Genomic DNA, 288,358 nt, shown 5'->3' on the forward strand with positions numbered 1-288,358 from the left:
ACTTAGCAAGAGGTGTGTTGCACACTGAAGCTAGATACTGCTTGTTTGAGGGACTTTAGAAAAATCTGAAGCATGAGCCAAAATAGGCCATTCCTATGGAAAAGCCACTGAAAACCACTTGGGTGGGCTGTAAAGTTGGTAGGGCAGGATCTCAGAGTCACCAGAGTGGGACAAACAGTGTGAGCCAGGTTGATGGAATCTCAGATATGGTACCATCTTCTGGCTCTGTGGAAGAAGGGCCAGAAAAGGAATAATGGCCTCTACCAGCACTTCTGTCTGGGAAAAAGCTGCCTCTCCAGCTCTGGCCCTGATGCCAAACAATTCAGTTCTTCTCTATATGTCTCAAGTTCCTTTCAAGCTGCTGCCCCTGCACAGAAGCTCAGAGCGTATGAATCATAAATCTTTGTGCAGGCCCTTTAAGAGGAATTGCCTGGGGCTCCAGCAGCCTCAGCCACCCTCAGCCTCAATCCTTACTGGTTTTTATGGCCAGAGGTTATGGGGACTTCTTTTCCCAGCATTGAAACCCTGGGCTGGGTGGCCTGGTGTGGGGCTTGGGAGGCCCCTTGCACCTCAGGGAGGGGACCTCCACAGACTAGATATCCCTCCCAATTTTTATCTGCCATATATGGGTGTAGAACCAGCCCTTCCTCTTCTTACCCCTCCTACCAGTCTTAATGTGGCTTCTTTATTTCCCTAGTTGTAGGACTTCCATTCAGCCAGATTTCAGGAGATTCTGAATGATGACTGTTTTGTAATTTAGTTGTAATTTTGACATATCCAAATTCATGAATTTAATTTGTCCACATCTCTATTTCATATATTAGACTACTGAGGCTACCATAACAAAGTACCACATATTAGGGGCTAAAACAACAAAAATTAATTTTCTCCCAGTTATGAAGGCTGAAAATCTGAGATTAAGGTGTTGCAGGTTTGGTTTCTTCTGAGGCAAAAATGTCAAATTTGTTCCTGGTGGGCCACAAGTTTGACATGCTTGTGAGGCCTCTTCTCTTGGTTTGCAGATGTTCTTCTTTCTGTGTTCTCACATGGTCTTTCCTCTGCATGTCCAAAGTTCTTCTTCTTAATGATCAGATAGATTCATTAGAACCCACCCTATGGCCTCATTTAACTTACTGACCTCTTTAAAGGCCTTTCCTCCAAAATCAGTCCCATTCTGAGGCATTATGAGTTAGGATCAACATATAAATTTTTTTTAATTTAATAAATCTTTATTATTCAGATTATTACAATTGTTCCTCTTTTTTCCCCCCATAGCTCCCCTCCACCCGGTTCACACCCCACCCTCTGCCCTTATCTCCCTCCCACTGTTCTCATCCATAGGCGTACGCTTTTTGTCCAGTCTCTTCCCGCACCTCCCACACCCTTTTCCCCCTGAGAATTGTCAGTCCACTCCCTTTCTATGCCCCTGATTCTATTATATTCACCAGTTTATTCTGTTCATCAGATTTTTTATTCACTTAATTTTTAGATTCACTTGTTGCCTTTTTCTTCTTCTTCCTCTTCATAAAGAATACCTTTCAGTATTTCATATAATACTGGTTTGGCGATGATGAACTCCTTTAGCTTTTTCTTATCTGTGAAGCTCTTTATCTGACCTTCAATTCTGAATGATAGCTTTGCTGGGTAGAGTAATCTTGGTTGTAGGTTCTTGCTATTCATCACTTTGAATATTTCTTACCACTCCCATCTGGCCTGCATAGTTTCTGTTGAGAAATCAGCTGACAATCGTATGGGTGCTCCCTTGTAGGTAACTAACTGTTTTTGTCTTGCTGCTTTTAATATTCTCTCTTTGTCTTTTGCTCTTGGCATTTTAATTATGATGTGTCTTGGTGTGGTCTTCTTTGGATTCCTTTTGTTTGGGGTTCTGTGCGCTTCCTGTACTTGTAAGTCTATTTCTTTCACCAGGTGGGGGAAGTTTTCAGTCATTATTTCTTCAAATAGGTTTTCAGTATCTTGCTCTCTCTCTTCTTCTGGCACCCCCATAATTCGGATGTTGGAACGCTTGAGGTTGTCCCAGAGGCTCCTTACACTGTCTTCAAATTTTTGGATTATTTTTCCTTTTTGCTTTTCCAGCTGAGTGTTTTTTGCTTCTTTGACTCGATTCTTGCGGTCCTCTAGTCTGCTGTTGGGTCTCTGTACAATATTTTTTATTTCAGTCAGTGTATGTTTAATTTCTAGTTGGTCCTTTTTCATATCCTCGAGGGTCTTGTTAAATTTATTGGCCTTTTCTAGGAAATTCTTGAAAAACCTTATAACCGTGGTTTTGAACTCTATATCCAGTCATTTGTTTTCCTCCATTTCTTTCATTTGTGATCTGTTTCTTTGTCTCCTCATTTTCACTGATTCCCTGAGTTGGTAGAGTAGCTTTGTGTGCTAGGTGTCCTCTAGGGCCCAGTGGCTCAGCCTCCCCAGTTACCTGAGGTGGACACTCTTGGTGCACCCCTTTGTGGACTGTGTGCTCAGCCTTGTTGTAGTTAAGTCTTGATTGTTGTTGGTATCACTGGGAGGAATTGACCTCCAGACCAATTGGTTGTGAGGATCAGCTATGTCTACACTGGGAGAACTTCTGTGCTGGAAACACCCTTCTGAGACAAGACTTGCAAAATTGCAAAAGCCTCTTGTGCTCAGCTTGGATGGGGCGGAGTTTCAGAGTGGAGCAGACAGCCTTGGTTTCTAATCAGCCCTGCCCTATGAGGCCCCTGGGTCTCAGTGTCCCTCAGTAATCAGTGCAAGCACCTCTGAGAGAAAGCCGCCCTCGAGTTTCGCCTGCTGCCAGACAGTCCAGTTTCTCCCCGAATGAGTCGGGGTTCCCAGAAACTTGCCCAGAACTGGAGTTCAACGCAGTCGGGAGCTTCTGTCTCCCTCCTGCTTTAGAAAGCCAGCCTTGCACTCAGCCTCCCGTGCATTCAGCAGTCAGTCCTCTCTGCGCGCGCGTGCCTCTGGACCTCTGCCTTCCGCAGCTCCCAAGTCTCAGTGTGCTTTCTTTTCCCTGACAGTCCAGATTCCCTCCGAATGAGTCTGGTTTCCCAGCGTCTCACCCGGGACTGGAGTTCAGTGCAGTTGGGAGTTTCCTTCTCCCTCCCGCTTTAGAAAGCCAGCCGCGCACTCAGCCACCCGTGCACACAGCCTCCCGTCCTCTCCGCGTGCGAGCCTCCATACCTCAGCCTTTTGTAGCACCTGTGTCTCAATGTGCTTTCCTCTTTTCTTCTAGTTGTAGAATTTTCACTCAGCCAGCTTTCCTGTGGTTCTGGATGGTGTCCGTTTTGTCTTTTAGTTGTAGTTTTGATATTGTTGTGTGAGGCAGCAGTTTAGGTGTTTACCTATGCCACCATCTTGGTTTCTCCTCAACATATAAATTTTTGAGGGGACACAGTTCAGCCCATATCACTTTACTGACCACTCAGTCATTTTAAACATTCTTTAATTTATTTCCATTTATTTTCTTTTTCATTATCTGAAAGAGCTTACTAATCATTTAAGCTTTTGTTCATGCCCTCATGTTTAGTTAATGTTAATAAATGTTAGTTAATGTTAATAAACTAAACATTAGAGACAACTAGGAAATAATGCTGTAAGGTAGGAATTAGCTGCTAGTTTTGGACAAAGGGCACTGTAGTTTTCTAGAAGTTCAAAGAAAGATGGGTGTTAAAGGCATAGTGGCCATCGTGATCCAGGAGGGTCTCAGGAGCAGGACGGGTTTATGGACACTTCCATGAGGTCTAATTTAGCCTTTAAAAATACTGAGGCCCCAGAACTTTCAGCTTAATTGATCTAGCTGGGTCCTTTCCATTGGGAAAGAAGGAAGGAAGGGATGGAGGGAGGAACAACCATCTCCAGGTGATGGGAATATGTGACCAGGTTAAGAACAACTGGTTTAAATGGATGAAAGAAAGGAGGACATTCCAGGTGAGGAGGAGAAAGATATGTGGAAGGGCATGAAAGCCAGAATAACATGGTATATTTGAAAAACAATGAGACGACTGACCTGCCTGGAGCTGTGATTATGTTTTAAGAGTAGTGGAAAATAAGTTACATGGGTCAAAGTGAAATTACTCTAAGTCTTCTTGAACCTGAAGTGGTTATTACAGAAAAGTAAACGAGGTCTTCAACAAGTGGGGACACCAGTACAGAAATGCACAAATGGGTGTACAGATTTTGGAGGAAGGACTGGTAGGACTTACTACGTGAATAAGCTGATAAGTGATATAAATATGGGAGCTTAAGGAAAGGTTGAGTTGTAAATAATTCTAAGGCTTTGAGGCTGATGGTCTGGGCATATACTATTAAAACACTAATGAGTAAAATAAATTGTTGGTGTGGAGTAAAGAGCATGAATTTGGATAGATAATGAGCTTCTCTATGAGAGTTTAACCTTCTTAAGTCAGGAATAACATTTATTCACACTTAGCATGATGTATGTAACAATTAACTGCTCGATATATTTTGGTTAACTAGAATTAAATGAGATAAAATTGGAACACCTAAGTAGACATCCAGGACAGGAAAGAGAAATTAACGCTGAAGAGGTAAGAATTGAGGCCTTGAGCACAGCAGAGCCCTCTGAGTGATGCCCTAGATATCTAATAAGGATAAAATAATAATTGGTAAGAATCTCTGAAGAACTTCTCTATCCAGCATCCTCTTTCTCTTCTCCATTGCCCACTCATGTGTGATGACATCTGTTGTTTTTGTCACCCTTTGCTGGTTCCTCAGTTTTCCTTTGGAGAACTTCCCAGTGCATGTGGTCTTGTTTGGACTGTCAACCAAAGTGCTGTGCCCCACTCTGGCTGGGGTTTTTAACTACTGTTTAAACTTCAGGCCTTGTGCATGATATTAAACCTGTCCTCTTCCCTGAGGCCTTGCCAGACCACTGTGTCTCCCATCCCCCTCCTCTGAATTTCTAGAGAACTGTGATACATGTTGTTCACTCTAGCAGTACTTGTCCCTTGACCTAAGCTGGGCCAGTCAGACTCTCTCTCCTGGGATTCTGAACCTTCAGCAACCAGAAGCCTTCTCGTGGCCAAGTCTGGTGTCACTCACTTCCCACGAGATCTCTGAAATTGCTTGGATCCCTGTCCTCTCCATGGCCTGTTCACTCAGACTTGCTGTTAATTCTCTGAGGTACTTCATATCCTTCTAATACATCCCCTTAACCAGAGTTAGTTTCTGTAGTTTGCAACTAAAGTTTAACAGATTGAACACATTTCTTCCCATTATTCAATTTTGCCACAGCTTTATTTTGCGTTCAAAATCCAGAGTGAGGATGCCACATCCTGAGATATGGCATTTCTCCTTTTCTAAGGCTGAACCCAGGGATTCTCATTTTTATTTCAAAGAAGACAACTTCATGACAACTGTGGTGATGGGAAGCAGCGATCTGATACCCTTGCAGCTTTCATTCCACATACCTACTCCTTTATGAAAGAGGTACCTAGGATCCTTCTGCACTAGACTATATTTTAAGTTCTTTAAAATGTTGTATCTCCTCCTACTCCATTTATTCCTCCAGTTCTTAATTCTCTTGCCATAAAACCACATGCCCTTGAAATGTATTTGAGGATATGCCTCTCCCTCTCTTCTTCCCTGTCGCTACCCAATGTCTTCTTTCCTTGGGTGACCACTTCTTTTTTTAAGTAACCAAAACTTACAGTGCTCTTAGCATCATCAGTGTGCACGCAGGACGCTCTGTTTTTATTATATGTGAGAGAAACAGATATAAATTCTGGCTATGGAAGTTTAAGCTTCCATTGGGCCTAGAGATAAATGCCTTTTACCAGACTGGAAACAAACACCCCTAAAAGCAATAATGTTACTTGGCATTTGTTCAACACTTTTCATCTACAAAGCAATTTGTAAACATTAAAGAATGAGTTGTTCATTCTTCCCACAAGAATAAATGTATAATGCTGAGTATCATCCTGTCTCATTTCTCAGACCTAAACAATGGGCCCTGAGTATAAACTGTGGCTGAACAAGATGACTTCTTGTGAGGAAAATAGGAGGAGAGGTGAGGGGATGAGAAGAGCTATCATTTGTCTAGAGAATATTGAGAGTCGGGGAAAACTCTCCAGGGTTCTGGCCCAGCCCCACTTCCATTTACCCTACACAACGACACACTGAGAAGTTTCCACTCACCCCTCAAACTGCTGGAATGCAGCTTTTGGATGATCCTTCCTTTGTGTTACTGGCCCATTTTCTTATCAAAATTCAGGTGTTGCCTCACAAAGCAAAGCAAACCAATTTTAAATTCACATTTAAGTGCATATGTACAAGTGCATACATAACATCTGCACTCTCTTACCCTGATGCCCCACCCCCTCCTTTCCTCTTATTTGGGGTAGGGAGGTAGGCAAAAATGAACTATGCCTATTAGCTCAGTGTTGTGCAATGATGTGACTAGGAAGAACTCAATGAGATTAAGAACAGGATTACTCCTTCTGAAGAAATCATTCCATCAAGAGGAAGGCGAGCCTCCACCTGCTCAGAGTAATCGCTGGCTGAACATCTTAGCAGTTAGACACCCTGTGAACTGCAAATAAAAGCACTGAGGACTCTCCCATTATAACCCTTTCCCAAACAGAAAGGAATACAGAAAGTATAAAATGTTGCTGGATTTTATATATATGTGTGTGTGTGTGTGTGTGTATATATGTATATGTATGTGTATATGTATGTATGTGTGTGTGTGTGTGTGTGTGTATATATATATATATATATATATATATATATATATATATATATATATTTACTAGAGGCCCGGTGCACGAAATTCGTGCATGGGGGTGTGTGTGTCCCTCAGCCCAGCCTGCACCCTCTCCAATCTGGGACCCTTCGAGGGATGTCCGACTGCCTGTTTAGGCCCGATCCCACTGGGCCTCACAATCCAGGACTGCTGGCTCGCCTGCATACCTTCCTGATTGCCCCTAACCACTTCTGCCTGCCAGCCTGATCACCCCCTAACCACTCCCCTGCCAGCCTGATTGATGCCTAACTGCTCCCATGCCAGCCTGGTCGCCCCTAACTGCCCTCCCCTGCCAGCCTGGTCACCCCTAACTGCCCTCCCCTGCAGGCCTGGTCACCCCTAACTGCTCTCCCCTGCAGGCCTGGGTCCCTCCTAACTGCCTTTCCCTGCAGGCTTGATCGCCCCCCAACTGCCCTCCCTTGCAGGCCTGGTCCCTCCCAACTGCCCTCCCCTGCTGGCCTGATCGCCCACAACTGCCCTCCCTTTAAGGCCTGGTCCCTCCCAACTGCCCTCCCCTGCTGGCCATCTTGTGGTGGCCATCTTGTGTCCACATGGGGGCAGGATCTTTGACCACATGGGGGCAGCCATCTTATGTGTTGGAGTGATGGTCAATCTGCATATTACTCTTTTATTAGATAGGATAGAGGCCTGGTGCATGGGTGGGGGCCAGCTGGTTTGCCCTGAAGGGTGTCCCGGATCAGGGTGGGGGTTCCCTTGGGGCATGGGGCAGCCTGGGCGAGGGGCCTGTGGTGGTTTGCAGGCCGGCCATGCCCCCTGGTGACCCAAGCAGAGGCCCTGGTATCTGGAGGTTATTTATCTTCTACAATTGAAACTTTGTAGCCTGGAGCGGAGCCAAGCCTTCTGCTTGCTCCGTGGCGGCAGCCTTTCTTTGGGGGATTTATGTATCTTCTATAATCGAAACTTTGTAGCCTTAAGCAGAGGCCTAGGCCGGCCAGGGTGTGCGGAAAGCTTGGCTTCCTCCATCACCGGGGGCAACCCTAGCCTCCTGCTCTTTCCAGCTCCATGGCTGCCGCCATTTCTGTTTGGGTTTATGTATCTTCTATCATTGAAACTTTGTAGCATTGAGTGGAGGCCTAGGCCTGCAAGGGCAGGCGGAAAGCTTGGCTTCCTCCATCGCCGGGGAAACCCAAGCCTCCCTCCTGGTCTCTGTGGCCATAGCCATCTTGGTTGGGTTTATTTGCATAGTCTCTCTGATTGGCTGGTGGGCGTGGCTTGTGGGCATGGCTTGTGGGTGTAGCGAAGTGAGGGTTAATTTGCATATTACTCTTTTATTAGATATGATATACATATATATATGGCTAATATTCTGTGTCCCTTCAGGTAATAACATTACATAGCAATGCCCAGCTTCCTATTCCTAGTGACTAGCCTCCTTGGAGTTTCTTCAGCCCAGGAACATGGCTTGCTTTACAGCCAGGTGCAAACATTTTACACTTTAACCAAATGTTTGTGAAGTGTTTTCCCATGCCTCATCTCATATGATCCTCACAGAAGTCCTGGAGTAGGTAGATAAGAGACTCGGTGGAATCCTATTTGCTTTTCATTAGTCGGAAAACAGAGATTTAGAAAGCTTAGAAACTTGACCCGACTGAAAAAAAGTAAGAAATGGTGGACCTTGAAAATGACTCCAGGTTTTCTCACTGCACAGAATATAGTCAAACACTGCTGCAGTTAAATAATTTACCCTTTGTTCTCCCTGCGTGATCTATAATAATAATCTGCTTCATGTTGATATTTACTGCTGTGTTGCTAACAAGTACCTGAAAGAGAAGTTGGGGTGCTTCACTGGGCTGGAAAAAGTTTAGCTACATCAGAAAGCAAGCCTAATTAAGCAAGTTTATTCTATCTATAATAATAAAAGTGTAATATGCTAATTAGACCAGATGTCCTTCTGGATGACCTTCCAGATGAAGCTGGGGCTGCGAGGGAAGCCCAGGTCCCAGGTGCCTGCCAGAGGCCAGAGGGAAGCCCGGGTCCCGGGGGTCAGAGGGAAGCCAGTGCCAGCAGCCGGGGGAAGGAAGGCCTATTCTTTTTTTCTTTTTTTTTTAATTTAATAAATTTTTATTGTTCAGATTATTACAATTGTTCCTCTTTTTACCCCCCATAGCTCCCCTCCACCCAGTTCCCACCCCACCCTCCGCCCTTACCTCCCCCGCACTGTCCTCATCCATAGGTGTACAATTTTTGTCCAATCTCTTCCTGCACCCCCCAACACCCCTTTCCCTGTGAGAATTGTCAGTCCACTCCCTTTCTATGCCCCTGATTCTATTATATTCACCAGTTTATTCTGTTCATCAGATTTTTTATTCACTTGATTTTTAGATTCACTTGTTGATAGATATGTATTTGTTGTTCATAATTTTTATCTTTACCTTTTTCTTCTTCCTCTTCTTAAAGAATACCTTTCAGCATTTCATATAATACTGGTTTGGTGGTGATGAACTCCTTTAGCTTTTTCTTATCAGTGAAGCTCTTTATCTGACCTTCAATTCTGAATGATAGCTTTGCTGGGTCGAGTAATCTTGGTTGTAGGTTCTTGCTATTCATCACTTTGAATATTTCTTGCCACTCCCATCTGGCCTGCATAGTTTCTATTGAGAAATCAGCTGACAGTCGTATGGGTGCTCCCTTGTAGGTAATTAACTGTTTTTGTCTTGCTGCTTTTAATATTCTCTCTTTGTCTTTTGCTCTTGGCATTTTATTATGATGTGTCTTGGTGTGGTCTTCTTTGGATTCCTTTTGTTTGGGGTTCTGTGCGCTTCCTGTACTTGTAAGTCTATTTCTTTCACCAGGTGGGGGAAGTTTTCAGTCATTATTTCTTCAAATAGGTTTTCAATATCTTGCTCTCTCTCTTCTTCTGGCACCCCCATAATTTGGATGTTGGTACACTTGAGGTTGTCCCAGAGGCTTCTTACATTATCTTCAATTATTTTTTCTTTTTACTTTTCTGGTTGAGTGTTTTTTGCTTCTTTGTATTTCAACTCTTTGACTTGATTCTTGCAGTCCTCTAGTCTGCTGTTGGGTCTCTGTATAATATTTTTTATTTCAGTAAGTGTATGCTTAATTTCTAATTTGTTTTTTTTTTCATATCCTCGAGGGTCTTGATAAATTTATTGGCCTTTTCTATGAAATTCTTGAAAAACCTTATAACCATGGTTTTGAACTCTATATCTAGTCGTTTGCTTTCCTCCATTTCTTTCATTTGTGACCTGCCTCTTTGTCTCCACATTTCAGCTGCTTCCCTGAGTTGGTAGAGTAGCTTTGTGTGCTAGGTGTCCTATAGGGCCCAGTCGCTCAGCCTCCCCAGTTAACCTGAGGTGGACACTCTTGGTGCAACCCTTTGTGGACTGTGTGCACAGCCTTGTTGTAGTTAAGTCTTGATTGTTGTTGGTATCACTGGGAGGAATTGACCTCCAGACCAATTGGCTGTGAGGATCAGCTGTGTCTACGCTGGGAGAACTTCTGTGCTGGAAACACCCTTATGAGACAAGACTTGCAAAATTACAAAAGCCTCTGTGCTCAGCTTGGATGGGGCGGAGTCTCAGGCAGAGCAGACAGCCTTGGTTTCCCGTCAGCTCTGCCCTATGAGGCCTCTGAGTCTCAGTGTCCCTCTTTAATCGCTGCGAGCACCACTGAGAGAAAGCCGCCCTCGAGTTTCACCCACTGCCAGACAGTCCATTTTCTCCCAGAATGAGTCTGGGTTCCCAGAGTCTCGCCCAGAACTGGAGTTCAGCGCAGTCGGGAGCTTCTGTCTCCCTCCCGCTTGAGAAAGTCACCTGCGCACTCAGCAGTCAGTCCTCTTTGCATGCGCGTCTCTGTACCTCAGCCTTTTGTAGCTCCTCTGATTATCTGTGAGCTTTTCTCTTTCCTTCTAGTTGTAGAATTTCCACTCAGCCAGCTTTCCTGTGGTTCTGGATGATGTCTGTTTTGTCTTTTAGTTGTAGTTTTGAAATTGTTGTGCAAGGCAGCAGTTTAGGTGTTTACCTATGCCGCCATCTTGGTTTCTCCGAAATCGGAAGGCCTATTCTTGCACAAATTTCGTGCATTAGGCCTCTAGTATATATATAAAAGGCTAAGTTGACTCGCACATACACGATACATATAAAGCTCTCACTGGCGCCAATTGCACAGGGTGTTTCCATCTGTCATTGTCAATTGTGAATTTGTTTGACACTTCTATTATAGAGAAAGGGTGAATAGCAGTATTAATTCTTCTAATTAATTTCCTTTCAATGTGCATGAATTTGTGCACCAGGCTACTAGTTATACTATAGAGATAGACAGCTCACTGAAATCACACAATGATGATATAGTTGAGTAAGAGGTTCTATTTACTGAGAATTTACTATGATGCCAGGAACTGTTCTACATTGACTTCTGGCAACAACCCTGTGAGACAGGTGCTATTGCCATCTCTTTCATAAATTAGGAAACCAGGGGCACAAGAGATTCAGCACCTTGCCCAGTATTGTGCTGTCAGCAGGCAGCAGAGCCATTTCTAACCAAGGCAGCCTGACTGTAGAATCCACCTGATTAATCCTTGGGCTGTGCTAACAGGCAACCACAGCCCAAAAGCCTGATTTTCTACTTAAATGCAAAACAAACAAAACACAAACAGAACCACTTCCTTAGAGGTTATCATTCTGAAAGACTTCGATGGATGGCAGGCATGGCTCCCCAGGCAGTGGTCACAGTGTCTGAGACAGGGTTTGAGACAGGGTTTGTTAAGAGCTGGGGAATGGGGGCCAGGAAGGAGACAGAATGTCTCAAAAGATGAGCTGAAAGCAGACATAGAACATACTGAAGTTCTGCAGAATTTTTTTTTAGAACAAGTAGGCAGAAGTAATTACACAGTTGGAACTTATTCACGATTTAAGGGCCAGTACATGTTGGATCATGAGTGCTGTGAGATGGAATCTCAGCAATAGGTTTTTGATGGTCTGGTTCAATTAAGGAAAGACAAGAGCTCATTAATACCTGGGCTCATGATTGCATAATGTGAATTAAAAAGACAGATTAAAATACATAATTGATCTTGCATCATTCAGTGTGCCAACTTGGGAGGGATGCTTTAGTTCTGGTGGTCCTCCTGCTGTGGAAAGTGCTTTGGGGAGTCACTTTGAATCGCTTGTAAGTCAGAACACCTTCAGTGATACTGCATCACATTCCTTGTGGCCAAGATAGAGCACAGACAAAGCACAGTGAGAAAACAAAGCAAGGATACCATTCTCACTCTCTCTACTTTTGCAATTCATATTATTTAATTATGACATCTACATCCCACATTCTGGATAGGGTTCTAGGTACAAAAGGAATAGTAATATCAAGGTGCTATGAAAATCCTGGCACAGAAAACATTCTTTGGATAATTTCATGAGAAACATGCCACATGAGCCAGGCCTTGAAGGCTGGCTTTTAATAAGCAAAAGATTGAAATGGGGATTAGAGGAGGTGGAAGTGGTGAGGCACAGCAAAATAGGTGAGATAGATATACATCCTTGGCTCTCTCAGGTAGTCCAGATTGGCTAGAGAGCAGTATGTGCTGGTGAGAATGAAAGTAGGCCATAAAGACAGGTTGGACAATATTGCATAGGGCTTTGAATGACGATCTGAGAAGTCTGTACTTTAAAATTAAAGAAAATTAAAATTTTAAGAGATGGGAAACCTCTGAGAGACTTTAAGCATAAGAATGACTGGAATTGTGCTTCAGAAAAATTAATGTCCTAGTAGTACATAAAATTAAAGCTTTTTGAAGTGGACATCTAAATTTTGGGGAAAAAATTGAACCAAGTCTGATGAATAAGAAAGAAGTGTGTGATATGAAGCTGTGTGTGATGTTTGGTCAAAAAACAAGGTATTGAATAAAATGTTAAATTTTATTCTGTGGCTTCTAAATGGATCTAAAGAAACTTCCAAAAAGATTCAAGAAAAGGAGCCCTAACCGGTTTGGCTCAGTGGATAGAGCGTCGACCTGCGGACTGAAAGGTCCCAGGTTCGATTCCAGTCAAGGGCATGTACCTTGGTTGCGGGCACATCCCCAGTGGGGGGTGTACAGGAGGCAGCTGATTGATGTTTCTCTCTCATCGATGTTTCTAGCTCTTTATCCCTCTCCCTCTCCCTTCCTCTCTGTAAAAAAAAAAAAAAAAAAAAAATCAATTAAAAAAAAAAAGATTCAAGGAAAGGATTTGGAGTGAAAGCAGCATCACAAACATAAGTGTAGAGAGTCTTTTCTAAAACACCTATTTTCAAGGATATACCATTCCAGTGAAAAATCAATTTGCTCCTTTAAAAAAAATCAGAATTAGCTTGGCATCTGGGGACACTCACAGCTCTCGGCACCCGGCCCAGCTTCTTTCAAAATGTGTGCTATTCACTGATTTCTGTGCAAGCTCAGCTTGAGAGTGATCACTCTACGGGTCAGTCAAAGCCTATACTAACTTTGATGCTGACTGGGATGCTTTAAACATTGAAACAACCATCAAGAGCAAAGATGTGAATGAAATGACCACCATCGACATTTTGACCAATTGCAGCAATGAGCAGAGACAAGATATTGCCTTTGCCTATCAGAGAAGGACCAAAAAGGAGCTTGTGTCAGCACTGAAGTCAGCCTTCACCTGGGGAGGGTGATTGGGGCCTATTGAAAACACCTGCTCAGTATGATGCTTCAGAGCTGAAGGCCTCCATGAAGGGGACTAATGAGGACTCTCTCATTGAGATCATCTGCTCAAGGACTGACCAGGAGTTGCAGGAAACTAACAGTCTACAAGGAAATGTGCAAAACTGATCTGGAGAAGGACATTATTTCCGACACATCTGGTGACTTCTGCAAGCTGATGGTTGCCCTTGTGAAGGGTAGAAGAGCAGATGGTTCTGTCATGGATTATGAACTGGCTGAAAGATGTCTGGGATCTCTCTGAGGCTGGAGTGAAAAGGGACTGATGTTCCCAAGTGGATCAGCATTATGACTGAGCGTACCTTGTGTCACCTCCAGAAAGTATATGGGAGGGACAAGAGCTACAGCCCTTATGACATGTTGGAGAGCATCAAGAAGGAAGTCAGGGAGACCTGGAAAATGCTTTCCTGAACCCGGTGCAGAGTAATCAGAACAAGTCCCTGTATTTTGCTGACCAACTGTATGACTCCATGAAAGGCAATGGGACTCGCGATAAGGTCCTGAGCAGAATCATGGTCTCCTGCATAGAAGTGGACATGTTGAAAATCAGGTCTGTCTGAATTGAAAAGGAAGTATGGTGAGTCCCTGTACTACTACATCCAATAGGACACCAGGGTGACTATCAGAAAGCCCTGCTGTACCTGTGTGGTGGGGAAGAGTGAGGCTTGCAGGGGCTCTAGCATCCAGGAGTGGTATTCCAATGCTTCCAGCTAATTCTAGAAAATCAGCTTATAACTAATAGCTCCCTGTACCCATCCCTGTGAGGATGGTGTTAGCATTGCCCCCTGCCTATCCTCACTTCAGTTGCTTAAGCATTGCCTTGCTTTCCCTTCTAGTCTTTTTAGCCAAAGAAATGCACATCCAAAGGAGCTGGCAGTGAAATCTATGGTGCAAAACACCTTGCCTCTTATGCACTGTGTCATAAACAGATGAATAAACTGAATTTTCACTTTAGAAATTAAAAGAATTAAAAATCATAATTATTACTTACTAGAGCCCCGGTGCACAAAATTCGTGCAAGTGTAGGCCCTCACAACCCTGGCTGCCTCGGCCCTTGCAGCCCGTGGCCCTGCCCCCTGCCCACTGGTCGTTCTGGAAGGTCTAATTAGCATATTAGCTCTTTATTATATAGGATATCACACAGCATACTCTTGAAATAGGTTTATGGCAATCCATCACCAAAACTAGCTTCTGTAAGTACAGGTCTGTGATGGTTCTCCTGTGTCAGCTTGGCTAGGCTATAGTCCCATTATGCACTCTCACTCATCTAACTCCAGCTGAGAAGGGATTTTTGCAGATGTAATTAAAGTCCCTATCAATTAGCCTTAAGAGAGATTATCCTGGTGGGCCTGACTTAATCAGCTGGAAGGCTTTCAAAGCAGGGCTGAAGCTTTCCTGAGAAAGATGAAATTCCACCTGTGGACAAGAGCTCCATGTCCATGCCCATGGAATTCTAGCCTGTCCTAGTCTTTGAATTTGCAAAGCCAGCCCCTCTCACTTACATATAGCAATCCCTTATTTATGTACATATATGTGTGTATACATCTATACTAATAATAGCCTAGGGGGCCATCACAACCAGGACGAACGACCAAACAGTGGGCCCCTGGCCACTGAGGCACACAGGCTGTAAGGGTCTGTGGGCCCTGAGCCTCTGGGGCGTGGCGGCAGCAAGAACAGTCTGTGAGCCCTGGGCCTCCAAGGTGCGGCGGTGGCGAGAAGGGTCTTTAACCCCAGGCCGCAGAGGCACGCAGGCAGGAAGGGTCTGTGGGCTCTGGGCCTCTGAGGCACTGTGGTGGCGACAAGGGTCTGTGAGCCCTGGGCATCTGAGGCGTGGCAGTGGTGGCAGCAGTGGCAACGAGAAGCGTCTTTAACACCGGGTCATCGAGGCACCCAGGCAGGAAGGGTCTGTGGGCTCTGGGCCTCTGGGGCGTGGCGGTGGGAGAGATCTGTGGGCCCCGGGCTGCTGAGGCATGCAGGCGGGAAGGGTCTGTGGAATCTGGGTCTCCGAGGTGCTGTGGCGGCAACAAGGGTCTGTGAGCCCTGGGCATCCAAGGTGTGGCAGCGGCAGTGGAGACAGAGGCTGTGGTGAGAAGGGTCTTTAACCCCAGACCGCCGAGACATGGAGGAAAGAAGGGTCTGTGGGCTCTGGGCTGCTGGGGCGTGGTGGTGAGAAGGGTCTGTGGGCCCTGGGCCACCAGGGTGCTGCGGAACTCTGGGTCTCGTGCTTTTGGGGGTGTGGCTGGCCTTCAAACTGAACCGTGACAAGAGGAAGGAGTTCCATTCCTCGCAGAATCCACTGTTGGGAGGAGGGAGCCTGTCTGCCTGATCACCCCTAAACACTCTGCCTGCCCGCCTGCCCAAGGGTTCCAGGATTGCAAGAAAGTGCAGGTTGGGCCGAGGGAACCCCCTCCACGTGCACGAATTTCATGCACCGGACCTCTAGTATATATTCATCCACAGGGAGGGGGTGTTCCTCAGCCCAGCCTGCACCCTCTCCAATCTGGGACTGCTCGGGGGATGTCCAACTGCCGGTTTAGGACTGATCCCCCTCACAATCCGGGACTGCTGGCTCCTAACTGCTTGCCTGCCTGCTTGCCTGACTGCCCCTAACCGCTCCCCTGCCAACCTGATTGACGCCTAACTGCTCCCCTGCTGTCCCAATTGCCCCCAACTGTCCTCCCCTGCCAGCCTGGTCACACCCAACTGCCCTCCCCTGCAGGCCCGGTTGCCCCCAAGTGCCCTCCCCTGCAGGACTGGTCTCCCCCAACTGCCCTCCCCTGCAGGCCTGGTTGCCCCCAACTGCCGTCCCCTGCTGGCCATCTTGTGTCGGCCATCTTGTGACGATGTGAGGGCAGCCACCTTGTGGTGGCCATCTATCTTGTGGCAGCCATCTTGTGACAACATTGCATGTGACACCACCTAAGCTTTTATTATATAGGATATACACACAGTAAGATTTTATATACACGTATCTATGTATGTACATATATATCTCATACGGGTTCTACTGCTCTGGTTGGATTCTAATAGTTTACTTTCTTTATGAGAGCTAACATTATTCTACAAGGGGGATATACTATGAAATGTACTATAAATGAATTAATTACATAAACACTGTTGTTAGAAATTGTATTTAAGTTAAAACTAAATCTGTGTGCTTTACTTTTTTGAAGTGCACTAAAAAATGGCACCATTCGTACAACTGCAGAAGCCGTGGCTTCTATCACATCTCACATGGCTTTAGCAGGGGGCCGGGGGAGGGGAGACACCTTAATCTTGGGTCTACAACTCCATGAAATCATGTGTAAAATTTTTCTGAGAGCCCATAGCTTTCACCAGATCCTCAAAGAAATGTTTCTCCTCAAATTACTAAGATTTGCTTTAGCTTATTTTGAAGGTTAATCTGTATTTATACTCAAGTTCCCAATGATTGCTTGTATATATACTATGAATGGATAGTTGACTCTCCAGCTGCTCACTCTGTCCAAAATTATTGCTGACATTAAATAGAATTTTTTTTTCCCCGAAAGGAGATCAGGCCACTTGTAATTAGTAGGAGAAATTCAGTTTAAGTTTTTACTTGATTGAAAGCCCACAGATGCATGGTGAGATAATCCACCTAAAAACTCTACACATTATGTGTGAATCTCAAATACTCATGAAAACCAGTGATGCACAAAATACAATTTAAGTCATCTTTACTTCGTACTGAGGCTTTAAAAAATAATGATCAATTAGCAAAACTTAAAATAATTACATTGCAAATTATTATTAACTTTTGTTGTGGGAAGAGTTGCACTTATTTAATTAAATCTTTATTGTTGAAAGTACTACATGTTTCCTTTTCCCCCCTTCATTGGCCCCTCTAGCCAGCCCCCATTCCCCACCCCAGTCCTTCACCACACTATTGTCTGTGTCTATGGTTTATGCATATATGCATACAAGTTCTTTAGTTTATTTCCCAGTCACCCACGCATCCTCCCCTGCCTTGCCTTTGAAATTCCACAGTCTGTTCTAGGCTTCTATGTCTGTTTTGTTCATCAGTTATTTTGTTCATTAGATTCCACATATGATTGAGACCATGCGATAATTGTCTTTCTCTGACTGGCTTATTTCATGTAGCATAATACGCTCCAGGTCTCTCCATGCTCTCTCAAAGAGTAAGAGATCCTTCTTTTTATTGCTGCATAGTATTCCATGGTGTAAATGCACCACAGCTTTTTTATTCACTCATCTGCTGATGGGCACTTAGGCTGATCCAGATCTTAGCTATTGCAAATTGTACTGCTATGAACATAGGGGCGCATACATTCTTTCTGACTGGTGTTTCAGGTTTCTTAGAATATATCCCTAGAAGTGGGATCACTGGGTCAAATGGCAGTTTCATACTTAATTTCTTAAGGAAACTCCATACTGTTTTCCATAATGACTGCACCAGTCTCCATTCCCACCAGTAGTGTACTAGAGTTCCCTTTTCTCCATATCCTCGCCAGCACTTGTCATTTGTTGATTTGCTGATGGTAGCCATTCTGACAGGTGTGAGGTGATACCTCATTGTCATTTTCATTTGCATCTCTCTGATAATCAGTGACTTGGAGCATGTTTTCATGTCTCTAGGCCAGTGGTCGGCAAACCGCGGCTCGCAAGCCACATGCGGCTCTTTGGCCCCTTGAGTGTGGCTCTTCCACAAAATACCACGGCCTAGGCGAGTCTATTTTGAAGAAGTGGCGTTAGAAGAAGTTTAAGTTTAAAAAATTTGCCTCTCAAAAGAAATTTCAATCATTGTACTATTGATATTTGGCTCTGTTGACTAATGAGTTCGACGACCACTGCTCTAGGCCATCTGTATGTCCCTTTTGGAGACGTGTCTATTTAGGTCCTTTGCCCATTTTTTAACTGGATTGTTTGTCTTCCTTTTGTTAAGTTGTATGAGATTCTTATATATTTTGGATATTAAACCTTTATCAGATGTATCATTACCAAATATGTTCTCCCATACAGTGGGCTCCCTTTTCATTTTGTTGATGGTTTCTTTTGCTGTGCAGAAGCTTTTTATTTTGATACAGTCCCATTTGTGTATTTTCTCCTAAATTTCCTTTGCCCTAGGAGATGCTACGAGAGATGTCTGAGATTTTGCTGCCTATGGTTTCTTCTAGGATTTTTATGGTTTCACAACTTACATATGTATCTTTTATCCATTTTGAGTTTATTCTTGTGTATGGTGTAAGTTGGTGGTCTAGTTTCATTTTTCCCATGTATCTGTCCAATTTTCCCAACACCTTTTATTGAAGAGACTGTCTTGACTCCATTGTATATGCTTGCCTCCTTTGTCAAATAGTAATTGAGCATAATGACTTGGGTTAATTTCTGGAGTCTTTGTTCTGTTCCATTAATCTCTATGCCTGTTCTTGTGACAGTACCAGGCTGTTTTGATTACGGTGGCTTTGTAGTATAACTTGATATCTGGTATTGTAATCCCTCCAACTTTGTTCATCTTTCTCAAGATTGCTGCAGATATTCAGGGGCTTTTTTGTTCCGTATAAGCTTTTGGAGAATTTGTTCTAGATCTGTGAAATATGCTGTTGATATTTTAACAGGAATTACATTGAATCTGTAGATTGCTTTGGGTAGTATGGATATTCTAATGATGCTAATTCTACTAATCCATGAACACGTTATATTCTTCCATTTGTTTCTATCTTCCTCTATCTCTTTTTTCATCATCCTGTAGTTTTCTGAGTACAAGTCTTTTACCTCCTTGGTTAAGTTTATTCCTAGGTATCTTAATTATTTTGTTGCAATGGTCGGATTCTGATCTGATGAGCAGCCAATCAGTGAAACAAACACACATGGACAGTTGGACACAGAGGATAGATACACTGGTGTGTTCCAGCAGCAGACAGGATGTGTCTACTAAAAGGGGAACCTGCTACTTTGCTCCTGTACATGGTTCCTCCAGACCAAAAAGACATTCTCAATTAGAAAACTGGAATTTGGTTTCACCATATCCTGACTACTATAATTTTTTTCTGTTCACTTTCCCTTTCCTCATTCCTTTATTGTACATAAAGTATGTGCGTAATATTTGTTTTAAAAAAAATACTAAATGGTATGTTTTGATCATCAAATGAAGATATGATGGGAGAAAACACTGGTTCAGTGAAAACATCCCCTTTCTCCATAAATGTGGCATGCTCATTCAGCTCTTATCTTTATACTAGAGTCCCAGTGCATGAAAATTGTTCACGGATAGGGTCCCTAGCGGCTGCCAGCTGCCAGCCGGGGCCTCCCTTCCCTGGCTGCTGGCCAGGGCCTTCCTTCATTCCGTGCCACCCCCTGGTGGTCAGCGCACATCATAGCAAGTGATTGAACTCACAGTTGGTTGAACTCCCGAAGGGGTACTTGGCATATTAGGCTTTTATATATATAAATTCCAGTAACTTATTTTGCTCTCACTGATTAACAAGAAGAAAAAGGTAAAGATAAAAATTATGAACAACAAAATGACATCAAATACATACCTACCAACAAGTGAATCTAAAAATCAAGTGAATAAAAAATCTGAAGAACAGAATGGACTGGTGAATATAATAGAATATAATAGAATCAGGGTCATAGAAAGGGAGTGGACTGACAATTCTCAGGGGGAAGGGGGTGTGAGGGGTGCGGGAAGAGATTGGACAAAAATCTTACACCTATGGATGAAGACAGTGGCAGGGGGTAAGGGCATGGGGTGGGGTGGTGTGGGGAATCAGGTGGAGGGGAGCTATGGGGGGGAAAAAAGAGGAACACCTGTAATAATCTGAACAATAAAGATTTATTAAAAATAAAAAAGAGAAATAGCTGAGTAGACAGAAAAAATTATGAACCCAGAAAAAAAAAATCAAAGTGAGACTTTTTAAAGCAGAACTTTTGGGCCAAGTCCACTGTACTAGAGGCCCCTGTGACATGCCACTGCCTGCAGGACAAATTAAACATATTATCACAACCTGCCCAAATCACCAGATGCAATATCTTCTCTTCAGAAGACAGGATTTCAGAAGCAGGCAAAAGAAGCAAGCACAAACCTGAGGTACTTCTAAGAAATAGGTAATGCCATAAAATAAGAGAATAATTCAAAACTAATCTTTAGACAGGCATAACTGGTATTTGAGTTTAAGAGAATACTTATATGTTATCCTATATTTAATATTAACACCAGGATAATACACTAAAATCTATACTAATAAAAGCCTAGGTGGTCCTCGCGCCCTCCCTCACATCATCACAAGATGGCCACCACAAGATGGCCAGCAGGGGAGGGCAGTTGTGGGCGATCAGGCCGGCAGGGAAGGGCAGTTGGGGGCGATGACCGGCAGGGGAGGGCAGTTGGGGGGCAATCGAGCCGGCAGGGGAGGGCAGTTGGGGGTGATCAGGCCGGCAGGGGAGCAGTTAGGCGTCAATCAGGTTGGCAGGGGAGTGGTTAGGGGCAATCAGGCAGGCGAGCGGTTAGGAGCCAGCAGTCCTGGATTGTGAGGGGGATGTCTGACTGCCAGTTTAGGGCCGATCCCCAGGATCGAGCCTAAACCAGCAATCGGACATCCCCTGAGGGGGTCCTAGATTGGAGGGGGTGCAGGCTGGGCTGAGGGACACCCCCCCCCCATGCACGAATTTCATGCACCGGGCCTCTAGTCTATATATATAAAAAGATAATATGCTAAGTGTCCAACCGGTCGCTATGACGTGCACTGACCACCAGGGGGCAGATGCTCAATGCAGGAACTAACGTGACACACATTGGCCATTTATAGAGAAACAGCACCATGGACCTGGTGCCGACAAAGCAACACTTGGCTTCCCCCAAGTGGGACACAGGCCCCGCCACCACCCTGGAGCAACACCACACCAAATCGCAGCCAACACAGCCAAGACCCCATGGTGCAAAATGCAGCCCACAGCCCAGCCCAGCCTGGAAACAGTGGCTGTGGGTGCCGGGTAATGATGTCACATAGCAATGCCTGGCTTCCTCTCCCTAGTGATAGGCCATTTAATAATAAACGGCACTGTGAAGCTGATGCCCACAAAGCAACACTCGGCTTCCCCCAAGTGGGCACAGGCCCTGCCACCACCCCGGAGCGACACCTCACCAAATTGCAGCCGAGACCCCATGGCACAAAATGCGGCCCACCGCCCAGCCCAACCCAGAAATGGTGGCTGTGGGCACCAAGTAATGACGTCACATAGCAATGCCCGGCTTCCTGTCCCTAGCGACTGGCCTCCTTGGAGATTTTTCAGCCCAGGAACATGACTTGCTTTATAGCCAGGTGGAAACATTTCACACTTTAACCAAATGTCTGTGAAGCATTTTCCCGTGCCTCATCTCATTTGATCCTCATAGAAGTCCTGGAGTAGGTAGATAGGAGAGTCGGTGGAATCCTATTTGCTTTTCATTAGCTGGAAAACAGAGATTTAGAAAGCTTAGAAACTTGACCTGACTGAAAAAAAGTAAGACATGGTGGACCTTGAAAATGACTTCAGGTTTTTCTCACTGTGCAGAATATAGTCAAACACTGCTGCAGTTAAATATTTTACCCTTTGTTCTCCCTGCGTGATCTACAATAATAATCTGCTTCATGTTGATATTTACTGATGTGTTACTGACAATTACCTGAAAGAGAAGTTGGGGTGCTTCACTGGGCTGGAAAAAGTTTAGCTATATCAGAAAGCAGGTCTAATTAAGCAAGTTTATTTATATATATAAAAGGCTAAGTTGACTCGCACACGTGCGATATATATAAGGCTCTCACTGGTGCCAATTGCACATGTATATTTCGATTTGTCATTGTCCATCGTGAATTTGGTTGACACTTCTGTCATAGAGAAAGGGTGAATAGCGATATTAAAATACTTCTTCTAATTAATTTCCTTTCAATGTGCACGAATTTGTGCACTGGGCCACTAAATTTAATAAACAATGAACAAAAATCACATTTTAAATGTAAAGTGAGAGTTGAACTCAATTTCTCTAAGAAAATGAGTGCAAAAGTTAGACCTCAGAAATGGCATTTGAGACACCGAGTACAAAGATCACAACTTGATCTTTGTATTTAAAACATGAATATAAAGGAATTATAACTGAGAAACCACACAGAAAGCTACAGAGTTTTGAGATAGTGCAAAAAGGAAGGATCTGTTGCAGCATTATACATAAGCTGACTTAACTGTACAAAGAAGGCAGCTTTGCCTCACCTCTCTCCACATCTTCCTTGGACAGCTCTCATATGTGTCTCCTGTGCTAAGAAGCATTCCTCCAACTAGTGAGATATTATTTGATACCAAGGTAAATAGATACCCCAGGCAACGGTGACATCTGTCTCTTCAAACTTCTGTGATGTGAAATAACTCAAAGAGCACACAGTAGTGTCTTGCAGGTAGTCAGTGCCCAGACAATATGATGGCACCATGATCATCCTCATCAATCAGGCCACTAAAGAATTACTAAAATGGTGGCCTAAAAAGTGAATCTACTCCCAACGAACGATTCCAATATTTTTTTTAAATGCCAAATTCTAATTAAATCTGTGATAGTTTTACTGACATAGGATATATTAAGATGGCTGTAATATATTGAAATTTTCAAGGTTATTTTAGTTTGAGGTGTCTGCATTCTTTTAGTTATACCCAAATTGAAGCTAGACTGACAGAAAGATTATATGAAAATACTCCAAGTAGGAAAAATATTTTCTATAGTAATATGAGGTTCTATTTTTTTAATGGAAAAGGAATGATTAGGAAAGAATCCACTTCTGTATAACAAATATAAATTTTCCCATCTGCCTGAAAGGTATAAAAATAGCATAAGAAACACAGATACATCTAAATAGACTGAGCCAAAAGAGAAAGGTTATTTCACAGAAATTATGTTATCATCAGAACAGTATGCTTTCCTATATTTAAGTTCTATTTATTATGTTATTTTCACAAGTAGCAAACTCCTTGTTTTTTTCCCAGTTTAATATACATGAATATAAAAAGCGATTGATTTCCACGTTGCCCACCCCACCCACATCCGACTGGGTGACTAGGAAGCTGTGAACTATGAACAGTTCCCGAAGGAGTGATGGTTTCCTCCTTCACTTGGTCTTGAACTCCAGCACTCTACTTAGTCATCCTCTTGCTGATTTCTTTTCTGTCAAAGGAAACCAAGACTACATTAAAACAGCACATTCTAACTGGCATATTTGTTCTGTCAGCAAGTTTCATTTTCTAGAGGTCTTGGCAAATTGGCATGGAAAAACATGCCTGAACTTATTTACTCAACTAGTTTATCACTTTGGTTCCAGGGTATATTATCCTTAGGCCTCTGAATATTTTCTACTCTCTCTTCTACAGGTACAAACATTCCCACCCAGAAACACACACAAATATACATATTCACTTTCTTCCTTGAGTCACCACAGCACAGCTCTGATCTTCTCTTAGCCCTGTAACCACTAGTAGACATACTTTCTTTAAAATTAGAAGTACTGTGAAAATTATGCAAAAAGCATTTACATCATAAAAACATTTTTGTCATTCTCATTATTAAGTAAGTTATTCCTTCAGTTCATATTATATAATCACTTTAAAATTACCTAACTCAGTAATTCTGCTTCTAAAGTAAAATAAAAGTTTAGGTAGAGCCTGTCCGATGTAGCTCAGTGGTTGAGCGTCAACCTATGAACAGGAGGTCATGTTTTGATTCCTGGTTGGGGCACACGCTCAGGTTGTGGGCTCAATCCCCAGTAGGAGGCATGTAGGAGGCAACTGATGATTCTCTCCCATCATTGATGTTTCTATATCTCTCTCCATCTCCCTTCTTCTCTGAAATCAATAAAAATATATTTTTAAAAAGTCTAAGTAGAATAAGACTAAGATGAAATATTAAAAAGCCAATTTGAAAACAAAGATGCTAAGTACACATAGACTTTACCAGCTTAAGGAAATCAATGAGTTTGTGAGCGTCTTCTCCAGTAGAGAGGTCTACAAAGTCCTTGGGCAGTCGATAACTTAGATAGGGACTCGGCTGGACTGTAGCTTCACTGTTTGTACAACGGAAAGCTGGAGAATCCTTTACAAAAAAAAAGGGAAAGTCTGTGAGAAATTTTAAGTCTCTTCTCCAAACTCAAAAAGGTTCTATAATAACAATTTCAACTTCATGTTCTCTTCTGTACTAGGCAAGGAAGAAATAAGATTCTGAAGTAAAAGAAGGCATCAAAGGCATAAAAACATTTTTACATATTCAATATGACATAAACATGGGTATCTGCAAACAGTGTGCTCGAGAGTGATACAAACAGGGTATGTATCTCTTTAGCTCCCAATGGGTCACAGGCCACAGGCTACTTATCACTGGCCTCAAGCAATCTCATACAAACCAGAATGCTTTATAAGTATTATCACTTTCTTCAGGTGCAGTTAGGAAGTATTGCCTTAGAGAATAAAGTTAATAGTAAGGGCAAGCAAGTGCTTTGAATTCCTAACACCTCTGTACTTCTTTTATGTCATTTAACTTATTTATGTATTTGTCCCATTACCTATGTAAAACTGCAAACAACATTGCAAATTCAAGTATCATACTGAACAAGTCTTTACATTCTTTCATGTACAGTTGGCCTTTGACAACAGGGAGGGTGGCGGCACCGACCTACTGAGCACTTGAAAATCTTCATGTAACTATAGTCGGCCTCAGCATATGCAGATCCCAACAGCAGAGCTGACCCTCGAGCAATGTGGGTTTGAACTGCATGGGTCAATTGGAAAAATATCCAAGTGTAAGTGGATGCACGCAGTTGAAACTCATGTTGTTCAAGGGTCAGCTGTACCTGCTTAGAGCCTGCATATGATATTTACATGTTGCCTGTGTCAAAAAGGATTTCAGAGACAGAAGGCCTTGGGTTTGGACTCCATGGTGATGGATACCTAGCTGAGGGATGATGTGTCCGGAAGATGGAGACAGGCCAGAAGCTCGGATGGAACAAGACCTAGAAAGCAGGCCACAGTTTTGACAGACAGACCAATCATCTGACAGGTATTTATGAAACACCTACTTTGTACTGGACCTTTTTCTAGGTATGGAAGATAAACTGATAAACAAGACAGGTGGACAGCCAATCAGCAAGCAAACAAATAAACTAACAGGATTATTTCAGATAGTACCAAGTGTTATAAAAACAAAACCACAGGCTGCTATCATAGAGAACCAGGTAGTCTGCCAGGGAAGACCTTGCTAAAGAGGAGATGTCTGGACTGAGAGATGGAAAGTATGACAGAAACAGCCTGGGAGGTCTGGGAGCAGAGCACAGCTCTGAAGGCAGTGGAACAACCAGTGCAGAGAGGCAAGGCTTGGAGCTGAAAGAAACAGAAGGACGGGTAGGTTTCTGTGGAGTGAAAATAGGCAGGAGGTGATGCTGGGCAAAGGCAGAAGCCAGTTCCCGTTTCCCCAACTGCCGATATAGTGTTATTTAAATTAAGCAAAAAAGGAAGAAGGAAGGAAGAAAGGAGAGATAGAGAAAGAAAAAAGAAAGATCCAATCATATTATTTGGATCATAGATTGAATCTTATACAAACTGTTTCTATTCAATAACGGTGTCCCTCATATTTAAAAATAACCCTGTGCTGAATAATTTACATTCTTCTCCTAGACACTCAGCTTTAACAGCCCACAACTGTAAGATGCCATCAGGGATAAAATTCCTTCTCTCACTAACTCAACACTCATTAGTTGTGCCTGGCACTGTGCTAAGCCCTGGGCTACGTGGAGAGCAAGAGACTCTATCCCTGGGGTCAGAAGCTTGCAGTCTGGAGCAGGACACAGGCGAGGCAACAGGCAGGCATCACGCAGTGGGCAAGTGCTTTGATAGGGAAAAAAATCTAGTTGAGCCAGATCTAGAGAAACAGGCCCAAAGAAGGCCCAGGACAGAGTAATGATGAAAAAAATCATTTCAGAGATGGACAAAAGGAAAGATGGTCACACTGAAGGCAAAGCAGCAGCCAGAAGAAACCCAGAAGGGAGAACGTGCCACAGAAGCTGAGGGAAGAGATGCTGTAAGAACAAGGGGGGAACAAGTTCAAATGGTAGCAAGCGGTTGGGTGAGAGAAGAGCAGTGGGTCGTTCACTGGAATTAGCAACAAAGCAGGGGAGCCCTTGCCAAGAGCAGTCGATGTGGGTGGCAGGGACTGAGGCTCACTGGGCTGGGGAGTGACAGGTGAGACGGGTGAGAAGCAGCAGGCAGCAAGGACAGATGACCATGTAAGGAAGTGGCTGTGACGGATATACAACTACTGAGTAGTTACAAAAAAGCAAGTTACATAGCAGCAAGAGGGAAACTAGTATGATCCCACTATGTAAAAATGTATGGTGCATCCATAGAAAAAAATATCTGGAGAATATATTAACTCAAGTGTTAAGAATGGCTATTTGGAGGTGGTAGAATTTCCAGTCCTGCCTCTTTCTAATTCCCTCTCTTTTTTTAAATGACAACGCTAAACAACAAACCCTGTTTTAATTTTTTTATATTATTTTTTGTTCTCACTGAGGATATTTTTTTCCATTGATTTTCAGAGAGAGTGGAAGGGAGGGGGGGAGGACAGAGAGAGAGAGAAACATCGATGTGAGAGAGAGACACATCGTTTGCTTGCCTCCCACACGCACCCTAACCAAGGATTCGAACCTGGAACCCAGGTAAGTGCCCTAGACCAGGAATCGAACCCCAGACCCTTCAGTGTGTGGGCCAATGCTCCAACCACTGAGAACACCGGCCAGGGCAAAAACAACTGTTTTGAAAAAGATGTAAAATACTCACAAGATAATACTAAATGAAAAACTCGAGATACGTAAGTTCATATGTAGTATAATCTCATTTATTTAGACACATTTATTTGTATGTGGAAAAGGCATGTTAGTATTAAAATATAAGCAGTGGGTCTCAAGGTAGTAGCTTTATGGGTGATTTTAGAATTATCTTTAAAAATGAGCATGTAATACTTTTATAGGAAGAACAAAGCTTTCCAAAGTTGTTGTTTCAAGAAAGTTTGGCTGTGAAGATGAGAAGAAAAGGAGAGTAGCTAGGTGAAGATACAGGCTTAAAGATTTTAAGATGAGATATCTGAACATGATTAACTACTGAGAGCCGGGAGCTGGTAGACAGAGAGAGACGGGAAAAACAGGAAAGAAGATACATGGCAGCACAAGGTATGTGGAGCGATGGGAAGGAACGGTATGCCGGGCAGGTGGGGGTGAGACTTAGGATGGCTGCAGACAAGGTTGGAGGCTTACTGACAATGAAACTGAGTGATCTCACCAATGGATTATCTTTTCCTTTGAAGAAGGACGTGAAATCTCTGCCGAGAAGAAAAGGAAGCCAGAGGTTCAGAGGAGCATGGAAAGGTGTGAAATGGCCACTGTGGCTGATGGAAGAGGAGCTGATGAGGGAAACAAGACACTGTAATAAGCACCCACTTGAACTTGGGGTCAAGGACATAAGGCGCCAAGAAAAAAAATTATCAGAAAAAAATATATCAGATGACCATTATTTCTTTAAATGAAGTAAAATGAATGAATCACATGCACACCTTTTCTTGCTCACCTCTATGGGCAAGAATCTATTAGTAAATTTGTTATATTCTGTACTTCCCAAGGGTACAAGTCACTGCCTATCCAAGTGCCTAAAGAACTAGCAATTGTTAAGATTAAAACATTTCCTTTACATTTTTACTTTTACTGACTTACCTGCTCCAGAGCATCTCCTTCACTAAAATCACCTTTTAAGTTTCGTTCAGATATCAGTTCTTCCCAAGTAAACAGCAGTGAATCTGTTACCTCACCAAATGGATTAAAATCGATTAGCCACACCTTCCCCTGTAGGACAGAGAGAAAAATTAAGAGGCACAGACTAAAATCAAACATTTAAACCCTATAACCTGTCCTCCAGGTTTCATTGAAAAAGGGCCACAGCTTTATCTAAAGGGAAGGTCACCTGTAAAAAAGACACCTAGAAAAGAAAAGCCTGACAAAGACATATATTTCAAGTCCTGCTTAGATCACATGAGAATTTTAGGTCAAAAATCCAAGCAGGAAAAAGGAAAATTTCACAAGAAGTTAAACCAAGCATGACCGAATGCTTTCAGGGGGTATCTCTGATTATCTTTCAAGATTACCTTTGCCCTACAGAGGAAGGAAAGAGCCAGAAGTTCCAGAGAACACCATTCCTTACCCCTGAGAGGCCGCTACTGCCAAGGATGCTTTGTTTTTAAGCATATAGAAAGAAGTATGGAAATGTTCAATTTTCTTTAACTTTAATGTAATATTGGTTTATCTATATGTTAGAGCACATGAAGGGGAGATCTAAAAAATATATCAACCTTTAAAAGAAATATCTAATTTTTCCTGCTCTGAGAGTAGAGGTGGGCAATGTGACAGCTCCGGGCTCAGAGAAAGGATCCTTCTGAGCTGGTCAGACTGAGTTCAGTTAGAGTCAGGGGCACCTCAGAATAAAGGGCAGGGCACTGACATTACAGCACTGGGGACCTGAAGTCCTGCCAAGAGATTGAAGCCAACAGATAACCACAGAGATACAGATGACATTTAGTAGATACCCGTTTCCTTCAAAATTTTATCTTTGCTCCTCTTGATTTTTCTCAAAACATTCATATCATTGCATCGTTTTTTTGTTGATAATTAGGTTTTCCTGTAAATGTGTAGTTATCATGTTTTCGTCATACATGAGTGTTTAAAATTTCATATGCCTAATGAACTAGGTTGTCAAGCCACCATTACCAATATCTAGCACTGTTTCTCATCTCAGTTAAAGAAAAAATTTAAGAGCCGAAACCGGTTTGGCTCAGTGGATAGAGCATTGGCCTGCGGACTGAAGGGTCCCAGGTTCGATTCTGATCAAGGGCACGTACCTTGGTTGCGGGCACATCCCCAGTGGGAGGTGTGCAGGAGGCAGCTGATCGATGTTTCTCTCTCATCGATGTTTCTAGCTCTCTATCCCTCTCCCTTCCTCTCTGTAAAATATTAATAAAATATATTTAAAAAAATAATTTAAGAAATATCTAATTAGGACTTGCTCCCAACAGCAGAAACATCCGGTAAGTGGCAAAGAACCATTACCAGAAGTTGCACCACACACCATTGGGTTTCTTATTTTATATAATCCCAGGAGAAAGCCTACAACTCTTTCAGGCCACTTGAATTGCTTCCTCACAGCAGTTCGGCACCCACTTGCACAGTCTTTGACTATGTGAAATAACATCAGCCATCAACTTGTTGGTATAAAGTCAGCTTTGCTTTTGGAGCAATTACTAAGATGTCTTTGGCATGCTATGTGTTATTTTAACAAAATGGGTATTTTCTAACTTTCAAACCCTTTCTACTTGAGTTTTATAACCAGTAAAACCATCTCATTATAAAAAGAAAACACTATTGGGCCGGTTAATATAGGAATATTATGTTCTATAAACTAAAAATATGGCATACTGTAAAAAAAAACACACAAAAAAAACCTTAAAACTCAAACAGATCACTACTTTTAGAACTAGTAATGGGCAGTTTGTTCTATAATTCAGAAGACATTCTCTAATTCAATGAAAAATAAAGCCAGCTGTAATCAGGTATAAAACTATCAAGATGGGGATCTTATAGCTAGAATATGGTTTTCAGGTGACAGCTCAGGCAGGAGACATCCTGAGAAATTCTATTTTTAGGCAATCACAGAGATAAGATCGGCCCTTCCTGAAATCTACCAGACCAGCCCCACAGCCCAAATAAATCTCTGTGCACTAGAAAGACACTGTGCCAGGCACTGGTGCGTAAAGACTAGTAACACAGAATCTGTTCCTTCAGAGAGCTCAGTCCAGACCTGGGGATACACACACACGCACACACACGAGAAATGAAAACCATCCTGCAATCACAGTACACAGGGGGAAATAATCCAACAGATAAGAACAGGGTATTATGAGACTAGTAGACTGTAAGGAGAACCTACCTAATCTGCATGGTGAAGCTGGAAAAGCTCCCCCTTAGTAACTTGGAATTTGAAGATGATGGTGATGATGATCTGGGAGGAGGGTGGGTGGTGGGAGGAAAGCAGACCATTTCAGGGGGAACAACAACAAAAACTAACAGGTGTGAAGGCCATGAAAAGACAGCCCACTCTGGACACAGGTTATTTCCTAGAGTGTAAAATACATGGGGGTCCCAGAAAATTATGGAACTTCGAAAGTCTCTAGTTCTAAATCGGATGAAATTCTGGTTAAAATAATCCCTTTAAATGTAAAATGATTACAAGAAAGAAAGGGGATCCCAGGCGCCAGAAATGAGGAGGAAACTAAAAAACAGAAGTAAGCATACAAACATTTGCAGTGGGAACGCTTGGGCGAGCTTCCTACCAGGAAGCTCAAGGCAGGGTTTAACATGCACACAGGAACAAGAGACTAGCCACGAGAAGGGCATCAGAACCACGAAGTGAACTCCGGAGGGCTGCCAGGTCAGTAAAGGGAGTTTAAGATAAAACTCCTAATGATTGGAAAAGGAAACAAAGAAGCCTGCCTTTCTCTGACCCGGGTCTGGGGAATGTGGAAGAAGCAAATGAAGTACTTGAAACTTAGAATCTTTGATTCACAGATTAAAAACAAAACAAACAAAGCAAAACACAAGCTCACTGAAGACGAACCCATGGTAAAATAAATAGACTGGTTTACAAAACCAAAAATAATCAACATGAATGAGAATATGCAAATAGAGCAACCAAAGGTTAAAGCCCCAAAACTGAGGAAAATCATCATCAACCTAAAGGAGAATCTATACTAATAAAAGGGTAATATGCTAATTAGACCGGATAGACCGGATGTCTTCTGGACAAAGCCACAGTGGCTGCGAGGGCCGAAGAGGGCCGGAAGCCGCGGCGGCTGGCAGTGGCAGCAGCAGCGGGGTGATGGGGGCGGCACCTTCCCCTGATCAGCCCGGTGGCCTCCCACAGAGGGAGTCCAGAGGCAGCAGCAGTGGTGGGGTGATGGGGACGGCGCCTTCCCCTGATCTGCCTGGTCGCCTCCCACAGAGGGAGGCCAGACTGTGGCTTAGGCCCGCTCCCCACCCCTGCCTCCCAGTGCATGAATTTTCATGCACCGGGCCTCTAGTATAAAATAAAGATATTAGTGTTAGGACAACTGGGTAAAAATCCAGAAAAAGACAAAGTTAGATCCATATCACATACCAGGGCAAATGCAAAGTAGATCAAAGATTTAAATATACAAGCAATAAGTCATAAAAGCTAGAAAATAAATGGAGGTATTTTTTACAATTATGACTTTAATTCAGAAGTCATAAAATAAATAACATTTTATCTTCATGGTAAAAGACTAATAAAATGGGATAATCCCATTCCTATATTTCAAAGGATAATAAATAAGACAATAAAAAATGAAAAACATATAGAAATGACCCTTTCAAAAGATAAAATGCATCCAAATGCATAATAAGAAATAAAGAAATTGAAACTATACTGAAACACCATTTTCCATCTATCAAAAACACCACTTTTCATCTATCATACTCTGTGGGCAAGCTTTAAGGAAATATCCAGGTACATTTCTGGTGGAATTACTTGGTGTAACTTCTACAAAGGGTAATCAAAATTAAAATACATTTAGCCTTTTGAGCTAGCAATCCCATTTCTAGGAATTTATCCTGTAGATATACTTGCAGATGTATGAAACAAAATATATATCGAATGTTCATCACAGCACAATTTGCAAAAGTCTAGAAAGAACTTATGTGTTCATCTATAGTGAAGTAGCTAAACAAACTAGGGGTGGGCAAACTTTTTTTTTTTTTTTTAAATATATTTTATTGATTTTTTACAGAGAGGAAGGGAGAGGGATAGAGAGTTAGAAACATCGATAAGAGAGAGACATCGATCAGCTGCCTCCTGCACACCCCCTACTGGGGATGTGCCCGCAACCAAGGTACATGCCCCTGACCGGAATCGAACCCGGGACCCCCCAGTCCGCAGGCCGACACTCTATCCACTGAGCCAAACCGGTTTCGGCTGGGCAAACTTTTTGACTCGAGGGCCACAATGGGTTCTTAAACTGGACCGGAGGGCCGGAACAAAAGCATGGATGGAGTGTTTGTGTGAACTAATATAAATTCAAAGTAAAGGAGCGGAGGGGAGAGCAAGAGAACCGGATAGAACAGCCGGATCTGGCCCGCGGACCGTAGTTTGCCCAAGGCTGAACGGTGTATCCACAGCACAAAACATTGTGCCACAGTAATAAATTGGAAAGCTCTCAAAGATACATTGTTTTTTAAAAATGTTTAAAAAGCAAGGTGCAGCCCTAACCGGTTTGGCTCAGTGGATAGAGCGTCGGCCTGCAGACTGAAGGGTCCCGGGTTCAATTCCGGCCAAGGGCATGTACCTTGGTTGCAGGCACATCCCTAGTAGGGGGTGTGCAGGAGGCAGCTAATCGATGTTTCTCTCTCATCGATGTTTCTAACTCTCTATCCCTCTCCCTTCTTCCTCTCTGTAAAAAAATCAATAAAATATATTTTTAAAAAATAAAAATAAAAAGCAAGGTGCAGACTGTATATCATATGCTAACTCTATATAAGAAAAATGAAAAAATAAGTACATTACCTTTTTTTGGGCATCAAGAAATACTGGAAGGATATAAAAAAACGAATAAAAGTGAACTTGTAGGGGAGCAGAGGGTCAAGGGTATATTTTTCACACTGATTTGTTTTTTAAGCAGTGTGAATGTATTATAAATTAAAAACTTAAAAATAACTAGGTAGGTTTACAGAGCAGTATTTTCCAAGGGCTAGGGTTCAGGGAGGTTCATGAGGAAATTTTGGGAGTGAAGCAGTTCTACATCATCATTGTAATAGTGATTATACAACCAGATGTGTTTTTCAAACTCATAGAACTATACATTAAAAAGGGTTAATGTCAACTCTATGTAAATTATATAGAAAAAAAATCTAAGGAAAAAAGATCAGCAGTTTTAAATGATTTAAAATATAATGGAAATCAAAATCCTAAAACACAAGATACTGTCCTATACAATAAAAGGCTAATATGCAAGTCAACCGACCAGTGGAACGACCAGTCTCCATGACACGCACTGACCACCAGGGGACAGACGCTCAATGCAGGAGCTGCCTCCTGGTAGTCCGTGTGCTCCCACAGGGGGAGCGCCGCTCAGCCAGAAGCCAGGCTCACGGCTGGTGAGCGCAGAGGCAGTGGCGGGAGCCTCTTCAACCTCCACAGCAGCACTAAGGATGTCTGACTGCTGGCCTAGGCCCCCTCTTCCTGGGGCCTGGGGAGGGGGCCTAAGCCGTCAGTCGGACATCCCCCAAGGGCTCCCAAACTGCGAGAGGGTGCAGGCTGGGCTGAGGCATCCCTCCCGCCAGTGCAAGAATTTCGTGCACTGGGCCTCTAGTGGAAAAATAAGCAGATTTTAAAAGTAACCAAATAGAACCTATAGAAATGAAAAATATAGCTGATACAATTTAAAACCTAGTGAATAGGTTAAATATATCAGATCAGACAAAGCTGAAAGTGAACTAGTAAACTGGTATATCTGAGAAAATACAAAACACAGTACAGAGAGATAAAGAGGTAGAAAATAAGAAGTCAAGAGACATGAAGATAAAGTGAGAAGCTCTACCATACCTAACTGTAAATAAAGTTCCAAAGGCCAAAAGATAGAAAAGGAAGAGGCAATACTGAACATTCTCCCCAATTAACAAAGGAAGTGAATTCTTAGACCTAGAAAGCATGGCCCCAAAAAAGAAAAGAAGCCAAAGAACAATGGAACAGTGTCTTCAAAGTGCTGAGGCCACCAAACTGGTCAACTGAAAAATTCTATGCCCAGCTAGGCCTGTCATCATGCATGAAGGTAAATAAAATCTTTTCCAGCCAAGCCAAAGGCTGAGGGGATTTATTACTGAAGAATGTACTATTAGGAAGAACTGGATCCAAAAAGCAGTGAGAGGCAAGAAGCAGCGGTACAAACACACTGAACAGCAACAAGCATGACTAAGTTAGGGGTATAAACACATAGTAGAAGTAAATATCAGACATCACGCCCAGCCGGCGTGGCTCAGTGGTTGAGTGTCAACCTATGAACCAGGAGGTCACCGTTCAATTCCTGGTCAGGGCACATGCCCAAGTTGTGGGCTCAGTCCCCAGTGTGGGGCGTGCAGGAGGCAGCTGATCAATAATGATTCTCTCTCATCATTAATCACTCCCTTCCTCTCTGAAATCAATAAAAATATATTTGAAAAATAAAATAAATTAAAAAATAAAAATCAGACATCACATGTAAGACAAAAGTGGATGCTGGGAATTAGTGTACAAAAGTCCTTGTATCATAAGAACAACAGGATATAAAATTAACTTCAGAGCTTATTAAATACCCATATTAAGATTTAGTTGTTAATTTCTACCAAAACTAACAGAAATAAAAAACTAAATTTCAAAATTATTGTCTGGGAGCAGGGGGGGAGAAAAGCAGGGGGTGGGGAGGTAAGGAGGAAGAATAAAGAAAAACCAGTAAAATAAATTAAAAGAAAAAAAAGCATAGGAAAGCAAAGCAAACCGAAATTCAAGATAAGGTGGTGGAAAACATTCAAATATCCAATATAATAAATGCAAGCAATACTTACCCGTTAAAACCAGAAATTATCAGTAATTAAAAACACAAAACTGGCAATATACTAAGACCTGTGCACACACCTAAAACCTAACAGCTATTAAAAAAAAAAAAAAGGACTGAAAAAGATGAATTTTAAGACCAGAAGAAAACTGTAATAACACAATCAATATCAGAGTGAAACATACTTTAATGCCAAAAGCACAAAAGCATTCTTAGGGATAAAATCACTGCCTGACCATGAGAATTCACTGGGAAAACAAAGCCATTGTGAACTAGCATTTGTGGAAGAATATAACCTCGAAGTCTATAACACAAAAGCTAACAGAATTAGAAAGAGGAAATGTTAACATAACCCTGTTCAGTAACTGACAGGTTAAGTAGAGAAAAAAATTAAGAAAGATCTTACCTAATAATAGACAACATGCTAATTGACCGTACCTTCGTGACACCCACAGCCAATCAGGAGTGAGTATGCAAATTAACCCAACAAAGATGGTAGTTAATTTGCATACGCGGCCACTCTGGGCCTCTGAGCAGCGCAGGAAGGTGGAAAGGCGGCTCTGGCCAGAGTGAAAGCAGTGCCGGCAGCCAGGGAAAGGAAGGCCCATTCTGGCACGAATCTTCGTGCATCGGGCTTCTAGTTTTTTTTTATAGTTTTAAAAAAGATTTCTGTATGTAAAGGTTAAACATATACAAAGGTAGAAAAAATAGTATAAAGAACCCAATGTATCTAACACTCAGTTTCCAGTAATCTTGTTGATTCCCATGGCTGATCTTTCATCTATATCCCAAAATCTGTATTATTTTGAAGGTATTGTCAGGCATCATTTCATTCATGAGATACAACAGATTTTAACAACATTATTAAGCTTAAATGAACAAACAGCTGCAGAAACCTGACACATTAGTAACTGTGCTTTCTTTTTCAATCATACATAGAACAGCTATAAAAAAGTGACCAAGTTGCAAAGCCAATCTCAACAATATTAAAGACTCAAGACTAGACATGGTACCAGAACAGTAATATAAGGGGCCTGGAAAAATTTTTCAAGTATCTAAGGGCAATTACTCTAAATTCCAGTGGTGCATCAGCATTACCTAAGGAGCATCTTACAATACATAGTCCCAGGCCTCATCCCAGACCATTGCTTTACATACATGAAATTAGAATCTATCAGCAATGACTCAACTCGCCAGCCGCAGTAAGAAAGCAGACACTTTAAAATATTGCCAAGCCCACACACTTTAGATGTATTTCATATGAGACCACATAAAATAAGAGTTAGTTTTCCATAAGAAAAGTCACAAAATTACATATTTAAGAAAGTGCCTAACAAACGGTGATACTGACTAAATGCAAATTAGTTTTACATCACAGTTTAAATCTCAGAAACTTTCAGGGTGTTTATACTGGTATGTTTCTCACTTTAAAAATATATAGTAATTTTCATTGTGTAAGATCACAGCAGTAATTACTTATGCACGTCTCCAACTTCAATTAAGACATTTGCAGAACTGGATATATGCCAGGGAAATATTGAGAGACTGGTAAATTCCAAATTTTCAAATGCCATTAATATAATTGCAGCATTAACACATAATTGCTTCAATTTTAATATCTGTAAAATGGGAACAAATAATACCTAATTGCTTCAATTTTAATATCTGTAAAATGGGAACAAATAATACCTCACAGGGGTATATGGATTGAGGTACTGCATTAAATGAGAATAAAGCTCTTCTGTGCTGCACATTCGGGGCAAAGGGCTAAGTTTACTCCCTAATTGACTTGATCCAGCTTGCTACCACGCCAATTCCCTGGGTTTCAAGTCTTGAGATTAAGCTCCTCGAGGTCAGCAGATCATCTTGTTGGAAGCTTCTTATTAGAAGCATAGCATCTAACACATCAGAGGCTCTCAAATAATGCTAAAAATAATTATCTAAATATCAAATGACAGATTCCTGGCCACATTTAAGTATGCAAATAGGTCAGATGTGCCCTAAACTGCCTTTTGTCTGCTCATCTTAGTACAGGCTGGGAGAGAACTCTACGGTTCTGCTTAGACATTTAAAACCACTCTAGAAAGAGTTCACTAGTCAAGGACTGGAAAAACTGTGTGTAGCGAGGGGGGTGAGGGAGGAGGGAATATCTGATTATTTCTAAATGTTATCTTGAAAAGAGGCTTTGTTGAGAAATAAATAAAAGTGTGAAAACTGAACTATTTTAAGCACGCCCAGACTCCTGACAACAGTGGAAAGTAAGATACAAGGTGGCCATTTAGTTATCTGTTAAGTTAATAATGTCTAAAATGCAAATTAAAACCTCAAAAAGATATCACCTCACACCTGTCATAATGGCTATCATCAATAAATCAACAAACAAGTGTTGGTGAGGATGTGGAGAAAAGAAAATCCTAGTGCACGTTTGGTGGGATTATAAATTGGTGCAGGCAGTGTGGAAAACAGTATGGTGGTTCCTTGAAAAATGAAAAATAGAATTACCTTATGACCCAGCAATTCCACTTCTGGGTATTTATCTGAAGAAACCCAAAACATGAATTTAAAAAGACATATTCACCCTTATGTTTACTGCAGCATTATTTATAACAATTAAGATATGGAAACAACCTAAGTGTCCATCAATAAACAAGTGGATAAAGAAGATGTGGTATATGTATACAAACAATAAAATATTACTAGGCCATAAAAAAACAATGAAATCTTAACATTTGCAACAACATGGATGGACCCAAAGGGTATTATGTTAAGTGAAACAAGTCAGACAGAGAAAGACAAATACTATATGATTTCATTTATATATAGAATCTAAATAACAAAACAAAGGAGCAAACAAAAACTAACTCACAGATACAGAGAACAAATTGAAGGCAGCCAGATGATGGTGCTGGGGGTATGGATGAAAAGGGCAAAGGAATAAGATATGCAAATTGCTAATTATAAACAATCACAAGGATGTAAAGTACACCATAAGGAATACAGTCTATAATATTGTAATAACCACGTCAGATGGGTACTATGTCTAATCACTTTGTTGTACACCTAAAACTAATATAATGTTGTATGTCAACTGTAATAAAAAGTTTTTTTAATTAAAAACAGTAATGAAGACCTAGATGGGTGGCTCAGTTGGTTAAAGCATTGTCATCTATGCCAAGGTTGCGGGTTCAACAAACCGATGTTTGTCTCTCTCCCCCTTCTTTTCTCTCACTAAAATCAATCAATAAAATCCTATCTAATAAAAGAGTAATATGCAAATTGACCATAACTCTGCTACACCCACAAGCCATGCCCATCAGCCAATCAGGAGGGAATACGCAAATAAACCCAACCAAGATGGCTACAGCTACAGAGAGCAGGAGGGAGGCTTGGGTTTCCCTGGCAATGGAGGAAGTCAAGCTTTCCGCCTGCCCTTGCTGGCCTAGGCCTCCACTCAAGGCTACAAAGTTTCAATTGTAGAAGATAAATAAATCCCAGATCCCAGGGCCTCTGCTTGGGTCGCCGGGGGGCGTGGCCAGCCTGCAAACCACCACAGGCCCCTTGCCCAGGCCGTCCCACACCCCAAGGGAACCCCCACCCTGATCCGGGACACCCTTCAGGGCAAACCAGCTGGCCCCCACCCATGCACCAGGCCTCTATCCTATCTAATAAAAGAGTAATATGCAGATTGACCATCACTCCAACACACAAGATGGCTGACCCCATGTGGTCAAAGATCCTGCCCCCATGTGGACACAAGATGGCCAGCAAGGGAGGGCAGTTGGGAGGAATCAGGCCTGCAAGGGAGGGCAGTTGTGGGTGATCAGGCCAGCAGGGGAGGGAAGTTGGGGGTGATCAGGCCAGCAGGGGAGAGCAGTTGGGGGGTACCAGGCCTGCAGGGGAGGGCAGTTAGGGGTGACCAGGCCTGCTGGGGAAGGCAGTTAGGGGCAAACAGGCTGGCAGGGGAGCAGTTAGGCATCAATCAGGCTGGCAGGGGAGTGGTTAGGGGGTGATCAGGCTGGCAGGCAGAAGCAGTTAGGGGCATTCAGGAAGGCAAGCAGGTGAGCAGTTGGGAGCCAGCAGTCCTGGATTGTGAGAGGGATGTCTGACTGCCCAGTGGGATCGGGCCTAAATGGGCAGTCGGACATCCCTCGAGGGGTCCCAGATTGGAGAGGGCACAGGCTGGGCTGAGGGGTTCCCTTCCCCGCACCCCCCACCCCCGGGCACGAATTTCATGCACCGGGCCTCTAGTAGTAATAATAATAATAATTAATAATGATAATAATCCAGAGACTTTCAATCAAGATGGTGGCATAGGTAAATGTGGTACTTGCATCCTTCCACAACCATATAAAAATTACAACTAAACAACAGAAAAACCATCACTCAGAACCACCTGAAATCTAGCTGGATATAAGTCCTACAACTAGAAATTTAAAGAAACCATGTTGTCTGCTAGGAGATGCGGACATACGGAACGGAATGGTCCCACACCCACATGTACTGAATAAAAATCAGGAGGGATATCTTGGCTGCAGAGATCCACCCTGAGGAGCAAGGGGCCCCAGCCCCACACCAGGCCCCGAAGTCCAGGGTTCCAGTCCTGGGAAGAGAAGTCCCCATAAATTCTGGCTGTAAAAACCAGTGGGAATTGAGGCTGAGTGAGAGGGAGGGCTACTGAAATTCCTTTAAGGGACCTGCACACAGACTTACTCTGACTCACTCCCTCTGAGCTGGGACAGCAGTGCTGGGACAGCAGCCCAAAAGGCACCAGGGACATACGGGGAGAAACTGAAGTGTTTGGCATGAGGGCCAGAGCTGGGAGTGGAGTGCAACTTTCTCCCAGACAAAACTGCTGGCATAGGCTATTGTTCCTTTGATGAGACCTCCACCCCCCAGACGGCAAGTGGGAGCCATATATGAGTCTCCATCAACGTGGCTATCACTGTTTGTCCCACCCTAGTAACTACCTGAGATCCCACCCCACCAAACTTGCAAGCCCACTCAACCGGTTTCCATTGGCTTTTCCATATGAATTACCTGTCTTGGCTCATGTTCAGACTTTCCTAAAATCTCTCAAACAAGTGGCATCTGGCCTCAATGTGCACCACACCTCTTGCTAAGTGGCCCCAGGTCTAGCACTAGTGGCAGCTGGCCTTGGTTCACAGATGAGCCTCTCATGGCATCTCCAAGCCCAGCACAGGTAGCCAGCAGCTGCAGATCACTTTGTAGCTCAAGCCAGGTGGCCCTGGGCAGAACAAAGGGGCCTTGGCTGACCTTCACCCACACCTCCTGGGAAGCCCCAGCACACCTGATGGATAGCTTGAGACCCACATCATCAGCGGGCACCACAGCCCTAATGAAATAAGACCGACTGTGTGAAGTGCCACTGCACAGCTGATTCTCCATGGCTGTTTGTGGTCGCAGCCAGTCCTTGCAATGGATCAGCCAGGGGGTAAATCCCTCCCACTGATATGCCAACAGCAATCAAGGCTCAACTACAACAGAAGGGTGTACACAGCCACACTGGGGAGAGGGGGAGGGACATAAATGGAATGTCCAGCTTGGGTGATCAGGGAGGCTGTGCCACTGGACCCTACAGGATACATACTACATTAGACCACGCTACCAAGCCCAGGAGATGTAGCAGTTCTGCCTAATATATAGAAACAAACAAAGGGAGGCTGCAAAATGAGGAGACAAAGAAACATGTCCCAAATGAAAGGACAAAACTCCAGAGAAAAAAACTAAACAAAATAGGGACAAGCAATCTACTAGATGCAGAGTTCAAAACATTGGTTCTAAGGATGCTCAAGGAACTTAGTGAGGACCTCAACAGCATAAAAAAGAACCAGTCAGAAATGAAGAATACACCAACTGAAACAAAGAATAATTTACAGGGAATCAACAAGAGAGTAGGTAAAATCAAGAATCAAAACGGTGATTTGGAATATAAGGGAGCAAAAAACACCCAATCAAAACAGCAAAGAGAAAAAAGTATCCAAAAAAATGAAGATAGTGTAAGGACCCTCTGGACAACTTCAAGTGTACCAACATTCACATCATGGGGTGCCAGAATGAGAAGACAGGAAGAAACAGAAAACCTATTTGAAAAAAAACATGTGAAGGAAATAGGCATACAAGTCCAGGAAGAACAGAGTCCCAAACAAGATGAACCCAAAGATGCCCACACCAAGATGCATCATAATTAAGATGCCAAAAGTTAAAGACAAACAGAGAATCTTAAAAGCAGCAAGAGAAAAGCAGTTGGTTACTTACAAAGGAGCCCCCATGAAACTGTCACCTGACTTCTCAAAAGAAACTTTGCAGGCTAAAAGGGATTAGCAAAAATATTCAAAATGATGAAAAGCATGAATCTACAACCAACATTACTCTACCTAGCAAAGCTATCATTTAGAATTGAAGGACATATAAAGAGCTTCCCAGACAAGAAAAAGCTGAAGGAATTCATCACCACTAAACCAGTATTACATGAAATGTTAAAGTCTTCTTTAAGAAGAAGAAAAAAAAGATTAAAATTATGAACAATACATTGGCAATAAATACATATCTATCAACAAATGAATCTATAAAAATGAAATAAATGAAGAAGCGGAACAGAAACAGACTCATAGATACAGAGAACATTTTGATTTTTGCCAGATGGGAAGATAATTAAAGGGATGGGTAAAAAAGGTAAAAAGATTAAAAAGTGCAAATTGGTAGTAACAGAATAGTCATGGGGATGTAAATACAGCATAATATTCTAATAACCAGGTTATGGTGTCAGATGGTTACTAGATTCATCAGGATGATCACTTAGTAGTAAGTTATGTAATGTCTAATCACTGGGGTGTACACCTGAAACTAAAATAATATTGTATGTCAACTATAATTGAAAAATAAAAAAATAATTTAAATTCTTAAAAATTCCCTAAATTTGTTGTACATAATTAATTACTGATAGTATGTCTTCTAATGTTAAGTATATTTTAAGGGGAGATTCTTGACCACTGTGACTTTCAAACACCTTAGTTTGAGAAAATAATTTTTGAGCAGTAGGCCCTTTACATTCATAATGGCTATGTAGTCCACTTATAAGATCAGCCCTTGTTTTAAAGTAATCATACATAGTGTTTACTTACCCTACTGTCTCTATATATATCGAATACAACTGTAAAAAAAAAACAAAACTCAAAGTTAATAACAAGCTACTTGTTTTATGATCTAAGCCAGCGGTCACCAACCTTTCGGACCTCATGGACCACCAGTTGGCAACTGCTGCTCCAAAGGTTTCCTTAAACCAGCGGTCGCCGATCTTTCGTACCTCACGGATCATCAGTGGTCCGTAAACCACCGGTTGGCAACCGCTGAACTAAGGCTCCTTTTGAAAATTAAAATGCATTTTATTATTAGTCCAACGGTAGAATATAATTAACCTGGAGGAATTCATACTTCTAAATCTCAAAACTTTAAACATAAAATGCAATGTTTTATTTATATAATTTTGTTTTTCCTTTCTCTACCCTCAGCCATAATCCATTATATATATTAATCTTTTAAATATATTTTTATTGATTTCAGAGAGGAAGGGAGAGGGAGAAAGAGATAGAAACATCAATGATGACAGAGAATCATTGATCGGCTGCCTCCTGCATGCCCCTACTGGGGATTGAGCCCACAACCTGGGCATGGAATTGAATCTAGGACTCTTTAGTCCGCAGGCCAATGCTCTATCCACTGAGCAAAACTGGCTAGGGTTTATAATCCATTATATTTAAAAATTCAAACCAAACACCAACATCATCTCAACCAGTTCACCATAATAAATAGGTTCTATGTTCCAATAAAAGAAGCACCAATCAGTGGGATGGGGAATGAAATGAGTAAACTTTTAAACTTTGGGACATTGAAACACAGGCCAGGGGAGATGACCGGATAGAAAACATTGTTCTATCCACTTACCTCCCAGCCTACAAATAATAAAAAAATAAATTAAAAAAAAAAAATGAGTAAACTTTGTAGTACGGAAGCATAAAATCTAGCTATGCTTAATTTTCTTTTTAAATCAAATCTGCCATAGAACCAGGCTTGGCAAGTAGAAAAACGGTAAATCATAGTAGATATAATTTTAAGATGCATAAAAACTTTCTCTCATATACAATATTCTTTCAATTCTTAAAGCCAACTCACAAAAGCTTACTATATAACTGATGCTATCTGATCATTTAAAGAAACAATCTAAGAAGGCAGATCAGTTATCTAGCTAATTTAGTCCTAATAACAGAAGCATTATGTCATCTGTAGACAGATCCTTTGAAATATATAATGAAATATCTAAAATGGCAGGTGAAAAAACTCTCAGTATTAAAAAGGGACTCTGATCAGCCCTAGACAGTTTGGCTCAGTGGACAAAGCATTGGCCAGCAGATTGAACAGTCCCAGGTTCAATTTTGGTCAAGGGCACATACCTCGGTTGCAGGTTCCATCCCCTGCCCTGGTCTGGGCGTGTGCGAGAGGCAACTAATCGATGTGTCTCTCTCACATTGATCTCTCTGTGTGTCTCTCATCCTCCCTTCCACTCTCTCTAAAACTCAATGAATACAAATTGGAACACGGGAAAAAAAAAATCAACAGAAAAATATCCTCCGGTGAGGACTAATCAAAAAAGAAAAGAAAAAAAAAGGGACTCTGATCAAATAAGGTAAAATTAACATGTAACCATCAGCAATATCAAATAATAATATAGCAAAACACTTAAAATAGTGTTTCAAATCCTATCTATAACAATAAAAGCCTAAGTGACCATTGCAACGGAAGGGAAGACTGACCAGGCTGCGTGGGGCGACCAGGCTGGCGGGGGGGTTAGTGAGGGGCGACCAAATGACCGAACAGCAGGCTGCATGGGGCGACCAGGCCCACAGGGGGGGCAGTTGGGCGCGATCAGGCTGGAGGGGGTGGGGCAGTTGGGGGCAACTAGGCCGGTGGGAAGGCAGTTAGGGGCGACCAGGATGGTGGGGGGGACAGTTGGGGGTTACCAGGCCGGCAGAGGTGGCAGTAAGGGGCGACCAGGCCAGTGGGGGGGGGGGGGGGAACAGTTGGGGGCGACCAGGCCAGCAGGGGGTGGCAGTTGGGGAAGACTAGGCCAGCAAGGGGGCAGTTAGGGGCAATCAGGCAGGCAGGCAGGTGAGCAGTTAGGAACCAGTGGTCCCGGATTGTGAGAGAGATGTCCGACTGCTGGTTTAGGCCCAATCCCCAACCGGCAGTTGGTCATCCCCCGAGGGGTCCCAGATTGCAGAGGGTGCAGGCTGGGCTGAGGGGACCCTCCCCCTTGTGCACAAATTTCGTGCACCGGGCCTCTTGTCTATATATATAAAAGCCTAAGCGACCTTCACAATTGAATGGACGACTGAACAGGCTGCATGGGGCAACCAGGCCAGCAGGTGTATTAGTGAGGGATGACCAAACGACCAAGCAGCAGGCTGCGTGGGGCGACCAGGCTGTCAGGGGGGTTAGTGAGGAGTGATCAAATAAGCGAGCAGCAGGCTGCGTGGGGCGACCTGTCCGGCAGGGGGGTTAGTGAGGGGCGACCAAATGAGCGAGCAGCAGGCTGTGTGGGGCGACCAGGCCAGCAAGGGGGTTAGTGAGGGGTGACCAAATGACCAAACAGCAGGCTGCATGGGGCGGCCAGGCCAGCAAGGGGGTTAGTGAGGGGTGACCAAATGACCAAACAGCAGGCTGCGTGGGGCGGCCATGCCAGCAGGGGGTTAGTGAGGGGTGACCAAATGACCAAACAGCAGGCTGCGTGGGGCGACCAGGCCAGCAAGGGGGTTAGTGAGGGGTGACCAAATGACCAAACAGCAGGCTGCATGGGGCAACCAGGCCAGCATGGGGGGCAGTTGGGGGTGACCAGGCCAGCAGGCAGAGGCATTTAGGGGTGATCAGGCAGGCAGGCAGGTGAGTGGTTAGGAGCCAGTGGTCCAGGATTGTGAGACTGCCGGTTTAGGCCTGATCCCCAAAATCGGGCCTAAATCAGCAGTCGGTCATCCCCTGAGGAGGTCCCGGATTGGAGAGGGTGCAGGCTGGGTTGAGGAGACCCTCTACCACCCGTGCATAAATTTCGTGCACCGGGCCTCTAGTCTATATAATAAAAGCCTAAGTGACCCTTACGGATGAATGACCAGAATGACCGGTCGCTATGATGCGCACTGAACACCAGGGGGCACACACTCAATGCAGGAGATGCCCCCTGGTGGTCGGTGTGGTCCCACAGGGGGAGCTCCGCTCAGCCAGAAGCCGGGCTCACGGCTGGCGAGCACAGCGGCTGTGGTGGGAGCCTCTCCCGCCTCTGCAGCAGCACTAAGGAGCAGCGAGCAGGCAGGCGGTAAGGAGCGAGGGGTCTCAGACTGCAAGAGGGATGTCCAACTGCCGGACATCCTGCAAGGGGTCCCGGACTGTGAGAAGGCACAGGTCAGGCTGAGGGACCCCCACCCCCAGTTCACGATTTTCATGCACCAGGCCTCTAGTTTTAAAATAAGTGCCACTGTGAAATAAGGTTCATTAACATTATGTATTTCATTTCATTTCACTGAGTCATTAAAAAATACTTACAGTCTTCATCTAAGAATTTATACTGTATATGTTTCTTAAAGAAGCCTTGTATGCATCTGCAAATCTCCTCCTTTTGTTTAGAAATATGATCATAGTATTGTGTATAATCCCTTTGAGAAATAGCTGGCAAGAAAATATTTTATATTCCGTTAATACATAATATTCAGAAAACACCAAAATATGATTTAAACTCTTCTTGACAGAACCATTAAAGTAGTTCAGAAGACCAATTAGAAAAATACTAATAGAATGATAGAAGTATCAGTTATAAAGGTTTATATGGATAGGTCAGTGGTCGGCAAACTCATTAGTCAACAGAGCCAAATATCAACAGTACAACGATTGAAATTTCTTTTGAGAGCCAAATTTTTTAAACTTAAACTTCTTCTAATGCCACTTCTTCAAAATAGACTCGCCCAGGCTGTGGTATTTTGTGGAAGAGCCACACTCAAGGGGCCAAAGAGCCGCATGTAGCTTGCGAGCCGCGGTTTGCCGACCACTGGGATAGGTGAATACCATAGTTCCATGCTGCCATGCATTCTTACTTTAGAAATAGTAGTTATTTTTATTTAATATAATGGAAAGAATTCAAAGCCATAAATATGCCTATTATGTAAAAAATGAAAGAACCAATTTTTACCCTGCACATAAGTCAATTGCTTTTCTTTGATTTTTCCAATGAACTCTATAAATTGCTATTCTTTTGCACTTTCTTTGGGAAAATGTAAAATATTCCTCACTATATGTCTTTAATATTTATATTGTACTTCATAGAAGCAGTCTATTTTTCTTGTTCATACATGCTATCCTGCCTTCACAAGCCTGATGTTTCAAGGCATGGAAAAGTAAACATTCCTTTCTTTAGAGTGCTTTGTTGATATTATTCTAAATAAACTAAAGAGACTATTGGAAGAACTCCCTCAATTTGCTCTATGCATAGGAAAAAAGTTCTGTGTACTAAAAGAAGGGCTTCCACCCAATTTCTTAATCACATGCTAATATGCTCCCTTCTTTAGCTGTACTTAAAGTGCAGCTTTTTCAGGAATGCCTAATAATATGATAAATTCCAACACACCAAGTTTCTTTTAAGTAAGCTAATAAATTCCAACATCATATTCAATAAATAAGTAATATTGATTTGATTTTGTTCAAATTACACTTTTCTTGTTTGAAGATATATTTTAGTTCATGAAAAACGTGCAGACAAAAAGAAAGAGAGCAAATTATCTTCCATATTTAATTTGATCATATCAAACAAACTAACAACCTGAGAGAAAATGGGTGGCTTTAAAAATAATGCACTTACTTGTCCACATATTTTCTCTTGTTAGAACAGTAAAGTGTTCAATAATAGAAAATAACTTGACTTTTTATGATGCTTGAAATAAGTAGTGTATAGCTAGTAATACATAGGACAGTCCCAAAGAGAAAGCAGGTAGCATTAGATATATCCTAAATTGGGAAGAATAAGGACCCTCACTTTCAACCCAGAATCCAGTCATGGTGAATTGACAATACTATGTTCTGTGGAAACTGAATATGGCCTCAGCATTTCAAAGTCAGTTCGACTGGTTAGAGGAAGAGTCTGAGATAAAAATTGACTGCTACCCCTGTCCTAATTACTAGAAATTTCCTTCCATCAAAAGCTTGTCTTTTTTAAACAATTACTTTCAAGGGTAAAAGAACTTACCAATAAGCTTGTTTTCCTTGACAAAACATCGGAACTCAGCTCCAGGAATTAATTCACACCATTTTCGAAGAACAAGCTGTAGAAAAAAGAAAAAATGTAATACAACTATATAACAAGGGATGTTTACTAGTCTAATAGACAATTTTATGCCCTATGTCTTAACACTTGCCGTTATTAAATTTTTTTTAAAAGGAGGCATCAGAAAACATTAATGTGAGATACAGGGAACAGAGTTGTGATCTATTAGTCTAATAAACAGGAAATTGTGTTAAGCTCTTTATGACAAAATGCATCTTTGTCATTTATTGTTTGAGAGGTCTGATATAATATAGACCCCCAAGGATGATGAAGTCAAGTCTTATCACTGCTGTGCCATAAGTTGCCCTGTAATTCCTATGTTCTTCTCTCCTTTAAGAATATAATCAATACAATAACTTCAAATTAGCTACCTTTAACACCATTCCATAACACGTATTCTGCTAAAATTATTATTATGGTTTATTACAAAGAATCAGTACAACCTTTCCATGATGTTGGCATTATTTTAAAGTAAACCAATTCTATCAGTGACCCAAGTCATAAATGGGTCTTCTTACTGTAATTATTACTTAGTATACTATTTATACATTATTGAATTGCTGCAATTTTATAAATAGAACAGTTGACAAATGTATGCTTCTGAGTCTGTTTTAAAATGTTCTTTGGAGAACATTAACTCTAATAAATGGTTAGTGTCTCCAGCCTCCCTTATCCTGTCATACTGTTCTTTTCCCTCTAAAACCTGTAAGACAGAACTTGAATTACTCTCCATGCCATTACAAATCCCCCAGTGGGCTCAGGATTCTCCCTCCCCACATCCTGTGCTTCCCACAGTTTACTGTGCACAATATTCTATAGAAAGCACATATCATGTTGTTATATGATAATTTCACATAAGTATCTTATCCCTACTAACAGTAAGCTCCTTAAGGGCAAGGAATTAATTCATTTCTGTGTTCCAGCACAAGTATGTGATACACGGCAGGTGCTTAGGAAATGTTTGTCAAATAAAAGAGTAAACATGTAAAATAAGTAGCCACTAAAAGTCATGATAAAAAGAATATTTAATGATCTATGAAAGTGCCCACACTATGCTATAAGTGTGATGGGGAAATAGTACACAAGTGGCTTTATGAAGTGTGTATGCATACACACACACCCTCAAATGCTAATACTGAGGACATATTTAGGTAATAGTTTCATATTTCCTTATAGTTTTATATTTTTAATAACTTGCTTTTCTTAAAAAACTATATGGTTAAAATATAACTTAGAAATTTTAAATACACTGGTTTCTTTTTTGTTTTTTAATCCTCACCCGAGGATATTTTTCTATTGATTTTTGGAAGGGAAAAAAAGAGAGAGAGAGAGAGAAAAAATATTGACGTGAGAGAGACACATGGATTCAGTCCACAGGCCAATGCTCTATCCACTGAGCCAAATCAGCTAGGGCTAAAATGCACTGATTTAAATTTTCATCATTATATATTCTAGGTTAAACTTTGAATGTGTCAAATTATTTTAAAAGAATCTAATTATTAAATAAAGAACCCCAAACTAAAATATTACACTGTTCTTATCTATTAAAAGCATATGCTGGCATATATTTTTTATAGCCCTGGTAACTTTTTAAGCAAAAAAGAAATAAGCAATTGTTGCATACTAATATTAAATTTTTAGAAAATTTGCATAAGCATTATTGAAGTAATGTTTTGGACAGGTACTACAGGTACTACATACATTTGTGGTTGACTGAAAAAATACAAAAAGGTGAATCTTCGCCATCTAACCCCTTTGTCCTTCTCCTCAGTGGCAAGCAGTGTTGTCAATTTCTCATATATCTCTCAGAAGTATTCTAGGAATATGTGAGTATATAGTGTATGCATATATCTTTTTAGATACATGCACACAAGAGCACATAATACATAGGATGCTGCTTGTAACTTTTCATTTTAATTACTCTAAGAATATTATTTTTTTAGGCTTTTCAAACTAGGTTTTTGCATCCTCAGGAGTCCTGGAACTAATTCCCTGTACATACTGAGAGACAATATTTTCCTACATATACTCTATAGAAAAAGAATATATATTTTTATATGTATATTTAATAAATTTAAAAATTCAATGACCCTAGGTTCCTAAAGAAATTAATCCAAAAGTTTTCATTCATTTCACTTAAGAATAGCAGTTCTCAATACTTCTTCATATAGGTTTATCAACTTCATTCAGATTTTAAAAAAGTTTCTTACCTCATATTCCATACAAGGATCTGGGGAATCATCAGTACAATGGATAAATCTTTGAGGGGGGGAAAAATGTAATTGAATCTCTTTTAATAGTGTCAGTTTATGCACACACATAACTTATATTAATGTAAGATTAGGTTTTACTAAAAGTATCCAGAAACAGAAGAATAATTTGAATTCAATGAACCTGTATTAAGCACTACTTGATGTCAGGTATTAGTCTAACCCCCTGAAATATTGTTTCATTAGTCCTCAAAACCACTGATGAGCTACTATAATCTTCATTTTTCTGTCAAAAACAAAAATAAGACCCAGTAAAGACCAAAATGGCAACCAAGCCAGGACTATAACCTAAATCGTGTCAACTGCAGGATTCCAAATGAAGGCAGGATGGCACTGCTGGTTTGCAATTCTCACTGTGTTCTTTAGTAATGATGCAGAAGTCTCTATTGACATCAACTCTGCCATCTAAAGTCACAGAGTTAATCTAAACTTTCTCCCAAATGCCACTTAAAAAATAGTTGATAGAACTAGTTATTCCTCCATTAAGTATATTGCTTCCTCCTCTAATCCTTGTAATATGCCAATCGACAATTTTTCATATTGTTTATTAAATGTTTACCTATGCCAAAGCCTCACTAGGCACTGGGAATGCTAAAAAGATTAACAGTCTCTTGACCTGGATGTTAGTCTGGTAAGGAAAGACTAACAAATGAATGAAGGATTTAAAAACACTGAAAACATAAATAAAAATACTCTGATAGCACAAAGAAAGAGATTGGCTCTTGTGACGGGGGAGGGAAAGAGATAGTCAAGAAGACTTCATTCAACAGGAAGAGAAGGGCCTGCATTTAAGGCAAAGGGAAGTGGTATTTAGTCAGGAAAGGAAGTGAGAACAGTCAGACAGTATCATAGAACTACTGAAGGTCAGTACTGATGGAGTGTAGAAGACAAGGGGAGAACTGCAAAAGATGAGGTTGGGGAGAAATTTTGGACAAGGAATGATGGGTCTTATCTGTCTATTGAGGAAGGTTGTACTTTATTATACAGAAACTAGAGGCCCGGTTCACGAAAATTCGTGCACTCAGGGGGGTCCCTCAGCTTAACCTGCGCCCTCTCGCTGTCCGGGATCCCTCTTGAAGTCCGGGAGCCCTCACTCCTTACTACTCAGCTTGTGCTCCTTAGCGCTGCCTCAGAGGCTCCTGCCACCGCTGCTCCGCTCGCCTGGGTGCTGGCTGAGTGGCGCTCCCCCTGTGGGAGCGCACTGACCACCAGGGGGCAGCTCCAAACAAAGTACTCAGAGCCAGTCAGAAACAGCGTCTGACATTGTCCTGCACTGAAGATTGGATATCATAGCAGATCTACCTAATACACAGACACAAATCTAAACAGGCAGTCAAAAAGACAAACCCAAAGTGAAAGAACAGGAGAATTCTCCAGAGGAAGAGCTAAACAAAATGGAGATAAGAAATTTATCAGATATGGAGTTCAGAATAATGATGGCAAAGATGCTCAAAAGCATGAGTAAAGGCATAGTAACTATGAAAAAAGACCAGTGGGAAATAAAGAATGACAGAGCACTAATAAAGATCACTGGAATGAATATACATAAGATTAGGGGAAACCGAAGATCAAATCAGTGAATTAGGAGACATAGTAGAAAAAAATCACCCAATCAGGGAACCAAAAAGAGAACAATTAAAAAACTGAAGGACAGCTTAAGGGCAATGTGGGACTACATGAAATGTAACAATATTCACAAAATAGGAGTACCAGGAGGGGAAGAAAGTGAGCAAGGAATAGAGAACAAGGTTGAAGAAATAATGGCAGAAAAATTCCCTAACCAGCTGAAGGAAAAAGTCACACAAGTTCAGGAGGCACAGAGAGTCCCAAGCAAGAGGAACCCAAACAGGTCCACACACAGATACATCATAATTAAAATGTCAAAACTTAAAGACGAAGAGAGAATCTTAAAGGCAACAAGAGAAAAGCAATTTGTTACCTACAAAAAAGCTCCCATAAGGCTGTCAACTGATTTCTCATCAGAATCTCTAAAGGACAGAAGGGAATGTATGAAGTATTCAAGGTAATGAAAAACAAGAATCTGAAACCAATATTACTGCACCAGCAAAGCTATCATTCAAAATAGTTGGTGAAATAAAGAGCTTCCTAGACAAAGCCAGAGCTACAAGAAATGTTAAGGGAGCTGCTAAAATAAGAAAAAATAGACAGAGAAATATAGGCAGACAGGATTAAAATGGTAATAAACACATATCCTATCTAATAAAAGAGTAATATGCAATCCTATCTAATAAAAGAGTAATATGCAAATTAACCATCACTCCACTACAAGCCACACCCACCAGCCAATGAGGAGCGAGTATGCAAATTAACCCAACCAAGATGGCTGCGGCCACGAAGCGAGCGGGAGGCTTGGGTTTTCCGGGCAATGGAGGAAGCCAAGCTTTCTGCACACCCTGGCGGGCCTAGGCCTCTACTCAAGGCTACAAAGTTTCAATGATAGAAGATAAATAAATCCCAACAAAAATGGCGGCAGCCATGGAGCAGGAGGGAGCAGGAGGCTTGAGTTGCCCCTGGTGATGGAGGAAGCGAAGCTTTTTGCACACCCTGGCCGGCCTAGGCCTCCACTCAAGGCTACAAAGTTTCAATTATAGAAGATAAATAAATCCCAACAAAAAAGGCTGCAGCCACGGAGTAAGCAGGAGGCTTGGCTCAGCTCAAGGCTACAAAGTTTCAATCACAGAAGATAAATAAATCCCAGATACCAGGGCCTCTGCTTGGGTCGCCAGGGGGCGTGGCCGGCCTGCAAACCACCACAGGCCCCTCACCCAGGCCGCCCCACGCCCCAAGAGAACCCCCACCCTGATCCAGGACACCCTTCAGGGCAAACCAGCTGGCCCCAACCCGTGCACCAGCCCTCTATCCTCCTATCTAATAAAAGAATAATATGCAAATTGACCGTCATTCCAACACACAAGATGGCTACACCCATATGGATACAAGATGGCTGCCACAAGATGGCCAGCAGGAGAGGGCAGTTGGGAGCAATCAAGCCTGCAGGGGAGGGCAGTTGGGGGCAATCAAGCCTGCAGTGGAGGGCAGTTAGGGGTGACCACGCCATCAGAGGAGGGAAGTTGGGGGCGACCAGGCCTGCAGGCAAGGGCAGTTGGGGGAGACCCAGGCCTGCAGAGGAGAGCAGTTGGGGGTGACCAGGCCTGCAGGGGAGGGCAGTTAGGGGTGACTAGGCCTGCAGGGGAGGGCAGTTAGGGGTGACCAGGCCTGCAGGGGAGGGCAGTTAGGGGCAAACAGGCTGGCAGGGGAGCAGTTAGGCATCAATCAGGCTGGCAGGGGAGTGGTTAGGGGGTGATCAGGCTGGCAGGCAGGTGAGCAGTTGGAAGCCAGCAGTCCTGGATTGTGAGAGGGATGTCCAGTAGGATCAGGCCTAAACGGGTAGTCGGACATCCATCGAGGGGTCCCAGATTGGAGAGGGTGCAGGCTGGACTGAGGGACACCCCCCCACCCCGTGCACGAATTTCGTGCATCGGGCCTCTAATCAATAATAACCTTAAATGTAAATAAATTAAATTCTCCAATCAAAAGACATAGGCTAGCTGAATGGATACAAAAATATGAACTAAATAAATGCTGTCGACAAGAGACCCACCTCAGAATAAAAGACTCACATACGATGAGAGTGAAGGGATGGAAAAAATTGATGGAAAAAAAAAATTTAAAAATACAAAAAAGTATAAAGTACATATGTGTTGCTCTTCTAAAAAGCCAATTCAAGTTCACTTTTAAAGTTAATATTTTAGCTTCCAATAACCAATAGTCATGATCATGATAAAACTGATTGCCTTTCTTTTTTTAATTTAAATGTATCTAAAATAAATAAGAGAGATGAAAGGAGACAAATGACAAAGGAACTCGAATAAACAAAATAACATCACATTATCTCAATGGTTAATGTAGTAACAGAACTACTACCACTTTCACTTCTGAAATGTGATTTTAATCATATGGGAGCCATATTTTTGTAAATCTGGTAATAGAGGATATTATTAAAACAGTATTCTATAAAGAACAAGGTAAATTAAGGCTTTCTATCTACCTATTTTAAAAACACTATAGGAGGAGGGGAAACCAAGATGGCGGCATAGGTAAACACCTAAACTGCTGCCTCGCACAACAATTTCAAAACTACAACTAAAAGACAGAACGGACACCATCCAGAACCACAGGAAAGCTGGCTGAGTGGAAATTCTACAACTAGAAGGAAAGAGAAAAGCTCACAGAGAATTGGAGGTACGGCAAAGGGGCTTTGTGCGTGCAGAGAGGAAGGGCGGCTGAGAGCCTGGCTGACTTTCTCTGGCGGAAGGGGGAAGGAAGCCTCCGACCGCACTGAACCCCAGTTCTGACTGCACTGAACCCCAGTTCCAGGCGAACCCCTGGGGACCCACGCTCTTACGGGGGGAGTCTGGACTCTCGGGTGGAGACTCGAGCTGGGAAAGGCAGAAGTCTGAAGGCGCGCGCGGGCCAGTGCGCACAAAGGCTGCGGAGGTTGCCACAGGCTTTCCCTAGTGGAAGGGAGTCAGAGGATCCTGACTGCACTGAGCCCCAGTTCCAGGCGAGCCCCTGGGGACCCACGCTCTTGTGGGGGGAGTCTGGACTCTCGGGCGGAGACTCGGGAGCCGGGGAAGGCGGAGGACTGAAAGCACACATGCGCACAAGGGCAAGGCTGACAGGAAGCCAAGACTGAGACTCTACCCCATCCAAGCTGAGCACAGAGGCTATTGCAATTTGGCAAGCCTAATCCTATAAGGCTGTCTCCAGCACCGAACTTCTCCCAGCATAGACACAGCTGATCCTTACAGCCAACTGGCCCGGAGGTCAATTCTTCCCAGTGATACCAACAACAATAAAGACTTAATTACAACAAGGCTGTACACACAGTCCACAAAGGGGTGCACCAAGAGTGTCCACCTCAGGTTAACTGGGGAGGCAGACCCACTGGGCCATATTGGAAACCTAGCACAAATATCTACCTTACCAACTCAGGGAAGCAGTGAAAATGCGGCATCAAAGAATCAGATCACAAACGAAAGAAATGGAGGAAAACAAACGACTGGATATAGAATTCAAAACCAAGGTTATAAGGCTTTTTAAGAATATCCTAGAAAAGGCCGATAAATATAACGAGACCCTCGAAGATATGAAAAAGGACCAACTAGAAATTAAACATACACTGACTGAAATAAAAAATATTATACAGAGACCCAAAAACAGACTAGAGGAACACAAGAATCAAGTCAAAGAATTGAAATACAAAGAAGCAAAAAACACTCAACCGAAAAAGCAAAAAGCAAAAAAAAAAATCCAAAAAGTTGAAGATAATGTAAGAAGACTCTGGGACAACTTCAAGCGTACCAACATCAGAATTATGGGGGTGCCAGAAGAAGAGAGAGAGCAAGATACTGAAAACCTATTTGAAGAAATAATGACCGAAAACCTCCCCCACCTGGTGAAAGAAATAGACTTACAAGTCCAGGAAGCCCACAGAACCCCAAACAAAAGGAATCCAAAGAGGACCACACCAAGACACATCATCATTAAAATGCCAAGAGCAAAAGACAAAGAGAGAATATTAAAAGCAGCAAGAGAAAAACAGTTAATTACCTACAAGGGAGCACCCATACGACTGTCAGCTGACTTCTCAACAGAAACTATGCAGGCCAGACGGGAGTGGCAAGAAATTTTCAATGTGATGAATAGCAAGAACCTACAACCAAGATTACTCTACCCAGCAAAGCTATCATTCAGAATTGAAGGGCAGATAAAGAGCTTCACACATAAGAAAAAGCTGAAGGAGTTCATCACCACCAAACCAGTATTATATGAAATGCTGAAAGGTATTCTTAAAGAAGAGGAAGAAGAAAAAAGTAAAGAGAAAAATTATGAACAACAAATACATATCTATCAACAAGCGAACCTAATAATCAAGTGAATTAAAAACCTAAGGAACAGAATAATCTGGTGAATATAATAGAATCAGGGGCATAGAAAGGGAGTGGACTGACAATTCTCAGGGGGAAAGGGGTGTGGGGGGGTACGGGAAGAGACTGGACAAAAATCATACACCTATGGATGAGGACAGTGGAGGGGAGGTAAGGGCAGAAGGTGGGGTGGGAAATGGGTGGAGGGGAGCTATGTGGGGAAAAAGGAGAAATAATTGTAATAATCTGAATAAAGATTTATTTAAAAAAAAACACTATAGGAAAACCAAAAGGAACATAGATCTTCATTACCTAATATTTTTAAAATTTTATTTGAAGCATTTATTTGAACCAAAATGAGGACAATATCAGGAAGCAAGATCTCAAATGCTCCATTATCTAAATTTTTCATGTTTCTATATTGCCACAAATTATGATTTCAACCCTTAGTTAATCCTCTTACTGCTACTTTAAAAGATACACATTTCAATACATAGTTGCTTTCTATTATCATATAACAGAAAGTGCTGATTGGTTTAGCATTTAATGTTATTTTTAAAACTTGACTAGTTTCAAGGTAGCAGTGAGAATGTATGTGGCATTGTGAGGTTACTGGACAAGGCTTTCTCTTACTAAGATGATTAACCAGATGGCCAAGTTATCATTTCTAAAAGGAGAGCAAAGTGGAGAGCCATATAGTAAAAACTGAATGTAAAGGTCAACAATATTTTCAAGAGCTCAGTCAAAATATGGAAGGAATGTTGTATGTTGATATTTATATCCCATTTACATTGTGAAAAAGTAAGTTGAACAAGCAAAATTGAGTGAGATAATTAAGAGTACTAACAACACTTGAACTTTTATAATCCTTATATAAATTTAATAGTCCTAATATTCCAGGTTTAAAAAAAAATCTTTAAATCAAGGAAACCGATCATTGTCTCACTAATTAGAAAGGTGTGGACAAGGAACCCGAAAGGCTGGTCAACCTTGAAGCTCTGAAAGGTCAGAGCAAACCACTCCCTATCTAATTGAGACAATGGTAGCTGAAGCAACTTCCCCACCAAATAATCATGTAAATCCTTACTGATAAGATAATCTGCCATTATAGAATTGCTTGCCTAAGGGCAATGGGTGTATCCCAAACCTGAATAAAAGGGATGGCAAGGCCAAAGTAAAGCATAGTCCTCCCACTAGAGCTGGGCTTCTGCCTGGCCCCCATTTCCCAAATTAATATTTTTCTAGTCTCTTTTCATTTGTGTGCAGCCTTCTCCAGAACCCAAACCCTGAACTGGAACCCTGAACCACGTGGGACGTGAAAGGGTTCCCACAGGACTCTAGTAGAAAATGTTTAAGTTGAAGATGAATCCCATTTATTGGGGTAAGACCTAAGATCAGAGCACTGATTTACAATATTAATTACTCAAATGGTGTGAGTTCTAGCTCTACCGTGAGCCAATGTGGTAGGCAGGAGTAGGGGAGGAAAGTCACAGTATTAGTATACGCTGAGAATAATATCTGTGTGAATTTACTCTAGAAAACTTAGGAATTTCCTGAATCCACTGACTGAGCTCACAATTTCATCATTTTTATAAGTAATGAGAAAACATCCTCCTTAAAGCTTTATTTATAAAGTGGCAGAAAACAAAATCATGAATAATAAAGTAATACCCTAGATGTTTACTAGGGCACAGTCCTCACTGATAAACTTTTCTAAAACATTGAAAGGTTACAGCATTATACCCCACAGTAAATAACTCCTACGTATAAGAAAAATATTTTAGGAGAACCAAGATGGCAGCATAGGTAAACGCCTGTACTCGCTGCCTCCCACAACCACATCAAAATTACAACTAAAATACAGAATTATCATCCAGAACTGCTGGAAAGCTGGCTAATGGAAGTACTACAATCTATACTAATAAAAGGGTAATATGCTAATTAGACCAGGAGACCTTCTGGACGACCTTCCGGACCTCCAGACAAAGCCATGGCCGGGAGGGCTGAGGCAAGCCGCCAAGGCTGGGAGGGCCCATTGCAGAGCCCCAGCTGGGTGGGCAGGGCCTCCCACTGTGCAGCATTGATCACAGAGCCCTGGCAGGGTGGGCAGGGCAGGTAGGGCCTCCCTGTGGGTAGCGATTGATCACAGGGCGGGGAAGGCCTCCCTGTGGGCGGGGATTAATGGCGGAGCCCAGGCCAGGTAGGAAACACCTGCCTCTGCTCTGCCATTGATCCCAGAGCCCTGGCAGGGTGGGCAGGCAGGCGGGGGGGGGGGGGGGGGGGAGGAGAGGAGGAGCAAACAGTTGGGGGCAATCAGGCCGGCAAGGGGGGGCAGTTGGGGGCGAGAAGGCTGCTGGGGGGGGCAGTTGGGGGTGAGCAAGCCAGTAGGCAGAGTGGTTAGGGGCGATCAGGCAGGCAGGCGATCAGACAGGCAGGCAGGTGAGCGGTTAGGAGCCAGCAGTCCTGGATTGCGAGAGGGACGTTGTGGGATCAGACCTAAACTGGCAGTCGGACATCCCCCGAGGGGTCCCAGATTGGAGAGGGTGCAGGCTGAGCTGAGGGACACCCTCCCCCCCCCCCCCCAGCACGAATTTCGTGCACTGGGCCACTATTTAGAGAAGTAAAGAAGAAAACACATTGAGACTGGTAGGAGGTGTGGAGGCGTGAAACGGGCTGGTCTGGCACCCAGGTGTGCCACTTTTTTAATCAGGAGAAATATCGCCTCTGCAGTGGCCTCCCAGAGGAGCAAGGGGGTCCCAGCCCCACACCAGATGCCCAGCCCAGGGGTCCAGAACTGGGGAAAGAAGTAGCTTCGGGCAGTAAGAACTACAGACTGTAAAAACCAGTGCAGATTGGGGCTGAGTGACACACAGGCTGCTGCAGACCCAGCTGCTCCTCTTAAAAGGCAGGCACCATGAACTCAATTTACAAGCTCCCACTTCCTCTGAGCTCCAGTGCCAGGCAAGGCTCTGGGGAACCCAAACACATACAGGGAGAAATTGGACTGTCTGGCATCGGGGAAGGAACTCAGGGGCGGTTTTCTTCCAGACAGAGATGCTGGCAGCAGTCATTGTTCCCCTGCTGGGACCTCCCCAGTGCAGGGATGACTGGCAGCCCTGGTGATTCCCTGAGACACCACCCCACACACCCAATTTAAAACCCCACCCAAGCTGCGCAGCAGCTTTTGCATATGAATGGTCTGTCCTTTCTCAGGCTAAAAACTTGTCAAACAAGCTGCAGCTGGGTCAGGGAGCCCCAAACCTATCAATAAAAGGTCCAAGGCCCGGCACCAGTACCAGCCTGCCTTGCTCCACAGTTGGGCCTCATCTGGGCACTTCCAAACCTGATACAAAGAGGAGGAATCTGCAGATCTCTCTGTAGCTCCTGCTGGGTGGCCCTAGTCAGTGGCTGACTTTGTACCTCCTTGGATACCTAAGAGCTAGTGTACCCAGTGGTCAGTGTGAGATCATACCAGATTACAAGTCTTTGCATCCATAAGTGACACACTCAAAGGGCACACTCAGGGAGCACCAAAGCCCCACTGAAGCAAGTCCTGCACAACTGCTCTCCCACTGTAGTCACAGCTGGTCCCCACAGCCAATTGGCTTGGAGGTCAATTCCTCCCAGTGACACAAACAGCAATCAAGGCTCAACTACAACAAAACTGTGCACACAGCCCACAAAGGGGTGCACAAGAGTGTCCACTTCAGGTTATTGGGGAGGCTGAGCCACTGGGCCCTATAGGACACCTACTACACAAGGCCACTCTATCAACTCAAGGAGACTTAACAGCTACCCAGTACATAGAAACAAACACAGGGAAGCAGCCAAAATGCGGAGACAAAGAAACATGTCACAAAGGAAAAAAATGAAAGAAAGCAAACTACTGGATATACAGTTCAAAATCACAGTTATAAGGTTACTCAAGAATCTTCTAGAAACCTCCAAGGAACTTAGTGAGACTTTCAAGGATCTTAGTGAGAATGTCAAAAAAAAAAAAGGAAATGGACCAGTCAGAAATTAAGCATACACTGACTGAAATAAAGAATAATATACAGGGATTCAATAGTAGACTAGAGGACCCCAAGAATCAAATCAATGATTTGAAATACAAGGAAGCAAAAAAAACCCAACCAGAAGAGCAAAAAAAAAAAAAGAATCCAAAAATATGAAGATAGTGTAAGGAGCCTCTGGGACAACTTCAAACGTACCAATATCCGAATTAGGGGGTGCCAGAAGGAGAGAGCAAGATATTAAAAACCTATTTGAAGAAATAATGATAGAAAACTTCCCCTATCTGGTGAAAGAAATAGACTTACAAGTCCAGGAAGCACAGAGAACCCCAAGTAAGAGGAATCCAAAGAGGACCACACCAAGACACATCATAAGTAAAATGCCAAGGGCAAAAGACAAAGAGAGAATCTTAAAAGCAGCAAAGAAAAGCAGTTAGTTACCTACAAGGGAGTGCCCATACTACTGTCAGCTGATTTCTAAACAGAAACTATGCAGGACAGAAGGGAGTGGCAAGAAATATTCAAAATGATGAATAGCAAGAACCTACAACCAAGATTACTCTACCCAGCAAAGCTATCATTTTTTTTTTAATATATATTTTATTGATATTTTACAGAGAGGAAGGGAGAGGGATAGAGAGTTAGAAACATCGATGAGAGAGAAACATCGATCAGCTGCCTCCTGCACACCTCCTACTGGAGATGTGCCCGCAACCAAGGTACATGCCCTTGACCGGAATCGAACCCGGGACCCTTCAGTCCGCAGGCCAACGCTCTATCCACTGAGCCAAACCGGTTTTGGCAAAGCTATCATTTATAATTGAAGGTCAGATAAAGAGCTTCACAGATAAGAAAAAGCTAAAGGAGTTCATCACCGCCAAACCATTATTATATGAAATGCTGAAGGGTATTCTTTAAGAATAGGAAGAAGAAAAAAGTAAAGATAAAAAAATATGAATCACAAAGTGACAACAAATACATATCTATCAACAATTAAATCTAAAAATCAAGTAAATAAAAAATCTGATGAACAGAATAAACTGGTGAATGGAATAGAAGCAGGGGCACAAAAATGGAACAGACAGACAATTCTCAGAGGGAAGGGGGTGGGTAGGAGGGTGCAGGAAGAGATTAGACAAAGATCTTATATGCATTTATGTATTACCTATGGACACAGACAATAGGGTGGTGAGGGCCTGGGGTGGGGTGGAAAGCAGGTGGAGGGGAGCTATGGGGGAAAAAAGAGGGACATCTGTAATAATCTCAACAATAAAGATTAATTAAAAAAAAGAAAAATATTTTAAATCTTGGGCAGAAAAATAAATACAGAGCAAAGGGGAAATTAAACATCAAAATTCTGTTGGTATAGTATTGCTCACCAGACCAAAATAAGATTTCACTGGTGGCAGAAAAGGAAAGATAAAAGTAAAATGACAATGAATTAAGGGTGATTAGGTGTGTTCATACTAATTTTCATAGAATTTTTCTTCAAAAACAACCTAAAGCGGAAAACTGTCATTTAAATAAGTGGTCCTTAAAAATCATTAGGTAAAGGTTCTGTTAGGTCCCACTTATGCACCAAATTTTACTCCTGAAACTGTTTGCTGCTGAATTTTAGAATTAATAACCAGTTTTGTGATATTCTTGAGAAAAAAATTATGTTGAAATAGCTGAGTATAAATTACTAAGACAAGTGAAATGTCCTGACCTCTAGTTAAATCTCCTTAGTCACAAGCCCCCCCAGAGAAAAAAAAAAATAATGGATTAATTTTTCACTTAGCCCAAGTAAGTATCAGATATCTTTTTCTAGATTGGCTGACTGAAGTGATATTTAATCAATAAAATAATTAATGAAAGAAGCCTTATGACTCAGCAAGTCTAATCACATAGAATGTTTATATCTGGGCAAGTAATACACTCAGCAAGTACAATGCAGGCAGATTATTTTAAATGTGTCCTATTTTAACTTCCACTTTTTAAAGCTTCTTGGTTATGATAACCATTTGAGGAACAGGAAAAATAGGTGTACTTAATATTCTATATCAAATTACAATGGTGGTAGACAAAACTAAAGGTCTACTCTTTATTCCCAACCTTCATCCTTGCCAACGGAATTGTGACTGTTCCTATCAGGAAGCACTTGAGGTCTGATATCCCCTCTGGGACCCCAGGGGTACACGTGTTGACTAATCTTTAAGAGTCCTCATGGCGAGGGCCTGAACAGCAGCATCAGGATCAACTGGGAAAGGTTGGAAATTACACTCTTGGGCACCACTCTCATTCTACTAAACCAGGAACTCTGGGGGTGGGGACCAGCAATCTGTGTTTTATCAAACTCCTCAGATGATTCTGATGCCTGCTAAAGTTTGAGAGCCCCTGGTCTAAACCAATCACAGCATTTCTGTTCCCTCTGCCAGCTACTGGATTAGGCTGGGTAACTGTGCAAAGAATGAGCTTGACAGGAAGACTCCTGGGAAGCTTCCAGAATGCTTTACTTGCTCACATATAAAGGAGAGGAAATATGCCATATTTTTTTATTCAGGTACTGTCATGTCTTTATGTGATACCTGGAACTGTAGCAGCAATCCTGTAACCATTAGGTGAGAAACCCAAATACCAAGCCAACAGCCAAGGATTACAGCAGGGAAAGACTGAAGGAGTCTGGGTCTCTGGTAACCATGACAAGCTGCAGATTAACCTAGAAAAATGCAATCAGCCCTAACGGTTTGGCTCAGTGGATAGAGCATTGGCCTGAAGACTGAAGGGTCCCAGATTCGATTCCGGTCAGGGGCATGTACCGGGGTTGCGGGCACATCCCCAGTAGGAGGTATGCAGGAGGCAGCTGATCGATGTTTCCCTCTCATCAATGATTCTAACTCTCTATCCCTCTCCCTTCCTCTCTGTAAAAAATTAAAATATATTTTAAAAAAAAGAAAAATGCAATCAGCAGACTTCTTGTTAAATAATATCTTTTTAAAAACCCTGTATGTGTAAATTATTTTTAGTTGGCCTTCTGTTAACTTGCAATCCTGATGATAATATCTTTGTGGGTTTTTTTCAAGGCAAGTCCCAAAATAGTATAAACAACATAATCTCACTTTCATAATATCACACAATTTTATACATACCTATATAACTATATATTATAATATTTTATTCTATTCTGTTGTATTTTAATTTGAAGCATTTTGATAAGGAGAAATCATAACTTTATTAAGTGAAAGTACAGAGAACATTTAGAATGATGTTGTTGAAATTATATTGTTTTGTTTCTACTAACTAGCTTGTGGGAATAAATTACTGATAGATTTAGGCTTCAATTTTCTAACTGATCAAAGAAATGATTATGTCACTGACATTGTCCTATCCAATTTAAAAAATTATACTCTTAATCTAATCTTTAAGGGGTCCTAAAAGAACTCTGTGACAAAAGTTCATATTTCATTAAAGATCCTATCAATAAGGCTCTTTATGTTATAACTAGAGGCCTGGTGCATGAATTTGTGCACGGGTGGGGTCCAGCGGGTCCAACCCTGACAAATTGGGCTGAGCTGGCTGGGGGGAGGGGTTATGGGTTGTTGGCCAGCTGGCCCCACCCCCAATCGGGGTGGGGGGGCCATCAGGGTTGGGGGCAGCCAGGGGGAGGGGCTACAGGCAGTTGGCCAGCTGGCCCTGCCCCCTGGTTGAACTCCCAGTCAAGGGGACAATTTGCATATTATCCTTTTATTATATAGGATTAGACTTACTAATTGTTCTGCAACGGACTACTGACAAACATTTCCAGAAAAGGATGACATAATAGTGCTACAGGGCTGAAAGCTGAGTGCTTGGCGTTAGATCCTGCCAACTCCCAATTATTTATATGAAGAGAAGGATGGTATTCTGTGGGTAAACATTCTTAATTCAAGGCTTCAAATTCAACTGATGACTTAACTTCTTTCCCATGCAAAAGTCAAAAGGTACAAAATGCAAAACAACTGACTCATATTTCCACTGGATCATAGTTAAATTCATGTAAGACAAAGGGAGAGATGGGCTAAGAAGAGGCAGATCATTAACTGGAAAGATGATTTAGAAAACCAACAGTCACAGAGAATTAAAAGTGATTTACAATTATTTTTGGAAAGAAAAAGATTTCCTCATACTCTCACTACAACTAATATTAAAGGTACACAAAAATCCAGACCTGATGAATTAATAAATATAGAGTATTTTTAATGTAAAATATTTCAAGACCTCTTTACTTAAAGCATTAGATGTCAAAAGGCTTTATATCAGAAAAAAGATAGTCACGACTTCCTCTAATCAGAGGGTATCTCCTAGAATAAAAATTTTACTGCATTATTACTAAAACAAGGGCTACCATACACCTAATACCAATATTATTACTTAACTTCATTTTCTTTAATGAATACTAAATCCATATGCTCAAGCTGCAAACTCAGATGCAAAAGAATTGATGCACAACTGACATGTAGTAAATTTATTTTTTTCCTTCCAGGCTCCTCTTCAAAAAAGAATTTGAAGCTAAAATAAATGAATGGGCAGGAAAAACTAAATTGCATGGATGAAGAAGAAATGACATGCATCTACAATATTTTCAGCTGCTTAAGTTTCTAAATTTTGTGCTATGCTTTACTTTAGAGGTCAGTTTAAAGATTAGTTGAGATAACTGGTTTAAGATGGGGTAGGATGAGAAATCTAGAAGGATAACTACTATTTGATGACAAAACAAAAGAAGCATAAAGAGATCACCCACAGCTCAACAGTACAGTTGTGCTGTCTGCCTACCATGACATGAGCAGACTCAAGTTCTTTAGCAATAGAGTAAACGGCAAAGGAAGAAAAACAGCAATAACACTTCTAGAAATTTTCCTTTATCCTAGAGAAAAATTAGAAAAGTACACAAAGATTTATATATTCACTGCAGAGTTGTATATAAGGATAGAAGACTGGTCAAACAAATTATGCTATCACTATCCAGAGGGATATTAGTAAGGTAATTTAGAATAATGATGCATTTAAGTATTTAATAACATATAATACAAATGTTATACACTACAAGTGCAAAAGCAGTCTACTAAACAATATGAAATATATGACCCCATTTTCGTTATAAAACATTAGAATACAGTTAAAGACAGGTATATACACATATATATGGATAGATAAAATTTTTTAAGTATATCAGACTAACTGTGGTGAGATCATGGATGCTTTTACATTTCCTGATTTTGTTTTTTTATGATATGCATACACTGGGGTGGGTATTTTTTACATTTTTTAAATTACAGTTGACATTCAGTATTATTTTATATTAATTTCAGATGTAAAGCATAGCAGTTAGACATCTATATACTAGTTTTATAATAAGAACAAAAGTACCAAAACATTTAATGGGCAGATATATAGAAAGCCCATTTAGGAATATTCATTGTATAACAATTTCTATAAAGGAAAAAGAAAGGTTTGCTTTAAGAGGTCATTTGAGAATACGAAATAGACTTGTTACATGGAACTGTTGTTTACAATAGATCTAGGTCTAATGAAATTTCATTTGCAGAAAAACTCTCAGAAGTAAGGAAATTACTGACATGGAGAACAAGAAACATACTTACGGTTGAGTGAAGTCACGAGTGATGAAATCAGAACTCTTGAACAGTAGAAAGATGTCGCTGAGGGTTTTACATTTCAGAGAACTATTCATTGCTATCCAGTATGCATCCTAAATAATAAAACACATGCAACTTAGTATTTTTCCAAGTTAGTTACTATGAATGAAACGCAGGCCTATATACCAAGTTAATAATGCTTACTTCTACAAGGGCTTAAAGAAAAAAGCCAGGTAAGAATTTTAGCTATACTGTCAAATGTCAATTACACTTCTAAACAATGAATAGCATCACCACTGCATGTTGACACTCAGTTATAAACACAGATGTTAAAGCCCTCACCCTTTTAACTTAGGCCCAAGCACTTCCCTAGGTTTTTCTGGCTAATGATGAAAGAAGGGGGCAAAAAGGTATCAGAAATGCTAACTCTTGGGCTAGAAGACAGAGGTGTAAATAAAGAGCCTGACCAACTACTCTCTAAGAAAAAGGAGATCCTTTTCCTTCTCCCTGTTTCTGGAGAGAGAGCTAGAACACCTGAAGTTTGATAACTAGAGCACTTAAGACCCAAGTCTATCAAATATGGGAGAGTGGAAGTGATCAGATATTCTGAACCATCACAATTTTAAATGATGAATCATACATATAAACAAAACAAAAAAAGTAAGAATATCAGGCACAATGGGCACAAAAGTTAGTGAAACATGCCTAAAAATGACAAAATAATTGTCATTTAAAAAACATACTTCTCCCATAGATAGATCAGACACAAGACAATAAAATAATTTTGAGAAAACTAATAATTTTTTAAAAATCTATTTAATTATTTACAATATGGGAAAACACTGGTACAAAGTATGCACTCAATAAATAAGAAAAGAACAAATGAATAACTTAAAACCACAAATAATTTATCCAACTTAAGTGGAAAGCCTCAACCTAGTTCAGTAGTTAGGAATGATTCAAATTATTGCTCATATATAAAGTAAAAATGAGTTTCAATAACTTCTTTTAAATTTTTCCCATTGAAAAAGATGAAGAACTTGTGATTAAAGATGTATATTGAGCACAGAGATTTGACTCCACTAAAACAATAGTGTATTGTTTACTGAAAACCATGCAACTAAATAAACAAGACAATTATTAATTCCAGGAAAAACAAAATGTTGAATAAGAACATATAAGTAACTATAATATAGTATATATTAGGTGTGTACATAGTGCTTGCATAATCATAATATTAGAAACACTAAACACTAATCTGATCAAAAGTATTATATTGCAATGATGAGAATAGAATAGGAAATAAAAGTATAATCTTTCTGTTCTAGAGTAGGAAGTCAATAATAAATACATAACATTGAAGAATAAAGAAGTAGGAGAAAATAACAAAAGAATATACTAAAATATTTGAAAGCCTCTGATGAATAGGAAATGGTGAAGCAAAGCATGTCAGGACCTGCTGATTTTTGAAGAAAGCATCCAGGGCTTTTGAAAATTTAAACAATGTATATATATTATTAACTTTAATAAGTGAAAATAAACATTAGATTAAATAAATCTTATTCATTTTAGAACAAAGAAAGATAAGCATGAGATGATTTCTGAAAATGCAAAGAAGTCTGATTTCTTTCAATGACCTTTGCTGTCATAAAATTTTTTTTCTATTGGATTAGAAAAAATAGTAAATTTTTCCACAGACCTTAAATTAAAAAAAATCTTGTTGATGAAATGTTAAAATAATAAAACAACGTAAGAAGGTATCAGTTGATTTTTCAAACTGCTCTATTTCTAGATCCTATGACATTTAAATTTTATTCCTTTTCAATGGAGAAAAATCTTTGTTAAACTGAATAGCTGAAGTTTTGAAAAGGACATAACATAGATTTCCTCATATTTCTAGCATGATCAGCAGCACAAGAGATTGAAACTGTCTTTTGGCAAAATGTACAGTACTTTACAGAGCCAGGAAAGTGTACTACAAAATCAGGAAAATAAAATAACAAGGGAAAATAAAAATAAATTCCATGGCATTTTCCCTAGACTTAGGAATGTAATGAGCCCTTCTGTGGGGACATAAAGTGAAATGAACAGCAAGGCAAAGAATACTCAAACAATGAGAGATTTACTGATGTGGCCTACCCTTGGAGCACTCCAGTTAAGCTTAGGAAATACACTGCCCCCAAGGGAATTGATAGCTTCTTGGACTGTCGTTGTGAACTCAGGAAATTCCGGTGCCTAAAGAGAAAAATAAATTATTTGGGCAAGTCAATATCATCACAATAAATATATAAAACATGATCAAAATCTCAAGGTAAACTATTTAGGGTGTTAAAAAGTAATTCAGAATACAAATCACTATCAGAATTCTGAACTCAGTTAAACAGAATCCATGATCAAATAACATTTGCCAAAAAGGGGAAACGTGCCCAAATGTCACTTTCCAAAACAAATAAAACCCATAAACTAAAGAGACAGATGTCACAAGGCACCTGGGGATTTGAGGAAGGAAATGAATGGTTCTTTAACACCTACATAAAACCAGTATTTATTAAGTGAAAGGAGATAGACGGAGTATCACCTGCACATATAGTCCAATTCTCAGAAATAACTCCTGACATTTAAAGGTCCAGACGCCTTTTCATTTGCAGGAACAGATTCTTGGATAAATCCCATAAAAGGTTTCATGAGAATGAGAATAAATTATGTGATAAAACTATATTTAAACACTACTATTTCCTGACAAGTTTTAATATAAACGAACCTCAAGAACAGAATCTTGGTGAAATTAAAGTGTTCTTTCTTTTTTGGTTGATTTGAAAATCCGTATCTTATATAAGTAAGAAACCAAAACATTCTAAGTGTCATTTCAGCCAGGAAGTAAATAGAACTACTGTTGTGAAGGAACTTAAATGCGATTAAATGCTTTGCCTCAAGCCTATGTCACTATGAAAGGAACACACAAAAATAAAGTACGGAAAAGGGGAATGAGAGATGTGAAATGGAGCCTGCAGGAGACAGAACACAAATATATTAACAGATACTCAACAAAGTCACAGGTATCCCTTAATATATGCTGCCATCTACTGGGCAGCTTCAAATATTGAAAAATCCAGTAATAAGTTCTTCCATAGAGGGGAAAAAGTTAAAACATGTCTAAAAATAGCTAAACTACACATTGCAAAATAAATCAAATGGCTTATACCAGTGATTTTCAACCAGTGTGCTGCGCATACTGCATGAGGCACACTGATGTGCTACAATAATTTTTAAAACAGCAATACCTGACTATTTAATCAGGGGCATTGACCTCTTTTCCCCCAGACTATCAAATTTAAAAATACAACAGTCAACACAATAGCCATCTGGTGTGAATTAATCAAAATTATACTTAATTGTTTTGGTCAGATCGGCAAAAACAGTATTTTTGGTGTGCCACAGGATTTTAGTAGTTTATGTGCACCCTCAGATGAAAAGGGCTGAAAAGTCATCTATAATAGTAAAAGCATAATATGCTAATTAGACCTCATGTCCTAGTCCTTCTGGACGAAGCCTGGGACCCGGGTGTCAGAGGGAAGCCAGTGCCGGCAGCCAGGGAAAGGAAGGCCTACTCTTGCACGAATTTCATGCATTGGGCCTCTAGTTGGCTTATATTCATCTCCAAGATCTAACCCAATTATGACAGAGAGAAAACTGTGACAAGAATCTGAGAAACAGGCCAAACAATGTAAGTTTTAAAAAATGGAAATATATAACTAGAAAGTAGCTTTAAGCAGTAGGCTAGTGAGAAAGACCAGAGAGATCAAGGGCAGGTCAAACTTTTTTTTTTGCTACTGATGAACATGACCTCTAGACTAGTTAGCAGCATCTTTTAGTTATTTGACAGCCTGCTACTATATCTTCTGTTTTACTCTTTCAGCTTAGATACGTAAAATTAAACTCTAGCGAGAGGCTTTCAAAATGAGTAACAGCCTTGAGTCCTTAATTTTCCATTTGCCTTTCCCCATTAAAAGAAATTACCATTTATGCTAAGCCAATAATTTCCTTATAAACCCCTGAATTTGCTGACTTGGATTTCGAGGAGCTCTATTCACAAAAACACTTACCTACATTAGCAATAATTTCAACAAATGGCATAGTTACACAAAATTTACAATCTGAAGAGATTCACTCTTCAAAGACAACAAAATTCAATTTTCCTACCCCATTAAACTTAATATATAAGGACTGCCTTAAATTTGTGTATTACATTTTAAAAGAAGTGATTGATTCCCTAAATCTTCAAATTATTCAATTTTTAAAAACCCTGCTACGAGAACCCTAAAATCAATTTAAATTATAAAAAGTTTATGCATTGTAGAGAAAAATTTGTGCTTCAGTGGAAGACTATGTATTGTCTACATATAGCACTCCCTTCTGGGTTATCTGATTCTATCTTAGTCTTCTAGCTATTTTACAATGTGGTAAATTGTAGGTAAGCAGTAATAATGAAAAGTATTTCTTATGGATGTAAAAATTCAATCCTGACCAACAGAAATCCAGTTGTCTTCCTCCCATCATTGAGAAAAAAACTAGTTCTGCCTCATTTACATATTCATTCCTAATCTATAAATGTATCTGTTTTGGGATTCTCTCTCTTACTTTAAATCCTCACTGGAGGGTATGTTTATTGATTTTTTAGAGAGGAAGGAAGGGGGAGAGAGAAACATTGATGTGAAAGAGAAACATTGATCGGTTGCCTCCCGTACATGCTGACTGGGGATCCAACCCCCAACCTAGGTATGTGCCCTGACCAGTAATAAACCCACAACCTTTTGGTGTACAGGATGATGCTCTAACTGAGCCACCTAGCCAGGGATTTTTTTTTTTTTTTCCCAGAGAGAAGAAAGTTAGGAAAGAGGGAGGGCAGAAGGAAGGGAGGAAGGAAAGGAAGGAGGGAGGGAGGGAAAGAGAAACATTGATCTGTTGTTGTTCCACTAATTTTTATGAATTCATTGATTGACTTGTATATGTGCCCTGACTGGGGATCAAACCTGCAACCTTGGGGGTATCAGGACAATGCTCTAATCAACTGAGCTACCTGGCCAGGGCTTAATTTTTATTTACTAATTTTAGGGAGAGGGAGGAAGGGAGACAGAGAGAGACAGACAAAAAGAGAGAAACATCACTTTGTTCCACTTATTTATGCATTCATTCGTTGATTCTTGTATGTGCCCTGATGAGGATCAAACCCAAAACCTTGGTGTATCAGAATGATGTTCTAACCAACTGAGCCACCAGGTCAGGGCTTTTGGGTTCTCTTTGAATCGGTTATAATAACTGCCTGACTCCCTCATGAGTTATATTAAACCGCAAAGTGTATTAAAGAATTTTATATCTATAGCGAAGTCATGCTTCTAACTTTTTCTGGAAATTATCTTACAACTGATTTAACTAACAGGAATCTTTTAAGCTCATAGCCCCAGTCGATTTTAAGTTTGCAATAACACTCAGTTTTCTTGGAAAAGGTTCCATTATAAGTGGGATAAAATCCATACTTCAATGACATCCATGGGTTTTCTGTGATCTGGGCTCACCAACTTTCCAACTTTATCCACCAGCACACCCCTGCACCACACCCATTCAGAAAGGGTATTTCTTTAAAAAAGTTTTTTTTAAACCATAAAATGTTTTCAATATACAAAAAATACTAACACACTCAACAATTTGGCAAATATTCAATAATTTGATCCAGACCTTTAAATTTTTTAAGGGAAAAAAACAGTACAATACAAATGAAGCTTTTTACCTCCTTGTTCTCCTCCCTAATCTTTCCCTCTCCCCAAAGGCAACTATCATTAGTAATTGGGCATATTCTTCTGTAGTCATTATTTTATACTTACGAAACATGTGCCTGTCCACAAAATATAACATTTCAAAATTTTAACGTAACTGCTGTCATATGATATACTTTTAGCTTTGAAATTAAAACTACTGTGCTTTTGATATTTACCTATCTTTTCCCCCCACCCTATTTTTAATTCTGTTTTCTTCTGTGTGTGTGTGTGTGTGTTTAAGTATTTATTGATTTCAGAGAGGGAGAGAAACATCAATGATGAGAGAGAGTCATTGATTGGCTGCCTCCTGCATGCCCCCCCAATGAGGATCGAGCCTGCAACCTGGGCATATGCAGTGACCAGAACTGAACGGAGACATCCTGGTTCACAGGTGGATGATCAACCACTAAGCCACGCCAGCTGGGCTCAATGTAATTGTATCTACGCTAATGGACAATTACCATTCACCAAGACCTTGTATTTTCCCACTTTGGATCTTGGCTCACATTCCCCTAAGAGTGTTCTTCTGTCATGAATGTCTTCCCTGCCCAACATCTAGTTCACCCAGTGAAACTCAATCACTTTTTCAATTAATTTTTTATTTTAAAACAATTTCAGACTTTTAGAAGCATTAAGAGAAACAAAATGCCTCTTCACCCAGGCATTTTATCACATTTGCTTTATCATTCTCCCCTCAACTCCTTCTCAATATATAACTATGTAGGCGTTGTGTATTTATTTGTATCTACACATAAGACACACTTTTTTCCCTATACTCTTTTAAAGTAAGTTGAAATAATGATGCCCATTTACTCCAAAATACTTCAGTACATATTTCCTAAAAATAACACTCTTTTACATAACCTAGCAAAATTGTCAAAATCAGGGAGCTAACACTGAGAAGTACCTTTTTCTCACTGACAGATCTCATTCAAAATGTGCCCATTGTCCTAAAAATGTCTTTTATAGCAAAAGAAAACATTTCTTTCTGACCCAGGATCCAGTCTAGAATTGTGCATTGCCTTTAGCCATCATGTCTCTTTAATCTCCTTTAATCTGTAATAGTTTTTCTCTCTGTTCTTCGTTTTTCATGACCTTGATATTTTTTTAAGCTTATAGGGCAGTTATTGTGTGGAATTTCCAAAATGATGGATTTGTGATGTCTCCTTGTGATTGGACTCGGGTTTTGGCAGGTGATGTGCATTGTATCAGACAGCAAGCAATGTAGGTCTGTCCATCCTAACAAGGTTCTCCTGCAGTACTCGGCTGCCAGGTCTTTCCACTGTAAAGTTACTGTTTTTCCTTTTGAAACTAATACATAATTTTGGTGCAATAATTTAAGAATATGCAACTATCCTTTCTCACACTAGCAGACGTGAGTTTTTAGCATCTTTGGACAGAGATATTCAGAGTTAAGACAACTCTGGCTTCTGACTGCCTAAGGTAAGGTAAAGAATTCCTCTGACTGAGCATGTGCTGATTACAGAACAGTGTAGTCATTTGTGTGTTATTTTCTCTATATTTTGAGAGTGGCACAAAAAAACAAAGAAAATGAGGAAGGTGTTCATTGAATTCATGGCTGGTGGTTAGAAGATAGAAGAAATGTTGAGACAAAAGGAGAAAGAGCTTGGGTGGATGATGAGGTCAGATGGACAATCCAAAGGTGCTGATGACAGTCTTGCTCTCCCATCACACGATGCAGCTCCCATCAGTATAGCTGTCCCAGAAGCAAGAACTTGCTGTGTGTAATCCTGCTCCATTCTTTTGCTTAATTACACAGGTCTCAATGTATTTAAATGGTTTTCCCAGCTTGGTGAGTTGATTTAAAATTTGTTCTACTTTTGCCCTAACCAGTTTGACTCTGTGGCTACAGCGTCAGCCTACAGACTGAAGGTTCCCAGGTTCGATTCCAGTCGAGGGCACATGCCCAGGTTGCAGGCTCAATCCCCAGTGAGGGGTGTGGAGGAGACAGCCGATCGATGATTCTCTCTCATCATTGATGTTTCTATCTTTCTCTCTCTCTCCCTTTTTCTCTGGAATCAATAAAAATACATTTTAAAAAATTTGTTCTACTACATTTGTGGTCCACTGATTCACTGTGCTGTACTGATAGGCATTGCCACAGATGGCACTTTCTATAATCTCTTTTACAATGTTGCACACTTCATCAAGAACAAAAGTAGTCTCTTTTGCAGGCTGGTAGTCTTCCATGTCTCCTTCAGAGCCTCATACATCTTTACTTTCTGACTACAAATTGCTACATGCTCATCTTTACTTTCCTACCCTCAGTCTTGAGTTTCTACAGGGAGCTTTGATTCCTTTTCATGGAGAATGGCATATAGAAACCAAGATCAGGGCACTAGATATGTTCATTGCTACCATGATATATATTATTACTTCTACAACTTAGTGAAGAGTTTGGTAAAAAGACATACGCACACATGTATATTATTAATTTCTATAGCTATCTATCTATATCTAAAAACATGAGTTGATACTGATAATTCTTACCACTTTTAGGGGCCAGATCAAATGATACTTCTCCCTTTACATACCTCTAGAGCCCCTCAGTTCTAATTGTTCTCTTTGTTCTGACAGTACTTTGTCATCTTCACCCAAACTGGGGCACCTTTCCCCGCTGGTTTATAACCTCCACTAGAGGCCCGGTGATGAAAATTCGTGCACACGGGGGGAAAGGGGGGGCGGGAAGGGTCCCTCAGCCCGGCCTGCACCCTTTTGCAGTCTGGGATCCCTTGGGGGATGTCTGCCTGCTGGTTTAGGCGGAAATCCGCTTACAGTATGGGACCTCTCACTCCTTACCGCCTGCCTGCTCACTGCTCCTTACTGCTCGGCTCACTGCTCCTTAATGCTGCCTCTGAGGCGGGAGAGGCTCCCTCGACCGCTGCCACGCTCGCCAGCCATGAGCCCAGCTTCTGGCTGAGCGGCGCTCCCTCTGTGGGAGTGCACTGACCACCAGAGGGCAGCTCTTGTGTTGAGCATCTGCCCTCTGGTACTCAGTGCGCTTCATAGCAACCGGTCGTTCTGCCATTCGGTCAATCTGGATATTAGGCTTTTATTATATAGGATGGTAGCAGGAACCAAACCAAGTGCCATGGATATGGTACATAACTAACAAGTATGCTATACTGAATAGAATTTTCATAAAAATTGACCTGTATGATATCCAGAGTTAAACAAAACATACAATCTTTCTCTTTCTGGCCCTGGCTGAGTAGCTCAGTTGGTTAGAGAATCATCCTGATTCACCAAAGTTGCAAATTCAATGCCCAGTCAGGGCACATACAAGAATCAACCAATGAATACTTAAATAAGGAGAACAATAAATTGATATTTTCCCTTTACATCTCTCTCTCCATAAAATCAGTAAATTTAAAAAAAAAAACCCACAAAAACTTTTCCTTTATGAATATGTTGGCAGGGTCTTTATAACCAAGGAAATATAGCATTTTAGGCATCTCTACTTTTTTTCTTGGATGCTAGAAAAAATATCTCTTTCATTAAACAAAAGTATCTTATTTAAAATTATATAACACACTCTCCCCCCTAAAACTAGTTTTCTTTATTGTGCCTTTACATTTATTTTTAGGGTATTTCATAAAATCCTATTACCTCAAGACATGAGAAGTTTCATTCATATTTTCAGAGATACACTTTTTACTTCACTCATTCCTGTAAATACAGTTTTTAAAAATTGATTTCAAAAAGGAAGGAAGAGGGAATAAGAGAAAAGTCGATGATAACAGGGAATGATTAATAGGTCGTCTCCCATGAACCCCACATTGGGGATCGAACCTGCAACCTGGCATGTGCCATGACCAGGAACCGAACCATAACCTCCTGGTTCATAGGTGGACACTCAACCATGGAGCCATGCAGGCAAAGCTAAATATACTTTCATTAAAAATATATTATAGAAAAAAGTAACCCCCAAGTGAAAGAACAAGAGAATTCTCCAGAAGAGGAGCTAATGAAATGGAAATAAGAGATTTATCCAACATAAGAGTTCAGAATAATGATGGCAAAGATACTAAACAGCATGAGAAAAGATATAGTATCTATGAAGAATGACATAGCACTAATAAAGAATACAGTGGAAGGAATATACAGCAGATTAGGGGAGGCCAAGAATCAATCAGTGAAGTATTTGATAGGGTAGAAAAAATCATACAATCAGAGAACAAAAAAAGAAAAAAACAATTAAAAAACAGGAGGACAGCTTAAGGGAGGCGTGGAACAATATGAAGAGTAACAATATTTGCATAATAGGTGTCTCATAAGAGAAGAAAGTGAGCAAGGGATAGAGAACAAGGTTGAAGAAATAAAGGCAGAAAATTTCCCTAACCTGCTGAAGGCTATCACTCAAATTAGATGGTGAAATAAAAAGCTTCCCAGACCAAAAAAAGGCTAAAGGAGTTTATCACCAACCAACCAGTACTAAAAGAAATGCTAAGGGATCTGCTGTAATGAGAAGAAGAAACAGAGAGAGGGAAAATAAGCATACATGATTAAGATGGCAATAAATAAGTACCTATCAATAATAACCTTAAATGTAAATGGATTAAATGCTCCAATCAAGAGACACAGGGTAGCTGAATGGATAATAAAACATGAACCAAATATATGCTGTCTACAAGAGACCCACCTCAGAACAAAAGACTCACACACGATGAGAGTGAAGGGATAGAAAAAAATTTTCCATGCTAATAGAAATGAAACAAAAGCTGGGGTAGCAATACTCATATCTGACAAAATAGACTTCAAAATGGAGGTCATAACAACCGAGGCAACAAAGGACACTACATAATACTGAAGGGATCGATCCAACAAGAGGATATAACTCTGGTAAACATATACACACCCAATATGGGAGCACCTAAATATATTTTTAAAACTTCTAGAGGACTTTAAGGGAGAGAGTGACAATAATACAGTCATAGTAGGGGACTTTAACACCCCGCTGACTTCACTGGATAGATCTTCAAGACAAAAAATTAACAAGGAAATACTAACTCTGTATGACACACTGAATCCAGCTGGATTTAATTGACATTTATAGAACATTTCACTCCAAAGCTGCAGAATACACATTCTTCTCAAGTGCACATGGGTCTTTCCCAAAGACAGACCACATGTTAGGACACAAAACAAGTATCTACAAGTTCAAGAAGACTGAAAATCATAAAACATATCAGATCACAATAGAATGAAATTAGAAATAAACTACAGTAAAAACACTCCAAAACATTTAAACACATGGAGGCTAAATGGCATGTTATTAAACAATGAATGGGTTACCAATGAGATGAAGACAGAAATCAAAAACTTCCTGAAAACAAATGAAAATGAACACACACAACAAAACCAGTACTGAGAGGGAAGCTCATAGCACTACAGGCCTACCTCAAAAAACAAGAAAAACTGCCCTAGCTGGTTTGGCTCAGTGGAAAGAGCGTCAGCCTGCGGACTGAATGGTCCTGGGTTTGATTCCGGTCAGGGGGACGTGCCTGGGTTGTGGGCTCGATCCCCAGTCAGGGGCGTGCAGGAGGCAGCCAGTCAATGATTCTCTCTCATCGTTGATGTTTCTCTCTCTCCCTCGCCCTTCCTCTCTGAAATCAATAAAAATATACTTTAAAAAAAGCAAGAAAAATTAATAATAAATTATTTAACTCTACTACTTAAATAATTAGAGAATAAGAAAAGCCAAGAGCATGTAGAAGGAAGAAAATAATAAAGATTAGACCATAAATAAATGACTTAGAGACTAAAAAACAATACAAAAAAATCAATGAAACCAAGAGTGGTTCTTTGAAAACATAAACAAGATTGATGAACCATTAGTCAGATTAATCAAGAAACAAGGAGAGAGGACCCAAATAAATAAAATCAGAAATGAAAGCAGAGAAGTAACAACTGAACACCACAGGAATACAAAGGATTGTAAGAAAATTCTATGAACAACTATATGCCAACAAGCTGGACAATTCGGATGAAATGGACAAATTCCTAGAAAAATACAATCTCTCAAAACTGAATTAGGAAGAATCAAAAAACCTGAATAGGCCAGTAACAACTGAGGAAATAGAAGCAGTAATCAAATCACTCCCAGCAAACAAAAGCCCTGCTCCAGATGTTTCCCAAACATTCAAAGAAGAACTAACCTATACTCCTCAAACTATTCCAAAAAACCCAAGAGGAAGGAATATCCAAGCCCTTTTTTGAGGACAGCATTATCCTAATTCCAAAACCAGATAAAAACACTACAAGGAAAGAGAATTACAGGCCAATACCCCTGATGAAAATAGAAGCTAAAATCTTCAACAAAATATTAGCAAATCGAATGTGGGAATATATTAAAAAGATCATACACCATGATCAAGTGGGATTAATTCCAGGGATGCAAGGCTGGTACAATAGTCGCAAATCAATAAACGTGATACATCACATAAACAAACTGAAAGACAAAAATCACATGATCATATCAATAGACTCAGAAAAACCATTTAACAAAATCCAAGACCCATTTTTGATAAAAACTTTCAGCAAAGTGGGAACAGAGGTAGCATATCTCAACATGACAAAGGCCATATATGACAAACCTATAGTGAATATCGTACTCTATGGGCAAAAACTAAAACCATTTCCCCTACGAATAGGAAGAAAACTGCGATGTCCGCTTTCAACACTCTTATTCAACACTAGAGGTCCGGTGCACGAAATTCATGCACTTAGAGGGGGTGTCCCTCAGCCTAGCCTATGCCCTCTCATGAAATTCATGCACTCGGGGGATGTCCGACTCAGGGGATGTCCGACTCGGGGGATGTCCGTAAGCCAGCAGTCATACGTCCTTAGCGCTACCATGGAGGCAGGAGAGGCTCCTCCCATCACCGCTGCACTCGCCAGTGGTGAACCCAGCTTCTAGCTAAGCAGCGATCCCCCTGTGGGAGCACACTGACCACCAGGGGACAGCTCCTGCATTGAGCATCTGCCCCCTGGAGGTAGTGCGCGTCATAGCGACCAGTTGTTCTGCTGTTTGGTCAATTTGCATATTAGCCTTTTGTGCCTTCAGGATCGAACCAAAACCGGCTCTCCGATATCCCCTGAGAGGTCCCAGATTACAAGAGGGTACAGGCCAGGCCAAGGGATCCCACCAGTGCATGATCGGGGCCAGGGAGGGACACAGGAGGGCTCCAGGACATGTCCAGACCATCATGCTCAGTCCCGATCAGCCAGACTCCAGTAGCAAGCAAATCTACCGGTCGGAGTGTCTGCCTCTGGTGGTCAGTAGACGTCATAGCAACTGGTCGACCAGTCGATTGTCTGCTCCCTGGTGGTCAGTGCACACCACAGCGAGCGGTTGAGCGGCCTTAGCATATCATTAGCATATTACGCTTTGATTGGTTGAACAGACAACCAGATGACCGGACACTTAGCATATTAGGCTTTTATTATATAGGATAGTCCTGGAAATTCTAGCCACAGCAATAAGACAAAGAAAAAAGAGAAAAGGGATCCAAATTAGAAAGAAGAAAGTAAAACTCTCATTATTTGCAGGTGACATGATATTGTATGTAAAGAGTCCACCAAAAAAACCACTAGATTTAATAAATGAAATTTATTAATTTGGCAGTGTAGCAGGTTATATAATCAACACCCAAAAATCAATGGCTTCATATAAGCATAACCAATGGACACAGACAATAGGGGGGCAAGGAAGTGTGCTGGGGAGTGGCAGTGGCCAGGGAGAGGTCAATGGGGAAAAGGAGACATATATAATACTTTCAACAATAAAGAATTTAAATTAAAAAAAAAATTGATGGCTCTTTTATACACCAATAATGAATTCTCAGAAAAAAAAAAAATCCCATTTACCATTACAACAAATAAGTTAAGCTACTTAGAAATAAACTTAACCAAGGAGGTAAATGACTTGTACTCAGAAAACTACAGAATGTTGGAAAAAGTGATAGAGGAAGATAGAAACAAGTAGAAGAATATACTGTGTTCATGGATTGTTAAAATTAACATCATTAAAATATCCATACTACCCAAGGCAATCTACAGATTCAATGCAATCCCTATTAAAATGCCAACAGCATATTTCACAGGACTAGAACAAATACTCCAAAAATTTATATGGAACCAAAAAAAACCCAAATAGCCCAGCAATCTTGAGAAAGAAGAACAAAGTTGGAGGGATCACACTACCAGATTTGAAGTTATACTACAAAGCCACCGTAATCAAAACAGCCTGGTACTGGCAGAAGAACAGGTATATAGATCAATGGAAGAGAACAGAGATCCCAGAAATTGAACCAAGCCATTACACTCAATTAATATTTGACAAAGGAGGCAAGAGCATACAATGGAGTCAAGACAGTCTCTTCAATAAATGATGCTGGGAAAATTGCAAAAAACATGAAACTAGACCACCAAATTACACCATACACAAGGATAAACTCAAAATGGATAAAAGACTTAAATGTAAGTCGTGAAACCATAAAAATTCTAGAAAAAACCATAGGCAGCAAAATCTCAGACATCTCTCGTAGAAATATGTTTACAGATATGTCTCCTAGGGCAAAGAAACTAAGAAAAAAATAAACAAATGGGACTACATCAAAATAAAAAGCTTCTGCACAGCAAAAGAAACCATCACCAAAATGAACAGGGAGCCCACTGTATGGGAGAACATATTTGGCAATGATATATCTGATAAAGGATTAATATCCAAAATATATAAGGAACTCATATAACATAACAAAAGGAACACAAACAATCCAATTTAAAAATGGGCAAAGGACCTAAATAGACACTTCTCCAAAGGGACACACAGAAAGCCAAAAGACATGAGAAAATGAGCAGTCACTGATCATCAGAGAGATGCAAATTAAAACAATGAGTTATCACCTCACACCTGTCACAATAGCTACCATCAAAAAAAAAAAAAAAAAAAAAAGAATAGCTACCATCAACAAATCAACAAATGACAAGTGCTGGTGAAGATGTGGAGAAAAGGGAACCCTAGTACACTGCTAGCGGAAATACAGACTGACGCAGCCATTATGGAAAACAGTATGGAGTTTCCTCAAAAAATTAAATATGGAACTGCTATTTGACCCAGTGATCCCACTTCTAGGAATACATCCTAAGAGACCTGAAACACCAATCAGAAAGAATGTATGTACCCCTATGTTTATAGCAGCATAATTTACAATAGCTAATATCTTGAAACAGCCCAAGTGCCCATCAGTAGATGTGTGGACAAAAAAAGCTGTGGTACATTTACACCGTAGAATACGTAAAAAAGAAGGTTCTCCTACCCTTTGAGACATCATGGAGGGACCTGGAGAGCATTATGCTAAGTGAAATAAACCAGTCAGAGAAAGACACGTATCACATGATCTCACTCATATGTGCAATATAATGAACAAAATAAACTGATGATCAAAAGAGATCCAGTGTCATAGAAACTTAGAACATACTGCGGAATCTCAGAGGGAAGGCGGGGGGACAGTGGGAGGATAGGAAGAGATCAACCAAAGAATCTTTAACGAATATATACATAACCCATGGACACAGACAATAGGGTGGTGAAGGCCTGGGCTAGGGAGTGAGGGTGGGTTAGAAGTGGTCAATGGAGGGAAAAACGGGACATATGTAATACTTTCACCAATAAAAATTTTTAAATATCTCTTACATAAGATGCTCGTGGCTGTCATGCCGTAACGTCATCATGACCAAACGAGTAGCGGCTCTCACAGTGGGCGGGGCAGCAAGCTACTAGCAGCGGAGAGCTATAAGTGGCAGAGGGCTACGAGCGGCAATAGGCGGGGAAGCCAGCTAAGGCAAGTGGAAGCAAGCTACTTGTGCACAATTTTGTGTGCGCTGGGCCTCTAGTATATATATATTAGGCTCTGACCAGGTAGATAATTTGGTTACAGCATTGTCCCAATACTAGTACATGAAGGTTGTGGGTTCCATCCATGGTCAGGGCACATACAAGAATACATAGATAAGTGTAACAACAAATTGATGCTTCTCTCTCTCTCTCCTTTTCTCTCTCTCTCTCTCTCTCTCTCTCTCTCTCTCTCTCCTCTCCTCTCCTCTTCTCTCTCTCTACACCTTCTTCCTCTGTCTCTAAAATCAATTTAAAAAATATTGTTACATTTGACAATACTCTTACTCTAAAAAATTAGATGCTTAATCAACCTTTACATTTTTACACAAGCTACTGATTAATGTTATAAAGTCCTCTACTCTCACTTAAAAGAAATTGTAATATTTTATGACATTTAAATATATGTGAGCGAATATAGATTTTCACTTTAATTTAGCTCCCATAGATCTAGACTTGATTCCTTCTTTCAGAGCTTAAGAGAAACAAGTCAAAGCATCAATTATGAATGTAAAATATTTCCTTTGTAATCAAAGGGGGCAAAGGGCGGCCATGTTTGCCTGTAAAGAGTGATTCGAGCCCTAGCTGGTTTGGCTCGGTGGATAGAGCGTCGGTGTGCGGACTGAAGGGTCCCAGATTCGATTCTGATCAAGGGCACATGCCTGGGTTGCAGGCTCGATCCCCAGTGTGGGGCATGCAGAAGGCAGCCAATCAGTAATTCTCTCTCAATATTGACGTTTCTATCTCTCCCTTTCCCTTCCTCTCTGAAATCAATAAAAAAAATTTTAAAAAAAGAAAAAGAAAAACAAGATTCAAGTTATTTTTCAAAATAATACATAATAGCCCTGGCCAGTGTGGCTCAGTTTGTTGCAGCATCGTCCCATGCACTGAAGGGCTGCAACTTCGGTTCCCAGTCAGGGCACATACCTGGTTTTCGGGCTCAATCCCTAGTTGGGGCCCTATGGAAGGCAACCAATCAATGTTTCTCTCTCACATCAACGTTTCCTTCCCTTTCTCTCCCTCTTCCTCCTTTTCTCTCTAAAATCAATTTTAAAGAATTTTAATAGCCGAACTGGCATGGGTCAGTGGGTGAGCGTCAACCTATGAATCAGGAGGTCACAGTTCAATTCCTGGTAGAAGTACATGGCTAGGTTGCAGGCTCAGTCCACAGTGGGGGGCATGCTGGAGGCAGCCAATCAATGATTCTCTCTCATCATTGATGTTTCTCTCTCTCTCCCTTTCCTTTCCTCTCTGAAATCAATAAAAATATATTTTAAAAAACTTTAATAATAAATTTAAAAAATGATAGTAATACATAATAGCCAACAGAAAAAAATGAGACATTTGAAATGGCGAGTAGATGGGAATTCAGAGGCATGCACTGAAGCCCAAAGCAGCTGTGTGATAGTGTGAGGCTGTCCCCCTGGCTGGCACTCTGCTCTTACCGTTAGTGTGGCCGTGTTTTCATCATCTGACCACTGCATGAAGAAGAGAATAGAAAAAAACATTAAATGTTGATAATGTACTGGGCTTCCAAAAAAGCATGTAAAATTTATACATAAACAGATAACATGTTTTCCTAATACAAAGTATCTCTATATATAAAAAGCTAGCGACCAGAACACTGTAACAACCGGAACGACCAGTTGCTATGACACCCACTGCAGCCAGCAAACCAGCCCGATCTGGGGTGGGGCTGGCCAGCCAACCACCCATGGCCCCTCCCCCAGGCTGGCCCCGCTCCCAATTGGCCTCCCCACCCCATCAAGGGCGGGGTAGCTGGCCAACCCCCCTCCCCGCAGCCCCTCCCCCGCATCCTCCCCTACCCCAATTGGGGGCGGGGCCCGGCGGCCAATAGCCCGAGGCCCCTCCACACGGGCCCAGATTGGGCCCCAATCGGGGCCAGGCCAGCCAGACCCCACCCATGCAGGAATTCGTGCACTGGGCCTTTAGTATGTAAATAAAAGTATACATCAAAGTGAGATTTTCATGTAATTTCTCACTTCAATGAATATATGCTAAGAACTAAAGGTCAGAACTATTTCAGAGATCATTGAAATTAGAACAGTCTCCAGAACAGAGTAGAACCAACCTGTATTTCTTCTGCTTCATCATCACTGTCTGGCTGAGAACATGTTGGAGGATCTTCCCTAGAAGGACATGAAGCAAAAATTAAGAAAGAAAAAGGTTGTGTACTATGTAGTCAGAATTTCAGGTGAGTATGTAAGTCTTTCAGTTGGAGTGTAATATTAGGAAAAGTCCAAGTTTTGAGACAGAAACTAATAAAAACTAATATGAAATTAATGAGAGTACAATAAAGATGGCAGAATAAAAACTTTCTGCCTGCTTTCAGAAATCACTTAGAAATAAGGGAAAGAAAGCTCAAAGTCTTCCTCTGATGACACCAAGAATCATTCACAACTACTGAGTCCAGTGGTGAGAAAGTGCTGCCAGAGACCAGGACGGTCAAACGGGATGAAGGAAGACACCAGAGGAAACATCTGAAGAGCTGTTCTACACAGCTGAGGGAACACCCCTGAGGGGCAAGACTCCTTAGTTTATACAGTGAAAACAGAGTGTGTGGACTGGTGTCCAGAATTACCTGAGTCTGGACTGGCAACACAGAGAGGTATGGGGACGAGAGTGAGAAAGAAATACTAAGACACACTCTCTTTGAAGAAGCAGGTATGGGAAGGAGGCGTCTAGTAGCCAATCTCATTGCCCAGGAGGAAGCAAAGGCTGAAGGCACTCAGAGGGGATAACTCTGCCCTGGACCCTCCTCATTACTAAACTACAAACAACTGGCTTAGGAATAACTCACTCACATAATGGAAATAACAATCAGAATAATAGGCAGCACAGGATCTGGACCAAGAAACTACAAGAAAAAGGGAAATGGGGCCTCTGGTTACCATGGGCATTTATCTACCCCTATGTTCCCTCCTCATGAAACTCCATGAAAATGATAGGAAAGATCCCAAGAAGAAAGAGGACCCACAAGAAGACAACTACAGAAGGAAGATGGCAACAAAAGCTTGGAAAACAGAAAGCCAAGGGGGGTAACCCACTAAGCAACAGCTAGAACCTAGAGACTTCTGGATGACAAAACTGCATCTCTGGGCTATGAATAGGGTTATTTGTGTGAGGTCCAAAAAATGACAGAAAGACTCACCCAGTCTCCTTAAACTTGCACACCCAAGCAACTAATCCTCCTCCATCCCCATGGCTAAGCAGGTTTATTCTCTGGGGGAAAAGTGAACTAAAGAGGCTCACGGATCAGGTCCATAATGGCCCAGAGGAATATGGGAGTGAGACGCTAGCATATGATGAGGAGCCATGTGAAAGTCATGCTGAACTGAGAGCCCTAGTTCCCGTCCTCCTACCCTGCTGTCAGAATGCAGACTGATGAGAGAATTGCCCTCTGTGGAAACTGGAAAACCCCAGAGTCTAATTGCTGGCAGTCTTAATCAACAAGCCCCACCAGGTACACAAAGTTTCCAAATGTGTGTGTGTGTGTGTGTCCCTCGCTCTTAAATATGAATAGAAGCCTAAAATCATCAGAAAACTGGAGAAAGATGTTTTTTATAAGTTCCTAAAAAAAGGTACATGGAAGAAATAAAGACAATAAAGTGACCAAATGAAAAATATTCTAAACATTATTAATATCCTTAAAGATAAAAGAAGAGCCCTAGCTGGATTGGGTCAGTGGATAGAGCGTCAGCCTGTGGACCAAAGGGTCCCAGGTTCGATTCCAGTCAAGGACACACATACCTTGGTTGCAGGCTTCTCCCTGCTCTGACCTTGGTCAGGGCTCCTGCAGGAGGCAACCAATCAATGTGTTTCTCTCACATTGATATTTCTCTCTGTCTTTCCCTCTCTCTTCCAGTCTCCCTAAAAATCAATGGAAAAATATCCTTGGATGAGGATTAACAACAACAAAAAGAAGATATTGCATCCATGAAAAAAATAGGAGGCTATAAGAAAGGAACACAGTACAAGATTGAACTTGTAGAAACTGAAAATTCAAAATAAATGGCAAAGTCAAGGAAATTGCCTAGAAATTAGAACAACAAAGAAATAGACAATAGAGAAGAAATAATAAAATACAGAGAATTAATCCAACATTTAAGCAACAGGAGTTCCAGAAACAGAAGCAAAAAAATAAAATTAGAAAAGACATAATATTTTTAAATCTCCCAAAACTGAAAAACGTAAGTCTCCAGGTATATATAGCACAATGAATGGAATAAAGGGGGAAAAAACTTAATGTGCCAAGATGGCTACAATAATTCTTCCCATCACATTGGACAAGACCTTTTGAAGGGTGACTTTGCTACTCTTCCCATGAAGAAATAGCATTTATTTTCCCATCCCTTTAATTTAGACCAGCTTCAAGATTCACTATGACCAACAAAAGATAGCACAAGTGACACCATGTAATTCTGAGTTTTGGTGTCAAAAAAGTTTTTTCAACATTCATTCTCACTTTTTACTGAGCCAAGCCACCATACATTCCTACTGCATAAGTGACCTTAGCAAGACCCACAGGGACCTACCTTGTCTGTCCAGTACCAAGAATTACAGAGGCTCTGAGATTTTACCCTATGTGCAAGCTAACAAGTGAGCCTATGTGCTTCTTAGCTTTGTGCATCTGGAAATTCAATTCTATAGAATTAAGAAAAGTTGATTGATAAACCAATGTGTCCATTTCTCGATTTACAGAGGAGGATATGCCTTTCCCATGATTGCTAACATAACACTTAATATAATACACTCTTGCCCAGCTGGTGTAGCTCAGTGGTTGAGCACAGGCCTATGAAGTAGGAGGCCAGGCTTTGATTCCCGGTCAGGGCACATGCCCGGGTTGCAGGCTCGATCCTCAGTGGCGGACACAAGCAGAGGCAGCCGATCAAATGATTCTCTCTCATCATTGATGTTTCTCTCTCTCCCCCTCTCCCTTCCTCTCTGAAATCAATAAAAATATTTAAAAATTATATATATGTACATATATATAATACACTCTTAACAAATTTGAATGGTACCACTCTTGGTAGCATCGTATTTCTTAACAATGTACTTATACTGTTATTTCCCTTTTTTGTTGTTGTTAATGCTCACCTGAAGATTCTTTTCCATTGATTTAAAGGGAGTGGAAGTGAGAGAGATAGACAGAGAAATAGCTATGTGAGAGAGACACATTGACTGGTTGCCTCCCACACACGCCCCAATCAGGGCCAGGGATTGAGCCTGCAACTGAGATACGTGCCCTTGACTGGAATCGAACCCAGGACGCTTCAGTACATCCCCTTGACCAGAATTGAACCCAGAATCCTTCAGTCCACAGGCCAACGCTCTATCCACTGAGCCAAATTGGCTAGGGCAGTGGCCGGCAAACTGCGGCTCGTGAGCCACATGCAGCTCTTTGGCCCCTTGAGTGTGGCTCTTCCACAAAATACCACGGCCTGGGCGAGTCTATTTTGAAGAAGTGGCGTTAGAGGAAGTTTAAGTTTAAAAAATTTGGGTCTCAAAAGAAATTTCAATCGTTGTACTGTTGATGTTTGGCTCTGTTGACTAATGAGTTTGCCAACCACTGGGCTAGGGCTACTATTATTTCTTGATATTATCATCACCTTTGATATTATTTCTTGGTAGAGTTGTGAAGGTTCAAAACACAAACATATCTAACATGTTATCCTATCTAATAAAGAGGGAATATCCACATTGACCATCACACTGTAACAAGATGGCTGTGCCCACAGCAGAGGCAGGGATCCCGTAACACAAGATGGCTGCGCCCACAGTGGAGGCCAAGTTCCCGTAAGGAGCATTAACAAGCAATCAGCAGGGACCTGAGGCTGTGTGGCACTGGGCCAGGGCAGAGGACCTGAGGCTGCGCCCCATGCCTGGTGGGGCTTGACGGGGTACCTCAGGCTGCACCCCCACCCTGGCGCCAGGCTGGGGGACCTCAGGCTGCGACCCCTGCCCCAGTGCCAGGCTGGAGGACCTCAGTCTGCGCCTCCCACCCCAGCGCTGGGCTGGAGGACCTGAAACTGTGCCGCCCCGCCATGCGGGGCTTGATGGGGAACCTCAAGGCATGCCCCCTGCCCCAGCCAGGGCCGGGGGACCTCAGGCCGCGCCTGGAAGCAGCCTCAACACATCACTCTAAGAAACCATTACCAGTAGATCAGAGTAGGCAAACAAGGTAAATCTTATCACCATCAGTTTATATTATTCATTTGACTTAGTACAGACCACCATGGGAAAAAGTAACCATGTTCATTCATTCACTCACTCAACAAATATTTACTGAGCACAGACTGTGCTAAGTTATAAATGTAAACAAGACACCCTGAAGAGCTTTCAGCCAGGAGTGAAAGGAATGTACTGTACGCAGAGGTGATGGGACAGGAGGCATGAAGAATCAGGAGCTAAAGCAGCCAACAGCCATTTCCTCACTTCTCTGTTAATAAAAACTCCAACTTGTTCAGATATTAAGTGCCTCTGTGCCTCATGGACTTCCCCCAATCACATCCCAATCACACAGTGACTACAGACCAGTCCCACCAATCATGGTTATTTCAACTCCTGTTCAAAGAGGGACCAAACCCTGACCAACAGTTGCTAGAGACTCCTGAGAAAGTTCATCCTACTTTTAAAAAGGGACATGAGACAGGACCTCATTTTTTCTTACCTTTGGATATGGTAGTGTGGGAGAACATGATGTCTGAAGCTACTACAGCAACTTGGACTTCAGAAAGGAAAACCAAGAAATTCAGAGAAGCTAATTTCTAGTCCTAACATCACTGAAGTACTATACTTTTCCATAACTGCCATGCCTTCCCGCTTATCCTATATAATAAAAGCCCAATATGCTAAGTGTCTGGCCATCCAGTCGTTCATTCAACTAATCAAAGCATAATATGCTAAGGCCATTCAACCACTTGCTATGATGTGCATTGACCACCAGGGGGCAGACAGTCAACCAGTCGACCAGTCGCTATGACGTGCACTGACCACCAGGGGAGAGACGCTCCAACTGGTAGGTTAGCTTGCTGCTGGGGTCTGGTTGATCAGGACTGAGCGAGACGGACTGAACATGCCCTTGATCCCTCCCATGGTTCCTCCCTGACTGGCCAACCTCCCACGTCCCTCTCCGGCCCCGATCATGCACTAGTGGGGTCCCTCAGCCTGGCCTGTGCCCTCTCGAAATCCAGGACCCCTCACGGGATGTCAGAGAGTCAGTTTCGGTCCGACATGACTGGTCGCTATGACGTGCACTGACCACCAGGGGGCAGATGCTCAATGCAGGAGTGCCCCCTGGTGGTCAGTGTGCTCCCACAGGGGGGGAGCGCTGCTCAGCCAGAAGCCGGGCTCAGCGCTAAGGGTATCCCCCGAGGGCTCCCGGACTGCGAGAGGGTGCAGGCCAGGCTGAGGGACCACCCCCGCTCCAAGTGCACGAATTTCATGCACTGGGCCTCTAGTAGTTATATGAAATAACATACTGGCCTTACTGTTTAAGCCATTTTTAAAGATGGATGTCTTAGTCCAGTGATCGGCAAACTCATTAGTCAACGGAGCCAAATATCAACAGTACAACGATTGAAATTTCTTTTGAGAGCCAAATTTTTTAAACTTAAACTTCTTCTAATGCCACTTCTTCAAAATAGACAAACCCAGGCCATGGTATTTTGTGGAAGAGCCACACTCAAGGGGCCAAAGAGTCGCATGTGGCTCGTGAGCCGCAGTTTGCCGACCACTGTCTTAGTCTGTTCAGGATACTATAACAAAATAACATAGACAGGATGGTTTGCCAAAGAAATTTATTTCTCAGTTATGGAGGGTGGAAATCCAAGATGAGGGTGCCAGCAGGGTCGGGTCCTGGTAAGAGCCCCCTTCTGGCTTGCAGATGGCCACCTTCTTGGTGTCCGACACGGGAGAAGGAGCTAAGACAGGGGTGGGCAAACATTTTGACTCGAGGGCCACAATGTGTTCTTAAACTGGACTGGAGGGCCGGAACAAAAGCATGGATGGAGTGATTGTGTGAACTAATATAAATTTAAAGTAAAGGAGCGGAGGGGAGAGCAAGAGAACGCTCCGCTCTTTCGGCTCCGCGGGCCGGATAAAACTGCTGAACGGGCCGGATCCGGCCCGCGGGCCGTAGTTTGCCCATGGCTGAGCTAAGAGCTCTCTGTGATCTTTTATAAGAATGCTAATCCTAGTCATGAGGAGTCCACCCTCATGATACCGGTATAATCACCTCCCAAACACCGCACCTCCTAATACCTAATATCTTTAGGGGTTAAGATTTAAATATATGAATTTGGGGGCCATACAAGCACTTGAATCATAACAAATATTCTATTACTTGCAACCAAAATCATCCCAATTGACACATGGAGCAAACATAGAGGGCACTGAGTGTCAGATGAAAGAGAATAGATAAGAGTTTGAACAGCAAAAAAAAAAACACATTTATTTCATGGGAGCTGAAACTGAAGAAATTATATTCAGAGACTTTTTCTGCCTTTTATTTTCTATGTAACAAATAACTTGGAAACTTAGAGAAAAGCATTCAATTAGGAATTTTACTTTCTGGAACAAGGTACTCTACTACACTAGAGTTAAGAGCATAAATTGGTACAATGGTTAGTGAAAGCTATTAGCAATACTGGTCAAGAGTCTTAAACATTTTTATAACCTTTGATCTATAATTAGAGTCTAGGATTCTTAATGTACAGAAATAATCCTAAATGCAAACAATGTTCTATACAAAAATGTTTGTGTGGTTTCTTTTAATATATTTTTATTGATTTCAGAGGGGGAGGGAGAGGGAGAGAGATAGAAACATCAATGATCAGAGAGAATCATTGATCAGCTACCTCCTGCATGCCCCCTACTGGGGATCAAGCCTGCAACTCAGGCATGTGCCCTTGACCACAATTGAACACAGGACCCTTCAGTCCGCAGGCCAACACTCTATCCACTGAGCCAAAACTGCTAGGGCCAAAAATGTTTGTTGAAGAATTATTTTTCAGTAAGGAAAAGTTGTAAATGACCTAAATGTCCAACAACTATGAAATTAGATCAATTACAGCAAATGCCTATACATGAAAATCATGCAGTTGTTAAAAATAATGCCATTTTTAAAGCACAGAGAAAATTTATGCTATGATGGTCAATGAAAAAAGTAATATGAAACTATATAGTATATAGCACGCCCACCACTTAGTCTATAAAGTGCATTTAAAAAGACTAGGGGAAAAAAAGTGCCAAAATTTGAACAGCATTTGTTTTCAGACAGTGGAATTTTTCTCTGCTGAGTGATTTTTCTCTGCTCCTTGATTCTTCTCTGCAGTTGTCAAGTTTACTACAATGACAAGTATTACTTCTATAAAAAAAAGAAAGTTGGGGGCATATTTTACAAATGAAAGAATTCTAAGCATTCATATTGCTCCCCCTTTCCATGTTTCAGAATTAATCTTACATAACAAAAGTCATACACATTCCAAGTCTATGCTTAAAAGAAAAAGATGCCTAATGAATATATCTTAATATTTAGAAATAACTTACTGGCCTACTCACAATAAAAAGACTATTCAATAATGCTAGTTCATTAACACCGGTATATTTATTTGTAACTATACATTAAGCATGTCAAACTCGCGGCCCACAACGAATATCTTTGCAGCCCAGCCAATATAAAGGTGTGAGCAGTAATTTACAATTATGAAAGGAAATAAGTCTCCTCAGATCCAGAATTACTGACATTCATTTTGGGTCAGTTTTGAAGGTAATCACTGCAAACAAGATTTCCCCCAAAGTAGGAAAGACAGTAGCAGAGAAGAGATGCCAACTGTCAGGAAAAAAACATTAATTTTGCCATTGCTCTTGTTTTTTTCATACTATACTTTTCTAAATAAACCTACGTTTCTATGAAAATTGAAGCTTTTGGGTTATTTTTGCGGCCCACATAAACTTAAACCTTGTTTATTTGGCCTTTGTTAGTCTTTGAGTTTGACATGCTTGCTATACACTATATCCCTTGATTAAGGGATATATTTCATATAAAGGAGCTAAAATGTTCATATAGTAATAGATGCAGCTGTGGTCTTCTATAAATAATACTTTAAACACACACACTCATTCAAAAAACTGTTACTGTCTGAACTCAGGGAGATAAAATGATACTATAGCAAGGAACATACTGAGAGGGATACACACCTAAGCTCACATGCAAAACACAATTTTTTTGAGTTTTAGAAAGACATGTTTGAAAAAAGCTACTCAGTGATAAAACGCAACTTAGATGAATCTTAAAAACATTATATTGAACTAAAGAAGCCAGCCCTAGCTGGTTTGGCTTAATGGATAAAGAGTCTGCTTGTGGACCAAAGGGTCCCAGGTTCAATTCCAGTCAAGTTTACGGACCTCAGTTGCAGGCTCCTCCCCTCCCCAGGCCCTGGTCGGGGCCCATGCAGGAGACAACCAATCGATGTTTCTGTCTGTCTTTCCCTCTCTTCCACTCTCCCTAAAAATCAATGGAAAAATATCCTCAGGTGAGGATTAACAAAAAATATAAGGAAAGAAAGAAGTCAGAGACACACAAAAATACTATATGATTCCATTTATATGAAGTTCAAAACTGACAAACTAAGCTATGGATATAGAAATCAGACCAGTGTTTGCCTGGGTGGGAAAATGGAGGTAGGAAGGAGAGAACAAAAAGAGATACAAGGGACTTTCTGGGGAATGGAAATGGTCGATATTTTCAATGGAGTAGTGGTGAAACAGTTGTACATATTTATCAAAACTCATCAAATTATACATTCAAGATCTGTGCATTTTGTCCTAACCACTTTGACTCAGTGGATAGAGCGTCAGCCTGTGGACTGAAGCGTCTCAGGTTCAATTCTGGTCAAGGGCATGTACCTTGGTTGTGGGCACATCCCCAGTGGGGGGTGTGCAGGAGGCAGCTGATTGATGTTTCTCTCTCATTGATGTTTCAAACTCTCTATCCCTCTCCCTTCCTCTCTGTAAAAATCAATAAAATTTGTATATAAAAAAAGATCTGTGCATTTTATTGTAAATGTACCTCATATAAATGATACCTATAATTTTCAAATTTTTTGTTATTAATCCTCATCCAAGGGTATTTTTTACACTGATCTTTAGGGAGAGGGAGGGAGAAAGGGAGGGGGACGGGGAGAGTGGGAGGGGAAAGAGAGAGGGGGAGAGGGAAAGAGAGGGAAGAGGGAGGGAGAGGGGGGAAGAGAGGGGGAGGGAGAGAGAGAGAGAGAGAAAGAGAGAGAGTAAGAGAGAAGAACATTGAAGTGAGCATCGATTCGTTGCCTCCTGCATGCATCCCAACCAGGGCCAGGGATCAGAACCTGCAACCCAGTACGTGCCCTTGATGGGAAATCGAACGCTCAACCCTTTGATGCATGGGTTGACACCCTAACCACTGAACCACACTGGCCATGGCTAATTTTCAGCTTTTTAACTATAAAAGTAATACAGCGTAAAATTACTACATTTTTGCCCTAACCGGTTTGGCTCAGTGGATAGGGTATTGGTCTGTGAATTGAAAAGTCCCAGGTTCAATTCCAGTCAAGGGCATGTACCTTGGTTGCAGGCTCAATTCCCAGTAGGGGGATTGTAGGAGGCAGCTGATAGATGTTTCTCTCTCATTGATGTTTCTAACTCTCTATCCTTCTCCCTTCCTCTCTGTAAAGTCAATAAAAATACTTTTATAAAATAAAAAATAAATAAAATTACTACATTTTTCAAATCAAAGGCTCAATAAACACTGCTTTTCTCAGTCTGAGCAAATGACATCTTCATTCATCGAGTTAGTTGTACAAGCAGGAATTCTTGCCACTTCCTTCTCCATCACTGAGTTCTGAAAGTTGCAGGAAGTGAATGTCAAATCCACTCACTTCTCTCGGCTCCAGTGTCACCCTCTTAGATCAAGCCACTATCAGCTCTCACTTGGTCCAATGCAGTATCAGGTTCCTAATTGGCCTTCAAGTCCCACACAGTAACCAGTCATTGTCCACAAAATGAAATCTGCCAAAGTCACTTTCTTGCTCAGAGCCCTTCAATACCTGAGTTCTCAATAAATTCTAGGATCTTTATTTAACATGAATCCCACACACATACCTCAACCTGAACCCTAACCATCGCTCCCACTTCAGCAACTGAGACTCCCACCACTTGACCCTCTCTTACTCGTTTCCTGCACGTGAAATCTTCCGCGCCTCAGAGCCCTCCTTAATGCTGTTCCCTCAACCTGGAAGATTCTTCCCTCCACCACTCAACTGACTATCTTCTACCCAAACTTCCTTTCTCAGAGGCTCATAAGTTACTTCTTCAGGGAATTCCCTGACCCGCCCTGCAACCCTCAGCCCCACTCTCACCCCCAGTAACTTAATATGTCAGTGGCCTCCCCATTTCCTTCATAGCACTTATCACAATTTTCTTTTCTTTTTTTTAAATATATATATATATATATATATATATATATATATATATATATATATATATATATATATATATATATTTATTGATTTCAGAGAGGAAGGGAGAGGGAGAGAGAGACAGAAATATCAATGATGAGAGAGAATCATTGATTGGCTGCCTCCTGCACGCCCCCCCGCTGGGGATCAAGCCCACAACCCGGGCAAGTGCCCCTGACTGGAATCGAACCTGAGACCCTCCAGTCCACAGGCTGATGCTCTACCCACTGAGCCAAACCAGCTAGGACCACTTATCACAATTTTCACTTATATGTTTACTGGCGTGTTTAATGATCAGACTGAAATTAATGATGACAAGTGCAGTCAGTATTTCTTAAGAACATACAATATACTAGGCATTGGGCTAAACATTTTACACAGTATCTGTTTTTATCTCTGCCACAAACCTATGAGGTTACTTCTCTGACATCAGTCACCCATTCACAGAAGAGAAATCTAAGGCACAGAGAGCTATCAGTTTTACATGATGAAAAAAAGTTCTGGAGACGGATGGTGGTGATGGTTGCACAACAATATAAATGTACTTACTACCAATGAACTGTACACTTTAAAATAGTTAATACAGTAAATTTTATGTTATGTGTATTTGAGCACAATAAAACAAAACTTTTAATAATTCTAAGGGAAAATTATTTCCAACCTACAATTCTAAAAAAAAAAAAGTTCCAGCAAGGGTTAGTATTAGGCTACTTTAGAAAGGATAGTGAGGGATGAGCACTAAGATAACATGATTTCTGAGCAGAGACCTGAATGAACACATGGAACGTCATTAAATTGTATAATGCTTAAACTTTTTCAAGTTTACACTAAAAAGACTAAAGCATGGTAACTTCTTCCTTTTACAATTAGAGGAATTACATGAACAGAGAAGCTTGGAGGAGGAGTCATGGTGGGTTAACTGTGGGGAACAAAATGCTGAGTACTTAAAAATGATACACCCTAGTAAAACTTCTGTTTGCAATGAACAATGAATTTCTTATCTTAAAATAACTGAAGAATCCCAAAGAGTAATAACATGCCCTCTCTGCCCCACCACCAGACCTCTCCATCCCCATTTTCTAAAGGCAGAGAGAAAGGAATTGCCCATTTTCATAAACATTAATTATTAGAGAAGATCCCAATTTTGAGAATCTTATTAATTGAGCATTGACAAAAAATAAAGGATCAAAATCAGCACATAATTTTAGCTAGAAAAAAAGGGGAGAGAATGGTACATTTTATATGGCAATGGCTGAGATTTAATCAGTACAACATTCCTTTATGATAAAAGTATTAAAAATGGTTTTCTGATATACTTTACCTTCCTGAAACCACCAGAGTTCCATCATCAAGTAAATAATCCTTCACATTCTGAGGAAGTGGAAGAATGACACTAAAAAAAAATAAAAATGCATATACCAAAAAAGGCATTATTTAAAAAGGCCAACCATAAGCAGAAAGAAAAAATTTCCAAACTCAATTTTTAAATTACTTGTTCCCATTATACAACTATGAAGTGGAAAATGTTAATGATGTATATTTGGTGGTGGCAGACTAGAAATTAGAATAATATGAATAACTATTTCGGTAAGCTAAATTAGGTTCACAAAGTTACTACAATTGTCTTTGTGATAAAGACAAAAGTCAGCCAAATCCAAAGAAGCAAGCTGAAATCACAGTATGAAAGCAACAAACTCAAAAGAATTCTGAGTACAATGATTATATGCCTTTAGGGAATTAGAGACAAGAGATAATTGCAGCAATACAGGAAGTGCAGCAAACAAATCAGAAAAGGAACAGCATCTGACCACCTTCTAGAAGAGAGGGGAGAAGTGGACTGAAGCTTCTAGAAACTGTTCTTTGGCTGGCAATGAACACATAAGCCTAAAAATACCTGTGATGTGTGGATGCTTTTGTGGCATCCTACTTAACTGATCACCAGAGCAATAAAGCTCTTTAACTGGCCATCCTTTAGTTTCATTTGTTTCAGGTCATCATAACTAAGGATGGCAAAGCCATACTTGAGGTCACTTAAAAAACTCATGGGATCATTTATTTTTTCCTCTGTAATAATAAATCACCAAAAAAATCCTGCTGGATAACTACAGGTAATGTTATTACTTTGATCATAAGGCATATATATATATTTTAAGTAAACAAGATTATGTCCTGCTTACTTTCAGAGAGTCAACAGAATATCATAAACTTATAATATGCTTCATTTATTTACAGAATAATTTTTGGCACATTACAATGGTTTTTGTGTAAAGAAAAAATTATTTTATGGACTACTTCGGTTTTAAAAATTAATATCAGATTTATCAAAGTTACAATTTCACATTCAAAAGCCTAGCTCTTCAGGCTTTTATAAAAAAGGTTCAATTAACAAATCTTAATGTATTTGTAAACCTGCTAAATTTTAACCAATTTCAAGTGAGCCTCTGAAACTTAAAGGTTGCTTTAAAAAATTTAACTCTATTACAAAAACAATGTGTTCCACTTTCTTTTTAAATACAGGGGTGGGCCAAGTAGGATTACAGTTGTAATACAAATAAATAATACAATAATAAATAAATAAATAATACAGCCCTGGCCGGGGTGTTCAGTGGTTACAGCATGGGCACTTGGACCAAAGGGTCACGGGTTGGACTCCCAGTCAAGGGCATGTACCTTGGTTGCAGTTTCAACCCCAGGCCTTGGTCGGGTCAAGAGTGGAATGCAACCAATCACTGTGTCTCTTCCCCTTCCTCCTCCCTTCCACTCCCACTTCTTGGGTGAGGATTAAAAAGTAAACAAACAAACAAATAAACAAACAATACTATATAATAAAAGCCTAATATGCTAAGTGTCCGGTCATCTTGTCAGCCATTCAACCAATCAAAGCATAATATGCTAATGATATGCGAAGGCTGCTCAACCACTCGCTATGATGTGCACTGACCACCAGAGGGGCAGACAGTTGACTGGTCGACCAGTCGCTACGACGTGTGCTGGCCACCATGGGGCAGACATGCTCCAACCGATAGGTTAGCTTGTTGCTGGGATCTGGCCAATCCGGACTGAATGAGATGGGACAGACACGCCCTGGAGTCCTCCCATGATCCCTCCCTGGCTGGCCAACCTCCCGCATCCCCCCCCGGTCCCGATCGTGCACCAGTGGGGTCCCTTGGCCTGGCCTGCACCCTCTGGCAATCCGGAACCCCTCAGGGGATGTTGGAGAGCCAGTTTCGGCCCGATGCCGCAGGCAAGGCCAAGGGACCCCACTGGTGCATGAATTCGTGCACTGGGCCTCTAGTACAAGAATAAACTGTGTTTTATATATGCACAACTGTAAACCTACTTTTGCCCACCCCTATAGGTAAACTATCTAAATAAGCCTTCCCAGGTATTTAACTCTTATAAAGCCAGCAAATTAAACTGTAAGTATAGTGAATCTAAGGTTCTTGAAAACATTCCGATATTATTTAAAAACTTAACTATTTTTCTTAGATAGTTTAACATATCACCATTGTAAACCAATTGCACAATTTAAATTGGAACCAAAAAGCTAACCTGTTTTATATATATATACTAGAAGCCCACTGCACGAATTCGTGCACGGGTGAGTTCACTCGGAATGGCCAGCAATCAGGGCCAATGGGGGTAGGGGGAGGGACCGTGGGAGGTTGGCCGGCCACAGAAAGTTGGCTGTGGGAGTGCACTGACCACCAGGAGGAAGCTCCTGCTTTGAGCACCTGTCCCTGGTGGTCAGTGCACATCATAGCTACCAGCTGGACGTCCAGTTGTAACAGCCACTTAGGCTTTTATATATATACTAGAGGCCCTGTGCACAAAATTTGTGCACGGGGGGGGGGTATCCCTCAGCCCAGCCTGCACCCTCTCCAATCTGGGACCTCTCTCACAATCCAGGACTGCTGGCTCCCAACTGCTCGCCTGCTTGCCTTCCTGATTGGCCCTAACCGCTTCTGCCTGCCAGCCTGATCACCCCCTAACCCAGCTGTGGGCAAATTACGGCCGTTAGGCTGTTCTATCCGGCCCGTGGAGCCGAAAGAGCAGAGGGTTCTCTTGCTCTCCCCTCCGCTCCTTCACCAGCAGCAGTGTTAACATGGCAACGTCGGGAAACACGGCCGCAGCTCCTTCTTCTGAGTGGGCGGATTTATATCCGCCCATTCAGTAGAAGGAACAACCTCTCAATATTCCAGAGGCTCCTTGTAATGCCCGCGGACGCGTCCCCCGACATCACCCTGGGAATGCGTAGACAGGTTATCGTGGTGATGGAGGGAGACACGCCCCTGGAGAGCACAGTATCAGAGCATTAGCTAAAAAGGAGACCAACAACACTGTTCCCACTGAAGTTGATGTTTTAAAGACCAAAAACCTTTCAACCCAGTCTACATTGCCATCTACATCTACGTCCCGGGCATAATTTGGAAGTTGCACTAAAGAAAATGTTTAATTTACTGTTTACACATTTTGTCCTTTTCTATTTGTTTTAGTTTTAAATTATTTTATTATATTTAAGTTTAATTTGAAAGGCTTTTGTATCTTTCCTTTGTTAGGCAATTTTATTTTGCCTTTGCCATCTTCAATATAAGGTATGTTATTGTGCTATGATTCCTCCATTTTTTGAAGTTTCAAATTATAATAATTAGTGTTTACATTCTTCTTGTTAAAATGTTTGAAATGAATAAAACTATTGAAATAATAAAAAAAAAGACCGTACCCTTTTATGTAATGATGTTTACTTTGAATTTATATTAGTTCACACAAACACTCCATCCATGCTTTTGTTCTAGCCCTCCGGTCCAATTTAAGAACCCATTGTGGCCCTCGAGTCAAAAAGTTTGCCCACCCCTGCCCTAACCACTCCCCTGCCAGCCTGATTGATGTCTAACTGCTTCCCTGCCAGCCTGTTTGCCCCTTAACTGCCTTCCCCTACAGGCCTGGTCACCCCTAACTGCCCTGCCCTGCAGGCTTGGTCACCCCTAACTGCCCTCCCCTGCAGGCTTGATTGCTTCCAACTGCCCTCTTTTGCAGGCATGGTCCCTCCCAATTGCCCTCCCCTGCTAGCCTGATCACCCACAACTGCCTTCCCTTGCAGGCCTGGTCCCTCCCAACTGCCCTCCCCTGCTGGCCATCTTGTGGTGGCCATCTTGTGTCCACATGGGTGCAGGATCTTTGACCACATGAGGGCAGCCATCTTGTGTGTTGGAGTGATGGTCAATCTGCATATTACTCTTTTATTAGATAGTCTAGAGGCCTGGTGCACGGGTGGGGGCCAGCTGGTTTGCCCTGAAGGGTGTCCTGGATCAGGGTGGGGGTTCCCTTGGGGCGTGGGGTGGCCTGGGCAAGGGGCCTGGGGTGGTTTGCAGGCCGGCCACGCCCCCTGGCAACCCAAGCAGAGGCCCTGGTACCTGGGGTATATTTATCTTCTACAATTGAAACTTTGTAGCCTGGAGCTGAGCCAAGCTTTCTGCTTGCTCCGTGGCAGCAGCCATTTCTGTTGGGATTTATGTATCTTCTATAATTGAAACTTTGTAGCCTTAAGCGAGGCCTGGGCCGGCCAGGGTGTGCGGAAAGCTTGGCTTCCTCCATCGCCGGTGGCAACCCTAGCCTCCTGCTCTTTCTAGCTCCCTGGCTGCTGCCGTTTCTGTTTGGATTTATGTATCTTCTGTCATTGAAACTTTGTAGCCTTGAGTGGAGGCCTAGGCCGGCAAGGGCAGGCGGAAAGCTTGGCTTCCTCCATCGCCGGGGAAACCCAAGCCTCCCTCCTGCTCTCTGTGGCTGTAGCCATCTTGGTTGGGTTTATTTGCATATTCGCTCCTGATTGGCTGGTGGGCGTGGCTGGTGGGTGTAGCGGAGTGATTGTTAATTTGCATATTACTCTTTTATTAGATAGGATGACTAGACTAGAAACCCGATGCATGAAATTCGTGCAAGGGGCTTGGCCCTCACAGCCCTGGCTGGCCCTCGTAGCCCTGGCCGGCCCTCGCAGCCTTGGCTTGGTCCAGAAGGTCATCTGGAAGGTCTTTCAGCTGTCTGGTCTAATTAGCATATTAGGTCTTTATTGTATAGGATAGAAGCTAATTATCCTCAAAATGGAAAAATTTTAAAGATATTAAATAAACCTAGAAAAAAAGATAAAATTCTTAAGTTTGAATTATTTCATCACCTCTGTTTAATTCTAGTTCTTCCTAGGGTTAAAGACACCCACTAAAGTAACAATGTCATCCCAAGAGAATTAGAGACCACAATTCCAAGAGAATGTGAAGTTTATCTTATCAGGGGCCTGAGACAGAAATGTTGGCAGGAATACCAGCTCCTAGACATAGGGTGATTTTCCTGACCACAGTGAGAGCAGACGGAGTCCTCTTTTATGTCAATAAAGCCTGTCAGTCCCCAAATCAATAATTTCAGAGTCCATGTCATTTGTTTTTTAGTACACTAATTCCCAAGTCTGATTGGAATCTGGGCTTTCCCTCCAAGTTTTATCATCCATTGTTTAGATTCAAAACATCTATTCTGTTTGATTCTATTATAAATTATTTGCATATTCTTCCTATTTGGAGGGTCTACAACTCTTACCTCTATTAGGTGATATCAAGTTGGATTCCAGTTCTCATGAGTCACTGAGTTCTACAGTCATTTCTAAACTCATCCTTATGACTTATCTTGCATTATATCATGTAAGTCAAGGAGGATACCAAGGTGATTCCATTAAGAATGCAAAGCCTGCCCTGGCCAGTGTGACTTATTTGGTTGGAGCTTCGTTCCATGCACCAAAGGGTTGCGGGTTCGAGTACCAATCAGGGCACATACCCAGGTTGTGGGTTTGATCCCTGGTAGGGGCACATAAGAGAGGCAACAGATCCATGTTTCTCTCTCACATCGATGTTTCTCTTTCTCCCTTCCCTTCTTCTCTCTCTAAAGTCAATAAAAACACAAAGAATGCAAAGCCTATAAGGGAGAAAGACATAAAAGAAAAATATCACAGTGCAATATGGTAAATGCTGTGCCAAGATGTACCAAATGCTACCAAAACTCAGAGGAAAAAGGAATTGTGCCTGAAAGACTGAAGCCATAAAACAAGTCACTGCCAGGCACGCTTTACATATAAGGCTGTCAGAGAAGAGCTTAAATTGGTCATTGAAATCTATTATGCAGGCAAGAATCCAATGAGGCTTAACTGGCAGATGTAAAAGACTTAAATGACCAAGTACCTACACCACCAGGCTGATATAGTTATATATATACAGACAAGTTACTCTAATGAAATTTTAGAGGTAGAAGGGGCCTTTACAAGATTACTATAACTTTCATGTTTGAGGGAAGAAAGAAAGGTAAAGTGGATGGCCCAAAGTCCTCTAGCTAGTTGTTCATAAGCCTGAGTCAAAGTTGTAGAACTTGTCAAAAAATGTACTTCTATGCTTAACTGCATAATCACCCCTGACCCTAAATAATAATGCTGAGTAAAAAAAAACAGAATATATTATAGTCTCTCAGCATTAAAGCTGACAATGGCAATGGCAAAGTTAACAATTCCACCCGACTGGCCTGAGTTGTGGAGGGGTATCCTGCCCTATGTTAGGTTCAGTGATATCACCACATAAGTGACTACACTGAAGAGTTTAAAGAGAGTAAAGAATGGTTTCAGGAAGAATAGCTTAGTTTTTGACTGTTCAGAAAATCCCACCTCTTGGTTTAGTTTTCACTCTCAGCTTCATGTGAATGTTTCACATTTTAAGTAAACTAAAATTATTTTGCTTCAATTGAGCTTTGATTAAATCCAAAATCCAAAATGTGACAACATGAAGCAAATTTGTTTACTATATGCCAGAAACAGTGGCAAGCATTCTAAATGCTTTATCTCATTTAATGCCCATGATAAGGCTGTTTTGTCTCAATTTCCCAGATGGAACTTAGATTACACACTTTGCCCAAGATGCTGGTGGAACCAAAATTCAAAGCCAGGCAGATGGCCCTGACTCCAGAGTCCAATTCTTAACCATTATAGGTATTTTACTGCTGAAAGCAAAGAAAAAGTACACCAGAGGTTGCAAAAGAACTGCACAGAAAGTAAATGTCAGTTTTAAGTGAACTCAGTGAGAAAATGTATGACAAGTTCACAAACATACCTTATATCGTAGCAACCCAAAACAAGTAACTCTTATCATTACCTCAGACCCAAAGCCTATTTCAATTATGTAAGGTAATGAAAGACTGGCATATCATGTAGAAAAATTACTTCTAGGATAGGAGGTAATGTCCACTGCTGCTGTTGAAGCTCTTCCTTTTGTTTTGGTGTGACTTTGACCTTCTTCAAATGCAAAGGTTATCTTCCTTTCAGCTACTCTAACCTCCATTACACCATGAGTAATTGGAAGCTGATTCTATGTATGAATAAGAGGATGGAAAAGAATTGTCTTGAATAATCTCTTTATGCTCTTTCAATCCCTCTGGATTTCAAAACAGTTTCCCTCTCTGCATTCACACTCTCTACACTAAGAGGACAGAATGCAAAGCAAGGGACAGTTGATATCTAAGTAACTGGAAACTAGGCCTAAAGGAGGATCGGGCAAAGTACAGAAAATGCTATCCATGGACATGTAGTTCTTTGATCTATGCCTTTTAGTGAATGAAAACCTGCCCTTGCATCTTGCTCCAGATGGTATGATTGCTTTTGAACATTTGGGGATATTCTCCTAGCTGTCTTGCCTACAATACTTGAATTTCCTGGGTGAAGGATGAAACCGTTAATCCTATGCTTGCCCTGCAAAATAGGGATGGATTCCTTGATTGTAGGGTGGAGAACTAGAAAACAAATATTGTTCCACAACTTTTCCAGATAGCTTCCTCTTGCGGTACAAGCATTCCTAAGAAATTATAACTATACTAACGCTTTCCATCTACACTGCCACATTGGAGCTTCACAATATAATTGGGTTAGCCAGTGGCAACGCAGGGACTACCCAGCTCTCCTGATCACCTCCCCTCTCTGGTAATTCTAAAAACAATGATGGTGAACTCCCAAGCCTAAACAGGCTTAATCCACTGCTCACCAGCCTCTGACCTTCTCTGAACCATGACATAACCTTCTGGCACACTCTCTGACCCGCAACAGAACGTACAGCAAATATGGATCGACTTCATTAATCTTCCTACCTGAAATATCACTAGGAAGTCGAAATCTCGGCTTTGGCGTTCCCATCCCACAAGGCCTGCATTCTTTATTTATGCATTTTTTTATGGAGATAGAATTTTCCCCAAATGTCGCAGTTTCCTTTGCCATCGTCCCGGAGTAGGCCCCTCCTGAGTTACCTCTTGATGGTGACATTTCGGAAGAGTGGGTACCACGCGGAGAACTGACAGTGCAGCACATGCTCCTTCTTCATCCTCCCGCCGCCGCCGCTGCCTCCGCTTCCAGCACCTCCCGGAACCTACTTCTCCAGCCCCGGAAGTGCCCGCCGAGCTATTTTGGCTCAAGAACTCTTCCGGTCCATAAAGCGAGGAGGAAGTGACAAGAGAAGGGAGCAGAGGAGGAGAATTGTGGGGCGTACTTTCAGAGCGCGCTTGCACACGCACACAAACACCCCGAGTCCGATCCCCAAGAGGCGTCCCGGAAGTTAGGAGACTTTAAGAAGTGCCCGCCCGCTTCCCTCTTAGAGGCGCACTGCCCCGGAAGGTAATCGACCAGGCGTCGTCCCTGGCGGGGGTTCGACGGGTGCCGGGAGGGCGCGCGTGCGTATTCTTGTAACTGCGAGGCACGGGTACGTCTCCTGCGGTAGCACCGGCTTCCGTGGAGACTGCAGCCTCGGACTCGTGCTTCTTCTTTCGCCCCCTTCCCTTCACCCCCCCACCTTGGAGTAGGTAACTGGGCGCGGGCCAGTCACGTACTAGATCTGTGGGGGGAGAGGGCGGGAGCACGCCACGCGCGCATCTCCCGGTGCCTCTCCGGGTTCGTGCGCAGGGCTCGCATCCTGGGCAGCGAGGGGGCGGTGGCTGCGGAGGCGCGGGAAGGAGGGCCAAGTTCCTAGGGGGAATCCCCCGACCGGAGTAGAAGAGCTTTGGCTATTCGGAGTGGAGAAATCAGGAAATATCAGTTAAATATTAATTTGAGTGCAGTGGTTGAAGCATTTGCATGGAGGAGGGGAGTGACCCCGCTTCTTTCGTGAGGGAGGGTTATGTGAGATAGGGCAAGAACCCCATCTGTACGACCCTAGGGAGTGAGACTTGGAAGTATAAAAGGAGAGGTAAATTTGGGGAAATAGAAGAAAGGAGAGAGGTTTCTCCTTTGAGCGTCGAGTTTATTTATACTAGCCCCGCAAAAGTAGCAGCCTGGAAAAGCCTGATTTCATCAGTATCCATGCCATGCCGGAATAAGACTGAATAAGAAGGCAGAATCCTAGTCTAACTTGTAATATCATTCCTTTTCCTACTCCTTCCGGAATGGGGTATTAGTAACGACCAGAAAATAGAATATGAAGGAAGTTCACTTTTGTTTCTTTTGAAGAACGAAAGAAATGACTAGCTGCTGAGAAACGTCTTTTGAACCTAGCCCTTGACTCTTACAGTTTCGTGCCTTGGGCTTACCCCAAGCAACTATGCCTAAAGACGCGCTTTTTAGATGTCTCCTTAAAAACTTTACAACTTACTGCTCCATCTAAGCACTTTTAAATTGGAAAAGAGCCCGACTATAGACCTCTCTAGAAGGTATTCGTTAGAGTAATTACTAGGTCCTCTGCCTGCCTGTAGTTGGAAATTCTTCCCCTCTTCATGTCTTGTTTTTCTCAAAAATGTTGCAGGCTGTTTTCTTTTAAAGATATAGTTTCAAAGCAGAGGTAAATAGGTTATAATGTTGCAGTGTTTGTTAAGGGAGAGGGCAGCGGTAGTGGTTCATAAATAATTTTGAGACCCACGATTATGCAATCCTTTCTGTTTTGAAAGGGAAAAAGCAATATTCCACATATGTTAGGAGAATGGTAACAGACTAATAGTAACCTCATGCCAGATGGGGCAGTCACTCAAATATTGTTGGGATTAACCTAAGAATAAATAGGTTACAGCAAAGGAAATGTTAGCACTGGTGAATTTGGGTAAGGTATTTTCTCTTGAAAATAGGAATTAATACATGTATAGGAGAAAGTAGAAACCCAAAACATAGTCACTCCGGAAAGAGTAATACAGTAATAGCCCAGGAAGCTTTTGTGTGGAGGTTTTTCAGTGACTTTAGTATTACAGCTGATTTAATATAACTTGTTACACATTTAGCCAGCATCAAATAAATTGACATTCCAAACAGATACTCCAGTATTTTTAATGGATTCAGCAAAATTTACTTTCACTATTTTTTAGCCACAGTGTTTGTCTTTATTTAGCCATAAAGTGTTTATATTCATTAAGTTTCTTCAATAAAACCTTGACAACAATGGAAATAGTTGCTTTTTCTCGTGCATGTCAAAAAAAATCAGTAGCCAAATGATTGGGTGTTATTGTGCAATTACAGATTAAATAATGGAAAAAAAATTTCTTCTGAATCCATAACATGACTGATCCTTCTATGTTAATATTTCCAACCACCTGCTGGTTTTCTCCACTTGGAAATCTAGCCAAAATCTTAAACTTAGTGAGTCCAAATTTGAACAGTGCACCACCTCTTTCTTCTTCTGATATCCCAATGTCCTTTAAGATCATCTTCTTAGAATTAGCTTTGGAGACCCCTTCTGCAGAAACTCTTTTAGGAAAAGTAATAAAGGCTCATCTTCAAGGAAGTCAATCTTTTAACTGCTGTCACCCTAGGCCTCTGCTATTCCAAAAGGTTCTTTCCTGTAACCCATTAAACTTCCCAAGGGTAATTAACAGCCAGTTCACTTTTACTCAGCTAACCCCCACCCCTGCCAAAAACAAAAACAAAAAAAACTTTCAGTGCCTTCCCATCGTTCCTATACAAATTAAGTACAGGAAGTCTTCATTTATCTGAGGATAATTGTCAGCAAAGAAAAGCTCATTTAAAGTGAATCTATTTGATGTCCAATATCTTAACCATAAATTATATAAAAGAAGGATTAATCAAAATACTACCTTTAAAAAACCCTAAATTTTAGTTTTATGATTATAACCAAAACTATCAAATAGAACCATACTAATTGACTCTCTGTTCATTATAATAACTTCTATACAATTATTCTGAAAGAATGTAGAGTGGCATCTTCGACATGTCTAAGCATTTGATAAACGTTTGACTTTAACACACAATCATAAAATTACTTTTGCAAACACTGATCCTCTCCCACTTAATTTCTTTCATAGTGCCTTGTTGATTTCTCTACCCAGTGATTAAACTGTTCCAACTGCCTGACCTTCATTTGTCAATCAATGCTTTGTTTATGATTTGAGCTCCTATGTGTATTATTTTGTTGAAAATAAATGGTGTTCATAATACTCAACTTTCACCAGGGAAAGATTAGCCAACATATAATTTCATGTTGAGATTTTTGCTTCATTTTGCAACCTCCATTTTGCGAACTGCAAATTGAGATTCAAGAATGGTAATAATTTGAATAAGACTAATGAGCCTGAGTCCAAACATCACAACCTGGCTTTTGAGATTCTCAGTTTAACTTATTGAGTCTTAACTTTCACTTATCCAACTGTTTTTAAAAACTAATAGTAAAATACTATTTTATATTATTTTTTTGTTAAAAAGTAATCACTTACCTTCCTCCCTTTAGTAGAGAACTATAAAGCTAACTCCAAGAGGAGCAGAGCAACAAGAGTCTGGCATGCCAGTTAGGATTTTACCAAAAAAATTCTGAGATGTTCTAAATTAAAATTACAGCTTCCACAGAGTGAGAGAAAGAGACAAAACAGCTGTGGAACAGCTCTCACAAAAGACTGCTCACATTCCTGTATATTTGTTGGAATTTATAATTAATTTCCAGGTGGCTATTTCCAGATTATCTAAAAGGATTACAGCCAGGTACTGTAAAACTCCAGGAGCCTCCACTTATTTGCACATGAACATCCCAATCCTTAGGAGCCCACACTTCCTTTCAGACTCTTGCCCATCCTGGAATTAGCCCCTCTTATCATCATCCATTCTCTTTGTCCATAGCTAATGTAAATCCTTTCGGAATGGCTTACATATCTTTTTTCCTCCTACCTGATCTATAAAAATGCTTGCAAAACCCCAGAGAGAAGACAGACATACTGTCTCTCCAACCTAGCCGTGCTGGGGTGGTTTAAATTCCATACCCCAAAAAGTCTTTTTTTTTTTTTTTTTTTTTTTTGTAAAATTGGTCTTATAAACCTTTTCTTAAAAAAAAAAAAAAGACTTTGAGCTGTGGTAGTTAAAAATTTTTAACAGGTTGTTGGGTGCTTTGTTTGCCTGCAAATTTGGGGGAAGAGGGCAAGCATTCAGCCAAATCTAGCTCTTGGAAATGTGTTACCCATTATAATATCCATTATATGTGGGGTTTGTTTTGGTTTTGGGTTGTTTTTTTTTGTTTTGTTTTTGAGGGGTTCGGGAAGGAAAGCTTGAGAACCACAGGGCTTGCCCAGATTATGTCTCTGCTTTGTGCATGGTGGTTCCTTTTACTTGGAGTGCTTTCCCTGCCTCTTGGTCTGCAAATCTCAATGTCAACCTACCGTTTAGTAGTAAGTAGCCTTTTAAAAGTCTACAGTTTTCCCCACCTCCCAAGTGGATGTATTTTTCCTTCATTTAAAGTACCCTGGTATTGCATTATCTCTACAGCAGACATTTGCCCCTGTGGTTGTTTGCTAAACTGTTAAGATCCCCAAGGACAAAAATAGCGGTCAGTTTGCACTTAACATATACTCAAACGTTTTCAACTGCCCATGCTCAAAGTTTGAGGTTCCACTGTACAAGAATTCTAAATCCCATAACATTTTCCCTCACTACAAGTTTTTGTGCCCTGAAAAAATCATAACATTTGACATACCATAGACCCTCACTGTTCAAACCAAACCGTTAAAATGGCTTATGTGAATTAAAACAGTAAAGCATTGCCCAGCTGGTGTGGCTCAGTGGTTGAGCATTGACCTATGAACTAGGAGGTCATAGTTTGATTCCCGGTCAGGGCACATGCCCGGAATGTGGTCTTGATCCCCAGTGTGGGGTGTGCAGGAAGCAGTTGATCAATGATTCTCATTATTGATGTTTCTGTCTCTCCCTTTCTCTCTGAAATCAATAAAAAATATATTCTAAAAAAACAATAGAGCATTTAACATTATATACAGAAGTATTTCTTTTAAGTATAACAGAGCAAAATGTAGACGACCTTAAATTCTGGCTAAAGAAGTGTATAAAATGCAAATTAAACTTTCAGATCTCAACATAGCCTTGCAACAGCTTAGGAAAGCTGCTCTGTCTCAGTAATGAAGACAGGAGTGTGAAGCATGGAATGGAAACCTCATTTGTTTCTGCAGCATGTTACTTGTAGTGACTGACCCCCCATTTAGAAATGGTGCTAAAAATAATTTTTTCTGTTTCTGTAATACTTCTGAGATGCTCTTATAATCCTGAACATTCTGCAAATCAGTACAGTATATACATTTTTTAAAAATATTTTTTTATTGATTTCAGAAAGGAAGGGAGTGGGAGAGAGAGAATCATTGATTGGCTGCCTCTGGCACGCCTCCTACTGGGAATCTAGCCCACAACCCAGGCATGTGCCCCCGACCAGGAATCAACCACAACCTCGTGGTTCATAGGACAACACTCAACCACTGAGCCACACTGGCCAGGCAAAATAAACTTGAAATCATGCTTTCACATTTTTAATTATTCATACCTGTAAGACAACGATATCTAATTATTTAATAGATTGCAACAGAATACTGTTTCCCCTTGGGGCTGATTGTATTAAACTAATTACCTTAGAGAGGCCCAACCCTGCTTGCCACATAAGGTTTGAATTTCTAGGTTTACCCATAATCGGGTAATTTATGTCTGTAGCTTGTTATTTTGTTTTCTAGGTCTCTACATTCTACCTTAAATATTTTTAATATGATCTGTCTGAAACAACTGTTGGTAGCTACATTTGCCAACCCATACTTACTTTTTTTTTTATCCTCACTAGAGGATATTTTTCCATGATTTTTTGTTTGAGAGAGTGGAAGAGAGAGGGAAAGACAAAGAAATATCCATGTGAGAGAAAAACATTGATTGGTGGCCTCCTGCACGTGCCCTGACCAAGGGCCCAGGCCGGGGAGGAGCCTATAACCAAGGTATGTGCCCTTGACTGGAATTGACCTCTGGACCCTTGGGTCTGCAAGCCAGTGCTCTATCCACTGAGCCAAACCAGCTAGGGCTACTCTTTGGATTAAAGGCTTTTGTAATTTGAGTTTAACTAACTTGGGTAAATGAACAGATGCAGAACTATCCTTCAGAATAACACTTCTTCACCTTTTTGGTGATCACAATCCCTTAAAAAATCTGGGGGATGCTATCTATATATATAAAAGTCTAAGCCGACCGGCCAGTAGCTACAACATGCACTGACCACCAGGAGGCAGACGCTCAAGCAGGAGCAGAAACCACAGGCATGGAAACATGGAACAGACTGATGAATCTCAGAGGGGAGGAGGGAGGAGGAAGGGTGGAAAGAGATTAACCAAAGATCTATATGCATACTAGAGGCCCAGTGCACGGATTCATGCTCCAGTGGGGTCCCTCAGCCTGGCCGCAGAGATCAGGCCAAAACCAGCTCTCCGACATCCCCTGAGGGGTCCCGGATTGTGTGAGGGTTCAGGCCAGGCAGAGGGACCCCACTGGTGCATGAATCTGTGCACTGGGCCTCTAGTAAAGACATAAACCTGGAGGACCTAGCAGATAATTTAAGTGTCTTAAAGTTTTATGTACATCTAAAGGAACTAGTGGCCCCTTTGCCTTAAAAATACTCACATGGAGCTGGGGGGAGGACATCTATGCTGTTCTAAATTATGTGTTCCTAACCATTTTGTCTATCTAGACCAGGGGTGGGCAAACTTTTTGACTCGAGGGCCACAATGGGTTCTTAAACTGGACCGGAGGGCCGGAACAAAAGCATGGATGGAGTGTTTGTGTGAACTAATATAAATTCAAAGTAAACATCATTACATAAAAGGGTACGGTCTTTTTTTTTATTATTTCAATAGTTTTATTCATTTCAAACATTTTAACAAGAAGAATGTAAACACTAATTATAATTTGAAACTTCAAAAAATGGAGGAATCATAGCACAATAACATACCTTATATTGAAGATGGCAAAGGCAAAATAAAATTGCCTAACAAAGGAAAGGTACAAAAGCCTTTCAAATTAAACTTAAATATAATAAAATAATTTAAAACTAAAACAAATAGAAAAGGACAAAATGTGTAAACAGTAAATTAAACATTTTCTTTAGTGCAACTTCCAAATTATGCCCGGGACGTAGATGTAGATGGCAATGTAGACTGGGTTGAAAGGTTTTTGGTCTTTAAAACATCAACTTCAGTGGGAACAGTGTTGTTGGTCTCCTTTTTAGCTAATGCTCTGATACTGTGCTCTTCAGGGGCGTGTCTCCCTACATCACCACGATAACGTGTCTACGCATTCCCAGGGTGATGTCCGGGGACGCGTCCGTGGGCATTACAAGGAGCCTCTGGAAGATTGAGAGGTTGTTCCTTCTACTGAATGGGAGGATATAAATCCGCCCACTCAGAAGAAGGAGCTGCGGCCGTGTTTCCCGACCTTGCCATGTTAACACTGCTGCTGGTGAAGGAACGGAGGGGAGAGCAAGAGAACCCTCCGCTCTTTCGGCTCCGCGGGCCGGATAGAACAGCCTAACGGGCCGGATCCGGCCCGCGAGCCGTAGTTTGCCCACGGCTGATCTAGACTTTCTGGGAATCTAGATTAAGAATCCTTTTCGTAGAGAATATAACAGATTATTCTAGCTCTTCCCTTGGTATCTTCTGGTCGTACTTATACTTTTGAAAACTGCAATTCTCTGCTTTTAAGAAGTTCATATATATACAGAAAAGTTATTTGGGTCAGAGTTATTTTTTAAAAGGTAAAAAAAATTAACTTAACCCAAGCATTTTATTTTATTCTGGACAACTTACGTTGTGCATTAAATGGGGTTGTTTGGTTGCCTAAAAGTTATTTTCTCTTAATTGGTAGAATTAAAAACAGGAAATTTTCCTTCTCTGACATTATTAATAGAAGGGTATAGAAATCTACAAGGTAAAAATCTAGGTAGATACAGTTCTTTTATCTGGGAGTGGAGATGCAGGTAGACAAATATCCAATCTTTGATTAGTTTTCATCTGGGTCAGCATTCTGCTTTAACTAAAATAATGTAAACTATTTGTCTATTGTAAACCAATGCTGGTTAGTAATTTACCTAGGAAATTATTATCTGGGGTACTTTCAAAGGAATAACTGCCTGCTTTCTTATGCTAGATACACATAGTCAATATGCTAAATATCTACCTCTAAATACCTTAACTATCCATATAGCTTCTTTGTAACTTTCAAGTTTCTTTTCAAATGTTATTAAAGAGCCCTTTCCTGATCACTCTATACCAGGTGTACTGGTTAATAATGTGGATTTTGTAATCAAAGAAAACATAATTTCAAGAGAAACATCAAAAGTACTTTATTCAAAGTAATGTCCATCACTAGCTACACAGTTCCCCATCTTTCAGGTAATTTGTGGATACCGTCCCAATAGAACTTTCCTTGTTTTGAGGCAAACCATTCAGAGACCAAATTTTCCACTTCTTCGTACTTTTTGAAGTGCTGCTCAAAAAGTGCATGTGCCATCGATTGGAACAAGTGGTAATCTGAAGGAGCAAGGTCTGGTGAATACAGCGGGTGAGTTAATACTTCCCAGGCAATAACTTTTAACGTGTCTTTAACTGGTTTTGAAGTGTGTGATAGTGCATCATCATGAAGCAAAATTACTTTGCTGTGTCTTCTGGGACATTCTGGTCGTTTCACGATCAAAGCATGGTTCAAATTGATTATTTGTTGTCGGTAGTGATCAGTATTAACGGTTTCACCTGTTTTTAGAAGCTCATAATACACCACATCTTACTGATCCCACCAAACGCAGAGAATTGTCTTCTTTCCAAAGTGATTTGGCCTTGCAGTCGATGTTGATGGTTGACCTGGATCAACCCATGATTTTGTGCATTTGGGATTATCAAAATAAATCCAATTTTCATCGCCAGTCACAATTCAATGCAAAAAAATGACTTTCATGCTGTTGAAGCAACATTTTACTGATGACTTTTCGGTTTTCCATTTGTCTTTTGTTCAGTTGATGGGTCACCATTTTCCTTGCTTTAAAATCTTTCCCATTGCTTGTAAATGATCGGAAATTGATTGCTGAGCAATGTTTTCTCTTTCTGCAAGTTGTTTTTGAGTTTGACACGCATCTTCGTCCAATAATGCTTGTAATTGTTGGTCTTCAAACTTTTTTGGTTGACCTGGACGTTCTTTTTTTTATTATTGTTGTTTAAAGTATTACATGTAGTAGTACATATATCTCCTTTTTTTTCCCCATTGACCTTCCCCCAGCCTCCTCTACCCCCTGTCGCATGCTCTCATCCCACCCTCCCAGTGTCTTGTGTCCATTTGTTGTGCTTATATGTATGCATGCATACAGGTCTTTTGGTTGATCTCTTCCCCCCGTCCCCAACACTCCCCTGCTTTCCCACTGTAATTTGACAGTGATTTACTGCCTCTGTATTTACCTTTTGTTTATCAGGTTATAATGTTCTTTATTTTCCATAAATGAGTGAGATCATGTGGTATTTTTCTTTCATTGCCTGGCTTATTTCACTTAACATAATGCTCGCCAGGTCTATCCATGCTGCTGAAAATGGTAAAAATTCCTTCTTTTTTATAGCAGCGTAATATTCCATTGTGTAGATGTACCATAATTTTCTAATCCACTCATCTGCTGATGGGCATTTGGGCTGTTTCCACATCTTAGCTATGGTGAATTGTGCTGCTATGAACATAGGGGTGCATATATCCTTTCTGATTGCTGTTTCTAGCTTCTTGGGATATATTCCTAGAAGTGGAATTACTGGGTCAAATGGGAGTTCCATTTTTAGTTTTTTGAGGAAACTCCATACTGGCAGCACCACTCTGCATTTCCACCAGCAGTGCACGAGGGTTCCTTTTTCTCCAAATCCTCGCCAGCAGTTGTCGTTTGTTGATTTGTTGATGGTTGCCATTCTAACAGGTGTGAGATGGTACCGCATTGTCATTTTGATTTGCATGTCTTGGATAATTAGTGACTTTGAGCATGTTTTCATATGTCTCTTGGCCTTCTGTCTCCTTTCAAAAAGATTCTATTTAGGTCCGTTGCCCATTTTTTTATTGGATCATTTATCTTCCTTTTACTAAGTCGTATAAGTTCCCTGTAGATGTTAGAGATTAAACCTTTATCAGTGATAACATTTGCAAATATGTTCTCCCGTACAGTGGGCTTTCTTGTTGTTTTGTTGATGGTTTCTTTTGCAGTACAAAAGCTTTTTATTTTGATGTACTCCCATCTGTTTATTTTCTCTTTAGTTTCCATTGCCCTAGGAGTGGTATCGGTGAAGAAATTGCTTCGGCATATGTCTGAGATTTCTCTGTCTGTGGATTCCTCTAATATTTTTATAGTTTTCCGTCTTATGTTTAATTCCTATGTTTATCCATTTTGAGTTTATTTTTGTGTATGGTGTAATTTGTTCGTCTAGTTTCATTTTTTTTGCATGTATCTGTCCAATTTTCCCAACACCATTTATTGAAGAGACTGTCTTGACTCCATTGTATGTTCATGCTTCCTTTGTCAAATATTAATTGAGCATAGTGGTTTGGGTTGATATCTGGATTCTCTATACTATTCCATTGGTCTATTTGTCTGTTCTTGTGTCAGTACCAGGCTGTTTTGACAACAGTGACTTTGTAATACAGCTTGAAATCTGGTATTGAGATCCCACCTACTTTGTCCTTCTTTATCAGGATTGCTGTGGCTATTTGGGGTCTTTTTTTATTCCAGGTGAATTTTTGGACAGTTCTTTCTAGGTCTGTGAAATATGCTGTTGGTATTTAAATGGGGAGTGCATTGAATCTATAGATTGCTTTGGGTAGTACAGACATTTTAATGATGTTGATTCTACTAATCCATGAACATGGTATGTTCTTCCATCTGTTTACGTCTTCCTCTATCTCTTGTTTCAGGGTCCTGTAGTTTTCCTTGAATAGGTCTTTTACCTCCTTAGGTATCTTAATTCCTAGGTATCTTAATTTTATTGGAGCGATGGTAAATGAGATTGCTTTGTTTAGTCTCTCTTTCTGTAAGTTCACTATTGGTGTATAGAAATGCCATAGATTTGTTGGCGTTAATTTTGTATCCTGCTACATTGCCGAATTCATTTATTAAGTCTATTAGTTTTTTGATATAGTCTTTTGGGTTTTTTATGTACAATATCATGTCATGTGAAAATAAGGACAGCTTTACTTCTTTTCCAATTTGGATGCCTTTTACTTCTTCTTCTTCTCTAATCACAATGGCTAATTATTCCAGTACTATGTCGAACAGGAGTGGTGAGAGTGGGCATCCCTGTCTTGTTCCTGTTCTTAGGGGAAATGGTTTTAGTTTTTGCCCATGAGTATGATGTTAGCTGTGGGTTTATCATATATGGCTTTTATTATGTTGAGGTATGATCCTTCTATTCCCACCTTGCTGAGAGTTTTTATCAAGAAAGGGTGTTGGATTTTGTCAAATGCTTTTTCTGCATCAATTGATATGGCTATGTGTTTTTTATCTCTCAATTTGTTTATATGATGTATCATGTTTATTGATTTGCGGATATTGTACCATCCTTGCATTCCTGGGATAAATCCTACTTAGTCATGGTGTATGATCTTTCTGAGGTACTGCTGGATCCAATTTGCTAGGATTTTGTTGAGGATTTTGGCATCTATGTTAATGAGGGATTCTGGCCTATAATTCTCTTTCATTGTGTTGTCTTTATCTGGTTTTTGTATTAGGGTGATGCTGGCTTCATGGAATGAGCTTGGAAGTGTTCCTTCCTCTTGAAATTTCTGGAATAGTCTGAGGAGGATAGGTTTTAGTTCTTCCTTGAATGTTTGGTAAAACTCCCCTATGAAGCCGTCTGGCCCCGGGCTTTTGTTTGCTGGAAGCTTTTTGATGACTGCTTCAATTTCTTCCATAGTTATCAGCCTATTGAGATTATTAGAATCTTCCTGAGTGAGTTTTGGAAGGTTGTGTTTTTCTAGGAATGTGTCCATTTCCTCGAGGTTGTGTAGTTTGTTAGAATAGAGTTGTTCATAGTATTTTTTAACAATCCTTTGTATTTCTGTGGGGTCTGTTTTTATTTCACCTCTTTCATTTCTGATTTTGTTTATTTGGGTCCTCTCTCTTTGCTTCTTGGTGAGCCTGGCTAGAGGTTCATCAATCTTGTTTATCCTTTGAAAGAACCAGCTCTTGGTTTTGTGGATCTTTTGTATTGTTTTTGTTGTTGTTGTTGTTGTTGTTTGTTTGTTTTGTTTTGTTATTTTTGTTTTTGTTTTTTGTTTTTTGTTTTGGTCTCTATGTCATTTATCTCTGCTCTGACCTTTATTATTTCCTTCCTCTGCTTACACTGGACTTTTCTTGTTGCTCTCTTTCTAACTCTTTGAGTTGTAGGGTTAGGTAATTTATTACCATTTTTTTCTTGTTTTTTGCAGTATGCTTGTAGAGCTACGAACTTCCTTCTCAAGGCTGCCTTTGCTGTGTCCCATAGATTTTGGATTGTTGTTTTCATTGTCATTCATTGCCATGATGTTTTTTATTTCTTCTTTGATCTCTCTGGTAACCCAGTCATTGTTTAATAGCATGCTGTTTAGTCTCCATGTGTTTGATTTTTTTGGATTGTTTTTATTGTAGTTGATTTCCAGTTTTATGCCACTGTGATGATGCTTTATATGATTTCTATCTTCTTGAATTTGAAGAGACTTTGCCTATGACCCATCATATGGTCTGTCTTTGAAAATGATACATGTGCACTTGAGAAGAATGTATATTCCGTGGCTTTGGGGTGAAATGTTCTGAAGATGTCAATTAATTCTATCTGGTCTAGTGAGTCCTTTAGGATTGATGTTTCTTTGCTGATTTTTTGTTTCGAGGATTTGTCCAATAGTGATAGTGGGGTATTAAAATCTCCTACTATGATTGTATTGCTGTCAATCTCTCCCTTGATATTCTCCAGGAGTTTTTTTATGTATGTGGGTGCTCCTGTATTGGGTGCATATATGTTTACCAGAGTTATTTCTTCTTGTTGGATTGCTCCCTTTAGTATTATGAAGTGGCCTTCCTTATCTCTTGTTATGTCCTTCACTTTGAGGTCTATTTTGTCAGATATAAGTATTGCTACCCCAGCTTTTTTTTCATTTCCATTAGCCGGAAAAATCTTTTTCCATCCCTTCACCCTCAGTCTGTGTGCGTCTTTTTTTCTGAGGTGAGTTTCTTGTAGACATCAGATATATGGGTCGTGTTTTCTTATCCAATCCGTTACCCTGTGTCTTTTGATTGGGGGCATTTAATCCATTTACATTTAAAGTTATTATTGATATGTACTTATTTGTTGCCATTTTTATTCTTTACCCCTGTGTTCCTTCTTTGCTTCCTTTTTTTTTTTTTTTTTTTTTTTTTTACAGCAGACCCTTTAGCATTTCTTGCATTGCTGGTTTGGTGGTAATAAATTCCCTTAGTCCTTTTTTGTCTGTGAAGCTGCTGATTTCACCTTCATTTTTGATTGATAGCCTTTCTGGGTACAGTATTCTTGGATTCAGACTCTTCCTTTGCATGACTTTGTATATTTCATTCCATTCTCTTCTCGTCTGATGAGTTTCTGTTGAGAAATCAGTTGCTAGTCTGATGGGAGTTCCTTTGTAGGTAACTTTCTGTCTCTCTCTGGCCGCTTTTAAGATTCTTACTTTGTTGTTGATGTTTGCCAATTTAATTATAATGTTCCTTGGCGTCGGTCTTTTGACTTTCATTTTGCTTGGGACTCTGTGAGCTTCTTGGATTTGTGTGGGTTTTTTCTTCCCTATATCAGGGAAGTTTTCTGACATTATTTCTTCAAATAAGTTTTCTATTCCTTGCTCAGTTTCCTCTCCTTCTGGGAACCCTATTATGCATATGTTGTTTTGTTTCATGTTGTTCCAAAGTTCCGTTAGGCTCTCCTCATGCTTTTTAATTATTTTTTTGTAGAAGCTGCTCTACTTCGGTATTATTTCCTACCTTGTGTTCTAGCTCACTGATGCGGTCCTCTGCTTCTTCTAGTCTACTCTTGATGCTTTCTATTGAGTTCTTTACAGCAGCGATGTCATTTTTCATTTCTTCTTAGTTCTTCATTTCCTCTTGGTTCTTACACATATTGTCAAATTTGTCTTCCATTCTTTTTATCCACCTTATTATTGTTTCTCTGAATTCTTCCTCTGACAGGTTGCTTGCCTCCATTTTGTTTACTTCCTTTTCTGGTGATGCCTGCTTTTCTTTCATATGCGGGCTCTTTCTTTGTCTCCCCATGGTCTCTCCTCTCCAAGTGTCTGGTTATGTAGTTCTCTCTCTCCTGCGTTGATTTAAAGGCACAAAATACAACACAACCAGGTACAACACACAAGGCACTGAACAGAAATGTATTCATGATATTATTAACCCCAAATAAAGGTGACCACCAGAGAAAGGCAAATTAGAGGATAGGAAAGAAGAAAAGAAAAAAAAAAAAAAAGAGTGCACAAATGAAATTGGGAAAAGGAAAAAAAAAGTAAGAGAGAAAAGAAAGAGAATAAGAAGAGGGGAACAAACTATATATATAGGGAGAAAACTCCAATAGAACAGCCACTAATCCCAACAAATGCCACCAACAAGTACCTGGAGATGAATACAAACTACAAACAACAACTAATGTCAAGCAAGGCAAGGGAAAACAGAAGCAAAAAACAAAAACAAAAGAAACAAAAAAAAAAAGAATAAGCAAAACAATCTCACAAGCATAAAAATCGATATAATCAAGGAAACAACAACAAAAGGACAGAGAGAAAAAATTTTTTTGGATAATGAAGATAGAGAAGAGAGAGGTGTATATGGACTTGGTGCAGGGGATTGGAAATTAGATATATAAGTAGCGTGAAATTTTAACAGGGGTAAAAAGAAAGAATAGGAGAAATCTCTCTAGCCAGTGCTTAGATCCTGCTTTCCCTGTGGCATTCAATACTGGTTTGTGGGAGTGGGTTGCCCCAGAGCTGGTTCTCTGATTGTTATTCTCCGCTCTGATCCCCAGGTTCCAGAAAAACAACTTTCCCCTGCAGTCTCTTAGGGTGTCCCCAGTTGGGTGATCCTATGTATTGGGCTTAGTAATCAGAAGCAAGGATTTAAAGAGGAGAAAGAAAAAAGAAAAAAAAAGAGCCAGCATAAGTGTGCAAACTCCGGGGCTGCACGCAAGTTTGTGCAGTCTTTTTTTCCCCCTTGGGTCTAAGCAGCCGGCACACTTTTAAAATTTTTAGGCTGTCCTTTTGCGTCAGATCAAAATGGGTTGCTTTTTTAGAGTTCCCTTCTGTTAGCAGCTCTGAGGACCCCCTTCCACATTGACACATCACACCAGCCCCACCAACCACGGATTATTCTAGGTGCGGACTTCCCCCAGTCCTCCAGCTCCCACAGTGCACACATTTCTCTCTCCTGCCGGGACCAGAGACCTCACCTTATCCCAGGCGAAATCTGACCTTTCCGTGGTGGAGTGTAGAGCTCCTCTGAATCTGTGTGTTTGCGCCAATTGGGGACCGGTGTTCTTGGGTTCTCAGATGTTCAGTGGGTGCCGTAGTTGTAGATTCCCCGGGCTTTTCAGGTTCCCGACAACATCCACTTTCCCCTTCAAGATGGCACGGTCTCTGTGTCCGAGCCGTTCGCTCCGGAGGAAACCCAGCAGCAGTGGGGGCTGCTCGGTCAGGGAACCCCCGTCCAGCAGTCCCCCACAGTCTCCTGGAGTATAGCTGTCCCTCAACTAACCAACAAACACTCCCCATGCGACCACACACTCTCCCTTTGTTTTCTCACTCACACACTATCTTGCAGTCTGCCTACACGTCGGCAGCCATCTTTTGTTCTCCTGACCTGGATGTTCTTTGTCTTTCACATTGAAATCATCACTTTTAAAGCGTTTAAACCAGCGTTCATAAGTATCTTGAGATGAAGCGTGTTCACCATAAGTTTCCCGAAGTATTTAGCAGCACTTTTCTTCAAAATAATGAATTAAAACTTCCCACAAATGCTCTTTTTTGGGCACAAAATTTGACATTTTTAAATGAAAAATATCTGTGATGTTAACACCTTCAACAAAGTTGACATATGAAGTTTTCAAGCTTGTTGTCAATACAACAAAATAGCATACATATCAACTCGCATATATATCAATATATGTGTAACTCCATCTATTGAAAAAAATCCTCATTATTGACTGGTACTCCTCGTACATTAGCAAAATCCCACCCTCCCACCCCCATCTTCTTCACTCTCTTTTTCCTTCTTAATCGTTCTCTATAAAACTTAGTCACAGGACAGAAATTATGTATATTGTTCCTCACTTTTTTTCTTTTTCTCCCCACCAGAAGGTAAACTCCTGCAGGGCAGGACCTTTGTTCTGTCCACCACTGTATTCATAACACTAAGGATGTTCTCTCACTTTCAGTGGCTCTTCCACAAGCTGCTTTAGCCAAGTTGCCTATGATACTCAATTGGTTATGAATATTAATTAGTTGTGCATACTTCTTCACAATTTAAATGAGTGTGAAGATGTATAGACATATCTTTCTCTCATCATTAAGTGGTTTTTATTTAGCATGTAGTCATCTTCTCTTATGTAAGCCTCAAATTTTGCTTCTTTACCAAAGTCCTTACTGAAAATTGAATTTCTAGGTTTACCCATAACTGGCAAGCAACAATGTTGATAACATTTTAATACAGCAGAAATACATTTGATTTTGCAACAGAAATACATGTTGCACATCATGCAAAATATACACCTAGAAGAGAGTAAAGTGGTTGCTTGGTACAGCAGTGCCTTGCTTCACTAGCCTGCTGAGTCTAAGGCAGAACTCCTTGACTAGTCTGCTGACTTTGTCAATCTTTGGACCCAGTGTGACCTTCAGCAACCCAACTATCCTGAACACTTGCCTATTAGAGATTTTAAGAATGCAAAGTTAGTGAGTGTTAATTGAGATGTAATTCACACACCATAAAATTCACCTTAAACTAAAATTCAGTGATTTTTAGTATATTAACAAGATTGTGCCACTATCACCATATTTAATTCCAGAATATTTTCATCCAAAAGGAACATCATACCCATAGGCAGTCACTCCATATTTCCTCCTTCCTTCCTCCAGTCCCTTGGCAATCACTAATCTGCCTTCTGTGTCTACGGATTTGCCTATTCTGGATATTGCATGTAAACAGAATCACAATATTTGGCCTTTTGTGTCTGTATGTGTGAGAACTTTATTCCTTTTTATGGCTGAATAATATTCCATTGTAAGGAACACCATACTTTATTTACCCATTCATCAATTGATAAGACATTTAGGTTATTTCCACTTTGGGGCTATCAACTGTAATACTCTCATGAACATTTCTGTACAAGTTTTTATGTGAGCATATTTCATTTTTCTTGGTTATATACCTAGGAGTGAAATTACTGGGTCATGTGGGAACTCTGGTTAAACTTTTGAAGAACTGCCAGGCTGTTTTTCAAAGTGCCTGCACCATTTTACATCCCTACCAGCAGTGTATATATAAGGGTACCACCTTCTCCATATTCTCACTAACACTTGTTATTATCTGTCTTTTATTATAGTCATGAGAGGCCTGGTGCATGAAATTCTTGCATGGAGGGGGGTTCCCTCAGCCTAGCCTGCACCTTCTCCAATTGGGGACATCCTCTTGCAATCTGAGACCATTGGCTCCTAACTGCTCACCTGCCTGCCTGCCTGATCGCTCCTAACTGCCCTCCCCTGCTGGCCTGATCTCACCCCCAAATGCCCTCCCCTCCCAGCCTGGTATCATCCCCAACTGCCCTCCTCTACTGGCCAATTTGGTTCTGATTGGTCAGTTTCTATTCCAGTCAACGTGAAAAGCTCCACCTCCTAGGCAACCATTGGCTCCCCACAGCACCAGGATTTGGTTTTGATTGGTCAGTTTCAATGCCAGTCAGTGTCAAAAGCTTCTCCTGCTAGGCAGCTATTGGCTCCCCACAGCACCCACATTTGGTTCTGATTGGTCAGTTCCTATGCCAGTCAGCATCTCTGGGCCTATCAACGGGGCCTGATCAGAAAGGCGGGGCTGATCAGCAGCCCCGGTGGAGGCCTGGGGAGAAATGGAGGTGCCACTGCTGGCCAGACTGGGAGAGAAAGCTAGAAGCAAGTGCTAATCAAAAACTGCCACAGCCCTAACCGGTTTGGCTCAGTGGATAGAGCGTCGACTTGCGGACTGAAGGGTCCCAGGTTCGATTCAGGTCAAGGGCATGTACCTGGGTTGCGGGCACATCCCCAGTAGGGGGTGTGCAGGAGGCAGCTGATCGATGTCTCTCTCTCATCGATGTTTCTAACTTTCTATCCCTCTCTCTTCCTCTCTGTAAAAAATCAATAAAATATATATTTAAAAAAAAACAAAAAAAACCTGCAACAGATCAGTCCCTGCTTCTCTCTTCAGGTCTCTCTCTGGCACTGATTCGAAGCCCCCTCAGCAGTCAGTGCTGGCACACCGCACCTGCAACAGAAGCAGTCAGCAGACTGACTTCCAGTTGGTCAAGCCTTTGTCGTTACTGGTCATTATAACCTAGGGTTTTTATATATCAGGATTGTAGTGGGGTTGAAGTGTTATCTCATTGTGGTTTTGATTTGCCTTTCCTTGATGGCCACTGATTTTTAACATATTTTTATGTGTTTATTGGTCATTTGTAGGTTTTCATTGGAGAAATGTCTATTCAGATCCTTTGCCTGTTTTCAATTAGGTTGTCTTTAAAATATTGTTATAAAAGTTTTTACATATTTCAGATACCAGTCTCCTATAAGAGTTGCAAACTTTTTTTTTCATTCTGTGGATTGTCTTTTTCCTATCTTGATAGTATCTTTCAAAGCACAAAAGTTTTTAATATTGATGAAGTCCCAATTCATCTCTTTTCTTTGGTTGCTTTGGGCTTTAGGTGTCATATCTAAGAGACCACTGCCTAATTCAAGATTATGAAAATTTACACTTATATTTTACTAGAGGCCCGGTGCACAACATTCGTGCACTCAGAGGGTCTCTCATCCCGTCCTGCGCCCTCTCACAGTCCAGGAGCCCTCAGGGGATGTCCGACTGACAGCTTAGACCCACTCCACACCGGGAGCGGACCTAAGCCCTCAGACATCCTTAGTGTTGCTGTGGAGGTGGGAGAAGCTCTGGCTACTGCTGCTGTGCTCTCCAGCCATGAGCCTGGCTCAGGGCTTCTGGCTGAGCAGCACTTCCCCTGTGGGAGTGCACTGACCACCAGGGGGCAGCTCCTGTGTTGAGAGTCTGCCCCTTGGTGGTCAGTGCATGTCATAGTGACCAGTCATTCTGCCATTCAGTCAATTTCCTTATTACCCTTTTATTATATAGGACTAGAGGCCAGTGCATTGAAATTCGTGCATGGGAGTTGTGTCCTTCAGCCCAACCTGCACCCTCTCCAATCTGGGACCCCTCGAGGGATGTCTGACTGCCCGTTTAGACCCGATCACACGATCCTAAATGGGCACTCGGACATTCCTCTCACAATCCAGGACTGCTGGCTCCCAACTGCTCACCTGCCTGCCTTTCTGATTGCCCCTAACCGCTCCTGCCTGCCAGCCTGATCACCCCCTAACCACTCTCCTGCCAGCCTGATTGATGCCTAACTGTTCCCCTGCCAGGGTGATTGCCCCCAACTGCCCTCCCCTGCAGGCTTGGTCCCCCACAACTGCCATCCCCTGTAGGCTTGGTCACCCCTAACTACCCTCTCCTGCAGGCCTGGTCACCCTTAACTACCCTCTCCTGCAGGCCTGGTCCCCCCCCCCCAACTGCCCTCCCCTGCAGGCCTGGTCCCTCCAACTGCTCTCCCCTGCAGGCTTAGGTCCCCCCAACTGCCCTCCCCTGCAGGCCTGGTCCCCCCCAACTGCTCTCCCCTGCAGGCCTGGGTCCCTCCCAACTGCCTTTCCCTGCAGGCCTGGTCGCCCACAACTTCCCTCCTCTGCCGGCTTGGTCACCCCTAACTGCCCTCCCCTGCAGGCTTGATCGCCCCCAACTGCCCTCCCTTGCAGGTTTGGTCCCTCCTAACTGCCCTCCCCTGCTAGCCTGATCGACCACAACTGCCCTCCCTTGCAGGCCTGGTCCCTCCCAACTGCCCTCCCCTGCTGGCCCTCTTGTGGCGGCCATCTTGTGTCCACATAGGGGCAGCCATCTTGTGTATTGGAGTAATGGTCAATCTGCATATTACTCTTTTATTAGATAGGATAGAGGCCTGGTGCAAGGGTGGGGGCCAGCTGGTTTGCCCTGAAGGGTGTCCCGGATCAGGGTGGAGGTTCCCTTGGGGCATGGGGCGGCCTGGGCAAGGGGCCTGTGGTGGTTTGCAGGCTGGCCACGCCCCCTGGTGACCCAAGCAGAGGCCCTAGTATCTGGGATTTATTTATCTTCTATAATTGAAACTTTGTAGCCTTGAGCGGAGGCCAGGGCCAGCCAGGAACCTTGGCTTCCTCCATCGCCGGGGGCAACCCAAGCCTTCTGCTTGCTTCAGCTCCATGACCACTGCCATTTTTGTTGGGATTTATTTGCCTTCTATAATTGAAACTTTGTAGCCTTGAGCAGAGACCAGGGCTGGCCAGGAAGCTTGGCTTCTTCCATCGCCGGGAAAACCCAAGCCTCCTGCTTGCTCCGTGGCTGCAGCCATCTTGGTTGGGTTAATTTGCATACTAGCTCCTTCTTGGCTGTGGGCCTAGCGGAGGTACGGTCAATTTGCATGTTTCTCTTTTATTATGTAGATTTTAAGAGTTGTATAGTTTTAGCTCTTAGATTTAGGTCTTTGACCCATTTTGAGTTAATTTTTATATATGATATAGATAGAGGTTCGTTTTCATTCTTATGTGTATATCTAGTCCCAGAACTATTTGTTGTAAAGACTATTCTTTCCACACTGAATTGTCATGGCACTCTTGTTGGTAATCAAAAGACCATAAACCTATAGGTTTAATCCTGGACTCCCAGTTTTATTCCATAAATATATATGTCTAGCATTATGGCAGTACCCACACCATCTGATTACTTTTACAATAAGTTTTGAAATCAGGCAGTGTGCATCATTTAAATTTGTGCAAAGATAATTTTGAAATTGTGTTTAACTAACTTAATCAAATAAAAACAAGTAGATGAGGAACAATTGAACAAGTCTAAGCAGGTCCCACACTAACCTAGTTCTTAGGAACAGAATGACTCTCTAGACTTACCCAGCTAAATTCATTTTATTCCTTCTTTATTTATTCAGCAGTGATTTTAGGGAGTTTTTATAGCAACATAGCTGTGAGCAGTGTTGAAAGTTGGACAATGTAAAGGAAAATCTAGTGTCTAGGACAGCCTTGGGCAAACTACGGCCCGCGGGCCGGATCCGGCTGTTCTATCCGGTTCTCTTGCTCTCCCCTCTGCTCCTTTACTTTGAATTTATATTAGTTCACACAAACACTCCATCCATGCTTTTGTTCCGGCCCTCCGGTTCAGTTTAAGAACCCATGGTGGCCCTCGAGTCAAAAAGTTTGCCCACCCCTGGTCTAGGACATACCTAGTTTTGAAAATTATTTCAGCCTAAGTGGGAGTAGTGATGGTGGGGATGTTAGAGGTAGAATTTTTAGGATTTGCAACAGATAAGTTATGGTTGGCAAAGAAAAATAAGGGATTGAAGATACTTATATTTCTAGCTTGAGGATGATGGGTAGATATAGTTAGGGAAGTAGATTGTGTAAATATAGATAAAAGATAGTTTTATCTGTTCTTTCAAGAAATCTGAAAAGGTTGGAGGAAAAAACAGTGTTATGAGAAGGTTGATTGTTTCTGTTTTGCTGGTTGTGTTTTAGGGTGGGGGAAACTTGCTGTCTGAGGTAAATATTGAAGATGTGATGGGTATTTTAATTATCACTTTAAGTCCCAGGAGAAATATAGAGCAAAGCCAGTTTTTTCCTCTAAGACAGAGAGGTGATAATTCTTAATGCCTGTATTTTCTCTGGAGCTAAAGTTGGGAGGTGGGGTGGCTTAGGGAACTATGGAACTTAAAAGCAGTGAAGGGTCAGAATTGCCATTAAGAAATGTAAATAACAAGGAAATAGACAAGACAGAGGATCAATTCAGGAAGTTCAGTAGCTAAATTTCAGTTCCTGAGAGAGCAGAGAAGATGGGGGTAGGGGGTTATTGGTGAAATAATTCAAGGAAAGTTCCCCATCAAGAATGTGTGTCTGAAGTTTCCAGAGTGAAAGGATCCACTGAGTGCCCAGCACAGTAACATCAACATAAAGACATGAATAACTTTAGGTTTGCAGAGCAAGAAAGCAGGTCTAAAAAAAAAAAGGATCAAGAATCAGAATGGCTTCAAATTTTCTAACAGCAATAGCAGAAACAGAAAAACTGAGCACTACCTCCCTATTTCTGCTAGAAAATGATTTTCAGCGCATCTATAATAATAAAAGCATAATATGCTAATTAGACCAGACAGCCGAATGACCTTCCAGATGTCATTCCAGACGTCCTTCCTGACGAAGCCGTGGGGGTGGTGGCCGAGGCAGAGGCAGTTAGGGGCTATCAGGCAGGCAAGCGGTTAGGAGCCAGAGGTCCAGATTGCGAGAGGGTGCAGGCCGGGCTGAGGGACCCACTCCCTCACCCCCCCACCCCCCCGCCCCGTGCACAAATTTCCTGTACCGGGCCTCTAGTAATTCTATATATAGCCAGATTATCAATCAACTCTGATCGAGAAAAGATGTTCAGACATTCAGGGTACAAAAAAATGAGGGAATTTAGCCAAAATAGAGGAAAGAGTAGTAAAAACAAATGGGAAGGGACTACTCTTCTCATCACAGATCTTATAGTCCTAGTTAACTGCAACTTTGCACATTAAAATTTAAAGTGAATGGGCCACAATAATGTAAATGTATTTAATATCACTGAACTGTACATTTTTAAAATTACTAACATGGTATATCCATTTATCACAAGTAAAAAAAAAAAAACATTAAATGGAAGATAGAAAAAGCCAGCCCATACAACTCTAGAAGTTTAGCTATAAAGCAGGGGTCCTCAAACTTTTTAAACAGGGGGCCAGTTCACTGTCCCTCAGACTGTTGGAGGGCCGGACTATAGTTTAAAAAAAAAACTATGAACAAAGTCCTATGCGCACTGCGGGCCCGGGACGAGTCGGCTGCTAAGCAGGACAGGTAGCCGCACCCGGCGGGCTGGATAAACGTCCTCGGCGGGCCGCATGTGGCCGGCGGGCCGCAGTTTGAGGACCCCTGCATAAAGGGTTGATAAAGTACAATACTTGAGGGGTGGCATGGGGAGTAGTATACCATCTTTATACTGTCCCCTTGGAATGTTTATTAAATGTAAAGTCAGAAAATCTAAAAATGTTATCTAAGGTGTCCTAGTACATGCACAGAGGAACTTGGCTGCTATGGACTGGACCTAACTGGGATGGCTTTTAAGTTCTTCCCTGGATGCTCTAAGGGTAGGGGTGGGGAACATCCAGCCCGAAATCATTAAATGTTTGACCAAATATAGCAGGCTAGTTTTTAAGTTGATATTTTGAATGGCCCAAGAATGATGTTTAAATATCTATGTGGCCCTTGGCAGAAAAAAGGTTCCCCACCCCTACTCTGGGGCCTTTGTGTTTACTTTTCCATCTAGGGCATTCTCCCAGATCCTCAGATGAGAAAAGAAGCTTTGATGATAAATTAGTTTTTTCCATTTAAGTACTTTGACCAGTGGCTTATGAACAGATGTTTAATTCAGAAAAATAAACGTAGCCTAAACATATCTCATTCTCTTGCAGTGTCAACTTCTTACCTAAGAATTGGAAAGACTGACTAGTTTGAACATGGAAAACCAAGAACCAGTGGATTCTTCTGGAAAAAACAAACAGTTTACTATTTCAGAGGAGGTATAAATTGTTTTTCACTTTCATTTCCCCTCCCCACATAAAACTAATTTGCAAAGAAATGTATAGACTATTTGTTGTTTCAAATTATTTTTTTTTTAATTCTTAAAGTAAGGTTTTAAACATTATTCCTGTTCCCTTTTTAGGACTCAGGGGCATTGTGCTCTTGTGTGAGAGCAGTGGCATATCCCTCTTAATTATATTTATTAGTGAAATTGAGACTATTTTAAAAGTGGACTTTGGCTGTTGGTACAAAACTTCTCAATTTTTACTAAAAGTTTCTCTGGTAGAACAATAAACCGGATGTGAGTTTTAGGGCTTAGACATTTCATACTTAGGTATCACATCTTAATTAGCTGTTTATGGTCTCAATATGTATACTAGTAAGAATAATAAAAACCTAATTTTTTAGTTGTAGTCTAAATTCCAGAACAAAAGTATGCTACTCAGTTTAGATTTTTAAAAGTCTCTTCCTGTAGGAACCATTGCAATGGATAAATTTTAAATCCTTCATCATGGAACTCTGATCTTGACACCTTTTAGCAATTCTTTTTTATCTAAAAATCTCTCCATGTAATCTGGTGAGTTCCAGGTGCCCCAAGGCCAGCCTCATGCAGTGACCTGTCCCAGCCTGGTGGGTGACCATGGGGCAGTCCACCAATTGCCCTTCCATGGTGGCATGGTGGGCGGCGCCCAGCAGTCCCTGAGGAGTAAGGTCCAGGGAGGAGCCTGGCTTCCCCCAGGAGGGTGGCAGAGGTGTGCTCCGTAAATGGACTGGGGGTTGAGGGCGGGTCACCCAGTGACCCTGGAGGGATTGAGGGTCCTCTCGTAGAGGCCTGGCCTGGAAGTGAAGGCTGTAGGTGTGAAGAGCTGTGACTGATGAAAATTAAAGGCCGTGGATGAAGATGGACTTGAATTACAACAACAAGAGCCAAACTCTTTTTTTTTAAATGCAATAAACCTTAATATTTCAAGAAAAAACGATCTTAAATATAATGTTACATGCAATAAACATTAATATCTCAAAAAAAAACTACTTTAAATCTATAATAATAAAAGCGTAATATGCTAATTAGACCAGACATCCAGAAGGACGAAGCCGGGTCTGCGAGGGAAGTCCAGGTCCCGGGTGCCTTTGGTGGCTGGAGGGAAGCCCGTGTCCTGGGTGCCAGAGGGAACCCGGTGCTGGCAGCTGGGGGAAGGAAGGCCTACTCTTACACGAATTTCATGTATCAGGCTTCTCGTATAATAATGTTACATGCAATAAACACCAATTATTCAAGAAAAATGATCTTACATATAATATTACATGCAATAAACATTAAATTTAAAGAATAATAGGATTTTAAGTATAATAATATTACCAAAAGTGTACTAACATAGTATGATATCACAGAAGTTGTAGGAAATATTAAAAATCTGCAAATAACAGGATTAATTATATTCTAGTATATTTTCCCCCCACTTGCTCTATTTTTGTTCATCAGTTTATGTTGTACATTATATTCCACAAATGAGTGAGATCATAAGATATTTATCTTTCTCCGACTGGCTTATTTCGCTTAGCATAATGCTTTCAAGGTCTATTTTGTTGGATATGAGTTTTACTACTCCAGCTTTTTCTTTTCCATTTGCATGGAAATTTTTTTTCCATCCCTTCACTTTCATCCTGTGTGTGTCTTTTGTTTTGAGGTGGGTCTCTTGTAGGCAGCATATAGTTGGGTCATGTTTTTGTATCCATTCAGCTACCCTACACCTTTTTATTGGAGTATTTAATCCATTTACACTTAGGGTTATTATTGAGAGGTACTTATTTATAGCCATTTTAATTCTGTATGGCTAGGTTTTTCTCTCTGTTTCTTCTCAGCAATTCCTTATAGCAATACCTTTAGCATTTCTTATAATGCTGGCTTTGTGGTGATGAACTCTTTTAGCCTTTTTTTGTCTGGAAAGCTCTTTATTTGACCGTCTATTTTGAATGATAGCCTTGCTGGATATAGTAATCTTGGTCTTAGATCCTTGCTTTCCATTACCTTGAGTACTTTATGCCATTCTCTCTGGCCTGTAGAGTTTCTGATGAGAAATCATGTGTCAGCCTTATGGGAACTCCTTTGTAGGTAACAGTTTTCTTTTTCTCTTGCTGCCTTTAAGATTCTCTCTTTGTCTTTAATTTTTGGCATTTTAATTATGATGTGTCTGGGTGTGGGTTTTTTCGGGTTCTTGTTTGGGGTTCTCTGTGCCTTCTGAACTTGTGTGACTTTTTCCTTTACCAGGTTAGGGAAGTTTTCTACCATTATTTCTTCAAACACCTTCTCTATTCCTTTCTCCCTTTCTGCCTCTTCTGGCACATCTACTCTTCTAATATTGTTATGTTTCTCATTGTCCCATAGCTTCCTGTGGTTTTCTGATTGAGTGATATTTTCAACTCTGTCTTCTAATTCACTGATTCGATCCTCAGCTTCTCCTAATCTGCTGTGTATTCCTTCCAATGTGTTCTTTATTTGTGTTATGTCATTCTTTATTTCAGACTGTTCTTTTTCATAGTTACTATATATTTTTTCATACTGTTGAGCATTTTTAACATCATTACTGTGAACTTTGTTTCAGATAAATTTCTTATCTCTGCTTCATTTATCTCTTCTTCTGGAGAATTTGCTACTTCTTTCATTTGGGGGTTGTTTCTTTGTTTCCTCATTTTGGTTGTCTGTGTTTGTGACTGTGTATTGTGTAGATCAGGCGTCCTCAAACTATGGCCCGCGGGCCACATGCAGCCCACCGAGGACAATTATCCAGCTGGCCAGGTGAGGCTGCCTGTCCTGCTTAGCAGCTGACTCGTCCTGGGCCCACAGTGCGCATAGGAATTTGTTCTTAGTTTTTTTTTTTTAAACTATAGTCCGGCCCTCCAACGGTCTGAGGGACAGTGAACTGTTTAAAAAGTTTGAGGACCCCTGGTGTAGATACTCTATACCTCTCAATCTCTAGTGCAGGACAGTATTAAAGGCTGTTTCTGACTGATTGGATCAGGCAATGACTCAAAGCCTCCAGACCGCCTCTGTCTACAGACTAATAGGATTCAGATTTGAATTGCCCCCAGGCAATCGTCCTTGAGTCTGGCTAGAGTTTTTTCAACAGGGTGGGGCAGTTGCTTCTGCCTGGAGGCTAATTGTTACTTTTAATCTCTTAACTACCCTCAGGGCTAGGTGTTTTCTAATAAGGTGTGTTAACTGTCTTCCCCCCAGGCAAGGCAGATGTCTGTGTGGACAAGATGTCCTCTGCTCTGCCACAGAATGACTCAGGCCAGGAGACTTGGGGTGTCTGCCTTCTGAGCTCTATCCCCCGAGTCTTCAGTCCTGGGTTCTGCTCTCACAGCTCCAGTCCATTTCACCCTCCCTCTGCCAGAGCACAAGGTGGGTGGCTCCACGGGGAATTTTTGTGCCTTGGCCCTTTAAGAGGGTGCCTGAATTTTCAGCTGCCACACCCTGGCAGATAGCACCCCACTGCTTTTCACAGTTAGATGTTATCTGGGTACCCTCCTCAGTTTGGTGCTCTCTGCTGGGGAGCCCAGCTTGGGGATTAGATCCCAGAGTTCTCAGTGGCACCCTGCCACAGCTGAGATATCTCTCCGGGATTTCAGTTGCCGTGTCTGGGAGCCCAGCCAGCCCTTTCGCGCCTCCGTTCCTCCTACCAGTCTCTATGCGGTCTCCACCTTCGGTCCTTGGGTATCAGAGTTCTCTCCTGTGAGTTTTCCATTGGTTATTCAGGAAGCCTTTCCATATTTCAGTTGTAATTCCAGCTTGTTCCTGGAAGCATGTCCATGCAGCATCCTCCTCCTCTGCCGCCATTTTTAATCTCCCCAAACTCATTTTTGATGCAACGATTTTTCAGAACACTTCCCATACATTTCTCATTTGATCATCACAGTAGTCTTGTGAGGAGCTAATGCTGCACACATGGATGGTGATCAACTTGTTGTGGAAGTAGGAGAAACTTTTTATTTCAGATGTTGTTGATTCAGACATACTGTGTATAACTTTGTTTATGATGATCCAGATTCAGTTGTAATCCAAAATGTTATTGGGGATGTTGTAAAAGATGTTCAGATATCATGAAAGAAGCAGATGTATCTGAAAGAGTCATCATTATCCTGAGCAAGTGCTAGATTCAGATGTAACTGAAGAAGTTTCTTTAGAACATTACACAGACCCAGAAGATGTTTTAGCTCTCAACATTACGTCTGCATCAATGTCTGTGCCAGAACACGTCTTGACAAGTTAATCTATACATGTATCTGGTGTTGGACATGTTGAACATGGGGTTCATAATAGTGTAGTAGAGGCAGAAGTCGTCACTAATCCTCTGACAACTGATGTGGTTTCAGAAGTACTGGTAGCAGTGCGCCTCTGAAGCAATTATAGATGCCAATGGGATTCCTGTGGAAGAGCAAGTGTGATGAATACCTTATAATTTCCTTAGATGATGCTGGCAAAATAGAACATGATAGTTCCTCTGGAATGACCGAGGGCTCAGAGTCAGAAATCAATCCTTGTGAAGTGGATGGCACCTGCCCTGAAGTCATCAAAGTGTACATTTTTAAAGCTGACCCTGGAGAAGATGACTTAGGTAGGTGGCACTATAAACATTGTGGAGAGGGAGCCTGAGAATGATTATGAAGTTGAACTGCTTGATCAGAATAGCAGTATTCATGTGCCAATAGAAAAGATGGTTTGTATGATTGTCAATGACTCACAGCCAAGAAGATGAAGATTTAAATGTTGCTGAAATTGCTGATGAAGTTTATTATGGAAGTAATTGTAGGAGAAGAAGGTGCTGCTGCAGTAGTGGAACAGCTGCCACACAAAAACAGCAAATCAGTGACAATTAAAATAAAAACCTTCCTGCCAGTAGTGTGGCAGCAGCTTACTGTAATAATTCTCATGGAACTGAAAACTGGAATGGCACTGCAAGTGTCTCTTGCACATAGATGAGTTCGCCGGGCTCAGCAGACTGACTAAGTAAAAACCAAAGAAAAGGAGAAGACCTGATTGCAGGCAGTACCAAACAACAACAATAATTGGCCCTAATTGACATCCCTTGACTGTCTGTCCTTGCATGATTTGTGGGAAAATGTTTGTCAAGAGGTTTTTTTGAAAAGGCACATGAAAATCCATCCTGTACACCTTGTCGAGAAGAAATACTGCTGTACTGACTGTAATTATACTACCAACTAGAAGAGACGTTTACAGAAATAACTGGAGAGCCATAAGCTGACCAGCAAGACAGAGAAGGCCATCGAATGCAATGAATGTGGGAAGCATTTCTCTCATGCTGGGGCTTTGTTTACTCACAAAATGGTGCATAAGGAAAAAGGAGCCAACAAAATAGGGTTCACAGCAAGAACTTTTCTCATATTTGCATGGAATGTGGTAAAGGTTTTGGTCACCCATTTGAGCTCAAAAAGCACATGCAAATCCAATTTGGGAGAAGCCGTACCAATGACAGTACTGCAAATATACACTGAGTGGCCAGATTATTATGACCACCTGACTTTTGTAGGCAAATTAGCCGTACACTGCATCGTATGGGATATGGAAGCTGAAGGCCTGTTCAAACACCTTTGCTGTCTGCAGTTACCAGATAAAACGTCTCAAATTCGCACAGGAACACAAGGATTGGACAGTTGAGCATTGGAAAAAAGTCATGTGGTCCGATGAATCACGTTTCCAGTTGCATCATGCAGATGGCAGAGTGAGAATTTCGCAGAAACAGCATGAAAGCATTCACCCCACATACATTAATACAACCCTTCAAGCTGGTGGGGACAGAGTTATGGTTTGGGGCATGATTTGGGCCCTTTAATTCATGTGGAACAACATCTGAATAGCACAACATAACTGTTGTTCCTGATCAAGTTCATCCTATCATGTTGATGGCGTATCCCAATGGAGATGGCTTCTTCCAACAAGACAATGCTCCATGCCACGGTGCTCAATTGTGCAGGAGTGGTTTCAAGAACATAAGGGCGACTTCACCTTGCTTAGGTGGCCCCCACAATCACCAAATCTCAATCCAATTGAGCATTTGTGGGACGAAGTTAAAAGAGCCATCAGGCAGCTGGTTCCACAACCATCAAATCTCACAGAAATGGACAGTGCTACTCATTAGGCATGGTGTCAGATTCCTCGCATCACCTTTCAACATCTCATGGAGTCAATGCCAAGAAGAATCGCCACAGTATTGAAGGCAAAAGGTGGTCCAACAAAGTACTGATGGGGTGGTCATAATACTCTGTCCACTCAGTGTAGTTCTGCAGACTCTTCTAATTTGAAAATGCATGTATAAACTAAGCACAGTAAAGATATGCCATTCAAGTGTAACAATTGTCTTCAGACATTTTTAGAGACCGAAAAGGTGCGGTAACATGCTCTTACCCACCAAGAAAGATACCAGTGTTTGCACTGTGACCATAAGAGTTTAAACTCAAAATTATTTTAAACAACACATAATTTCAGTTCACATAAAGAACTACCCCCATAAGTGTGACATGTTGATAAAGGCTTTCATACGGGGTCAGATTTCAAGAAACAAGTGGCCTGCCCACAAAGTTTAAAAAATGCACCCTTGTAGACATTGTGACTAAGATTGTGGTCCATTTGTTCTAAGTCGCCATACTCTCTTGGTTCACACAAAAGAGCTTCCATTTAGGCGTAAGAGACGTAGAAAGAGATTTAAGCAACAGAATGATCTTTAAAAGCATATGGAGACAGACAGTGGGGGAAAGTGATCAGTGGAGTACTGCGAGTATAGCACTACAGGAGTCTCAGGCTTTAAACGACATGTTTTTTCCATTCATATGAAAAATTACCCTCACCGTTATGAGTACTGCAAGAAAGGGTTCCTAAGACCTTCAGAAAAGGACCAGCACACAGCTCTGGCAAGTGTGGCTCTGTTGGTAGAGCATTGTCCCATGCACCAAGGGGTCACCAGTTTGATTCCTAGTCAGGCCACATGTCTGGGTTGCAGACTCAATCCCCATAAGGGGCATGCAGGAGGCAGCTGAAATATGTATCTCTCTCACATCAGTGTTTCTCACTCAACCTCTCCCTCTCTTTCTAAAATCAGTAAAAAGCATATGTAAAAATAAAAACATATTTTAAAAACAAGAACCAGCACACAATGCACGGCATCTTAAAGTGGGCCTGCCCCAACAATACTTCTACAGACATTTGTGGAGATGTTAGCCTTGAAGCAGAAAATTCATTTTTTTTTAATTGTTTGAAGTATTACAAATAGTAATACATATGTCTCCTTTTTTTTCCCCATTGACCTCCCCCCCGGCCTCCCCTACCCCCCAGTACATGCCTTTACCTGCTCTTCCCCCCGCCCACCCCACCCAGTGTCTTGTATCCATTGGTTATGCTTATATGCATGTGTACAAGTTCTTTGGTTGATCTCTTGCAGCCACCCACCCCCAACTTCCCCTGCCTTCCCACTGTAGTTTGACAGTTTGTTCAATGCTTCTTTGCCTCTGTATCTATTTTTTCCCCATTTCTTTCCTTTAAAAAATCTTGCCTCCGCAGACTAGAAATAAACATATAATAACAAAAAAATGTTTGAGTCCCAATTTCAATGTCCAACAGTTCTGAGTCCCCATTTCAATGTCAAATAATTCCTTATGTGTACATGTCAGCAATGATATCTGGATGGTGGGCACATGGTGGCAATGCAGGTCCGACCCTCTCTGGTTTGGTCCTAGGCAACCTGCTGCGACTCACAGCTGCTGACTGCTAACGTGGCAAGGCATCATCAGCGTCTTCCATCTCTGGACTGTTTCTCCTCTTGTCTTAGTGGTTGGAGCAGACCTGTCAATTCCTCTCTGTTGCTGGAATCCACATGCTCTTGGAGTTGTTTTCTGAAAATATACAAACATTAGAGGCCTGGTGCACGAAATTCCCGCACCGGCGGCGGGGGGTGTCCCTCAGCACAGCCTGCACCCTCTCCAATCTGGGATCCCTCGAGGGATGTCCGACTGTCCGGACATCCCTCTCACAATCCAGGACTGCTGGCTCCCAACTGCTCGCCTGCCTGCCTTCCTGATTGCCCCTAACCGCTTCTGCCTGCCAGCCTGATCACCCCTAACCACTCCCTTGCCAGCCTGATTGATCCCTAACTGCTCCCCTGCCAGCCTATTTGCGCCCTAACTGCCCTCCCCTACAAGCCTGGTCACCCCTAACTGCTCTCCCCTGCAGGCCTGGGTCCCCCCCAACTGCCCTCCCCTGCAGGCCTGGTCATCCCTACCTGCCCTCCCCTGTGGGCCTGGTCCCCCCTAACCACTTTCCCCAGCAGGCCTGGTCCCTCCCAACTGCCTTTCCCTGCAGGCCTGGTCGCCCACAACTTCCCTCCTCTGCCGGCCTGGTCACCCCTAACTGCCCTCCCCTGCAGGTTTGATCGCCTCCAACTGCCCTCCCTTGCAGGCCTGGTCCCTCCCAACTGCCCTCCCCTGCTGGCCTGATCGCCCACAACTACCCTCCCTTGCAGGCCTGGTCCCTCCCAACTGCCCTCCCTTGCTGGCCATCTTGTAGTGGCCATCTTGTGTCCACATGGGGGCAGGATCTTTGACCACATGGAGGCAGCCATCTTGTGTGTTGGAGTGATGGTCAATCTGCATATTACTCTTTTATTAGATAAGGATACAGGCCTAGTGCATGGGTGGGGGCCGGCTGGTTTGCCCTGAAGGGTGTCCCAGATCAGGGTGGGGATTCCCTTGGGGCGTGGGGTGGCTTGGGCGAGGGGCCTGTGGTGGTTCGCAGGCCGGCCATGCCCCCTGACGACCCAAGCGGAGGCCCTGGTATCTGGTATTTATTTATCTTCTACAATTGAAACTTTTTAGCCTGGAGCGGAGGCCTGGGCCGGCCAGGGCTGTAGAAGCTTGGCTTCCTCCATTGCTGCGGGCAACCCTAGCCTCCTGCTTTTTCCAGCTCCGTGGCTGCCGCCATTTCTGTTTGGATTTATGTATCTTCTATTATTGAAACTTTGTAGCCTTGAGTGGAGGCCTAGGCCGGCAAGGGCAGGCGGAAAGCTTGGCCTCCTCCATTGCCGGGGAAACCCAAGCCTCCTTCCTGCTCTCTCTGGCTGTAGCCATCTTGGTTGGGTTTATTTGCATATTTGCTCCTGATTGGCTGGTGGGCGTGACTTGTGGGTATAGCAGAGTGATGGATAATTTGCATATTACTCTTTTATTAGATTAGATATTCTCGACCAAAAGTTAATAAAGGATTTTTTTCTATATAATTGATTTGGGATCCTTTTTATTTTTGCCCAACCGATTTTCCTTTGTCTTTTTTTAGACACCATGTGTGTTTTTCTTGGGTGTCTTGCTGTTAGCATTACAAATGAAAATTAATTTTGTAAAGTAAAAATTTTCTAGATGTAATTTACTTATAGGATATTTTTCCTTATATGATATTACCCTACCATCCCCCCTTTTTTTATTAATGGAGGCTTTTGTAAATCTTATAATGCAGTCTTGATAACTTTAAATTTTAATTTTTTGCACAAAAATATGACTGCTTCAGGTTCATTGCATGTTCAGGAATTTTATCATGAGATGAACTACCAATAGAAATTTTAGTTACTACTTTAGGAACAGCTTTTTGTCTGGTACAATTAAATTTTCTTGAATATTCACTTATTTCAATTAGCCTATTTAAATTAATCTGAAAACTTGATTATTATTTTACTGTCAAATTTAATACTCTACCAACAATCTTAGTTTACCCTGTAAATATTAGTGGAAAGGATTATTTGTATTCTTGAGTAGGCCCTGAGCATTCCTTATGCTAGGCTGGATTTAGATATAGGGCAGCTGCTGTAACCAAGTCTCTGTCTGTTACCTGGGTCCCAATCTGAGCTGGGCCAAGTCACACTGTCTGTCACCTGTGTCCCGATATGAGCTGGGTGTGGGAAGCAAAGCAGCCATGGGAGCAGGAGACCTCCCTCAGATGGGGCGAGGGTTCAGGCCCCTGCAAGGTTGGGAGGGTGGGGGTCTGTGCCCCACCTCTGATGATCCCCAAGTTCTCTCCTGATGGCCCCTCTGCGACTGTGCCTGTCTTAGGTTGTTCCTTCCCTGAGGAATCTTACCCGTCTCTGGCTAACCAGTCATCCTCCGGGGCCAAGCGGGGTGATGTGAGGTTCAGTTCTGTCTCCTTGGTAGCCTATTTCCCCGTGGCCTCCACGCCCAGCACCTGCCTTGGGATCCCCTGGCCTGCTGGCGAGGCCCCAGCACTGATCACGTATCTTGGGGAACTCAGGTTTCTTCTCCAGGAAGGGCCCAGCTCACACGATTGGGCAAGAGACGGATCCAAGGTACCAGCCACCACGAGGCTTCAAGCTCAGCATGAACAGAAAGCTCAGGCAACAGCTGAGGGTAATTGGATGTGAGAAGGTCCCTCTTGGCACAAAAGGCAAGAGGGGCCAATATAGAATGCTCAAGTGCCTTCCCAGCGCCTTAATTCCTTCTGAAAGGGATTAAATCCTTTCATGTCCTTTTTTTTTTAATTGCTGCCAAACATTCAAAGAATTAGTTTATAAGTTTGTTTGGGATAATTGTACAATATGCTGTTGTGAAATATCTAAAATTATAATGACATTGTAGAATAATATCATGTAAGGATATTCTTTGCTCTAGGCCATGGCAATTCAATTTCAAACTGGCTGTCAATTTCTCTTTGTAACTTTATATAAACTTTGTCAGGGAGGCAAAAACACAAATTATTTACTTTAGTTCAAGAGGCCAAATATATTGACTTTCAATTACAATCCTTATGACTTTTGAAGGAAACTTCTCTTTGTTTCCTTCCAAAATAATTTTTGGGCTACAGACAGTTTCATTTAAAAATCTTTGTCACATGAAACAATTGCTCTTAAGGTTATGGTGACCATTAGTATGGATTAGATTTAATGTTTTATTTTTATCTTATTTTTTTTATAATTTTTTTTAAATTTTTAAATTTTTTTTTTACATATGTGTCCTTATTCCCCCATAACCCCTCACCCCCCACTTATGCCCCACCCCTTGTTGTCTCTGTCCATTGATTAGGCTCATAAGCATGCACACAAGTCCCTTGGTTGATCTCTCCACCTTACCCCCACCCTCCCCTACCTTCCCTGAGGTATGACGTGCTGATCGACGTTTCTCAGTCTCTGGATCTGTTCTTGTTCATCACTCTATGCCGTTCATTATATTCCACAAATGAGTGAGATCATATGATATTTATCTTTCTCTGCCTGGCTTATTTCACTTAGCATAATGCTCTCCAGTTCCATCCATGTTGTTGCAAATGGTAGGAACTCCTTTTTTACCGCAGCGTAGTATTCCATTGTGTAGATGTACCACTGTTTTTTAATCCACTCATCTGCTGATGGGCACTTAGGCTGTTTCCAAATCTTAGCTATGGTGAATTGTGCTGCTATGAACATAGGGGTGCATATATCCTTTCTGATTCGTGTTTCTAGTTTCTTGGGATATATTCCTAGAAGTGGGATCACTGGGTCAAATGGGAGTTCCATTTTTATTTTTTTGAGGAAACTCCATACTGTTCTCCACAGTGGCTGCACCAGTCTGCATTCCCACCAGCAGTGCACGAGGGTTCCTGTTTCTCCGCATCCTCGCCAACACTTGTCATTTGTTGATTTGTTGATGATAGCCATTCTGACAGGTGTGAGATGGTACCACATTGTTGTTTTGATTTGTATCTCTCTGATGATTAGTGACTTTGAGCATGTTTTCATAAGTCTCTTGGCCTGCCTTCTGTCTTCTTTCGAAAAGTGTCTATATCAGTTGCCCATTTTTTGATTGGGTTGTTTATCTTCTTTTTGTTAAGTTCTATGAGTTCTCTGTATATGTTGGAGATTAAACCCTTATCATTGATATCATTTTCAAATATGTTCTCCCATGCAGTGGGCTTTCTTGTTGTTTTATTGATGGTTTTCTTTGCTCTGCAAAAGCTTTTTATTTTCATGTAGTCCCATTTGTTTATTTTCTCTTTAACTTCCATTGCCCTAGGAGTAGTATCAGTGAAGAAGTTCTTTCTGCATATGTCTTAGATTTTGCTGCCTGTGGATTTCTCTAGTACAGGGGTGGGCAAACTTTTTGACTCGAGGGCCACAATGGCTTCTTAAACTGGACCAGAGGGCTGGAACAAAAGCATGGATGGAGTGTTTGTGTGAACTAATATAAATTCAAAATAAAGGAGTGGAGGGGAGAGCAAGAGAACCAGATAGAACAGCCGGATCCGGCCCGCGGGCCGTAGTTTGCCTGAGGCTGCAGTATTTTCATGGTTTCCCGTCTTATGTTTAAGTCCTTGATCCATTTTGAGTTTATTTTTGTGTATGGTGTAAGTTGGTGATCTAGCTTCATTTTTTTGCATGTATCTGTCCAATTTTCCCAACACCATTTGTTGAAGAGACTGTCTTGACTCCATTGTATGTTCGTGCCTCCTTTGTCAAATATTAATTGAGCATAGTGGTTTGGTCGATTTCTGGGTTCTCTATTCTATTCCATTGATCTGTATGTCTGTTCTTGTGCCAGTACCAAGCTGTTTTAAGAACAGTGGCTTTGGCCGAAACCGGTTTGGCTCAGTGGATACAGCGTCGGCCTGCGGACTGAAGGGTCCCGGGGTTCGATTCCGGTCAAGGGCATGTACCTTGGTTGCGGGCACAGCCCCAGTGAGAGGTGTGCAGGGGGCAGCTGATCGATATTTCTCTCTCATCAATGTTTCTAGCTCTCTATCTCTCTCCCTTCCTCTCCATAAAACATCAATGAAAAAAAAATTTAAAAAAAAGAACAGTGGCTTTGTAATACAGCTTGAAATCTGGTATTTAGATCCCACCTACTTTGTTCTTCTTCCTCAGGATTGCTGTGGCTATTCGGGGTCTTTTTTTATTCCAGATAAATTTTTGGAAAGTTCGTTCTAGGTCTGTGAAATATGTCGTTGGTATTTTAATGGGAAGTGCATTGAATTTATAGATTGCTTTGGGTAGTATGGACATTTTGATGATGTTGATTCTACCAATCCATAAACATGGTATGTTCTTCCATCTGTTTACGTCTTCTTCTATCTCTTTTTTCAGTGTCCTATAGTTTTGCACGTATAGGTCTTTTACCTCCTTAGTTAAGTTTATTCCTAGGTATCTTAATTTTTTTGGTGCGATGGTAAATGGGATTGCTTTTTTAGTCTCTCTTTCTGTAAATTCACTATTGGTGTATAGAAATGCCATAGATTTGTTGGTGTTAATTTTGTATCCTGCTACATTGCCGAATTCATTTATTAAGTCTAGAAATTTTTTGATGGAGTCTTTAGGGTTTTCTATGTACAGTATCATGTCATCTGCAAATAAGGACAGTTTTCCTTCTTCTTTTCCACTTTGGATGCCTTTTATTTCTTCTTCTTGTCTGATCGCAATGGCTAGTACTTCCAGCACTATATTGAACTGGAGTGGTGAGAGTGGGCATCCCTGTCTTGTTCCTGTTCTTAGGGGAAATGGTTTTAGTTTTTGCCCATTGAGTATGATGTTGGCTGTGCGTTTGTTAAATATGGCTTTTGTTATGTTCAGGTATGATCCTTCTATTCCCACCTTGCTGAGAGTTTTTATCATGAAAGAGTGTTGGATTTCGTCAAATGCTTTTTCTGCATCAATTGATATGACTATGTGTTTTTTATCTCTCAATTTGTTTATGTGATGTATCACGTTTATTGATTTGCAAATATTGTACCATCCTTGCATTCCTGGGATAAATCCTACTTAGTCATGGTGTATGATCTTTCTGATGTACTGCTGGATTCGATTTGCTAGGATTTTGTTGAGGATTTTGGCATCTATGTTCATGAGGGATATTGGCCCGTAATTCTCTTTCATTGTGTTATCTTTATCTGGTTTTGGTATTAGGGTGATGCTGGCTTCATAGAAGGAGCTTGGAAGTGTTCCTTCCTCTTGAAATTTCTGGAATAGTCTGAGGAGGATAGGTTTTAGTTCTTCCTTGAATGTTTGGTAAAACTCCCCTGTGAAGCCCTCTGGCTCCGGGCTTTTGTTTGCTGGAAGCTTTTTGATGACTGCTTCAATTTCTTTCATAGTTATCAGCCTATTGAGATTTTTAGAATCTTCCTGAGTGAGTTTTGGAAGGTTGTGTTTTTCTAGGAATGTGTCCATTTCCTCGAGGTTGTGTAATTTGTTAGAATAGAGTTGTTCATAGTATTTTTTAACAATCCTTTGTATTTCTGTGGGGTCTGTTTTTATTTCACCTCTTTCATTTCTGATTTTATTTGGGTCCTCTCTCTTTGCTTCTTGGTGAGCCTGGCTAGAGGTTCATCAATCTTGTTTATCCTTTCGAAGAAGCAGCTCTTGGTTTTGTTGATCTTTTGTATTGTTTTTTTTGGTCTCTATGTCATTCATTTCTGCTCTGATCTTTATTATGTCCTTCCTTCTGCTCACTTTGGGCTTTTCTTGTTCTCTTTCTAATTCTTTGAGTTGTTGAGTTAGATGATTTATTACCATTTTTTCTTATTTTTTGAGGTAGGCCTGTGTCCCAAAGCATTCACATTGTTGTGTTTTTATTGTCATTAGTCTTCAGGATGTTTTTAATTTCTTCTTTGATCCCATTGATCACCGTATCATTGTTCAATAGCATGCTATTCAGCTTCCAAGTGTTTGAATTTTTTGGAATGTTTTTATTATAGTTTACTTCTAATATTATGCCATTGTGGTCTGAGAAAATGCTTGATATGATTTCAATCTTTTTGAATTTGGAGAGACTTTGCTTGTGACCCAATATGTGGTCTATTTTTGAAAATGTCCCATGTGCACTTGAGAAGAACGTATATTCTGTGGCTTTGGGGTGAAATGCTCTGAAGATGTCAATTAGGTCCATTTGATCTAGTGCATCATTTAGTATTGCTGTTTATTTGCTGATTTTTTGTCTAGAGGATTTATCCAGTGATGTCAGTGGTGTATTAAAGTCTCCTACTATGATTGTATTGTTGTCGATCTCTCCCTTGATACCTTCCAGGAGTTTTTTTATGTATTTGGGTGCTCCTGCATTGGGTGCATATATGTTTACCTGAGTTATATCTTCGTGTTGAATTGCTCCCTTTAGTATTATGTAGTGGCCTTCCTTATCTCTTGTTATGGCCTTTACTTTGAGGTCTGTTTTATCAGATATAAGTATTGCAACCCCAGCTTTTTTCTCATTTCCATTTGCCTGAAAAATATTTTTCCATCCCTTCACTCTCAGTCTGTGTGAATCATTTGCTCTGAGGTGGCTCTCTTGTAGACAGCAAATATATGGGTCATGTTTTCTTATTCAGCTACCCTGTGTCTTTTGATTGGTGCATTTAATCCATTGACGTTTAATGCTATTGACAAGTACATGTTTGTTGTCATATTTTTCCTTAGTGTTTGTGTTTCTTTTTGCCTTTCTCTTTCTTTTTACAGTAGTGCCTTTAGCATTTCTTGCATTGCTGGCTTGGTAATGATAAACTCTCTTAGCCCTTTTTTTTCTGTGAAGCTCCTGATTCCACCTTCAATTTTGAATGATAGCCTTGCTGGGTATAGTATTCTTGGATTCAGTCCTTTTTTTTGCATCACTTTGTATATTTCATTCCATTCCCTTCTGGCCTGGTGTGTTTCTGTTGAGAAATCAGTTGATATTCTAATAGGTGATCCCTTATAGGTAACTTTCTGTCTCACTCTGGGAGCCTTTAAGATTCTTACTTTGTTGTTAGTGTTCGCCAATTTAATTATGATGTGTCTTGGTGTTGGTCTTTTGTGGTTCAAGTTGTTTGGGACTCTATGTACTTCTTGGACTTGCATAGTTTTTTTCTTGCCAATATCAGGGAAGTTTTCTGTCATTATTTCTTCAAACAGGTTTTCTATTCCTTGCTTCTCTTCCTCTCCTTCTGGTATCCCTATTATTCGAATATTGTTTCGTTTTGTGTTGTCCCAAAGTTCCCTTAGGCTCTCCTCTTGCTTTTTAAGTCTTCTTTCCAGTTGCTGCTGTGTTTGTGTGTTTTTTCCTACCTTGTCTTCTAATTTGCTGATGCGGTCCTCAGCCTCTTCTAGTCTACTGTTTAAGCCTTCCAATGTGTTCTTTATTGCAGCTACGTCGTTCTTCATCTCATCTTGGTTTCTTTTCATGTTGGTTACATTTTCATTCAGCTCCTTATAATTGTCACTGAGTTGTGTGTATTTGTCATCCAGCCATTTAAACATCCTTATAACCATTACTCTGAATTATTTCTCTGTTAAGCTGCTAGCCTCAATTTCGTTTAACTCCCTTTCTGGTGATTCCTCTTTTTCTTTCCTTTGGGAGTTGCTTTTTTGTCTCCCCATGTTTTCCTGTAATGTTTTAATTGTAGATCCAATTGCTTTGCTACCCAGGTTCTTTTGGTGATGGTGCTACTGGTGTAATCTCTCAGTTCTCCCGGGCTTGGTAATCTAGTCTAGCTCCCTACTTGAGCTATTTGGGTTCTCTTGATGTAGGCCTGCAAGCTTGAGAGGCACAACTGCGGTGTCTAGAAGTCAGCAGCCATGTAGGGGAGTATCCCAATTTTTGCTGTCTTGCACCCTTAATTGAAATCACGCGTGCCCAGTGGGGACTCATGGTGGTACCAGGGAACCGTATGTCGTGGTCATGTGGCTCAGGGGGCCTGCACTCTGGAAAGGCATGACTGTGGTGCCCAGAGTTCTGTAGTTATGGGGTGGGCAGACTCAGCTTTCGCTGCTGCACCTGTGGTGGATAGGTGCTTACTCCCAGTGACAGCTCACAGGAGCACCCGCGGTAAGTTTGCCAGCGAGGCACACTGAAGCACCCTGAAGGGCCCTGGCAGTGTAGCCATGTAATTGAGGTGCCTAGCTTCTAAAGACTTCTCTTTAGGGCAGATCCTATGGCCTCAGGGAGTATTCAGATTCCATGGTGTTATTCAGGGTGGAATCTGGGTGTGGCTATATTGGTTGCCTGGAGACTGGAGGGAGGGGATATCTCACAGGAGAAAATGGCGACCGGGGCTTACTTATGATTCAGCACCAGTCTCGCTACCACCTCTCCTGGACCGTCCGCTGCCTACTCTCCCCAGATTCCACAACTCCACCCCTTGTCCTGTACCTCAGCCACAGATAGGTGTGTATCCGAGAAGTCCTACGAACTAGGTTCAGTGGAGAAAAGGCGCAGGCCCCAGCGCGAGGAGGGACCGCGTCTCTGCAAGTTCCTCTCTTGCCAGCACTTCGCGGTCCAGCAACTCTTCAGGGCTGCCTTTGAGCTCAGATCCAAAATCCAGACCCCAAGGTCTAAAATCCACTACCTCCTGAAGTCCTGTGGACCTTTTTTTTTTTTTTTTTTTTTTTTCAGTCAGACGCTTTGCCTGTCCTCAGGGACGCGGCTTGGTGCTGTGTGGTTTCTCCCTGACCTTCTGGGCACAGAGGTCCGGCAGATTCTACTGCCTAGATCAGCCATGGGCAAACTACGGCCCGCGGGCCGGATCCGGCCCGTTCGGCTGTTCTATCCGGCCCACGGAGCCGAAAGAGCGGAGGGTTCTCTTGCTCTCCCCTCCGCTCCTTTACTTTGAATTTATATTAGTTCACACAAACACTCCATCCATGCTTTTGTTCCGGCCCTCCGGTCCAGTTTAAGAACCCATTGTAGCCCTCGAGTCAAAAAGTTTGCCCACCCCTGGCTTTGATTTTACCTTTATCGGGGGATCTCTGCCCTTCCCGGCTGCAAACTTTTTCACCAGCTGCGCCTCCTTCGCCAATTCAGGCTGGATTCCACTCGTTTCAGCTGCTCCCTCTATTTGCTCCGTGACAAGGCTCAGGACACGTCTGTCTATTCCGCCGCCATTTTGACTCCCCAGAAAATTCATTTTAAAGTGAATCAGTCTCATTCACATACAATACTGTATATTGGTCTATGCTGTGTATAGAGTATTCCTTCTATTTGATTTTTTTTTATATATATTTTGTTCAATAGTGTGTTCTGAATTCTATTCATTTTGTTTAATCAACGGGGAAAAGCAGCCACACGCAAGTTGCTCTTAATGAAGTAATCCTTGCTTCTGTACTGAAATTATCTATCTCTATAGTTTTATATTTATTTAAATATTTATCTTGCTTACCTTGATGGTACTCTTCTAGACCATTTAACTTAAAGTTAGGGTAACTTTAGATAGAGTCAACATAATTACTTTCAAAGTAACCACTTTTTCCCCCATAAATTTCTCACAATAAAATTGTCAGAGACATCTACTTACATAAGTGGGAGGTTTAACTGTTAGGTCTACCAGGTGTTCTGGTTAATAATGTGGATTTTGTAATCAAAGAATACACGATAATTTCAAAAGAAACATCAAAAGTGCTTTATTCAAAGTAATGTCCATCACTAGCTACACATTTCCCCCATCTTTAGGTAATTTGTGGATACCGCCCCAATAGAACTTTCGTCTTTCGTTCAGTTGATGGTGCACCCATTTTCCTTCCTTTAAAATCTTTCCCATTGCTTGTAAATGATCGGAAATTGTTTGCTGAGCAACGTTTAATCTTTCTGCAAGTTGTTTTTGAGTTTGACATGCATCTTTATCCAATAATGCTTGTAATTGTTGGTCTTCAAATTTTTTCAGTTGACCTGGATGTTCTTTGTCTTTCATATCAAAATCATCACTTTTAAAGCATTTAAACCAGCGTTCACAAGTATCTTGAGATGGAGCATGTTGACCATAAGCTTCCCAAAGTATACGATAACTTTCAGCAGCACTTTTCTTCAAAATAATGAATTAAAACTTCCTGCAAATGCTCATTTTTTGGCACAAAATTCGACATTCTTAAGTGTAAAAATATCTATTATGTTAACACCTTCAGCAAATTTGACATATGAAGTTTTGAAGCTTTGTTGTCAATACAATAAAATAGCATACATATCAAATTGCATATGTTTAACTCCATCTATTGAAAAAAATCCACATTATTAACCAGTACACCTAGTAATCATAGGTGTACTGGAAGTCATTGTTTCACTTATTAATCTTTTCAGACCACATGACAATGAAAGTTTCCATTTGAGCTTTTGCATCCGTGGCATTGATAAGTAAAGAACAGTGGCTGGGTTTGTGTTTACTTTTCATTTTGTCTAGAGTACAAAATATACTTTGGAGTCGGGTGCTTTTTTTTTTGAGTATTTATACATCTTTTGTGAGCATAGCAAACTTTTAGAAAACTTTACTGGAAAATTTTGCTTGATCCTGTTATATTTTAATTATTCTGTCTGTGCTGCTTTGTCTTGGGATGTTTATGTGCTACAAATGAGACTTAGTATTGAGGACCATGTTTTGAAATATCCTAGATACTTTGTGGCTCATAGGATCTTTTGCAACTTTATATATGTAAATGTACCCTGAATTATATATATGTGTGCGCATGCGCACACACACATATATATACATATCCCATCTAATAAAGACAGAATATGCAAATTGACTGTCACTCTGCAACAAATGTGGTGGTTGGGCCAGGACACTTGCATTGTTGCCATGGCAATGACACAGGCGTTCCACCCCGCCCGGCTGCTCTGGGCCTCTGGGCAGCACGTGTGCACAGGCATGGAGCAGCCCGGGCGGGGAGGATGCCTGCTGCGGGGGGGGGGCGGGCGGAGACAGAGGTGGAGGGAGCTACCGGAGGGGCAGCAGGGCCAGAGCAAAGGCGGAAGGTGGCGGCCAGAGGGAAGGCCCGGGTCCCAGGTGCCGGAGAGAAACCAGTGCCGGCAACCAGGGGAAGGAAGGCCTATTCTGGCACGAATCTTCATGCATCGGGGCTCTAGTATATTATATGTATCTGTGTGTATTGCTTATTTTACATATTTATACACACAACCCCAAGTAGTAGATGTTTACAATCTATAATGAAAAGTATTAAATTTACAATAACATCAAAGATGCAGCGATTTATGAGGACATTTTGTAAATTCTCTTCAGAGAGACTGACTACTCAGATGAAGAATTAAAAGGAAAATAAGTACACTGGTATTTTTAAAGCGAAAAGGTATCTTCCTTTAAGTATCTTTGGTAACTGAAAAAATAGAAGTTAAGATGTTTCTAGATAGAATATTTTCATACAGCTTCAACTCGGAGCCTTTATATATATTCCTCATATCTGAGAAGCCCCTGAGGGAACTTTGTGTCACCAAGCTAGGAAAACTAAGGAAACTACAGCTCCACAGAGATCGAATGCTAATTATGATTTACACTTGGCAAGTTCAGTTTACTTTGTTATTTCTCAGTAATAGTTAGGAAACTTTCAAAAACTTAACACACAAGCTGGCTTTGATTGGAACATAAGATAAAGGTATGTTTAAGGGCATGAGTAGAATTTAAGGCCATACTTGGAACATCCCAAAGTCCTTCACTGTTTTGTTTTTCTTTGAGAGTTGAATTTTTTAAAACGAATAGTTCTCAGTTATAAATTTATAAAATGGACACAGTTCATTAGAATTTGATTATGTTAAGATAAATTTTGGAGACCAGAATCAAGTACTCTAAGCTGGTATGAACTCCAAATTGAATGCCAGTCAAAACCAAAGCATGGGCTGTGCCCACTTGGCCTCCATAACATAACATGCTTTTAAAAAAAAAAAAGTAACTTAAAATTGTTTGATTCATTGCCCTGTAGTACTATCCTTGAAAGCTCTGGTATTTTTGTGAGAACCTTTAAAAATCTCCCTTATTTTTTTGTCCTGGCTGGTTTGGCTCAGTGGGTTGAGCTTCATCCTGTGCACCAAAAGGTCACCGGTTCAATTCACAATCAGAACACATGCCCAGGTTTAAGGTTCGGTCCCTGTTCGGGGTGTGTACCTGAGGCAACCAATCGGTCTTTCTTTCTCCCTCTCCCTCCCTCTTCTTTCCTCTCGCTCTAAAATCAATAAAAACATTTTAAATCTCCCTTATTTATTTTTCCCAAAGGTAATGTAAAACACTGAAGTAAAACTGGAAATTTATTAATTTTAAGACAGCCTGTAAAATTAATTCAGAAAATATAATTGGTCATCTAATTATATATTTTTAAATATACTGAAAGATAAAGAACACTTGGATTTTATCTTTACACACTTTATATTTCTCTTACATCGTCTAGAATCATACACAGTTCTTTTCTTTTTTTTTTTTTAATATATTTTATTGATTTTTTACAGAGAGGAAGGGAGAGGGATAGAGAGCCAGAACATCGATGAGAGAGAAACATCGATCAGCTGCCTCCTGCACACCTCCTACTGGGGATGTGCCCGCAACCAAGGTATATGCCCTGGACCAGAATCGAACCTGGGACCCTTCAGTCCGCAGGCCAACGCTCTATCCTCTGAGCCAAACCGGTCAGGGCAGTTCTTTTCTTTTTGAAGAAAAATATTGAAACCTTTAAAAGGTGCTTAAGGGCCCTAGCTGGTTTGGCTCAGTGGATAGAGCGTCGGCCTGGGGACTGAAGGGTCCCAGGTTCGATTCCAGTCAAGGGCATGTACCTTGGTTGCAGGCACATCCCCAGTAGGAGGTGTGCAGGAAGCAGCTGATCGATGCTTCTCTCTCATCGATGTTTCTAACTCTCTATCCCTCTCCTTTCCTCTCTGTAAAAAATCAATAAAATATATTTAAAAAAAAAGAAAAAACATAAAAAAAATAAAAGGTACTTAAGGGTTTGGTCAGGTGAATATAATCCTATCTAATAAAAGAGTAATATGCAAATTAACCATCACTCCGCTACACCCACAAGCCACGCCCACTAGCCAATCAGGAGTGAGTATGCAAATTAACCCCAACCAAGATGGCTGCGGCCATGGAGAGAGCAGGAGGGAAGCTTGGGTTTCCCCGACGATGGAGGAAGCCAAGCTTCTGCACATCCTGTCCGGCCCAGGCCTCCGCTTAAGGCTACAAAGTTTCAATTATAGAAGTTAAATAAATGCCAGCAGAAATGGCTGCCGCCATGGAGGGAGCAGAAGGCTTGGCTCCGCTTAAGGCTACAAAGTTTCAATTGTAGAAGATAAATAAATCCCAGATACCAGGGCCTCTGCTTGGGTAGTCGGGGGGCGTGACCAGCCTGCAAACCACCACAGGCCCCTCGCCCAGGCCACCCCGCACCCCAAGGGAACCCCTACCCTGATCCGGGACACCCTTCAAGGCAAACCAGCTGGCCCCCACCCGTGCACCAGGCCTCTATCCTATCTAATAAAAGAGTAATATGCAGATTGACCATCACTCCAACACACAAGATGGCTGCCCCCATGTGGACACAAGATGGCCACCACAAGATGGCCAGCAGGGGAGGGCAGTTGGGAGGGACCAGGCCTACAAGGGAGGACAGGGGTGACCAGGCTGGCAGAGGAGCAGTTAGGCATCAGTCAGGCTGTCAGGGGAGTGGTTATGGGGTGATCAGGCTGGCAGGCAGAAGCGGTTAGGGGCAATCAGGAAGGCAAGCAGGCGAGCAGTTGGGAGCCAGCAGTCCTGGATTGTGAGAGGGACGTCCAACTGCCCTTTTAGGCCCGATCCCACTGTGATCAAGCCTAAACGGGCAGTTGAACATCCCTCAAGGCGTCCCAGATTGGAAAGGGTGCAGGCTGGGCTGAGGGACACCCCACCCCGTGCACGAATTTCGTGCACCGGGCCTCAAGTAAAATATATTTGTATAAAGAAAAAATGAAATTGTGGTCACTATTATATACTGACATTAGTTACAACCTAGTTTTAATTCTTAAAACAATTTTGATTAGCAAAGCTGAAAAAATGAATGTTTCAGTTAAATGTTTTAAAGAGGTCCAGATTTTTACAAGGACATAATATAAGTTGTTATTCTATAGAACTATCCTATTAAATGTTGTATAGCCCTCCTTCTGTACACTTTATTTAAAAAAGGTAAAATGCATAAAAAGAAAATCATATAGGGATGCATGACATTATTGTAATTGTGTATTTGCATATAATATGCAAAAATAAAAATCAGACTATTTTCCTGTTAAGTAAATAAATAAATAAACTAAAAATTTCTCCATGTTAACTGTGAATAGATCTTCTGGTAATTGGTAGGTTGTTTCTATTAAGAAGTGAAAGATGGGCCTTCAGGCGCTCAGTTGGTTGAGTTGTCCTGTACACCAAAAAGGTTGTGGGTTTGATTCCTGGTCAGGAGGCATACAGGAGGCAACGAACTGATGTTTCTCTCTCACATCAATGGATCTCTCTCCCTTCCTCTCTCTAAAATCAATAAACATATCTTTGGGTGAGGATTAAAGAACAAAGTGAAAGAGAGGATAGTCAGAAGCCTATAAACTGCTTTATGTACACAGCGACACTTTCCTTTTAGTGCAGTACAGTGCCATCGGTAAGTTAGTCCTGGGAACCTAGACTCAATGTCTAGGCAGAACGATGCTGAGAGTACCACTCAGACTGGGTGGGAAACCCATGCGTCGTTATTAGAAATCCAGTCATTGGACATGGTTTCCCCACAACTTTGTTGTACAGCAAGCATGTCAAACTTGAGGCCCACAACGAATATTTTTGTAGCCCAGCCAATATAACAGTATGTAAGAAACATTTTAATAAAAATTTTGTAACAATACTTACAATATCCTGTTATACATAACTTTTTTTTATTTTTTTATTTTAATCTTTATTCAGATTATTACAATTGTTTCTCCTTTTTCCCCCCATAGCTCCCCTCCACCCAGTTCCCACCCCACCTTCTGCCCTTACCTCCCCCCACTGTCCTCATCCATAGGTGTATGATTTTTGTCCAGTCTCTTCATGAACCCCCCATACCCCTTTCCCCCTGAGAATTATCAGTCCACTCCCTTTCTATGCCCCTGATTCTATTATATTCACCAGATTATTCTGTTCCTCAGGTTTTTAATTCACTTGATTTTTAGGTTCACTTGTTGAGAGATATGTATTTGTTGTTCATAATTTTTATCTTTACTTTTTTCTTCTTCCTCTTCTTTAAGAATACCTTTCAGTGTTTCATATAATACTGGTTTGGTGGTGATGAACTCCTTCAGCTTTTTCTTATCTGTGAAGCTCTTTATCTGCCCTTCAATTCTGAATGATAGCTTTGCTGGGTAGAGTAATCTTGGTTGTAGGTTCTTGCTACTCATCACATTGAAAATTTCTTGCCACTCCCGTCTGGCCTGCATAGTTTCTGTTGAGAAATCAGCTGACAGTCGTATGGGTGCTCCCTTGTAGGTAACTAACTGTTTTTCTCTTGCTGCTTTTAATATTCTCTCTTTGTCTTTTGCTCTTGGCATTTTAATGATGATGTGTCTTGGTGTGGTCCTCTTTGGATTCCGTTTGTTTGGGGTTCTGTGCGCTTCCTGGACTTGTAAGTCTATTTCTTTCACCAGGTGGGGGAAGTTTTCAGTCATTATTTCTTCAAATAGGTTTTCAGTATCTTGCTCTCTCTCTCTTCTTCTGGCACCCCCATAATTCTGATGTTGGTATGCTTGAAGTTGTCCCAGAGTCTTCTTATACTATCTTCAACTTTTTGGATTTTTTTTTTTTTGCTTTTTCGGTTGAGTGTTTTTTGCTTCTTTGTATTTCAATTCTTTGACTTGATTCTTGTGTTCCTCTATTCTGTTTCTGGGTCTCTGTATAATATTTTTTATTTCAGTCAATGTATGTTTAATATCTAGTTGTTCCTTTTTCATATCTTCGAGGGTCTCGTTATATTTATCGGCCTTTTTTAGGATATTCTTGAAAAGCCTTATAACCGTGGTTTTGAATTCTCTATCCAGTCGTTTGTTTTCCTCCATTTCTTTCGTTTGTGATCTGTTTCTTTGATGCCGCATTTTCACTGCTTCCCTGAGTTGGTAGGGTAAATTTGTGTGCTAGGTTTCCTATATGGCCCAGTGGGTCTGCTTCCCCAGTTAACCTGAGGTGGATACTCTTGGTGCACCCCTTTGTGGACTGTGTGTACAGCCTTGTTGTAGTTAAGTCTTGATTGTTGTTGGTGTCACTGGGAGGAATTGACCTCCAGGCCAGTTGGCTGTAAGGATCAGCTGCGTCTATGCTGGGAGAAGTTCGGTGCTGGAGACAGCCTTATAGGATTAGACTTGCCAAATTGCAATAACCTCTGTGCTTGGCTTGGATGGAGTGGAGTCTCAGGGCGGAGCAGACAGTCTTGGCTTCCCGGCAGCCTTGCCCTTGCGCGCACGCGCAGACCTCTGCCTTCCCCGGCTCCCGAGTTTCCGCCCGAGAGTCCAGACTCCCCCCACAAGAGCGTGGGTTCCCAGGGGTTCGCCTGGAACTGGGGTCCAGTGCAGTCAGAACTGGGGCTCAGTGCAGTCAGGAGGCTCTGACTCCCTTCCACTAGGGAAAGCCTGTGGCAACCTCCGCAGCCTTTGTGCGCACTGGCACGCGCACGCCTTCAGACTTCTGCCTTCCCCAGTTCCCGAGTCTCCGCCCGAGAGTCCAGACTCCCCCCACAAGAGCGTGGGTCCCCAGAGGCTCGCCTGGAACTGGGGTCCAGTGCAGTCAGAACTGGGGCTCAGTGCAGTCAGGAGCCTCTGACTCCCACTAGGGAAAGCCTGTGGCAACCTCCGCAGCCTTTGTGCGCACTGGCATGCGCGTGCCTTCAGACCTCTGCCTTCCCCAGCTCCCGAGTCTCCGCCCGAGAGTCCAGACTCCCCCCACAAGAGCGTGGGTCCCCAGGGGCTCGCCCGGAACTGGGGTTCAGTGCAGTCAGAACTGGGGTTCAGTGCGGTTGGGGGCTTCCTTCCCCCTTCCGCCAGAGAAAGTCAGCCAGGCTCTCAGCCGCCCTTCCCTCTGCGCGCACAAAGACCCTTTGCCGTACCTCCAATTCTCTGTGAGCTTTTCTCTTTCCTTCTAATTGTAGAATTTCCACTCAGCCAGCTTTCCTGTGGTTCTGGATGGTGTCCGTTCTGTCTTTTAGTTGTAGTTTTGAAATTGTTGTGCGTGGCAGCAGTTTAGGTGCTTACCTATGCCGCCATCTTGGTTTCTCCCTATACATAATTATTAATAATGAACTACAATGTTCGCTAATGACTGATTACTATAATCATGTTGCATGCATTTCCCTTACACGCCTTACACGCAGGCACACCATTTCTCTCCACTAATACTAGCAGCAAATATTTTAGCAGCCAATTGCCACGTCATTCGTCTTGTACTGACTTGTTTGGTGCGCGCTTTTCAGAGAACAAGAAAAATAGGTTTATTTGCATTACGCTTATTAATTTGTGCAGTTATTCAGTGTCTGGTAAGTTAACGTTCAAGAAAAAATACTAATTTTTATTAAAAAGTCCTATTATTTTATGTTAACGATTACTCATTTATTTCAGCCCTTTGTATTCAGCATGTCTCTATTGAAATAAACGTATGTTTCTATGAAAATTGAAGCTTTTGTTTTTTGCGGCCCACATAAACTTAAACTTTGTTTATTTGGCCTGTGTTAGCCTTTGAGTTTGACATGCTTGCTCTTTAGTCATTAAAAGTAAAATGCCACTGATGTGTTCACATACTAAACATATACACCTATGTGACTAGCACTCAGATCAGAGGTTAGAATAAGAGAAGCATCCCAGAGAAGCCCTCACTCCTTTTTGCTCCCTTCTGGTCTTCCCTCCCCACCCCAACCCCAAGAATTTTCAACTCATTTCTTTTCACCTCTCAGTACTACCTCCAAAACTCCAATACAAATAGAACTACCCTTCAGGAAAACAGCGTTTAATATACTCAACTGAAAACCTGCACATGAATTATTGGAAGGGAAGTGTGATAATTGGGAAGACCATATAGAGAGAACGTGAAAATAAAAAAAACTCTTCTAAATAAAAAACTCAGTTTGAAAGCTTCCCAACTCATCTGTCATCTCATCTCCTTTTAGTTAATTGCAGAAGGCAAATGGGTCAAGTTTGAAAAAACAACTTACATGGATCCTACTGGTAAAACGAGGTAAACTATATTTTTTCTTTTGTAAAATGCTCGATATTGGAGGTTCTCAAGTTCTCTATTTAGTGTTTGGCATAAACTTTGATATTTTCTTCATTGGAAACTCTGTTATAGAGAAATCTAATTTAGCTGTTTTCTTATTGTTAGAATGTTTGAATAACTTACAATCTATGCATATTTATAAATTTGTAAATTTGTTTAAAAAAACAAAAAAAATTTTTTTTAAATTGTAAATTTGTTACAATAACTAGTCAAGTAGTTATTTTAACACCATTCTCCCCAAATAGATTAATGTGAACCTAAAACTTTTGGGACAAGGCTAATTTAAGCTGATAAAGCAGCAAATTAGTTAACAATACATGTTCCTTCCTTCTAATTAAACCAGTTCTAACCTCTAAATTAGAATTAAAGAGGAAACATTATCTTTGAGGTAAAAGTTACATGCTTAAACCTTGCTCATGGAAATGTAAATTGGAAAAGAAAACATTTCATAAAGCATTTCACAATATGTATCAATTGCCATAAAGATATGGTTGGGGGCGGAGCTGTTTGGAGCCAGGTCACCATGGGGTCTGAGACTGTGCTAAGAAAACTATTTGGAATCAGTTTTATGCCTAAAAGATGTTCACCAAAACTTTTAAAAAAAAATTGAAAGCAACCTCAACCTTCTAAATATAGGGGAATAATTATTTTAGTATATTCATTTGGTAAAATCCATGCATCCATCCACAAAGCAGATTATGAAGACAACCCAGCAATATGAGAAAAATTAGTAACTTGGTAACAAAATAGAAAATTGTATATATGCTTTTTAAACTCTGCCAAATAAAGTGTAAGAAAAACCTAGAGTCCCGACCAGCGTGGCTCAGTGGTTGAGTGTCAACTGATGAACCAGGAGGTCATGGTTAAAGATTCCCGGTCAGGCCATATGACTGGGTTACAGGCTCGATGTTCACCTCCAGTCTTCCTCACATAGGTCTTCCTCGTGGCCTCCAAAGAGGTCTTCCTGAAACACTGGCATTTCATTCTTCATTGGAAGAATGGAGTTCTTTACTTTGCAGTAGGCCACAATTTATAAATTTATAAAATGTTTTATATGTCACCTGATACAAAAGCATGTACATGAGGATAAAATAGCAGCTAGAGAATCCTTTGTTTCACTGTCTGATTCATGGAAGAGGCTATGGAATTAATTTTAGAAGTATAAAAGTATGCTGGCATTTTGCCCTTTTGTTGGCATTCAGGACAGAATTGAAGTCATCCTTTTGTGGCCTTTCCAACCTCTTTGTTGGTTGACTAGAGAGAAGAAAACAAAACGGGGTTTCCTATAACAAAGACTAAAAAATTGAATAACTTTAATTAGAATCAAAATTCTAAAGTTACAAGAGGTTTATGAGATAACATGCTCTTAATTCCCTAGCTTTACAAATGAGAAAACTCTCAAGGAGGTTGTGGCTATGGGTTAGCTAGTAGGTAATTGGAGACTAAGATTTTCTTAACCCAATGTACACATCTCAGAGTCCCTTTAAGATGATGAGAGCCCTCATGGGGCATTCTTGTTCTATTGTTTGTTAAAAATGCACTTATATTTTATTGCTTATAATTGATGGCTTGTTACTGCTTATTTATCTCATCTTAACCACTATAATGATGCTACTCTTTTTCCCTTATTCCTAGTGTATTTGGGATGGGACCTTCAGTGCTTTTCCCAGCACTTTCTTCTTCAGGCCTTAGGACTAATCTTAGGAGGCAGCAGAGAGAGCTATACCAAAAGGTGTTACGTCTCTTGCAATCTGTGTTACTGACATCAGAATTGCTTGTTGGTTGGCTTCTTGCTACTAACAGGAATGTTAGGCAGCTGTGAGTTGTCATAGTTGTCTTTGATTTTCATAGGTTCATTTTAACATTTTTGCCCTGTAAAATTTGGATACAACACTGTAAGATCTAGTTTACAGAAAGTTGTGTGTTTTTTAACTAGATTAAGTATCTGAATTTTTCCCCAAATTGAAGTGTGGCACGATCCAAATCTCAAACCAGACAAAATATGAGGCTTGCTCCAAGTAACAAATCTTATACTCACTGTTACTGTAATGAGACGTTGTTGATGCCTTTCTTATCCCAATTCCCAGAGCCAACTCTGGTGTCTTCCCTTAGATCCAAAATCATGACCTTCTTCACTCCCATCTCTTACCACTGCTTTTTCTTATTTAAGGAATGAGAGTGAAGGGAGAATTTCTCTCAGTGCCCTTCCCCCTGTAAACAACATGATTGTTCCAATAACTGGATTTACGGTACAGTGTTCTGAAACAAATAGCTAATTAGGAATAAAGCCTTAAAACAGGAGCAAGAACCTGCTGTTACCTCATTTTCCTCTAGGGCCGTGGTCAGCAAACTGCGGCTCGCGAGCCACATGTGGCTCTTTGGCCCCTTGAGTATGGCTCTTCCACAAAATACCACGGCCTGGGCGAATCTATTTTGAAGAAGTGGCGTTAGAAGAAGTTTAAAAAATTTGGCTCTCAAAAGAAATTTCAATCGTTGTACTGTTGATATTTGGCTCTGTTGACTAATGAGTTTGCTGACCACTGCTCTAGGGACATTTTCCTCTTAGATAAGATGTCACACACATATAATAGAGCACTCTCCTAAATTTAAGGATTCCTCAGTTAATAAATAGAAGTCTTGCTTTCTTAAATTGTGTATTTTAGGTCACAGATTTTAAAATCTAAATTGTATAAATATCCAACTCACTAGTTATTATGCAGAGTATCCTTTCACAGGGGCTTATTGTGCGTGCACACACACTGCTTAACAGCTTCAAAAGCCCTTGTCACCAACTGTGCTGCTCCCCTGCCAATTTGTGATCCAAACTAAAGTATTTTGAGTATTGACTTGAAAGGCAGCTCAAGTGACAGCACCCAGAAAGCTAAATGTTCAGTGGCAGGTTTTCTTTGGTCCTTCTCAAAAGCTGTAAGACAGCACAACTGGCTTTTTTAAAAAAATACAGATCTTTACTGTTTGGTCTTGTTGACCATTTGTATGTTTGCATGCTCTGCATTTGTAAAGTTCTTGCTGTACACACAAAACCTAAGCGTATGCTCCTCTTTGAAACTAATGATTTTGTTTTTTCTTCTTTACCTAAACAGAACTTGGGAAACTGTGAAACGTACAACCAGGAAAGGACAGTCAGCTGATGGTATGAGTGCAAACCTATTATAACTCTTCCTAAGAGAAGTTACCACACATTACTGTAGTAGGTGAGGTGCAGGAGGGTTGTGTTTTGTTTTGGTTTGGGTTTTTTTTACTGTCACCCAGATCTCAGGGCAGAGTTATCTTCAATTATGATCTTTTATCTTTAAATTTAATACTTGTTTTTGTAATACGGTGTAACTAAGTCGAGCTTTCCTTATAAATAACTTCTGGCTCCTGTTATCTAAGCTCCAAACAGTGTTTTTGAGGGAAAGATGTACACTAATATTTATAGCCAGACACAAATCAATAGAATTTGAAGCAACATACTGACATGATATGACTCATAGAAATCCTTTGTATTCTGTTCAAAGGAACTAGGTGAGAGCCTTTAGTTTGGAAAACATATTTGCACTACTTCACTCTCAACCATGTGGTTTATAGTTGACTAGAGGCCCGGTGCATGACTTCGTGCACCAGTGGGGTTCCTCAACCTGGCCTACGGGATTGGGCCAAAACCGGCTCTCCGACATCCCCCAAGGGGTCCCAGATTGCAAGAGGGCGCATGCCAGGCTGAGGGACCCCACCGGTGCACGATAGAGGCTGTGGAGGGACTCAGGAGGTTGGCCAGCAGGGGAGGGACCCCATGAGGGCTCCAGGACATGTCCAGCCCATCTCACTCAGTCCCAATCGGCCAGACCCCAGCAGCAAGCTAACCTACTGGTTGGAGTGTCTGATGGTCAGTGCACATCATAGCAACTGGTCGACTGTCTGCCCCTGGTGGTCAGTGCACATCATAGCAAGCAGTTGAGCGGCCTTAGCATATCATTAGCATATTATGCTTTGATTGGTTGAACAGCTGGCCAGACACTTAGCATATTAGGCTTTTATTAAATAGGATAAGGAAATGGGATTAAGAAACAACTATTCATTCAGTTTACTTACCATCCCAAGAATGAATGGTTTGACTGCAAAGGTCCCAGAAACAATCCTGAAATTCACCTCTGGTCTAGGGGAATTTAGAGAATACGTCTTTATTATTTTTCCCTTTTATTTTTCCATTCTGTTCTGTTTTTTACTGGAAGCAAACAGCGTAATTGCATGGTGCTGTTTTTCCCAGCTGGGAAAGTGTTGGCGGGGGGCGGGGAGGGTACTTCTCCTGGGCAGTTTGTGTTTTCTAGAACCCAGTGGGTTTTTGTTTTTGTTGTAAGGCCAAGTAACTCACTTGATTTATAAACAACATGGAAGTGTGATTGTTTGTTCTTTAATTACATTTTAAAAATCCTCACCCAAAGATATGTTTTTCATTGACTCTAGAGAGAGAGGAAGGGAAAGGGAGAGAGAAATATCAGTGTGAGAAACTTGATCAATTGCCTCACACACCTGCCCTGACTGCGGCTCGAACCCACAACCTGGGTATCTGCCCTGACCAGGAATCAAACCTGTGACCCTTCAGTGGATGGGCCAACACTCTAACCACTTAACACACTGGCCAGGGAGACTCTATAATTACATTTCTAAGTGAGAATAACTTACAAGTTCACTGCCAGTACTGTAGCTTTTTTTTTTTTTTTTTTTTTAATATATTTTATTGATTTTTTACAGAGAGGAAGGGAGAGGGACAGAGAGTCAGAAACATCGATGAAAGAGAAACATCGACCAGCTGCCTCCTGCACAACCCCTACTGGGGATGTGCCCGCAACCAAGGTACATGCCCTTGACCGGAACCGAACCTGGGACCCTTCAGTCCGCAGGCCGATGCTCTATCCACTGAGCCAAACCGGTCAGGGCAGTACTGTAGCTTTTAACTCCCTATTGCTAGTGGTAAAAATAAGGTAGATTTCAGATGCAGCATTTCTTAAAATATGGGATTTTAGTTAGATTGCTGTAAACAGATTGCTAGCATGACTGACCTTTCATTAGACACTTCGTTTTATTTCCTGGTGACAGGTGTGACAATTATCCCAGTACTGCAAAGAACTCTTCATTATGAATGTATCATTCTGGTGAAACAGTTCCGTCCACCCATGGGAAGCTACTGTCTGGAATTCCCTGCAGGTGAGTCACTACACACAGGGAACCAGAACTGCTTCTTGGGACTTGTCGGACAGAGCCACGGCAGAACCTGAGTACTGCAGGGTTTAGACATTTAACACCTTTGTATCTGTCCCTGGGCTTTTAAGTTCAATAAAACCATTTCTGTAGTGAAGAACCTCCAGCCACAATAACCCATAGAGGTGATAGAAAGGTGGTGTCACAGCTCACCTTTCCAAGCCACCTTCCCTCCTTTCCCACATTCTTTCTAGCCTCTTTGAGTAATTGCTTTTCGCTAATTTGTCAATTTACTTCATCTTCTATCACTAGCAATCTGCCTCTGACAAGAAATTTATAGTAATAACTAGGCCAGACTCCAAAAACTATGAATGGAAAAGATACCTTGACCTTCCTGCATGTATGTAGGCCAAATAAATTGTTTTAATTTCCACTAAAATATTTTTTCAGTTGCACAGTAAGTTAAGCTATCTAGAACTTACGCAGTGTATTATAATATTTAATTGGTTTGTTCCATCAGAAGAGATTAGATTGCTTTTATCATTAGTGGTTTAAGTTTTATATTTTTAAACACCATCCCATTCTGTAATGTATAATTCACAACTTTATTTTCTTTCTTATTTACTTGCCATTTCACTAAAGAAATTAATAGAATAGCCTATATTTCACCTTTCTTTTTGCAATTTTTTTCCTTTCAGGAAAATGACTCAGAGTTGCTACTGTCCTCCTCCCACTTGACCTCTCTCCTCTTCTCACAATGACCATAGTAGTTAAAGTCCACCAGACTTCAGTTCTGTCCTTTCTGTTTTTCTTCCTCAGAAGTGATCTTCATCTTGGCATTTCACTACAGGGTCTCCATATTGTTCTGTGAGGGAGGAAGGTGGGATAGGTAACAACTGTCCCCATCTTACGTAAGAGGAAACAAAGTTAACAGGTTTCCTGTACTGTAGTCACATAGCTAGGTCCAAAACCTGGACCAGTCAGCACCACCAAGCCACTTGTCCTCACAGATGATGCTGCCTGTGCTGTAGAGAACATTAGTTAGTGCTGAGATGCTTGGAAAACAATCTAGGTCTAAGTAAGAGAACAGATGAGGACTGTCAGAACCAACTTAATCTGCCTAGGGTTTCATGCTTTTGTCCTTTTTTTTTTTTTCCTATAAAAGTTCCAATCCTCAGCTTTATCTGTAAGACCACTTTTCACAATCCTCTGATTCTTCTCACGTAGCTCAGCAGCAGCTGTGTTAGGAGAGGCTCAAAGAAAAGTGGACTTCCGTCTCCCACCTCACAAATGATTTGGACTTCCAGGTCTCATAGATGATAATGAAAGCCCAGAAGCAGCTGCTTTGCGAGAGCTGGAAGAAGAAACTGGCTATAAAGGTGATGTTGCTGAATGTTCTCCAGGTTTGTATTGCTTTCCAGGGGTGCATTTGGGACAAGATTCTTCTGTGTATAAAAGGATTGATTCTTTGGGTGTTCTTTATGGGCAGAATTCAGATAACTTTTATTTCAGCTAATTCACTGAAGAGAAATCCTAATTAGATTTGGGCACGTAAACTTCCCGTCTTATCCAAATGAGAGGAAGTTTGAACAGGAAGGACCTGAAACTGGAGAAGAATTAGGAAATTGTGTTGCCTTCCAGAGTTTCTCACATCTGAGCTTTATTATATACACACCTTATGCACATGCCATGAAAAGGATTTACAACATGTCAGTCGTACCATCTAACTCCTCAGGCTTACCAAATGTTACGCAGGAACTCTGGGGAAAATATGAGTACTGACTACTTCTATGCTCTACAGTCCTACAGCATATACTGACTAGAATAAAACTAGTTTTCCTGCATAAATTCTTTGTTAAAGGAATTAGGAGACCAGTTTTCTTCCGAAGACATTTAAGTCATGAAATATGACATCTGACTGGTGTCTGTAAAGATGACCTGCTGCTTCTCTCCATAGCTATATGTATGGATCCAGGTTTGTCAAACTGTACCACACACATCGTGACAGTAACTATTAATGGAGATGAGGCTGAAAATGTAAGACCCAAGCCAAATCCAGGTAAGTGAGCTACATTGAAGGTAGATGAACTCCATTAAATATCTTTTAACTTCTAAGTTCCTGGATTGATTTTTGATTGGTCAAAAGAATAATTGTCTTTTGCAGAAGTTTCATTAACATTCCTGGCTATTTTCATAATCTTGTGTATTTTAGCATTTTTCTCCTACCTCTTATTTTATTTTTATGTTTTCTTTAAATAAAATGTTAAATTACACATTTCCATATTTTCTGTATGAAGTTAAATAGTAATGAAGATCATCAAAATCACTGATTTCTGTCTTCATATTTATAGCAATGGCATAAGTAATTATTACAGAACAGCAGCTTAACTCTTCTTATTGAGTTCCATTATTTAGAAAACCTTTTAGTAAATTCTTTGCTCTTTATTTCTTTGCAAGTTTGGAATTAGAAGCTTCAATGCCTCTCTCAATTCCTCACCACCCCTTAAACAAGGTGATCATATGTACACCACAAGAAATCCTGTATGAGAGTGATATTTTCCATTTCCCATCCTTTAGTTCCTAAATGTTTTGGTATCCCATTGCAGCTTATTTTAAATGCTTGATTTTTTAAAGTAGCAAATTGATGTGGCAATTACACTCATAGGTATATACCTAATTATACTCCCAGAAATTGAAAGCAGGGGCTCAAACAGATAACGTGTACACCAATGTTCATATAGCATCTTATAGTACCCTAAAGGTAGAAGCAACCCAAGGTTCCATTAACAGATGAATGGATAACAAAATGTTGTACATTCATATAATGGAATAACATTCAGCCGTAAGAGACTAAAATGTGCTGATACATGCTATAACTTGGATAAACCTTGGAAACATTGTGCTAAGTGAAAGAAGCCAGACTCAGAAGGGCAAATATTGTGTGACTGCACTAATATGAGATACTTGGAGTTAGTGCATTCATAGAGACAGAAAACAGATAGAGGTAAAGGGATGGGGAAGTTAGTGTTTAATGGGTACCAGGTTTTCATTTGGGATGATGAAAAAGTTCTGGAGATAGTCCTGATGTTTGCACAACAATGTGAACCTATTTAATACCACTGAATTATAACTTTAAAAATGGTGAACATGATAAATTTTGTGACCCAGGCTTCTATTATATTCTTACTAGAGGCCCGGTGCATGAATTCATGCACCAGTGGGGTCCCTCGGCCTGGCCTGCAGGATCGGGCCAAAACCGGCTCTCTGACATCCCCTGAGGGGTCCTGGATTGTGAGAGGGAGCAGGCCGGGCCAAGGGACCCCACCTGTGCATGATAGAGGCCAGGGAGGGACGCCAGGAGGCCTCCAGGGCATGTCCTGCCCATCTTGCTCAGTCCCGATCAGCCGGACCCCAGCAGCAAGCTAACCTACTGGTCAGAGCGTCTGCCTCTTGGTGGTCAGTGCACGTCATAGCAACTGGTCAACCGGTCGACTGTCTGCCTCTTGGTGATCAGTGCACGTCATAGCAACTGGTCAACCGGTCGACTGTCTGCCCCCTGGTGGTCAGTGCACATCATAGCAAGCAGTTGAGAGGGCCTTAGCATATCATTAGTATATTACGCTTTGATTGGTTGAATGGCCTACTGGACACTTAGCATGTTAGGCTTTTATTATATAGGACAACCTTTTTATTTTCAAAGACCAGTATGTTCATGCAGACTGTGTAGATATTGAAGTGAGGTTAAGAAAAGATGGAAGGCCCTGGCTGGTGTGCTCAGTGGTTAGTGTCAGCCCAAGCACTTAGGTGGCAGGTTCCATCCCCAGCCTGGTTGGGGCACATGCCAGAGGCAACCAATCAATGTGTCTCTCTCACATCCATGTTTTTCTCTTTCTCTCCCTCCTTTTCACTCTCTAAAGATTAATGGTAAAAATATCCTCGGGTGAGGATTAACAACAAAAAAGGTGAAGTGGTATGGGTGAAGTTTCCAGCATCTTAAGCAATTAGAAAATGTTCCCCTTCCTCCCTCCCGTCCTCCCTCCCTCCCTCTAAAGTTGACAGGCAGCCACCCTCTGCCTCCTCACCTTTCATTTTGTCTAGGGCAGGGGTGGGCAAACTTTTTGACTCAAGGGCCACAATGGGCTCTTAAACTGGACCGGAGGGCCGGAACAAAAGCGTGGATGGAGTGTTTGTGTGAACTAATATAAATTCAAAGTAAAGGAGCGGAGGGGAGAGCAAGAGAACCCTCCGCTCTTTCGGCTCTGCAGGCCAGATAGAACAGCTGAACGGGCCGGATCCGGCCCGCGAGCCGTAGTTTGCCCACAGCTGGTCTAGGGACTATTACTCTCAGATTCTTTTTGTCTTGCACAAAAATCTTCCAATGTTTTTACCACTCCAGGCCTTGCTAAAATATTCTCCTTCTGTTTATTTTCAGGAGATGGAGGTATGTTATTCAACTCCCAATGGCTGACAATGTATATGGCTTAATGTAGTGGTAATGGCTACAGGCATTTTGTGTTGTTCTGGTAGGCTCTCCTGTTCTTTAGCTTTGTTTTCACTTGTTTGTTTAGAATTTGTGGAAGTAATTTCCTTACCAAAGAATGACCTGATGAAGAGACTTGAAGGTAAGCTTTCCTGAGATTATTATCCAACTTTCTCTGGTTTCCTCCTCCCCATCCCCAGCAAAGGGGAACTAAATAGAATTGTTTCTTTATATTCTTCCTCCTTAAAGTCAAATACCTAGAAACTATTGTAAAGCTGCAGTTGGCCAATAATAATTTTCCTTTCTGGTGGCATAGAATTTGAAATTAGAGCAAAACATCCCATGTCAATGAAAGCTTTCAGCCAGAGGCTTTTTTTCTACTATAGAAGAGTCAAAATTATATTCCCGCTAATTAGTCCAAACTATTCTACACCTTAAATCTTTAACCCATGACAATGCAGAGGCATAATTAGATATCACTTAGCTGATTCTCAAATATGCTAGTATGTTAGATGGTTCTTTGTGCAGGTATAAGTTAAAGGAGAATTGAACATAAATATTGATATCTACTATATGCTAAGTGCAATGTGCCTATATAATGAACCATACTAACTAGCAGTGTGACCCTTAGTAAATTATTGGTCATATAGTTACATTGTGAAATTCCTGGCCAGCTCATCTGTTAGGGATTTTGTTAAAATAAAATAAAAAATAAGGTTATATGGACAGATGTTCTTTGATATAAGTACATTTCTAATGTCTATGTTAGTTTGAAAAGTAAAGTGGGCCTTTCAAAAACTGATGTGATTTCAGATTCCCAGAAAGTTTCCATTCCTACTTTGCTGTTTTAAAAACTAGACCTAAGGTAAAAGCCACCTCTAAATTCAAAGTCAAAATTAGAAATACTTGTACTGAAAAGACGCAATAATTTATTAGGTATTTCCTTAGATAAAGCCGTGACCATCAATTACAGGCAGGATTTAACTTTGAGTCTGACAGATCTGACTGGATTAGAGGCTAAACATTTATTAGTTATGACTTTGAACAAGTTTCATAGCCTCTCTGAGCTTTTCTCATGTATGGAACAATAGATAGCCCCTGTGTCTGAGGAGACATTAATAAATGGGATAATGTTGACACACAGTGCTTAAATGTTACATGCTCTATCGTTTTATTATTTTTTTTATCAGAAAACTGTTTTTTAAATTCCTTCTTCCTTCCACCTAAGTTAACATCCCTTCTGGCCTTAGAAAAGCAGGAAATATAGAGCAAGAGAGGGAGGAAGGAAGGTAGAAAGGGTTATATAGAAGGGGGAGGGGTAAAAGAACCAGTTCTCCTAGCTTTACTAGAATTGAAAGATAGTAATGAAATCATTTATTCATAACATTTGAGAAGTAGGAAGGAAGATTCTTGAGTTCAGTTTGCTACAAGGAATAAGCTTTCAACACTTACCAAGCACCTGCATGCAGATGAGTAGAACATAACCCTGCCTCCAAGGATTAAAATGTCTCAGCGTGTCGCTAAACAAGTGGCTAGGAAAACAAGACAAATTTGAAGTCTGATAACCTCCATTAAAGTTCTTTGTAATAAGATTCTGAGATCTCATTCTTGTTTTTTTTAATATATTTTATTGATTTTTTACAGAGAGGGAGAGGGATAGAGAGTTAGAATCATTGATCAGCTGCCTCCTGCACACCCCCTACTGGGGATGTGCCCACAACCAAGGTACGTGCCCTTGACCCAGAATCGAACCTGGGACCCTTCAGTCCGCAGGCCAGTTAGGGCTCTGAGATCTCATTTTTGATAGATTTCTAATCCTATCATGCACACAGTTAACGTGTATGTGCAAAATTATCCACTAGCAGCGGGAAAGACACACAAATGGGTCTTCAATAAATAACTGAGTATTCATCACTATATAGCTTCATAGTAGCAGAGTCCAGTAGTGATCTATAAATGAAAAAGTGAATCTATAAAGCTTTGCTATTTTAACACACAAAATCATCATCTCTGAATGTATGCTCTTCTGTCTTTATTCTTAATTTTTTGTTGTTCTTGTCCCAAGCTGGAATGTAACCCTGCTTTTATATCCTTTACTGGAGGCCCAGTGCACGAAATTCGTGCACAGGTGGGGTCCCTAGGCCTGGACGGCGATCAGGGCCTGTGGGGGCCATCTCGCCCAGTCCTAATCAGGGCCTGCCAGCTGCCACCTGGGGCCTGGGACCCTTTGGGAGGTTGGCTGTGGGAGCGCACTGACTACCAGGGGGCAGCTCCTGCATTGAGTGTCTGCCCCCTGGTGGTCAGTGCGCATCATAGCGACTGGTCAACCACTTGTTCCGGTTGTTCAGTCATCACGGTCACTTAGGCTTTTATATATAGATAGATTCTTCCACTAGAGTAAGATCTTTGAAGCAGAAAATGTCTTGTTCACCACTGTATTACCTGCATCTAGCATAGGGACTGGTATATAGTAATTGCCCAGTAAATATTGACTGAATGACAAGGGGTATTATCTTTTATTAACATCATTGTCTAACTTGTATCCTTTGCTTCCTGTAGCACTGGTAACTGAAGAACATCTGACAGTGGATGCTAGGGTCTATTCCTATGCTCTGGCGCTGAAACATGCAAATACAAAGCCATTTGAAGTGCCCTTCCTGAAATTTTGAGGCCAGAGGAGAGTAACCATGTTTTTGTTTTATAAATGAGGCCATAAGGTCTCCTTCACTAAGACTTTGTATTCAGCTAAGTTTAATGGAAATTTGAAATTATCTTTTTCATAAAATAAAAACAACAAAAAATGCATGTGGTGTTATCCTATATAATAAAAGAGTAATATGCAAATTAACCATCACTCTGCTACACCCACCAGCCACGCCCACAAGCCAATCAGGAGCAAGTATGCAAATAAACCCAACCAAGATGGCTACGGCCACAGAGAGCAAGAGGGCGGCTTGGGTTTCCCCGGCAATGGAGGAAGCCAAGCTTTCCTCCTGCCCTTGCCAGCCTAGGCCTCCACTCAAGGCTACAAAGTTTCAATGATAGAAGATACATAAATCCAAACAGAAATGGCAGCAGCCACGGAGCTGGAAAGAGCAGGAGGCTAGGGTTGCCCCCAGAGATGGAGGAAACCAAGCTTTCCGCAGCCCTGGCCGGCCCAGGCCTCGGCTTAAGGCTACAAAGTTTCAATTATAGAAGATACATAAATCCCAAAAAAAATGGATGCCGCCACAGAGCAAGCAGAAGATTTGGCTCCGCTCCAGGCTACAAAGTTTCAATTGTAGAAGATAAATAAACCTCAGATACCAGGGCCTCTGCTTGGGTCACCAGGGGGTGTGGCCGGCCTGCAAAACACCACAGGCCCCTTGCCCAGGCCACCCCACGCCCCAAGGGAAACCCCACCCTGATCCGGGACACCCTTCAGGGCAAACCAGCTAGCCCCCACCCATACACCAGGCCTCTATCCTATCTAATAAAAGAGTAATATGCAGATTGACCATCACTCCAACACACAAGATAGCTGCCCGCATGTGGTCAAAGATCCTGCCCCCATGTGGACACAAGATGGTCAGCAGGGGAGGGCAGTTGGGAGGGACCAGGCCTGCAAGAGAGGGCAGTTGGGGGTGACCAAGCTGGCAGAGGAGAGAAGTTGGGGGCGACCAGGCCTGCAGGGAAAGGCAGTTGAGAGAGACCCAGGCCTGCAGGGGAGAGCAGTTAGGGGAGACCAGACCTGCAGGGGAGGGCAGTTAGGAGTGACTAGGCCTGCAGGGGAGGGCAATTGGGAGGGACCCAGGCCTGCAGGGGAGAGCAGTTGGGTCCCAGGCTTGCAGGGGAGGACAGTTAGGGGTGACCAGGCCTGCAGGGGAGGGCAGTTAGGGGCAAACAGGCTGGCAGGGGAGCAGTTAGGCATCAATCAGGCTGGCGGGAGTGGTTAGGGGGTGATCAGGCTGGCAGGCAGAAGCAGTTAGGGGCAATCAGGAAGGCAGGCAGGCGAGCAGTTGGGAGCCAGCAGTCCTGGATTGTGAGAGGGATCGGGCCTAAATGGGCCGTCAGACATCCCTCGAGGGGTTCCAGATTGGAGAGGGTGCAGGCTGGGCCGAGGGACACCCCCCACCCCCGTGCACGAGTTTCGTGAACCGGGCCTCTAGTGGAATTATAGGTAGGCTATAGCCTTCATTTAAATGCTAAATGCAAATATATTTAATCCTTTTTTTTTAACTTCAGCTGTTATCTAACCTAATCCAAGAAATAGGAGTTAGAAGAGACCTGAATTCTATATTAGGTCAACTATTCCTACCTCAAACTCCCAACATAAAATTCTTTTTTTTAAAAATATATTTTATTGATTTTTTACATAGAGGAAGGGAGAGGGATAGAGAGTTAGAAACATCGATGAGAGAGAAACATCAATCAGCTGCCTCCTGCACACCCCCTACTGGGGACATGCCCGCAATCAAAGTACATGCCCTTGACCGGAATCGAACCTGGGACCTTTCAGTCCACAGGCTGACGCTCTACCACTGAGCCAAACCGGTTTCGGCTCCAACATAAAATTCTATAGCTGATTTTGCTCAGTGGTTAGAGCGTTGGTCCTAGGACTGAAGGGTCAGAGGTTTGATTCCTGTCAAGACATGTACCTCAGTTGCAGGCTCAATCCGATCCCTGGGCCCTGCCTGCGGGAGGTAACCAATCCATGTTTCTTTGTCACATCGATGTTCCTCTCACTCTGTCTTTCCCCCTCCCTTCCACACTCTCTAAAAATCAGTGGAAAAAATATCCTCCAGTGAGGATTAACAACAAAATATTCTATAGCTGAGTATAGACAAGTGATATTGTTTAAAAAAACCATTACATTACTGTTTAAAAGAAACCAATATAGGGACTCCTATTTGAATTATCTGCTATATGGAATTAATCTGTGTAGCAATGTATGTAAAACTATCCATAGAGAGTAACATTCATAAGCAAATGTTTACATTTAGCTATTGTCATATCTACCTACTACTAAAGTAAACCTTTTATGTAATGAAAAATTGTTAATTTCATTCACTAAAACAATATTAAGAGGCTAATGAAAATACAGGTCCCTTCTCTCTAAAGCAGCAGTTGCCAACCTTTCGGACCTCACGGACCACCAGTGGTCTGCAGACCACCGGTTGGCAACCGCTGCTCTAAAGCATGTGGACATATTTGAGAATCTCATTTCCTATCCTTACCTCAAAAAAGTAACTTGCAGTTCTAAAACATCAAATCCATGGAAATAAGATTTACATAGTTTGGGGCATTATTGTCTTGATATTCAACCATGAGTGCAGCCAGCAAGGTTAACAAGTACCAGAAACCCATTATAAACTACTTTAAAGGAAAAAATAGGATTTTTTCTGGCTCATGCCATGTCTAATGCATGTCATCCAAAAGGTCTACCAGGGTTACTGGGCCATCTTCTTACCTCCTGAGCCGAGGCTCTTGGGTTGACTGTTATGGCTTCCAGCAACTCTAGGATCACTGCCTTTTCAGCTTAGCTCCCAGAAAAGTCTCAGGATGACTCTCATTGGCCAGCCCTAAGTCATGATTTGAGCCCTTGACCCAGGGGGTTAGCCAGGCCCCTCAGAACCAGATAAAATCAGGGTACTAATGCCAAAAATGCTGCAATATAGTTCATTTGTCTACAGGTTCACTCTCTTTTCTAGATACTTTTATGAACCTAAATATAAGATCATTAAATAATACTTGATAGAATTATAGAACCAGAGAACTGCATAGATCAAGTTTACTCTCCCAGTATACACTATGAAAATTAAGCCCCAACTACCTGCTCTAATAGTAGCCTTCCCTTGTGCTATACCTCCCACCCCTTTTTGTTCTTACACATACACGTTTATTTTTTAAATATTTATTACTAAAAATACAGTATTACATGTGCCCCTCTTTCTCCCCCATTGACCTCTTCTAGCCTGCCCCCACCCCCTGCCCCAGGCCTTCACCACCCTATTGTCTGTGTCCATGGGTTATGTGTATATACCTGCATACAAGTTCTTTAGTTGATCTCTTCCCACCCATCCACCCACCCCCACCTTCCCTCTGAGATTTTTCAATGTGTTCCATGCTTCTGTGTCTTCTGGATCTATTTTCTTCATCAGTTTGTTTTGTTCATTAGATTCCACATGAGTGAGATCATGTTTTAAACATGGGCATCATAATTCTCCAGAGATCTTAATCCTTTTCCCTCTCAAGGACCAAGTCCTCTAATTTCCCTTATTATAACCCTACTTCAAAATCAAGAAATAAGGCACATGTAAAATACAGGCTAGCATAGACCTCTCTCCAAATACTAGAGAACTCTTCCTGAGCCACTCCCATGGGAACTGAGAAACATACTCTTAACTATTAATGAAGAGATATACGTAACCCAATTGTCCTTTCTGCTTTTTTGCTCTTCCTAAGAGTGCAATGTAGAAGTGACAGCTAAATCCTAGAGCATAACCCTAATGCCACTTACATTATCTATAAACATCAAAGACTATGCTTTGGAAATTAGTCAGTTTGAGAACTTGCAGTCTGAACATTTTCATCGGCTGGCACTGTTAATTTGTCAGAATTTAAAATTTGGTTTCCCACAAAAGCCATATTTTTTACTTTCCCTTGGGAAAAAAAAATCAGATATAATAATACCAGGTCCCTATTTCTATGGCTGGTCTTCAGCCCAAGGATGCTTGACCATCTTGGCTGTCCTGCCTGTTTTTACTTTATCTGCCTTGCCCTTGTTAAGTTATTTGGCTTTGTGATCAGAAGCTAAGTAAGATATACTTCCTGCACTTACTAAGAAGGTAAACAACGAAGGAAAACCATACTTCTGAAAAGGAAGCTTTTCAAAAATTGTCTGATCTCTTTTTGGACAATAAAACACACGCTTTAAAAATGAATTATTGATAAAGAATTGCTACTGTTTCAAATGGGGACTGGGATATCATTTAAGACCACTGTTTTCCTGCTTCCAAATGTTAGTGACATAACTGAGCAACCTTAAGTTGGTCACTGTCCCTCAATATTTTATTTTTTTTTAATAAATCTTTATTGTTCAGATTATTACAGGTGTTCTTTTTTTTCCCCCATAGCTTCCCTCCACCTGATTCCCCACCCCACCCCATGCCCTTGCCCCCCCACCGTCTTCATCCATAGGTGTAAGCTTTTTGTCCAATCTCTTACCGTACCCCTCACACCCCCTCCCCCCTGAGAACTGTCAGTCCACTTCCTTTCTATGTCCCTGATTCTATTATATTCACCAGTCCATTCTGTTCTTCAGATTTTTTATTCACTTGATTTTTAGATTCACTTGTTGGTAGGTATGTATTTGATGTCACTTTGTTGTTCATAATTTTTATCTTTACCTTTTTCTTCTTCTTCCTCTTCTTAAAGAACACCCTTCAGCATTTCATGTAATCCTGGTTTGGTGGTGATGAACTCCTTTAGCTTTTTCTTGTCTGTGAAGCTCTTTATCTGACCTTCAACTCTGAATGATAGCTTTGCTGGGTAGAGTAATCTTAGTTGTAGGTTCTTGCTGTTCATCACTTTGAATATTTCTTGCCACTCCCGTCTGGCCTGCATAGTTTCTGCCAAGAAATTAGCTGACAGTCGTATGGGTGCTCCCTTGAAGGTAACTAACCGTTTTTCTCTTGCTGCTTTCAAGATTCTCTCTTTGTCTTTTGCCCTTGGCATTTTAATTATGATGTGTCTTGGTGTGGTCCTCTTTGGATTCCTCTTGTATGGGGTTCTGTGTGCTTCCTGAACTTGTAAGTCTATTTCTTTCACCAGGTAGGGGAAGTTTTCTGTCATTATTTCTTCTAATAGGTTTTCAATATTTTGCTCTCTCTCTTCTTCTGGCACCCCAAAAATTCGGATGTTGGTACGCTTAAAGTTGTCCCAGAGGCTCCTTACACTATCTTCATATTTTTGGATTTTTTCTTTTTGTTTTTCTGGTTGGGTGTTTTTTGTTTCCTCATATTTCAGATCTTTGGTTTGATTCTTGGGGTACGTTGATCTACAGTTGAGTTTCTGTATATTCTTTATTTCAGACAGTGTATGCTTAATTTCTGACTGGTCCTTTTCCATTTTTTTTGGTATTCTCATTAAGATCCTTAAAGGTCTCACTAAGTTCCTCAGCGGTTTTTAGAAGATTCTTGAGTAACCTTATAAATGTGGTTCTGAACTCTATGTCGTCCAGTAGTTTGCGTTCCTCCATTTCTCTCATTCGTGACATGTTTCTTGGTCTCCGCATTTTGTTGCTTCCTTGTGTTGATGGAGTGGCTTTGTGTGGTAGGTGACCTCTAGGGGCCAGTAGCTCAGCCTCCCCAATCACCTGAGGTAGACGCCTTTGGTACACCCTTTTGTGGGCTGAGTGCAAAGTCTTGGTGTAGTTAAGCCTTGATTGCTGTTGGTACACTGGGAGGAATTGACCTCCAGGCCAATTGGCTGTGAGGACCCGCTATGTCTATAATGGAAGAACTGCTGTGCTGGAGACACACTTATGGTGCAGGACTTGTTTCAGTGGGGCTTTGGTGCTCACTGAGTCTGCCTCTTGAATGTGTCACTTATGGGTGTGAGGAGTTGAATTCTGGTGTCTCACACTGACCACTAGGTACACTGGGTTCTGGATCTCCAATGGGGTGCAGGTCAGCTACTGTCTGAGGCCACCCAGCAGGCGCTACAGCGAGGACTACAGTTTTCTCCTCTTTGCTTGGGTTTTGGAGGTTTTGGAGCTGTCTGACCTGGGCTGCAAGTTTGCTGGGTTAATCTGCGATAGGGCAGACCATTCATATGCTAAAGCCGCTGGTTGGAGCTTGGGTGGGTTTGTAGGTTGTGCGGGGCGGGGTCTCAGGGCGTGACTAGGCTAGGGCGTGGCAAACAGCGATGGCTGCCAGAAGCCGGCTCTGCATCTCTGACCAGCTCTGCATTCTGACCGTGTCCCCTCGTCCTGCACCCCAGCACAGTAAACAATTATTCCTGCGCGCAGCCCTGCAAGCAAGCCTCCCTCACTTTCCAACCCCACGGCAGATAGTCCAGCTTCTCCCCATAGGAGTTTGGGTCCCCCGCGTCTCCCCAGAAACTGGAGTTCGGAGTAATCGGGAGCTTATCTACCTTCGGGTTGAAAACAGCAGCGCTCCCGATTAGCGTGTCTCCGTACCTCAGCTTTTCCGCGCTTGTGCACCCCTCAATGCTGTTTGCTCTTTCCTTCTAGTTGTAGAACTTTCACTCAGCCAGCTTTCCCGTGGTTCTGGGTGATAGACGTTTTGTCTTTTAGTTGTAGTTTTAAAATTGTTGTGCGAGGCAGCAGTTTAGGTGTTTACCTACGCCTCCATCTTGGATCCTCTCTCCCTCAATATTTTAGGATCATGCACTAAACTAATTACATTTTACCTTTTGCAATAGGCATCTCAGGATAGATTTTGTATGAATACAATGAACCTACACAAAACATTTAATTTCAGAATTTTTTATTTTTCCAACACAACTGAAACAGTTGTATTAAATAAAAGTTTATTGTCTAGTTTACACTCATGTTGCTGCTACAAAGTACAACAACGTACACAGATTCCTAGCATGAATTACTCATTGTTCACCCCCACTGAACTACAGACATTGCTTGAGAATTATGTCTCTACTTTAGGGATTTAAAAAAAGAAAAACACAACTGGGGCACAGTATCTTGAAAGAGCTTTCTCAAGTGACTTGGAATTCAAAGGCATAGCCAATACAGTAAAAACAGCACCAACCGTGCTGTCACTGGGAAGAAAGAAGAATGGAAAACATGAACAGTAATTATAAGCAGTTTTTCTAATGACAGAAGCTTGAAGAAGCTTGACTTTCCCATCTGGGCTAAGTGGCTGCTTTGAGAAGGGACAAAAGGGAAGGGATGAAGAGGGAGGGCTGGAACATGGATACTACACAAAAAGTATAAAAATTATATCTAAAATATAGATAAGCCCAAAACACTGGAAAGTGGCAATTTGAACTATATTTATTTTTAAACAAGTGGGGGAAATATTGAGTGTTTTGAATGTGTGCAAAACTGATCCACATTACCTCACCGTCAAAACTGAACATGGCAAGGCAGGTACATTGGTTTCCAGCATCACAGGCAACACTACATGTATATTTTCTAACGAGTAATGTAAACTTCAGTTTTAAGGCAGCTGGTACTAATGCTGCACACAGACTTAAGCTCAGTGCCCATTTCAAAAATGGGACAGTTAGCACTTAAAAAAAAAAAAATGAGGGGAGAAATGGAGAGTCAGCATTATTTGACAAAAACAATGTGTCAAAATGTTTTCCCTTCACACAAAAATATTGGAACATTTAGAAAAACAAAGCACCCATCCCACCTACTTCAGCCTGTTCCTTAACAAATATTTCAAAATACTGATAAATAATAGTGACTGCAAGCAGAATTCCAGTGCCAGAGCCAATGGCCCCTAAGAAGTCGGCCAACACTGACAAGGCGCCAATACACAAACCGCCGAATGCAGCTGCGGTGGGGATATACCTAGAAGACAAAACCAAGTCAGGCAGCAGAGGGAACTGAAAAGGGGCAACAGAAGCAATAATATGTTATGTTGAAGTGTGATTAATCTAACAGAGAAGTCTGCAGTACTGATGGGTTGTCCATGGTGGTTACATGTTCATGAAAACTGACTAAGGGAATGACTTACTCCCTGATTTTGAAAAGCCAGTTAACAGCCAAGAAAGGCAATACATGATTTTGATCAGATCAGAATCCTCAACTAGATTTAAGTATTAAAATGTTTAATATTTTAAAATGGGTAACCTTTAGCTCCCTCTTCTAAATGAACAGTGAATTTTAAAATTATTTCTAAATATAATATTTATGTGACAAGATTTGGATAATCTTCTTCCAACAGTAACTGGACCTTGGCTGCATGTTATAACCACCTGGAGAACTGTTAAAAATAATGGGATTGTATTTAAAATACTCCAGAAAGAAAAAGAAAAAAGATTAGGGTTGAATGACAGAATAATAACTATTAAAGCTAGATATACATGGGTACATGCAGATTCATTATACTATTCTCTGCAGTCTATGTTCTCAATAAATGAAATTCAAATATAAATACTAGTGCCTTTTCAACAAATAATTATGGAACAATTGGATATCCACATGCAAAAGAAAGAATCTGCCTATCTCACACCAAACAAAACTTAGTTTAAAGTGGATCACAGACTGAAATCTAAGAGCTGAGACTCCTAAGAGAAACGAAATAAATCTTTGTGACCTTGGGTTAGGCAATGGTTTCTTAGATACAACAGCAGCACAAAGCATCCAAAGACAAAACAGATATATTGAACTTCATCAGAATTAAAAAGTTGTTCGTCAAAGGATACCATCAAGAAAGTGAAAGGGCAACCCAAAGAATGACAAAATATTTGTAAATAATATACCTAACAAGAGACATCCAAAATATTCTTTAATCTTTCAGTATCAAAAAAAACACAATTAAAAATGAGCAAAATAGCCCTGGCTGGTTTAGCTCAGTGGTTAGAGCATTGGCCCAGGGACCAAAGGGTGGGGATTTGATTCCCAGTCACGAACATATTATCTCATACTTTGGTTTGATCCCCAACCCAGGTGGGGGCACCTTCAGGAAGCAACCAATCCATGTGTCTCTCTCACGTCAATGTCTTGGCTCTCTCTCTCTCACCCTCCTCTCTCCCTTCCACTCTCAAAAATCAATGGGAAAAATATCCTTTGGTGAGGATTAACAAAAAAACAAATTAAAATGAGCAAAATATTTGAACAGACATTTCTCCAAAGACAATACACAAATGGCTGATAAACACATAAAAAGATGCTCAACATCATTTCTCGTCAAGGAAAAGCAAATAAAAACCACAATGAGATATCGCTTCATACCCAGTAGATGGCTATATACTAATCAAAAAGCAAAAACTAGTGCTGGAGAGGATGTGTGGCAATTGGAACCTTCACACACATACAGCTGTAAGGCAGTTCCTCAACATGTGAAACAATTACTGTATGACTCAACAATTCCATTCCTAGAGAAATGAAAACATACTTCCACACATACTTTCTACAAGTATGTTCATAACAGCATACTTTCTACAAGTATGTTCATAACAGCATTATTCATAATGGCCAAAAAGTGGAAACAACCCAAATATCTATCAACTAATGAATGGATAAACAAAACGTTATTATCCACACAATGGAATATTCACAGAAAATGGATGAACTTTGAAAACACTATGCTAAGTAAAAAGAGCTATTCACAAAAGATCACATATATGATTCCTTATGTATGAAATGTTCAGAATAGGCAAATCTATAGAGACAGGGTAAAAAGTTTCCTGGGGCTGGAGGGAGGGGAAGATGGGGTTGGAATAAGAACTAACTAATGGGTACAAGGTTTCCTTCTGAGTGGTGAAAATGTTTTTAAAATTAGAATATAATGATTACACACTCTGAACATACTAAAATTTTTTTAAAAATTAAGAACACTAAACCATATACTTCCAATGAGTGAATTACACAGTATGTGAATTATACCAATAAAGCTGTTATCAAAAAACTGGAACCCACTCACTCCAGACCAAAGAAATCACCATTCCTGAAGATGGGATGTTAGTAGTTTTTAAAAGCTCCCAGGTGATTTTCTGTACAGCCAGCCAACAATGAGAACCTCCCATCTACATCTTAACACTTGGCTGAGCTGTGAAGGGGAACACAATTCCAATTAAACTAATTTAGTTGTCATTTTGATGTGGAGAACAATTAACTTTTATGTTAAATTTTGGTCCTTTTGTGTGAAGTAGAAATGCTGAAAATACGAATTTAAACAAATAAAGAATAACATTTGGCAAGAAATGCCCCCACCGTGCAAAGGATGAAATCAAATGACCTTACCTATTAAGCTCATGGACCATAGAGGTATCTCTGTGGCCCCTCATTACCATTTGCTGTTCTTTAAGCTGTTTAGCTACCTGTCGAGAGAAACACAACTTTTAAAATCAAACTAACATTTCACTGTTCACTATCTACCCAGTTCTGTGTGAAGTGCTTTCTACACACTAATAAGTAAGGTAACAGGAACACCGAAGTAGGCAGTGGCATATCATTCCTATTAAACCTGAGGATACTGAGGCTACAATACTACACAACCACGTTACCGATAAACTAAACCAGTGTTCTCAATCATTTTTCACTATTACCTCCCTTAAGAAAAATTAATACTAAGAAATAATGTTTTGTCAGGTAGGGTTGAGCTTTGGAAAGTCACAAACCATTGTAAAGTCTATGTTTCACCTACCAGGAACCAATTTTTAACCCTATGGGGAGGTCATATTACCTCATTATTAATGTATGAATTAAAGTTTAATTTACAAAAATAAGATCTGACATCTAAAATTTATAAATAATTTTTATTTTGAAATAAACCAAATACTTACATCTTTGGCTGAGGAACCAGACACCTCTATCCACGTCTTGGAAAAGAATGCACATGATCCCAGCATAAAGATGATATAAACAACCACATGGACAGGATCCTCAAATATGGCACCCATAGACTCAGGAGGAGAAAGATAGTAACAAAGGCCTCCCACTGGATAAGAGCGAGCAGGTCCTCCCCCACTGACATCCTACAGAACAAGAAGGAAAAGAACAAATGGCCAACCTAACTTGTCAAGCATACATTTTTATAACTTTTCAAACTCCTCAAAAATTATGACAATGGTTTAAGCTCAAAGCACCTACAGCTAATGGCTATGAATAACTTAAGGATTTGCTTTTATATCTAATCTCTTCATTCCTTCAAAATTATATAGTGAGCATCTCTTACATAAAGATGTAGATATATTAATAACAGAAGAGTGATTTAAGAAAAAAAATCTATGAGAAGATAGAAATAAGACTACATTTATAGTCAATCTCTTTTTTTCCAATTAATCCTCATCTGAGGATATTTTTCCATTCTTTTTTTTTTTTTTTTTTTTAGAGCGAGTGGAAGGGATGGGGAGAGACAGAGAGAAACATCTATGTGAGAAAGAAATTGAGCCTCCAACCAAGGCACACACCCTTTACAAAAATCGAACTTGGGACCCTTCAGTCCTCAGGCCAACACTCTATCCCAGCCGTGGGCAAACTACGGCCCGCGGGCCGGATCCGGCTGTTCTATCCGGTTCTCTTGCTCTCCCCTCCGCTCCTTTACTTTGAATTTATATTAGTTCACACAAACACTCCATCCATGCTTTTGTTCCAGCCCTCCGGTCCAGTTTAAGAACCCATTGTGGCCCTCGAGTCAAAAAGTTTGCCCACCCCTGCCAGTGAGCCAAACCAACTAGGGCTATAGTCAATCTCTTATTACATTTAGAATCTGAAATTTTCTAAACTATATAAGAGTATGCAATGAAGGCCTGGGGAACGGGCAGAAGCAGAGAGGAGGGGGGTCAATGGGGAAAAGAAGAAGGGTACATCTGTAATACTTTCAACAAAAGATAATAAAAACATAAAAAGAGTATGCAACACATTAAAACCCTTCCTTACACATGATTCTTTCATTTCAAAGTATTCTATTAAGAATGTAATCAGCCGAAACCGGTTTGGCTCAGTGGATAGAGCGTCGGCCTGTGGACTGAAAGGTCCCGGGTTCGATTCCGGTCAAGGGCATGTACCTTGGTTGCGGGCACATCCCCAGTGGGAGGTGTGCAGGAGGCAGCTGATCGATGTTTCTCTCTCATCGATGTTTCTAGCTCTCTCTCCCTCTCCCTTCCTCTCTGTAAAATATCAATAAAATATATTTAAAAAAAAAAAAAAAAGAATGTAATCAATTGAAATATTGACAGAAGTCTAACAACGCACTGCCTAAACATTATTTGTTTGTATAAGAGTCTTGATACATATATACAATGGGATTTTTAGCAACACAAATATTTAAGAATTTTTGTAATAACAGAAATGGGACCAGCATGTATTTACTCTTATTAAATAAAAATTTTGGGATATAGGGTGTGAGAAAGAAATTTCTGGTTGCAAAGATTAATTTATCTTGATTCTTGAACTTATACTTCCAAATGATTCTTTTACTGTGTCCCTAGAATTAATATTACCAAATAAAAAGCACTGTTTATAGACAAATTCAATTCCCCAATAATTCTCTCATTTAAAAAAAATATTAGTCAAGGTGACAACATATTCTATACAACCATTCAATGCACTTATTACTTTGAAATTTTTATAGTAATAATTATAGCTGGACTATTAGTTCATGAGGGGAGAAAAAGATTCCTCCCCTCATCACAGGTAACCAAATTTCTGTTAAATGAATGGAAAAGGAGTATTATAAATAGAGCAAATCCTATTTCCTCCAAATAACATTCAAAAACCACTGTCTTACCCTGTTAAACTTCTTTTAAAAATTACCTTCAGTAAAAGCAAAGATATATCAGTCACTATAACTTATAATGTAAAAGATAGCATATTAAGATAAATGCACAATACATTAAGCACCAAACTTCAGTATAATGACTAAAAGTAATATTCTTTAGTGCAATACAAATTCCAGAATTACATACTCTGCAAAAGAATAAAGGATCTTAGTATTTTTTAATTCTATAGTTTTAAAGGAGAAAAATACTCCTTGGTCAGGTGATAGAATTTAAACCTATCAGAATTCAATCCAATCCCACAATAACACTTCAATAACAATGTAGCTGGACTGCTTTAGAAGAAGCTCTGATACCGAGCACCTATAAAAGGAAGTCAGAATTTACTGGATTCTATTTCTAGCATCTGTTCTCTCTTCAGTTTAGTAATTACATGCCTGTCTCCAGCCCAGTTAATCACAAACTAGTTTAGTGCCATTCAGGCTATGAAAAACAGGGAGAAACAGGAAAGGTTGACTTCTGTATTCCATATATTATCAACAAATAGCTTCTTTTTTAAAACATTATTCCAGACAATAGTGGAATGAGATTACAAAACAGAGAATCATGAGAACCATGTGATTTTAGCCTAAAAGATCATTCAAAGGAGATGCAAAAATGCTTCCTACTTAAGTGACTCTGAAAATGTTATAGGGACTACTTCAATTATGACTCATCTCTTTCAGTTAAAAATATAACCAGGAAATGCAAATTATAATAAATGAAAACACTTGAATAAATAATAAAATACTCACTGCCCACTGTCCTAGTAAATTAACTAAAAAGTTGCCACTGAATCGAACAGACAGCATCTGGGAAATAACATAGAGGTTTGACACCAAGGCTGACTGAAGAATAATGGGGATGTTCGAGGTGTAGAAGAGCTTGATGGGGTAGCTGCTGTACTGTCCTCGATACCGAGCCGACTTGATGGGCAAGTCAACACGAAATCCCTACAAAGTGAAAATTCAGAGTAAGAGGAACTGTACATCCTATATAATCCTATATAATAAAAGCATAATATACGAATTGTCCCCTCGACTGGGAGTTCAACCGGGACTTTGACCGCTCACTATGATGTGTGCTGACCACCAGGGGGCAGCGTGGAATATGGCGGGGTCGGCGATGCGGCACTGGCAGCCCCGATGGGCCCCAACAAGAGCGGGACTGCAGCGGGATGGTGGAGCAAATGAGCAGGTGGCGCCAGGCTAAGGTGAGTGCAAGCGGGGCCCAATCGCCCCACCAATTGCCCCGCCAATCACCCCACAGATGGCAACCAGTGGCAGCGGGGGCGGGACTGCCACCTGGCTCCCAGGTGCTGAGGGAGTCGGGCAGGGGCCCAATTGCCCTGCCAATCACCCTGCAGACGGCGAGCAGCGCTTTGATTGCCAGCCAGGCCTAGGGATCACACCAGTGCACAAATTTTGTGTACCGGGCCTCTAGTATCATATAAAGAATACAGAAAGCCAAAACAGAAACAGTAGGGAGTATGAAAAGATAATGCTAATAAAACTTAACCCTTCCACAGAGAGGCATGCAACAGAAATCCCTTTCTATTTCATTTTCATTCTACTTTTTGTTATTTACACCTCCGTCTCTAAAGGAATTATTTGCTTGACTAGATTTTGAAACACTGACTTATTAGAAACTAACATTTCAAATAGCATTCTCTTTAAGAGCAAAATAAAAATCCACATCCCACTTACTTCAAAAAGAAATTATACTTACCTGAAAATATATAACAACAGCAAACACAAAAACAGTAGCAATGAGGTTCATGAGATTGGGTAAGTTCTGACGGTAGAAAGCCTCCCTTAAAGCTCGGACTTTGTCAGTCCTGGTGGCCAGTAAATGAAAGAGAGCTATGACTGCACCCTCAAACTCGGTACCTGATAAACAAAGAGAAAAATTAACTAACTGTAGACGCATCATTCAAATTTATCTCAAAGGTCAAAACAAATAACCTTGAAAATCCAGTACACAGCAAAAAATATGAGTGAAAATAATTCATCAGTATTTATGATATAGTCATATGTGGAGCTTCTAAAATATTTTGATCATTGAGGCAAAATGTATGTTTTTTAGCATAAATTTGAAGTTTCTCAAGAGAAGTTTCTTGATGGAAACAACCAAAGTAGAGTAAGCCAAAAAAATATTTCATTCTTAATGCTTTGCTTCTCCTTTAGTTTCAAGAAGGAAAGAGAGAATTGCGGGTAAGGAGAGGGGTGGCAGCAGCAAAGCAGAGTAGAGGTCAGATTCAAAAGATATATGTTACTCTACCAAGCTTGCCTTTAAGTTCATTTTACCATGAACATTAATAAACCATTTTGCTATTTTCTTAAGGCTGGGATCAGTTTAGATGTTAACCCTTACAAATCTAGCATGGCATTTTGAGAGAAGTAGAAATGGGTAAAAGGAAAGAGAGTAGAAATATTTCAAAATTTAGGTGCGAATACCAAGCCAAGTAGAATAGCAGCAAAAGTATTAGTGCTCCCTGATGATACAAAGAATAACAGATTTTTTCATCTGAAAAATCTTTTTTTTTTTAAATATATTTTATTTATTTTTAACAGAGAGGAAGGGAGAAGGATAGAGAGTAAGAAACATTGATGAGAGAGAAACATCGATCAGCTGCCTCCTGCACACTCCCTACTGGGTATGTGCCTGCAACCAAGGTATATGCCCTTGGCCAGAATCGAACCTGGGACCCTTGAGTCCGCAGGCCGACGCTCTATCCACTGAGTCAAACCGGTTAGGGCACATCTGAAAAATCTTAATCCACTACCTTTTGATCCCCCTTGCAATGCTGAAATTGGTCAAATTCATGAGTTCTGCAGCAATGGCTTAAGCAAATAAAAATTTTCAAATGCTTGGGACCACTGAAATTTTGAATAAGCAGAGGCTAAAATGTAGACATTCTTTTTGAAGTAATATTTCAGACTCCACACATCTCTGCTAATAATTTTGAATAATTAGCATCAATTGTCCGCTGGAACAGTAAACCCAGATATCTACAGGCATGTACTGCTCCATTACGTTTTACTTTTCAACACACATCCAGCAACACTCGTGCAGTCGCAGTCACTGTGTGATGTACCTCTGCCAGTGTTAATAGTAGTGGGACTAAAGGCCTTCCAGACAATGGTTTCACAGATGTTGGTGGCAATAAAGAGGGAAATACCAGACCCCAGGCCGTAACCCTTCTGTAGCAGCTCATCTAACAGCAGCACAATCAAACCAGCAACAAACAACTGTGGGGAAAGAAATGCAAGTAAGCGGAAGCAAGAAAAAAATCAAAAAAAGGGGAAGACAAGCACCAGTGACTACTTTCAAAGTATGGGCATGTCTAACATTCAGACCTAATGGTTACCATATCACATTATGACTCTGCATCTTTTAACCCCCTTTGGTTTAATCAGAAGCTAATCCTAAAAATCAGATCATTAGAAACATTGCTATATTGTATAGCAGCCATTTCAACTTTTAAAATAGATGTTACCATCGGAACAGTTTCCCTTACAATAAGGGAAATAAGGCTTATTCGCTTAAATAAGGCTTATTGAAAAGCACACTATAAAACAAAAATGTTCACAGTTATAGAATTTGTGACAACAAGAAACTGAGTATATCCCAGATATCTCCAAGCAAGTGAAAGGCCAAATGAATTATGGTATAACAAGATGCAACTGCACACTGCCATGAAAGGAAAAGTATATGAACTATGTTGATACATTTTTTAAATACTACATATAATATTGTATATATTGTGTACTTATATATCTATGGAATAAGTAAAAAGGTGAAGCACAAATTAATACATACACAGATTATAACAATGTAAAAATGCATTCTATACATATAATGACAAAGATTGAATGTAAATTTCAAGACAGTTAAGAGTTCACAGGTTCCTAAGTTTGTAACTTTTTTTAAAAAATGAAAGCATGCTAACTTTAATTTATGTGAAACTGGAAATTCTTAATTTTCCTCTTGGATAAGACATATCTGTAAAAGCGTATACCAATTAAAAATAAGCCCTAGAGCCTGGCCAGTGTGGCTCACTTGGTTGAGCGTCATCACAAGCTCCAGGAGGTCACCGGTTCAATTCCAGGTCAGGGTACATGCCTGGGTTGGGGCTCAATTCCCAGTAGAGGGCGTGCAGGAGGCAGCCAATGGATGTTTCTCTCTCATAGATGTTTCTCTCTCTCCCCCTCTCCCTGAAATCAATAAAAACATATTTTAGAAATAATAATAAGCCCTAGACTTAAAAGTGACCTTGACCTGCACTTCAGTAACCTAATCAATCAAGGAAGAAAACACACTTCTATACCCCCCCACCCCCATCTCATGCCTGTCCCCACTAAAAAGACACCCTCTTACAGAAGTTAAGGAAATGTTACTTCTGTGAAGCATCTCAGCCCTCATTACTTACACAGTTCCCTAATATCCCCATTAGCAGAGCAAACAAACTACAGTACACGATATTAAGCATGTTTACCTTACACAGGGTTTATTTTTTTCCCTTAACTGTCATTTCAATGGTTGTACAGAGCCTAACTTGTCTATTGACAGTCTTTTAGTTTAACTTTCAATGGACTGGAAAAAAGAGTACAATTCTTAAAACTTCTAAGTGAGCTCATGAATCCTTTACTTTTGACATTTTGACAAAAGAGAAGTTAGGATTTATTACTGAGATTTTATTTTTACCACCATTATGTAATAAATACTCTCAATCATACAGAAACCCAACCCTTTGCAAAGAATAAAAGCTGTCTACAAACTAACAGCCAATCAAAAGCATTATCATGGGCTTCTGACTAAATGACTGATCGAATGACCTGTCCAGAATCACATGGGGCAACTCTGAATCAACTGTAATTCAAACCACCTGTTCAGACCAATGTTCATCAGTTTATAGAGTGATTTGTGTATATCCTATGAAAATCAAACTCATTTTTCTAACTGGAGAAAGGCATTATAGAAAAACCTAAATGAGAAATGGTTTCTATAATTAAAGAAATAATATAAAAGATGGTAAAAGCATGCATGCCCATGAGAGAAATTAGACACTAGGAAGTTAGAGCATCTCACTGATTAAAATGGTGATAAGAACTGAATACTAACTGCATGCTTTTGTAGGATGTACAATCAATATGAATCTCTAAAGCAGACATAAAACTAACACTGTACATTTCAACCCTACAGATGCATTCACGCGCACGCAACTCAGTTTGACAAAATAATACTTACCTTTCCAATGTGCCATGCACTGATAGTTTCAATTCTTTTTTTATTTTAATAAAGACACACTATTTAGATTTCAAAACTCACTAGTTGAAAGACACTGACCATGTGAATGAAACAAGAATAATTAAGTTGAGAAATACCTTATATAAGAACATGCAAACAGTTTTTAAAACCTATGTTTCTAGGTAGAAAAACATTGATCCAATCATATCTCTTCAGTGTACCCACACATTTTCAATGTTAGCAATGCCTTAAAAAGAAGCAAATGGGTCATTACCCACTGATGATTAAATAAACATGACATATTCTCTTTACTTAACACTAGAAGAATTACCATAACACAAATATCTGTGCACCAGAATTTATGTAAACAGATATATATGCACTGAATTTGTTTCATTCCTAGAACATAATTATTCCTGAATTTGTAATACTGAAAAAAAATTAAAATAGCTTAATTCCACTGAATATCTATTTAAATCAGTAACTAACACTTTAAGAAGTCTATACTTTAATCTAACTAACCCAGAACTGCTCAGCTGAGGTTCCGCAAAAGTCTAAATCTAACCTTAGTAAAACACTAGAAAAATTTTACTGATGCATAATGTTAAGAGCTAGATGCCAATTCTGAGTATCTTCTAAAAATCGGGATTATTCTAAACTATGGGTTGCATAAAGCAATTGCTAAAAAATAAAACATAAATCAACAATTAGTATTATCAATGTCCTCAACAATGCCAAAAGCATAAGAAGAAATTTTAAGCACTGAAATATTAAATTCAGTTTTCAGACAACCATTATCTTCCTATCCATTCCAACTTTTCTTCCTCCAATTCCAAAAGGCTATAAATTTGCCAATCAAGTGTTTTTTAAATGGAGAAATAATGACAAAGTTATTCTTTAAAGAAATGTACTTTATACCAAATAGAAACACACAGGGGCTCAGAAAACTACCAAAGACTCTGATTAAAAATTCCTCCCCTTGTGCCTGGACAGTGTGGCTTGGTAAGTTGAGCTTCAACCCAGGAACCAAGAGGTCACTGGTTCAATTCCCAGTCAGGTGGACATGCCCAGGTTGCAGGCTCGATCCCCCATAGGGGGCATGCAGGAGGCAGCCCATATCTCATGTTTCTCTGTCATTGATGTTTCTTTCTTTTTTAAAAAAATATATTTTTATTGACTTCAGAGAGAAAGGGAGAGGGAGAGATAGAAACATCAATGATGAGAGAGAATCATTGATCCGCTTCGTCCTGCATGTACCTATGGGAATCGAGCCCGCAACCCGGGCATGTGCCCTTGACTGGAATTGAATCCAGAACCCTTCAGTCCACAGGCTGACACTCTATCCACTGAGCCAAACCAGCTAGAGCATGTCATTGATGTTTCTATCTATCTCTAGAAATCAATAAAAACATATTTTTAAAAATTCCTCCCCTTGTCAAAAGACAAAAAAAACACTCCCAATTTGTTGTTGTTTGTTTAAGCAACTAAGAACAACCTAAATTTATTAGCTCATAGTTCTGTAGGTCAGAAGCGTGGGCAAGCTCAACTGGGTTCTTTGCTTTGTCTCCCAACGTTGACATGAAAGCATTAGTTAGCCTCGGCTCTTAGCTAGATGCTCTAGGGAAAAATCCACCTTAAACTCATTCAGAATGAGGTCAAAATCCAGTTTCTTGTGGATTGTAGGTCTGAAGTATATCCATTTTCTCCCAGGCTGTCATCCAAGGACTGCTCTATTCCTAGAAGCCACCTGCATTCTTTCTCATGTATCCTCTTCCATCTTCATGGCAGAGGGGCAAGTCAAGTCCTTCTCAAGCTCTAAATCTGCCTTCCTCTTCTGCTCCCTCCCTATTGTTACTGATGCCAATAAATACCTGAACAATCTCTCTCCTTGTTCTGAGTCATGCTAACTAAATAATTATCTTATTATGATCTCCCTAAATAAAAAAAATTATTAAAAAAAGAATGGTCAACCATGCCAGTCTGAGATGGTCATATCGCATATAATACAGAGCTAATATGCAAATGGTCATCACACCCTCACGCCGTAACGGCTCAGACTCTCAACACTGGGGAGAGAGGAACGGGGACCAGACAGGCACAAATGAGCTCGTGAGAGAGGAATGGGGACCAGCCAGGCTGCGGCCCGGGAGAGGGACAAGCCGCCTGCCCCACGGTCCCGGGTGCCAGCAGCTGGGGCTGTGGCCCGGGAGAGGGACAAGCTACCCACCCCAGGGTTCCAGGTGCCAGCATGTGTGCCTGCAGCCCGGGAGAGGGACAAGCTGCCTGCCCCACTATCCCAGGCACCTGCGGCTGCGGCCCAGACAAAGCCGCCTGCCCACGGACTCTGCAGCTGCGGGCAGCCTGGGTGAAGCCAGCCCGGGTCCTGGGTGCCTGTGGCTGGCCAGAGGGAGGGAAGCCCGGGTCCCAGGTGCCTGCAACTGACCGGAGGAGGGAATCCTGGATCCTGGGCAAGGCAGAGGCGGTTAGGGGCAATCAGGCAGCAGGCAGAGGTGGTTAGGGGCGATCAGGCAGCAGGCAGAGGGGTTAGGGGTGATCAGGCAGGCGAGCGGTTAGGCCAGCGGTCCCGGATTGCGAGAGGCAGTCGGACATCCTTCAAGGGGTCCAGGATTGGAAAGGGTGCAGGCTGGGCTTGAATTTCATGCACTGGGCCTCTAGTTTCTTAATACATATATTTATAAACTAGTATTTTGATTTTATTTACACTATTTTTCTAACCTTGATCCTTTTGACCATTAGAAAAACTTTCCTGAATTAATCCCAATTTCACAGAGTGAGCAAGAAGAGGTATTTCCAAGATAAGCAGAACTCTAGATGCCCAGTGTTTAATTTAAACAAACTTCTTTTCAAAAGTCAATAAATAACTATATATTTTAAGTACAATTCATTTGAGCAACTTCTCTAAATGATTTTTAAGGATTGTACATTACAGAAATATCTACCAAACTTTACACACTTTAAGATACTTAGTAGAGGATTAAATTAATGTTGGACTTCAAAAATTCTGTTCCAAAGCATCCATTTTAAAAATTATCAGAATACATGTATGGGTATTTATATAGTATTTCACTGATTCAAAGATATTAAGCTGTCAATTAAATTATGATACAACTTATTATAAAAAAATTTGATTCTCTACTTATAAAAAGTTATTTTAGATTTAGATATAGATGTTTATCATCTAGCTTGCACTTTCTGTGTCTTTGTGTACACACAATAACTTCTAATTTCAATAACAAATCACAGCAGTTTTGGAATACATTTTAAAAAGCAATTAAAGTAAAAAAATATCAAAAATTGACGTGATGACATGAACAGCTATGATCAAGTTGACAAACATGTAGGAAAAGACAAACTATCAGAACTGCCACCTGGCTGACAGCAATTGTAAGACACTATCAAAACTGTAAGAAAACATCCTGATTTCAGAGACATCACAATGTGAAAAATGTGCATCTTAGAATCAATGAAATAGAGTTGATCCATAATTCAATATATTATGCAAAAGGCTATTCGAATTTTATATTTTCACATCAACATGATACATATCACTTCAATTATCAAAATATTTTATAATTCAAAAGTGAGAAAATGAATATATCAATCACCTAAAGAATTGTTAGAAAAAAGGGATGAAACTGTTTTGTTATTTACATATAAAAAATAGGATTTCTCACCTGAATAATGATAAGGAGGCAGATTCCAGCACCCATTTCAGCAGGATCCCCATACATGCCTGTCATGACATATACAATGGCTTGCCCAATGGTAATGATCATACCAAATACTGACAAAAATTTGAGAAAAAAGGAGTACATGTTACAAGCACAGACATAAAAGACCATAGGAAAAAAACATCTTTACCACAAAATTTCCAAATTTGAAATTTAATTGTATTAATGCTCACATTTTTGGGCTCCATTAAATAAAGCTCTGTCTTTGGGTGTATCTCCAACTTCAATGATTTTGGCTCCAGCTAACAACTGCATAATCAAACCAGATGTTACAATTGGGGAGATACCCAATTCCATTAAAGTTCCTGTAAAGGAAGGGAAAAGAAGTAAATACTATATACAATGCAGATTACTTTAGAAGTGTCCCAGTCCTTAATTACGTCTATGGATATATATGCTTAAATGTTAACAAGCAAATTTTCATTTCTTAAACATTAAATTAATAAGAAGCCTCTATTAACACAACCTTGCAACAATGCATTAAACAGAAATTACTATAAATACTATAAATACAAATTTCTGTAAATTCTAAACTTAAAATGTTAAATCTGTTGAAAGAAATCTTCCAAGATTTCTGTCCAAATCACTATTTTTAGAACGTATGCTAAACATTTTATTTTTTTTAAATACATTTTTATTGATTTCAGAGAGGAAGGGGGAGAGAGATAGAAACATCAATGATGAGAGAGAATCACTGATCAGCTGCCTCCTGCAGGCCCCCTACTGGGGATCGAGCCTGCAACCCAGGCACATCCCTTGACCGGAATCAAACCCAGGACCCTCTGTCCACAGGCCAACACTCTATGCCCTGAGCCAAACTAGCTAGGGCTAAACATTTTATTTTAATGCAAAATTAAAAATTACAGCCCTGGTCGATTTTGCTCAGTGGTTAGAGCGCTGGCCCCTGGACCATAGGGTTGGGGGTTCCATTCCCGGTCAAGGGCACATACCTTGGTTGTAGGTTCCCGAGCCCCAGCAGGGTGTGTTCAGAAGGCAACCAACCAATGTGTTTCTTTAACATAGGTGTTTTTTTCTCTCTCCCTCTCCCTCTCTCTCTCCACCTCCACCCTCCCTTCCATCTCTTTCTCCCTCTCCTCCCTTCTTTCCACTCTCTCTAGAAATCAATGGAAAAAATATCCTCAGGTGAGAATCTAAAAAAAAAAAAATTACATATCAAGCCCCAAAATTACACACTAAGCTAAAAAAAAAAAAAAAAAAAAAAAGATACTTAAAAAGATTTGTGACTCTGCCTGGCTGCGTCAACCTATAAACCAGGAGGTCATGATTTGATTCCTGGTCAGGGCACATGCCCCAGTTGTGGGTTCGATCCCCAATAGGAGGCCATGCAGGAGGCAGCTGATCAATGATTCTTTCTCATCAATGGTTCTCTCTCTAAAATCAATAAAAATATATAAAAATATTAAAGAAAAGATTTATGACTCTTATGCAATATCTAAAATTACATATAACGTTACCTAAAACTACACTGTAGACTATTTAGTGGCATGAAAAATGTTCTTGACATAGTGCATTGGGGTAAAAAATAAAACAAATATATAGGAAAAAATGTAAAAACAAAACAAAACAGAAAATGCTCTAGACAGTGATAATCACTCCATTCTCTGTGTACCTCAATACTCTGTAACATAGTTCTATAATTAGAATAAACACATGGTTCTATAATTATTTACATACTAGAGGCCCAGTGCACGAATTAGTGCACAGGTGGGGTCCCTCGGCCTGACCGGCGATCAGGGCCCATTGGACTGGCCAGCTGGGGAGAGGGACTGTGGGAGGTTGGCCGGCTGCGGAAAGTTGGCTGTGGGAGTGCACATACCACCAGGCTTTTATATATATAGAGGCCCGGGGCACAAAATTCATGCACTTGGGGGGTGAGGGGGAGTTCCTCAGCCCGGCCTGCGCCCTCTTGCAGTCTGGAAGCCCTCGGGGGATGTCTGACTGATGGCTTAGGCCTAAGCCGGCTGTCGGACATCCTTAGCACTGCCACGGAGGCAGGAGAGGCTCCCGCCAAAGCCGCTGCACTTGCCAGCCATGAGCCTGGCTTCTGGCTAAGCAGCGCTCCGGAGCGCACTGACCACCAGTGGGCAGCTCCTGCATTGAGCATCTGCCCCCTGATGGTCAGTGCACAGACATAGTGACCGGTCGTTCCACTGTTTGGTCAATTTGCATATTAGCCTTTTATTATATAGGATTGGTCTCTTCTCCCAGGCAATCTTTCTTTTATCATATCCTCTCACTCCTTATGAACTCAAAAAATATTTTCCACCACTTCAGATCTACTTGATGTCAGTAGTAGTATGGAGGCAAAAGAAAAGAAGTACATACCTCTGTTGGAAGCAAGAATAACTCTCATCCAGTAGAAAGGATCTGCAGAATCTGATGACATGATTCCAAATAGTGGTATCTATAATATAACAGAAAACATTTTATAAAATTATATTATATAAATTAAGTTTGACCTTATTTTGTAACTCATCACCTAATGTTTGCAATATGTTTTTAAAACATATTTTTATTGATTTCAGAGAGAGAGGGAAAGTAAGATAAGAGATAGAAACATCAAAGATGAGAGAGAATCACTGATTGGCTGCCTCCTGCACACCCCCTACTGGGGATCAAGGCCCACAACCTGGGCATGTGACTGGGGAATCAAACCACGACTTCCTGGCTCATAGCTCAATGCTCAACCACCAAGCCTTACCAGCTGGGCTGCAATACTTTTTAAAAACTCATGATTTATGCCCTGGCTGGTTTGGCTTAGTGGATAGAGCATCGGCCTGTGGACTGAAGGGTCCCTGATTCGATTCTGGTCAAGGGCACATGCCTGGGGATGCAGGCTCAAACCCCAGTGGGGGGCATGCAGGAGGCAGCCGATCGGTGATTCTCTCTCATCACTGATGTTTCTATCTCTCCCTGTCCCTTCCTCTCCGAAATCAATAAAAATACATTTAAAAAATTAAATAAAAACTCGTAATTTATGATTTCTCATGTTCTTTAACAAAACAAACATACCTTAAAGATAGTTTTTTAATGAAAATGAAAACAACAGAAATCTTTACTTATAGCATTTCACTAGTAAATTCTATCAGTATGAAGATCTGTTGCACAACAATGCAAATAAAATATACTTAACACTACTGAACTCTATGCTTAAAAATGGTTAAGATAGTAAATTTTGTGTTTAATATAATTTTAAAAAGTACTATCAGTGCCTGCCCAGTGTGGCTCAGTAGTTGAGTGACGAACTATGAACCAGGAGGTCGATTCCAGGTCAGGGCATATGCCTGGGTTGCAGGCTCAATCTCCAGTGCGGGGCATGTAGGATGCAGCTGATCAGTGATTCTCTCTTATCACTGATGTTTCGGTCTCTCTCTCCCTCTCTCTTCCTCTGTAAAATCAATAAAAATATATATATATATTTTAAAAATACTATCAGTAAATTATAGGATATACTTACTTAGTCACATAATAATTTGGCAAAGCTATGGGTATTAAGTCAGCGAAGGCTACACTCCAAGGCTACACTACATCTTCATTAAGGCTGAAGATGATGTATACAGTAGAAAAAGTATGCAACCACTAAAGATTGTACTTATGAAGTTTGTAACAGAATGAGAAAGTGCTTATGTTGCAATACTAAGTATAAAACAGTGGTTCTCAATCTGGGGCAACTTTGCTCCCTGCCCCTGTCCCCCAGGGAATGTCTGGCAATATCTGAAGACATTTTTGGCTGTCACAACTTTAGGGAAGATGCTACTGGCATCTAATAGCTAGAGGTCAGGGATGCTGCCAAGGCACGGGACAGCCCTCCAACAACAAATGCTTACCCAACCTAAAATTTACTCCTATTGTTGAGAAACCCTGTCATATAAAAGGAAAAGCACAAAACTGTATAGGGTAAAAGTTCAAAACATGAAAAATACACATAGAAGGTAACAAGGTGTAAATATTTTTTTATATCGATTATTTGTAGGTGGGGAAATTATGGTGGACCTTTTCTTCTTTATTCTTTCCAGTATTTATCAATTTTTCTAAAGTAAGCACATAATGCTTCCTATCATATGACCCATGTTTAGGACACAGCACTGGGCCATACCCCCTCCCCTACCAAGTGGGGATCAGACACAAAGAAAAATACATTCCCAGTTTTCAAAAACCTTTTCTCTATATGAAGCTGATTTTTTAAAATTTACAATCAGCTTCTGGTCAAGATGGCAATATAAGTAAACACAGTACTTACATTCTCCCACAACCACATCAAAATTGCAATTAAAATACAGAGCAACAACCATCACTCAGAACCACCTAAAACCTAGCTGAATAAAAGTCCTACAATTAGGCATTTAAAGCAGCAGCCACATGAGACTAGTAGGAGCGACCTGATGAGGAACTGCCTGGCTCCACACCCACATGTGGAAGATAAACATCAGGAGGGATATCTTGGCTGCAGAAGTCCCAGAGTTCCCCCTGAGGAGCCAAGGGTCCCAGCCCACACCAGGCCCTCACGTCCAGGGTTCCAGTCCTGGGAAGAGAAACCCCCATAACTTCTGGCTGTAAAAACCAGTGAGAACTGAGGCTGAGAGGAAGGGTTGCTGGAATCCCAGGAAGTTCCTTGTAAAGGGCCTGCACACAGACTTACTCTGACTCACTCCCTCTGAGATTCAGCACTGGGATAGCAACTCAAAAGGTACCAAGGACATACAGGGAGGAACTGAAGTGTCTGATATTGGGGCGAAAGCTGGGGGAGGGGGGAGGGGAGGGCAGCTTTCTCCCAGACAAAATGCTGGCAGAGGCTATTGTTCTTTTGATGAGCCCTCCCCTCACAAAGATGGTAAGCAGGCACCATATCTGAGTTTCCATCAACCTGGCTCACACTATTCCCCCTGCCCTGGTAATTCCTTGACACTCCTCCCCACCAAACTTGCAAGGCCAACCAAACTGTTTCCAGCAGCTTTTCCATATAAATGGCCTGTCGTGGCTCACAATTAAGACTTTTCTAAAATCTCTCAAACAGGCAGCGTCTGGTCTCAGCATGCCCCACACCTCTTTCTAAGTGGCCCCAGACCCAGAAATATCAGAAGCTGGCCTTAGTTCACAGCTTGGCTTTATCGGGCACCTCTAAGCCCAGCACAACAGCCATCTGCAGATCACTTTATAGCTCATGCTGGGTGGCCCTGGTCACAACACAGGTGGCAGATGACTTTGGCCTTCACCTCCCAGGAGACCCCAGGGCCAGTTCACTTTGTTGACAGCTTCATACCACACTGAAGCACTACCAAACCACCTCCACAACAATACACTCAAGGGGCAAACTCAACAGGCACTAGAGCCCCTCTGAAGTAAGTCCTGCTCTCTGGGGCAGGCCCTTGCACAGCTGATCCTCCACAGGTAAATCCCTCCCACTGACATGCCAACAACAATCAAGGCTCAACTATGGGAGGGTGTACAAAGCCCACATGGGGAGGGGAGGTTGGCGCACTTGGACAGCTTAGGTGACTGGGAAGGCAATGCCACTTGACACTACAGGACACCTAGTACATTAGGCCACTCTACCAAGCCCAGGAGACATAGAAGCTGTACCTAGTACATAGAAACAAACACAGGAGGCTGCCAAAATGAGAAGACAAAAAAAAAACAACAAAAACATGCACCCAAATGGAAGAACAGAACAAAACTCCAGAAAAAGAATTAAAATGAAGGCAAACAATCTACAAGATGCAGAGTTCAAAACACTGGTTATAAGGATGCTCAATTAATTTAGGGAAACAGTAGATGAACTTAGACCTTCAACAGCATAAAAAAGGACATGAAAAACATATAAAAGAACCAGCTAGAAAAGAAGGATACACTAAATGAAATGAAGAATAATTTACAGGGAATCAACAGGAAAGTAGATGAAGCTAAAAATCAAAACAGCGATTTGGAATATAATGACATAAAACACCCAATCAGAACAGCAAAAGGAAAAAAGAATCCGAAAAATGAAGATAACGTAAGGAACTCTGGGCAACTTCAATTATACCAACATTCACATTATGGGGGTACCATAAGGAGAAGAGAAAGAACAAGAAATTGAAAACCTATTTTTAAAAAATAGTGACAGAAAAATCCCCTAACTTGGTAAAGGAAATAGATATAGAAGTCCAGGAAGAGCAGAGTCCCAAACAAAATGAACCCAAAGAGGTCCACACCAAGACACATCATAATTACAATGCAAAATGTTAATGACAAAGAGAGAATCTTAAAAGCAGCAAGAAAAAAGCAGTTAGTTACCTATGTACGAGGGAGCTCCCATAAGACTACCAACTGATTTCTCAAAAGAAACTTTGCAGGCCAAAAGGGATTGGCAAGAAATATTCAAAGTGATGAAAAGCAAGGACCTACAACCAAGATTACTCTACCCAGTAAAGTTATCATTTAGAATCAAAAAACATATAAAGAGCTTCCCAGACAAGGAAAAGATAAAGGAGTTCATCACTGCCATACTACATGAAATGTTGAAGGGTCTTCTTTAAGAAGAAGAAAAAAAACAGATAAAAAATATGAACAATAAATTGATAATAAATACATGTCTATCAACAACTGAATCTAAAATAAACAAACAAACAGAACAGAAACAGACTCATAAATACAGAGAACATTTTGATGGTTGCCAGATGGGAGGAAGGTTAGGAGGATAGGTGAAAAAGGTGAAGGGATTAAGAAATACAAATTGGTAGTAACATAATGATCATGGGCTGTAAAGTACAGCATAGGGAATACAGTCAATAATATTCTAATGACTATGTATGGTGTCAGATGGGTACTAGATTTATGGGGATGATAACTTAGTAAGTTATATAATGTCTAATCACTGGGTTATACACCTGAAACTAATATAATATTGTATGTCAACTGTAATTGAAAAATAAAAAATTATATTTTAAAAATTGCAAAAGATGCTGCCAGCAATTTAAAAAAACCCATCTGGTCAACCCAAACCTCTTAGAACATCTGACTTTATCAGCAGGGGAGGAAAACTAACAAAACAAGAATCTTGGGTATGCAGACCCTCTTTAGCTAATGTGAGGGATGGAGAGGAAGGAAGTTATTGTATATAAACAAACTAACAGCCCTGCTTGTGTGACTCAATGGTTGAGTGTCAACTCATGAGCCACAGGTCACAGTTCCATTCCCAATCAGGACATGTGCCCGGGATGCAGGCTTAATCCCCAGTAGGGGGCGTGCAGGAGGCAGCCGAACAATGATTCCCTCTCATCATTGATGTGTCTATCTCTCTCTCCCTCTCCCTTCCTGTCTGAAATCAATAAAAACGTATTTTTTAAAAAACACAAAAAAACAGCAAACTAACAGTACCGAACAGTCCATATCACAATATTCCCTAAGTGGAAAATATGTCAGTCAAATTACTTTCCTTAATTGCATCTGAAGAGACAGGCACTAGACCTCCATGGTTAGATGCTATGTAGGATCTAACCTTCATTTCCTGAAGTCAACAGGATTGTTAAACTCAGTAATTATACAAATTACTCAGTATTGCACATGTACAGAATCTTGTATATTAGTTGGATGGCAACAGGAGCTATTTCCTATGACTCTGTCACAGTTGCAGAGTTCCAGACTTTTCACTATTACATATAATAATTGGTTTCAATTTGATAAAATACAGTATAAAACTTCAGAGAAACAAGAATTTAACGATTTAATGAAAATCCTGAACCAACCAGATGGACAAATAGAAAGTTAGCACTAGGAATTTCCAAAGGAGGTGGGAACTGAAAACCAAAAAAGGTATTTCTGGGTTAAAATGGCAAGCTGCAATTAAACTACAGAACTTCCCTCCCTGACACAAGAAAACACATATTTAATAACATGTACAATAGTAAAAAGTTAATCCTGTAAATAAAAGCCTTGGTGGTCATCAACCCGTGACACCGTGATGCCCTTATACAGTCACAATCCATAATCAGGAGGCAGCCAATGACGAGGCATAATAGGCCCTTGACGTCAGGGAGGGGTGGGACCCGAGCACTTGGCGTGGAGGGAACAGGACAGGCTCTGTGGGAGGGAATGCAGAGCAGAGCTGCAAGCGGAGCTGGTCACATCGTTAAGGCAATGCCAGTGCTACATCCTCCGGGTTTGGAGAAGAGGGAGCCTCAAGTGATTCCAGATTTTAAAGGGGGTTCTGATAAAAATATAAAGAGGCTTCTGAGTCCCTACCTTTCTCAGACTTGGGGTTCATGGAGTGCAGGCTGAACTCAGGGAAAACTTATTCTGGGAGACCACGGGCAGGTCACACTCAGCCTCGGACTTCAGTTTCCTGGTGAGTGTCAGGTGGCTCTCCCCGCCTTCACCCGGTTGCGAGGTTCAGGCTCAGAACATGGCTCAAAAGACTGAGAGGGGGTAGGGGGAAGACCAGGCCTAGGGGACCCTACACGCGCACGATTTAATCGAGCGCTGGGCCTCTAGTAAGAATATAAAAAGCTAAGGAAAACAAAAACAAAACCCATAAAGCGGCCAAACAAGAAAAGGGATGATAACCTTGAAACAATGGTGGTCATGGGGGGAAGAAAACAGCAGACAGTGGAGGAGCAGAGAGACTCAGAACAAAGCTGGTCCAACCATCATAAAAGGAAGGCAATAGAAGCTTCAGAATTCCCAATATATTTCAACTCCAGCCTGGAGAAGAGCAGGCTGCACAGATATCTCTTTGTCTTCTTTGACTAGGAGAGCAGTAGAAACAGCTAAAAAGAAATGATCAGAGAAGTGGGCCTTGGGGCTCTCTCTCTCTGACAGGACTGACGATGACAGGCCCACACCTACTTGGGAATTGGGCAATGATCTGAAGTTGGGAATGGAACAGAGAGAACCCTTCAGTCACATGGGGAGAATCCTCACAAAACACTGAACCAAAATTTAAGAAGAGAGGTCAGAGCCAGGCAGCATTTACTGCACTCACCTCAGCTTATCAAACCTTCCACCATTCCCTGGAATAAAGAAAACAGGGTAGAACAGGAGACACCAAACCTTTAAACCAGCCGTGGGCAAACTACGGCCCGCGGGCCGGATCCAGCCCGTTCGGCTGTTCTATCTGGCCTGCGGAGCCGAAAGAGAGGAAGGTTCTCTTGCTCTCCCCTCCGCTCCTTCACCAGCAGCAGTGTTAACATGGCAATGTCAGGAAACACGGCCGCAGCTCCTTCTTCTGAGTGGGCGGATTTATATCCGCCCATTCAGTAGAAGAAACAACCTCTCAATCTTCCAGAGGCTCCTTGTAATGCCCGCGGACGCGTCCCCCGACATCACCCTGGGAATGCGTAGACACGTTATCGTGGTGATGTAGGGAGACACGCACCTGGAGAGCACAGTATCAGAGCATTAGCTAAAAAAGGAGACCAACAACACTGTTCCCACTGAAGTTGATGTTTTAAAGACCAAAAACCTTTCAACCCAGTCTACATTGCCATCTACATCTACGTCCCGGGCATAATTTGGAAGTTGCACTAAAGAAAATGTTTAATTTACTGTTTACACATTTTGTTCTTTTCTATTTGTTTTAGTTTTAAATTATTTTATTATATTTAAGTTTAATTTGAAAGGCTTTTGTACCTTTCCTTTGTTAGGCAATTTTATTTTACCTTTGCCATCTTCAATATAAGGTATGTTATTGTGCTATGATTCCTCCATTTTTTGAAGTTTCAAGTTATAATAATTAGTGTTTACATTCTTCTTGTTAAAATGTTTGAAATGAATAAAACTATTGAAATAAAAAAAAAAAAGACCGTACCCTTTTATGTAATGATGTTTACTTTGAATTTATATTAGTTCACACAAACACTCCATCCATGCTTTTGTTCCAGCCCTCCGGTCCAGTTTAAGAACCCATTGTGGCCCTTGAGTCAAAAAGTTTGCCCACCCCTGCTGTAAACTGTGGCTGAAAGGGAAATAAAGCTCTTTGAGGTTCGGAAGAAAGAGAATGAAGAAATCACCACACTGAACAGAACCATCTAAATAGGAGAAAGTCAAAAAGATACAGCTTGGCCCCAGCCAGCATGACTCAGTGGTTGGTTGAGAACTGTCTAAACAAAAGAAAGTCAAAAAGATACAGCTTGGCCCAGCCGGCGTGGCTCAGTGGTTGGTTGAAAATCGACCTATGAACCATGAGGTCACGGTTCGATTCCCGGTCAAAGCACATGCCCAGGTTGCAGGCTCGGTCCCCAGTAGGGGGCACACAGGAAGCAGCCAATCAGTGATTCTCTCTCATCAATGATGTTTCTATCTTTCTCTCCCTCTCCCTTTCTCTCTGAAATCAATAAAATAAAAAAATAAAAAAATGATAAGAGCTTGGCAACTATGTAAACATAGTATGGAAAGAAAAATACAGTAACATAAAATGCATAAATGTACTGCATGAAACGGTCATGGAAAATGTACTACCATACTTAAAATATTTATAATTTAGCCCTTTACAGAAAAATGTTTGCTGACCTCTGGATTAGAAAATTCACTACTCTCAAGATGGTAATTCTCTCAAAACTGATCTATAAATTCAATGCAATACAAATCATAACCCCAGCAGTTTTTTTATAGAAATTGATACGCTGATTCTAAGTTACATGGAAATATGAAGAACCTAGAATTCTAAAAAAGAAGAACAAAGTCGAAGGACTATTATGACCTGATTATAGTACTTAGTATCAAGCTGCAGTAAACAAAATAGTATGGCTACTGTAAAAACAGACATAAGTCAATGGTACAGAACAGACAGTACAGAAATAAATCCATCTGTATACGGTTGATTTTCAACAAAGATGAAAATCAATACATCGGAAAAAGGATAGCCTTTTCAACAACTGGCTATCCATATAGGAAAAAAGTGAACCCCAACCCTACCTCATGTGATACACAAAAATTAACCAAAATACACAAGCTAAAACTATAAAATATTTAGAAGAATACAAGAGAAAATCTTCATGACCTTAGAATAGGCAAAAATTTCTTAGCTAGGAAACAAACTAAGAAAAAGAACCTACACGTCATCAAAATTAAAAACTTCTGCTCTTCAAAAAATATTAAGAAAATGAAAAGGCAAGCCATTGACTAGCAGAAAATGTTCACAATATATATGCAAAGGACTTGTATACAAAATATATTAAAAATGCATATTTCAATAAGAGGACAATAATCCAATTTTTTCAAGTGGGCAAGAGATTCAAAAAGAATAGATAGATAATTTAGGTGAAAATATCCTTGGGTGAGGATTAACAAAAAAACTTCTATGTATTTTTTTTTTAATATATTTTATTGATTTTTCACAGAGAGGAAGGGAAAGAGAGTTAGAAACATTGATGAGAGAGAAACATCAATCAGCTGCCTCCTGCACACCCCCTACTGGGGATGTGCCTGCAACCAAGGTACATGCCCTTGACCGGAATCAAACCTGGGACCCTCGAGTCCGAAGGCCAATGCTCTATCCACTGAGCCAAACCGGTTAGGGCAAACTTCTATGTATTTCAATAGGTTTACAAAAGACAAACAAGTACCCAATAAGTACACAAGAAAGTTCCTCAATATCATTTATTAGGGAAATGCAAATTACAACTTCAGTGTCTTTTATCAGGGCAACACAAATTGAAACCACATTCATTGGAAGGGCTAATTTAAAATGCTTAACAACAGCAAGAATAGGCAAGGATGCAGAGCAACTGGAACGCCTATACCTGGCTGGTGAGAATATAAAAATGGGAGGGGGGCGACTACTTGGAAGAGAATTTGACAGGGTCTTACAAAGTTGAATATGTATTTACGATACAATCCAGCAATTCTATTCCTAGGTATTCATCCAAGAGAAATGTAAGCATGTCCACAAGCGGTCTTGTTCATGAATGTTTACAGCAAATTATTTGCTATTGCCAACATGTGGAAACAACCCAAATGTCCAGTAGAACATCACTAACAAAAAGGGATAAATCACTGCTATACCAACAACATGAATGAAACTCAAAAAGCTGATGATGAAGTTAGGTTCTAAGGAGTAATACTGTATACCATTTATATCAAACACTAGAAAAGATTAATCAAATTACAGGAACAGAAAACAGACCAGTGGTTGCCGGAGACTGGAGGTGAGGTAAGGCTTTTTGAGATAGGTTGCAGGGAACTTTCTGGAGTGACAGAAATGTTCTACATCGACTGAGGTAGTAAGTATGTGGGTGTACGTTTGCCAAAGCTTTTCAAAATGTACACTTTAAAAAATGAGTGTATTTTACCATACATAAATGATAACTTCATAAATCTCATTTTTTTTAAAGAGAGGGAAGGGGAATTTCCAAGATGTTCAAAGTATATGATAGGGATCGATGATTATGGTTATTTTTCTTTGCACTCTTTTGCATTTTTAAAAAGTTCTCTCTCTCTCTGACCACCCAAATCAATTTTAAACTAAGTATGACAAAAAAATGATCAAATTGTTTTGCTCTTCAAAAAAAATATATTTGGCCCTAGCCAATTTGGCTCAGTGGATAGAGCATTGGCCTGCAGACCGAAGGGTCCCAAGTTCAATTCCAGTCAAGGGCACGTACCTCAGTTGCAGGATCCTCCCTGGCCTGGGCTCTGGTCAGGATGCATGCAGGAGACAACCAATTGATGTGTTTCTCTCACATCGATATTTCTCTCTGTCTTTCCCTCTCTCTTCCACTCTCTCTAAGAAATCAATGAAAAAATATCCTTGGGTGAGGATTAAAGTAAATATAAATATATAAATACTAGAGGCCAGATGCATGAATGCATGAAAATTCGTGCAAGAGTAGGCCTTCCTTCCCCTGGCTACCAACACCGGCTTCCCCCCCGCCCCACCCCGGCACCCGGGACCCAGGCTGCTTGCCTCCTCCAGCCGCCTGCAGGCACCCAGACCCGGGCAGGCTTCCCTCCGGCCCCAGCTTTGTCAGAAAGGATGTCCAGAAGGACTTCCGGTCTAATTAGCATATTACCCTTATATTATTATAGAAGATAATATATAAAGATATATAAAGATATATATATATATATGTATATATATATATACTGAGTGGCCAGATTATTATGATCTCTGAACGCATAATAATCTGGCCACTCAGTGTATATCCTATATAATAAAAGGCTAGTATGTAAATTGTCCCCTCAACCAGGAGTTTGACCAACAGGCAGGCTGGCCAACCGCCCATGTCCCCTCCCCCTGGTCAGGCTGGCCGGACCCCACCCATGCACTAATTCATGCACTGGGCCTCTAATCTACACTAATAAAAGAGAAACATGCAAACTGACCATCCCTCTGCTATGCCCACCAGCCAATCAGGAGCGAGTATGCAAATTAACCCAACAAAGATGGCAACTGCCATGGAGCTGGAGTGAGCAGGAGGCTTGGGTTGCCCCCGGCCACAGAGGAAGCCAAGCTTCCTGCCTGCTCTGGCCGCCATCTAACGAGTGGCTGGGGGCAAAAAAAAAAAGGAGGGGCTGGGAGCCTGGGTCGCCGTTGGGCGTGGCCAGCCTGAAAACGGCCCTCAGCCCCTTACCCAGGCTGGCCACGCCCCCATGGAATAAGAGTCCCCGCTGGAGGCCCTGGCCAGCCTGCAAACAGCCATCAGCCCCTCACCCAGGCTGGCCAGGCACCCCAGCGGAGACCCACACCCTGAAGGGAGTGTGGCCAGCTTGAAAACAGCCCTCAGCCCCTCACCCAGCTGGCCACGCCCTCCCAGCAGGGACCCTCACCCCATGGGGGCGTGGCCAGCCTGCAAACCACCACAGGCCCCTCGCCCAGGCTGCCCCACACCCCAAGAAAACCCCCACCCTGATCCAGGACACCCTTCAGGGCAAACCAGCCGGCCCCCAGCCATGCACCAGGCCTCTATCTATACTAATAAAAGGGTAATATGCTAATTAGACTGGGAGACCTTCCAGGAGACCTTCTGAATGTTCTTCTGGACAAAGCCATGATGGTGAGGCTGAGGTAGAGGCGGTTAGAGGCCAAGAGGGTAGGACAGTTGTGGGTGATCAGGCCAGTGGGGGGGCCGTTGGGGTGATCAGGCTGGCGGGGGTGGGGGGGCAGTTGGGGGTGAGCAGACCAGCAGGGGGGACCAGTTGGGGGTGAGCAGGCTGTCAGTGGGGGTCAGTTGGGAGTGATCAGGACAGCGGGGGGGGGGGAGGGGGGTTTGGAGTGAGCAGGCCAGTGGGGAGGGAAGGTGGGGGCGAGCAGGCCAGCAGGGGGGGCAGTTGGGGGCGAGCAGGCTGGCAGGGGGGGCAGTTGGGGGCGAGCTCACTGGCAAGGGGGGCAGTTGGGGGGTGATCAGGCTGGCGGGGTGGGCATTTGGGGGCGAGCAGGCCGGTGGCGGGGGGCAGTTGGGGGTGAGCAGGCTGGCAGGCAGAGTGGTTAGGGGCAATCATGCAGGCAGGCGAGCGGTTAGGAGCCAGCAGTCCCGGATTGCGAGAGGGATGTCCAACTGCTGGTTTAGGCCCAATCCCTGTAAACCGGCAGTAGGACATCCTTCGAGGGGTCCCAGATTGGAGAGGGTGCAGGCTGGGCTGAGGAACACACACCGTGCATGAATTTTGTGCACTGGGCCACTAATGTATGTATGTGTATGTGTGTGTATGTGTGTGTGTATACACACACACACACACACACACACACACACACACAGAGTGGTCAATTATGCATTCAGAGATCATAATAATCTGGCCACTCAGTGTATATGGTTTTTCCTCTAATTATTTTACTGCTTCTTAATACAATTTTTAAAAACGTCTTCTGCCCTAGCTGGTGTGGTGCTTCAGTGGTTGGAACATCCGCCTGAACACCAAAGGGTCTCAGGTTCGATTCCCAATCAAGACACATACCAGGTTGCAGGTTCAATTCCCTGACACCGGGGGTGGAGAGGGAGGGCAAGTGCAGGAGGCAACCAATCAATGTTGTCTCTCTCACATCAATGTCTCTCTCTAAAATTAATCAATGGAAAAAATATCCTTGGGTGAAGATTAACAAAAAAACTTCTCTGTTATTTCGATAGCTTTTCAAAATCCTCAAAAAGTTTTCACCTAAATTATCTATTTTAATCCTCACAACAACCCTATGACATGGATAGATCATATATTTCATGAACTTAATCTCTGAATAAAAAATTTTTAAGCATCATTGAATTTTATTAATTTATAAACACAGTATATCCCTGGGATTCTAAAATTTGGCATTTTGGGATTTTTAAATTAATACATGCTATCTACAACATGATAAAAGGCAAACAAAATAGAAAGAATATATATGTCTAATATATAAGTCAAAGGTTTAATACTTCATATTTAAAACCTGTCATAAATCAATAAGAAAAAAATCTCAAGGGAAAAATGGGTAACTGATAACTAAGAGGGAAAAAAGAGAAAATGTTCAAACCCACTAGTAAACCAAAAGAAATACAGAGTGAGACAAGATAACCCTTTTCACTATCATTAAGAAAAAAATAATGCTCAAAATCATTCAGTATATTTTTTATTTAAAATAAGTTCTTCAGAATCTAACCAACCAAAACCTTAGAACAAGAGTACAGACATTTATTTAATAGTATGGTTACATACCTGACAACATACTAAGAAAATGAAGAGAGTTATAGCAGTCCATAGTACCTTCTCTCTAAACTGGATCTTACAACAAAAGAAAAAGAATAGTCAATAAAAAACAAAAGCAAATATATAGTAAAAATCCCTATTAAAGCATAGCCAACATTCCCCATCATGACATGCTATTTTTAACTCTTAAAATACTCTCACCCTAGTTAGCAGTGGCTAAAGCAAACAACTGAACTTCTCAAACATAACGTTTATTTTTTAAACATTAACTTTATTTTTTCAAGAAATAATAATTTAAATACAGGTAGTCCTCATCACATTATACCATGTTAACTAAAACTGAAAATAATGCAAAGCAAGACACAATCCAATATGTATGCATTTCAGTTAATCTAGTTTTGTGCAAAGCTAGGACCCCATGTAATATTATATGAACATCTATTTTTATAACCTCAAAGCAATGAAAAAGGAATATACTTCTAAATGAAAGAGTAAGTTTAACAAAAGTTTTACTTATCTCTTTTTATGTCCCTATGCCTGTTAGTTTCATGAGAAATCGAAATTACAGTAGAAGAATGCCTGGGAACTGGCCAGTTTGGGATAAACAATATTTCTAGAATTTAAATACTCTATCTCCAAAAGCAGGCAATGGTGGAAGAACAATTTGAAGTCACAATATCTTCTGAATGCATTCCTGTGATTTTTCTTTGCATTAAATGAATTAAAAAAATGGAAGGTATATACTTGCAAAGTTATAATTCCTTTATGTAAAACAGCTATACTTATCAAAACGGGTAAGGTCATTCATAGAATGGCAGTGGATCATACCACCAGCAAGCACAGCGCACACCCCATACTATAGGAACTATAAAGATCATTACAGACAGGGAAACATTATATCTCACCTAACACACAGGCCAAAAAAACACTTGGTTTGGGAATGTTAGAACTTAAAGAACAATTATTTTTGAAACCACAAGATAAACTATCTAAACAGGTCTGTACTAGTTTTATTCACTTCATGCCTGTTGCAAGGAGGAGGAACAGGCAATATTTTTTCAAGTACAACCACACTAGGGTTAGGGAAAATAAATCAATCTTGCTAGTTTAGCGGAGTAAGTCCTTTAGGTACCTTCTATATTACTAAAATATTATACTTACTTTTCTTTCAGGTTTCTGAATTTCTGGTAGAACTGCACAGAAAGGTTTGATAACTTCTAAAAATTTGACTGTGGGGAAAAAAAAGAATAAATGTTCTTATTACATAGTTTAAAAAATATATATTATCTTTTTACAAAATCAAATGCAAATGTTCTCTAACTTGTAATGGCAATCCCTCCCATTCCCCACTCCTAAAATTAATCATAATGCTCTCCATTTCAAATATAGAAAGGAAGAGAAATAATTCTAGAGAAAAAAAAATCCAAAAGGTTTAAGGGTTCAGTCAGTAAAATCCTGATTTTGCTTCCTCATGATTGTATCCAACCCTTTTATATATAATGACACAATGAAATGAAGTAAAAGTTATCTATAAAGATGATTCCATCGTCTTGCTCATTTTTTGCATCATCTTTTAGTTTAAATAAGTCATATCTGCAGTTTCAGCTCATTTCCTGTTGTACTTTCTTCTCCCTCCTCTGATGTCTCTTATTTTCTTCTTTAAAGCATTGTGTTATGGGTACCACAGTAAGCTGCATTTGCTTTTTTTTTAATGTAGTGGTACTCATTGAATTATTATTATATACATATGTACTTGCTTATATAAACAGCCCAGAGAATGACAATTACATTTCACCAGACAGTATTGTTTTCCCAGACTTATCTATCCTATCCTATATAATAAAAGCCTAATATGCAAATTGTCCCCTTGACCAGGAGTTTGACAGGGAGTTCAACCAGGAGTTCCACCACGGGGCGGGGCCAGCCACCCAACTGCCCATGGTCCTCCCCCCAGCTGGCCCTGCCCTGGCCAGTGGCAGCGCCAGGGGAAGGGAGGCCCTGGCTGGCAGTAAGCAGCTGCTAGGGAATTTCATGCACTGGACCTCTTGTATATATATATAAAAGCCTATGTGGCCATCTTGACTGTTCAACCGTCTGACTGGTGGCTATGACGCGCACTGACCACCATGGGGCAGATGTTCAATGCAGGAGCTGCCGAGCTGCTATGACTTGGCAGCTACGGTTCTCGGGTGATGCACCCGGAACCAGAGAGGAGGGAGCCCGATTCCAGGGTGCGTCACCCAAGAACCACAATCCGGGACTCCTCAGGGGATGTCGGAGAGCCGGTTTCGGCCAGATCCCTGCAGGCCAGGCCGAGGGACCCCACCGGTGCACTAATCGGTGTACCGGGCCTCTAGTAATATATATGATAAACTAAGGTTCTTTAAGGAGAGATGCCATCTTCTGGCATGACTGAAGTCAAGCCCTGCCAAAAAACTGAAGGATGAAGATAATAATCTCTCAAAGTTCAGTCTTGGCCAGTGTCTGCAATGTGCAGAAACACAAGAGGCCTCAATTAGTTATGATCATCTTCCCCTACACGCATTCTGTACTAGTATCATGAAACTGTTTTAAAACTGACAATTACACTTCAGCAGTTGGCCAAAGTCCATCTTGTTCTATAAAACCTCTCAAAAGGATGGCACTCACAGACTTATTTGACAGAATTCTGAAATTCTCATGGGCAGATGTTTGTAACCCATACCATTTGGGACTTTTGGAAAGTAAATATGAACCGTGAAAGTGTTCATCCCTGAAGCAAAACAAATAGCAACTACATCAGAAAACTTCCTAGAACCCCTTTATCCCTTTCCCATCCCACTCAATCCAAGCCACCCTCCCAGATTTTTGACATTTCATGAACACATCTGTATTCATGTTCAAGCAATGCTTTTGTACGCCACATGTCCACTCTTGAGCTGCAGTATTTTACCCATTATACTGTAAATTAAAGGACAGGGTCTCCTCTACTTCCTTCCTAGCTTCCCCAAACAGTCCACTAGTTGGGCAATTGGTGCACAGCTTGGATGTGCAGTTACCCATTCATCCTAAATGCTTCTGAACAGCTCTGTAATGCATGTGATGGTGAGTGTTTAGGAAGGGCCTTAAAAGATCCCCATAATACAAGGCCTTGTCCTTAAAGCTTAAACCTTATATACCGAGTGACTTTTCAGTAAACGCCTCAGAATGACAAATAAAAAATTTAAAGAAAACGCTATGCTCCAAACATACTCATTGCTTCCCCTAAAATACATGACATGCATCACTTTTCTAAATTAAACAAGTCAAGGAGCTTTATTCATCACAACTAACATGTCAAGGAGGGGTGATTTGGCAATAAAAATGAGCTTTTTTAGCTCCTGAAAAATTCAAAGTTGTCCAGGTTTCGCCGGGTTCTCTGCCCGCCCCAAAAACCAGTAGCCTCCCCGCGCCGGCCTCCGCGCCTCGCCACCTGGAGCGCACACACCGGCCCTGAGGTCCCGGCCCCCGCGGCTCCGGCAAGGCCTCGCCAAGGTTGCAGGAGCCTCAGTGGAGGCCTCCCGCCCACGCGCTACGCAGTGGCCCGCGCCCCCGCCGGCCGGCGGGCTGGACACCCGAGTGGGCGCAGCCCCACCGCCCGCAGCCAGCGCCCCGCGCCCTGGGCGAGAGCCCCGCTCCGGACCGCCCGGCGAGCCCGGCCGCGCCGCCTGTACTCACTGCCCATGGCGGCGGCTGGGCGGCCCACCGGGCACAGCGGCTCGGCGCGGTATCCACTCGGCTCTCCCAGCTGGGCCTCTGCGCCGCTGCCGACGCGGTCTGGTGGCTGCGCGCAGACTCCGCCTCGGATCACGTGGCCCGCGTGCGGCTCGCGTAGCCCCGCCCCCTGGGGCCGGGCCCTTGGCGCCTGCGCCAACATCTTCCGCTGCCAGCGCTGCTGTGCGCGTGCTGCGCTGGGACCCGGAGCCTCGGCGAGCCCATGGCAGCTCGGGCCTTTCCTTTGCGAGCACGTGTCCGAGCTCAGCGTCGAGCGGGTCTGGTTTCCGTGACAGCCACGTTGGGGCAGGTCAGGAACCGGTGCTAGGAGCACAGGCCGGTTCCTTCCTGAGGCCTGGACCTGAGCCGCCCGAGAGCCAACGTGACCCAAACAGCCTTTTTAATTTGCTCCCATCCTCTCTTGGAAATTTTCAAAAATTTGTGACACTTTATAAAATTAGTATCTTGTGAAATCTCACTGTGTACTACGTAGGCTCCTTCAGCTTCTCCAAAATGGAGGGATCAGGATTTTGCGCCCAGACTAGTCTTTTATCCCTTCTTGGACAGCATGGTGTAAAATGAAGTGTACAAGGTTTAGAAATTAGCCAACCGCCTCCTATTTTAATCCCTTCTCTATGTAATGGCTTTGGGCAATTAGCCTTTGTGAGCTACATGGGTAAAATAAGGATAATAACCACATCCTACAGGTGTGGAATTAAGCCCAGATGGACACATGGAAGGCTCTCATGTATTTTCCAAACTCAAATTTTAAACCCCTGCAATGTAACTTCTCTAACATCTGCTGAAACAAGTTATTTCAAACTTCCCTAATGACCTGTCATTGTTACCGAGGTGGTCGAGGCCCAGGGCGGGTCTGCCTGGGCCTAAGATAGTGTGGGTTCGTGTAGGATTTCACAACAGGAGTCTGGGTGATCTTGAGAGCATGTTTAGTGAAACAAAGAAAGGACTTAAGGTAGGAGAAGCAACAGGAGAAAGTCAGGGGAGGGGGACCTTGGAGATGGGTTCAAGGAGTGAGTCCAGGTCCAGCTGCCACTGCCTGCGCTGCTACCCTGGTTGCAAGGCACCTGGGGTCCTTTAGAATTTAGGAGATGCATGCCTCATGTAGGAAATAGGCCTCTGTGATCCATCTCCAGCATAGGCAACTTTTAATGGCATCGGTTACTGCAGTGGTCGGCAAACTCATTAGTCAACAGAGCCAAATATCAACAGTACAACGATTGAAATTTCTTTTGAGAGCCAAATTTTTTAAACTTAAACTTCTTCTAACGCCACTTCTTCAAAATAGACTCGCCCAGGCCGTGGTATTTTGTGGAAGAGCCATACTCAAGGGGCCAAAGAACCGCATGTGGCTCGTGAGCCACAGTTTGCTGACCACTGGGTTACTGAATTTCCCCAGGGTGAACAGAATCTAGGGAGGGAAAAGGATATAAGAACAAAGAACTGTAGACATGAGCCAGCATCATGATGGAACCCCCCCCAACCCTCCCCAGGTGCCCACCCCAACTAGACTGGGCTGGTGGAGACAACTAGAAAAGGCCTCAACCCATTTTCTTAAAATGGCCCAATGGAAGATAATAGGACCTAGGCAACCTATGAGGCAACTATCCTTTCTAATCTAATAGAAGAGTAATATGCAAATTAACCATCACTCCACTACACCCACAAGCCATGCCCACCAGCCAATCAGGAGTGAATATGCAAATAAACCCAACCAAGATGGTACAGCCACAGAGAGCAGGAGGGAGGCTTGGGTTTCACCGGCAATGGAGGAAGCCAAGCTTTCCGCCTGCCCTTGCCGGCCTAGGCCTCCACTCAAGGCTACAAAGTTTCAATGATAGAAGATACATAAATACAAACAGAAATGGCGGCAGCCACGGAGCTGGAAAGAACAGGAGGCTAGGGTTGCCCGCGGCGATGGAGGAAGCCAAGCTTCTGCAGCCCTGGCCAGCCCAGGCCTCCGCTTAAGGCTACAAAGTTTCAATTATAGAAGATACATAAATCCCAACAGAAATGGCTGCCACCACGGAGCAAGCAGAAGGCTTGGCTCCGCTCCAGGCTACAAAGTTTCAATTGTAGAAGATAAATAAACCCCAGATACCAGGGCCTCCGCTTGGGTCGCCAGGGGGCGTGGCCGACCTGCAAACCACCACAAGCCCCTCGTCCAGGCCACCCCACGCCCCAAGGGAACCCCCACCCTGATCCGGGATACCCTTCAGGGCAAACCAGCTGGCCCCCACCTGTACACCAGGCCTCTATCCTTATCTAATAAAAGAGTAATATGCAGATTGACTATCACTCCAACACACAAGATGGCTACCCCATGTGGTCAAAGATCCTGCCCCCATGTGGACACAAGATTGCCACCACAACATGGCCAGCAAGGGAGGGCAGTTGGGAGGGACCAGGCCTGCAAGGGAGGGCAGTTGTGGGCGATCAGGCCAGCAGGGGAAGGCAGTTGGGGGCGATCAAGCCTGCAGGGGAGGGCAGTTAGGGGTGACCAAGCCGGCAGAGGAGGGAAATTGGGGGTGACCAGGCCTGCAGGGAAAGGCAGTTGGGAGGGACCCAGGCCTGCAGGGGAGAGCAGTTGGGGGGGACCAGGCCTGTAGGGGAGGGCAGTTAGGGGTGACCAGGACTGCAGGAGAGGGCAGTTGGGGGGGACCCAGGCCTGCAGGGGAGGGCAGTTAGGGGTGACCAGGCCTGCAGGGGAGGGCAGTTATAGGCAAACAGGCTGGCAGGGGAGCAGTTAGGCATCAATCAGGCTGGCAGGGGAGTGGTTAGGGGGTGATCAGGCTGGCAGGCAGAAACGGTTAGGGGCAATCAGGAAGGCAGGCATGCGAGCAGTTGGGAGCCAGCAGTCCTGGATTGTAAGAGGGATGTCCAACTGCCCGTTTAGGCCCGGTCCCACCGGATGTCATCATCTCATGTCCTATGACTTCATTCTTACCTCATTCTACTTTGTATTAGTCATTTTCATACTTGTCTAAATCTCCACTACACCATAAACTTCTAGTTGGCAGGGAGGGTCTTACCTAATTTTTGGTATCATCTACAGTAACCTGCGAATGGTTGACTTAAATGTAGTTTTGGCACTAACTTCATGAATATAACTTCCTTTCAGTAGGCTGCACTAAATTGAAAGTCTAATTGACAGAAAGAAAAGAATGGCCCGCACCTCTCCTTACTGCCTATTTCTGGGACAACTCATGTTTCAAGTAAGAGCCTGGGAATAAGCTTTGACACTCTAGAAAACTTTTATTAGTTACCCATCCAACATTCTTCAGTCTTTCTACTACTACATACTATTCATGACTTTTTCTGTATAACCACATATGCCACCTAATCTACATCTATTAGGAATATCACTCTTCCTTGACCCCCCACACTGTTACTACATCCAACAAAAACATTTCTCTCTCTACAAGTAAAATGCTTTGTCTTCTCAAATAGATTGTCAGTCCATTGAGGACAGAGGGGAACCCATTTTATTTTTCACTCCCATGTGTTTTTAATGTCCATGCATTAAGAACTATGCCATATGTGCAATAGGTGTCCAATAAACTATTCATTGAGGAAATACTATTTACTCTTACTATGTATGAGAAAAGTATGTAATTTAATACTTTTATTCAATTATGGATGGTTTTCCATATAAGCCAGAGAAGACACAGGGAAACAATACTAAAGCAATATGCTTTTATTAAAAATTTAAAAAAAAATAACTGATTTTATAATTGGCAGTGGGGGAATAACAGTCTGCTTTAGATTGTGCTTTTTCAGATTTAAATACAAACATGACAATAAATTGCTACGTCCATAGAGTAATTTAGGAGGTAATAGTGTGTTATAAATATTGTAATAGTGTGTTATAAATATTGAGGAATTAAATATTTTATCCAAATTTCTCAAAAGTATAATAGTTTTAGCCTGAACCCTATGAGAAGCTGAAGATGAAAACCAAATATCCTGATATATCCAAATGTAGGTAAAGCTTTTGGAACCTCAAGACCTGAATGTTTTCACTCTTAAATCTGTGACTTCCTATGTAATCCCCAATTTCTTTAAACCATATTTCCTCAATTTCTTGAAAAGGATATTGTTCAGTCAAGAAGTTTTTAAAGAGAGAAACTTCAGTGTGAGAGAGACACATCAATTTTTTGCCTCCCACAAGATTGAGTCTGCAACCGAATTACAAGGCCTTGACAGAAATCAAACCTGGGACCCTTTAGCCCGCAGTCTGTCCACTGAGCTAGACAGCTAGGGCTCCTCCTCCTCCTTGAGGCATCTGGTCTCAGCAGGATCCAGCCAGTGTTCCTGGGCTGAAGGGGGCAGGGGTGGCTGCTTCCAGGCTCCAGGTTGCTGGGACAGTGGCTGCTGGGGAGCAAGTAGAGGCTGCCAGCCCCCCGCATGGCTGCTGCCCATCAGAAGGAAAATGCTGCCCCTGCCCTTGAAGGGCCCAGTCCCCATATATGAGCGGCCTGGGGTCCCCCAGATGAGTGTCTACGCCACCAGCTTCTTCCTGGAAGGGCTGTTGGGGAGCAGGAAATGCACCCATAGCTGAACGGCTGAATCCCAAAGACGGAGAGTGATGGAAACTCCCCGAAGGTTCCCCCAGTGCCTTGGCTGGAGTCTCCAGGTCGGGAGAGGCCACATTGGCGACCAGCATACCAGCGTGCCCCCAGCGGACTGCTGGCCCAGAAGCATGCTCCGCCCCCCCAGGAGAATCGGTGGGCATAGCTCTGGAGAGTTCCGACCTGGAGCCACGTGGGGGGGGAAAGGCCCTGGAGGCCTTGGTGGCGGGGGCGGGGGAGGGAGGGGAGGGCAGGGAATGCATCCTGGCGGGATCCGGGAGCCGCAGCATCTGCCTCCAGACAGGGCCTCCTCTGGGAGTCCTTTGATTGTCTACCTCTCCGGTTCTGAAACCATACCTGGATTCTGGAATGAGGAATCTGGATTTGCTTGGCTAGTTCTTGGACAGTGATATCAGGGTATGGGTCCTTTTCAAAGGCCTCAATAAGAACCTGGAGTTGGTTTTTGCTGAACTTGGTCCTCTTGCGCCTCCCGCTTCCCCTGGGCCTGTTGGAGGCCATGTCCAACAGCACCTACCCACCAGCGAGGACCCAGGCGGGAACTGCCTTCCAACTGGAGTTCTGGTAGGGAAGTCTGCATCCCTTTAAATACAATTGGAACTAATGGGGGAATGTAAAGAAGATTATGTGAGAGTAGGAGGAAGTAAGGCGGGGAAATGTCTAGAAAGGCATTACTGGATAGCTAAAATTATGTGCTCACTTGAGGTTGGTTACCCTTATGAGGGGTCTAAAAAGAGAGGCATTTTGCCGAAACCGGTTTGGCTCAGTGGATAGAGCATCGGCCTGTGGACTGAAGGGTCCCGGCTTCGATTCCGGTCAAGGGCATGTACCTTGGTTGCGGGCACATCCCCAGTGGGAGGTGTGCAGGAGGCAGCTGATCGATGTTTCTCTCTCATCGATGTTTCTAGCTCTCTATCCCTCTCCCTTCCTCTCTGTAAAATATCAATAAAATATATTTTTAAAAAATAATAAAATAAAAAAAATAAAAAGAGAGGCATTTCAAAGGTGTGTTAATCCATGGACACAGACAATAGGATGGTGAAGACCTGGGGCAAGGTGTGGGGGCAGGCTAGAAGGGTTCAATGAGGGGAAAAGGGGACTCTGTAATACTTTCAGCAATAAAGATTTAATAAAAATAAAACAACAACAACAAAGGTGTGTTAACCTAGATCAGTGGTCGGCAAATCGTGGCTCACGAGCCACATGTGGCTCTTTGGCCCCTTGAGTGTGGCTCTTCCACAAAATACCACGGCCTGGGCGAGTCTATTTTGAAGAAGTGGCGTTAGAAGAAGTTTAAGTTTAAAAAATTTGGCTCTCAAAAGAAATTTCAATCGTTGTACTGTTGATATTTGGCTCTGTTGACTAATGAGTTTGCTGACCACTGACCTAGATGCACCAAAACAATGGATAGAAAGACATCCTTACAAATGGAGATTTCCTTTATAAATATGTCTCTTACAAAAACGTAAAAAAAATAAAAGAAGTTTTTAAAAATAATAAAACTTTAAAAGTAATACAGTATGACTAAAAAAGGCTACGTTTTAGAATATAGCATGCTTCCTTATAGTATATGTATGGAAAATAGAAAAACCGAACCAAATGGTCTTATAAGGAATAAAATTTTATTTCACAAAGAATAATGTGTCATTCTATTCACTGAATACCCAATTTGAGCTGTAATCTTCATTGACTATGAAATTTAGCATTGATAGATATAAATGGGATACAAAAGTCATATCAAAATTTAAAAAGGAATAAAGTAAAATATTTTATTTTACCTTACTATGTTTTTAATCTAATATTTTATCATGGGAGCATTTGATTTGGAATTTTTCAAATGGTCTCTTCCTGCAAGGAAATTCAAAATGCTGGCCCATATTGCTGTAGTGATTGAGAGTGAGGATGAGGTACACAGCTCATGGCTCAAGTTGGAGAAGATGTAACAAGATACCATAAACAGACTTTTGAGGTATAAAGTTAGAAATTTGAAGAGATCGACACGAAACTAAGAAAAATATCTAGTTTTCCCTCTCATTTTTGTCTTACACTTTTAAAATTTTTTAAGTTAAGAAACCAAGAGATCTGAAAATGACACTGGGCTTTTATTTTTTACTAGTTTGATATACAATACTGTTAACCATTCTCATTAAATAGACCTCTGTAATTTTAGTGATTTACATGAGTGGCACCAAATTACATGATTTATAAGGCTTGACACAGAAAGGAAGCATTATGGTGTATAGGAATAAAAGGGATCTGAATACTACAGAAATGTTGTCAATGCACTAATGCATATATGTAAGATATGAACCACAAATCTACTGCTGTGACCAGAACAACTTATACATTGATTCTGAAAAATATTACCAGTTGCCAGTAAAAGTGAAGAGGGCATTCCAGTGCCCCAGAACTTCCACCATCATTTCTGAGAAAAAGTATCACAAGAATGGTCAATGGTAGAGCTTCTGCAGCACCAAGCCATGTAAAGCTGCACAGATTGCTGCTGTTTAGTTATGCTCCCAGTACCATTTAATTGCAGAATAAGGGAGTGGGTTAGTGATCCCTAGAAACTCCCAAGCACCTGGCGTTGGGAAGTTCCTGCTGTCAAAATTAAAGTGCACCTTAAACACCGCAATTAAACATCACACTGCAGCAGGGACTTTTAAAGGCAAGACTGATTAACCAGGGGCTGAAATTCTCTTATCAGACATCCAAAGTCATTTGAAATATCACCGCAAGAACAATTTAGGGAAGAAAGATACTATGGCAAGGCAGGCCACAAACCAATTTCATTGTACCTAGAACTCCTTCGCTTGCCCCACCAGTGTGGCTCAGGTGGTTGAGCATCATCCCATGCACCAAGAGGTTGTCAGTTCAATTCCCAGTCAGGGCACATGCCTGGTTGTGCAGGAGGCAGCTGATCAATGTTTCTCTCTCATTGATGTTTCTCTCTCCCTCTTGCCTTCCTGTCTCTCTAAAAAATAATCAATAAAAACGTATTTAAAAAAACAAAACAAAACTCCTTCACTTAGTACAACTATGCTAAAAGATCACACCCAGAGATTTGTATTTAATATGCTTAAGGACAATGGGTAAAACAACTATCTTGAAATCAGAAATCAGAAATAATATAGTATTGCCACAGTGTCTAGTGAAACATTTTTCACAGTGGCTGGAAGACTACACCAAAACCGACATAAATGAAAATATTTGACTTTGAATAAAGAAGGGGAAAACTAATGAAAGTGACATGCATCAAATAAATCTAGAGGTAATGTTGAGGTACTTTATATGTAGCTATAAAGTCAAGCTAAAGAACTTTCCTGGGCATATACAGTTAATGAGAAAGAGTGGAATCTGAAAAAACTTGATTATGACCTAGCTCTATAACTCTCAGATCTAACCAAATTGTAACACGATCGAATTTGTAAGGATAAAAGTTACTTGTCTGATTTATATATTGATTCCATTGCTATTCCACGTTTTCCAGATTAAACTGTCCTAATCAGTCCCAGCATCTAAAGGAACGCAGACATTTCATGTTACCTAATGGAAAAAGGAGAGTAGAGGAAGCAGGCCTTTCTTTTTATGGCAATTTCCTTAACAGGAAGTTGTATTTCTTCAAAGTACATCATCAAGCAAAGGTCTTGGTGAGGATATCTTCATGCTGCTGCAGGTGAACGGTGCCAATTCCTACAGCAGGTGCTGGCAAAGGTGGTCGGCTCACAAGGCGGAGCTGTCATTGGAGCAGAAAAGAAATAAAATGACACTGTGACCCAATCAGAACTCTGCTCAGTTCACCCAAGCAGGGGCCTGTATTTCTCTTAGCTTGTTTAACATAAATCACCTTTTTGGAAAAATAATGACTTACATAGAATAGATTGTCACAACTAAAAAGCAACAAAATTCCAGGCATAATAAGGGAATATAAATTCTCAAATTTGTTCTATTCTTCAGTAACTTTTAGTTGGTTTTAGCTGTAGTTTCCTAAATTAGAGTTATTTACATGTGAAAATTATTTGGGCCTAGCCAACTAGTATCAAATGAGTGAACAGAGTTCTAATTTAAGCAGAATAGAAAGATAAAACAGAAGCACAATTGCTCTTCTTATTGTTTTTCCCCTTCCTACAGCATAATTAAGAAGAATTTGGCCTGTAAGGGATCGCTGCTGTGTGGATGGGTCTGGAACAAGCATCATTGGGTATCTCTACTCCCATATTGTAAAACAAGCCTATTCATCACTCAGTTCCCCCGTGGCTTGGATGTTGACCTTTAGGACAAGAATGCTGAGGAGGCTATTGGGAAAGCAGTCAACAGGTAAGGGCTTTTATTTTCTAAGTACAGTCACTTTTTGTTTTTACATGCTACTACTATGTGCACATAGATTGATAAACACTCAGCATTTTATTTTGAAAGAACAGCCTAAAACTAGACTTTATATTTCAGTTTATATTTAAAAGAATTGGATTGATAGTAGGGGATAAAACCATTTGTTGGCACTCCAGGAAAAGCAAGATACAAGAACACTATGAGAGGCAGAGATAGTACCTTGCAGGCCAGCTGCTTTTCAAACCTTGGAGAAACAAAACACCATGGACCCATGTTCTGAGGCTCCTCCTGACTCCAGATAAAATCTATAAAAGAAGAAAATCCATTTCAGTACCTCAAGTAAACATATACAACATAAACACACACACACACACACACTATATGTATGTGTATATATGTATACATATACATATATATGTATACATATACATATATTTACACACATACATATTTTTCCAACATGGCATAGTGTCTTTTTTTTTTTTTACAAATACATAGTAATGTATCCACCAGCACAACCATGATACTAAACAATTCTATCAACCCAAAAAATTCCCTCATCTTGTCCCTTTCTACTCAAGCCCTTCTCATACTCCCAGCCTCTGGCAACCACTGATCTTTCCTCTATCCCAACAGTTTTACCTTTTCCAGAATGTCAGATAAATAAAATCATACAGTTGTTGAGTAGTATGACCTCAAGTATGGATGTACCACAGATTGTTTAGTCACTCATGGTGGAAGGACATTTTGTTTGTTTCCAGTTTAAGGCAATTCTGAATAAAACTGTTACAAACATTCACATGCAGATATTTCTGGGGACATGCTTTCCATTCTCTTTGGTAAGTAAACCCCTAGGAGTGGGACTGTCGGGTGGTATGGTAACTCTGTGTGTGACTGCATAAGAAACTGACAAACTGTGTACCACAATGGCAGAACCAATTTGCATTTCCACCAGCAGTGAATGAGGGTTACAGTTGCTCCTCATCCTCATCATCATTTGATATTGTCAGTTTGTTGTTTTGTTTTCATTTTAGCCATTCAAATAGGTATGTAGCCATATCTCATTTTAACGTAATTTGCATTTCCATTATCACTAATTATGTTGAGCATCTTTTCATATAGTTATTTGCCATCTAGTTCTTTGGTAAAGTGCCTATTCAGTTCTTTAAAAATTTAATTATATATTTTCTTACTGTTGAGTTTTAACAGTTCTTTAAACACCCTGGATAGTCCTTTGCCAGATATCTACCTGCAAATACTTTCTCCCACCTTGTGGCTTGTCCTTTTATTTTCTTTGCAGAAGGTTTTCATTTTGATAAAGTCCAGTTTTTCTTTTATGGAACATGTTTTTGGTGTTATAACTAAGAACTTTTTGCCCAACTTAAGGTCACAAAGATTTTCTTCCATTTTCTTCTAGAAGTTTTGCAACTTCACATTTTATATTTAGGTCTATAATCAATTTTGATTTAATTTCTGTGTAAGGTGCATAAGATATCCAATTATTCTAACTTCATTTGTTGAAAGGCTTATCTTTTACAATTATAGTTGATTTGTCATAAATGATAGTGATTCCCTCCAAACTCTCAAGAAATTAGATACCTTAGATGAGAGAAGGGGAGACTGTCAGAAACACCACAAAAGACATGAAGACACTGGCTCTAGAAGTATTATTTTCATATTTCTAGATTACATGAGATCCAATCTATATGCATAAAAGCCTAAGTGACCATCCGACCATCCGACCGGTAGCTATGACATGCAATGACCACCTGGGGGCAGACGCTCCGACTGGTAGCTATGATGCATACTGACTACCAGGGGGCAGATGCTCAACACAGGAGCTGCCGAGCTGCGGTGATGGCAGTTGCAGTTCTCAGGTGATGTACTGGGAACCAGAGAGAAGGGAGCCTGATTCCAGGGTGCGTCACCCAAGAACCGCCCTCTTACAATCTGGGACTCCTCGGGGGATGTCAGAGAGCCAGTTTCAGCCCGATCCCCGGTTTTGGCCCCATCCCAGCAGGCCAGGCCGAGGGACCCCAACTGGTGCACAAATCCGTGCACCGGGCCTCTAGTTTTCTAATATCTCTCACTGCCCCATAACCTCTTTTCATTTGAGATAGTTCAAAGAAAACATTCACATGCAGATATTTCAAATCAAAGAACCCTTTACCTTTAACATTTTTGTATTTGCTCATCTCCAGTTGTAATGAGTCCAATGGGAATGGGCAGAGTTCCTCTATTCGGATAATAGCAAATGCATGTTTCTCGGCCCCCAAAGATTCTCTTTGCTTCAGCAAGGCATAGAAGTGTTTGCCAGAGCAGAATACTAGACTCTTAACACTGTTTGGTAGAAAAGGGACAGTAGGATGAGAGAGAAATACCTCAAAATAAGAATTTTATCAGAAGAAAGGGGAGACCACATAGATTTAAAGGCTTCACTAATAAAGCAGTGGGGCTCTGTTGTTGGGCTCAGAAATATACAATGCCCTGGCAAGCCTTCTTTAGCAACATTTGCCTCCAAAGTTCACTCTTCCATGCATATTTTAACTCCTACCTCGCTCAATTAAAAGACTTATATTAAGAAGGAGGAGATTTGGGTCTCTTTGGGTTCCTTAACATGAGCTAGTTCTCCCAACAATTAAAACTCTGAAAACAGAAATACACATCAAATTACTTTTTTGGATCCACAGAAGAATCACCAATGACCGGTCTGAATGTGGTTCCTGGTGCCATTTCTTGAAGAGTTGATACAGCTGCCTAAGGAGTAGGGGAAAAGCCATAAATCTATCAAACAGTTGAAAGGAGCTGAAGATGCTTTTACTTACTAGTATAAGGGATCTTTGCCAAGAAGTAGTAACAAAATTCTCACCTAAGAACATAGGTAAACATATGTACTAATAAATACAATAGCTTTACAGAAATATTTAATTCTGAATACTTCAGAATAAATTCTTTTTCTGAGGTTAGGTAAGATTGCCTTTTGTCTGGTGCCCACAATAAAACTTTAAGAATCCAAGTTTCAGTTTGATCATACAACTTTATTGTTAATAAAAAGTATGCTTTAATTATTTGGAATTAGAAGCAACATTTTATAGATTTATATTGTGAACCAAAACAGAGAAGCCAAGGCAACTATTTCTCTCTTTAAGTTTCTTATTATAAGTTTTAAATGAAACCTATAAGTCAGAACAAGTAGGAACAAGAAGTGAATATTTCTGTGATAAAAAAAAAATGTTAATGAGCTCAATTTAAATAAATGCTTGTTGCAAAGAACTTAGAGTACAAAACTGACGAAGCCAAGATTAGAGATTTGATCCCTTTTGCTATCATTTAGTTTCCCTATAGTCTAGTCCCAAATGGGTATATGGCATTTTGCAAGGCCATTTTGGGGAGCAACATTGATGCTGGGATATTGTGATATAACTTTAAAAATTAATATTAACTATTCAGCTAGTCTTATTATTAATTAATGTGATCTTTCTCCATTCTGAACCATATCCCTTCATCAGTCCTACTGGGAAGGACTAGAAACAAAAGAAGCTGGGATTCAGAACTGGAGTGGGATTTAGGTACCAATTGACAAAAAACTCCCTATAGCCCTGAGTCATGTTTATCTCATGGCAAGTCATCTCTGAATAGACCATGGAAAGAGAGGGTTGACTTATATTCTAATAGATCATGTGTACCAATAATCAAATTTTCAGGAGGAAATCAGAATTCAATAATGGTCGTACTCATTTTCAATTAATAAAAGAATTTATATGTTTAAGGAGATATTTGACTACTTAATGAGTAGTTTTTCACTTTAAAATCTATAGTATAGCTGTTGGTATTATAGGATAAGTTACATATTAGACTTGGGGCAAGGAGTAAAACATTAGGGCCAGAATATGAACTATTGTTCTCAGTTTCAAATAGCAAAAGATTCTCAATACAATTTCTAGTAGTTCACTTAATACTTGATACTACACATACATTACATTTAATATCATTGCATTTGATATTGACCCTCAGAGTCAGAACTAGGGTAAAACAGGTGAGGTGCCTGGAGTGCAAAATTTAAGGAGGTGTTCAGTTCACTCACAGGGGTGGGCAAACTTTTTGACTCGAGGGCCACAATGGGTTCTTAAACTGGACCGGAGGGCCGGAACAAAAGCATGGATGGAGTGTTTGTGTGAACTAATATAAATTCAAAGTAAAGGAGCAGAGGGGAGAGCAAGAGAACCCTCCGCTCTTTCGGCTCCACGGGCCGGATAGAACAGCCGAAAGGGCCGGATCCGGCCAGCGGGCCGTAGTTTGCCCACGGCTGCTCTAGGATCACACAAGTGCTGACTATGAGAGTATCTCCTTACTCCTTCTCCTCTCCAAAGGCTAGGCAATGCTTAAAACTGCAACCTGTGAAAGCAAGTCACTTGCAACTTTCCTCAATACCCCTCAATTCCAAATCTACACTCTCAAACCTTTGTGCAAAGCACAAGATAGTCCTGAACAGCCATATCATAAATCACTTACCTGTATTTCACCTCAGCTGTAGCATCCAAATAAATGCAAGTTTTTTTTAATGTTCATTCTAATTAAGATTCTCATGTAAAATTGAAAAAAAGTATAGCAGACAGGATAAATAAATGCTTATTAGTATTTATTAGCTTGAACTCTGCCATTTGAAAACTAGCATATTTGTTATTTAAAAATATATTGTGCACTTAACACGTAGTTCAGGTAAACCAAGAGAAAATGTACATTTTAAAAAATGTATACTTTTAAAGCAGTGTACAATAAGCTATACTGTTATGATGTTGTGCTTATTGAAACAGGCCTCTACCTGTGATAAATCATTTAACAGGAAAAATGTAAACAAAAGTCAATGAGTAACACCACTCCCTTTCATGAAAATGCTCTAAATTCCCAAGTTGCTACCATCAACACAGTAGTGTTTACTAGTAGACCATTTGGACTTTTAAACTTTTTCTATAAAATTGTTTCCTCTCAGACCAGAATACCAGTGTGGTAATATCTGCTATCCTGTCCTGCATTACTGAGAGCTACTTATATTACCAGTTATTCTTGAAAGGGGCGGGGGAGGGGGGGGCGGGGAGAGGGGGGAGAGAGAGAGAGAGAGAGAGAGAGAGAGAGAGAGAGAGAGAGAGGTGTGTGTGATAGGTTGATTTAGTTTTAGAAAAGCAAAGCCAACTAAAACTAAATAGATGTTTCTGTAATTTAGAACTATAATTAGATACAAAAAAAAACAACAACAGAATAAAATGATGAGAGAAGAAAGGCTTCCAACCAGCATTTCCCACTTACCGGGAACCTGAGTAACATCTTCGGAGAAGCAACAATGAGGGGTTTTCTGAAGTTCCGGACCATTTGTCTCCTCAGCAAATGGAAATACTGAGCAGGAGTCGTGGGGTGTACCACAAACATGTTCACGGTGTCCCCGTCCACCCCCTCCTCTGTGCTGTCACACATCTGGGACAGAAATGAAAGAAAGGAGAATGTTCAGATCATCGCCTACAATCATAACATCTACTCTCCAAAGGGACCACAGGGCTCTCAAGGGTGAGAAAAAAATATTTCCCTCCATTACAGATAATACCAGAAAGTAAATTTACAGCCTATGAAGAATTAACCAAAGGAGAGGTCCGAGGCTTCCCCCATTTGCCTGAGTCTGCATATTTTAACACAGTTGTTTCCAAACACAGCTAATTTCAAGGAGCATCTGAAGGGGACCTTTTAAAAAATACAGATTCTGATTACTGTGGAGTTAAGATGGTGTCATAATCCCACTCTTCTAATGAAATAAACACAAGAGTTCGATTTGTTTTTTTAGAACGACTTGCTTAAACGTTTTTAAATTTATTTAATATTTTTATTATTTTCAGAGAGGAAGGAAGAGGGAGAGAGAGAGAGAAATATCAATGATGAGAGAGAATCATTGATTGGCTGCCTCCTGCACTCCCCCTACTAGGGATCGAGCCCACAACCTGGGCATGTGCCCTTGACGCAAATCGAACCTGGGACCCTTCAGTCTGCAGACTGACGCTCTATCCACTGAGCGAAACCAGCCAGGGCTGTTAGTTTGTTTTAAAGACAAAACAAAATCAAAAGCAGCTAACAAGGTTGAAAAGTTGAGGACAATGAATTAAATCTCAGAAGACCCTGGTGTAACAAAAAGCTAAGACATGGCTCCTAACCCCACTCCAGAAACAATGGAGAGAAAAGAAAGGGGCAAAATCCTGACAATTATTACTAATCCCCTCTGATTTGGAGAGAGGGTGTGCATAAGCAACCCTGGTGGGAAAATAAAGGCAAAATTTAGAGCAGAAGCCACTACAGAGCTCAGTGGAGGCAACGAGGCCACCAGGCTTGCCACTTCCAGGGCATTAAATCTGTTTTATTCAAATACTATAATGTCTGACAGTTTAAGGCACACATTAAGTACCTGCAGGAGGCAATTCTAGTTCAGAGCCCCTCAGAATCATGAAAACATTCCTGGGAATAAAAAAGGCATTGGACATACCTGCAAGAAACGCTCTATGCGACAAGAGGAGTGGTCAGGTCCAGCCCCGTCATACCCGTGGGGCAGGAGAATCACAATGCCGCTCTGGAGGAGCCACTTGGCCTCTCCTGGAAAATAGTAGGAGGGAGTGAGACCTCTGTGAAGCAGAAATGAAAGGTCTGATCTGATCTAGGTAGAGGAACAAATGTTAGCTGCCTGACCCACTAGAACCATTTTCATTACATGTACTGTCCAGCACTGTTACACCATAGTTGGGAGAAAAAATATCCATCCTACCAGTTGAAACCCTGGAATGGTTCATATTGGGATTTATTTAGCAAGTGGAACACAAACTCAACAGTAACCATCCGGCTCCCAGAACAGCATGGCCATGCTGAATCCACTCAGGCACAACTCTTACCGAGACTGGACAGCTCCTACTTTTCCCTCACAGAACCCCTGACAACACAGGCCACTGTCCTCAAGGTCAGGACACAGGTACTTTAGAACAGTCTCTGGACATGTCAAAGTCCAGTTTCCTTAAGGCACGTTTCTTTTTTATTATTGTTTTTATTTTAAATTACATTTACTGGAATGACACTGCTTGGCATGTTTCTTACTCACAACTACACAGACACAGAGTAACACAACCAAGGGAAGGATCTATAGTGCACACTCATAATCCAAGAGTGCTTACCCCCCAAAACGGGGTCAGCATGTGGTGGAGACTCATACTTGTACTTTATATACTTTGAATTTTTACAGTAAGCAGGTCCTGCTTTTATAAATGATTAAAAATGATCAAGATGCACAATTTCCAATGTTCAGATACTTGAGTGTTTCTGGATTGAGGGAAGCAGATTTTCAAGATTGACGTTCATTCTGCTCACAAATCCTCAACTATGTGACCATTCCCTGCTTGTGATTAATGTCATAGCTAATCAACAAACCCCAAGAGTAGATCTGAAAGTAAAACTACTTAGACCTGGTAGGTACATGTCCTGCTTCCTATAGCCAAACACATTCCCCCACAGAAGGGAAGGTGCTCCCTGCATAGCAGCTGAGTGGTACTCAGTTTATTTAACTCTGATAGCTGCCATGCCCCAGTGGATGATAGGGCAACCCCCAACTCTCCCCAGGATCTGTGGTACAAGGAGTGTCAAAAGCAGCTACAGCTCCTTTTCATTCATTTGTCTCCAATAAGGCTACTAGCATCATGCATCCACTATACACCCATATGCTAAAACCAACCTCCAGAGATGAACGTGTCAAAGATGATCTGGGCACCATTGAAGAAATCACCAAACTGAGCCTCCCAGAGGGGCAGTAACTTAGGGCTCTCAATGCTCATCCCATACTCAAATCCCAGGACAGCCTCTTCTGACAATGGGCTGTTGCTGACCTGATGCAAAGGAAGAGAACAGAGACACTGTCATGGTAGAGAAATGGCAACATGAGTCAGTAAAGGCAAAAGATTCACATTGATGCAAACCTCTTAAGAGGGAGGAAGGGCAGACAGGGAAGCTTTGTTTTTAGTAGTCTCTATATGCCTTTGGGAAAAAGCCCTCTATGACTGATGCATATGGGAAAGTTGGAACTGTGGACGAAAGGGGCCACATGCTGACCTGACAAGCTCAGGGGAGGCCTGCATGACAGTCTTGCAAAGTCAGAGACCTAAAGTAACCACAAAAGATGGTCTGAAATTAAACTTTAACTAAACGCAGTTATGGTGGACAGTTACATCCTAGGCCAGTATCTTCACTGACAAGGTCAACCTTTACCTTAACTGAGCCTATCTGTCTTTTTGCATCTATGATAACATACCCTTGAAATGTCTGGGTAACTTGTAACTTCCCTTTTTCTGGAGCGCCTGGGCACAACCAAATGTGGTGGGCACCAGGACAGATGCCACAAATTCCTCCATTATCATGTTAATTGTTCCTGCACCCACCTAAGTATGTGTCCATCATTTTACTTTTTATCAAATCCCAGGGGTTTCCTCTGCTTTGCTTTATCCCACCTCCTTAATCTATCACCAATGAATTTCATGTAACCCACCTATGTCCCTCCTTTGATTGCAATGTATAAATACAGATGTAACCCGCCATTCTCCGGAGCATTATCTCAACTCCTTGAGGTTCTGCTTCCCGGCATATGTCGACAGTTTGGCTCAAATAAACTCACAAAAATTCTTTACAGGTTTCCATGTTTTTTTTTTTTTACGTTAATAGAACAAAAAGAGGAAGCTATGAAAGATGTTAGAATATGGGCATTGAAGATTTTCTTTAAGGATTAGCAAAATTAATTTATCAGATGACCCACCTTTGGAGCTGAGAGTAAAACTGTGTCATATAAACATTTTTTTTAAATGTCACAGCACAGCCAGTGTGTCAGTGGATTAGAGGGTCATCCCATGCACCAGAAGGTCTTGGGTTTGATTCCTGGTCAGGGTTGCAAGTTCGATCCCTGGCCCCAGTCAGGGTGTGTGCAGGAGGCAGCTGATTGATGTTTCTCTCTCATATCAGTGTTTCTCTCTCCGTCTCTTCCTTCCTCTCTCTAAAATAAATAAAATATTCTTTTAAAAAAAGGATGAGCAGTGACATGCTCCCAGGACCAAACTGGAATTACAACTAAAATACAGAAAAACCATCCTGAATGATCAACTGAAGACTAGCTGGAGAGAACCCTAAAAATGAAGGACAGGAACTGAAGACTGCATAGAGACTTCAAAAGGGCTTGCTGAGCTCCCACAGACAGCAGCTAAAGTTCTGGAGGGATATCTCAGCTGTGGGGGGTTCCCACTGAGAACTCTGGGCTCCCCAACCCAGATCATTGAACTGAGAAAGGTGCTCACACAACATCTGGCTGTGAAAAGCAGCAGAGTTGCTATCTGCCAGGGAGAGATGGCTGGAAATGCAGGCACCCTCTTCAAGAGCCAACATACAAAATTTTGTGTGCAGCCACTCACCTTGGAATCTGACAGAGGGAGGACAGAGTAGACTGGAATTGTGTGAGCAGAAGCCATGTTTAGGGGCTGTGGGGTTAGAGCTCGGAAGGCAGCCACCCCAGTTTCCTGTGCTGAGTCATTCCCTCATACTGCAGAGGACATCTTTCTCCTGCAGACCTTCACCATGCAGGCAGCTTTTGCCTGGGGGAGAAGCAATTGCCCCACCCTCTTCGAAAACCCCTTACTGCACCCTGTGGAGTTTCTGAGGCCCATTAAGAGACTGAGAATAACAATCAGCCTATAGCCAGACGCAGTTGCCCCACTCTGTTGGAAAACCTCTTGCCCCATCCTGTGGTCAATAGCTAGAGACTAATCAAGACTGAATAACCATCAGACTATAGACAGAGGCGGGTCTCTGGAGGCTCTGAGTCTTTCCTGATCCAGTCCAGGGCCCAGGGCTAGGAAAATCAGGCCTTGCTGCACAAATCTTGATCCTTTCCCAAGGCATTCATCCCCAGCAGAGGGAGCCACAAGCAGTAGATTGGTGATGGCTCCAAAAAGGGTACTCAGGGCCAGTCAGAAACATCATTTGACACTATCCTGCACTAGAGATTGCGAGTTGCAGCAGAGCTACCTAATACACAGACACAAGCTCAATTAGGCAGCCAAAATGTGGAGACAAAAAAACAAGCCCCAAAATGAAAACCAAAGGAATTCTCCAGAAAAGCTAAATGAAATGGGGATAAGAAATTTATCAGACGTAGAACACAGAATAATAAAGACAAGGATGCTCAACAGCATGAAAAAAGATATAGTAACTATGAAGAATGACACAGCACTAGTAAATATCACACTGGAAGGAACACACAGAAGATTAGGGGAGACCAAGGATCAGATCAGTGAATTAAAAGACAGGATTGAAAAAAATCATTCAATCATAGAACCAAAAAGAAAAAAACAAAAAACAGGAGGGCAGCATAAGAAAGCTGTGGGACAACATGAAATGTAACAATATTCTCAAAATAGGAGTATCAGAAGGGGAAGAAAGTGAGCAATGGATAGAGAACGTGGTTAAAGAAATAATGGCAGCCGAAACCGGTTTGGCTCAGTGGATGGAGCGTTGGCCTGCGGACTGAAGGGTCCCGGGTTCGATTCCAGTCGGGGGCATGTGCCTTGGTTGCAGGCACATCCCCAGTGGGAGGTGTGCAGGAGGCGGCTGATTGATGTTTCTCTCTCATCGACGTTTCTAGCTCTCTATCCCTCTCCCTTCCTCTCTGTAAGATATCAATAAAATATATTTTTTTAAAAAAGAAATAATGGCAGAAAACTTACATAATAAAGAAAAAAGTCACACAGGTTCAGGAGGCACAGAGAGTCCCAAGCAAGAAGAACTCAAACAGGCCCATTCCCAGACACGTTATAATTAAAATGCCAAAAATTAAAGACAAAGAGAGAATCTTAAAGGTGGCAAGAGAAAAGCAATCTGTTACCTACAAAGGAACTCCCATAAGGCTGCCAGCTGATTTATCATCAGCAACTGTACAGGCCAGAAGGGAATGGCATGAAGTATTCAAGGTAATCAAAAGCAAGGGTCTGAAACCAAGATTACTATATCCAGCTAGGCTAGCATTCAAAATGGTGAAATGAAGAGCTTCCCAGACAAAAAGAAGCCTAAGGAGTTTGTTGCCACCAAACCAGCACTGCAATAAATGTTAAAGTGATTGCTGTAATGAGAAGAAGAGAGAGAGAGAAAAACATAGGCATAAAAAATTAAAATGGAAATAAATAAGTAACTATCAATAATAACCTTAAATATAAATGGATTAAATGCTCTAATCAAAAGACTTAGGATACCTGAATGGAAAGAAAACATGACCAACCTATATGCTGTCTACAAGAGATCCACCTCAGAAGAAAAGGCTCACACATGATGAAAGTGAAAGGATGGAAAAAAATTTTCAATACAAATGGAAATGAAAAAAAAAGCTGAGTTAGCAATACTCATATCTGACAAAATAAACTTCAAAATGAAGGCCATCACAAGAGATAACAAAGGTCCACTACATAATAATAAAGTGATCGATCCAACAAGAGGATGTAATGGTAGGAAATATATATGCACCCAATCTAGGAGCACCTAAGTATATAAAAATAATTCTAAAGGACTTTAAGGGAGAGATTGACAACAATACATTAAACACTCCTCTGACATCACTGGATAGATCTTTCAGACAAAAAGTTAACAAGGAAACAGTGACTCTAAATGACACACTGAATTAGTTGGATTTAATTGACATTTATAAAACGTATCACCCCAAATTATACATTCTGAAAGACCACACATTATGACAGAAAACAAGTCTCTACAAGTTCAAGAAGATTGAAATCATATCAAGCTTCCTCTCAGACCATAATTGAATGAAATTATAAATAAACTACAGTGAAAACACTCAAAAATATTCAACACATTGAGGATAAATAGCATGTTATTAAACAATGAATGGGTTACCAATGAGATCAAGAAAGAAACCAAAAACTTCCTGGAAACAAATGAAAATGAACACACAACAACCGAAAATCTCTAGGATACAGCAAAAGCAGTCCTTAGAGGGAAGCTCATAGCGCTATAGGCTTACCTCAAAAAACAAGAAAAATAAACTATTTAACCCTACAACTTAAAGAATTAGAGAACAAAAAGAAAAGCCCAGAATAAGTAAAAGGACAGAAGTAATAAAGATTAAAGCAGAAATAAATTACACAGACAATAAAAATAAAAATAAAAAAGATGAATGAAACCAACAGCTGGTTCTTTGAAAAGATAAACAAGATTGATGAACCATTAGCTAGACTCATCAAGAAACAAAGAGAGAGGACCAAAATAAATAAAAGCAGAAACAAAAGTGGTGAAGTAACACTGACACCACAGAAATACAAAGAACTGTAAGAAAATACTATGAGCCAAAGTCACTAATCATCGGAGAGATGCAAATCAAAAAAACAAGGTATCACCTCTCAGAATGGCTATCAACAAAACAACAAATGACAAGTGTTGGCGAGAATGTGGACAAAAGGGAACCCTAGTACACTGCTGGTGGGAATGCAGACTGGAACAGCCATTATGAAACCAGTATGGTGTTTCCTCAAAAAATTAAAAATGGAACTCCCGCCGAAACTGGTTTGGCTCAGTGGATAGAGCGTCAGCCTGCGGACTGAAGGGTCCCGGGTTCGATTCCGGTCAAGGGCATGTACCTTGGTTGTGGCACATCCCCAGTGGGAGGTGTGCAGGAGGCAGCTGATCGATGTTTCTCTCTCATCGATGTTTCTAGCTCTCTATCCCTCTCCCTTCCTCTCTGTGAAATATCAATAAAATATATTAAAAAAAAAATGGAACTCCCATTTGACCCAGTGATCCTACTCCTGGGAATATATCCTAAGAAACCCAAAACACTCATCAGAAAGAATATATGCACCCCTCTGTTCATAGCAGTGCAATTTACAATAGTTAAGATTTGGAAACAGATTAAGTGCCCATTAGCAGATGAGTGGATTAAAAACTGTGGTACATTTACACAATGGAATACTGTGCAGCTATAAAAAAGAAAGAACTCTTACCATTTGCAACAGCATGGATGGACCTGAAAAGTATTATGCGATGTGAAATAAGCCAGTCAGAGAAAGACAAGTATTACATGATCTCACTCAGAGGTGGAATCTAATGAGCAAAATAAACTGATGAACAAAAATAGACCCAGAGCCCTGGCTGGTTTGGCTCAGTGGATAGAGTGTTGGCCTGCGAACTGAAAGGTCCCGGCTTTGATTCTGGCCAAGGGCACATGCCCAGGTTGTGGGCTCAATCCCCAGTGGGGGACTTGCAGAAGGCAGCCAATCCATGATTCTCTCTCATCATGGGTGTTTCTATCTCTCTCACTTCCTTCTGCTCTGAAATCAATAAAAATATATTTTAAAAAATAGACCCAGAGACATAGAAGAATGGAACAGACTGTGGAACCTCAGAGGGAAGGCAGAAGAGGGTGGGTGGGAAGAGATCAACCAATGAACTTATATGCATACTAGAGGCCCAGTGCATGAAATTTCTGGATGGGTAGGGTCCCTAGCGGCTGCTGGCAGCCAGCCGGGGCCTTCCTTCCCCCGGCTGCCTGCTGCCACCGGTCGGGGAGGGGCCAATCGGGGGAGGGGTCTCGGGCAGTTGGCCAACCGGCCCCACCCCCTGGCCAAACTCCTGGTCAAACTCCTGGTCGAGGGGACAACTGGTGTATTAGGCTTTTATTATACAGGATATGCATATCCCATGGACACAGGATATAGGGTGGGGAGGGCCTGGGGTGGGAGGGAAGAGATCAATGCGGGGGGGAAAAGGGGACTTATGTAATACTTTCAACAATAAAGTTTTTTTAAAAGAAAATACTATGAGCAACTATATGTCAATAAGTTGGACAATATGGATGAAATGGACAAATTCCTAGACAAATACAATCTTTCAAAAGTAAATCAGGAAAAATCAGAAAACGTAAATAGGCCAATAACAATTGAGGAAATTGAAGCAGTAATAAAAAAAATCACAGCAAACAAAAATCCTGCTCCAGACGGCTTCACACGGGAGTTTTGCCAAAACTTCAAAGAACAACTAACACCTATCCTCCTCAAACTGTTCCAAAAACTCCAAAAGGAAGAAATACTTCCAACCTCTTTTTATGAGACCAGCATTATCCTAATTCCAAAAATAGATAAATACACTACAAAGAGAATTACAGACCAATGTCCCTGATGAACTTAGATGCTAAAATCCTCAACAAAATATTAGCAAATCAGATCTAGCAATATATTAAAAAGATGATATACCATGACAAAGTGGGATTTATCCCATGGATGCAAGTCTGGCACAATATTTGCAAATCAATTAGTGTGATACATCACATAAACAATCTAAAAACAAAAATCACGTGATCATATCAATAGATGTAGAAAAAGCATTAGATAAAATTCAACACCCATTTTTTATAAAAACTCTCAGCAATGTGGGAATAGAGAGATCATATCCTATATAATAAAAACCTAATATGTTAAGTGTCTGGTCGTTGGGTCTTCCATTCAACCAATCAAAATGTAATATGCTAATGATATGCTAAGGCTGCTCAACCACTCGCTATGATGTGCACTGACCACCAGGGGTCAGACAGTTGACCAGTCAAACAGTTGCTATGACGTGCACTGACCACCAGGGGGAAGATGCTCCAACTGGTAAGTTAGCTTGCTGCTGGGGTCCAGCCGATCAGGACTGAGCTAGACAGGCCAGACATGCCCTAGAGCCCTCCAGCGGTCCCTCCCCAGCTGGCCAACCTCCTGCGTCCCTGGCCCCAATAGTGCACCAGTGGGGTCCCTCAGCCTGTCCTGCACCCTCATGCATTCTGGGAACCCTCAGGGAATGTCCGAGAGCCAGTTTCAGCCTGATCCCTCAGGCCAGGCTGAGGGACCCCACTGGTGCACAAATTCATGCACCGGGTCTCTAGTCTCAACATAACAGCCATATATGACAAACCTACAGCCAACATCATACTCAATGGGGAAAAATTAAAATCATTTCACCTAAGAACAGGAACAAGACAGGGATGTTCACTTTCACCACTCTTACTCAACATAGTACTAGAAGTCCTAGCCACAGGAATCAGACAAGAAGAAACCAAAAAGGCATCCAAATTGAAGAGGAAGTAAAACTCTCATTATTTGTAGATGACATGATATTGTACATAAAAAACCCTAAAGCAGGGGTCCTCAAACTACGGCCCGCGGGCCACATGTGGCCCGCCGAGGACATTTATCCAGCCCGCCGGGTGCTGCTGCCTGTCCTGCTTAGCAGCCCACTCGTCCTGGGCCCGCAGTGCGCATAGGAATTTGTTCATAGTTTGTTTTTTTTAAACTATAGTCCGGCCCTCCAACGGTCTGAGGGACAGTGTACTGGCCCCCTGTTTAAAAAGTTTGAGGACCCCTGCCCTAAAGACTCCACCAAAAACTACTAGATTAAATAAATGAATTTGGCAATGTAGTAGAATACAAAATTAACACCCAGAAATCCATGGCATCTTTATACACCAACAATGAATTCTCAGAAAGAGAAACTAAACATCAATCCCTTTTACAATTGCAACAAAAAACTAAGAGACTTAGGAATAAACTTAACCAAAGAGGTAAAAGACTTATACTTAAAAAACTGCAGGATGATGAAAAAAGAGATAGAGAAAGATATAAACAAGTGGAAGATTATACCGTGTTCATAGATTGATAAAATTAACATCATTAAAATTTCCATACTCCCCAAAGCAATCTATAGCTTTAATACAATCCCTATTAAATTACCAATGGCATATTTCACAGATATAGAACAAATACTCCAAAAATGTATATAGGACCCTGAATAGTTGCAGCAAGCTTAAGAAAGAAAAACGAAGTTGGAGAAATCACAATACCAGGTATCTATATATATAAAAGGCTAAGTGCCGGTCTTTCCCTCCAACCTGTAGCTATGATGTGTAATGACCAACAGGGGGCAGACGAACTATCTAGTAGCTATGGCATGCACTTACCACTAGGGGGACACAGGAGCTGCCATGATGCGCACTGCCCATTTAAAAATAAACGGCACCATGGACCTGGTGCCAGCAAACCAACACTCGGCTTCCCCCAAGTGGGACACAGGCCCCACCACCACCCTGGAGTGACACCCCACCAAATCGCAGCCAACGCTGCCAAGACCCCATTGCGCAAAATGCTGCCCACAGCCCAGCCCAGCCCAGAAACGGGTGCTGTGGGTGTCGGGTAATGACGTCACATAGCAACGCCCGGCTTCCTCTCCCTAGCGACTAGACTCCTTGGAGGTTCTTCAGTGCAGGAACCTGACTTGCTTTATAGCCAGGTACAAACATTTTACAGTTTAACCAAATGTCTGTGAAGCGTTTTCACATGTGTCATCTCATTTGATCCTCACAGAAGTCCTGGAGTAGGTAGATAGGAGACTCAATAGAATCCTATTTTCTTTTCATTAGCAAGACAACGGAGATTTTGAGAGTTTAGAAACTTGACCTGACTGAAAAGAAGTAAGAAATAGTGGAACTTGAAAATGACTTCAGGTTTTCTCACTGAACAGAATATAGTCAAACACTGCTACAGTTAAATATTTTACCCTTTATTCTCCCTGCGTGGTCTACAATAATAATCTGCTTCGTGTTGATATTTACTGCTGTGTTGCTGACAATTACCTGAAAGAGAAGTTGGGGTGCTTCACTGGGCTGGAAAAAGTCTAGCTAAATCAGAAAGCAGGTCTAATTAAGCAAGTTGATCTCTCTATATAAAAAGCTAACTTGATTCACACATGCATGATACATATAAAGCTCTCGCTGGTGCCTACTGCACACGTGTTTTTTGATCTGTCATTGTCGATTGTGAATTTGGTTGACACTTCTATTATAGAAAAAGGGTGGATAGCGATATTAAAATATTTCTTCTAATTAATTTCTTTTCAATGTGCACAAACCCGTGCACCAGGACACTAGTCAATTTATACTACATAGCCACTATAATCAAAGTATCCTGGTACTGGCACAAAGAACAGGCATATAGAACAGAAATCAACTGAAGGCATTATGTTCAATTAATATTTGACAAAGGAGGCAAGAACATACAATGAAGTCAAGACAGTCTCTTCAATAAATGGTATTGGGAAAATTGGACAGATACATGCAAAAAAATGAAACTAGAACACCAATTTATACCATACACAATAATGAACTCAAAATGGATAAAAGACTTAAATATAAGTCGTGACACCATAAAAATCCTAGAAGAAGCCATAGGCACAAAAATCTCTGACATTTCACGTAGTAATATGTTTATGGATACCTCTCCTAGGGCAGTGGTCAGCAAACTGAGGCTCGCGAGCCATGGTTTGCCGCTCTGTTGACTAATGAGTTTGCCGACCACTGACCTAGACTCTCGATTCCAATAATTACAGGCTGTTGTTCTTCCTTGTGATTAAGCCCCTATCCCAGTGGTTGGCAAACTCATTAGTCAACAGAGCGGCAAACCATGGCTCGTGAGCTGCAGTTTACCGACCACTGTCCTAGGGCAAAGGAAAGTAGGGAGAAAATAAACAAATGGGACTACATCAAAATAGAACTTCTGCACAGCAAAATAAACTATCAACAAAATGCAAAGGGAGCACATTGTATGGGAGAACATATTTGGCAATGATACATCTCATAAAGGGTTAATATCTAAAATATATAAGGAACGTATACAACTTAACAGAAGAAAGACAAACAATCCAATTATAAAATGGGCAAAGGACCTAAATAGACACTTCTCCAAAGGGGATATACAGATGGCCAAGACAAATATAAAAAAATGCTCAAAGTCACTGATCATCAGAGAGATGCAAATTAAAACAACAATGAGGTATCACCTCACACCTGTCAGAATGGCTACCATCAACAAATCAACAAATGACAAATGCTGGCAAGGATGTGGAGAAAAGGGAACCCTAGTACACTACTGGTGGTAATGCAGACTGGTGCAGCCACTGTGGAGAACAGTATGGAGTTTCCTCAAAAAATTAAATATGGCCCGTCCAGTATGGCTCAATGGTTGAGCATCAACCTATAAACCAGTAGGTTACAGTTTGATTACTGGTCAGGGCACATGCCCAGTTTTCAGGCTCAATTCCCAGTGTGGGTTGCACAGGAGGCATCCAATCAATGATTCTGTCTCATTATTGGTGTTTCTATCTCTCCCTTCCTCACTGAAATTAATAAAAAAATATTTTAAAAAAATTAAGTATGGCCGAAACCGGTTTGGCTCAGTGGATAGAGCGTCGGCCTGCGGACTGAAGGGTCCCGGGTTCGATTCCGGTCAAGGGCATGTACCTGGGTTGCGGGCACATCCCCAGTAGGGGGCGTGCAGGAGGCAGCTGATCGATGTCTCTCTCTCATCGATGTTTCTAACTTTCTATCCCTCTCTCTTCCTCTCTGTAAAAAATCAATAAAATATATTTAAAAAAAAAAATAAAATAAAATAAATAAAAAATTAAGTATGAAAAACTCCCCTTTAACCTAGCGATCCCACTTCTAGGAATATATCCTAAAGAAACCCAAAACACCAATCATAAAGAATGTATGCACCCCTATGTTCATAGCAGCACAATTTGCAATACTAAGATCTGGAAACAGCCCAAGTGCCCATCAGTAGATGAGTAGATAAAAAAAGCTGTGGTAGGTACATTTACACCAGGGAATACTATGCAGCAGTAAAAAAGAAGGATCTCTTGCCTTTCAGACAGCATGGAAGGACCTGGAGAGTATTATTCTAAGTGAAATAAGCCAGTCAGAGAAAGACAAGTATTACATGATCTCACTTATATGTAGAATCTAATGAACAAAATAGATCTAGAGACATAGAAGCATGGATCAGACTTTCAAATCCCAGAGGGTAGGAGGGTTGGGTGGGTAGAAGAGAAGGGATCAACCAAAGAACTTGTATGCATAAATGAATAACCCATGGACACAGACAATAGGGTGATGAAGGCCTGGGGCAGGGGGCGAGCTAGAAGAAGTCAATGGGGGGAAAGAGGGTCATATGTAATACTTTCAACAATAAAGATATTAATTAATTAATTAATTAATTAAACCCTTATTGGGGGGAAAGAATATGAACTAAGGACAATTTCTTTTTTTAAATATATTTTTATTGATTTCAGAGAGGAAGGGAGAGGGAGAGAGAGATAGAAACATCAATGATGAGAGAGAATCATTGATTGGCTGCCTCCTGCATGCCCCCTACTGGAGATAGAGCTCACAACCCGGCATGTGCCCTTGACTGGAAGCAAACCTGGGACCCTTCAGTCCGCAGGCCGATGCTCTATCCCCTGAGCCAAACCAGCTAGGGCCTAAGGACAATTTCTAAGGCGGCTTCTCAATTATCTAGGCAGGAAATCATGGGAACCTGAATTAGGGCACTAACAGTGTCGATGGAAGATGAGGCAGATTTGAGAACTATTCAGCTAAAAGACTTAGTGGTAGATGTAGGAAATGAAGAAGAAAGACTAGTCTCAGTTATCTTCAGGCTTCGTGACTTAAGACAACTGGTATATGATGATGGCATTCACCTAAACAGAGAGTGAAGAAAAGGGAGCAGATTTGGTGCATTTCCTAGCAGGAAAAGGAAAGATGATGGATTCAGTTTTGGACATTTGACTTAGAGGAGGAGGAGGGAGATGAATGACAGAGAGGTTTCTACCAGGCAATTATATAAGTACTAGAGGCCCAGTGCACAAAATTCATGCACAGGCAGGGTCCCTAGCGGCTGCTGGCTCCCTTCCCCCGGCTGCCTGCTACCACTGCCAGCCAGGGGGAGGGGCTGCAGGCGGTTGGCCGACTGGCCCCACCCCCTGGTTGAACTCCTGGTCAAGGGGACAATTTGCATATTAGGCTTTTATTATATAGGATAATATCTGGAGCTAACGCAGGCATCTGGTCTTGAGATCTAGATTTGGAAGTAATCAGGGTGTATGAATGTTTTGAAATCACAGGGGTTGGAGAATCTTCCTAAGAGAGAGCAGAGTGAGAAAATGACCAAAGGATAGAGTCTTGGGAAAAACAACATTTAGGTGGCTATCATTGGAAAAGTATTTCCCTATACTGAGCATCCAGGAAGGCAAGAGGAGAACTAGAGTCACTGAGTCATTGAACTCAAGGATGGAGAAGTCCCAAAAAGAGGAAGAATAACATGGCCATTGAATTTGGCAACTAAAAGGTCAAGGGTTGACCTCAGGTAGAGCTTTTTTTGAGGGAAGTTATGAAAGCAGAATCTAGAGTATACTAAAGAGAGAGAGAAACATAGATGTGAGATACATCAATTGGTTGACTCCTGCACACGCCTTGACCCAATCTCGGGATCAAACCTACAACCCAGGTACATGCCCTTGACTAGGAATTGAACCCAAGACCTTTCAGTGAGTGGGCCGACACTCTAACCACTGAGCAACACCGGCCAGGCGGGCCTCATTCTTTTTCAACCGAGGTTTCCAAAGTGTTATTAGGAATGATCTTTCTAATATGGAAATCAAGATCACCTGTTCAGAATTCCGCCATTGTTTCTCTTTTACATAATACTAAAAGTCTTTCACAAGTGAGTAGTCCTATCTGGCTTAACTGCTTTTTCACTCCTGTATTCACTTTGCAGTTTAACCTCCAGTCATATGAAGCTATTTGTAGTTCTATGGGCATATCAGTTCCTCTTTCTTCTCATTTTTGTTTTTTTAATATTTTTTAAATTGATTTCAGAGAGAAAGGGAGAGGGAGAGAGAGATAGAAACATCAATGATGAGAAAGAGTCATCGATCAGGCTGCCTCCCGCACACCCCCTACTGGGGATCGAGCCCACAACTCAGATGTCCTGACCATATATCAAACCATGATCTCGGCGTTCAAACACTGAGCAGCACTGGCTGGGCTCTTCTCAGTTTTTTGTTTGTTTATGTGCTATTGTGTCCATATCAAATGTTCTCCCTACATGTATTAGAACAGCAACTTCTACCAGGTGTACCGGTTAATAATGCAGATTTTTTTCAATAGATGGAGTTATACATATGTTGATATATATGTGATTTGATGTGTATGCTATTTTGTTGTTTTGACAGCAAGCTTAAAAACTTCATATGTCAAATTTTCTGAAGGTGTTACCTGGTAATGTCCTTTAAGTCCTAGCTGAAATCTGGCTTCCCTGCCAAACTTTTCCCAATTTCCCCAAGTAGAATAAGCTATTCCTTCTCCAATGCAGTACTGTATTTTGTATACTAGTATACCTTATTTTCTTGAATCTATTGATACTGTTATTTATTCTAAAACGTATTTAAGATGGCTTGTAAGTATACATAATATGTACCATGACTATGAAAAGTAAGTGCAGGCAAAGAGAGAAATTAAGATTGAGAAGCAGAACAGAGTTGAGGAAAAGACATGATCTGGTAACCTACTTACTTTTATCAAGGCTACTGTGGCCTCAACCCATTCATAGAAGCCATTATATTCTTTTTGAAAAGTGCATATATTCATTGCTTTATTTTCTGTTTTATCGAAGCCATTTCTAATTGCAGAATTCATGGTGTACACACAACCATGAAGACAAACCAAGATCAATCAGGTGTTTCTCCCAGGGTCTGCACATAAAGTACATGAGATCTTGTAATAAATTTTATAATAAATCTGCATATAATAAAAGAAATCTTTGACAGCTCCCTCAGAAAAGAAGCAAGGCATTTAATTAGGGCTTTTCAAATACTAATATTTAAAGCTAATTGATACACTACATTAAATCACAACTCAATAAGAGTCATTGATGGGTGGGGGGATATTAAACATTTCAGTATTTAGATCATTTATCTGACTTGACACAGGGGTGGCTTTAGACTAACTTGAAGAAAGCTAAGCACTATGTCCTTTAAGTCATCTTCCTGGAATTTTCCTTTTTTTTATGTTTTTTTTTTAATAAATTTTATTGTTCAGATTATTACAGGAGTTCCTCTTTTTTTCCCCCTAGCTCCCCTCCACCTGATTCCCCACCCCACCCCATGCCCTTACCCCCCACCACTGTCTTCATCCATAGGTGTAAGCTTTTTGTCCAGTCTCTTCCCGCACCCCTCACACCCCTTCCCCCCTCAGAATTGTCAGTCCACTCCCTTTCTATGTCCCTGATTCTATTATATTCACCAGTCCATTCTGTTCTTCAGATTTTTTATTCACTTGATTTTTAGATTCACTTGTCGGTAGGTATGTGTTTGATGTCATTTTGTTGTTCATAATTTTTATCTTTACCTTTTTCTTCTTCTTCCTCTTCTTAAAGAACACCCTTCAGCATTTCATGTAATCCTGGTTTGGTGGTGATGAACTCCTTTAGCTTTTTCTTGTCTGTGAAGCTCTTTATCTGACCTTCAACTCTGAATGATAGCTTTGCTGGGTAGAGTAATCTTCGTTGTAGGTTCTTGCTGTTCATCACTTTGAATATTTCTTGCCACTCCCTTCTGGCCTGCATAGTTTCTGCCGAGAAATCAGCTGACAGTCGTATGGGTGCTCCCTTGTAGGTAACTAACCGTTTTTCTCTTGCTGCTTTTAAGATTCTCTCTTTGTCTTTTGCCCTTGGCATTTTCATTATGATGTGTCTTGGTGTGGTCCTCTTTGGATTCCTCTTGTATGGGGTTCTGTGTGCTTCCTGAACTTGTAAGTCTATTTCTTTCACCAGGTAGGGGAAGTTTTCTGTCATTATTTCTTCTAATAGGTTTTCAATATTTTGCTTTTTCTCTTCTTCTGGCACCCCAAAAATTCAGATGTTGGTACGCTTAAAGTTGTCCCAGAGGCTGCTTACACTATCTTCATATTTTTGGATTTTTTCTTTTTGTTTTTCTGGTTGGGTGTTTTTTGTTTCCTCATATTTCAGATCTTTGGTTTGATTCTTGGGGTACGTTGATCTACAGTTGAGTTTCTGTATATTCTTTATTTCAGACAGTGTATGCTTAATTTCTGACTGGTCCTTTTCCATTTTTTTTGGCATTCTCATTAAGGTCCTTGAAGGTCTCACTAAGCTCCTCAGAGGTCTCATCAAGTTTCTCGGCGGTTTTTAGAAGATTCTTGAGTAACCTTATAAATGTGGTTCTGAACACTATGTCGTCCAGTAGTTTGCTTTCCTCCATTTCTCTCATTCGTGACATGTTTCTTTGTCTCGGCATTTTGCTGCTTCCTTGTGTTGATGGAGTGGCTTTGTGTGGTAGGTGACCTATAGGGGCCAGTAGCTCAGCCTCCCCAATCACCTGAGGTGGACGCCTTTGGTACACCCTTTTGTGGGCTGAGTGCAAAGTCTTGGTGTAATTAAGCCTTGATTGCTGTTGGTACACTGGGAGGAATTGACCTCCAGGCCAATTGGCTGTGAGGACCCGCTGTGTCTATAATGGAAGAACTGCTGCACTGGAGACACGCTTATGGTGCAGGACTTTTTTCAGTGGGCTTTGGTGCTCACTGAGTCTGCCTCTTGAATGTGTCACTTATGGATGTGAGGAGTTGAAATCTGGTGTCTCACACTGACCACTAGGTACACTGGCTTCTGGATCTCCAATGGGGTGCAGGTCAGCTACTGTCTGAGGCCACCCAGCAGGAGCTACAGCAAGAACTACAGTTTTCTCCTCTTTGCTTGGGGTTTGGAGGTTTTGGAGCTGTCTGATCCGGGCTGCAAGTTTGCTAGGTTAAGCTGCGATAGGGCAGGCCATTCATATGCTAAAGCCGCTGCTTGGAGCTTGGGTGGGTTAGTAGATTGTGCAGGGCGGGGTCTCAGGCCGTGACTAGGCTAGGGCGTGGCAAACAGCGATGGCTGCCAGTAAGCCGGCTCTGCTTCTCCCACCGTGTCCCCGCTTCCCGCCCCCAGCACAATAAACAATTGTTACTGCGCGCAGCCCTGCAAGCAAGCCTCCCCCACTTTCCGACCCCACAGCAGACAGTCCAGCTTCTCCCCGTAGGAGTTTGGTCCCCCGTGTCTCCCCAGAAACGAGTTCGGAGTAAATGGGAGCTTGTCTCCCTTCGGGTTGAAAACAGCAGCGCTCCCAGTCACCCTTCGCCAGCCCGATTTGCGCGTCTCCGTACCTCAGCTTTTCAGCGCTTGTGCACCCCTCAATGCTGTTTGCTCTTTCCTTCTAGTTGTAGAACTTCCACTCAGCCAGCTTTCCCATGGTTCTGGGTGGTAGACGTTTTGTCTTTTAGTTGTAGTTTTGAAATTGTTGTGCGAAGCAGCAGTTTAGGTGTTTACCTACGCCGCCATCTTGGATCTCTCCTGGAATTTTCCTTTTGACAAGTAAACTTTTTTATAAATATTGATATCAATGAACTCAAGGTTATGCTCTTAAATGGCTAGAATAGGAAAAAAGAGGACAGGCCACTAATTGTACCTTAAATGATAATTTATTTTAATAAACCTCACGTACCAGGCATATGCTAGTTGTTGGAGAGGCAAAAACGAGAAGACCCAGCCCCTGTCCTTGACTCTAATGTGTATAGCTCACTGACTGACACATGGAAATATGTGACAATAGATTAACACATCAAGCCTACTAAACCTAGTGAATAAGGTAACTTGATGAAATGATTTTTTTATAAGGAAGAAGTGTTGCTAATTATTCACATCTTAGTTTGACTTTAATGTATCCAGCAATATGCAGTCTATAACGTCAATTTTTGATTGACAAAAAGAACATCCATTTGACACTTACATTATTACAGACTAGAGGCCCGGTGCACGAAATTTGTGCACAGGGGGTGGGGTGGGTGGGTGTCCCTCAGCTCAGCCTGCACCCTCTCCAATCTGAGACCCCTCAGGGGATGTCCAACTGTCGGTTTAGGCCTGATCCCTATGTCCAACTGCTGATTTAGGACATCCTAAACTGGCAGTTGGACATCCCTCTCACAATCCAGGACTGCTGGCTCCTAACTGCTCACCTGCCTGCCTGCCTGATTGCCCCTAACTGCTTCTGCCTGCCAGCCTGATCACCCCCTAACCGCTCCCCTGCCGGCCTGATTAACCCCGAACTGCTCCCCTGCCGGCCCAATCGCCCCCAACTACCCTCCCCTGCCAACCTGGTCGCCCCCAATTGCCCTCCCCTGCCGGCCTGATCTCACCCCCAACTGCCATCCTCTGCCAGCCAATTTGGTTTTGACTGGTGAGTTTCTATCCCAGTCAGTGTCAAAAGCCCCACCTCCTAGGCAGCCATTGGCTCCTCACAGATGACCCAGATTTGGTTCTGACTGTTTGGTTTCTATGCCAGTCAGCATCTCTGGGCCTATCTCCGGGCCTCATTATAGAGACAAGGCTGATCAGCAACCACCCCAGACTGCTGGTGAGCGGCTGAACTGCTGACCTCTGGGAGAGAGAGAGAGGCTTGGCTGCTGGCAAGGGAGAGAGAAGCAGGGTCTGATCACCCTGCTTCTCTCTCCCGGCCTCACCAGCAGCCGCTGCCATTGCTGATAAGCCCTGCTCTCCCTCTCTCTCTCCGAGAGGTCAGCAGTTCAGCCCGCTCGCCTGCTGCGCACACAGCATGACGAATGGTCAAGCCTCCCAGTCGTTGCAGATGTGACGGACCCAGGGTTTTTATATATTATGATAAGTAGCCTGAGTAAAACAACTAGTCTACTTGCTGATATGTTACTTCCAGTCCAAATTTATAGACCTATATTGTCTATCCACTCAGCATCCTTTTACTTCAAAAAGCATTGAATCCCTAGCTGCTTTACGAATACTGTAACTAGCCCTAGCCGGTTTGGCTCAGTGAATAGAGCATCTGCCTGAGGACTAAAGGATCCCGGGTTCTATTCTGGTCAAGGGCATGTATATCAGTTTCAAGCTTGATACTGGGCCCTGGTCAGAGTGCATGCGGGAGGCAAACAATTGATGTGTCTCTCTGACATCGATTTTCTCTCTTTCTTTCTCTCCCTCTCCCTTCTACTCTCTCTAAAAATCAATGGAAAAATATCCTCAGGTGAGGATTAATGACAAAAAACTAGAAAACAATTATAAGTACATTACAAAAGCTATATGTGCACACCAGGGAAATGTAAAAACCAAATATGCATGTATTACAGAAGATGCATGACCAAAGAATTAAACATTTATTTAAAAACTAGAGGCCTGGCGCACGAAATTCATGCATGGGGAGGGTGTGTCCCTCAGCCCAGCCTGCACCTCTCCAATCTGGGACCCTTCGAGGGATGTCCAACTGCCCTCTCACAATCCAGGACTGCTGGCTCCCAACCTCTCGCCTGCCTGCCTGCTTGCCTGATTGCCCCTAACTGCTTCTGCCTGCCAGCCTGATCACCCCCTACTCCCCTGCCAGCCTGATCGATACCTAACTGCTCCCCTGCTGGCCCGATTTCCCCTAACTGCCCTCCCCTGCCAGCCAGGTCACCCCTAACTGCTCTCCCCTGCTGGCCTGGTCACCCCTCACTGCCCTTCCCTGTTGGCCCGGTCACCCCTAACTGCCCTCCCTTGCCAGCCTGGTCGCCTGTAACTGCCCTGCCCTGCAAGCCTGGTCACCCCCAACTGCCCTCCCATGCAGGCCTGGTCACCCCTAACTGCCCTCCCCTGCAGGCCTGGTCACCCCCAACTGCCCTTCCCTGCTGGCCCGGTCACCCCTAACTGCTCTCCCTTGCCAGCCTGGTCGCCTGTAACTGCCCTGCCCTGCAAGCCTGGTCACCCGTAAGTGCCCTCCCATGCAGGCCTGGTCACACCTAACTGTCCTCCCCTACAGGCTTGGTCACCCCTAACTGCCCTCCCCTGCCAGCCTGGTCACCCCTAAATGCCCTCCCCTGCTGGCCCTATTACCCCTAACTTCCCTCCCTTGCCAGCCTGGTCACCCGTAAGTGCCCTGCCCTGCCAGCCTGGTCGCTCCCAGCTGCCCTCCCATGCAGGCCTGGTCGCACCTCACTGTCCTCCCCTACAGGCCTGGTCACCCCCAATTGCCCTCCCCTGCTAGCCTGGTCACCCCTAACTGCCCTCCCCTGCCGGCCTGGTCACCCCTAACTTCCCTCCCTTGCCAGTCTGGTTGCCCCTAACTGTCCTCCCCTGCAGGCCTGGTTGCCCCCAACTGCCCTCCCCTGCAGGCCTGATTGCCCACAACTGCCCTCCCCTGCCGGCCATCTTGTGGTGGCCATCTTGTGTCCACATGGGGGAGGCCATCTTTGACCACATGGGGGCGGCCATCTTGTGTGTTGGAGTGATGGTCAATTTGCATATTACCTCTTTATTAGATAGGCTAAAAAAGAATTCTATAACTATAATTATAAGCATATGGATTTTAAAATAGGTAAGGAATCATCCTACCTCTAGAAACCCCTTCTGATGAGGGTCCATATGGTTCAGAGGGATGTAGGTGTCATCGGTCTTCTGGCAAACAACCATTGCATGTCTCTGACTAAACGTTCCACGGCCAACATCTTGACCACTCAGACGGACATTATAACCTTAAGCAAGCAAGAGGGGGGGAAATTCAGATTCTTATAAATAACCTAGTAATAAGACATGGTGACCCTGAAGTCTTATATATCAGCTTATCCTGAGAGTTTTCTTAGCATAATAGATTATCCTTATTCAAATATACCAGTCCTATATGTAAAGGTCTGTAGTCAAAGTGAGATTGTATAAGAATGGAGAGTCATCATTTACCCTACAGTTTTTAGAGGAAAATATCCAGCCCTGAGCCCTTTTTTTCCAGGTATGTTGCTCTATTCTCTGATGAAGGTTGTCAACATGATATACTAAGATTAAATAATATTGTCAGGTTAGAAAAGATAACGTGTTTTAGAATCTCTCTGGTCAATAAAAATAATAGGAGGTAGCTATCACTTAAAAATCTGCAGAGATCACATGTAACAAACATCATATTAAAGCATCTCCTACCAGCTGTGCAGCCAAACAGAAACTTCTTACCTTGAGCAAGCAATGAGCCTAGGGCAAGAGCTTCTGCTGTGGCCCAGTCTAACTTGGTTCCATCCATCACCTTCTCCAGCCTAGACTGTAAAATTGAATGGGGAGAAAAAGTTATCCTTTTTCACAGAGTTAAAAAAAAATGTAATGCAACAATGGGAAGTATCAGAAACATAATGTTAAACAAAACAGAAAGTGCAGAAGAATACATGAAAGTCTGATAGCAATCATCTGTCATCTTAAAACAGGCAAAATACACAGGTGCTCAGGTTAGTTGTTCACCCTGTGGATGAATGAGAGATGGCAGCAGGGAGGGTTTCACAGGGAACTTATTTATAATATTCTATTTCTTCACCTGGATAGTGAATGCATAGCTTGTTTTAATAGTCTCTATAATTAAAACCCCCAAATGGCCCCAGCCACTTTAGCTCAGTGGTTAGTGTGTTGGCCCACAGACTGAGGGATTGTGGGTTCAATTCCAGTCAAGAGCGTACTTCAGTTGCAGGCTCAATCCCCAGCCCCAGTTGGGGTGCATGCCCAATCGACGTGTCTTTCTCACATCGATGTTTCTCTCTGTCTCTCACTATCTCTCCACTCTCTAAAAATCAATGGAAAAAAAAATATCCTCGGGTGAGTATTAACAAAAAACAAAATGAAGTTAGTGTTTTAAAAATAATTCAAAAGGCCCTGGCTGGTTTGGCTCAGTGGATAGAGCAGGGGTGGGCAAACTTTTTGACTCGAGGGCCACAATGGGTTCTTAAACTGGACCGGAGGGCCGGAACAAAAGCATGGATGGAGAGTTTGTGTGAACTAATATAAATTCAAAGTAAAGGAGCGGAGGGGAGAGCAAGAGAACTGGATAGAACAGCCGGATCCGGCCCGCGGGCCATAGTTTGCCCAAGGCTGGGATAGAGCGTCAGCCTGCGGACTGAAGGGTCCCAGGTTCAATTCCAGCCAAGGGCACATGCTTTATCCCCAGTGGAGGATGTGCGGGAGGCAGCCGATCAATGATTCTCTCGCATCGATGTTTCTATCTCTCTTTCCCTCTCCCTTCCTCTGTGAAATCAGTGAAAATCTATTTTAAATAAATAATAATTCAAAAGGCAAAGTTTCTTCATCCAAGTTTAAGAAAAATGAAGGCCTTTAACTCCTTGTTCTCCTGTTTTCAGCACTGAAAGTCCAGCGTTCAGGAAATCCCTGAAAGCCAGGCAAACCAGAAGTGTTTGTCACATGCATATTTAACGTGAGACAATATGTAAAACCTCAACATGATTAAGGCTCTAAACAGTTGACTCTGGGTGTGTGTGCTGATTTTTATTTATTACATTTAAGGCACTCAAAAGAATGAAAGTGTTTTCTGGTCAGAACAATCCAAACAGGCATTCTGGTATCGCTGTACCCTATATAATAAAAGGCTAATATGCAAATCAGTCGAACCATAGAACTGGTTGATGACGTGCACTGACCAGCAGGGGGCAGACGCTCAATGCGGGAGCTGTCCCCTGGTAGTCAGTGCACTCCCACAGGGGGAGCCCCGCTCAGCCAGAAGTTCAGGCTCAAGGCTGGCGAGCGCAGCAACGGTAGGCAAGAGCCTCTCCCACCTCCACAGCAGCACTAGGATGTCCAACTGACGGACATGGGAGCAGGCCTAAGCCGTTAGTCGGACATCCCCCGAGGGCTCCCGGACTGCCAGAGAGATGTCTGACTGCCAGCTTAGGCCTGCTCCCCCGGGGAGCAGGCCTAAGCTGGCAGGTGGACATCCCCCAAGGGGTCCTGGACTGCGAGAGGGCGCAGGCTGGGCTGAGGGACCCCCCCGAGTGCACAAATTTTTCATGTACTGGGCCTCTAGTATTTAATAATGTGCATGTAGTACATGTACATTTAATGTATTAAACATGTATAAGTGAATGAATGAACAAAGGAAGGAAGGAAGGAAAGAAGGAAGGAAGGAAGGAAGGAAGGAAGGAAGGAAGGAAGGAAAGAAGGAAGGGGAGAAGTAGACAAAATCTGAGTTAATTGACTATCAGTACCAAAACACCACTAGGATCTGTTCCTAGAACATAATAACATACAATAAATATTTGTCAAACAAATTAGCCAAACAAATGACCAAATATCAATTTGCATAAGAAACCATCAATAATCAGAGATTTCAGGGCTCCCCACCTGAACATACATCTTCAGAAGATGACTGTGCATCTGGAGTTCCTCCGGCACCTCCACAGACTTGCCACCAATAAACCGAAGGAGGTCTATGGGCACACCTGTGTTCCAGGTGGTAATGCAAGCTTCTGGCTGAGCCAGGCCCTGCCAGTGGGCCTGCAGGTGAGTGGCAGGGGGGCTATAGTGGGTCAGGTTATTTAAATGGTCATTTAACTTTGCATAGTAGGAGGCTTTGATTTCTGACACCTCCTCCTGGGTCATGAGTCCATTGGCAATAAGGTGCTCTGCATAAGTGTCTGGAATGCTCTTCCGGGCTCTGTCCAAGAAAGAGAAGGAATAAATCAATCTGATTTGTAAAAATCAAAGAGAGACAGATACAGTTATTGTCAAAGATATGTGGTGTGTCATCGCTGTAAAAAGGCATGTAGGAAATGCTTTGGAACTAGATAGAGGGGGTGGTTGTATGACATTGTGAATGTACTAAGTGCTATTGAATTTTAAATGGTCCATTTAATGCCATGTGACTTTCACTCCAGTAAGTTATTTTCTTCAAAAAGGCAGTGATGAGTAACAACTTCATCCAGGGAAGCAAGAGAAAACAAATTTATCTTTATGAATTTTCATCTACATTCAGGTAAAAATAATTAGTAATTTTTCAATCAATTGGTAAATTCAGTTATTTATAGGACTGACCTACATAATCTACCCATTCAGCATCCCTTTGCTTTAAAAAATATTTTTTTAAATATATTTTATTGATTTTTTACAGAGAGGAAAGGAGAGGGACAGAGAGTTAGAAACATCGATGAGAGAGAAACATCAATCAGCCGCCTCCCGCACACCTCCCACCGGGGATGTGCCCGCAACCAAGGTACATGCCCTTGACCGGAATCGAACCTGGGACCCCTGAGTCCGCAGACCGACGCTCTATCCACTGAGCCAAACCGGTTAGGGCAGTTTTAAAAAATATTAAACCCAAAATTGCCAACATCTGTTTCAGGTGTCTTTAAGAATCCTGAACCTATTCAGCTCCTGGGTTTTATAACAATAATAATGCCACTCAATAGTTTCATAACACTTTAAACTATAAGGTCTGTTTAGATATATTATTATATTTAATTCTGACCAAAGTGAGAAGTTAGCAGGATAGATTATTTTAAATTGGGCACTGGGGCACATCAAGTAATTCAGCTGCTATGCTCAGAGCTAAATAAAGAACCCAGATTTGTTCTTCCAAAAGCAGTCTGCTCCCTATGACTAGAAAGGCTCGTAAAATGTCACCAAGTTATTTCCTCTGCTTTAATTTATGTCTATGAGGAAATAAAGTAGAGAAGAGGGATCTACTTTTACTTTCTAATCTAAAAAGTGACATTTTTCTCTGTCACATTAACCCTCCGACTCAGCACTGAAATACACTGAGTGGCCAGATTATTATGATCTCTGAATGCATAATAATCTGGCCACTCAGTGTACTTATGTATAAGGGAAAGCTTGCAAATCTTGATATGTCAAGGGACCAGGAGATAGTGGCCCCCAGCCTCTAGCTAGTAAGTCCTCTGCTTCTTTCTAACTACCCACAATGCAGTTCTTATACATGGAAAAACCTTATTTTAAAATCCCAACTCTGTGGTCAGTCTACACTGAGTGGCCAGATTATTATGCGTTCAGAGATAATAATAATCTGGCCACTCAGTGTATAATACAAGCCAATGTGGATTTTAAAATTTCCTAGTGGTCACATTAGAAAAGGTAAAAAGAAACAGGTAGAATTAACTTTAATCACATTTATTTAAATCAATATATCCAAAATATTGTCATTTAATATTTAATTAATATAAAAATTATTGTTGAGATAGTTAACATCTTTTTTTCATATTAAATCTTTGAAATCTGGTGTGTAGATTACACTCACAGCATGTCTCCATCAAGACTCACCACATTTCAAGCATTCAGTAGCCACTTAAGTGACTGCTACATTGGACAGCACAGTTCTGGACTTTCATTAAAATCCAACATCGTGCCAAGGTACAGAGTAGGTCCCCATCTATAGTTTGCAGAAGTGGATCATGGAGGTTCTGTTTCTAACCCTGTTAATGCCATACTAAGTAACTTCAGGCAAGGCTCTGCCTAGTCCTCCTATTCCATCTTCCCATCTGCTAAGCGAGGTTGTTGAGTTGCCCACTTTGCCTGTTCATTGACGAAATATGTAGAATTTGAAGAATATGGGGAGCTTTCTTAACACCCATAGGGTGACCATCCCAGTCTGCCCAGGACTTTGGAGTCCCAGTTTTAGCACTGAAAGCTTCGTGTCTCACACAAACCAGGAAAGTTGGTCATTCTAATTGAGAATGTCTAACAAAAATCATAATGTGACACTCAGGGGGAGAGGGCACATTAAATGAAGGTGTATAATTAATTGTACCTGATGATTTTGTACATGACTGGGTTGGTGAAGAAAGGCTCATCCAGCTCATTGTGGCCCCACTGCCTGTAGCACAACAAATCAACAATCACATCCTTCCGGAATTGGCGCTGGTATTCAAAAGCCAGTCGTGTGGCACGGACCACTTCCTCTGGGCTATCTCCATTGACATGGATGATGGCACAGCCCACAAGCTTCCCTGAGGCAGAGAAGACAAGATGAAGTGAGCCAGACGAAATTAGCCCAGCGCCAAGTCCTGCTGCCTGCATGGAGAGGCAGCCCACATCTTCAAAGACAGTTTGGATTGGTTGTTAACTCAAATTTTGGAGTCCAGCTGACAAGAATGAGTTCAAGTCACAATTCTGTGACTTTTTGTGTGACCTTGATAAAGTTATGAATCTCAGTCTCCCTATCTATAACACTGGGATAATAGCTCCTACCTCTTAGCATTATTGTAAAGATTAAATGAGTTAATGCATATAGAGTACTTAACAGTGCCTGGTGTGTAATAACTAACAGTTATTTTGTTATTGACATTATTACTATTATCTTTCCTTCTAAGAAAAAGGATTATGAGAGGATGCATCCTAGGGGGGAAAAATGGATTTTCTCCAAAGAGGAATTCAAGAATGAGTTTTCAGTATCTCTAACTAATCACAAAAAAATCACATAGTCCCAAAGCACATCCGGGCCAGGTTCTGGGTCTAAAACAGAATAGATCCTACCATCTAACATTTCTTATAACTCTGTGAAATAGGGACTGGGTATTAAAAGCTCTGCATTTCTGCCCTGGCCAGATAGCATAGTTGGTTAAGAGTGTCATCCCGATACACCAAGGTTTCAGGGTCAATCCCCAGCCAGGACAAATACCAGAAGCAACCAATGAATGCATAAATAAGTGGAACAACAAATGGATGTTTCTTCCTCTCTCTCTAAAAATCAATAAATATCATTTAAGTATATAGATATTTAGAATCCTGCATTTCTCTTAATACTGCCAATTTTCATAGGTTAAAACAAGGCAACCATCATTCTTCACATCTGATGTCTAACCAGACTACTTGGCCAAATTTAGTGGTTGAACATATACTTTAAAAAAAATAATAAATTTGAGCCCTGCCGAAACCGGTTTGGCTCAGTGGATAGAGCGTCGGCCTGCGGACTGAAAGGTCCCAGGTTCGATTCCGGTCAAGGGCATGTACCTTGGTTGCGGGCATGTCCCCAGTAGGGGGTGTGCAAGAGGCAGCTGATCGATGTTTCTCTCTCATCGATGTTTCTAACTCTCTATCCCTCTCCCTTCCTCTCTGTAAAAAAATCAATAAAATATATTTAAAAAAAAAAAAAAATTTGAGCCCTAGCCAGTTTGACTTAGTGGAGAGACCATCAGTCAATGAACCACAGGATCCCAGGTTCAATTCCAGTCAAGGACACGTATCTCGGTAGCAGACTCCTCCCCGGCCCGGGCCCTGGTCAGGGCTCATGCAGGAGGCAACCAAAAGATGTGTTTCTCTCACAACGATATTTCTGTCTTTCCCTCTCTCTTCCACTCTCTCTAAAAATCAATGGAAAAATATCCTCAGGTGAGGATTAAAACATAATAATAAAAATAAATTTGACATATTAAAATTTTAAATTCAAGATATACAGAATATTACTTTGATACTTTATATATTGTGATATGATTGCCTTTGAGGCAATATTTATCACATTATACCACTATAGTGCAGTATTATTGACTATATTCATTATATACTACACATTAGATCTCTATGGCTTACTTACTATTCATTACTATTCACTCATTTTACCTTTATCCTTCCCCCCACCCTGATCCCCTGGTAACCACCATTTCACTCTGCTTTTTCACATCTGTGACTTTTTTTTTTAGGATTCTACATATAAGTGATATCATACAATACTTGTCTTTTGCTGTCTTACCTATCTTGCTTAGCATACTGTGCTCAAAGGTCCATCCATGTTGGCACAAATGGATGGCAGGATGTATTCCTTTCTCATGACTGAATAATATTCTATGTGTATACCTACCATATTTCTTTATCCATTCATCCAGTGATGGACATTTGGGTTGCTTCCATATCTTGGCTATTGTGAATAATGCTGTCATAAACATGGAGTGCAGATATCTTGTCGAAATCCTGTGTTCATTTCCTTTGCATACATAGCCAGAAGTGTATTTTCTGAATCTTATGGTACATCTATTTTTAATTTTTTGAGGAATCTCCACATTGTTTTCCATAGTGGTTGGACTAATTTAGATTCCCACCAACAGTGCATAAGAGTCCCTTTTTACCACATCCTCACCAGCACCTGTTGTCTCTTGTCTTTTTTATTCAGAGGTATGCGTGATACCTCATTGTGGTTCTGATTTGCATTTCCCTGATGATTAGTGATGTTGAGCACCTTTTCACGTGCCTGTTGGTCATCAGTATATCTTCTTTGGGAAAATGTGTTTTCAATTCCTCTGCCCCCTTTTTAACCGAATTGTTTTTATTATTAAGTTGTATTAGTTCTTTATATATTTTAGATATTAATCCCTTATTGAATTGAACATATCCCTTTTTACTAAGATTTGAGTACTCCAAGTTTGAACATCGTAAAGACAATTACTTTAATGTTGACTAATTGTGTTGATCTCTGGTTTCCAGATCATTTAACTGGATATTTAAGCAATTTGAGATTGCACCATCTAAGTTCCACTCTAGTCTTATTTCCTTGGATGTAAAGACTATGCTCAGAGTTTAAAATACATATTAACTAACAACACTGAAAGTATCTAATCCAAAATTTAAAATGGGATAACCAGTGAGGCTCACTGTTCCAAGTTGAACTAGAAGTTCCTCTAGAAATTCCTTGTCTGACCCAGCAACACCAACAATTCTGTGTTACATACCAATATCACTACAGTATAAGGAAGACCTTCCTCTTTCTGCCGGAGTGGTGTAACCCAGCTGGTTATTGACAATCAGGTGGACACTTCCACCAATTCTGAAATGTGGGAGATTAGAGAGCGTAAATGTTTCAGGGACAATCCCTTGACCACAGAAAGAAGCATCACCGTGAACCTAAATTATGGGGGAGAATAAAAGAAAAGGAACACAATGGAAAATTTTTATGTTTTCAGACTGGACTAATTGTTTTCAAATGATAACAGGAATAAAAACAACCACCTTCTCACTGCTCCCCTGCCCTCCTAAAAATCTGCTGGTTGTAGATTTTCTAGAATAGTTATGCTAATCTAAAGCAGCTTTCAAAGATGCTAAATCAGTTATTTTCCTCTTGCAGCTACTACCAGTTGACCTACTCTCTCCATCCCATATCATCACCTATCCCCAGTATTCTAGTATACTCATCAACAGTCTAGATAAACATACAGCAGCACCATAAAAGGAAGGGCTATTGGAGGTGCAGGAAAGAAAACCAGGCCTAGTAAAACTTTCATGGAAACAGGCTGTGAGATATAAGGAATAGTGCACGGCTTTGAACTCTCCCTTTGCCCAATCAAACCCCCAATCAACAGCTTTGAGGATAAAACAAAATGTTATGAGAGAATGTCTAAAATATGCTACTCTTCCAGAACATTTGAAGTCTGCTAGATCATAATATCACAAAAGAGAAGGGGGATTTTTTTTTTTTTTTTTTTAGAAAAGCTAAAAGCTAATAATGAGGAAATTGAAGATCTTAGAAGAAAATATATGCCCTACAGACTTTATGTTAAAAAAACAATTATTATAAACAGCTAAGATGCTGAACTAAAGAATAAAATGATCGGATGTTCCCTAACTTAAAGCAATCTTTATGGCTCTAATGATAACAGAATTAAAATACCTAAATATGAATTAAGGAAATATACTTAGAAGTTCATTTTTAATGATATTGTTAATGTCCCATAGAGAGTTATTTTTATATAAGTAGAATATTTTGAGTAAGAAAGGAAGCACTCCTCTGCCTAAGTGAAATTTCCAGTCCACACCTCTCCATTGCTAGGGTCCAGAGGGATAACTGACATTCTGGAATATTTATACATAGCAATAACATACCCTTACATTATCTCCACAGCACTATACACTATCTCTACTGATCCACTCAACAGCCAGGCTGGAGGGCGGGGGCAGATAAGGAAGTCACTACTGTCCTTTTAACAGATGAGAAAACCTAGGTTCAGAAACAGTATATATTTTACATGGCTTCCACTAGAGTCAGACGCTAGACCTTCTCTGATTGTGATACCGCCATTTTTCTACTTATTTCCCCACTCCTCCAAGCCATTTTCCTGGATTAAGGAATTTATTAAGTACCTGTTCTCAAGTAATCCTCAAAATACAATGAGGAATTAATATACTCTCATTTTACCTATGAGATTCAGAGAACAACGTAAAAACCAAACATGCCAAACTACAAGGCAGCAAAGCCAGGATGTGAACTCAGGTCTTCTTGGTTCCAGAGTCCTTGTCTTTTCTACACTGTGCTACACTGTAAAGTCCAGCTGGCAGCCACATAGGGTCAAGGGGTTTCTCACCCTTAGGCTCCCTTGCTGATGGGATATTTTGTGGGGTAAGGATGTAAAAGGAGGTCAGTAAAGCAAGGAAGAAAGGTAAGTGCCTTTTCTGCTCTTTTACAAAAATGTTACAATAGAGGCTTTGATAAGAACATAACATATGTTCATAACTCGCATCATTTTATCCTGGTCTTAGGATTCTTGGCACTAAAGCACACCTGTCATTTGCTAATTTCATTTTCCCTCTTAAATAAAGAAACCACTCCACTATGCTCCATAAAGCTTTGTGGGATTAAGGGCCCATAAGCACAAACAAATGCTGGGTAAAGTGGCAGCCACTCAGTCAAACATGACTGGGGGGTGTAGAGGGGGGAGCTTGGACACACACAGGAGATCACAAATGGTAATCCACTTTTACCAGGTCCAGGACTAAGAAAAACAGAGGACAGGCAGAAAAAGTAGCATCTCATTCACCATGATTTTATAGGCTCCAAATTTAGAGTTCCCACAAGAAATTAGAATCGTGTACTTGAACAAGGCATGCAAAACAGAGAAGGGAACATATTTTGGGAACACAAAGCAGGCAAAGGTGGGCAGTCAGTTTCTCATAACTTCAAAGAAAATGCCATTTTTACCTCTTACTTCAGAAATCAATCTTAAGATCTGCTTAATGTAGTGGGTAAATGTAAATGACTACCCGTAATGTGGAGGTTCTTGACTTCACTTAGGAAAAATTTTGTATCATGAATTAAGTCAAGAGAAAGGTAAAGGGAATATCTGTCTTTGTAATTTATAGAACAAATAAAACACATGCAAAATCAGTAAGTAAGGTGGAGGGATGAAGAAGCACAAACTGATAGTTACAAAATAGTCTCATGTAAAGTACAGCATAGGGAATATAGTCAATAACATAGATGGTACCAGGTGGGTACTGGAAATATTGAGAACACTTTGTAAAGCACAGGATTGTTTAATCATATGCGTATATCTGAAACTAATGCAAAATAATATTGAATGTAAACTGTAATTAAAAATAAAAATTTTAAAAAGAAAAAAGAGAGAATATCTGGCTATTTGGAGTTTTCTATTTAGAAATACTGTGGCAGCATAGTAAGAAGCTAGGAAAATTCCTTGACAAGTGAAATAAGGAAAACTGAGACAAAACAATTAAACAAGCCCAAACAATTTCAGCAATTTACAGGCAGCTAATTAATCACAAGATTTTATCTTCCCTAATCAAGGACACTTAGAAGCAAATAAGTTTACACATTCCAGACTGTCTCAGGGCAGACCAGCCTGGGTCCCAGTCCCTCTTCAATGATGTTCTTTGAATATAAAACTAACCCTGACCCCTCTATATGCACAATTTGATGAATCAACATATTGAAGGACATCCCTGGAAAGCTAATGAATCTTCTGTTAAGACCGCCCCCTGAGACCTCCCTAGGATTCTGGCCAGCCAAAGAAAGATAAAAAGCCTCAAGACAAAGGACCCACAGCACACTCTCACTAAAGCATGCCCACACCTGGTATCTCTGCTCTCTTTCTCCTAAACTCTAAGGGTCCCCAAGAGACTTACAACCAGGGGAGCAGTGGGCATCGGCAGCTCCTCCCGGGCTTTCCCCCTGAACCTGTGTCCAAGGCCTCCATTTTCTCTGATTTTCCAGTGAAATGACAGCAGCCCCAACTTGGCTCACTTGTCACTGTGACTTTTACTTCCAGTGAGCTAACAGCAGCCCGGCCTAGGCTCTCTCCTGTTGCTTCTTCTACCTTAAGCCCTTCCTTAGTTTCACTGTCCCCAACTGTAATAAACATGTTCTCAAAATCACCTGGACTCGTGTTGTGAAATCTTTCCTAAGTGAAGTCAAGAACGCACACACTACGGCAGGCCCTAGGCAGACTCGCTCTGGACCCAGACCCCATATGCTAACAATGCCGTATCATAATCAAATCCAGTCTGCCTATCCCCAAGTATTTTTCACAAGTTTCTGGCCCATGAAAAATTAACATGAATAAGATACTGTGGTTATCTGTATACAAAGCCACATATTCTACTGCCTTATATATAGGTTTGCAGATTTCTGTTGGGTTTGAAGACTCGGTTACTGATATCCAGGATTATTTATCCCCTAGTAGTTAAAGGTTCACATTGAAATGAACACTCCTATTTTTTTTTTTTAAAAAAAAGCAAGCCAGACTGGCATTGCTCAGTGGTTGAGCGTTGACCTATGAACCAGGTTGCAGGCTCCATCCCCAGTAGAAGGCATGCAGGAGCCAGCCAATCAATAATTCTCTCTCATCATTGATGCTTCTGTCTCTCTCTCCCTCTCCCTTCCTCTCTCTAAAATCAATAATTTTTTTTTAAAGGGGCCCACAATCCAAACCTCTAAAAGATACCTTTTGGGTTATGAAAAATTTGGGGGAGGTGCAGGGGAAGCAAGAGCCACACTAATAATTTGTATCCTTTTGTTGTTGTTAATCCTCACCCAAAGATATTTTTCCATTGATTAATTTTTAGAAAGTGGAAGGGAGGGGGAAAGACAGAGAAAGAGAAACATCAATGTGAGAGAGACACATTGTTGTGTCCCACATGCTGCCGACCAGGGCCAGGGATTGAGCCTGCAACAGAGGTATGTGCCCTTGCCCTTGACTGGAATCGAACCCAGGACCCTTCAGTTCTCTGGCCTGACGCTCTATCCACTGAGCCAAACCAGCGAGGGCAATAATTTGTATTCTTTACCTTAATACCAAAAACCATCACTTTAGAACAAACAAGCAAAAAATAAATAAATAAATCCAGACTCGTGTAGCCTTGTTAGATATATGGGTACCATGTCGTTTCCTAGAAGGACATACTTTCAGAGAAGTAATGACATCCATCCTCCCAGCAGTAGTAGGTTTGCCAGTCAATAAGCCCTTAATTAATCATAACTTGAGAAAGGAAAAGCACAGTGAAAACCAGTCTAAAGTCCGTTGCCTTGACACTAGACTTCATATCTGTTATTGATTTTTAAAACAACCCCAGAATATTATTTTCCCTAAAAGTTCATCTCAGTTTCATCTTGAATGCCTGCCATCTCCTTTCAGACCTACCAACTTGGACATTCTTTCTCCCTCATCTTCCCACACCCTGATCACACTTTCTGAAGCTAGAAGTACCTGCAAGCAAATGACTTTGTCCCCAGGCTGAGCCGAAACGTCTGGAGAGTAGTCCCCATCCTGTCTAGACTGCTGCCTTCCCCGAGTCTTCCCAACAGCCACAGGGTTAACAGCTTCCAGGTGTGAGGGGTTAGGCAGCATTGTCACATGCAGGGGATGGTGCGCACCAAAGTCCAGGTCAACTGAGGAGGTCAGGTGAGACAGGACATCTCCAGTGGCTGGTACATTTTCTGGAAATTCACTTAAGCCTCGCATTTTGCGAAACATCAGCTATTGCAGATACACATACAGGGGGAAAAAAAAGTGTTTTTTTTTATCATAACTGAGAAGTGGCTAGTTTAAATTATTCAATATAAAGAAACTTCATGCACATGCTTTTATAATTATTACCATCCATTATTTAAAGATATGCACAAACTTCTAACTGCTCCAATGCACAGAACTTTTTGAATATCTTCAAAATCAAATGAAGTAGTAACACTTTATGAGGAGTCTAACATGACATAGACTGTAAGTTACCTCTGACTTGCAGTAGACACAATAATTTTCTTAAATACACTTGTTAGAATATATTTTCAAAAGAACTTTTTCAATTAATTTCATTAAAGGTCGACAGGAAAATAATAGAACTTAATCCTGTTTAGAGAGGAGACAACTATATTTTTAGCTCAAGTTACATCTAAAAAACTATAGATGTCGTCCCATTTGTTTATTTTTTCCTTAGTTTCCATAGTCCTAGGAGCTGTATCAGTAAATATATTGCTATGACATATGTCTGATATTTTGCTGCCTATGAAGTCTTCTAAGATTTTAATGGTTTCCCAACTTACATTTAAGTCCTTTAGCCATTTTGAATTTATTTTTGTGTATGGTGTAAGTTGGTGATCTAGTTTCATTTTTTTGCATGTATATGACCAAATTTCCCAGCACCATTTATTGAAGAGACTGTCATGACTCCATTTTATGCTCTTGCCTCCTTTGTCAAATATTTATTGAGCATAAGCCACTATGGAAAACAGTATGGAGTTTCCTCAAAAAATTAAAAATGAAACTCCCATTTGACCCAGTAATCCCACTCCTAGGACTATATCCCAAGTAACCAGAAACACCAATCAGAAAGGATATATGCACCCCTATGTTCATAGTAGCACAATTCACCATAGCTAAGATTTGGAAACAGCCCAAGTGCCCATCAGCAGATGAGTGGATTAAAAAAACTGTGGTACATCTACACAATGGAATACTATGCTGCTATAAAAAAGAAGAAACTTTTACCATTTGCAACTGGAGAGCATTATGCTAAGGGAAATAAGCCAGTCGGAGAAAGATAAATATCACATGATCTCATTCATATGTGGGATATAATGATTAACATAAACTGATTAACAAAAATAGATCCAGAGACAAGAGGCAGGGGAGCGGTGGGGATGAGAGATCAACCAAAGGACTTGTATGCATGCATATTAGCATAACCAACGAACACAGACACTGGGGCAGTGGGGGCTTGCCCTCGGGGGTGGGAGTGGATGGGGGGGTCAATCAGGGAAAACGGAGACATATGTAATACTTTAAACAATAAAAAAAACTATAGAAGTCAAATACTCAAAGGACTTTTCTACATATATTGTCTCACTTCATTTTCAGTCTTCTACAAGACAAACCTTATTACCCATTTTTAAAGTGAACAAGTAAGAGAAATTAAATTGTTAAAGGTCCTATAACAAAGCTGGGTCTCAAACCAAAGTATTAACCAAAAACAGCATGTTATTCTTAGTTTGCCAAATCGTTTGAATGACCCCGAAGCTTCTCTAGTTTGCAAAAGCTTAATTACCTATCTACAAATAGAACCATACATAGTATATATACAGATGTGTTTATCACAAGTATGATCATTTATAATCACTTTTGCATCTTTGAGTGATTTCTCTGTCTGAGATATTTTAGGAATGCAATTTGTGGTTTAAGAATTTCTGCATGTATCTAAGCACATGCTCCATCTGCCAATTAATTTATCCTGTCATACGCTACCTTTTCTACGGTATTTTGTCTTTTAAAAGTTGATTATCAATCTCTTAGCATCAGAAACACTGAGGTCTGAGTAATAGTGGTAGAGCTTGGCCCCTAGACATGATACTACATAGATTTTCTAATATTCTTAATGACAACCCATCTTCAATGAACTCCATTCACTCCATCTAATTTTGACAGTCCCTTTAACATTTGTAGTTATTTTTAATCCCCTGGAGAAGGACAGTAATGAGGCTTATTCACACATAATGGCCACACCTTTATTAAATATCAAATCTCTCTGATGTTCTCTGACATCAGATCTTCAGTCCTGATTCCCAAGTCTTTTGAGTGACTTATAGAGCAGAGCAGCTGAGTTGGACTGAACAGAAATACCAAGATCCAATTATCTATAAAACCACTCACTTAGGAGGTCTCTTAAGATAGCAATGTATCATTAGTTTTAGTACAATCTATTAACTATAAACTCTGTAAAAAACTGAAAGGTAACATTGACTTCTTGGAAGATAAAATTGTATAAAATTGTGCAAATCTTTGTGTTCTTTTGAACAATTTTTATGAAGTCAGAAAAGCATGCTTCAAAGAACAGAATTTATCTATTCATATCATCCTTAAGGAAATAAACTAAACTTTAAATTCCCTGAAAGAAGAAAGAACCCATATAAGGATATGCAAAAAATCAACCTAAATACCCATTCTATCCAGCAGTAATGGATTCCATCAATTAACTAAGCTATATCCTGGACCAATGATTCATATTCTTAGTCAGTTTTCTAAAAGGAATTATTACCATCGGTTTTATTGTATGTCATAGAAAGTATCTTACCTCTGGAGGGAACTGCAGAAGGCCTGTGAGTAAATTAAGTCTCCCCCTATGGGGCATCCCAATGATGACATCAGTGATCCCACTGTAGGCTGACATTTTCAGCAACTCATGGAAAAAGCCCATCATGCTTTCAGCTCCTTCGCCTCCATATCGCTTCACTGTGGCAAACTTGGTGGCCAAAAAGTGGTCAAATTCCTATGGGACATCACATCAGACACATTAGTTACAAATTAGCTGACTACTTAGGTCAAAGTCAGACATACTTATGTGTTAAGACCCCACACTACCTCAAGTGGCTGCAGCTGTGCCCTTCACTACCTACCCCAGAGAAAAACATGTCACCCCAGGTCCAGCAGGAACGCCTTGCCAAGGACACCTGACCACAGTAAGCGATGAAGAGAAAATAGCCCGAGAGGTAGAATAACTTAACCCAAGAGGAACCCCCTAAAATGTGTGTTCTTCCATAGTAGGGGCAGAGCCTCAGATTTCTGCTGCCTCAACCAGTACCTGAGTTTTAGTATCAGGCTCCACAGTACCATTTTATCAGGCTGCAAACTGGCCAACTGTCTGAATTACTGGGAATAAATTTTTTGTCCTCTTGATATGCCTGATACCTGAGAATAGCCCTGACAAACATTCAATCCCATTAATTCATATTGATTTGTCTTCTGTGCATAGTTTTTTATTACTTCAGGAAATAAAAAGAAAAGATCTTAAGGATTTTGTAATATTTTATATAGTGAATAGACACACATATAAAAAGTATTCTGACTCTGAGGAGAACCAACAGCTCCACTGTTTGGCGATTTACTTTTTCCTCCTCAGAATAAAGTGGTGTGTGTTATATTATCTGTTGTATTGAGGTAATGGGGAGGGGGTAAGTAGGGGTATGTTCAGAGATTTAATGCCTAATTCCCTCTCTCCAGTACTTATATATCTTTGTAGCAAATGAGCTGACCTATTCCATTTATTAGCTGCTGCTTTTATACCTGAGATTCTAGCATTAGTTTGGACAGATGTTTTCTCTCTTCTGTAGTAAATGTCTCCTTTTTCAGCTCCTCAAACCGCTTTGCAAACCAGTCTTTCTCCTCCTGTCTCTGAAGTTGGGAGGTTTCAATGGAAATCTGTCCACAGTAGATTTGGTTGAGATAGGCTAATACTTCCTCAAGAGAGGCCTCGTCCTTCCCCATGTTCAATAATCCTATGAAATGGAATCAAAGAGATCCTCTTAAAGAAGAATCAACCATGTAACTAATTATAGAACATACCAAAATAATTTTTTCAATTCAGAGCATTTCATTACAAATAACTTGGGTCATTATCAGTGTTTATCTACATTTTTTTAGAATCAAATCTAAAAATATGATCAAAAGCCACAAGGTAGTAAAACTAGAAGAGAAAAAAATCTCTCTTCACAAGCATAGAGCCATACTGTTTTATGTCAAATTTTGATTCTAGAGTCATTTAAACTAATACTTCAAACCCACTTTTTCATCTGCTTCATAGCTACATAGCTATGTCCTACCTTTATCTCAAATATCTATCTACCAAAATGTTCAAGTCTTAATAAATATCTGTAAAGCAATGTTTATCATTAAACAGTTGGTCTTAATGTGAATTAATATTGATTACAAAGCAACATTTAAAGGTAAAAGGAAATCTCTCTGATACTCAACCAAAGAAAAGGGAAGTTTGTAATGTCATTAGCTCAGCACCAAATCAGTTATCAGTCATTTGCCTAAACCCACAGCATGAATTAACAAACCAACATTGCCCTGGCCGGTTTGGCTCAGTGGGTAGAGTGTCAGCCTGTGGACTAAAGGGTCCCTTGTTCGATTCCAGTCAAGGGCACATGCCTGGGTTGCAGGCCTGATCCCCAGTGTGGGGCCTGCATAAGATACTCTCTCATCATTGATGTTTCTCTCTCTCTTCCTCTCCCTTCCTCTCTGACAGCAATAAAAATATATTTAAAAATACATAAATAAATAAAAAGTATCACGAATGTCACATGCAAAAAACCGAACAAATATTTACTTTATATTTCTTATGTTTCTTACAATAAACTTTAGATCTTTGATATTGATTGACCAATGTTGCAAGAATATGGGAGTGCAGATATCTCTTCAAGATCCTGATTTCAATTCTTTTAGATAAATACCCAGAAGCAGAATTGCTGGATCATATGATGGTTTTATTTTTAATTTGCTGAGGAACCTCCACGCTGTTTTCTACAATGGCTATACCAGTGGTCGGCAAACTCATTAGTCAACAGAGCCAAATATCAACAGTACAACGATTGAAATTTCTTTTGAGAGCCAAATTTTTTAAACTTAAACTTCTTCTAACGCCACTTCTTCAAAACAGACTCGCCCAGGCCGTGGTATTTTGTGGAAGAGCCACAATCAAGGGACCAAAGAGCTGCATGTGGCTCGCGAGCCGTGGTTTGCCGAACACTGGGCTACACCAAATTACATTCCCACCAACAGTGCACAAGAATTCCTTTCCTCCACATCCTCACCAACACTTACATCTTTTGTTTTTTTACAATAGCCAGTTCTAACAGGTGTGAGGTGATATCTCATTATGGTTTTGATTTGCATTTCCCTGAGTACTTTTTCATATACCTGTTGGTCATTTGCCTATTGGTTTTTGAATGCAAATCTGCATTCAAAAACCAATAGGCAAATGACCAACAGGTATATGAAAAAGTACTCAGGGAAATGCAAATCAAAACCATAATGGCGTTAGAAGAAGTTTAAGTTTAAGAACTAGAACTTTAAGACTGCTCCTTCCTGATAGTGCTTGAAAGTGCTCCTCACTATCTCCTCATACCCCATGAAAGCCTCAACTCCAGTGAGCATATGGGTTCTTCAAGAACAGAGAAAGGAGCCCCACCTCTGTTGGCAGGTAACTGTCACATGGAAGGTCTATTGTCAATGGGTTTTACCTGAGGTATTAAAGGGTCCCTGCAGGGTCTGCACAAGAGCTTGGATTTCAGGCACATTCTCCTGCAGGGCTTGTCCGGTAAAGAGGGGGTTGATTTTGGCAGCTTTATGACCATGTTCACAATATACTGTCACCAACCTGGCAAGTCCATGATCAACTATTTTAGGGGGGAAAAAAGCAATACAAGCAGTTTAGGAAATGCCCACAAACCACAAAAATTAGTTTTTCAAAGAAGCCTTGTGGTCTTCGACATTTTTAATGCATTGCTCCTACCCACCACATCTGGGACTAGTTTTTCAGGATTAAAGACTCAGAATCCAGGAAAACACACTTATTTCCTTAAATGTATCTCATTATAATTAAAGTCATTAAAAAAACAAAATGTAAATAGGACTATGATTATACATTTATAAAAATAATTATGTCTATTGTGGACGAAAGGAGCCACATGCTAACCTGACAAGCTCAAGGGAGGCCTGCGTTGGCAGTCTTGCAAACTCAGAGACCTAAAATAACCACAAAAGATGGTCTGAAAATTAAATATTTAACTACAAACAGGTTATGGTGGGCAGTCATGTCCTAGGCCGATATTTTCCCTGACGAAGATCAACTTAGATCTTTACTGAGCCCATTTGCCTTTTTGCCTCTAAGATAACATACCTGTGAGATGTCTGGGTAACTTGTAACTTCCCTTTTTCTGGAGCCCCTGGGGCACAACCAGATGTGCTGGGCGCCAGGACAGATGCCACAAATTCTTTCATTATCATGTTAATGTTTCTGCACCCACCTAAGTATGTGTCCATCATTTTACTTTTTATCCAATCCCAGGGGTTTCCCACCGCTTTGCTTTATCCCACCTCCTTAATCCATCACCAATGGATTTCATGTAACCCACCTATGTCCCTCCTTTGATTGCAATGTATAAATACAAATGTAACCTGCCATTCTCTGGAGCATTATCTCAACTCCTTGAGGTTTTGCTTCCCAGCACATGTCGACAGTTTGGCTCAAATAAACTCACAAAAATTCTTTACAGGTTTCAATGTTGTTGTTTTTTACGTTAACAATATGAATAATATTAAAATGGAATACCTCAAATGGAAAAAAAAAAACCCTCTTACAATGCTGAAATTATGGATAATTAGTCCTCTTATTGTTTAAGATATTTTTCAACACCTTACATTAAAAATATATATAGAGAGAACTACAAAATCAATGTTACATTTATTTCTTATTTCTTTTCTTTTTTTTCTGTTTAAGGTAGCTTTAATTAGTATGTAAATCCAAATCACTGCTTGCCAAGACTATCAGAGGATGTTGAGACTGTGCCATTAGCAGACTCCATCCCAGAATTATACCTTGTAAGCAGACTGCATAAGAAGGGCACCAAAGAGACCCATTACCACCAAAACAAATTACTATTAAAAAAAAAAAAAAATTGAAAGCCAGTTTACTAATAGAGAAAGTTTGGTTAGAGATAAAAACATATTCTCCTGATACTAAAGTATTTGTTTTATGGAAAAGATGGAGTATGCACCTTCCAACAGATGTGGCTCTGAAAGGTCCCACTAAAACATATTGCATCATAAATGAGGAGAAAACTTGGTTAACTCATTATCAGAAGCTAGTCTTCAGAACATCCCAGGCCAGCTTGGCTCACAGGGTCCAAGAGTCCACGTAATTAATTCTAAGAGACCAGCAGGCCGAGGCCCACACGCTTTGGCCCTGCTGCCAGGCTGTCCCGGTGTATGCCTCTCACAAACTCGTCTCCTCACACACTCTGACGGGGATGTTGTAGTGCCGATCGTCCTCGGCGATCAGGGTCACCACTGGCCAGTCCCTGGGTGGGTCTGTGGGGTAGACCGTGATGAACTCCTCAGTGCTATACTTGGAGAGCCGGTACACCTGGATGGTGTGGCGCACAGCATAGGCCAGCAGGAACATTTCAATCTGTTCGAGGCCACCAGTGTGTCCCACCTGATTTAGATGGTTCCTCAGTAGCTGTCCAGGGTCACAGGATGTGTCCCGAGCAAACAGAAGCACAGAGAAAAATGGTACGTCCTCTCCCTTCTCTTTATCATCATATAGTTCAATGGCTCTGTGTAACATTAAAAATTTTACAGCTTCATAAAGGCTGTATTCTTCCTCTTCATTTGTGAACAGTTCATCACAAGCTATCTGCCTTGCTTCAGCAGTTCTCAGTTCAGCCAAGCCTGCCCACTTCTTCCTTAGTAAAGTGAGGGACTCCTTAATTTTATCAACCAGGTCCTCGCTCTTCCCCTCAAATTTCAATCCAAGTTTCCACTGCTTGATCCAGCTGTATTTGCTTATGAGTTTTTCTGGTAACAGCGTGAGCTCCGGGTCCTGCAGCCAAGAGGGCAGCCCCGCCGGCTGGCTCATGGCCTGGAACAGCGCGGCCCTCAGCGCACAGTAGTTATCTCCGCGGACTCGCCTTATGGAGGTGAATTTCTGAGATAGCTCTTCGTAGTCCTTTTTCATACATGTAGCTTTTTGAGTATTTCCCCTCCATTCTTTTTTGCAGTAGTCCATGATATCCATTTCAGGAGCTACACTTAATTTAGGTTCTGATAACCCTCTTTCATGTATAAGTAACTCTTTCTCCTTTTCTATTTCATCCGCAGCACGATACATGTCCTCCTCGTAATCGGCCGGGCACCGCACCGCGGCCCGCGGCTGCCCGCCGCCTTCCCGCCTTCCCGCGGGGCCGGGAGACACGGCCCCCGCCTCCCGCCTCCCGCCTCCCGCCTCCCGCGTCAGCTTCTCGGCACGGCTTGCGCCCAACCAGGCTCCCGGCTGGGGCATGGTCTCCCGACTCATGGGGCCGCTGAGGTCGATGGCGGGGCCGCAGGGGTTCAGCGCCTCCGAGCGATCCGGGGCCCCTGCCCTATTTCTTATTTCTTAAGGACCTCAGGTACATAGTTATTTCATAGACTCATAAAATCTTAGATGAAGACTAAAAATTATAATGTCACTCACATAATGCAAAAAAAAAAAAAAATCCCCTTTGTAAAGCCCTAAATGAGTGATCCCGCAGCCTCCACTTAAAGGGGAGCCATTATCTTTCAATGAATCCAGTTCTAGCTGAGATGATTTCATATTCAGCCAAAAGATGCTTTTCTTTCCTTTCTACATGCAAGGCCTAAAATTGGGAGTGGGGGGTCCTCATGCCCACATTCATTTAACCTTGAGTTTGTCAAGGTAGTTTTACACAAACTGAGCACAAATCCCTGAGGATGAACAGATGTGCTATAGATGTTCACAATTTTCTGAACATTTTTTAAATTTGCATTTTTATTTTCAGAATCCAAAGAAAACTATTAGCATATTTTCAAATATTTAATGACCATTATTTCAACATGTATTGCTATGCAACAATTTCACAGTTACATATGTGCCTGGGTTTGTATTCAGTATACTGCAAAGTGTACCTATTGGCACAAGTTCAGAGGACAGAACAGAGATGTATTGAATATGTAAAGGGTGTGTTTGCACTAACATTGCAGTTAGGAGGATCCATATTATGTCTATTACACTAATCAAACAATCCCAGTAAATGAACTGAATTCTGGATAGAGGTTAGTCTTGTATATTGCTATAGGGTTCTATTCTGAATTGTATTAAAGTTCTTAGTTGCTATTTTATGAAGTAGGAAATCTTCGTATTTGTGGCTAAAATCCAGATAGATCATGTCTAAAGCACTGTCCTTTTGTGCCAACTCCCATGTAAGCATTCTAGAGTATTATTAAAACCTTGGCTAGTGAACATTTAGAAATTGGAGCAGTGATCTCTGTAAGTTGATGTTTACTGAGAGAATGCTTTTGAAAGGACTACTAGATTGCTATGAGGATGGTGATGGTAACCATGTATATTCACTATTGGACTTATCCTAACAAAGGTGGAATTCAGTAGATAATACCGGAAGCTGTGGAAAGTAGAGATCATCATCTAGAAAGAAAGTAGATTGAGAAAGTGATCCTAGGTACATGATAGTACCAGTATTTTAGAGTGAGCAAAGAGGAAGAGTCTGCCCAAAAGTGACTGAGGTTGTTAGCAGGAATCTTGCAATGCCATAGAGCCAAAGGAAGGATGTATTTTTAAGAAGGAGTGGCCTTTATAAGACAACCATTATTAAAAGTTCCTTAAATATATTTATATACAGGGTAGGACAAAAGTAGGTTTACAGTTGTTCCTATGGAAAATAATAGAATAATTAATAAGTAACTAATGGCCCGGTGCATGAAATTCATGCACATTAAAAGGGGATTAATTAGAGGAAATATTTTAATATTGCTATTTGCCCTTTCTCTATAATAGAAGTGTCAGAGATGAAAGAAAATTAGTAAAATGTCTATGAAAACCTTCCTCCTGTCAGAGTCTGGGGCGCACCACAAGACCCAGAGTCAAGTCCCCGCCCACCCACATGTACCTCAAAATCACGTGAGACCCAGACCCAGCCAGCCCCCGCCCCCATTGGGCTAGATCCAGACCTGGCCAGTACCACCCTTGTCAAGCCCCGCCAGGCAGGGGACGTAGCCTCAGGTCCCCTGGCCCAGCGCCCGGATGGGGGGCATAGCCTGAGGTCCCCCGGCCTGGTGCCAAGGTGGGAGGTGTGGCCTGAGGTCCCCTGTCAAGCCCAGCCAGGCAGGGGGGCGCAGCCTCAGGTCCCCTGGCCCAGTGCTGGGGCGGGGGGCACGGCCTGAGGTCCTCTGTCAAGCCCCACCAGCAGGGCGGTGCAGCCTCAGGTCCCCCATCAAGCCCTGCTGGGCGGGGGGCGCAGCCTGAGTTCCCCTGACCCAGCACTGGGGGTACACCTTGAGGTCCCCTGTCAAGCCCCACTGGGTGGGGGGCACGGCCTGAGTTCCCCTGTCAAGCCCAGCCAGGCAAGGGGGTGCAGCCTCAGGTCCCCTGGCCCGGTGCTGGGTGCGGGACATGGCCTAAGGTCCCCCGTCAAGCCCTGCTGGGCTGAGGGGGCGGTCTGAGGTCCCCTGGCCTGGTGCCAGGGTGGGGGGCACGGCCTGATGTCCCCTGTCAAGCCCCACCTGGGGGGGGCACAGCCTGAGGTTCCCAGACTGGTGCTGGGGCGAAGGGAGCAGCCTGAGGTCCCCTAGCCCAGTACCAGGACACGAAGCACACCTTGAGGTCCCCCGTCAAGCCCCTCCGGGCGGGGGGCATGGCCTCAGGTCCCCTGGCCTGGCACCAGGCAGAGTGTATGGCCTGAGGTCCCCCAGCCTGAGGTCCCCTGTCAAGCCCTATGGGGGCGGGGGAGGGGGTCAGGTCCCTGCTGATTGCTCGTTAAGGCTCCTTATAGGAACTTGGCTTCAGCTGTGGGTGCAGCCATCTTTGTGATGGAGTGATGGTTAATTAGCATATTCCCTCTTTATTAGATAGGATAATACAAAAAATAAACTGTATTTTGCATAAAATAAACTCTGTTTCACGGACTCAGAACTGTAAACCTACTTTTGCCCCACCCTGTGTGTGTGTATATACATTTAATGAAGTGGCCAACAGAAATCAGAAAGAGCATGTGGCATCTACTATTCTGGAAGAGCAGAGAGAAGGTCCTTATTCTCTTCCCACCTCTGGGCACAGCCTACAACCCTCCTGACAATTTCTTTTCCTCTTAGACCCTCATTTCATTGCCTTGGTTTCTTCTACCACACACAATCCTACATCCTTCCCTCTCTGACCCACAAGCTGTTCCATGTGACCTCTGGAATTCTGTTTCATGATTAACAAACCTCTGGACGTTCTTAACCGCATCCCTGAACATTCCTTAAACTCTTATCCTAACTGGAATCTGGTTTCCCCACAGGCCACCAGTAGAAGGTGAAACTATTGATCAACCATAACTATACTCCTCAAATACTGAAGGTGGAGTCAATGCCTCCTGGTTCCTCGTTAACATTTCCGTATCATTAATCCTCTAATTCTTTATAAACCCCCAGCCTCTGAGGGACATACTGTACTGTTGTTAACTAATCTCCATTTGCCAAAAGTCATTACAAAATCATGTTGTAGGAAAATGCTTAATGGGAAAGTGTCCATTTATTTAAATGAGAAAAGATAATAATACAATACATATAGCATGAGCCTGCTTTTTGTTAAAATGTTGTTTGTGTTAATAGCATCTATAATAATAAAAGTATAATATGCTAATTAGGCTGGACAGCCAAATGACCTTCTGGATGTCATTCCGGACATCTTTCCGGATGAAGCCGCTGTGGTGGGGACCCAGGCAGAGGTGGTTAGGGGCAATTAGCCAGGCAGGCGGGTTAGAGGTGATGAAGCAGGCAGGCAGGCAGAGTGGTTAGGGGAGATCAGGCAGGCAGCAGGCGAGCAGTTAGGAGCCAGAGGTCCCGGACTGTGAGAGGGTGCAGGCCGGGCTGAGGAACACCCCCCCACCCCGTGCACGATTTTTGTGCACTAGGCCTCTAATATAACATATTTATTTCATTATATAGTCTATATAGCACCATATTAGAACACATATACTTCATATATATGTGTATATATATATATGTATATATATATATATACATATATATATATATATATATATATATATATATATTTCATATATATAAAGGAAACAGACCAAAACCTTAGTAATTTACCCTATGTCAAAATTTCTGATTTTTTTTTTTTTTGGTTTATCATATTTTCTAAGTTTTCCACAATGGACATGTACAATAGAACTCTTTTCATTGTATCCATTGAACATGCTTGCTGCCCACTGCATTCTGGAAGCTTTTGATTAGTGGTTTCTCTCCAGCGCACCTGCACCTCTGCCCTCACCAACTGACTAAATGCTGGTAAAAATCAGTTATATTTGTTCCTAAGCCTGTTGCTATGAGAAAAAAATAAAATATTAGGAGAGAAATTATAAACATATAGAAAGATTCTGCACTCAGATTGCTTTCATGGGCTCTCTTTAAATGCTTGCATAGATGCAAACAAAACTATAAATATTTAGGTTAAAATAACTGGAAGCATCTCACGTCTTTACGATAATCCTTGTGTCAATGACTTTCTAAAAAATTAACTGACAAACTTCTAGTTTCAAATGCTGTTTTTCTTCTGTAGCAAATAATGAAAGTATTTGTTACAAAATATTAATATATTTAAAACAAAATATGTAAAAAAAATAAAACAAAATATGTAATAAAAATAATTAAATTAGGATATTTAAAGAATATAAAATATGAAAGAAAATACTTAAGAGGATGAAACCACAGCAATAGAATGTATATATTCTTCATTAAAATAACTTTCTATTATTGTATAAATCAAAGGGTTACTGTAACAGAAAAACGAATACCTTTATGTTAGGCATGATACTGTCCAAACAATTCAGAACTCATGATATCTCCAAAAGTCCAGAGGAATTTAAGTTAAAGCCCTAAGAAGCCAAAGAGTCTTGCCTGGGTTGGTCCTGATGTGCCAAGGTTGCTGATTTGATGCCCAGTCAGGGCACATACAAGAAACAACCAATGAATGCATAAAAAAGTGGAACAATAAATCGATGTTTCTCTCTCTCTCTCTCTCTCTCTCTCTCTCTCTCTCTCTCTCTCATATCAATTAAAAAAAAAAAAAAGAATTACCTGGAGACAGCTATCTTAGAAAAGCCTGCTTGCAAGGTGAGCCTCTGGCTGGTGTCTAGGAACTTGGATTTCAGGAATGTCCTCACCTGTCTCTAACTAATAAGGGTGGTTCACTATGCCTACATGGTGCAAACAATGTGGTTTATGCTGAATATCTGCTTTTCTAGTGGGAATCTGGAATTGTGGCATGTATAGAAGGTGCTTACAGGAACATCCCCAATAAAAACCTTGGGTGCCAAGGCTCTAATTGGCTTAACTGGGCAGAAACATTCCACACATGTTGCAGGTTTTTGTTACTTGAAGAGGTGTGCATTCTGCTACCCCTTGTGGGAGAGAGAGCATAAGAAAGCCTGCACAATGGTTCCTCCAGACTCTTCCTATGCTTTTGTCCATTCTGATCCAGTTGTGCATCCTTATTCCTTCACCTTAATAAATCTTAGCATTGACTGCAACTATATACTAACTCCTAATGTGGCATGGCCTGAAGGACACCCAACACACCTTATGGGTGACACTGGAGCTGAGTACCTAACAGCTGTGCTCTATGAGCCCACACACAGCTTCTGCCAATATTCCCAGAGCTACCTCTGGTTTACTCCACATATCCTTCAGTTCTAGGAGATATCCTTGTATCTTTCAAATAGAGTCTCCTCTTTGCTTAAAATAGCCAGAGTTGGTTTCTGTGGCTTGTGACCAAGAGAATCTTAGCTAATACAGGAAGTAAAAGAAGAAATTATGAAACATCAATTATTTTATTCTCTGCTGTAAGCAAACATGGTAGGGGCACTGAATAGTGTTTTATTATCAGGAAGAATATTGTTCATATTAATCAGCATGAAGCACACTGACAGATAAACTCAACTAAACTTAGTGCTTAAACTAAAAGTCACTACAATTCCCTTTCATCAACTGGTCATAAACAGTCTCCCCCTCCCCCCCACAAAAAAAATATCTAGATCATATCCACAGCATATTTCCATTCAAGGCAGCATATGCTTAAAGCAAGTAAGAATGTTAAATACCTATACAAACACTGAAGATTCCAAGAAAGAGAAATTCATAACTGAAGTCCCTTAGAATCCTATAAAAATGAGATGGTTGCCTCCAGCTTCAACTTAGGAACTTCAGAGATAACCACATTAAAAGCCAAGACTTTGTACCAGAATACTATATTCTGTGCAACAAACTCAGATAGACCTAAGCTGTGCAACTGAATTCATTTCATATCATACCCTCCCTTCCCATCTCAAACATATCTTTTTTTTTTTTATATATATTTTATTGATTTTTTACAGAGAGGAAGGGAGAGGGATAGAGAGTTAGAAACATCGATGAGAGAGAAACATCGATCAGCTGCCTCCTGCACACCCCCTACTGGGGATGTGCCCGCAACCAAGGTACATGCCCTTGACCGGAATCGAACCTGGGACCCTTCAGTCTGCAGGCCGACGCTCTATCCACTGAGCCAAACCGGTTGCGGCTCAAACATATCTTTATAAAATAAATTAATTTTGCCAGCTATTTCTTTTTTTCAAAAACAAAATAAAAAACCCAGACTTTAAATAGAAACCTTGGTCTGGTCCTTTCCATTTTTCCCTAATCCTTTCTTAAATCATTGCCAAGTTAGATACCTAAGGGTCACAGATTGGTAATAAATGACAGTAAACATTTACTGAGTACTAATTTTTGGTACACACTGTGCTAGATTTTTCACACACATCATCTTACCTGGTCCTTGCAACAACTTGAAAATAGGTGTTCTTATTTGCAGAAGAGTAAACTGCAAAGATTAATTGAATTACAAAAGGTGACACAGGTCATTGAAAAGCTGGAATTTGACTTCAATCCAGTGTTTTAACCATCCTATATAATAAAAGCCTAATATGCTAAGTGTCCGTTGTCCATTCAACCAATCAAAGCGTAATCCTATATAATAAAAGGGTAATATGCAAATCAATTGAACGGCTGAACAACCGATTGCTATGACCCGCACTGACCATCAGGGAGAAGATGCTCAATGCAGGAGCTGCGCCCTGGTGGTCAGTGTGCTCCCACAGGGGGAGCGTCACTCAGCCACAAGTGGGCTGATGGCTGGTGAGTGCAGCGGCCCACCTCCATGGCAGCACTAAGGATGTCTGGCTATGGCTTATGCCCGCTCCCCGTGGGCCTAAGCCATCAGTCAGACATCCCCCAAGAGCTCCCAGACTGTGAGAGGGTGCAGACTGGGCTGAGGGATCCCCCCTCCTGAGTGCACAAATCTCATGCACTGGGCTTCTAGTATGCTAATAATATGCTAAGGCTGCTCAATCACTCGCTATGACATGCACTGACCACCAGGGGGCAGGCAGTCGACCGGTCGACTAGTCGATATAATGTGCACTGACCACCAGGGGGCAGACGCTCCAACTGGTAGGTTAGCTTGCTGCTGGGATCCGGCCAATCAGGACTGACCAAGACAGGCCAGACATGCCCTGGAGCCCTCTCGTGGTCCCTCCCAGGCTGGCCAACCTCCTACATCCCTCCCCGGTCCCGATAATGCACCGGTGGGGTCCCTCAACCTGGTCTGCGCCCTCTTGCAATCCGGGACCTCTCAGGGGATGTTGGAGAGCCAGTTTCAGCCCAACAGCAGATTGACCAGTTACAATGACGTGCACTGGCCACCAGGGGGCAGACGCTCAACACAGGAGCTGCCCCCTGGTGGTCAATGCGCTCCCACAGGGGGAGTGGTGCTCAGCCAGAAGCCAGGCTCACAGCTGGCGAGCACAGCAGTGGTGGCAGGAGCCTCTCCCACCTCCGCAGCAGCGCTAAGGATGTCTGACTAACCCCGAGGGCTCCCAGACTGTGAGAGGGTGCAGGCGGGGCTGAGGGACCGCCCCCCCCTCCTCCCGACTGCACAAATTTCGTGCACCAGGCCTGTAGTTATACTATAACAAAAATTCTATGTTGTACACTTGAAACTAATATAATAATAGTCTATATGAACTATAATTGAATTTTTTAATTGAAGCGGGAAGTCCAGAGCTTATAGCAAAAGGATGAGAAAACTAAGTCATTAAGACCTCTTTTTATTTTTTATTTTTTATTTTTTTTTATTTTTTTTTTTTTAAATATATTTTATTGATATTTTACAGAGAGGAAGGGAGAGGGATAGAGAGCTGGAAACATCGATGAGAGAGAAACATCAATCAGCTGCCTCCGCACACCTCCCACTGGAGATGTGCCCGCAACCAAGGTACATGCCCTTGACCGGAATCGAACCCGGGACCCTTCGGTCCGCAGGCCGACGCTCTATCCACTGAGCCAAACCGGTTTTGGCAAGACCTCTTTTTATTTTTTAGTACAAGAGCTAATGTCATTAGCCTTTTTGGTCTGCATTTGTGCTCCAGAATTATTTAAATTTTTTAAAATCTCTAATGCAGTAAAATTTTATTCAACCATTTTTCCCATAACTCCAGTAAAGGCTCCTGTTATTTCTAATATGTAACATACCTACAACATCTAACTTCAACTACTAAAGCTCAGTGCCAAGGTCAGTAACCACTAAACACTGGAATCCTATGGCTCCCATCTCCTAATGCTCACTAAATCTGCCATTCCTTTTATAACCCAAATCCTCCATAGCGAAATTTATATCTGTAAATCACCACTCCTAAATCCATCTCCATTTTAAATTGGGACTGTCGATAAATAAACTCAAGTTTACTTAGAAATTGAGGTTTACAGAGGTTAAAGTACATGCTGTTACTAATAGTCAGCCACAAAGAACACTCATCACAGGTCAAATTTTAACTAGTGAAACCTCGGCCATCCAAGAGATTACAAGAAGCAAATTCAGTATCTCTGTTAAGCCTAATACAATGGAAGTCTTAGTGAACAGTGTAGTCATCCTATGAAGGCAATGATTTTCAGCCAAGATAAACATATGAAGAAAGACAGTTGACGAAGGGCAAAGGGAGAAGGGAGATACCATAAGTCTGACTATCCCTTCTCCCTCTTCTTATATCTCTTTGAATGTAGGAAGATGCTAAGAGTCATTTCAGTAGGGTTTGTCCTTTAATTTACTTTGCCAGCACTGAAAGTTATGTACATGAGCCATCACACCAACTCGGTCATTCCTCTCAACCAACATGCCAACTGTTAGGACAAATGGCAGGTGACATGAAAAAGACTAGAGCCCGCCGAAACCGGTTTGGCTCAGTGGATAGAGCGTTGGCCTGCGGACTGAAAGGTCCCGGGTTCGATTCTGGTCAAGGGCATGTACCTTGGTTGCGGGCACATCCCCAGGGGGGGGTGTGCAGGAGGCAGCTGATCGATGTTTCTCTCTCATCGATGTTTCTAGCTCTCTATCCCTCTCCCTTCCTCTCTGTGAAATATCAATAAAATATATTTAAAAAAAAAAAAAAAAAGACTAGAGCCCAACAAACCATGTCCTTGGCCTCATAAGCCTCCTGTTCTAATTAATGGAACTGACTATAAGCACACACTTGCACAGAATTTAAAGAAAAATCCAAGTCTTAATTGACTTCATCAGCAAAAAAGAAGTTATAACTTTTTAAATAACTTATTAATAGTACACACTATTACTAATATAGTAATAGTAATATAGTTGATTACCCAATATATAAAGTGCTTCCTTTCCTGACACTTGAGGTTATGGTTGTACATGCAAAATTCAAATGTACTAAATGTCACAAATAAATTACAAATACAGAACCCTATTTCCATCTACACTAATAAAAGAGAAACATGCAAATTGACCGTACCTCCGCTATGCCCACAAGCCACACACACCGGCCAATCAGGAGTGAGTATGCAAATTAACCCAACCAAGATGGCTGCAGCTACGGAGCGAGCAGGAGGCTTGGGTTTCCCCAGCAATGGAGGAAGCCAAGCTTCCCACCTGCTCTGGCCGGCCCTGACCTCCACTCAAGGCTACAAAGTTTCAATTATAAAAGATAAGTAAAAAGTAAATCCCAACAAAAATGGTGGCAGCCATGGAGCTGGAGAGAGCAGGAGGCTTGAGTTGCCCCCGGCAATGGAGGAAGCCAAGCTTCCCACAGCCCTGGCCTGCCCTGGCCTCCGCTCAAGGCTACAAAGTTTCAATTATAGAAGATAAATAAATCCCAGATACCAGGGCCTCCGCTTGGGTCGCCAGGGGGCATGGCCGGCCTGCAAACCACCACAGGCCCCTCGCCCAGGCCGCCCCATGCCCCTAGGGAACCCCCACCCTGATCCGGGACACCCTTCAGGGCACACCAGCCGGCCCCCACCCATGCACCAGGCCTCTATCCTATCTAATAAAAGAGCAATATGCAAATTGACCATCACTCCAACACACAAGATGGCTGCCCCCATGTGGACACAAGATGGTCACCACAAGATGGCCAGCAGGGGAGGGCAATTGGGAGGGACCAGGCCTGCAAGGGAGGGCAGTTGGGGGAAACTGGGCCAGCAGGGGAGCAGTTAGGCATCAATCAGGCTGGCAGGGGAGGGGTTAGGGAGTGATCAGGCTGGCAGGCAGAAGCAGTTAGGGGCAATCAGGAAGGCAGGCAGGTAGGCAGTTGGGAGCCAGCAGTCCTGGATTGTGAGAGGGATGTCCCAGATTGGAGAGGGTGCAGTCTGGGCTGAGGGACACCCCCCCCCCCGCACAAATTTCGTGCACCGGGCCTCTAGTGTATTAATAAGAATGATCACTTAATAAGTATTCAGTTAAGTATAGAGCTGAAAAAAATATAAGACTAGGTCTTAACTAGACAGAACCTTATACACAATCAGAAAAAGTTCAATAGAGTCCAAAGGGCTCCATACTGAGAATTGAGAGAGTTCAGATCAGGATAGCCTGGTGTTGTCTGGAAAGATATCATGGAGGAACTGGGAATGAAGTTGGACCATGGAGAATGGGTAATAAGTGAAAAGGCACAGAACAAGGAAGAAGAATTTGGGGTAAAGATTGAAATGTAGGGGTATTTATGTTGGAGGGAGGTAAAAAAAAAAAAGGTAAGATGAGTCAAGACACATGAAGGGCATTGAATATCAAGCTAAAGAATTTGGATTTTATTCTGAGAGGCAAAGTAGAGCCTTTGGAGACCTGAGTAAGAAAATGATTCAATGAAATCCATGTTTTAGAAAGACTGGAAGGGACTAGGCTACAAATTTTAATACCAGAGGGGCTAGCAGTTTAACCTTTTTGAAGTTATGCATCTCTTTGAGAATTTAATAAAAGCTATGAGCCCTTGCTTGGCTGGCATGGCTCAGTGGTGGAACGTCGACATATGAACCAGGAGGTCAGGGTTCATTTCCTGGTCAGGGCACATGCCTGGGTTGTGGGCTCGATGCCCAGTGTGGGGCGTGCAGTGGGGGCAGCCAATCAATGATTCTCTCTCACCATTGATGTTTCTATCTCTCATTCTCTCCCTTCATCTCTGAAATCAATAACAAAATATATGTATTTTTAAAGCTATGAGCCATTTGCCTAGAACAAATAGACTCCCAGAGTTGTGAAAAGTTCACAGACTCTCTGAAACCTTTTCATAGGGGTTCATGAACTCAGGTTAAGAACCCTTGAATTAAACTTATTTTTTTATTGTAGCAGACCAGAATTAAAGGTCTAGACTAGGATCCTAGTTAGTGAACATATAAAGAAAGCAAGGCGCCGAAACTGGTTTGGCTCAGTGGATAGAGCGTCAGCCTGCGGACTGAAGGGTCCCGGGTTCGATTCCGGTCAAGGGCATGTACCTTGGTTGCGGGCACATCCCCAGTGGGAGGTGTGCAGGAGGCAGCTGATGGATGTTTCTCTCTCATCGATGTTTCTAGCTCTCTATCCCTCTCCCTTCCTCTCTGTAAAATATCAATAAAATATATTAAAAAAAAAAAAGAAAGCAAGGCTTTGAGATATATTAGTGCTCAAAATTTGATATGAAGTATGAGGTGAAAAAGTTGAAGGTGGAGTGCTTACCCCAGAATTTTACAATACATCTGCCACAGAGATTCCTATAACTCTCAATATCCATTTTCCCTTCTCTTTCATGGTAATAGATAGTTGAGTATATGACCATCCAAACTAGAGATACACATTCCTAGTCTTCAATGCAGCCAGTGTGGCCATGTGACTAAGTTCTGACCAATAAGAAGGTAATAAAGCCCTAGCCAATTTGGCTCAGTGGATAGAGCGTAGGCCTGCGACTGAAGGGTGCCAGATTCCATTCCAGTCAAGGGCACATGCCTGGGTTGTGGGCTTGATCCCCAGTAGGGGATGTGCAGGAGGCAGCCGATCAATGATTCTCTCTCATCATTGATGTTTCTCTCTCGCTCCCTCTCTCCCTTCCTCTCTAAAATCAATAAAAATATTTTTTAAAAAAGAAGGTAATAGAAGTGATATATACTACTTTTGGGTCTTGCCTGGTTCTCTTCCCTTCACCCTTTCCTTCTTCCTACTGGCCAATATATGGATACAGTGGTGAGCTATCTCAGACCAGAGTTGAAAGCAATACCCACAGGATGATGAAGGAACAATAAAGAAGGAGCTTGATCCCCTATCTGCAGAACAAAGCTGTTATACCAGCTTAGATTTTTAATTATTTTACTTGTCATTATTATTCCAGGCCTTTGGCACAACCCTGAAATCATCCTATCTACTATAGAACTCAGTACCTGAGGTGGTTTGCTGCCATAGTAGAAGCTAAAATGCATGACTGGCTTAGCAGCCAGGTAGTGGGTGCGAAGGACCCATATAGTTCAGAATAGAAAGCTTATGAACATCATTTTGCTATCTGACTTGGTAAAACTGTCACCTGCAATACCCTGAAAGGCAGACTACATGCTCACAGATCCTGTAGCTTAGTAGTGAGTGCTCACTGTTTGTTGTCACTTTCAGGAAAGCCCTGGGAGAAAGATGAGGTCAAGTTGGAGCTAGCTAATCAGCAACAAGAGATGGCAGGAAATTCACTCTGCATGGAGGTACCTAGAAGGCAGACCCTGGCGAGTTTGGAAAATTATAAGTATTTAGAAAACATGGTTTTGAAAAGGCTGGCTAATAGGAGATAAAACAGACAAAACCCTTCTTCAAGTACATTCTAGTAAGCATTCTCTATTACACAAGGGGGCCAGCTGAGACCTCCAGATCTGATAAAGAGTGTTGCCTTCCCACTCAAGCCTATTATTTTGGTTGACATCAGGTAAGCATCATTAAATGTAGGGAGCTGAACATATAGAACACAGAAGCAATAAATAACAGACTGAAGTTTTGTGGCTTAAATATTGGGTCTAGAGGCCCTCATCAGGTACCTCAATTGGTTAGAGCACGGTCCCCCTACGCCAAGGTTGCGGGTTAGATCTCCAGTCAGGGCACAAACAAGAAGCAACCAATGAATGCATAAATAAGTGGAACAACAAACCAGTGTTTCTCTCCCCACTCCCCCTCCCCCCGGCCCCGACCCCCGATCCCTTCCCTTCTTCCCTCTCTCTAAAATCAATCACTAAATAAATGTTAGGTCTAGATGAGATCTTTTTTCTTAACCCTCACCTGAGAATATGGATTTTTTAAAAACTGATTTTTAGAGAGCCAAGGGAGAGAGAAAAAAAACAAACATCGATGTGAAAACAAAACAGTGATCAGTTTCCTCCCATACGTGCCCAGAAGGGGATTCAACATACAACCTAAGTATGTGCCCTGACCAGTAATCAAACTGCAACCTTTTTTAGGTACTCCAACCAACTGAGCCACTCAGCCAGGGCTAGAAGAGATCTTTAAGCAATTTGCTCATAGAATGACCAGAAGTAAAAAGACTGCAGACTTATGAATTTTATAAGAAAACTGTACTGCCTAAGAAATCCCAACTCTGGCCAGAAAAAATAAAACCTGTAACTGATGACCCCCTAAAGTAACCCTCAAGCTCCTAACCTTATCAAAGTAGACTGTGAAAGGGGTGCAGGCCCCAAGAAGGGCATGTCCATGTCAAAGATGGCCACAGAAGATACTGGATAAAGAAGAATCCAAATAAGACAGGGATGCCCACTCTCACCACTCCTGCTCGACATAGTACTGGAAATATTAGCCATTGCAATTAGACAAGAAGAAGAAATAAAAGGCATCCAAATTGGAAAAGAAGAAGTAAAGCTGTCCTTATTTGCAGGTGACATGATATTGTACATAAAAAACCCAAAAGACTCCATCAAAAAACTAATACACTTAATAAATGAATTCGGCAATGTAGCAGGATACAAAATTAACACCAAGAAATCTATGGCATTTCTATACACCAATAGTGAACTTACAGAAAGACAGACTAAAAAAGCAATCCCATTTACCATCGCACCAAAAAAATTAAGATACCTATGAATAAACTTAACTAAGGAGGTAAAAGACCTATACGCGGAAAACTACAGGACACTGAAAAAAGAGATAGAGGAAGACGTAAACAGATGGAAGAACATACCATGTTCATGGATTGGGAGAATCAACATCATTAAAATGTCCATACTACCCAAAGCAATCTATAGATTCAATGCACTCCCCATTAAAATACCAACGGCATATTTCACAGACCTAGAACGAACTCTACAAAAATTCATCTGGAATAAAAAAAGACCCCGAATAGCCACAGCAATCCTGAAAAAGAGGAACAAAGTGGGTGGGATCTCAATACCAGATTTCAAGCTGTATTACAAAGCCACTGTTCTCAAAACTGCCTGGTACTGGCACAAGAACAGATATATAGATCAATGGAATAGAATAGAGAACCCAGAAATCGACCCAAATCACTATGCTCAATTAATATTTGACAAAGGAGGTATGAACATACAATGTAGTCAAGACAGTCTCTTCAATAAATGGTGTTGGGAAAGTTGGACAGATACATGCAAAAAAATGAAACTAGACCACCAACTTACACCATACACAAAAATAAACTCAAAATGGATCAAGGACTTAAACATACAACGAGAAACCATAAAAATACTAGAGGAATCCACTGCCAGAAAAATCTCTGACATATGCCGAAGCAATTTCTTCACTGATACTGCTCCTAGGGCAATGGAAACTAAAGAGAAAATAAACAAATGGGACTACATCAAAATAAAAAGCTTTTGCACAGCAAAGGAGACCATCAATAAAACAACAAGAAAGCCCACTGCATGGGAGAACATATATGCCAATGATATCAACGATAAGGGTTTAATCTCCAACATTTACAGGGAACTCATGCAGCTTAACAAAAAGAAGATAAACAACCCAATCAAAAAATGGGCAACTGATCTAAATAGACACTTTTCGAAAGAAGACAGAAGGAAGGCCAAGAGACATATGAAAACCTACTCAAAGTCACTCATCATCAGAGAAATGCAAATCAAAACAACAATGCGGTACCATCTCACACCTGTCAAAATGGCTATTATCAACAAATCAACAAATGACAAGTGCTGGCGAGAATGCGGAGAAAAAGGAACCCTCGTGCACTGCTGGTGGGAATGCAGACTGGAGCAGCCACTGTGGAGAACAGTATGGAGTTTCCTCAAAAAAATAAAAATGGAACTCCCATTTTACCCAGTGATCCCACTTCTAGGAATATATCCCAAGAAACTAGAAACACGAATCAGAAAGGATATATGCACCCCTATGTTCATAGCAGCACAATTCACCAGAGCTAAGATTTGGAAACAGCCTAAGTGCCCATCAGCAGATGAGTGGATTAAAAAACTGTGGTACATCTACACAATGGAATACTACGCTGCAGTAAAAAAGAAGTTCTTACCATTTGCAACAACATGGATGGAGATGGAGAGCATTATGCTAAGTGAAATAAGCCAGGCAGAGAAAGATAAATATCACATGATCTCACTCATTTGTGGAATATAATGAACAACATAAACTGATGAACAAAAATAGATCCAGAGACAGAGAAACATCAATCAGAACGTGAAACCTCAGGGAAGGTAGGGGAGGGTGGGGGTAAGTGGGAGAGATCAACCAAAGGACTTATACACATGCATATAAGCCTAATCAATGGACACAGACAACAGGGGGGTGGGGTCATGAATGGGAGGTGGGGGGTAATGGGGGAATAAGGACACATATGTAATACCTTAATCAATAAAGAAATTTAAAAAAAAGAAGAATCCATAAGGCAAATCCAGGGGAATGGGCAGAGGGCAGTGTTGAAGGGCCAAATAAACTTGTGAACTTACTACATAGCCACAAGGAGCTTTTATCATTCCTCCCCAATAGGATTGGTAACTGATTTGAACCAGTGGCTGCTATAGATTCTTCATTCTTTCCTTCTACAGATGGAAGTTTTCCTTATATATCATAGGTGTATATATGGGGTGGGTGGCAGTTCACCTGAGGAGTCACAGCCAGACCAGATGAAGAGGACCACATATTCTCCAGAGATAATGGACTTTGAGCTGGATCAAAGGAGTTGAATGGAAAGAGATGAACACGTTTTACATTTGGAAAGAAAAGTTTAGGATACTTGAGTGGCCAAAGGGATCAAATATGGTGATTACTAGTTATTTTCTGATATCTATTTTCCTCTTCTTTCTCAAGATAATTTTTAGCTGGCTCATGGCCACCCTGAATAAAGACTGTGTTTTCTAATCTCCCTTACATGTATATAGACAGGTGACTAAATTCTGGCCAATGAGGTATTATTGGACATAATATATACAACTCTCCTTCCCCCTTCTCCCACACAGCCTAGTAGGAGATAATGATCTACAAAAAAGAGTTGTTATAAAATAATTTGAGGAATCAAATAGAGACCAATTGTGAGGAAACACCTCAAATGAGATCATAATAACTGTGCACTGAGCACATACTAATATGATCTTATATGAAGAAGAGACTGTCAAACACATTTCAGACATACATCTCTTACTGACTATAACAATATTTGGCCATGAATTTCCAGTTAGAGAATTCCAGGGGTGCCTGATAAAAATACATATTCCTGAATCTCATCTCAGACCACTGAATTGGAACCCAGGGGTAGAGGGAGGAAAGGAGGCCTGGAAACTGTCACTTTAAATATCAAAGTGATTTGAACACACACTTACGTTTGAGAAATGACATTAAATTTTTGACACTCATTTTGCAAAGTGAAATAAGATACCTATAGTCTTACCCTCAGTGGATTAACGATGTAGTTCCCAAATGCCTTCCCTAAAGAAAACCCATTGCATTCAAGAGAGAGAAATCAGGTTTATTCCAAATGTCCCCTGAGGTCAAGAGCAAAATAGTGAGATACCAGTGTGTGATGTAAGATTCAAAGGTCAGGTGCTTAGATGATGAAGGAGATCTTCATTATTAATCTAATGACTGGATCAAAGATACCAAATGATTTTATTCTGATAATTGATCTGTATTCGTCTTCTACTCTGTGAGGATGAATAAACATACAATAACTTTGGAGCATAAATCAAATGATCAAAGTTAATCTCTTGCACACGAGCATGCAACAGAAGAGAGGTTTGTCCTCTAATCCATTAAAACTCCAGTAACATGGTTCTAAATTCAGCAAAGAGTTTTAAACGCTGAAATTAAAGTTCGAGGCTAGCTAGAGGACATAAACAGGTAATAAATACCATGCTGTGGTCGTGGCCCTGGACTGTATCCTTGTGTAAACTCCAGGAGCTGCGAGATCTCAGAACTTTTCTTTTCCCGCGGCCCCGCCTCCGCAAAGAGCTCAGTTCCCACAAGTTTACACGCAAGGAACAGAAAAGGCAAGAGCGCCCAAGACCCGTATGAACTCGGAAGGTGGGAAGATTACCCGAGCGTGGAACCGACGTAGAGACCCTGACCTCAAAGTTCCCCAACTCCAGACGCTGCACAGGGTTGACCCCCACACTGACAACACCCATGCCTCCTCTCTCTGCCCGCTTTTCCTTGCTCCTCCCCGGCCTGCGCACAGACTGCAGACCCCCTGAAGCCCCCGCCCCCCACAACAGCACCCGGCTGCAGGCCCGGCAAGAAGGACCCCGCCTCCCCAGCCCCCAGGCCCTTGGTCCGCCCCATCGGACCTGGCGGGTGCGCCCGGGCGCCCCGGGGTTCCCGGCTCTCGGTCTTCCTCGGCCGGTAGCCGTAGACGCCCCTTTCGGTCTGGTAGCCGCGCTGGAGGAGGAGCGGAGGCGCCCGCCCGAGGCTCCGTCTTGCCGCTGCCACGGCGACCGAGGCCATACTCCGCCAAGTCTCCTGCCCCGAGGACGAGGGCAGCAGCCGCCAGGAGCAGAAAGTGAGGCTCAGAGACCTCTGGAGCCTGGGATCGCTTCGCGGGGGGCGGGAAGCAGGAGCCCCGCCCACGGACGACGCCCCCGCGCCGGAGCGCCCGATTGGCGGGCGGCCTCGGAGCCACGCCCCGGACCCGGCGGGACGCGCGGTCCTAGAGGCTGAGGGTCGCCCCGGATTTTGGAGGAGCGTGGCGTGTTGAGCCGAGTTTTACCCCGTTACCGGCTTTCTGGCACTAAACTTGATACTCTGTGTATCCTACAGTCTCCCGCCAGGAGTACTTACCCGCCACCCCTCTGCTGGAACCCGCAGGCACAACCGCACAGACACATGTAGGTTGTCACACACAAAGGGAAGTTAGCGTCTGGGTTCGTAGAAAGTAGCTTGGACTGAGACCAAGGGACGCAAGAAGGAGCCAGAAAAATCAAATATCTCACCCTTTTTAATTAAGAAATATTGAGGGAGAAAGTACAAAACAGGGGGAGGAGCCTGTGTGAAAGGGATAGAATATGAGTGAAAAGCAATTGGTCATAAGAGGTTTCAGCAATGTAGAGATATTTGAGGTTCTTCATTAGTCTCTCTCTGACTGAGTTTCCCAAACTATTTTATTCTGACTCACCTTTAACTTTGCCAGTATGGTGGGGGCGGGAGGGAATCTGAGTCCTCATCCATCATTCCATTCCTGTTCAACTTACCCCCTACTCCTAAGATCATTACACATATGAGCTCAAGATACTTCTCTACCTCACTCATTCAACTACTATGCCCTGACAGAGAAGACAGGTGCAAAAGTAGACATAGTTATAGATTCAGTGGTGGGATTCTGAGGGAGTTTCTTCAATGTGAAATATGAGACCAAATCATTTCCCCCAAAAAAATTACCTGAGGTGCTTGGGAGTGGGGACGTGAGTCAGAGTAGAGAAAGGTGGAGACAGTATAAAACTGTTCTTGAGGAGAGTAGTAAAATGTACTACTTTTGGGATTGATGAGTATGAATAGAGATACTAATTTCTGCTCTTTTGTGGTTTTCGCTGTTAGTGCTCAGTTGACTCGGTACTGAGAGAGTCAGAATGACAATTGGATTCATTTGGGGCTAGAGTTTGTCCAGGCAGATGTGATAGAAAGGCCAACAGGCAAAGGCGTTGAAGATATTAGCTGGAGAACGATTGAAATAATAAAACATAAGCCCTGGCCGATGTTGCTCAGTTGGTTGGAACGTTGTCTGGTACACCAAAAGGTCTCAGGTTTAATTCTGGGTTAGGACACATACCCAGGTTTCTATCCCATCACAGGTCAGGTGGGGTGCATAAGGGAAGCAACCAATAGATGTCTCTCTTACATCGATGTTCCTCTCTCTCTCTCTCTCTCCCTCCTCCCCCTAACCTCTCCAACTCTATCTAAAACTCAAGAAAAACATGTCCTCCGGTAAGGATTATAAAAAAGAAAGAAAGAAAATATAGACTCTATGCTGGGGGAAAAAAGGCTACCAAATATAAGAATGAACAGATCCCATCTTTGGACCCTAAACACATCCCAAGTAGTTTCCAGATCCATCCACTTTCCCTAGTTAAGGCCATCAGCACCTCTCCAGGAATACCACAGTAGCTTCCTAAATGGTCTTTTTGCCTTGGGTTCCTTGCTTAGTCATACTTCTTCCACACTAAAGTCAGAGTTATTAAAATTCATATCTCATATTACTATTGCCTGAAACCTTTTCATGGTTCCCTGTTCTTCTTTGGATAAATTCTAAAATTTTTTAGCATAGCTTTAAAGCTCTTTAAAGATCACTAACCTTGACTCATTCCTTAAAATTCCCATCTTCCCATTTTCCAGCCAGAAACTTCAATGTGCCATGCTTTTTCAAACTTCCAAACCCTTTTCCTTCTCAATTTCACTCACACTCATGGCTTTAATAAACAATATTGTAAGAATGATACCAAATATAGATCATCAGCATGGACCTCTCTTCTGAACTCAGGATGCACATATGTGAAATATGATCTACTGACCTCTTCACTTTTTAGTGTATCACTATGAATTCATGATATACTAGACTCCATGCTATGTTAAAATATCATCATTTGGAAACTTGGTGGCAGGCAGATCCCAACTAAACTTCTGGTGCATGCTTTGTTTGCCATCACAATGTCTTAATTTTTAAAAATTGGATGCTAATATTAAAAATGTGGAAAATTACATATTGAAGTCCAGATTTCCATTTTTTCTTAAAAAGCTAGAAGATCTGGCTACATTGAACCCACTCTCCTTTATGGCAATAATCAGCTAGATTTGAGTGCTGACTGTCCTCTTTAGATGGCATGTGTATGCCAGTCTTGTTTCCACCACTCTTACCTTTATGTGGTCTGCCTGCCTGAATTCTTTAGCCACTTGTGTTTGCAACCCCTATCTTGATTTTGCCTGCCTCTCCTTTCACCTTTATGGAATCGTACTTCCTGAGGTTTCACTATGCTTTAGTGACACTATTTTTAGTCCCTTGAACACCTTTTCCTCTGTATTTTAGGGTCTTCACACATGTCATTCCCTCTGCCAGGAAAGCTCTTCATCCTCCTCACCCCAACTGCAACAACAAAGACACCTGGATAATTCCTACCCTCCTTCTCCACTGGGCTTAGAGTTATTTTCTGAAAAAAAGTGTTCTTGACACCCTTTGCTAGTTTAGGTCTCCATACTGTACACTCTCATAGCACTCCATACATTTCCTTATTACATTATATAATTTGATAAGTGCTTCCTGAGTATCAGATATGTCATAATTGTAGTTATCTAAATTCTTGCTTATAGTATTTTAATGGTTCTTTCTACTCTACCTCCCAAGCATCTATATATATAAAAAGCCAGTGGGCAGAATGCAGGAACAACCAAACGACCGGTCACCAGGAGGTGCATTGATGGGTCCCGCCCACGGTGGCATGGCGGAGTCTAGGGTCCCGCTGGCGCGGGGGGGTCTGGGTCTCGTGTGATTTCGCCTCTAGTAATTACATAATTGCTTAAATTCATGCAGCTTAATGTGAGTATGGTATGACTCCCTGATGGGTGGCCCTCCCACTAAAGTTAAATTACAAGACCATGGGAATTATGTGTGTTTTCTTCATTGCTCTATTCCCAGTGCCTAATATACCCAGCAGGTGCTCAGTAAATAAACTTTGAGTACATGAATTAATGAAAGTAGAACATAGGATGCAGTGATTAGACATAAAGAGTAAGTAGGGCCCTAGCCCGTTTGGCTTAGTTGAGAGAGCGTGGGCCTGTGGACTGAAAGGTCCCGGGTTTGATTCTGGTCAAGGGCACATGCCCGGGTTGTCAGCTCGACCCCCAGTAGGGGACATGCAGGAGGCAGCCAATCGATGATTCTCTCTCATCATTGATGTTTCTATCTCTCTCCCCCTCTCCCGTCCTCTCTGAAATCAATAAAAATATATTTTTTTAAAAAAAGAGTAGGTAGGGAGCCAGGCCATGTGGCTCAGTGGTTGAGCATTGACCCATGCACTAAGAGTTCACCAGTTTGATTCCCAGTTAGGGCATATGCCCAATTGTGGACCTGCACTCAGGCGGGGGCATGCAGGAGGCAGCCAATCAATGTTTCCCTCTCATCAATGTTTCTATCTCTCTCTCCTTCTCCCTTCCTCTCTGTAAAATTCAATTTTAAAAAAATCTTTAAAAAAAAAAAAAGTATAGACCCTGGAAACCAAGATGGTGATACTCACCGCCTCCCACAATCACATTAAACTTACAACTAAAATACAGAACAGCCATCATTCAGAACAACCATCATTTAGAACCACCTGAAATCTGGGTGAATGGAAGTCCTGCAACTAGAAAAGTAAAGAAGAAAGCACACTGAGACTAGTAGGAGGGGCAGAGGGGTGGAACAGGTTGGTCTGACGCCCACATATGGCATTTTTTTAATCAGGAGGGATATTTTGGCTGTGGAGGCTTCCTATGAGGAGCAAGGGGTCCCAGTCCCACACCAGGCCCCCAGCCCAGGGTTCCAGAGCTGGGAAGAGAAGTCCACATAACTTCAGGCTGTAAAAAACAGTGGGGAATGTGGCTGAGTGACAGAGGCTGCTGGAGATCCAGGCAGTTCCTCTTAAAGGGCCAGTGCATGAACTTACATGGACTCACTCCCTCTGATCTCCAATGCTGGGAGAACACCTTGAGGGGATCCAGGGACATTTGGGGAGGAAGTGGATTGTCTGGCATCAGAGCAAGATCTTGGGGGTGGCTTTATCCCACACAGGGGTGCTTGCAGGGGTCATTGTTCCTATGTGGAGACCTCCCCCATTGCAGAACTGAATGGCAGCCATATCTGAGTTTCCAACAGCCTGGTTCACACTGTTTGCTCCACCTGGCGATTCCCTGAGATCCCGCCCCATCCAATTTGCCACCCCGCCTAAGCTGTTTACAGCAGCCTTTCTATATGAATGGCCTGTCCTGGCTCAACCTTCAGACTTCCCTAAAATCTCTCAAACAAGCAGCATCTGGCATCAGTGTGCCTCATACTTATCAATGAGAGGCCCAAGACAGCTTGGCCTCCTCTGGGCACTTCCAAGCCCAATACAAGTAGCAGTCATCTGCAGATCACTCTGTGGCTCTTGTCAAGTGGACCCAGGCAGTGGCTGACTTTGCACCTCCAGGTAGGCCCAGTGGACAGCTTTAGATCATACCAGATTACAACTTTACACATCCACAAGTGACACGCTCAAGGGGCAGACTCAGTGAGCACCAAAGCCCTACTGAAGCAAGTCCTGCTCCAAAGGGGTATCTCCTGCATAGCAGCTCTTCCACTGTACTCACAGCTAATCCGCATAGCCAATTGGCCTGGAGGTCAATTCCTCCCAGTGACACCAGATTTGATGTTCTCCAGATCTGAGGCATGTACAATTAATAAGCAGCAGAGATAGTACATAAATCTAGTTTGCAGGCCTGAGGTCTAATACTTTCCATTCTCTTCGTCATTGCTATGATGCTTGTTACACTATAAAGAACATTATTCATTTAAGATCTCTGCCCTTCTAAAATAGTCATTCTTACCAAAACTTATAAAATAATAATTTTTAAATTATTTTCTTCAATTTCTACTCACCAGTTTTTTTTTTAAGTTAACAAGGATTTATTACCTCATAATGGTGAGACAAACTATGAGAGAGAGAAAATCCTGATGACTTTAGAAGTCCTTAGTCCCAACTGTTCTGAGACCCAGT

At 41.6% G+C, this 288,358-nt stretch overlaps 6 protein-coding genes and 3 pseudogenes across 16 annotated transcripts; 4 read left to right on the forward strand and 5 right to left on the reverse strand.

The window, feature by feature from the left end:
- The first annotated feature begins 13,192 nt into the window (after positions 1-13,192).
- LOC308240570 (annexin A2-like) lies at positions 13,193-14,122 on the forward strand (annotated as a pseudogene). The gene has a single exon. The product of its transcript is annotated as an annexin A2-like (transcript).
- A 6,141-nt stretch (positions 14,123-20,263) lies between these two features.
- CDC123 (cell division cycle 123) lies at positions 20,264-103,281 on the reverse strand. 2 transcript variants are annotated; one of them, XM_080659955.1, is made up of 13 exons: positions 102,933-103,281; positions 94,936-95,007; positions 83,192-83,249; positions 82,545-82,577; positions 67,510-67,605; positions 65,377-65,483; positions 49,735-49,783; positions 47,447-47,522; positions 45,757-45,879; positions 42,291-42,319; positions 28,214-28,342; positions 24,415-24,552; positions 22,168-23,631 (listed from the first exon to the last, which is right to left on the reverse strand). In XM_080659955.1, exons 1-13 carry the CDS (start codon positions 103,004-103,006, stop codon positions 23,605-23,607), a joined length of 1,011 nt encoding a protein of 336 aa, XP_080516081.1. In that variant the 5' UTR covers positions 103,007-103,281; the 3' UTR covers positions 22,168-23,604. The 2 variants fall into 2 exon arrangements, with proteins under 2 accessions (XP_080516082.1, XP_080516081.1); XM_080659956.1 differs by lacking the exon at positions 94,936-95,007 and having other exon boundaries at positions 20,264-23,631; positions 102,933-103,133.
- LOC308248549 (dynein light chain Tctex-type 1-like) lies at positions 72,873-73,394 on the reverse strand (the record flags this gene model as incomplete). Its single annotated transcript, XM_080668663.1, has 2 exons — positions 72,873-73,022; positions 73,257-73,394. The coding sequence occupies 2 exons, from the start codon at positions 73,392-73,394 to the stop codon at positions 72,873-72,875; spliced, it is 288 nt and encodes a 95-aa protein (XP_080524789.1).
- NUDT5 (nudix hydrolase 5) lies at positions 103,115-166,321 on the forward strand. 7 transcript variants are annotated; one of them, XM_080659985.1, is made up of 10 exons: positions 103,115-103,296; positions 126,738-126,845; positions 153,750-153,817; positions 155,492-155,590; positions 156,958-157,007; positions 158,951-159,058; positions 160,360-160,455; positions 161,010-161,111; positions 163,621-163,674; positions 166,092-166,321. In XM_080659985.1, exons 2-10 carry the CDS (start codon positions 126,783-126,785, stop codon positions 166,199-166,201), a joined length of 750 nt encoding a protein of 249 aa, XP_080516111.1. In that variant the 5' UTR covers positions 103,115-103,296; positions 126,738-126,782; the 3' UTR covers positions 166,202-166,321. The 7 variants fall into 7 exon arrangements, 6 of the variants coding, with proteins under 6 accessions (XP_080516111.1, XP_080516106.1, XP_080516109.1 ...); XM_080659980.1 differs by lacking the exon at positions 155,492-155,590; XM_080659983.1 differs by lacking the exon at positions 155,492-155,590 and having other exon boundaries at positions 161,010-161,115; positions 166,092-166,313.
- On the forward strand, positions 130,793-132,386 carry LOC308254318 (zinc finger X-chromosomal protein-like; annotated as a pseudogene). The gene has a single exon. The product of its transcript is annotated as a zinc finger X-chromosomal protein-like (transcript).
- LOC308254325 (zinc finger X-chromosomal protein-like) lies at positions 132,984-140,459 on the forward strand (annotated as a pseudogene). The gene is made up of 3 exons: positions 132,984-132,990; positions 133,279-133,773; positions 140,454-140,459. The product of its transcript is annotated as a zinc finger X-chromosomal protein-like (transcript).
- A 6,685-nt stretch (positions 166,322-173,006) lies between the features above and the next one.
- Positions 173,007-207,424, reverse strand: SEC61A2 (SEC61 translocon subunit alpha 2). Its single transcript, XM_080660047.1, has 12 exons — positions 207,296-207,424; positions 204,761-204,828; positions 203,609-203,674; positions 190,334-190,412; positions 188,161-188,292; positions 187,931-188,040; positions 182,083-182,236; positions 180,714-180,874; positions 179,741-179,938; positions 177,012-177,203; positions 176,470-176,546; positions 173,007-174,072 (listed from the first exon to the last, which is right to left on the reverse strand). Exons 1-12 carry the CDS (start codon positions 207,300-207,302, stop codon positions 173,886-173,888), a joined length of 1,431 nt encoding a protein of 476 aa, XP_080516173.1. The 5' UTR covers positions 207,303-207,424; the 3' UTR covers positions 173,007-173,885.
- Positions 207,425-213,046: 5,622 nt separating this feature from the next.
- DHTKD1 (dehydrogenase E1 and transketolase domain containing 1) lies at positions 213,047-283,169 on the reverse strand. The gene is made up of 17 exons (XM_080660061.1): positions 282,932-283,169; positions 262,294-262,449; positions 260,336-260,547; positions 259,347-259,541; positions 256,493-256,762; positions 251,729-251,900; positions 248,818-249,016; positions 246,399-246,711; positions 244,236-244,320; positions 243,630-243,769; positions 224,018-224,168; positions 222,788-222,894; positions 221,572-221,736; positions 218,942-219,024; positions 218,438-218,607; positions 216,487-216,572; positions 213,047-215,674 (listed from the first exon to the last, which is right to left on the reverse strand). Exons 1-17 carry the CDS (start codon positions 283,086-283,088, stop codon positions 215,573-215,575), a joined length of 2,763 nt encoding a protein of 920 aa, XP_080516187.1. The 5' UTR covers positions 283,089-283,169; the 3' UTR covers positions 213,047-215,572.
- Positions 263,556-265,130, reverse strand: LOC308245663 (ubiquitin thioesterase otulin-like; the record flags this gene model as incomplete). The annotated part of the gene is made up of 1 exon (XM_080663255.1): positions 263,556-265,130. The coding sequence occupies one exon, from the start codon at positions 265,128-265,130 to the stop codon at positions 264,048-264,050; it is 1,083 nt and encodes a 360-aa protein (XP_080519381.1). The 3' UTR covers positions 263,556-264,047.
- Positions 283,170-288,358: the final 5,189 nt, after the last annotated feature.

The sequence above is a fragment of the Plecotus auritus genome (assembly GCF_963455305.1).
Source record: "Plecotus auritus genome assembly, chromosome: 1".
NCBI lineage: Eukaryota > Metazoa > Chordata > Mammalia > Chiroptera > Vespertilionidae > Plecotus > Plecotus auritus.

Bases quoted from the DNA above. Each gene is read 5' to 3' on its own strand.
- CDC123 (XM_080659955.1), bottom strand. From the start codon at position 103,006: ATGAAGAAGGAGCATGTGCTGCACTGTCAGTTCTCCGCGTGGTACCCA. The intron at 65,484-67,509 runs GTAGGCCACATC...TTTATTATTTAG, and splicing joins TTAACTGGAGTGCTCCAAGG to GATGCATACTGGATAGCAAT. The intron at 42,320-45,756 runs GTAAGTATTTTT...TTTTTTTTACAG, and splicing joins TAAATTCTTAGATGAAGACT to TTGTATTCGATATATATAGA.
- NUDT5 (XM_080659985.1), top strand. From the start codon at position 126,783: ATGGAAAACCAAGAACCAGTGGATTCTTCTGGAAAAAACAAACAGTTT. The intron at 155,591-156,957 runs GTTACGTCTCTT...TTACCTAAACAG, and splicing joins AGAGAGCTATACCAAAAGGT to AACTTGGGAAACTGTGAAAC. The intron at 159,059-160,359 runs GTGAGTCACTAC...TTGGACTTCCAG, and splicing joins CTGTCTGGAATTCCCTGCAG to GTCTCATAGATGATAATGAA.
- SEC61A2 (XM_080660047.1), bottom strand. The intron at 203,675-204,760 runs GTAAGTATAATA...TTTTGTTGTAAG, and splicing joins TTCAGAAACCTGAAAGAAAA to ATCCAGTTTAGAGAGAAGGT. The intron at 188,041-188,160 runs GTGAGCATTAAT...AATTTTTGTCAG, and splicing joins ATTTAATGGAGCCCAAAAAT to TATTTGGTATGATCATTACC.
- DHTKD1 (XM_080660061.1), bottom strand. From the start codon at position 283,088: ATGGCCTCGGTCGCCGTGGCAGCGGCAAGACGGAGCCTCGGGCGGGCG. The intron at 218,608-218,941 runs GTAATTTGATGT...TCTACCAAACAG, and splicing joins TCTTCTGTGGATCCAAAAAA to TGTTAAGAGTCTAGTATTCT. The intron at 215,675-216,486 runs GTACTATCTCTG...CTCCAATGACAG, and splicing joins AAAAGCAGCTGGCCTGCAAG to CTCCGCCTTGTGAGCCGACC.